This window comes from Balaenoptera ricei, chromosome 8 (genome assembly GCF_028023285.1).
Source record: "Balaenoptera ricei isolate mBalRic1 chromosome 8, mBalRic1.hap2, whole genome shotgun sequence".
Taxonomy (NCBI): domain Eukaryota; kingdom Metazoa; phylum Chordata; class Mammalia; order Artiodactyla; family Balaenopteridae; genus Balaenoptera; species Balaenoptera ricei.
Window position 1 is genome coordinate 108283263 of NC_082646.1, and position 231149 is coordinate 108514411.

Genomic DNA, 231149 nt, shown 5'->3' on the forward strand with positions numbered 1-231149 from the left:
ATGGGGGTGGGGACGGACATTTCTCAGCCTGTCACAGCTGGGTTTCTCCTTGGTTTAGTAGCATCAGAGTGGTCTAAGGTGGAGTGGTCTAAGGTCTAGTGGTCTAAGGTCATCGAATAGTGAATTGCTATCTCCTTAAGAGAGGAAAGAATTATGCCCAAATCATAAAGTTATAGAGTGCCAGGTAGGTGCTAAAAGTGCGTTATCTCATGTGACCCCCCCTCTCCCCAACTCCAGCTCTAAGAGGTAGGTACAGTTCTTTCATACTCGGAGACTAAGCTAAGAGATGAACTAGTAATAATAGACTGAGCTTTGTACAGAGCAGTCTGAATTGAACCATTAGATTTTACTGCCCCTGAAGATGTGGGCCTGTTTCTACCTGAGAAATGCTTGAAATGGCCAAGTAAGGGCAATGTGAAGAATGGGCTTTGCCTGAATTATTGATTTAAGGTTTTGTTTATTTATGAGTAATGGCATTTTAGGATTTGGCTCCTTTCTGGAAGGGTATACATAATGAAACAAATATGTAAGTATTTGAAGTACTTTCCAGATATGATTTTGGTAAGGTGAAATCGTTTGTGTTAAACCCACTAGAAAACATTTTCAAGGTAAAAAAAAAAAAAGCCCTGCTACCAATCCAAACTAGTTGTGTCATCTCACCTACCTGGCCTCAGTTTTCCTAGTCTATAAAATGGGTTGGGAGAGGGGTTGTTGTGTTAGTTGCACTAAAAGAAGAACTTGAAGTTCTCTCCCAGCTCTGATAGTCAGATTCCACCATTAAACTGGAACCAGGATTCTACCACCAAACTGGAACTTGGCCTTCCAGAGTGCACTTCACTGTTAGCTGTAATTCAGTCTATTTATTTATTAACATTCACTCCTCAGGCAACAAAATCAAAGAAGTGAGGGCATAAGCTGCAGCTGTTCCCAAAGGTAGTAGTGAGTGCATTCAGGAGGAAGGGAGCACCGAGGTGTGCTTTTGGTCATCAAGGAGACTTGGTCAGGGATGTTAAAGCTGATGGGATGAGAATCAGCCAACCTGCTGCTGCTGTACTGGTTATGGGAACCGAGGGTCTCCACAATAGCCTATTAGATTGTGACCCAACTAGAAGACAAGGATATTAGATTTTATGATAAACATGACAATAATATCTTGTATATAGTGATTTCCCCTTTTCAACATTACATAACCCTTTTAAAATCCTCATAAAGTAAACATTCTCATTCTCATTTTACTGATGAGCAAACGGATGCTCAGACACCTAAGTGAATGCCCAAGCACATAGAGTTAGTTTGTAATAGAGACACCAGGTCTTCCGATTGATTCCTCATATGTTCTTTCCCCTCTGCTAGAGAGGGAGTATAGAAGAGTGGTTAAAAGCATCAGTTTTGGGGAGGCATGGATTGGGAGTTTAGGATTAACAGATGCAAAATATTATACATAGAATGGATAAACAACAAGGTCCTACTGTATAGCATAAGGAACTGTATTCAGTATCCTGTAATAAACCATAATGGAAAGGAATATGAGAAGGAATATATATATGTACAACAATCACTTTGCTGTACAGCAGAAATTAACACAACGTTGAAAATCAACTATACTTCAGTAAAATAAAATTTTTAAAAAGTATCAATTTTGGAGTCAGACTCCTGGGTTTATTTAATTTTTTTATTATTATTTTTTTTATGGCTGCATTGAGTCTTAGTTGTGTCACTCGGGATCTTCACTGAGGCATGCAGGATCTTTTGTTGTGGCATGTGGGCTTCTCTCTAGTTGTAGCGTGCGGGTTCTCTCTCTAGTTCTGGCACGCCGGCTCCAGGGCACGCAGGCTCTGTGGTTTGCCGCACGTGTGCTTTCTCATTGAGGCGCCCAGGCTCAGGAGTCGTGGCGCCCGGCATTAGTGGCCCCATGGCATGTGGGATCTTACTTCCCCGACCAGGGATCAAACTCGTGTTCCCTGCTTTGGAAGGCGGATTCTTTACCACTGGACCACCAGGGAAGTGCCGACTCCTGGGTTTAAAACCTAGTTTTGCCACCTCCACCTGTTGACCTTGGGCAAGTTACTTAACCTCCCTGGAATTCAGCTTCCTCATCTTAAAATGTATCATAATGTGGGGATCAAATGAGTTATTGCAGATAAATTACCAGAACGGTGCCCCGTACATAGTAAGCACTCAACTAGTGCCAGCTATTATTTTACCATATTATCATTTTACCATACTGTTTCCCAATTTGGGGAGGAAGCATGTTCAATAAAGAGAACACTGAGATCGCTTGTCTCAGCTCTGTAACTGAGTTGCTTTGGAAACTTGTTATTTTGCTCTGTAGTGCGTCAGTACAGTCAATGATGAAGAAAATATCTGCTTTCTTTTTACATGAGTGGCAAAAGTGAATGGAGTGATGTCCACCAAATATGCTGAGCTTCTCAGAGAAATCCAGGTTTGCTGCTTACGTTACCAAGATTCATGGAAAGGTCTTGGTAGGACTTCCTGCCACTAAACCTACAGGCACAGCTGAATTCTCAGCTTTCGTTCCTATACCATGGAAGAGGTGTCCCTCCTTCCGTCTGAGACTGATTCTTCCTGCTCCTGCCCTAAGTCCCATCCCCTCGCGCAGCCCCATGGCTCTCATCCCTTCTGGTGAGTTCCCTCTCCTCTGGCTCCTTCCCATCAGCATTTAAACATGCTCAAGTGTCTGCCAGCTTAAAAATGTAGTGAGAAAACTGGATCCTTCTCCATGTCTTGCCCTTAATCTTTATGATGACAGTCTTCTAGAGTCATTTGAACTCATTGGCTCTGCTTCTTTGCCTCCTTTTCAATCAAACATTCATCCAAAACCTACCTGCATTATATGCCAGACATCGTGCTGGGATCTGGGGATCTAATAATGAGTAAAATGGACACTGTCTCTGTCCTCTTGGAGCTTACAGGCTGGTAGGGTTGATGGATATTAATAAAATAATCCCTCGGGTGTATAATCACAAAGTATTGTAGAATGAATGAAAAGTTCAGGACGCTATGTGAGAATGTAACAGAGTCATAACCTGGTTAGGGAGTTCGGGGTGTGGTGGGCAGGTGGGAGCACGAGGGAGGCGTCCCGCAGATAATTTGAGCTGAGATCTGAAATATGAGAAGCATTAACCAGGCAGGGAATGGGGAATAATATTAGCAGTTGCTAACATTAATTGGGGACTATATTTTTATACTTTATTTATGTATTTATTTATTTATTTGGCTGTGCCTCACGGCTTGCTTGCGGGACTTTTGTTCCTTGACCGGGGATTGGACCCAGGCCCCGGCAGGAAAAGCGCCGAGTCCTAACCACTGGACTGCTGGCGAATTCCCTGTTTCTATACTTTACACATAACATTTCATTTCCTTCTTGTAACAACTCTAAGAGGTAAGTTTTAACCCCAGTCTACAGAAGAGGAGACGGAGGCATTGAGACATTAAGTGACATGCCCAAGGTCATTGAACCTGGAAGGGGTAGAACTAGGATTTTACCTCAGACAGTCTGACATTTGAACCATGTTCTTGGCTACAGGGACACAGAGTGTGTGATACTGCAGGAGGCATGGTGTGAGAAACAGAGAGAGGGACAGTGAGAGGGAAGACAGAGGAACTGTGTGGTGAATTCTGGCTGGGAAAGATAGGCAAGGTCTAGATCATGCAGGACTTACTAGGTCATTTAAAGAACTTTGGTTTCTACCTTTAGAGTCCTGGCAGCAACTGAATGATTTGAAACAAGGAAGTGAAGTGATCAACTTTGTAGTTTTAAAAGATTACTCCAGCTGCTGTGTGGGGAACAGGTTAGAGGGGTATGTAATTTGATGTGAGAAACCAGTTAGAAGGCTACCACCGTGGTTCAGGTGAGAGAGAAGATGGTAGCTTGAACTTGGATGCTGGCAGTGGAGATGGAGGAACACATAGGTAGAAAGGATTGACAACATGTGGTGATGGGTTAGATATAGGGGTGGTCGTGAGGAAAAAGGGTTTTTCATGGATGGACTGTGCCACTGGAGGAAGGGAGGTACCATTTGCCGAGATGAGGTTTGGGTGGAGAGATTGTTGGTCTTGGAGATATTGAGTCATCCATTGTATATGGGTGTGGAGCTCAAAGAGGAGGTCTAGGGAATTCCCTTGCGGTCCAGTGGTTAAGGCTCTGAGCTTCCACTGCAGCAGGCACGGGTTTGATCCCTGGTTGGGGAACTAAGATCCCGCATGCTGCTGGCGTGGCCAAAAAAAGAAAAGAGGAGGTCTGGACTAAGATATGCATTTGGAAGATATCAGTGTAGAGACAGACGGTAAGTGAAGGGGATAGATAGGCTTTGATGCAATTGATTTAATCCAATGCAATATAACTTCTAATCCTCTAAATTTGCTTTCAACCAGGTCGTCAATAATCCTATTGCTAAATACAGTGTCAATTTCCAATTACTATCTTACCGTTTCTCTTGGCAGCAATGGACTCTAATTGTGCCTGCTTCTTGAAATGTTCTTCCTTTGGTTTAGGGTTGCCACACTCTCCTGGTTTTCCTTCAACCCCTGTGGTCCCTCCTTTGTTTCTTTTGTGAATTCCTTTTCTGCTTGTCAAGTAAATTGTTGTTATTGTTGGTGATGGTGTTTTGTTCTAGGCCCTTTTCTCTTTCTATGCATTGTTCCTGGGTCATTTTATCTACCACTCTGCAGCTTGAGTGCTCTTTTTAACACAACAATCTGACAGATCACTTCTTTGCTGAAAACCCTTCAGTAGCTCCCCAACATCTTTGGGATAAAGTCTGAAGTTCTCGCTGTTGCTTCCTCCACAAAGCCTTCCCTGGGCTCCAAGTCTGGGGCGGGGGTCTTCTGGTATCACTCCATACTGGACCGTTACTGCCCATTGGTCGTGTTTCCTCTTAGAGCATGAGCTCCATGAGGGAAGAGAGAATATCCCTTTCATAGTTGTATCCTCAGCAGAGCAGACATGTAGATACCTGTGCAACAAATCAGTGAATAACAGGAAAGACCTTGGGGGTGAAGGTGATTCCTTGTTGTAAACAGAAGCAACTAGATGTTTTCATACCAAACAATGTGTTTTCCATTTCTTTTACCCCTAATCTATCCCCCATCACTTAAGCAGCAGCAAGTGCTTTCTAGATGTACTGCCCTCTGCATAGAAATGATACAGAAGATCAAAGTCTTGGTTTTTGAACTCTTAACTAGACCTTTTAAAATCTATTGCAGAGAAGATGTTCTTGAAAGCTTCAGTCTTTTTAATTGTAAGAGCCAGGTTCTTGAGAGGGATTTTTTTTTTTTTTAATCCAAGAGACATCTCAAGAGCCAGAACCTGATGAACCTAAAGTTCAGTTTATGCCACCAACTGTCGAATTGGAAAGAACATGTGAGTTTCCCCTTCACACAGAAAATATAATCTTTTTTGAGCTTGGAGCAAAACTGAAAAAGATTGGGAAAGAAGAACAAGAGAGTTTAGGTGCAACAGTGGGGTTTTGTTTTCTGTTCCCCCCACCAAACAATAGTGGACAGAGGGGGTTCATGCTCCAGTTCATTCCTGGAACTCTGAGGAGACACAGCCTTTCAAAGTACGCTGTGTCAACAAGGGCAACTGCCACAGAATAGAAGTGGCACCGTCACCTGTGTAGGCAAAGTAGGTCTGAGATGTATTCCATCTCCTCACCACCCCCAGGCTTCTCACCCCCTAAGCCCAAGTCTCCTTGGCTCGTCGACCTTTGGAGGAAATCGGAAAAATTCCTTGGTGCCCAGCCCCTGAGAGGAGAGTGAGAGTGAGCTGAGAACTGGGTGCCTGCAGGGACTGCTGTGGGGTAGGGGGTGAGCACCCCACAGTAGAGGCTGAGGGGGTACGTGGCCCAAGCCAGGGACCCGATGGAGGCTCAGATATACCAGGAAGAGCTGCAGTGGGAGCCACCACTGAGCTCCCCACGAAGCAATCACTGCTCTTTGTCTATACCAAGACCACAGCTTCCACTCACCAGAGAACATCATCTCTGCAGCAGATGCAGTGCCCAATGGCCAAGACCAAGTGAAGGCTAGAGTTTATCAGTTAGGCAAGAGAGCACTTGACCGTAAAGCCCTGTTCCCTGGCATCAGAATAATACATAAACCACAAAGTAGAACATTGTGAGAAGGGGATTGGGAGGAGAATCCTAAGAGACTGACTTTAAAACTTGAAATGATTGAGTTGTCTGGAATCGGCGTGGTTTACTATTTTTCTGCCATTAGGAGAAATGGGGGCTGAAGAGCTAGGTCGAGAAATAAAGAAAATTACGTATTTCCTCACCTAAGTCTATGACCTGAGGTTGTAAAGAAGCCTGCTGTACAAGTAAAGGTCAGAAAGGTGGGCTTGCGAGGGGAGCTCCAGGAATTACAAGGACTGACCTGATTTCCCGAGACAACCGTGGACCAGGAGGCCTGTGTAACACCAATTCAGACATGATTTGCAAAGAATGATCATGTATTTGAAAGCAAAAGTCTGAGGATGAGCCAAGATAAAGTCTCAAGTCAAATGGGGAGTTCTGATGGTGGTCTGAGGAGGAGGGGTGTGGAGGACGGAAGAGCCCTACCTGGAGCTCCCTTCTATAGTGTGGAAAAGCCTGGGGTTCTAGGAGCCTCACGGGATGCGTTCTGAGCTGAGCATTGTTGTGGTGCATGGTGTTGTTGACTAAATTGGAGAAACTGGAACTGATTTGAGAACATAGAAGTATTACATCCATTTATCTTTGTCCAGTGTGGATTCAAAACAGTACTTATTTATGGACCATCCCTCCCAAACTATTTTTAACTTGCAAACCTAAGCACCATTAAAAACTGGACCTAAAAACACATTTGAATGATTCCAACTCACCTAGGAACAGGCTGGGCTCAACCACGATTCTCAATACTTTTGATTTCACCTGTCAATAATGAACTACTTTTTTCTTCTAAGAAGCTTATGCCACAAACCCCTGGGTGTACACAGACTCCCATGAAAAAGCGTCTGATGATACCCATATATCTGAAATAAAATTTGGCAGTATCTGCTTAGTGCTAATAACTGAAGGGATGTCTTTGGGGTTCCTTGATCAAATTGCACTGGAAAATGTGAGTTGTGCTGGGAAACTTACAGTGCGAGAACCCAAAAAGAGTAGATTCTGTGTCCATCTTTGAAGCTATAGAAATCTCAGGTCAGTTTTCTGTATCGTAGCCTGATTTACTTGTGCTGTGGCACATACCTAGGAGTTAGTCATTTCAACTATTATTGGCATCTGAAACTTCCCAGTGGTTAAGACACAAGGTTCTAGAGTCTTGTGACCTTGTTGAAATTCTGGGCCATCACTTTCTAATTGTGTGATCTTGGACAAGTTATTTAACTTCTCTAAGGCTCAGATTCCCCTGGAAATAGAGGATCATTCTAAGGGAAGTTGTGGTGAGAAATTAAATAATGCATGTCAGGTGCGTGACACCTGGTGCCAGATAAGGGCTCAATAAATGTTAGCTATTGCTATTATCATTATTTTACTTGTTTTGTATGCAGGCAAATCTTCCCTCAAGTAAAACATCATGTATGAAAATCTAGACTTGCAAAAAAGGTTAAATGCGGGGAGGGGGTGGTTATTTGCATTACAAAAGGAATTTTTAGTTAATGAAAGAACTGATAACAGGGTTCCTTTCAGACAGTCAGTTTCCCAGTATGTTTAAAATGATTTGATTCACACAAAACTGGGTTTACACGTTTTAGGAACATAGCTAGTGTATAAAGCAAAGGACATCTGTAATACAATCATTCAGGCCAGGTCTGAACCACTGTGACAAGTTAACAATAACAATTCTGGGTATTCCCCTCTACCCTTTATAAAAGGATTAGATGAATTCTCCGTGGTTTCAAAGGGCAGAGCTGGGACCAATGGGTGGAAGATACAGCAGGGGAGATTTCAGTTCAATATAATGGAAAACTCTACCAAACCACTGCTGTCCAAAACTGGAATGGATTGCCTCTGAGGTGGCATCTTTCCCAACAATTCAAGTAAATTCATCAATTCAAGCAAATTCAACAATTCAAGTAAAAGCTAGGTATCAACTTGTCAGGACAGTTGGAATGACTCTTGCATGAAATTCGGGAGGTATTTCCCAACCCTAAATACACCAAATATGCAAACTAGATCAATTCTCTGCCTTGGATACCAGGAATAGGTTGAGGAAGGAGGTAGAGAGAGGCTATTCAGGAGGAGGGGTGGAGATAAAGGAAATGAATTGGAAAAAATATTGCTCCTCTGGTTGGGAAGTACTAGATTAAATGAATTCTAAGATTTGTTCTAATTTAAAGATTCTAAAACTCTCCAATTGTTTCACAGATGTTATTTTAACCATATTCCTGGGAGAATTTTCCTATTTTAGTTGTGGAAAGCTAGAACATAACAACTAAAGTGACTAGTAAAATGGGAAAAGAATGAAGACATCCTGACCCTTTTAGACTTTTGATCCCACAGGCTTTTCTCAACTGGTGAGAATGAAAGTTGGGGAAACAGAAGATAGAAGCGGCCTTAAAGCTAGAATGGGTGAAAATCAAGTCAACTTCGGAGATCAGTGAAAGATAAGCTCAACCAAGTTTCCATATTACTAGCTTTAAAGACTTCGTACACCAGCATTCTTGGAAAAATACTTCAGAGTATTGTAATCATACAACAAGTGAACCAAGACTGAACGTGTGCAACCAGTGTCCTCTTTAACGGAGCACCTAGAAGAAGATTCTTTGTCCCAGTTAGCCTACTTGTCTTTCAAGTAAAGTTGATCATCTGGCCTTTAAATCAATTGGTTTACTTGGCCATATGTGACCAGATCACACTGCTGTTTCCATTCCTGAGTCTTCTATGCTACAAAGAATACTTCCCTTCCGGTGGACACCAGCTGGCAGGACAAAGCCAGCTCTGCCTAGAGAGAAAGTAAAAAGCCAATTACGGAGAGCAGAACCACTTTGTGATATAGATTTTATGGGTTATCTAGAAAGAGGAGAAACCAGACACTAACAGGAAAGGAATGCTCTCCTGGGCTGGCCCCAGAACCTACTACTAGTAGATGAGAAATCAGAGATTCTGTGCAAAGGGTGATCGTCAGCCAGGAAAAACAGGAAGCTACCCAGTATCATAGCCAGTCATTCTAAGAAGGAGAGGAAGAAAACATAGGGAATGGGGTGAAGAAGAAATACTCTAGTTATACAAACAGTGATATCGTCTTGGGGGGAGAATCTTTCCTTTGCTGTAGTGCAAGAATTGGCACAAAAGTCAGCACCACTATAGACTCTAGTGCCCCCCATAATCTAATATTCCTCTGCGAGAATATCCCTTTCTGACCCCTGATAGGGAAGCAGAGGGAGGTGAGTCGTGAAGCTGCCCCAGATTCTATGCTCCAGGTGGAGAAGGCCTCAAGAAGGTGAAGGGATGAGCTAATCTGAGCTTCCTGGCCCCATTTTCAGGGATGTGATTAGTGGAGAGGCACCTGGGACCTGCTCCATTTCAGGAAACCCGGTTATGGGAACTGGTGGGGCACAGACTTGGCTCAGGACCCGAGAGAGGCAGTTAACCCTTTCCTATTGCCTATATGAGAAGCAGGCTCTCAACAGATTCCCAGGGGGAAAGAGACTACTCAAGTGGACTTAATTTTGCAACAACCTGATAAGGGGGACATCAGGGATATTTTCCACGTAAGTGCCTAAGGTCATCTCTTCAGGGCCTTTGAATGCTGTAGGGGGAGCCTGAGAACAAGGTAGCTCCTAAGAAGTATCCAGGAATGATATACACAGAGAGGGCACATTCAAAAGGGGAAGACAGCTCAACAGTTCCTAAAATGTCACTGTTCACCTGGTAGCATTCCCTAGGATGTTCTGGCTCCATTCAAACCCTTGGGTTTGGGTCAGAATCAATCCGGGGCTCTTTTGGCCAGACAGGGCATTTCTTCTCAGAATAAACAGCATGTCCCAAAGTGGGCATGCAACAGTAATCCAAATCCTGAGGTAGGTGGAGGAATGCAAACAGAGTCAATATGCCACTAAGTCTAAGGACAGGGGAGAACTGGCCCTCTGAAGACACTGGTAATATGACCCTGCACTCCAGGGCTGAAGATGTCCAAAGCAGCATCCACAGGCTCCTTGGTTGACCTGGTTGACTAAGGTGACCTTAACCTCACACAGGTCATTTCATTTCTTTGGGCCTCAAATTTTTTCATCTACTGGGGATCACTGATAACCTGTACTACAATCCCTTCTGGCTCTAACACTCCATTGCTCTGAGGATGGGGTCTGAGTAAAAACAGTTTTAATAATGTGGAGTCAGTCCAATAGTATGTTAGTTACTAGACCTCAAACAGGATGGGGGCACACACTGATGGGTGAAAGAAGGGTGGGAACTGTGGCTCATCCAAGCCTTAGTTTGTAGGGAGATGAGGGTACCTGAGTTCACTGTCTTAGCTTTTGCACGGAGGGGTTGGCTTCTCATGGTAATGTTAATGTCCCTGTACTACAGAACTCTGAGACCAGCAGTTAGGCAGGTCACAACCACGTGGGAGAAGGAAAGAGTGGTTAAGAGATTTTTCTTTCAGATTCTGGCTCTGCCATTTACAAACTCAGTGTCATACAACCTCTTCTTGGAAGCTCATTCTCATCATTAATAAAACAATGATAATAACACTTCCCTTACAAGATTGGGAGGATTACTTAAGATAAAGGAAAGGTGAAGACCACTTAGCACAGAGTAGGTGCCCACCACATGGCAAGCCTGCATCAAACTTTGCGGACTACAATGGTTTATGTGGTGGCAATCCTGATGGCAGGCCCTCAGATCACAGGCTCCCTTCCTCACTTCTGCCTACATCTGGCTCTGTCCCTGGCCACCTCTGTTAGGCCTCCCCTGCCTCTAGGATGGTACTGGGTATTCCACTGCATGTTCATCCCTGATGCTCACTTCAAGGCCAAGGGCTGGAAGCAGGACGACCAACTCACTTGAAGTACTTCTACATTGGCAGCTGTTCCTCCACCCTTCCTTCCCAGTGTCATCCTCAAGGTGGGGCATTTTCTGCTGAGCCAACACTCTCCATGGGAAATATTTTAAAGAGCCATCTTCGGCATCTTGGTTTCTCACCCATCAATTAGTGAAGATAACAACTATCTCACAAGATACTTGTGAGGGTAGACAAAATTGATGTAAAGAGCCAGTGGTATCCTACAACAGGTAGTCATTCAATCTTAGCTCCCTTCCCCTTGGCAACTCCCCTTCCTAAAGGGGACACCCGAGAGAGAAGAGAGTGAAAGGGAGAGGAAGGCTCCAACGATTCCCCAAAAGTCAGCTCTCATATCAAGTCCGAGATGGTATTATGATGAATTTTCCATAAATAAAAGCCACCTTTCTGCAATAGATCTACCTATTGAGCAACAGAGATGGGGAGGGTGGTCAACAGTGCTGAGCAAAGATGGACAAGGCTATATGATTCAGGTCTCAAGAGTCATGTCCTCTGGAGTAGCACCAAGGTTGTGTACTGGACAGGCACTCTGCCAGCTCCCCTGCCTGTTCTGCCCAGTTCTGGCTTTCTGGAGCTGGGGTGGAAGAATTTTCGTTGAAGGAAAGCAGCCAACACCCTGCACCACCCTTCTCTTTGGGCAACGCTTTGCCAGGCAGGACTCTCTCTCACCAGTTTTCTTCCAGATGCCTGAGGAACCAACTGCCAAATCATCAGTTTGGGCTCAAGCCCCTCTTACCACGCTCCTCCCTGAAAAGCCCTGAGTTCAGCAGCTGGAGTCTGGAGGACTACCTTCCGATCTGTTGGGAATGCTCTTGGAAAACCCCGGAGCTTCTGTCACCTGGAGCCTAAGAAATCCAGGTCCTGTCGTTGGCATATTTAGTGCACAAACGTGGGGGGCTTGTTCCCTTCCAGATCCTGCCTAGGGGCTGGCTGGGCACCCTGGGATTAAGCTGGGAATCTGCTTGGGACAGGTTGCCAGATAAAATGCAAGACGCCCAGTCTTGAATTTCAGAAGAACGAATGTTTTTTTAGTATACGTATGTTCCAAATATTGCTTGGGATACACGTATGACTAAAAAATTGTGTTTTATTATTATTATTTTTTAAAATCTGAAATTCAGATTTAACTCTTTTTTAACTTAACAAGGTTGGGAAACCAGAGGTTGGCCTGGGGCACTTGGGGCAGTCCCCTCAGGAGGTGAGACTGTTTGGAGGTCAAGCACCGGTTTGGGGATCCCGCTTCCGGCACCGGCAGCCCCTCTCCCGGCGGAGGCAAAGCGCTGAGGGCTGCAGCCCTCAGCAGCTGAGGTCTCGCGCTGGGACCGTGGGAAAGTTCTTTCGGGAGGAAGGGAGGAGTGGTGGCCTGTCCTCATTCTTGCTCGCCTGCAGCCTCGGTTGCCACCCGCGGGCTCCCCCCAACCCCGCGGCCTGCCCAGCGGCCGGCCCACGGCCAGCCTCTACCGCGGGCACCCTCCGGACCACTCCTAGCAGGTCCTGGCGGCTCCCCGCAGGGGGGAGGGGCGGGGCAGGCGGCGCTGAGTGCGCAGGCGCGGCGAACCGGTGGGCGGGGCTCGCGCGCGCACGCGCGGGCGGGAAGGGACGGCGTCGCGCGGCCAGGCGTGGGCGTGGGCGTGGGCGCGAGCGGAGGTCGAATCCCTGGCGGGCGCCCAGCGATTGGGCGTCGCTCTTGCTCGCCGAGCGGAATGGAGGGGACGGCCGTGGCCGTCTGCGAGGTGATGCCGGGAAGGGAGTGAAAGCGGAGGAGGACACTCTGAGGAGACGGGCCTCGTGAGGAGGCCGCGAAGTTTGGGCAGAGGGGTCTGGCTTTGCCTGAGGGGGAGAAGGAAGGTTCGGGAATGATAGGATTCGGTGAAAGTCAGCGTGTCCCTCGCGGGGTTGTGAGGAGCAGAAGAGAAGTGGGGCGTGGGAGCATCTGGGCAGTAAAGCCCGCGGGGTGCTCAGTGAGGAGAATTTAGTCAGTGGGTGGCATGGCCGTCCTCTGAGCGCTGGTGTCGCCCCCACCTGACAGCTGAGGAAACCGAGGCGCAGGCAGCTCAAGTGTTTGCCAAACCTCAGCGGACGCCCAGGTTCGAGCCCGGATGCCAGACCAGGAGGACCCGCCCGTGCCGGGAGGGCGAGCAGAAAGCAGGGGTGGGCGACCTGCGGGGAAGTCGGGGCCATCCGGTGCAAAGTGGGAGCGAGGGAAAGCCGTATCCGGCCCGCGGGTCAGCCGAGGTGTGGAGGGGATTCCTGGGTCAGGTCCCAGAGCAGCTGCCTGATGAGAGGCTGAGGTTCGGAGGCCTCACTCACCCAGCTCGGACCACACCACGCGTCAGAGATGCTCTGGGGGGTGGGACTGAACCCCTGGCCCCGACTTGCCACCTTTGTTCGTTCATGACAGCGTTTTTACAGCCTTACATTATTGAATTCTTAACTACTGGCCTCGTATTAGACAGATTAACTGCTAGTACGTAACTGCTAGACAGGTGAAATAGGACCAGAGGCCACAAGGGGTTGACCTGAAGGCACCTCGAGTTCTCCCAGTCTTCCTGCCTTCTTTGTTATCAGAGAGAGTTGGAGGTTTAGATTTTACAGATGACAGAACCTAGCATAGAACCCAGAGCTTCTGACTCACAGGCTGATGTTCTCTTCCCAACTGCTCTCTCATTGTGGATAAAGAAACTGCGGGAAAATCTGAACAGAGGGAGCACAGTAAGGCAGAGGATGTGTGAAGGAAAGTGTTAGGCTGTAGAAATGCCTGGAAACCTTTCTTACAAACTGGTACAAATTGGGATCTTAGTTCCCAAGTTCTCATGCTGGGATCTCCCTGCCTTTAAAAAGAAAGTGGGGGGGGGGGCGGGGTAATAATTTTTGCTATGGTACCTCAGTGTGGAAGTGAAAGTCTACTTTCATAAGTAGTAATGGAAATTAAATACAATATGTTTTATTTTAAAATTGTCTCATCAAGATTGAATGTTTTACCAAGATATCGTGGAGACCTGTTAAACTTAAAATATTGTGTGCAGATGAATTTGTTAGAAATAATAGCTAATATTTATTAAGCATTTACTATATACCAGGCACTGTGTTAAACATTTTGCACATATTGTTTTGTTTACATTCAGCAGCTGCTGTATGTGGTAGATTTGTCCTCATTTTTATAAATGAGGAAGCTGAGGTACAGGGAAGTTAAGTAATTTGCGCAAGGTCACATGCTAGTGTTTGGCTCATCAGAGATTCAAACCCAGGCATCTGCTTCTGGAGCCAGTGCTCTTACCTAGTATTCTGACCCTCAGAAGTGTTGATTTAATGAAAGGTAAAGGTGATTCACAAGCAGATGCCATTCTTATTCATAATCTTCATGTTGGCTTTTATTTAGGGAGAAGAAAAAAATAAAACAGGAAAAACAAACTCCCACTTAATTTTTTCAAATTATTATTTCCAGATGAACTTATCCTTTGACTAAAGCAATTTTTTGTCTCCATTTCCTGTCTTGGACATTGTGTTGAATTTCGCTGTCTCCTTTTTTATGTCACTCACCTAGCTGTTTCTTCTGTTTAGACACAATGCTTTGTTCTTAACAATTGTAAATCTGGCATTTTGCAAGCAAGAATATTAGTTTTTGGAAATGAGAATTATTAATTTAACTGTGTCATACAAGTTTATTATTACCATGATTTTTAAAAGAAGGTTGTGTTTTATTTGAATTGTGCCCTTTTCAGATACTGAAATATTTAATTATTCACTGGAGGTGTGAAACAGCAAGAATATCAAAGGGAGCATTGCTAGAAGGAGAGCTAGTGATTTCCATAGAAGCATTAAATTCTAAGCACCAGGCAAATACTCTTCATTGTGTAACAACTAGTAAGTGGAGGAAGAAAAAATATTGATTTCTATCTTTGTTTTGTCATGATTTATGTTATAGTTTATTTAAACATTTCAATTAGTCATAATCTTTTATTATGTTATTACTCCAGAGTTGTTCCATAATTAAACTTAAGTGATTATGAAGTAAGTATCTGGTGATAGATTTACAAATATGTCATACAGGAAAGGTGAGTAGGATGACTTATCAAAGGATTATTTATTTTACTGGTTTAAGTTTAGATTGCTCAGAAACAATCTAACTCTTGCTCTTGGTTTTAACCTCCTTTTTCATAGCTAAATTATATTACATTGAATTTTGTATCCTCTTTCATTCATGTCCAGCCTTTGGTAGTTGGAAAAGAGCCAAAAAAAAAAAAAAGAAATTAAATGATGAATGGTGCATACTTTGATAATTCTAACTTGCAGTTAATTTGAAAATATATATCTCTTCCATCTGGCTCTTACTCTTTCATCATTTTTGCCTGTACTCTTGGAAAGCTGATGCACTGAGTGGCCCTGACACAATTTTCTTGAACTTGTGAAGTGATAACTTTTTTGTCTGACTGTTTTTTGGGTGTGTGTGTGTGTGTGTAGGTTTATGGAAGAATACTTTGGAATGAAGTTGTCCCATCAGCCTTAGAGGAGTCACCCTGAGTCCCAGTTGAGACTGGATAGTACTTTAGGCTCTACAAGACATTTTCTCACCTGAACTGGAACGACCTGTCTTCTCTTTGTTTACCTAGCAGTAAACATCCTCAAGAGGGGTATGATAGTTTGGTTTGCTGTTACTCCACATGAACTCCACTCTGATTGGACAGAGTTCCCACCATTCGTGAGAGAGGTGGTTAGTTACATGGCTAGGGTGATATTGGTCTGCATATGGTTCTCTTAGCTTGTGCATTGATTCTGATCCAGTAAACTGTGCTCAAGGTGGCAGGGTTGATTTCACTCAAAGGGACTTGAGCCACAATAGCTTTTGGCAAGAAACTGAATTCTGTAGACATTTTGAGCCTAATGGACCTCTTCAGCCCATCTAGTATAAGGGGCCTTTCTCTTCTGCTTATTGTCTCTTTATTATTTTAATTATTTTTTTGACAGGAGGAAAGGCGATACGTGCTTGTCATTAAACATTATAACATTACAGAAACATATATTATGGAAAATGAGACTCTTCAGTAATCTCACCTCTTGAGATAATTATTAACATTCAATATATATTCTTCTAGATTTTTCTATGCATATGTTCAGAGTCTTTCACCAGGTGGATAAAAAGCCAGATTGCCAGCATTCTGGGATTGAGGGATTGGGGTGGGGGGAGTGGGGGGGGTTGTATCTTAGCATTCAGTGTTTATGTTCACTCAATCCGTTTGTTTTTAGTACAACTTTAGTTCCCAGCCCAGAGACCCATGCTTCTATCTTTTCAAAGAATAACCTCCCCCTAACCCCTCACCAAGGTTAGGGAGGGCCAGTCCTTAGACGGCTGAGTGGAGAAGGGAATCTAAAGATCTGACTACTTCTTAAATTCATTTTTTCAGCTGACTCCTTATTTTGGCTCCCACTCCTACTTCCAGAGGTTCCTAATACTGCCATTTTTGAGTCTTTGGGGATTTTGTTGTATAATTGGTGTTGTTTCTTCACCTTTCCCTTTTTTGGCTTATAATTCAATTTTTCAGGTCTTGAGTCTGAAATCCTTTCCCACTAGTCCTTCTGCTTTTCTGTTTCTATAATATTATTATAATAATCTTTCTCTCTTATTTTCTATCTTTGTGGGTTTATTCCTTTAAAAAATACTCCTTTTCCATTTTATTGAGATTTCAGGAGGGAGTAAAAGTAGATGTGTATGTTCAATCTGTCATCTTTACCTGAAAGTGTGGATTGGTGTCATTGGGCTAGGGCTGGGAACTAAACCTGGGGCTGCTGTAACAAAGTATCACAAACCGGGTGGCTTAAAACAAAGTAAATTTATTCTCTCACAGTTATGAAGGCCAGAAACCCACAATCAGGATCTCAGCAGGGTTGGTTCCTTCTGGAGGCTCTGAGGGAGAAATCTATTCCTTATCTCTTTCCTAGCTTCTGGTAGTTGCCAGCAAGCCCTTGGTGTTTCTTGACTTGTAGATATATTGCTCCAATCTCTGTCTCTGTCTACATGTAATGTCCTCCCTTGTGTTTGTGTCTTCACATGGCCTTCTTATAAGGACACCAATTGGATTTAGGGCCACTCTAACCCAGTATGACTTCATCTTGATGACATTTATGAAGACCCTATTTCCACGTAAGGTCATATTCACAAGTAATGGGCCTTAGTTCTTCAAAATCTCTTTTAGAGGCACAAAATGCAACTCACAACAAACCAGAAAATTTTGTTGCTGGAATGATCCATCTGTGAGAAGCTGAGAGATGAGTATATATTAGGTTGGCCAAAAGGTTTGTTTGGTTTTTTTCTGTAAGATGGCTCTAGTAGTGTTTAGTTGTCTTTAACTTCATTCAAAACAATTTTGTTAGATTGTATTGTGACAGCTGTCATATCAGCGTGCATTTAAAAAAAAAATCAAAATTGGTGAATTTTTGTGTAGCCATTTTAATATCAAAGATGGAAGAAAAAGCAACATTTTCAGCATATTATGCTTTATTATGTCAAGAAAGGTAAAAACACAACTGAAACGCAAAAAAATTTGTGCAGTGTATGGAGAAGGTGCTGTGACTGATTGAATGTGTCAAAAGTGGTTTGTGAAGTTTCGTGCTGGAGATTTCTCACTGGACGATGCTCCACGGTTGGGCAGACCTGTTGAAGTTGATAGGGATCAAATCAAGACATTAATTGAGAACAATCAACATTATACTACACAGGAGATAGCCGACATATTCAAAATATCCAAATCAAGTGTTGAAAGTCATTTGCAGGACTTCCGTGGTGGTGCAGTGGTTAAGAATCCACCTGCCAATGCAGGGGACATGGATTCGATCCCTGGTCCGGGAAGATCCCACATGCCACTGAGCAACTAAGCTCGTGCGCCACACACAACTACTGAATCTGCATTCTAGAGCCCGCGAGCCACAACTACTGAGCCCACGCACTCTAGGGCCCATGTGCCGCAACTACTGAAGCCCGCGTGCAAAGAGCCCATGCTCTGCAACACGAGAAGCCACTGCAGTAAGCCCGCACGCAGCAACGAAGACCCAACGCAGCCAAAAATAAATAAAAAAAAAAATCATTTGCACCAGTTTGGTTATGTTAATTGCATTGATGTTTGGGTTCCACGTAAGTTAAGCGAAAAAAACCTTCTTGACTGTATTTCCGCATGTGATTCTCTACTTAAACGTAACGAATGTTATATTCCATTTTTAAAACAAATTGTGACAGGAGATGAAAAGTGGGTACTGTACAATAATGTGGAATGGAAGAGATCGTGGGGCAAGCGAAATGAACCACCATCAACCACACCAAAGGCTGGTCTTCATACAAAGAAGGTGATGTTGTGTATATGGTGGGATTGGAAGGGAGTCCTCTATTATGAGCTCCTTCCAGAAAACCAAACAATTAATTCCAACAAATACTGCTCCCAGTTAGACCAACTGAAAGCAGCACTCTGAAAAGCGTCCGGAATTAGTCAACAGAAAATGCATAATCTTCCATCAGGATAACGCAAGACCACATGTTTCTTTGATGACCAGATGAAAACTGTACAGCTTGGCTGGGAAGTTCTGATTCATCCGTTGTATTCACCAGGCATTGCACGTTCGGATTTCCATTTATTTTGGTCTTTACAGAATTCTCTTAATGGAAGAATTTCAATTCCCTTGAAGACTGTGAAAGGCACCTGGCCCAGTTCTTTGCTCAAAAAGATAAAAAGTTTTGGGAAGATGGAATTATGAAGTTGCTTGAAAAGTGGCAGAAGGTAGTGGAACAAAACGGTGAATACGTTGTTCAATAAAGTTCTTGGTAAAATGAAAAGTGTCTTTTATTTTTACTTAAAAACTGAAGGAAATTTTTTGCCAACCCAATAGTTTTTCCTATCAGTAATTGTTGAAGGCTTTAACAAATATTATTTACTGCAGTGTTTCCCAAAATGTGTGCTACAGGATGTTTATATAAATTATGAGAAAGGAGTTATGCAGTCATCTAAACTTGAGGAATGCTGGTTAAAATCAAATGAGTTTTGTTACTTTAGATCTTCTCAGAACCTTTAATATGCAAGCACGGACTGTGAATCTTTAAAAATGGGCTGTAGTATATAGCATTTCCCAAACATATTTGACCTCGTAGCTTTTTTAAAAATCATCTTCTGTTCTATAAAGAGAATTTGGGAGAATGCTGTTGCTTTAAAAATATGTGTTCTGTCATCTTTGCATTTGAAGGGTAGCACTTTATTTAATACAGAAAGATTAGAAGCGTAGCTGAAAATTTGGGGCTGGGTTGGGTGTGGAGCAGGCAGAATGATTGCTCTCCCTGCACATGTTCACCCAAAGTGACCCATTTTCAACAATTGTTGATATGATACTTGTTACAACTAAGAAAGGTTGTTGGAACAGTGTGATATACGCAGTTGAGAAACATCATGGACACACTGTGAGACATACAGTTTGTGGTTTGTTTCTTGTTGATATTCTAGCTCCTCACTAATCACTGGTGTCGGCCTGCTACCACCTTCCATCCCTGTCCCAATCACAATCACCCACTCCTTTAGGTCAGAATCAGTGTATACCTGTGAGGAACACTAAGTTTAAAAAAAAAAAAAAAAGATTGTTTTTGTTAAATATTCTATGCTACCTGGGCTCAAGCCTTTTGAAATATGTATCATTTATCCAGAATCATTCAAAATCTGGAGATCTAGAGCAATGCTATCTGATAGAACTTTTTGTGATGATGGAAATGTTCTTTATGCTGTTCAATACCGTAGCCATTAGCCACACTTGGCTATTGAACACTTGAAATGTGGCTAGTGTGACTGAGGAATGGAGTTTCTCATTTGATATATTTAGTTAGATTTAAATAGCCTCATGTAGCTAGTAGCTACTGTATTGGACAGCACACATTTAGAGAATGGTATTGCCTCTCACCCTAGATCAGTGTTTCTCAACCTTTTTTTCCTGCCTGAAGAATACATATTTCTTGAGGGATAGACACATTTCCATTGGTTCTTGTGGCAGTGGTTCTTAGATTCTTAACTACGGGGTCGCATCACTCTGGGGGAAGGCATGTTCTATTTGGGAAAAAAGCCTCCAGGTGATTCTGATCTTTTCCCCCCTCTTAGGTGCCTGCTTCCTCCCTTACCCTCTTTCCCTGAAGAATTACTGCTCTAAGTGCCCAAATGTTCAGATTTAGAACTCTAGGTACAGATAATTCTTACCTGATAGTCTAGTAAAGAGTAAATTTACTAAAGAGTAAATTGGTTAAAAGAAAGGCCAAAAATTTTAATTGAATCTCATACTGGAATATGAGTTATTGGCACAATATACTCTGATTACTAGCAACAGTCTGTGGTCTTCCTATGATCCTTTTCTATCGGGAATAGTAATATCCAAAGAGGCAGCCCTGGTGTTTAATATAGGTAAAAAGAGTTGCTATTTGGTTCTCATCTCTAAGAAGTTATTCTGCCCCTGAACAGTTGTAGCCTCATAATAATTCTTTGGTGCCTCCATTTTTACTGAATTCATTAGTAGTGACCATCTTTTAATGTTCTGTATTTATAAACAATGATTTCAGGCTCCCATATGATTCTTTAGATGAAATCCATTGAATTGCTTTATTTATGATACTTCTTTGTATTCTGTTTCTTACAGTTGCTTCTGCAGGAAGCATTTTTGGCGGTTTGGTCCTCAAGAAGTTCCTAAAAGGTAAAGAATTACCCATCTTCCACAAGATTAAATCTCTTCCTGTCAATAAATTTAGTATTTTCTGAAACAAACTTAACATATACTGAAAGATAGAGTTGTCAGATTTAGCAAATAAAAATACTGGACACTCACTTAACTTTGAATTTCAGGTAAACAGTGAATACTTTTTTAGTATATTTGCATGTTCCATGCAGCAGTTTATCCTGTAATTTATCTGAAAATCCTGCTGAAAGATGATCTATAAAATTGTACAGATACAGGAAAATTGTATAGACCTAAGACAAGATACCTAGGTCACTGTAGCTTCTCTGAATACTCTCTATACAACCTCAGGCAGAATTTTCCCAGATGTAAAATACAAGTTTTAGTAAAGTATTTGTTCCCATCTACCTCAAAGAAATAATATATGGAGAATGCTTTTACTATAAAAGATTTTGGCTGGTATTAATACTGTTTTCCACATGCCAAAGTTTATGGTTTAGGAGTTCTCAGTGACCTTAGTTTTAGAGGTTCTTTCCTTTGATTTGAGAGTAATCTAAAACCAAAGGACATACGTACATTATTTTAAGGAGACCAAAATGATTTGAGAACCATTGTGCTTTCATTTTTATGTTTTATGGTTGTGTGGCTTGTAAATATTATCTAATGGGTCTGTCTTTTCCTAATGAGTGGTTAATTAACAAATTTTACAAAACAATTTTTTAAAAGAAATTTCCCCAACTAAACCTGGAATATAAGTAGATTGTGGTGGGTTTTTTTAAACTTTTTATTTTATATTGGAGTACAGTTAATTAACTGTGGTGGGTTTTTTTTGACTTATGTTTGTCACTGCTTTACGAAAATATGCTATATATTAGATATAGAAACAATCAAAAAGCTACATTAGAAGGGTATAATGTTATAAAGTAAATGTTTGTGAAATGTATTACCATTGGACATTTTTAAATAGCAGGGTTTCTTAATGCTGTTTAAAATACAATCAATTTATAATTTTAATTTATACCCAAATTTCCAGCAACTCAATTACTGCATAAACCAAAGTACCTTCCTTTATCTTGGTCTTATCAAAGAAAAGAAGAAACTATTTTTTTGCAACTCACAATATGAAAGACTAAAGACATAAACATATAGGAAACAATTCTACCTTTTGAAACTTCTTATTTGAAGTAACGTTTAGTTTAAACATGGGGATTTAAAAGTGCTTGCTTGTTAATTTAAGGGTCATCAGGTGTATTCCCTTTCGCCTATGAAATTGTCTTGGCCCTCTGAATCTACCTTCCAGCTGTCTGTACACTGGATTCTTAATAAACCTCAGCTTTTTGCTCTATGGTCCTAATTTGTTTAGATTCTGCTTGGTGTGCACACATTTAAAAGCAGTAATTGTGGAGGAAAAGTAATAAAACAAAAAATAGAGATTTTTGTTCTTAGCTCCATAACAGATGTTCTGTGGGAGCTTGGGTAGAATGTTCTCCCTGTAGTAATAATCAAAATGATGATTTATTGAGCATTTACTGTGTGCTGAGCTTTGTGCTTGACACAGAGGGGTTACAGTGGTGAACATGATAGATTTGGTTTCTCCCCTTAGTGCCATATTTAAGATATCTTAATCATCTAATTATACTGCCTCCCAAAGCCTATGCCTGGAAGAAAGACAGAATCAGCTTACTGTCCTGGAGAGTTTGCTGCAATTCTAAGACTTTTAGAAAATCTGAATTCAACTTTAAGAATCATGAGTTGACTGCCTCAAAATCATCTAGTCTATTTGTCAATCTGTAGTTCTCTTTCTTTTTGGATTATGCCATTGAGATGATGCAAAGAGTGGAAAGGCATTCTTAATGCCACTGCTCCAGTTAAATGTGTGAAAGTGCTTTGAAAGAAATGAAAATTCATAAAAATAAAAGGGAATATGTTATTAACTCTAGGGAAGAGATAGGAATATTTCCTGCACCTTAAACCTAAACTGCACAATGAGTGCTTAGATCATACATAGTGCTGCTTCTTTGACTAATATTTGTGAAAGTGCTTTGAAAACAGTGAAAAGCCATGTAAGTACAAGGAAATGGTTTTATTATCATTGTTAATACTAGGGAGAAGGTATTGAGTATAGTTTATGGAATAACCACCTATTTATTATGCTAATACAAACTTTAGACAGTTTGTGTCACGTTGACTTAGTTTTAATTTGTTATTTTAAAAGCTCAAAGCAATTTTGTGCATATTTATTTAGTCTATTTTCATATCCTTGTGATGAAGTGGAGGTGGCTAACTTTTTGTACAAAGAGGAACTAGTGCACATCAAATACACAATAAAAACTGAGTCATTTGCTCATAGTCAATCACATTTAGTAGCCAACTTTAGCCTGTCTTCTCTCTAGCTATTAGGGCTCATGATATTAACTTCCACTCAATAATGCTATTTATTCTTACTAATTAGTAACAAAAATGACTCAGTGAAGCTCACAAAGGAAACTGTCCAAGACTAAGATTTGAATTCCTTAGCTCCCTGACTTATGTACCATTAATTATGCCTTTATTACTATTGTTATTTATTTAGCATTCCTATAACATTATTAGCAAACTGCTTTAAATTGGTCCATTCACAAATCTTTACACTATTTAATTAACTTCATCAGGAAGTCTCTGGTGGCTGATTCATTAACCATCAGATTTCCCAGTGCTAAAGAATTACATATCTGTACAAAATTAATACGCCTCTGAATTCAGTTTGTTAGCTGTGTCATCCTCTTCATTGCTCAGTTGATTTCTCTCAGTGCCTAAAAAGAGGTCTGCCCTCTCTTTAGGGGAACTGTACTGTTGTAGAGCCATCCAGCTTCAGTTTTCTTTACTCTTCAATCTATTCTATCAGAGTTGTATCAAGGTACTTTTTCTCTGGATCTGGACCACTTCAGATCAGTTCCTATACAAACAGGCTCATATTTTTGGTGTTTTATTTATGCTGGATTAATAAATGATGACCAAGATAATCTCCCTGTTTTTCTACCTCTCTAACGGTTTATGTTCTTTTTAAGTTTTCTTTTGTCTGTGGTCCCTAACTGTTTGAACTTTTGTCCAGTAAACCTTCATTGAACCTCTACCTTGCCACAAGAAAGTTATAGTGAGAGGTACCTCTGAAAATAAAATACAGTGTGATAAGTACCATAGTGCTTCTTTGGTAACACAGAGGATATTCCCTAAAGTTCAGTCACCAATATGCCTTTCTTCCCTTTATTATTCTGCATCATTATTCTACGTTTACTTCAGATATCTTCTACTTTTAAGGCTTTAACTATCATTTCTATGTTGATGAGACATTTTTTTGTCTCTATCTCTAATGTGTTTCCAGCTTTGATTGTCAATTGGGCTATTCCATTTGAGGGTTCCTCTGGAATATCATGTGCAACATGTCTAAAATAGGGTTCATTTTCTTAAACTAACTTGCTGTGTAATCTCCATTCCTTTCAGTGATACTAACATTTTCATAATTCTCCAGGCTTAAAATTTTTGGCTTTCTTTGAGGGGAAGGGGAGGCTTCTCCTTTTCTTTTCTCCATTATCTAATGTAATTGAATTTTTGGTTAATTATGCTTTTATAGTGTAGAATTATTATTTATTAAATTATATATTAATTTAAACACAGCTTTATGTTCCTCCCATAACGACTCCCAATTGCTTATTAGAATAAAACACCTCAGACAGGATTTGAGGTCCTCTGTCAATTAGAATAATCTTCTGCACTTTGAAGGATGATGCTCATTAAGATAGATAAATTCTTCTGTGTTTAAAAATTCTCATTCCTTTATATTAACATATGTACTACTATTCTGCATCATATAGTTATCCATTTATGTAGAAATCCATTTACATATTCATTTGTTATCCATTTATGTAGAACTAATTCTATCATAAATATCTATTTGGTGAAACGGGATAGTTTTAGCTTGTCCTTCTTGCCCAGATCTAGAAGCTACTTCCTAACATGTCTGTACTTTAGTGAAGAAAAGAAGGAAAAGAAAGGGTAGAAGAGAGTGATGAGATGGAGGAATATGAAAAAAGCCATATATATATATAGGTATATACTCAATACCTTATTTCACTGTTTTTTTTGTCTCTCCTAGTCATATTATTTTTACTTGTTTTTTAATCTTATTTTAAATATCTCCTCATTCCCATGTTTATTGACATAATTTAACTCTTTACTAAAATACAGTTTGGCCAATCATTTAAAAAAACGTTCATGTATTTTTCCCAAGTAAGAAAATTTACCTTTGTTTTCTTCAAAAGACTAGATAGGAATACCAACCCTTGAAAGTGGGGAAGACAGTTTTGCTGTTGATGTATGGTTACATAGTTATGATAGTTCAGCCTCCAAAATGGCATCAGGGAGATTTAAAAAGAAAAATATTTAGTTTTGTCCCTTTTGTTAATTTGTTGGGAATGGAAGTCAGTAGTTGTGCTTTTCATACATTGGAGAGATTGATGTGTCCAGGCTTGCTCAGCATTGAGTGAAAAACTCACAATGGTGAACTCTTGGATGTCTGACTTAATATATATTTTTAAAGTCTGAGATTCTCATAATCAAAAATTTAAAATCTATTCTTTTATATCTTACAAGATCAACAACTCCAAATCTCACTACTTATCTAACGCTTTTTCTCCTGGGAGCTTGTTTTGTAGACATGACCTCATTCTCGAGAGATAGGTCAGACATAAGTGATCACCATTTCTGTTTCAGGGATGAGGAAACTGAGACTTACCTCAGTCTCCGATATTAAGTTTAGAAGTAAGGGAAGAGTTTGGGGACTTAGGTCATTGGTTATCCTGTGAGTCCACACTTAACCCTCACGCTTTTGATACATTCTAAATAGTCTCTTGCTGCTAAATTTGCATAACACATGGCAAGATTTTATTAAGAGAAGATTGACTGAAGATCAAGAGAAGTTAAAATAAATGAATTTGTCTTCTTTTGTTTCTTTAATATTTAAATATGCCCTTTATTGGTTTGAGGAAGTTCTCTTTTAGTCCTGGCTTGCTGAGAGTTTTTATTAGGAATGGATGTTGGATTTTATCGAATGTTTTTATGCATTTATTGAGAAGATCATATGATTTTTCTTTTTTAGGCTGTTAATATGGTGAATTACATTGATTTTCAAATGTTAAACCAACTTTGCATTTCTGGGATAAATCCCAGTTGGCCATGATGCATTATGTATCCTTTTTATGTATTGTTGGATTTGATTTGCTGACATTTTATTTATTTATTTAAAAAACTTTTAAAAATAAATTTATTTATTTTGTTTATTTTTATTTTTGGCTGTGTTGGGTCTTTGTTGCTGCGCACAGGCTTTCTCTAGTTGCAGCGAGTGGGGGCAACTCTTCATTGCGGTGCGTGGGCTTCTCATTGTGGTGGCCTCTCTTGTTGTGGAGCACGGGCTCTAGGCGTGTGGGCTTCAGCAGTTGTGGCTCGCAAGCTCAGTAGTTGTGGCTCACGGGCTCTAGAGCGCAGGTTCAGTAGTTGTGGCGCACGGGCTTAGTTGCTCCACAGCATGTGGAAACTTCCCGGACCAGGGCTCGAACCCATGTCCCTTGCATTGGCAGGCAGATTCTTAACCACTGCGCACCAGGGAAGCCCGATTTGCTGACATTTAAAAAATAATTTTTCCATCTGTGTTCATAGGAAGTATTTGTAGTTTTCTTTTCTTGTAATGACTTTGTCTTATTTTGGTATCAGAGTAATGCTGACTTTATAAAATGAGTTAGGATGTATTCTCTGTTCTTCAATTGTCTAGAAGAATTTCTGTGGAAGGTATTATTTCTTCCTTAAATATTTGGTACAGTTCATCAAAGGAAGCCATCCGGGCCTGATTTTTCCTTTGTGGGAAGTATTTTAACACAAATTCAATTTCTTTGATAATTATAGGGCTATTCAGATTATTTTTTTTTTTCGAGTAAGTGTGGGTAGTTTGTACCTTTCAAGGAATTTGTCCATTTCATCTAAGTTGTTAAATTTATTGGCATAAAATTGTTCATAATATACCCTTATTATCCTTCTAACACTTGTAGAATCTCTAGCAATATCACCTCTCTCACTCCTGATGTTGGTGATTTATATTCGTTCTCTCTTACTTTCTCACTTTCTCTTTCTTTAATCAGTCTCGCTAGAACCATATTCTTTCTGTTGTATTCTATTTCATTGATTTTCACTCTGATTTTTATTCTTTCCTTTCTTCTGCTTGTTTTGGATCTCTTTTGCTTTTCTGTTTCTAGTTTCTTAAAGTGGAAGCTGTAATCATTGATTTGAGACCATTCTTTTTTACACTGAAGTCATGATATTCTTTTAAATAGTTCTTTTAGTAGTTCTAAAGTTTTTAAATGATATTTAATTATTATTATAATTATAATTAATCTAGAGTTTATGTTTATTTATGATACAAGTTAGGAATCTAATTTAAATCTTTTCCTTTCCCCAATAATTTGTGTTATTATGCTTTCATAAACTAGGGCTCTATATATGCTTGGATCTGTTTCTGGATGCTCTAGTCTTTATGTCTGTCCCTAGGCCGGTATTATAGAGTCTTATTTCCTAAAGCTTTAGAATTAATCTTGTTGTATGATAGGGCAAATCCCCCCTCCTTATTTTTTTACAGAATTGCCTTTGGTTTTTTTAAAAATTAATTAATTTATTTATTTTTGTCTGTGTTGGGTCTTCGTTTCTGTGCGAGGGCTTTCTCTAGTTGCGGCGAGCGTGGGCCACTCTTCATTGCGGTGCGCGGGCCTCTCACTATCGCGGCCTCTCTTGCTGCGGAGCACAGGCTCCAGACGCGCAGGCTCAGTAGTTGTGGCTCACGGGCCCAGTCGCTTCGCGGCATGTGGGATCTTCCCAGACCAGGGCTCGAACCCGTGTCCCCTGCATTGGCAGGCAGATTCTCAACCACTGCGCCACCAGGGAAGCCCTGCCTTTGGTTTTTAAAACCATTATCTTGCTTATGAATTTTTTAAAAAATTTATTTATTTTTGGCTGCTTTGGGTCTTCGTTGCTGCGCGCAGGCTTTCTCTAGTTGAGGCGGGCAGGGGCTACTCTTTGTGGTGCTCGGGCTTCTTATTGCGGTGGCTTCTCTTGTTGCAGAGCACGGGCTCTAGGCGCGTGGGCTTCAGTATTTGTGGCACGTGGGCTCAGTAGTTGTGGCTCCCGGGCTCTAGAGCGCAGGCTCGGTAGTTGTGGCGCACGGGCTTAGTTGCTCCGCGGCATGTGGGATCTTCCCGGACCAGGGCTTGAGCCCGTGTCCCCTGCATTGGCAGGCGGATTCCCAACCACTGCGCCACCAAGGAAGTCCCGCCTATGAATTTTATAGTTAGTTAAGTTCCATGAAAAATCTTATTGTGATCTTGATTGTTTTATTCTGAATTTGTATGTTAATTTGGTAGCAATTAGCATTTTTATAGTATTAAGTGTTTCTGTGAGTTGATATACTTTATCATTTATTTAGATCTTCTTTTTCTTAAAAAAAATATGTTATTTAATTTTAATTGTCACAACTGGGAGGTAGGCCCTATAATCTCCAGTATATAGATTCTAGAGAATAAGGGACTTTCCCAAGAGCACCTGGCTAGTAAAGCCGAAGCCTGCCTGACTCCAGAGGCCATTTTGCTAGATTTTATTATTTGTTTGAAATATTTTCTTCTCTCCCTATGGGCTGGGCCATGTAACTTGCTTGGGCCAGTGAAATGTGAATGGAAGTAATGTGCACCACCTTCCAGGAGAAGCTTTAAGAGCCAGTGTGTTTTTCAGTCATAGCTCCTTTTCTTCTGCTATGAGGCTAGGATGCCTATGATGGAAGGTGCTCCTTTAGCCTGGATCCTGCTTTGGAGTGACTCCTTTTTGTGCTTGCCTGGCATGCTGCAACCTCTTAATTGGTTTCTAGAGTTCTCAAAAAGGCAATTTGATATTGTTGTTAAGTCTGGTATCTCCAAGGGAGAGTGAGGGCCTGATACTTGCTCTTCTGCCATCTTGCTGACGTCATTCCTATTTAAATCTTCTTTTATGTTAACACTTCGTAATTCTTTTCGTAAGTCCTAGGCATCTTTTGTTGTATTTATTCCTAATGTCTTATAGTTTTTATTGCTATTGTGGGTGGTATTCATTTTTTCAATATTACTGACTCGAACTGTTATAAATTTTGATAATTTATCTGTAGGTTCTGTTGGATTTTCTATAAGGACAATCAAAGCATTTCTAAATTCTTACCGTTTTTTTCTTTTCATTTTCACTTCTTTTATGGCTTATTTCTTTTCCTTGTCATATTGCATTAGATAGAACAATATTAGTATTGGGTAGAAGAGCACAGGTGATATTAGGCATCTGTGTCTTGCCTTCCTTCAATGATATTACTTAAAATTCTACCATAAAGTATGATTTTACTATATAGTTTTCTGATATTTGCTCCTTGTCAGGTTAAGGAATTTCTCTTCTCTTCTTAATTTGCCAGTAGTGTTTGTTATAAATGAGTATTGTACTTTCAAAAGTGCTTTTTCTACATCTTTTGGGATTATGATATGGTTTTTTAAGTCTTTAATCTATTAATATGATGAGTTATGGTGATAGACTTTCTGATAAAAAACACCCTTGCTGGTTGTATCACAATTTCATTATATAATTGTTACATATCCTGGATTTAACTTTTGCATCTATATTCCTAGTGAGGTTGGTTTATATTGTCCTTGTCTTATTTTGGTATCAAGATTATACTAGCTTTGTAAAATGAGTTGAGTAGGTTTATCCATTTCTGTTCTCGAACTTTTTGTATCTGTCCTCTGAAAATTTGGTAAAATTACCCTGTAAAAAAATCATTTGAACCTGGTATTTTGGGGGTGTGGGAGGTGAAGAAGGAATTATTTTTGATAACCAACTTGCTTTCTTTAATAATGTTTGGCTTGTTAAGTTTTCTGTTTCCCCTAGAGCCAATTTTGGAAATACGGTTGATCCTTGAACAACATGGGGGGTTGGGCCGCCGACCCCCCACACAGTCGAAAATCTGCTACTGTTATCTCTGCCTCAAAAACAAATGAATTGATAAATGACTCACCCAAAGGCAGGAAGTTGAAACAGTTTGGATAGAATCAGGACTCAAACCCTAGTTCTTTTGATTTCACATATTGTGATCTCTAATCAGACACAAACTTTGCCCCACACTTAATTAAAGATCTGTAAAATGAAAATGCAGGTACTATAGTTATTGAAAAAAAAATCAGCATATAAGTGGACCCATGCAGTTCAAATGCGTGTTGTTCAAGGGTCAACTGTATATATATATTAAAAAAAAATGCATGTGCGCACACACACACACATACATTATCCCTTATTCCTTTTAATTCATTCATCCAGTACATATTTATTGAGCACCTGCTATGTGTTCGACATTTCATCTTAGTTTTCAGATTAATTGATGTGAAGTTATTTATAGTATTCTTTAAAAAAATTTTTTTTATTATTCTTTTTTGGCTGCTGGTTGGGTCTTTGTTGCTGCACGTGGGCTTTCTCTAGTTGCGGCGAGCGGGGGCTACTCTTTGATGTGGCGTGGGGACTTCTCATTATGGTGGCTTCTCTTGTTGCAGAGCACGGGCTCTAGGTGCGCAAGCTTCAGTAGTTGCAGCATGCTGGCTCAGTAGTTGTGGCACGTGGGCCCTAGAGCGTGTGGGCTTCAGTAGTAGCGGCACGTGGGCTCAGTTGTCGTGGCTTGCAGGCTCTAGAGTGCAGGCTCAGTAGTTGTGGCACATGGGCTTAGTTGCTCTGCGGCATGTGGGATCTTCCTGGACCAGGGATCGAACCCGCGTCCCTTGCATTGGCAGGCAGATTCTTAACCACTGCACCACCAGGAAAGTCCTATAGTATTCCTTTATGATTTAAAAATATTTGTACTCTTATCTCTTTGGGGTTTCTTATGTTATTTTTGTGCCTTCTCTTTTCCTTGATGGTGGTAATGATAACACTAATAGCAAACATTTCATTTTAAACACAAAAAGGTTAAGTAACTTGTTCAAAGTCACAAATCTATTAAGTGATTGAGTGGGTTATATGAACCCAGACAGACTGGCTCCAGAGGCTGTGTCTTAACCACTATTCCATAGTATTTTGGTCTACTATACAGTATTCTGTTTTGCTAGAGGTTTGACTATGTATTAACTTTTCAGATAATCAGCTCTTTATTTATGCTCAATGAATGGATAGATACTAATTTCTCTCTTTCTTTGACAACTTCTCACTTCACTCTCATACCACAAGTTGAAGAAATCTGTAGCCTGTATCATTTTTGGCGGTTGAGTTGTTGAGGTTGTGTGAAGAGGTAAGTGTAGGCTTGGAAGAATGATCATGTTTTTCTTCCTCCATTTTCAATCTACATCTTTTTGTTTGGGGTAGTATGAGGCTCAGGTGCATGTTCCTTTGTTAGGTACCTGAGTGACCACACCTTTGTTGACTGACTTGCTTGGCTGGGCGAGCCAACTGGATATGCAGCAATGGCCACTAGTTTCTCTGCTTTTTGAGGGAGTGAATGAAGATTTGACAGTGTTTCTGAAAGGTTGCTGATTCTCCATTATAATGTCCTGCTTTCTATTTCCTTCTCTAAAGCATGTCTGGGGTTGTTTTATAATGTGGAAATAATTAGCCAATTTAACTAATGACATCAAGCCACAGAGCCAGCCAAAGAACTTTTCATCTTTTGGCTTAATTAGCCTCATTCTTTAAAATGTTTGGTATTACTATTGTTACTTTATTCACTGGTTAAAGGCAAGAAAACCAAATAATTACTGGTTTGCTGAGTCTGTTGGGAAACAACAACAGACAGCTGGATCTCAACTTTTGCCATCATCAGAGAAATTATTTTTAAATGGTACTTTTTGTTATAGAAGCAATATAGCCCATTTTAGAAAATTAGGGGAAAATAGGGAAAAGGAAAAAACTTCTCACAAACTTTTCCCCCATGTATTTTTAATATAGTTGTAATCACAATACATACACAATTTTGTCCTACTACTTTTTTTTCACTTAATGTGTCAGCATTTTTCATGTTATGACAATCTTCTAGTCATTATTTTTAATGGATAAGTTGTCCATAAGAAGATGTATCATAAGTTAAGTAACCATTTTATATTTTTAGGCTTTTAGGCTTGTTCTTTCTTTTTTCCCATTACTATGAATAGCAATATATTGTAGAGGTTAAGAACTCATACTGTGTATCCTTGAGCAATTTATTTGATCTTTTGAAAAATACCTACCTCATAAAGCTGTTTTGAGGCTTAAACCAGGTAATACACATAATGCATGTGGCATAGTGGTTATTCTGAGTGCATAGTTCTCAATAAGTGCTAATTAATCTTAATGTCTCTGGGATGAATATCTTAATGCATATAGCTTTTTACTTAATTGAAAAATTTAGGACTAATTTCCTGAAGTAGATTTAAGTTGATTAAAGTCTATATTTTTATGGCTCTTGAAATTGCTTTTTAGAAAGTTGTATCATGTAATAGTAGCATTTGTATATGAGGATATTAACTTCCTGTACTTTGCTAGCATTAGGAATTTCAATTACTTAAACTATTTTAGCCAATTTACTAGTTAATTAACAGGTATATAATTTTAATTCATATATTTTTGAAACTTTTTATAAGTGTTTACTATCTGTACTTTCTTTTTCCTGAACTTTTTCCATGTTTTTAGGGAAAAACTTCTAAGATGAAGTTTAAAATAAATTCAGCCATTAGCTCTGTGCTATGGTCTGAATGTTTGTGTTCCCCCAAAATTCATATGTTGAAATCCTAATGGCCAATGTGATGGTATTAGGAGATGGGACCTTTGGGAGGTGCTTAAGTCATGAGGGTGGAGCCCTCACAAATGGGATTAATGCCCTTATAAAAAAAGAACTGACAGAGTTCTCCAGGTTCTTCTGCCATTTGAAAATACAATGAGAAATTTGTAATCCAAAAAAGAGCCCAGAACCCGACCATGCTGGCAGTATGATCTTGGACTTCCAGACTCCAGAACTGTGAGAAATAAATTTCTGTTCTTTATAAGCAATTCAATCTGTCTTATTTTGTTATAACAGCCCAAAGGGACTAAGATACTGTGTAAATTGTATTTTTAGGCTTGACACTATGATGTACAAATCATTGAGATTCAGTTTCTCTGTTATAATGCCATTTTGTTTCAAGATGCACAGTTGGCTATGGAATGATAGGTCTAATGTAATGATTTCCTAAATCTCATTTTCTTCTAATACTCTACTGATACAAGAATATCACTATGGATGTTCTTTTTTTTTTTTTTTAATAAATTTATTTATTTAGTTTTGGCTGCGTTGGGTCTTCATAGCTGTGCACGGGCTTTCTGTAGTTGCGGCGAGCAGGGGCTACTCTTCGTTGCGATGCACGGGCTTCTCATTGCGGTGGCGTCTCTTGTTGCGGAGCACGGGCTCTAGGCACGTGGGCTCAGTAGTTGTGGCTCAAGGGCTCTAGAGCACAGGCTCAGTAGTTGTGGCACACGGGCTTAGTTGCTCCACAGCATGTGGGATCTTCCTGGACCAGGCTCGAACCCATGTCCCCTGCATTGGCAGGTGGATTCTTAACCATTGTGCCACCAGGGAAGTCCCCAGTGTGGTATATTTTTTTATTTTTCACTTTGAGTAAGAATTTTCTTATCTCACAGGGTCTTTAAGAATATCATTTAAAAATCATAGTAGAGGGCTTCCCTGGTGGCGCAGTGGTTGAGAGTCTGCCTGCCAATGCAGGGGACACGGGTTCGAGCCCTGGTCTGGGAAGATCCCATATGCCGCGGAGCGACTAAGCCCATGAGCCACAGTTGCTGAGCCTGCGCGTCTGGAGCCCGTGCTCTGCAACAAGAGAGGCCGTGATAGTGAGAGGCCCGTGCACCGCGATGAAGAGTGGCCCCCGCTTGCTGCAACTAGAGAAAGCCCTCGCATAGAAACGAAGACCCAACACAGCCATAAATAATAAAAAAAAAAAAAAAAAAAAAAAATCATAGTAGAGGTTCTAGCCAATGTAACAAGGCAAGAAAAATAAGTACAAGGCATAGAAGTTGGAAAGGCGGAAGTAAAACAGTCTTTATTTTTAAATGATATAATTTTTTTAATGTACAAAATCCTAGAGAATCTACAAAATAAATATTAGAAGAAATATGTGAATTTAGCAAGGTCACAGGATACATGGTAAATATACAAAAAGATTTTTGTTTTTGGCTGTGCCATGTGGCTTGTAGCATCTTAGTTCCCTGACTAGGGATTGAACCCAGGCCCTGGCAGTGAAAATGCCAAGTCCTAACCACTGGACCACCAGGGAATTCCCCCAAAAGATTTTTTTTATACTAGCAGCTAACAATTGGAAAATAAAATTTAAAAATAGTTACATTTATAATAGCATCAAAAAATATGAAACACATAGAGATAGATTTAATGTAAAAAGTAAAAGATCTTTGCTGAAAACTATAAAACATTGCCAAGAGAAATTAAACAATAAATGGAGAGATATATCATGTTTATAGATTGGAAAGTTCAGTATTACTAAGATGTCCATTCTCCCCAAATTGATCTATGGAGTCAACACAATCATAATATCAGCAGACTTTCTGTAGAAATTCACAAACTGGTTAAAAATTTTACATGACCTGATAAGCAGTTATAACAATAACAAGCTTGCAGGATACAAGGATAATATACAAAAGTCAATTGGTTTCCTATATGCAAGCAATGAACAAGTGGAATTTTAAATTAAAAACATATTACCATTTACATTAGCACCATAAAAAACAAAATACTTAGATATAAAGCAAAAAAAAAAAAAAAAACCGCGAAAACCCAAAACCTATGTATAAGAGCTATATGAGGAAAACTATAAAGCTCTGATGAAATATATCAGAGAAGAACTAAATAAATGGAGAGATGTTCCATGTCATGGATAGGAAGATTAAATATTGTCAAGGTGTCAGTTCTTCCCAACTTGATCTACAGATCCAGTGCAATCCAAATAAAAATTCCAGCAAGTTATTTTGTGAATATCAACAAAATGATTCTGAAGTTTACATGGAGAGACAAAAGACTCAGAGTAGCCAATTCAACATTAAAGGAGAACAAAGTCAGAGGACTGATACTACGTGACTTCAAGACTTACAAAGCTACAGTAATCAGGACAGTGCGGTGTTGGTGAAAAAATAGACAAATAGATCGATGGAACAGAATAGAGATCCCAGAAACAGGGCCCAGAACAGAAAGAATAGAGAGCCCACATAAATATAGTGAACTGATCTTTGACAAAGGAGGACAGGCATTACAATGGAGCAAAGATAGATTTTTCAACAAATGGTACTGGAACAACTGGACATCCACATGCAAATAAATAAATAAATAAAAGAATCTAGACACAGATGTTACGCCTTCATAAAAATTAATAAAAATGGATCGTGAACCTAAATGTAAAACACAACACCATAAAACTCCTAGAAATTAATATAGGAGAAAACATAGATGACCTTGGGTATAAAGATGACTTTTTAGATACAACATCAAAGGCATGATCCATGAAAGAAATAATTGATAAACTGGGCCTCATTAAAATTAAAAAGTTCTGTTCTGTGGAAGACAATCTCAAGGGAATGAAAAGGCAAGTCACAGACTGGAAGGTAATATTTGCAAAAGACATACCTGATAAAGGACTGTTATCTAAAGTATACAAAGATCTCTTAAAATTCAACAATAAGAAAATCCAGTTTTTTTTGTTTTTGTTTTTGTGTTTTTTAAATTATTATTTATTTATTTATTTTATCTTTTTGGCTGTGTTGGGTCTTCGTTTCTGTGCAAGGGCTTTCTCTAGTTGCGGCAAGCGGGGGCCACTCTTCATTGCGGCGCGCGGGCCTCTCACTATCGTGGCCTCTCTTGTTGCGGAGCACAGGCTCCAGACGCGCAGGTTCAGTAGTTGTGGCTCATGGGCCTAGTTGCTCCGCGGCATGTGGGATCCTCCCAGACCAGGGCTCGAACCCGTGTCCCCTGCATTAGCAGGCAGACTCTCAACCACTGTGCCACCAGGGAAGCCCAACAATCCAGTTTTTAAAAAATGAGCACAAGACTTGAACAGGCACTTCACCAAAGAAGATATACAGATGGCAAGTAAGCATATGAAAAAATGCTCCACACTATTATGTCATTAGAGACATGCAAATGAAAACGAGATACCACTACACACCTATTAGAATGGCCAAAACCCATTGACAACACTGGCAACAAATGCTGACAAAGATGTGGAGCAATAGGAACTCTCTTTCATTGCTACAGCCACTTTGGCAGGCAGTTTGGCAGTTTCTTATGGACGTAAACATATTCTTAACATATGATCCAGTAATCGTGCTCCTTGGTATTTACCCAAATAAATTGAAAACTTAAGTCCACAAATGGGAGTATGGATATATGAGAATTCTCTGTACTTTTCCTCAATTTTTCACTCAAGACTGCTCTAAAAAATAAGGGTTGTTAATTTTTTAAAAATAGGAAAATATATGGAAATGAAAAGGAGCCAGAAACAGGCTCATACTTATATGGTTATTTGATTTTTTTAAAAAAATAAAGGCACCAAAGCAATCCATCAAGGAAAAGAAAGTCTTTTCAACAAATGTTGCTGGAATGACCATATGTCTATAAGGAAAAAAAATGAACCTTGACATCTACTGCAGATCACACACAAAAATTAGAAATGGAAGATAGACCTAAAAATAAAAGCTAAGAAGATTCTTGAAGAAAACAAAGGAGAATATCCTTTAACCTAAAAGTAGGCAAAATCTTAGGGCATAGAAATAAGTAACCATAAAAGAAAAAAATTGATAAACTTCATCAAAATAAAAAACTTTTGCTCATCAAAAGATATTAAGAAAGTGAATATGTTAACCATACTTGTGAGAAAATATTTGCAAAACGTGTGGCAACAGGCTTTTATCCATAATATCCATAATATAAAAACAGCTTCTAAAACTTAATAATAAAAAAAAGACATCCTGATTAAAAAAAAAACAAAAACAGGCCAAACACTGCACACCTACTAGGATAGCAGTGATGACGAAGACAGTGATGATGATGATGATGATTATGGGAGAAGAATGGGAAGTTGGGTGAAATAGGTGAAGGGGATTAAGAGATACAAACTTCCAGTTATAAGATAAATAAGTCACGGGAATGTAATGCACAGCATAGGAAATATAGTCAGTCATATTGTAATAACCTTGTATGGTGACAGAATGTTACTAGACTTATTGTGGTGATCAATTTGTAATGTATATGAATTCAAATCACTATGTTGTATGCCTGAAACTAATATAATATTGTATGTCAACTATACTTCAATAAAAAAAGAAGAAGAATGAAAATAACAAATGTTGACAAGTATGTGGTGAAACTGGAACCTTTGAACATTGTTGATGGGAATGTAAAATAATTCAGCCACCATGGAAGAAAGTTTGGGAGCCCCTCAAAAAGCTAAATATAGAATTGCCATACAATTCCACTCCTATGGATATGCCTAAAGGAGTTGAAAGCGGGGATTTAAAATAGATACTTGTATGCCAGTGTTCATTGCAGTATCATTCACAATAACCCAACGGTGGAAGCAACCCAGTGTCCATCAATTTATGAATGAATAAACAAATTGTGATATCTATATATGAATATTATTCAGCTATGAAAAGGAATGAAGTTCTGATATGTGTTACAACATGGATTAACCTTGAAAACATTATGCTAAGTGAAATATGCCAGACACAAAGGACAAATAATGTATGATTCTACTAATATGAAATATCTAGAATAGGCAAATTTATAGAAACAGAAAGTGGATTAGAGGTTACCAGAGATGGGAGGGGGGGAGAATGGGGATTTACAGCTTAATCGTCACAGAGTTTCTGTTTGGGATGATGAAAAGGTTTTAGAAATAGATAGTGGTGATGGTTGTACAACATTGTGAGTGTAATTAGTGACACTGAATTGTATACTTTAAGATAGTTAAAATGGCAAATTTTGTTATATGTATATTTTACCACAACTTAAAAACTAATAATGTAATATACCCCCAAACCACTGAATTGTACACTTTAAATGGATGAATTGTATGATATGTGAATTGTATCTCAATAAAGCTATTTTTTTCTTTCTTTTAAAAAAATATTTATTTATTTATGTGTTTGGCTCGCCGGGTCTTAGTTGCGGCATGTGGGATCTTTGTTGCCACGTGCAGGATCTTTTTAGTTGCGGCATGCGGGCTCTAGTTCCCGGCCGGGGATCGAACACGGGCCCCCTGCAATGGGAGTGTGGAGTCCCAACTGCTGGACCACCAGGGAAGTTCCAAATCTATTTTTTTTCTTAGTGGGCCAAAGATTTGAATAGATACTTCACAAAAGAGAGTATCTGAATGGCCATTAAGCACATGAAGAAGTGCTTACCATCATCAGTCACCAGAGATTGTAAATTAAATTCACAATCCACCAGAATAGCTAAAATTAAAAAACGCCAGATATTAGCAAGGGTGTAGAACAATCAGATCTCTGATATAATGCTGGTGGGAGTGTAAAATGGTACAACCACTTTGGAAAACTGTTTGACAGTTTCTTATGAAGTGAAACATAAACCTATGCTATGACCCATCAATTTCATTTCTAGGTATTTACCCAAGAGAAATGAAACTGTTTGTCCAAAACAAGATTTACACCAGCTGTTCATAGCAGCTTTATTAAAAATAGCCAAAAACTGGAAAAATCCAAATGTCCAACAAGAGAATGGATAAATAAGTTGGGTGTATACATGTAATGGAATGCTAGTCAGGAATAAAAAGGAATGAATTACAGGCATACCTTGGATACTTTGCAAGTTCAATTTCAGACCATTCTGATAAAAAAAAACTCAATAAAGCGAGTCACACGGATTTTTTGCTTTCCCAGTGCATATAAAAGTTATGTTTATACTATACATAGTCTATTAAGTATGCAACAGCATTATGTCTAAAAATATACATACCTTAATTTAAAAACACTTTATTTATTACTAAAAAATGCTAACCATCATCTGAACCTTCAGCTAGTCATAATCTTTTTGCAGTAGTACAATAATATCAAAGATCACTGATCACAGAACACCATAACATAATAATAATGAAAAAGTTTTAAATACTGCAAAAATTATCAAAATGTGACACAGACACTAAGTAAGCAAATGCTGTTGGAAAAATGGCACCAATAGACTAGCTCCATGCCGGGTTGCCACAAACCTTCAATTCATAAAAAAAAATACAGTATCTGTGAAGTGCAATAAAGTGAAACAATAAAATGAGGTATGTCTGTGCATTAATCTCACAGACATTATGCTGAGAAAGAAAATGGACACAAAAGAATCACTGTATATGGATTTCATTTATATAAAGTTCAAGAACAGTGAAACTAAACTAATGAAAAAACTTCTAAATGATTGCCTCTGAGAAGTGTTCACTGAGAAAAAAGCAATTAGGAATTTTCTGGGATGATGGAAATGTTCTGTATCTTGATGGAGCACGAGTTACCTGGTTATATGCATTTGTCAAAACTCTGCAAGTTGTACACTTAAGATTTGTGCATTATATTGTATGTAAAGTTTACCTAAATAAAAGAACTATAAACAAATGTTGAAATCTAGTTAGTAGGTTTGCTTTGCAGAGATAAGTTTTAACAATTCTGAAACTACTTCCTGTGTATTCTAGCTTGATAAATTGAGTAAATATGTTGAGATTAATAGGAACATGATTTTTCACTGTTGGATAAAGAAGTTACAAGTATGGAAAGGGGGCAGACTAAAATGCACCCTGTGGAATTGGAACTCATGGTTCCAACTGTATAGTATATATTACATATGATAGATAAATATAGAAACATAGAGATATGTGTGTGTGTATCCTAGCTTTGTCTGTTGAGACAGCCTAGAAATAATAATATCCCAATAGCAATTGCTTAGCTCTCAAATCTTGGTTTCCAACCACCCTTCTCCACTAAAAAGAACTAGAACTCCTTGGGGAAAACACTGATTCCAGGATTGGGGTAGGGAGAATACAAGATGAGCCTAGAATATCCTTGATTTTAATTTTTAAAAAAAATTTATTTATTTTAGGCTGCATTGGGGCTTTGTTGCTGAGCGCGGGCTTTCTCTAGTTGTGGCGAGTGGGGGCTACTCTTCGTTGTGGTGCGTGAGCTTCTCATTGCTGTGGCTTCTCTTGTTGCAGAGCATGGGCTCTAGGCACGTGGGCTTCAGTAGTTGTGGCTTGTGGGCTCTAGAGCGCAGGCTCAGCAGTTGTGGCACACGGGCCTAGTTGCTCCACGGCATGTGGGATCTTCCTGGACCAGGGCTCGAACCCATGTTCTCTGCATTGGCAGGAGGATTCTTAACCACTGTGCCACCAGGGAAGCCCCCGTATCCTTGAAATTAGGGAATTCCTTGAAGGTGATGTGGACAGACACACAAGCCAGCTTGAAGGGACTTCCATTGACCAAATATGGGACAATAATATATGGTAAATAATGATAGTAAGAGATTGTAACTCAGTGAATAAAATAAGAACACATGACTCCATACTGATGTAAATAAATAAGGAGAAAGGAAAGCTGTTCTTTACAGGTAGAATGCCAACTAATAAGTGTTGAAAAGATAAAGGACTTAGGAAATCATCAATCGATGCTAACACTAATGAGTGCAACTTTAATGAGGAACAGATACATAATTTGTGGAGATTACTTTGAAAATATTTATCAATTACAAGGGGAAAATACTAACTTTCACAGTAAAGGAATCTATGGGATACGTTAACCAAAAGATCAAAGTTAACATCACCAATGTTGGAACAAACTGTTATCATATGCTTCCTGATATGTGCTGAGAAGGACACAACATCACTTTTGTGGTATTTCTGCAAAAATTGCATAACCTGAATATTTTAAGGAACAAGCAGATGATCCAATTTGAGGGATATTCTATAAAAAAATTGGTCTGAACTCTTCAAAAATGTCAAGACCAGGAAAGGCAGAGAAATAAAGGAGAGTAAGACTGAAAACTAAATGTAATGTGCAATACTGGATTGAATTCTGGGCCAGGGAAAGATAGCTATAGAGGACATTATTAGGATAATTGCTGAAATTTGAATATGGACTATGGATTAGATAATAATACTATATACATTCATACTAAATTTCCTATTTTGATAATTATACTGAGATTATATAAGAGACTTTCTTCTTAGAACTTAAGCACTGAATTATTTTAGGGATAAAGGGGCACAATGTCTCCAGTTTATTCTCAATTGGTTCAAGAAAAAATATGCATACATACACACACAGAGAAAGAGAAAGAGGATAAAGCAAATGTGTCAAAATATACAATTTCTAAATCTGGATAAAGGGTATATGAGAGTTCCTGGTACTATTCTTGCAACTTTTCTGTAAGTTTGAAATTATATAGTAACAAGTTACAAAAATTTATAGTATTCCATTGAAAGGTTATAATAATTTATTAAGCTTTCCCCTCTTTCAGGATGTTTGGTGATTTCCAATCTTATGGTATTATAAATAATACTTTGATGAAATTATTAAATTGTTCTCCATAAAATTACTGCAATTTACATTTTTACTATCAATGTATACAAACACCTGTCTGATCCCCTTCTTACCAGTATTGTGCACTACTACTACAAAGAAGACTTTGTTAATTTGATAGGCAGAATATTGCCTTTCATTTTTTAGATAGTTAAAACACTTAAAAAAATATTTCAAAAGTGGGAGTTCCCTGGCAGTCCAGTGGTTAGGACTCAGAGCTTTCACTGCTGTGGCCTGAGTTCGATCCCTGGTCGGGGAACTAAGATCCCGCAAGTCGCATGGTGCAGCCAAAAAAAAAATTTCGAAAGCAATTCCCATTATTATTAAAAAAAACCCAAAAAAACTAAAGGTGAAAAATAATTATAATATTATACATATTTATAATGTAATCTCAGAGACAATCATACTTTGAAAACCTTGGCATACCTTCTTTCAGATTACCATAGTGGGGTGTGTGTGTGTGTGTGTGTGTGTGTGTGTTTCTATTTCTACTTAGAAAAAAACTAGAATTATTGTATCTCATTTTAACTTGCATTTAATACAAGTGAAATGACTGTCTTATGTTTATTGATTTGTTTATTTCTTTGTTGAATGTTTGTTCACATTTTTTGCTCATTTTCCCCTTTAGGATCTTAATGCTTTTCTATTTGATACAAAGTTCTATCCTGTGTATAGTAAGTATAGTAAACCTCTTTGTCATTGTTGGCAATTATTCTCTTAGTTTTTTGTTTGTGCAGTATTTTAATTTTGAGTGAGTTTTAAAAAAATTTTGTTTTTAGAATTTTATTATTTTTTTATACAGCAGGTTCTTATTAGTTATCCATTTTATACATATTAGTGTATATATGTCAGTCCCAATCTCCCAATTCATCACACCACCACTCCCCCCCCCCCACTTTCCCCCCTTGGTGTCCATACGTTTGTTCTCTACATCTGTGTCTCTATTTCTAACTTGCAAACTGGTTCATCTGTACCATTTTTCTAGGTTCCACATATATGCATTAATATATGATATTTGTTTTTCTCTTTCTGACTTACTTCACTCTGTATGACAGTCTCTAGATCCATCCACGTCTCTACAAATGACCCAATTTTGTTCCTTTTTATGGCTGAGTAATAGTCCATTGTATATATGTACCACATCTTCTTTATCCATTTGTCTGTTGATGGGCATTTAGGTTGCTTCCATGACCTGGCTATTGTAAATAGTGCTGCAATGAACATTGGGGTGCATGTGTCTTTTTGAATTATGGTTTTCTCTGGGTCTATACCCAGTAGTGGGATTGCTGGGTCATATGGTAATTCTATGTTTACTTTTTTAAGGAACCTCCATACTGTTCTCCATAGTGGCTGTATCAATTTACATTCCCACCAACAGTGCAAGAGGGTTCCCTTTTCTCCACACCCTCTCCAGCATTTGTTGTTTGTAGACTTTCTGATGATGCCCATTCTAACTGGTGTGAGGTGATACCCCATTGTAGTTTTGATTTGCATTTCTCTAATGATTAGTGATGTTGAGCAGCTTTTCATGTGCTTCTTGGCCATCTGTATGTCTTCTTTGGAGAAATGTCTATTTAGATCTTCTGCCCATTTTTTGATTGGGTTGTTTGTTTTTTTAATATTGAGCTGCATGAGCTGTTTATATATTTTGGAGATTAATCCTTTGTCGGTTGATTCAGTTGCAAAAATTTTCTCCCATTCTGGGGGTTGTCTTTTTGTCTTGTCTGTAGTGTCCTTTGCTGTGCAAAAACTTTTAAGTTACATTAGGTCCCATTTGTTTATTTTTGTTTTTATTTCCATTACTCTAGGAGGCGGATCAAAAAAGATCTTGCTGTGATTTATGTCAAAGAGTGTTCTTCCTATGTTTTCCTCTAAGAGTTTTATAGTGTCCGGTCTTACATTTAGGTCTCTAATCCATTTTGAGTTTATTTTTGTGTATGGTGTTAGAGAGTGTTCTAATTTCATTCTTTTACATGTAGCTGTCCAGTTTTCCCAGCACCACTTATTGAAGAGACTGTTTTTTCTCCATTGTATATCCTTGCCTCCTTTGTTATAGATTATTAGTTGACCATAGGTGCATGGCTTTATCTCTGGACTTTCTTTTTTTTCTGTTTTTATTTTTATTTATTTTTATTTTTACACAATTTTATTTGCAGAACATTTTATAGCATACCCCCTCCATTTATCACATGCATGGATTTTTTTTTAACATCTTTATTAGTGTATAATTGCTTTATAATGGTGTGTCAGCTTCTGCTTTATAACAAAGTGAATCAGTTATACATATACATATGTCCCCATATCTCTTCCCTCTTGCATCTCCCTCCCTCCCACCCTCCCTATCCCACTCCTCTAGGTGGTCACAAAGCACCAAGCTGATCTCCCTATGCTATGCGGCTGCTTCCCACTAGCTATCTATTTTACGTTTGGTAGTGTATATATGTCCATGCCACTCTCTCACTTTGTCCCAGGTTACCCTTCCCCCTCCCCGTATCCTCAAGTCCATTCTCTAGTAGGTCTGCATCTTTATTCCTGTCTTGCGCCTAGGTTCTTCTGACCATTTTCTTTTTTTTTTTAGATTCCATATATGTGTTAGCATACAGTACTTGTTTTTCTCTTTCTGACTTACTTCACTCTGTATGACAGTCTGTAGGTCCATCCACCTCACTACAAATAACTCAGTTTCGTTCCTTTTTATGGCTGAGTAATATTCCATTGTATATATATGCCACATCTTCTTTATCCATTCATCTGTTGATGGACACTTAGGTTGCTTCCGTGTCCTGGCTATTGTAAATAGAGCTGCAATGAACATTTTGGTACATGACTCTTTTTGAATTATGGTTTTCTCAGAGTATATGCCCAGTAGTGGGATTGCTGGGTTGTATGGTAGTTCTATTTTTAGTTTTTTAAGGAACCGCCATACTGTTCTCCATAGTGGCTGTATCAATTTATATTCCCACCAACAGTGCAAGAGGGTTCCCTTTTCTCCACACACTCTCCAGCATTTATTGTTTGTAGATTTTTTGATGATGGCCATTCTGACCGGTGTGAGATGATATCTCATTGTAGTTTTGGTTTGCATTTCTCTAATGATTAATGATGTTGAGCATTCTTTCATGTGTTTGTTGGCAATCTGTGTATCTTCTTTGGAGATATGTCTATTTAGGTCTTCTGCCCATTTTTTGATTGGGTTGTTTGTTTTTTTGATATTGAACTACATGAGTTGCTTGTATGTTTTGGAGATTAATCCTTTGTCAGTTGCTTCATTTGTAAATATTGTCTCCCATTCTGAGGGTTGTCTTTTTGTCTTGTTTATGGTTTCCTTTGCTGTGCAAAAGCTTTTAAGTTTTGTTAGGTCCCATTTGTTTATTTTTGTTTTTATTTCCATTACTCTAGGAGGTGGGTCAAAAAGTATCTTGCTGTGATTTATGTCATAGAGTGTTCTGCCTATGTTTTCCTCTAAGAGTTTGATGGTGTCTGGCCTTACATTTAGGTCTTTAATACATTTTGAGTTTAGTTTTGTGTATGGTGTTACGGAGTGTCCTAATTTCATTCTTTTACATGTAGCTGTCCAGTTTTCCCAGCGCTGCTTATTGAAGAGGCTGTCTTTTCTCCACTGTATATTCTTGCCTCCTTTATCAAAGATAAGGTGACCATATGTGTGTGGGTTTATCTCTGGGCTTTCTATCCTGTTCCATTGATCTATATTTCTGTTTTTGTGCCAGTACCATATTGTCTTGATTACTGTAGCTTTGTAGTATAGTCTGAAGTCAGGGAGTCTGATTCCTCCAGCTCCATTTTTTTCCCTCAAGACTGCTTTGGCTATTTGGGGTCTTTTGTGTCTACATACAAATTTTAAGATTTTTTGTTCTAGTTCTGTAAAAATTGCCATCGGTAACTTGATAGGAATTACATTGAATCTGTAGATTGCTTTGGGTAGTATAGTCATTTTCACAATATTGATTCTTCCAATCTAAGCACATGGTATATCTCTCCATCTGTTTGTATCTTTAATTTCTTTCATCAGTGTCTTATAGTTTTCTGTATACAGGTCTTTTGTCTCCCTAGGTAGGTTTATTCCTAGGTATTTTATTCTTTTTGTTGCAATGGTAAATGGGAGTGTTTCCTTAATTTCTCTTTCAGATTTTTCATCATTAGTGTATAGGAATGCAAGAGATTTCTGTGCATTAATTTTGTATCCTGCAACTTTACTAGATTCATTGATTAGCTCTAGTAGTTTTTTGGTGGCTTCTTTAGGATTCTGTATGTATAGTTTCATGTCATCTGCAAACAGTGACAGTTTTACTTCTTCTTTTCCAATTTGTATTCCTTTTATTTCTTTTTCTTCTCTGATTGCCGTGGCTAGGACTTCCAAAACTATGTTGAAAAGTAGTGGTGAGAGTGGACATCCTTGTCTTGTTCCTGATCTTAGAGGAAATGCTTTCAGTTTTTCACCATTGAGAATGATGTTTGCTGCGGGTTTGTCGTATATGGCCTTTATTATGTTGAGGTAGGTTCCCTTTATGCCCACTTTCTGGAGAGTTTTTATCATAAATGGGTGTTGAATTTTGTCAAAAGCTTCTTCTGCATCTATTGAGGTGATCATATGGTTTTTATTCTTCAGTTTGTTAATATGGTGTATCACATAGATTGATTTGCGTATATTGAAGAATCCTTGCATCCCTGGGATAAATACCACCTGATCATGATGTATGATCCTTTTAATGTGTTGTTGTATTCTGTTTGCTAGTATTTTGTTGAGGATTTTTGCATCTATGTTCATCAGTGATGTTGGTCTGTAATTTTCTTTTTTTGTAGTATCTTTGTGTGGTTTTGGTATCAGGGTGATGGTGGCCTCATAGAATGAGTTTGGGAGTGTTCCTTCCTCTGCAATTTTTTGGAAGGGTTTGAGAAGGATGGGTGTTAGCTCTTCTCTAAATGTTTGATAGAGTTCGTCTGTGAAGCCATCTGGTCCTGGACTTTTGTTTGTTGGAAGATTTTTAATCACAGTTTCAATTTCATTACTTGTGATTGGTCTGTTCATATTTTCTGTTTCTTCCTGGTTCAGTCTTGGAAGGTTATACCTTTCTAAGAATTTGTCCATTTCTTCCAGGTTGTCCATTTTAGTGGCATAGAGTTGCTTGTAGTAGTCTCTTAGGATGCTTTGTATTTCTGTGGTGTCCATTGTAACTTCTCCTTTTCCATTTCTAATTTTATTGATTTGAGTCCTCTCCCTCTTCTTCTTGATGAGTCTGGCTAAAGGTTTATCAATTTTGTTTATCTTCTCAAAGAACCAGCTTTTAGTTTTATTGATCTTTGCTATTGTTTTCTTTGTTTCTATTTCATTTATTTCTGCTCTGATCTTTACGATTTCTTTCCTTCTATTAACTTTGGGTTTTGTTTGTTCTTCTTTCTCTAGTTCCTTTAGGTTTAAGGTTAGATTGTTTATTTGAGATTTTTCTTGTTTCTTGAGGTAGGCTTGTATTGCTATGAACTTCCCTCTTAGAACTGCTTTTGCTACATCCCATAGGTTTTGGATCGTCGTGTTTTTGTTGTAATTTGTCTCTACGTAGTCTTTGATTTCCTCTTTGATTTCTTCAGTGATCTCTTGGTTATTTAGTAACGCATTGTTTAGCCTCCATGTGTTTGTGTTTTTTACATTATTTTCCCTGTAATTGATTTCTTATCTCATAGTATTGTGGTCAGAAAAGATGCTTGATATGATTTCAATTTTCTTAAATTTACGAAGGCTTGATTTGTGACCCAAGATGTGATCTATCCTGGAGAATGTTCCGTATGCACTTGAGAAGAAAGTGTAATCTGCTGTTTTTGGATGGAATGTCCTATAAATAGCAATTAAATCTATCTGGTCTGTTGTGTCATTTAAAGTTTGTGTTTCCTTATGGATTTTCTGTTTGGATGATCTGTCCATTGTTGTAAGTGAGGTGTTAGTGTCCCCCTCTATTATTGTGTTACTGTCAATTTCCTCTTTTATAGCTGTTAGCAGTTGCCTTATGTATTGAGGTGCTCCTATGTTGGGTGCATATATATTTATAATTGTTATATCTTCTTCTTGGATTGATCCCTTGATCATTATGTAGTGTCCTTCCTTGTCTCTTGTAACATTCTTTATTTTAAAGTCTATTTTATCTGATATGAGTATTGCTACTCCAGCTTTCTTTTGATTTCCATTTGCATGGAATATCTTTTTCCATCCCCTCACTTTCAGTCTGCGTGTGTCCTTAGGTCTGAAGTGGGTCTCTTGTAGATAGCATATATATGGGTCTTGTTTTTGTATCCATTCAGCGAGCCTGTGTCTTTTGGTTGGAGCATTTAATCCATTCACGCTTAAGGTAATTATCGATATGTATGTTTCTTAATTGTTATGGGTTTGTTTTTTTAGGTCCTTTCCTTCTCTTGTGTTTCCCACTTAGAGAAGTTCCTTTAGCATTTGTTGTAGAGCTGGTTTGGTGGTGCTGAGTTCTTTTAGCTTTTGCTTGTCTGTAAAGCTTTTGGTTTCTCCATCGAATCTGAATGAGATCCTTGCTGGGTAGAGTAATCTTGGTTGTAGGTTCTTCCCTTTCATCACTTTAAATATATCATGCCACTCCCTTCGGGCTTGTAGAGTTTCTGCTGAGAAATCAGCTGTTAACCTTATGGGAGTCCCCTTGTATGTTACTTGTCATTTTTCCCTTGTTGCTTTCAGTAATTTTTCTTTGTCTTTAATTTTTGTCAATTTGATTACTATGTGTATCGGTGTGTTTCTCCTTAGGTTTATCCTGCCTGGGACTCTGCGCTTCCTGGACTTGGGTGGCTATTTCCTTTCCCATGTTTGGGAAGTTTTCGACTATAATGTCTTCAAATATTTTCTCGGGTTCTTTCTCTCTCTCTTCTCCTTTTGGGACCCCTATAATGCGAATGTTTTTGTGTTTAATGTTGTCCCAGAGGTCTCTTAGGCTGTCTTCATTTCTTTTCATTCTTTTTTCTTTATCCTGTTCTGCGGCAGTGAATTCCACCATTCTGTCTTCCAGGTCACTTATCTGTTCTTCTGCCTCAGTTATTCTGCTATTGATTCCTTCTAGTGTATTTTTCATTTTAGTTATTGTATTGTTCATCTCTGTTTGTTTGTTCTTTAATTCTTCTAGGTCTTTGTTAAACATTTCTTGCATCTTCTTGATGTTTGCCTCTTGTTTTTCCGAGGTCCTGGATCATCTTCACTATTATTATTCTGAATTCTTTTTCTGGAAGGTTTCCTATCTCCACTTCATTTAGTTGTTTTCTGGGGTTTTATCTTGTTCCTTCATCTGGTACATAGCCCTCTGCCTTTTCATCTTCTCCCTCTTTCTGTGAATGTGGTTTCTGTTCCACAGGCTGCAGGATTGTAGTTTTTCTTGCTTCTGCTGTCTGCCCTCTGGTGGATGAGGCTATCTAAGAGGCTTGTGCAAGTTCCTAATGGGAGGGACTGGTGGTGGGTAGAGCTGGGTGTTGCTCTGGTGGGCAGAGCTCAATAAAACTTTAATCCGCTTGTCTGCTGTTGGGTGGGGCTGGGTTCCCTCCCTGTTGGTTGTTTGACCTGAGGTGACCCAACACTGGAGCCTACCCGGGCTCTTTGGTGGGGCTAATGGCAGACTCTGGGAGGACTTACACCAAGGAGTACTTCCCAGAACTGCTGCCAGTGTCCTTGTCCTCACAGTGAGCCACAGCCACCCCCTGCCTCTGCAGGAGACCCTCCAACACCAGCAGGTAGGTCTGGTTCAGTCTCCTATGGGGTCACTGCTCCTTCCCCTGGGTCCCGATGCACACACTACTTTTTGTGTGCCCTCCAAGAGTGGAGTCTCTGTTTCCCCCAGTTCTGTCGAAGTCCTGCAGTCAAATCCCGCTAGCCTTCAAAGTCTGATTCTCTAGGAATTCCTCCTCCCATTGCTGGACCCCCAGGTTGGGAAGCCTGACGTGGGGCTCAGAACCTTCACTCCAGTGTGTGGACTTCTGTGGTATAAGTGTTCTCCAGTTTATGAGTCACCCACCCAGCAGTTATGGGATTTGATTTTATTGTGATTGCGCCCCTCCTACCATCTCATTGCGGCTTCTCCTTTGTCTTTGGATGTGGGTATCTTTTTTGGTGAGTTTCAGTGTCTTCCTGTCGATGATTGTTCAGCAGTTAGTTGTGATTCCTGTGCTCTCGCAAGAGGGAGTGAGTACATGTCCTTCTACTCCGCCATCTTGAACCAATATAAAATTTTTTTCTTCTTTTAGCTTTTGTATATCATTGGAAATAGATTAAACTACTTATGATCAGCCTTGTTACAAAGAATCCCCCCTTAGGATACTTGATAATTAGCAATCTTCATAAATGCAGATTCTACATAGGTTAAGTCTGAAATTTTTAAAAGTTGAGGTCGTATAACATTATATTAGTTTCAGGTATACAACATAATGATTCAATATTTGTATATAGTGCAAAATGATCACCACGATAAGTCTAGTTAACATCTGTCATCATATATACTTACAATTTTTTTTCTTGTTGAGAACTCTTGAGATCTACTCTTTTAGCAACTTTCAAATACGTGATACAAAAAAGGTAGTTGCCGTGCTGTACATTATACTCCCGTGACTTATTTATTTTATAACTAAATCCTTTGACATAATCTCATTGGCCTTTGATAACTTCCTTGCTTTCTGGCCCAACAAGATACCCATCTCATCTTGTACAGTTCTACTTTAGGCCCAGAATCAGCCATTTCTCCTTTTTAGTGAGCACTGGTATTTAGAGAACACATTCTGAGTACCAGGAGTGTTTGTTGCTTCTAAGTTTTTAATGACCATTTTAACAGGTGTGAGGTGGTATCTCATTGTGGTTTTGATTTGCATCTCCCTGATGATTAGTGATGTTGAGCATTTTTTCATGTACCTGTCCGTCATCTGTATGCCTTTTTTTGGAAAATGTCTATTCAGATCCTCTGCCTATTTTTTAATTGGGTTGTTTGTCTGCTATTGAGTTGTATGGTTTCTTTATATTTTTTGGTTATTAGCTCCTTATCAGATATATGATTTGCAGATTTTTTCTTCCTTTTCATTTTGTTGATGGTTTCCTTTGCTGTGAAGAAGCTTTTTAGTTTGATGTAGGTTCCACTTATTTATTTTTACTTTTGTTGCCTTTGCTTTCAGTGTCAAGTTAAAAATATCATCACCAAACCCCATGTCAAGGAGGTTACCACTTATGTTTTCTTCTAGGAGTTTTATGGTTTCAGGTCTTATAGTCAAGTTTTTAATCTATTTTGAGTTAATTTTTGTGTATGGTGTAGGATAGTGGTCTAGTTTCATCCTTTTGCAGAGTATTTACATTTTTAATTTGAAAATAATTTTTGATTTATAGAAGAGTTGTAAAAACAGTACACAGAGTTCTTATATACTGTTCACCCAGATTCCTCTGCAGTTAATGTTTTAAATAACTGTAGTACAATTATCAAAACTAAGAAATTAACATTGGTAAAATACTACTAACTAAACTACAGATTAAGATTTTATCAGTTTTTGTACTCATGTTCTTTTTCGATTCCTGGATCCATTCCAGGATCTCACTTTGCATTTAGTTGTCATGTGTTACTAATCACTTTCCATCTGTGACAGTTCCTCAGTCTTTCTTTTTCTTTCATAACCTTGACAGTTTTGAAGTGTACTTGTCAGGTATTTTGTAGGATGTCCTTCAATGTGAACTTGTTTGATGTTTTCTTACATTAGATTGAGGTTATACATTGCCAGAAAGAATACCACAGAGATGATGTGTCCTTTTCAGTGCATCATATCAAGGAATTGAAGATGTTATGTCTTATTGTTGGTAATATTAAACTTGATCACTTGATTAAGGTGTTATCTGTCAGATTTTTCCAAGTAGAGTTACTCTTTGTAATTTTTAAATATTTGGGGGAAATACAATGAGATTATGCAAGCATCCTATTTCTCCTTAAACTTCCATCTGCTAATTTAGCATTGGTGGGTCTTGCCTGGAGCAATTATTACTGTGGTGTTATCATGATTTAATACATCCTCATTCCTTCTACATTTATTTATTGGAATTTATCTGTAAGGAAGACCTGCCCCTTCTTCACCTTTAATTCAATTATTTATATGAGGATGAACTTGTGAATATTTATTATATTTGGGGGGTGTTATAATTTAATACTATTTTGAATATTTTTAGGTGTTATAATTACTGCTTTACAATGTTATTATTTTTGTTTAAACTGTTAGTTGTATTTTAAGAAAAATGCAAGAAGAAAAAAATAGTATTTTATATTTATCTACTTATTTATTATTTCTGATGCTTCATTTCTTCCTGTATATCTGGGTTTCCATATTAAGCCTAAAGAACATCCCTAGCATTTCTTGTAGTGCAGGTCTTCTAGCAACAACATCTTTTGTTTACCTAAAAATGTCTTTGTCTTACGCTCATTTTAAAAGGATATTTCACTGGATTTGAAATTCTAGTTTGATAGTTTTTTCCTTTCAGCATTTTAAAGATGTCATTCATTGTTTTCTGGCCTCCATTGTTTCTTAGAAGTCAGCTGTAATTCATATTATAGTTCCTCTATATGTAATATGTGCTTTTCCTCTACCTTCTTTCAAGATATTCTCTTTATCTTTTTTTTTTTTTTTGTCATTTTGACTATTATGTGCCTATGTGTGATTTTCTTTTTATTTATTCCGTACTGAGGTTTGCTGAGCTTTTCACATCTTATTAATTTTCATCAAATTTTAGAAAATTTTGTCCATGATTTCATATTTTTCCTGTCCCATTCTCACTGTCTTTTCCTTCTGGGACTCCCATTACACATATTTTTGACTAGTTGATATTGTCCTGAAGTTTTCTAAGATTCTATTCATTTTTCTTCAGCCCTTTTTTCTCTGCTTTCCAGATTGGATAATTTTTGTTCTTTGCCTTCAATAATTTCACTGACTTTTCTGTCATCTCAATATTATTATTCTGTCATCTACTATTAAACCTATCTAGTGAATTCTTAATTTCAGTTACTGAACTTTTCAGTTATAGAATTTCCATTTGGTTTTTTTTTGTTTTTTTTTAGCAGTGTACATATTTCTCTGCTGGTATTCCCTATCAGTTCACTCATTTAAACCACAATTTAAGCCTTTGAACATATTTGTAATATATGCTTTAAAACCTTTCCTAAATGTAACATCTGTAACAGGCTTGGTTTTTATTGATTGCTTTTTTGTATGAGTTATATTTTCCTTTTTCTTTGCATGTCTATTAAATATTTATTTTCTACTGGGTAATGTGATCATATTCTATATTCTGTTCTACCTCTGAAGAGTGTTGATTTTTGTTCTAGCAGGCAGTTCTAGCAAGCTAATCACCTTAACCTTGTGTAGGCTTTTAAAATACATTTTAAAGGGTAGATCTATAGAAAGACAAGTCATTTTCAAACCCCTCTAACTTGATACCACTTAACCTCCAACTGTATCTTCTCTGTGAATTTTGTTGAGACTTGGTTTTAGGCTTTTTTAGGGTGGATCAGACTTTCTTCTTGAATGTGTTTTTTACTACTAAAATATTACCTTTTTGCCCTCTCAACTGGACACCATCAGTTTTATCAAGTTCTCTCCATTCTGGCTGGGCCTGAAGGCCAACATTTCCCACCATTGCTTCACCACTAATTTCTTGTTCCATTTTCAACTCCATTGCAACTGCTCTCTGGGAAATCTTATATCGTCTCACCTCTGTATGCATAGCCCAGCCCTTGGCCAAGGGCTCATGGGGAGCTTCCATACAGACTTTTGGTACCCACTTCTGCACAGCTCCCTCCTCTCCAGTGCCCTGCCTTGTAGATTCCAGGTACTTTCACAACCCTGAGCTCTATTCCCTGTCTCCTCAGCTTAATGGAACCACTGTGCTCTGCTTGGGCTCCAGCTCTGTCCTCCATGGGCAGGAAAATTTCCCCAGGCAGACATTCAGGGCAATCATAGGGGTCATGTCATGAGTTTCCCTTCTCTCAAGGATCACAGCTTGTGCTATTTATTGTTCAATGCCTGAAAACAATTGCCTAGTATATTTTATCCAGTTTTATAGTAGTTTTTGGTGGGAGGGCTTATTTGGTACCAGTTATTTCATCACTGCAAGAAGGAGAAGTCCCAATATATGGTTTTGATGTATGTTCACATTGCCACAAGATTGAAATTTTTCTATCTACTTTTTCTTTAACAGTTGAAGAGCTATGTCAATAAGTAGTTTGATATTGATATTATATCATTCTTTCCCCCTTATCTCCACCCCATCTCAGCAAAAAGGTGCAAATGTAAACTCATTTTCAAAGATCATGCTGGTTTATTTAGTAGTTCTTTCAGCAAGGGCTTAAGGAATATAAACATATTAAGTTTCTCATTCTTTAATGGTAGTTTGGTTCTCTTAAAAGTCCAGAGTCAAAGTGAATTTTCTTCAGATCTTTGAAGATAGTACTCAGTTATCCTCTGGCATCTAGCATTGTTGATGAGAAGTCTAACTCATGTTTCTTTTGGCTAATTTGATTCTCTTTTGTAGCTTTTGGGGTTTTCTCTTTATCCTTGTTATTCTGGGTTTCATTGTGATATGTTTAGCTGTGTGGCTCAGTCATTCTTTATTCTGAATTTTTTTAATTTTAATTTTTTTAGTGTTTTTGTCTTTTAGAAATCTGTTCTTAATGTCTTTTATCTTTTCCTTCTTTTAATTGATATATAATTCACATGTCATAAAATATACCATTTTAAAGCATATAATTCAGTGGTTTTAAGTATATTCACAAAGTTGTACAACTATCATCACTATTTATAACATTACATTTTCATCACCCGCAAAAGAAACCCTGTACCCATTAGCAGTCACTCCCCTTACCCCTACCCCCTGTCCTTTGGCAAACACTAATCTACTTTCTGTCTTTATGGATTTGCCTGTTCTAGACATTTCATATAAACAAAATAATACACTATGTGGCCTTTTGTGTCTGGCTTCTTTCACTAAGCATAATGTTTCCAAGATTCATTTATGTTAGTATGTAGCATGTAACAGTACTTCATTTCTTTCTGTGGCTGAATAATATTCCATATTTTGTTAATCTGTTCATCATTTGTTGGACATTTGGGTTGTTTCCACTTTTTCCTACTATGAATCATGCTTCTATGGACATTCAAGTACTACCTTTTCTTTTAAATATGCTCTTTTACAGTGTATAATCTACCATCCATAGGGTTTTCATTTCAAACACTGTATCTTCAATTTCTAAGATTTCTAATAGGGTTTTTGGCTGTTACTTTCTGTTTAATTGATGGCAGTGTATTCTTGTTTCATGGCTTCTTTTTATATTTGAGGGTATAAAATACAGAGCACTTATTTTTAAAGTTCTTTATAGATTGTTTTATTAACTCTGTTTCCTCAGGTGTACATTTTGTTGGTTGATATGTGTCCTATTTTTCATGGTATTGGTCTTCATTGGTTGGTAATTTTTAGTTAAGAGCTAATTGTCCGTGACCCTTTTGTCCTGAACACATCCTGCATTGACAGCCTTCCAGTAGGAGGTTCTCTGGGTTGCTGAGCCCTAATCTGCAGGGCACGTATCTTGGATTAAACTTTGCTTGAGTGGAAAGATAAAAGGCTCTTGTATCTTAATAGAATATATAGTTCTGAGTCTCATCCGTACTTATATTACATGGCTCTAAGGCCCTCATCCTGCATCACTGATGCTGCTACTAGCATCACTTGGCTTTTAACCAGCCCTCAGGTAGGCAGGTGGCATACCTTTGGCTTTTGTTCATGTTTTGGTCCCTTGCTTATACCTCCTATGTGTGGCCTCTGTGGCTCTTGCTCTTAAACCTGTTGGTGTTGCAATATTAGCTCCATTTTTTTTTTCCATTCCATGCCTCAAACATGGGGCATCTTTGGTCCTTACTTACCATTGTGGATTCTCTCTCTCTTTTTCCTTTCTGAAGATTAGGGAAGAATACCTCTCTATTTCTGGTCTATAAAGATTTCTCTTTTCTTTTTTTCTCACTACGACTGTGTTTTGTTTTGTTTTAATTTTTTTTTTTTTTAAATAAGAATGTGTCTGGATTTTACAAGTCTCACGTTTTATAGCAGGAACCCTGATGAAGCCTGTATTTTTTTTTTTTTAAACTAAATATTTCAGCTTACTTTTTTTTTTTTTAAAACTTTGGGTTTATTTTATTTATTTATTTATTTATTTATGGCTGTGTTGGGTCTTCGTTTCTGTGCGAGGGCTTTCTCTAGTTGTGGCAAGTGGGGGCCACTCTTCATCGCGGTGCACGGGCCTCTCATTATCGCGGCCTCTCTTGTTGCGGAGCACAGGCTCCAGACGCGCAGGCTCAGTAATTGTGGCTCACGGGCCTAGTTGCTCCACGGCATGTGGGATCTTCCCAGACCAGGGCTCGAACCCGTGTCCCCTGCATTGGCAGGCAGACTCAACCACTGCGCCACCAGGGAAGCCCCGTTTTAATTTTTATTCATTCATTTATTTATTTATTTGGCTGTGCCACGCGGCATGTGGGATCCTAGTTCCCCGACCAGGGATCAAACCCACACCTCCTCCATTGGAAACGTGGAGTCTTAACCACTGGACCACCAGGGAAGTCCCTATGACTATGTTTTATTAAAATTTAAAAATACTTGTTTTATCATTTTATGTGTTTGAATGGGAAGATGAAATTTCAACATATGCTTGACTTATCTTGAAATAGAAGGCTTTTTATTTAGTTCTATTGTTTCACCTTTTCACGTTTAACTCTAGTCAATCCATCTGGATTTTTTTTTTTTTTTTTTTGGTGTATGGAGTGAGTTAATTGAAATTAATTTCCCCCAAATAACTACTCATTTAAAAAAAATCGTTATTAAGATTTCTAGAGAATTCCAAGTTATTGACAAAACTTTTTCTCATGTATCTACATGTTTTCCCTATTTTTCACTGTATTACTACTTTATAGGATTGAGGAACAATTTTTTCTTATTTCACAGAAAGGTAATTGAATCACAGAAAAAAGGGGGTCACCTTAGGTCAGAAAGTCAGTCAGTGGTAAAACTGAAGATTGATGTAAGTCATCCTGGTTTAGTGCCAACTTCATTAAACTTCAGTGTAGCATAACCTTGCTGCCATATTATCTCAAGCTTTGTGACTGAATTATATTTGAAAAACAAACTAATGGCAAGAAAAATATTGCCCATTAAGATTGATAGCTAGAACTTGATCTTCTTTGAGATGGTTAAAGCTTTATTAGATATATGGTATGAATGTTTTAGAAGAAAGTTGTGCTATTATTTTAGGATATATGTTATTGTTATTAAAATTCTTAAGTTGAATTCTTGTATAATATCAACATTGTCAACCTCATTTATAAGGTAGAACGTTCAGAGACTGAGATATATATTTTTATTCATATTTAGTTCTCCATTATAATACTACTATAGAGGGGAAATAAGGGATGGCATTTTATAAAATGGGAGATTTGGGGTTTTTTCCCTTTATAATATTAGTGCCAGGGTACAGAAAGAAAGAAGGATGGTGCATACTTTGAGGTTCTATTTGTTGATGATGATCCAGGACTCACTGATGCTTTGTGTAAAGAGTTCTGAATCAACATATGTAAATATACAACGTGGTTAATTGACAATTAAATTAGCAAGAGTTTGCTTTTCTTTGTTAAAGACTACCTCTTAAAGGACAATACTGTATTAGGTAAATGCCTGAGAGGGTCATTCTTGAATTTTTCTGTTTTAAGTTTTAAATTAGCTCACTTACTGGATTTGTGTTATTAAATAATGAATTGATTTATTAAAAAATATAAGAATATCAGTTAGAGCTATCAACTCTGAAGATTTGTGGCATTGGATATGACCTTGTGGAAATTAAGTGAAAATACAAATTGATTTAGCAAATTTTCAATTTGTGTAAAATTGAAAACATGTGATTAAATGTCTTATCCCCATAAAGTAATTATAAATGTTTAAACAATTTGCTGATGCATAGCCACCTCCAGTCATATTTAAAATTTTGCAGATAATCTTTTCATCAGGGAAGAGACTTCTTGGCTCATCAGTTTAATAACTCCAGAAACTTTGGTGCTTATGCAAACTGCTTGTTCTATTCTGCCACCATCTCTTCTCACACAGGAATACAGTCTATACTGCCTGGACTCTCTGCAGAGCTGAGCTGGACTTCAGAGGAAGCCCGCTATTCTCAGGACGTGTCAGGGGTAACACCCTTCCAGATGATTTTTGAGGCAAGTTTTGCTGTGGTTCTATAAATTAATGATGTTTTGATTCTTATTTTTCTACAAATGTAATAACAGGAAAGAAAAGCCTAGGTCCGTTATAGTTCAAAGTTGAAATGAAATAAGGCATTGGTCCCCAAACTTCCGTGTGCCGATTTTAAATCACCTGGGAGCTTTCAAAATAGTGATGTTTGTGTCCCACTTCAAGAGGTTGTGATTTAATTGGTCTAGGGTGCTGGATTAGTCTGCTTAGGCTGCCATTAAAAAAAAATACCACAGATTGGGTGGCGTAAACAACAGAAACTTATTTTCTCATACCTCTGGAGGCTAGAAGTCCAAGATCAAGATATCTTGTCACTGTTCACATGACCTTTCCTCTGTATGTATGTGGAGAGAGAGCCTTCTGGTGTCTTTTCCTCTTCTTACAAGGACACCAGTCCTATCAGATTAGGGCGCCCCCCTTATGACCTCATTTAACCTTAATGACATCCTTAAGGCCCTGTCTCCAAATATAGTCACATGGAGGCTAGGGCTGCAACAGATGAATTTTGGGGGACACAATCCAGTCCATAGGAGGTGTGGCCTGGGCTTTGGAATATTTTTAAAATCCCAGATGATTCCTAATGGGCGGGTAAATTTGAGAACCACTGAAATAAACCATTATTTGAATTTGGATCTCCTGAAAAAGAAAATAAAAATGGATTCCCAGTGCAGATCCTATTTAGATACATTTTTATTAGGTTGGTTTAAAGATCTTTATTGATTTATTTGTAGCCCAGATTTATGAGAGTGACAATTGAGTTCTCCATTCCCTTTAACAATTCTCTGATCCCCTATCTTGCCTTCCTTTGAACTGGTGGAGACAAAGAAAGTACTTTAAACGTTCTCCCAAAAAGCACTTGGGAGGCCTTTCTCCATGTTGGAACAATTATATCCTTCTTCTAAGAGGAAATGAGTATGGTATCGGGACAAAAGATATCCGTGGCTGTGCCATATCTTGTTTAGGGGAACGAAGGGTAAACAATCTGGAGCAATTAATGGTTAGCTCTAAAACTATTAATGTCGAGTAGCAATAAAAAAGCTGATTTCAGTGAGCCAAGGAAAGTAGTTCTAGAAAAGGAAATCATGTGTTTTAGCCAGTCTGAACAAACAATGGTAATTCTTATACCTAACATATATATTATTTAAGCCTCCTGACAACTCTATGAAATGGATAGGACAGGGAGTATCATCACCCAATTTTACAGATACAAGAAAACTGAAATTCAGAGAATTTGACTGACTTTCCCAAGGTCATACCAAAGTTAAGGACAGAATTAGAATCTGAACCAAAGTCTTACTCATATTGATCAGTGCTGTTTCAATATTCATTCATTCACTCAGAAACCTGTGTTTGTTCACGACAGCTTCACTGTGCTAGACAGAGTCCCAAGACATGTTACTTGATCCCAAGGAACTTGGAATCTAAAGGAAAAGATAGATAAGTAAACAAATAATTACAATGCAGTGTAATATATATCATGATAGAGGTAAGCACTGATGCTGAGGTAGCCTAGAGGAAGGGTACCTAACCCAATGGGAAGTTGTCAAGGTCTAGAGGTCTTTGATGAGATTGAAAAACAGATTTTCTAGGTATAAGAAGTTCAGAGACTTGAAAGAACAAAAATTTGTCATCAGAGTGATAGTTTCTTTCTTTTTTTGTTTTGTTTTTTGTTTTTCCTTATTGCAAGAGCAGTGTTTCCCTCAGGAAAATCAAAGTGTGCATTTAGAGTACAGATAATTGACTTAATCAAGGTAGCCACTATTAACATCTTGCCGCATATTTTTTCACATAAGAGTGGGACATTTTAGTTTAAGCCTTCCAGAGCAATACAGTTCCAATCTATGGCCGTGGAAGTAGGTGGCTGGAAATGAGTGGAGGTCAAGGTCGTTGGAGTTGTGGAGGTCAGAGAATTATGAGACCAAATTGTTGCTTAGACTGGTCATCTGTTTGTATGTGGAAGTCAGCCAAGATGATGGCAGGACTTAGAGTACAGAGGAGAACTGGGAGCTTATAGAGTACAGAGGAGAACTGGGAGCTTAGTGCCCAGTAATCAGTTGGTGATAGGTGGGGAGGGGTAAGAGTAGTATAACCTAAGAGGAACAAGGATTTCCTGAAAGCATTTGCTCTATTACATCTCATTGTCTCTGATACTGTGCAGCTATTTAAAATATTTTTAAAATAAATTTATTTATTTATTTATTATTTATTTTGGGCTGCGTTGGGTCTTCGTTGCTGCGTGTGGGCTTTCTCTAGTTGCGGGGGCTACTCTTTGTTGCGGTGCACAGGCTTCTCATTGCGTTGGCTTCTCTTGTTGCGGAGCATGGGCTCTAGGCGCACGGGCTTCAGTAGTTGTGGTTTTTGGGCTCAGTAGTTGTAGCTCACAGGCTCTAGAGCGCAGGCTCAGTAGTTGTGGCGCACGGGCTTAGTTGCTCCGCGGCATGTGGGATCTTCCCGGACCAGGGCTCGCCCTGTGTCCCCTGCATTGGCAGGAGGATTCTTAACCACTGTGCCACCAGGGAAGTCCCTATTTAAAAGATTTTTGAATGAAGAGAAAAAGGGGAGGTTGTGAAAGATTTCATCATACACGTATATCTCAACTGGGAAGAAGGGTCAAGTGGCAAGGTTTATAGCAAAGGCTAGTGAATGGAGACCTCCATGAAAAAGCGGTAATAAATGATCCACTGCTTTGGGCATGTGGAGAGAGCTAATTCCAGGGAAGACTGAGGAAAACTTCATTTAAGAGAGATGCTGGTTTTGTGTTTATGCTCAGTCAGTCCTGCATCTTGGAGTCCATTAGGCTGGATAACATGTCCTTCCAAAAACAATTTGATTTTGCAAGATCCTCTTGACGGATTTATCCATTTTTATATTTATCTTTACCATGATACAAAATGATAAAATGGGTAGAGATATACATATATACATACAAACCTATCTATCTATCTTTGTATTTCTCTATTTCTCAATTATCTATCATCTATCTACTTACCTATTTAAGCAAAGAGAGAGAGAGACAGAGACAATGACTTTCTTTTAGAAAGTCGTATAGAGCCCATAACCGCATAAGTTCATGTTTGAAAATATAAAACAGCTCCCATATTCTATGATATGATTAGACTTGTATTTAAAGGCTGAAACATGTGATTCAATAGTAGTTTCTGCTGCCCAGGGCTGGCAGCATATGTTTTTTCCTAACAACACATAAGTAAATTCACTGCTTCTGAAGGTATGTCAGGCCTGGGGTACTGGGTTTCTAACACCCAACTGTAAAAGGCTGTAAAAGACTGTGTAGTGTCTCTTTCTTTCTTTCTTTCTTTCTTTCTTTCTCTCTCTCTCTTTCTTTCTTTTTCTTTCTTTCTTTCTTTCTTCCTTCCTTCCTTCCTTCCTTCCTTCCCTCCCTCCTTCCTTTTCTTTTTCTTTCTTCCTTCCTTCCTTCCTTCCTTCCTTCCCTCCCTCCCTCCTTCCTTTTCTTTCTTTCTTCCTTCCTTCCTTCCTTCCTTCCCTCCTTCCCTCCCTCCCTCCCTCCCTCCTTCCTTTTCTTTCTTTCTTTCTTTCTTTCTTCCTTCCTTCCTTCCTTCCTTCCTTCCTTCCCTCCTTCCCTCCCTCCCTCCTTCCTTTTCTTTCTTTCTTCCTTCCTTCCTTCCTTCCTTCCCTCCTTCCCTCCCTCCCTCCCTCCCTCCTTCCTTTTCTTTCTTTCTTTCTTTCTTTCTTTCTTCCCTCCTTCCTTCCTTCCTGTCTTTCTTTCTCTCTTTCTCTCTCTCTTTCTCTTTCTCTCTCTCTCTCTCTCTTTCTCCCTCTCTCTCTCTCTCTCAATAATTTATGAGTGGATCTTAAAAGGAGCTATTTGCTTTGTGTTAAGTATCCTCCGCTGACCTGACATTATGTCACTTTATCTTCTCAGTCTGGATTAGGTGCCAATCGTTCTTGTGTATTTCTTTAGCATCTCTTATATATTTAAATCATAAAGCTTCTTCACATTGTCATATAAATTATTTATTTTGTCTTTCTCTTCTACTTAAGTGTAAACTCTTCAAATTCAGAGATTGTTTTATTTATCTCTGTAAGCCTAAGTACATGATAAGCGACATTAAGTGTTTTATCAGTGAATAAATACACATATCAGTAGTCATGTGTAAGCATTGCCCATCAGGCTTCATAAAAAATAATGATAGATTACGTAGTATCTGATTCAGATAGCTATGTGTACAGAAAATGAACATTCTTGGAGAGGCAGCATTTCATAGTGAAATGTGGGCTCTGGAGTCAGATCTAGGTTTGGATCCCAGTTCTGCCACTTAATTAGCTATGTGTGACCTTGGACAAATTAATTCGCTTATTTAGTCATTATCCTCATCCATAAAGTGGGGATATTTCCTACTTGTATATAAACTGCTTGGCATGTAGCAGGTGTTCAGTAAATGGTAGTTCCCATCCTTACTAATTGTAGACCCTCTCTGGTAGCTGCTCAAGGAACTTTCACTTGCTTGGTTGCCTTACTGCTAGATATAATTAAGCCCTTTCTGTGATATACCCTATAATCACTAAAGTTACAAAAGTTTGAAACTGTTCCAAGAAGTTGTTTTGGAAGTGTTAAGTATAGGAAATGCTTTAAATAGAGACCATTGCTTTTCTACTATTTGAACATTTTATAATAAAAAATTTTAAAAGAAGGATGTGACTATGGTATGTATGCTGCAATTACTGTTTAACTACTGCTATTTACATGTGTGAATAATCCTAGATTTGTTTCCAGAATTTTCTAATAATCCCCATCCATTTTTCTAATACTTTCAAATATTTTTATAGTAGTTTTTCTAATTATCCCCACCCATTGCACAGTTCTTTTTTTTTTTTTTAAACGACAATAATCATTTATTATGTCTCACAATTTCTGTGGGTCAGGAATTGGGGCGCTAAATTTTGGTTCAGGGTCTCCCATAAAGTTGCAGGCAGATGTCAGCTGGGGCTGCCATTGCACAGTTCTTGATCTCTTTTTCAGTGTACTTATAAAAAGTATTATAATAGTTTATTCTTCTTTATTAGATATTTACATGTTTCTTTATTGTGTTATGAGATTTTGGGGTCTGGGACCTTTTTTCTCCTTTAATATACACCTAGTACATGGCTCTGTGTTTTCTGAGCCACTAATAAGAACTTACTGGTTGGACTTCCCTGCTGGTGCAGTGGTTAAGAATCCGCCTGCCAGTGCAGGGGACATGGGTTTGAGCCCTGATCTGGGAAGATCCCACATGCCGCAGAGCAACTAAGCCCATGCGCCACAACTACTGAGCCTGCGCACCTAGAGCCCGTGCTCCTCAACAAGAGAAGCCACCGCAATAAGAAGCCCGCACACCACAATGAAGAGTAGCCCCTGCTCGCTGCAACTAGAGAAAGCCCGCGCGCAGCAGTTAAGACCCAACGCAGCCAAAAATAAAAAATTATATAAATAAATAAATTTATTAAAAAAAGAAAAGAAAAAGAACTTACTGATTTCTGACTCTATTTCTTCTTCACTGACTTCTCCATTTTTTCGGAGACGCATTTTAACTTCGGTTTTAGGGACACTATATTAAATATAGTATAGGAAAGTGGTTAATACTAAAGCTTTGGAGCGAGATCAGGCACACCTTGGGAAAGTTGTTTAACCTCTTTGAAATTCATTTTTTTTTAATCCATAAAATGTAGGTTATATGTACCTAATAGGGTTTCTGTGAGGGGTAAATGAGGTAATATAAGTAAAATATTTAGTACCATTCCTGGAATAGAGAAAGCCGTCATTAAGTGATAAATCTTATTATATTTGTATGGAGGTATCAGGGTGTATTGGAAAGAGCATGGACAATTGTTGTTAGATAGACTTAGGGTCAAATTCTGGCTCTATTACTGAACATCTTCGGCAAGCTGCATAACTTCTCTGAGCCTCATTTTTTGTTTTTTGTTTTTTTTTTTTGCCGCGCTGCAGGGCTTGCAGGGCCTGCAGGGATCTTATTTCCCCGGCCAGGGATTGAACATGCGCCCTTGGCAGTGAAGGCTCGGAGTCCTAACCCCTGGACCTCCATGGAATTCTGAGCCTCATTTTTTTTTTTTTAATTAAGTAATTTATTATTATTATTTTTTTGGCTGTGTTGGGTCTTCGTTTCTGTGCGAGGGCTTTCTCTAGCTGCGGCGAGCGGGGGCCACTCTTCATCGCGGTGCGCGGGCCTCTCACTGTCGCGGCCTCTCTTGCTGCAGAGCACAGGCTCCAGACGCGCAGGCTCAGTAGTTGTGGCTCACGGGCCTAGTTGCTCCGTGGCATGTGGGATCTTCCCAGACCAGGGCTCGAACCCATGTCCCCTGCATTGGCAGGCAGACTCTCAACCACTGCGCCACCAGGGAAGCCCCTGAGCCTCATTTTTTTTAATCTATAAAGAGGGGATTGTAATACCTGACTTGAGGATTGTTGTAGATATAGCACCTGCACATTGCTTGCCACATAGTAGGCATTCATCAAGTGGTGTCTATTATTGTTACCATGTCTAACATATATTTTCAGATTATTCTTTGGTCCTTAAAACAGTTTTGTGAGGTTGAAAGGCTAAGTTTTACGCCTGTTTTGCAGATTAGGAAATAAGGTCCAGAGAAGTTAAGTGATTTTTTTCATGATTACTGAAGTAATTTTTATAGAGCCAGTATTAGAACACAGGTCTTCTGACTTTTGAGCTTTCTGCTTTACAGCTTTTCCTTAAATATAAATGTTTGGATGAATGGATTAAGGTTTAAAAATAGGTTCTTTTTAGTGCCTGCTCCTTTGACTCCACTCAGATTCTTAATACAGATTGACCCACATTAGAATAGTAAAGATAGAGTTACTCTTCTCAGCTCCAATCTAAATTACTTTTAAATTTGTTCCAAAAGGTGGTTTTGAGATTGTGGGTTTTACTCCGGTATTTGTTCACGTCTCCTGAAGTTCCATGAAATAGGTACCTTAGCCCAAGAAGTGATGGCTATTAGATTACCTTTGGTGTTCAGTTTTCAGACCCAAAGATGTTTCCCCTTGGATGTCTGAAAAGCTTTCTGAGGTGTAGTTACTTTTATAAGAAGAAATACCATAATTTAATTCAGTTGTGCTCTTGGGTTTGTGTATGTGCGGTGGATGTTTTTGTTATGTTGTTACAGGTTCATGAAAAGCCCAGAACTTTGAAGACAGATAGCCTGGTTATAAAGAATTTTTTACGCAAAGTCATCACTGTGCTCCCCAAGGTAAGCTGTTCTTTTGCACAGTAACGATTCTCTTGTTTAAGTCATATGTTTTTAAAAGACCTCTACTCTGTAGGGCATGGAAGGATCTGATTGGTCCTCTTTCTTTTAATTACAATGATTAAAAGTTTTAATATTGAATTGATTTGGTTCCTGTATCCCTAAGGCAGGCTTGATGTTGGTCATGTGACATAGTTGAGAGCCCTTGGATATAGAGAGAACTTTCTTTTGGGTTCTTATTTTCACTGCCTTACTGTTTTATTGTATCACTTTGGATACCTCATTTCCCTCTTCTGTGCTTCATTTTTCTTTTAAACCTGGATGATAAACTTTGCTGATTATCTCCTTTTTTTCTAAAGTGACTATAAGAGCAACTAAGGAAATTTTGATAAAATACTTTGAACTCTGGAAAGCTAAAGTTTTTATTATTACCTGTAGTTTGATATGTTCATAAAGTTGCACACAAGTATGCTATATAACTTCCCCTTTTTTTCTTGCACGTTTCCTACTTTTTCTGTCTTAAGCAGGATTCAGTACTTAATTGTTTGCCAGTCATTCTTCCAAGTGCTCTCCACGTACTCACTCATTCAACCCTGCCAATACCCCTTGTGAAGTAGGTTTTATCATCATCATTCCCATTTTATAGCCAAGGAAATATGGTACAGAGGTTAAATCACTTGCAGGGCCAGGATTTGAAATGAGGCAGTCTGGCTCTAGAGTTCCTTATTACCCATTATATTATATAGAAAGAAAAATAGAGGTTGAAGGTATAAAATAATTAGAACAGTGAAGTAAATTGGAAGGAGGACATAAGAGATGGGGACAGGGGAAGAAAAAACGAAGAAAAAAGCATGGAATATTCCATGTATGAAAACAATGGAAACAATAGAGAGAAAAATTGATAATTAATTTAAGAAGGGGAGAAGAGATACATTAGGAGAACAGCAGAGGATAAAAGGGTAGTATTTCCTCATAATTTGTGACTACTTGGAATTGTAATGTAGAACTCAGTGTATTTAAGATGCAGAATTTGAACACAGACAAGTGTTAAGTATGTTTAGGGAAAGTGCAATGGAAAAAAAAAAGGTGATACAAAGAATATCTTCTCCTTTAGGAATTGAGTATGGAAATTTTTAATCCCTATTCTGGTTCATGTTAAATATCGCACCCCATTTATTTTGCAGATTAGATTTAATTTTAGTGTAAAGGTGAATGGAATCCTCTCCATGGAGATCTTTGGGTAAGTCCTTAATCCATGGCTTAAGTTTATGCAGTGGCTCTACAATTTTTCTCAGTCATTATTGTCCTATTTCCAGTGGGTTCACAGTTTGATTTCTTGACTCGAAGTCACTTTGAAACTAATTTTCTGAGACCCCGCCCCCCACATTTTCTTATTCTAGATTAGTTCTTTTTTAAATAAATTTATTTATTTTACTTTTGGCTGCGTTGGGTCTTTGTTGCTGCGTGCAGGCTTTCTCTAGTTGTGGTGAGTGGGGGCTACTCTTCGTTGCGGTGCGCAGGCTTCTCATTGCAGTGGCTTCTCTTGTTGAGGAGCACGGGCTCTAGGCGCCTGGGCTTCAGTAGTTGTGGCACACGAGCTCAGTAGTTGTGGCTCGCGGGCTCTGGCGCTCAGGCTCAGTAGTTGTGGAGCACAGGCCTAGTTGCTCCGCGGCATGTGGGATCTTCCTGGACCAGGGCTCGAACCCATGTCCCCTGCATTGGCAGGAGGACTCCCAACCACTGCGCCACCAGGGAAGCCCTCTAGATTAGTTTTTAATGAGTAAGTAGATTAAACCTTTCATGACTTTCCCTTTCACTAAAATGAGAAAACTTAAAAATAGACATTTTCCCCTTGGTTAATTGGTTACTAAATTTCAGTAATCTCTGGGGTTGGTACTCATGGGCCAAAATTTGTACGAGGCAGAGATTGGATTTAGAATATTTGAGATATGGCTTAGTTTTTCTTTGCTTTGCAGGGCAGAGAATGAACCTACTTTGAACCTGTCAAATGGAATTGCTCTTGTCGTAAACTATCAGCATTATGTGAGGTGAAGGGGAAAGCATTGTTGTCCCTCTCCATGTTTTACTCTCTTACTATGAGTATGAATGTGGGCAGAAATTGAAAATGGTCTCAGTTGTCAATTCTTAGTGCCAAGTGTCAGATTCTCTGTAAGAAAATTGAAAGTAAAAATTTTAAGCTATCTGTATTGAAAACTATTATTATTCCTGGCTCCTCGAATATATTCTAATTGACCTAAGGACATGCATGTTCCTTCTCCTCTCCATGCCTTAATTTCTTCTGTAAATGAAAACAAACCCTGCTAACTCCAATCCCATTTAGACATGAGAAGAGAGGAATGACTTTAAAGATTACTTGAACTCTTGGCTAGAGAGATACTATGACTGCAAAGGAATTCTTTGTATATTATTGCTTGTGTATTAGCATTTTGCATAGGTTTAGAAATCATCTTCCGTCCCACCTCTACCTTTTTCAGACTGCAAAAAAATCCATTGGAGGAGGTGGAAAATAAATGGAATAGGACCCTGGGCTTTGCTTTCCTGTACTATCCAATTACCACAGAACCCAAAGTGGACATGAATTATAGCAAGAAAATGCCTAACTTATGTTTAAGTCCAACTAATCTATTCTTTATTCAATAGTTTCTGCCTCCACTTATTTGCCCTGAATCAACACTGGTAGTCATAGGATCTTAAGGCTTGAAGAGACTGCCTATGGTTTTTCAGTCTGTTTTCTTTTGACCAAAATTACCTCTCAGATTAGACTATGTTTTTATTCTTTAATATCTGCAGGATACAAAACCCCCACCCCACATCTTTCTTTAGTAATCTTCTAGCATCATACAATCCCTACAGGCAGACAGCTTGCTATCATAGATTTACTGAAAGAGTTTAAGCCTCTAAGCCAATGTTTGTGGACATATTTCCCTGGGTGACCTGATTAGTTTAGAGAAAGGGGGAAAGGTTCATTAACATTTCTTTTCTGTTTAGAAAAGAGCTGTTGGAAAGTAAGCAAATACCAAATTTCACTAGATTCTTTCTAGGAGAGAAAGATGTCCCAATTTTTTCTCATTACTCCTATCAAATAGTAACCTCAGACTTCTTCAGGGGAAGGTATAGCATGTGTAAAAGCAGAAACCTAAGTATCATGAAGCCAGTTTTAGGCCATTTGTGATTCAGGGACCCCTGACCCCCACCCCCACCATGCTGATCTTTGAATGATCTTGGAAACTTCTGCTCAGAACCATAGAGTAATTTTAGTGGAGGGAATATACTTTTGAGAATATAAAACTGCCATTAGTGGCAGCAAAAGCAGGAGCCACGCTATAATTCCTGAAATGCCAATTTGTCTACTTTTTCCTTTCCCTGTGATTCACTGAGTGGGACACAAGTTACTTATACCAACAAAATTTATATGGTGGATGATATAGTTATGCATATGCTAGAGGTTATAAAAAGAATTTTGAATTCCCTTTAAAATAATTTCTTAAGAGGGAAAAAAGCTAAATTTGTCTTACCTGTTTTTTGACAGTACACCAAAATTTGGTACAACTGAATTACTCTGCAGCAGAATCCATCCTGTGCTAGGATATCCAGTAATGCTCTTCATCCCTGATGATGTGGCTAAAATGGGCTTGTTGGGGGAGCTGATACTGACTCCAGCTGCTGCTCTCTGTCCTTGCCCAAAGGTCTTTTCCAACCAGCTGAATAGGATTTCTTCAGCTTCCATATCCTTTTGATGACAGAGTCCACCAAAATGTTCAAATTCATTGTCTTTAAAAATGGATTTTTATATTTCAATTCTAGAAAAGCCTCTAACATATAAACTCTGTATCTAGAAGCTGGTACGATTTGTATAAAAACAAAAATCCAATATGAAAGCTAAGCTTGAGAATTTTTCCAAGAAACTGAAAACTATAAAATATGACACGTGCCACACTGTTTTCATATAATCCAGTATGACTGAAGCATGGAATGAATGGTGCAAGAGGGAGAGATGAGGCTGGAAAAGTAGTTTGGAGTTGAATATGGTGGATCTTGAGTGCCACACTAAGGAGTGTGAACTTTATTCTCTATATAATGGGAAACCATTAAATGTTTTAGGAATCTCTAGCAGCCTTGTACAGAATGGGTGGGAGAGAGACGTCAGTAATCACTAATTAAATAAGTAAGTGAGCTGGGCAAGAGCTATTAAGTGCATGAATTAAAAGTGTGATGAACATAGAAAGGAGAGACTTATCACTGGAAGGAATCAACATGATGAGGTAACCAGTTCACTGTTTGGCTAGGGAGAGATTAGGGGCAGAGAATTGCTAAAGTTGATGTCAAGAACTCTATATCCAGAATAGGCAAATTTATAGAGACAGAAAATAGATGGGGAATGATTCTCCTGGGAGTGATAAAAATGTCCTAAAACTGATAGTGGTGATGGTTGCACAACTTTTTGAATATACTAAAACCAATTTAATTGTACACTTTAAATGGGTGATTTGTATGATATGTAAATTAAATCTCAGTAAAGCTGTTAAAAAAGATTTCCATAGATGGCCGACAGAATAATGATACTGGCAACAAGATGGAAATTATAAATAGCAGATCTGAGGAGTGAAGAAGATTACTTTGGCTTTACATATGTTGCATTTATGGTGCCTGCAGGACATCCTTTAAAAATGGCAAGCAGCCATATAGAAATTTTGGTCTGGAATTTGGAAGTGGTCAGATTTAGAGATATAGATTTTAGAGCCTCAGAGTTTTCTCCATAGGTACCTATAGTATAGTATAGTGCTATGGCTAGAGCATGACACAGGAGTAAAAATGCTAGATTCACCACTAATTAGCTGTGTGACTTTGCACAACTTACTCAACCAGCCTAAGCCTTTATTTCCTCAGCTTTAGTATGGGGATAATAATACCTACCTCATAGACTTATTTATTTTCCCTTGCAAAGATTTCTCTTGTTGTTGTTCTTTTGGGATTTGTTTGTTTTAGGGTTAACTATATAATAATCCATGTGAAGCTCCCAGCATATTGCCTGACATATAATATAAGTGTTTGATAAATGTTCAGTATTATTATGATTATATGATTGAAGCTGTAGGAGTAAAGGAAGTTGTAGTAGAGTATAAAGAACAAGAACAGAAGAGGGCCAAGGTCCTGGTATGTTAAATGTCAGCTGAGGACGTCTTTAAGGAGGAAGAAGGAGCCAGGATAGTGATAAACACTATCACTGCATAGTGTCCAAATGCATGGACATTTCATATTTTAAAACATGCTTTTTCTTAATATCTAGATCATACAGAAGAGTAGAAATAAAATATGAAAGTTTCTCTTCGTCCTCATCCCATTCTCCAGAGGGAATAAGACAAATTTTCTATCCTCTTGGAGTTTACATTTTCATGGGAAAATTTAATAAATAAATGGATGTTAGGTAGTGATAAATGCAGTGAAGATAAAATAATGTGGGTAAAGAGATAATGATGGGGATGTCATTTTAAATATTATGGTCAGTGAAGACTCCAGGTAGGGGATGTTTTAGTAAAGAGAGAGAGCTAACTATGAAAACTGGTGGGATTTCAGTTTCTGAAAATGGCAAACTAGGTAATTTAGACCAACCCTCCTAATGAAGACAAAGGCTGGATGAAATACCAAGACATCATGAAAGTATCTAACAGCTAGTGAATAGGGAGGAATTTCTGGGCCCTGATTTAGGAAAGAAAGGAATTACAAAAAACTGAGCCCAGCACTGAGGGCTCTTTTGCCCTGGGGTCATTTGCCAATTAGAGCAAGCAGCTGAGAGACTAAGACAACTTCTGAATCAACGCAGGAGAAGAAGGCTGAAAGAGTTCAGGGCCTGCTGAGCTTGGGAGTGCTGTTAAAGACATCTCTTGTTTTGGACAAGGATAACTAAAAGGCTATACTTTAAGGAGTAAGGTGAACCTGAAATAAACCATCCTTCAGTGGTGTGCATTTATTTTGGGGGCTGATTTAGGCAGGCCAGAAAATCTTAAACTTTGAAATTGGTTTAAGATGATTCTAAATTTCTAAGTCTCCCAGATGCCTTGTAGAAGCAAACAGAAATTCTTGCTAGAGGAAGATAACTGCATCTATGCTTCAAATTATTTAACAAATACTTAAATATAACATCCAGCTCCCATGTGCATGCACACATTAACATATACACACACACACAGTCAGGTACAAGAGAAGACAAGGAGGTGTGAACAAGAGCTAACAAAAACAAAAGCAACAGCAACATGCACTGGGACTCCAGATAATTGCTAATATCAGACACTGATTTTAAAAATAAAAAAAATATGCTTACTATGTTTATGAAAATGAAAGGCAAGCTTAAAAATTTTGCCAGGGAACTGAAACTATTAAATGTGACATAATTTTAAAAAGAACCAAACAAATTGTAGAACCAAAATATACAATAAGCAGTATTGAAATTCAGTAGGCAGGTTTAACAGCAAATTAGACACAGCATAACTGAATTTGCGAACTGAAATATAAGGATAGCAAAAACTGAGCAAAACAAAGCAAAGTGAGACAAAGGACGGAGAATACAGAAGAGGTACACAGTGAGAGGAAACAGTGAGACATTCTAATGTACATTTAATTCATGTTCCAGAGGAGAAGAGAGAGAAAAATGGGGCAGAAACTATATTTGAAGAGTTAATGGCTGAAGCAACTAAAACAGATTTCAAGCTGAACAATCAAGCAGGATAAATAAAAAGATATCCACTCCTTGGGACTTTCCTGGTGACGCAGTGGTTAAAGAATCCACCTGCCAATGCAGGGGATATGGGTTCGAGCCCTGGTCTGGGAAGATCCCACATGCTGCTGAGCAACTAAGCCCGTGTGCCCCAACTACTGACCCCGCATGCCACAACTACTGAAGCCCATGCGCCTAGAGCCTGTGCTCTGCAACAAGAGAAGCCCCCACAACGAGAAGCCCACGCACTGCAGCGAAGAGTAGCTCCCGCTCGCTGCAACTAGAGAAAGCCCGTGTGCAGCAACAAAGACCCAACACAGCCAAAAATAAGTAGATAAATAAATTTATAAAAAATATATATCTATATATATCCACACCTTCTAGAAGATCAAAGACAAAAAGAAAACCTTAAAATCACCCAGGGAAGACAGATTTTCTTCAAAAGAGAAACTACCAAATGTAAAATAGATAGCTAGTGGGAAGCAGCCGCATAGCACAGGGAGATCAGCTCGGTGCTTTGTGACCACCTAGAGGGGTGGGATGGGGAGGGTGGGAGGGAGGGAGATGCAAGAGGGAAGAGATATGGGAACATACTGTATATGTATAACTGATTAACTTTGTTATAAAGCAGAAGCTAACACACCATTGTAAGGCAATTATACTTCAATAAAGGTGTTTAAAAAAAAAAAAAAAAAAAGAGAAACTGACAGCTGACTTCCTCATACCAACAGAAGGTAGTAGAATAATAGTGTTAATGTCCTGACATAAAATAATCATCAACCTAGAATTCCATACCCAGTAAAAATATTCTTCAAGATAAAAGGTAATGAACCTACCTATATATTATATTACTGTCAGAATCCATACAAGAAGAAGAATTAATTCAACTGACTAGAACATAGTGTTTTGACTGTACATTCTTGGTGGGATATTCTAAGGATGAAATGAACTGCAAAGAACTCTTAAAATTCATTAAGTGGTCTTGATTCTTAGTAATAATATTGGTATTATTATATTGAAATTGTGTGCATACTTATGTAAAAACAAATAAGTAATTATGGTAACATTGTTAGGAACCAAATTTTTTAGCATAAGATAGAAGATATATGAGTGTAAATTCAAAGAAATAAGAATTTTTAAAAGTAACTTTGAGACAGAATTGAAAATACCAATGTGAATCCTCAATTTTTCTGACTTTAAAAATTATATATTTCTTAGCTCTATCCACTAAAAAACCTTAGAAGCAATGAACACTCCTGGTACTCAGAATGTGTTCTCTAAATACCACTGCTCACTAAAAAGGAGAAGTGGCTGATTCTTCGCCTAAAGTAGAAATGTACAAGATGAGCTGGGTATCTTGTTGGGCCAGAAAGCAAGGAAGTTATCAAAGGCCAATGAGATTGTGTCAAAGGATTTAGGAACTTCCACTTCCAGCCATGATCAAATAACAGGGACTGGATTTATTTTCCTACCTTGAACAGCTAGAAAAAATGGACAAATTATATTAAACAACAATTTTCAGGTATTACACAACAGATAATGCAAGACAGTGGTTCTAGAAGGAGGAGAAACAAACAAGTGAACCCTGTGTTTGCCCCACTGTACTGTCTAGAGAGAATTTCCAGGCTACAACACCAGGAGGGGATACCCAACTGGAGTCTGGTGGATCTCTCTGAGTTGAGGAGACAAAGTTCAGAGTTCAGGGAGGTCTAGACGGCTAGGATTTATAGAAAAGAGTACTGAAGAGGAAATAAATACATAGAAATAGAGCTCCAGACAGAGGAGAATCCCTGGAATGCACACAGAGCTGGGAATAGTTCCTGTTCCTATCAGCCAGGGTGGAAAGCCTCATACTTCTTAAGGCATGAGGTGGAGTCTTAAGAAGGCTTTGCCTGAGTAGTGGGGAAAAGTTAGCCATAGCCTACAGGATTCTCTAGTCCCACATATCAAAGCTTAAATGTAAGACCAATAAGACTGAAACTATTTCCAAATAACTTTACAGTGTCCCAGAGAAAAAGTTCAAGAATATTTATAGGAATACAAAAATATTCTGCACCCAAAAAGGTAAACTTCACAATGCTGGGCATCCAATAAGAAATTACTTGGCATGCAAACAAGCAGGGAAATAGGGCCCATAATGAAAGAAAAATTTCAATCAATGGAAGCCTACCCAGAAATGACACAGGTGATAGAATTAGTAAACAAGGCCATTAAAACAATTATAACTGTATTCCATGTTCAAAAAGTGAGAGTAAAGATTGAACATATTAGGGACTTCCCTGGTGGCACAGTGGTTGAGAATCCGCCTGCCAATGCAGGGGACACGGGTTCGAGCCCTGGTCCGGGAGGATCCCACATGCTGCGGAGCAACTGAGCCCGTGCACCACAGCTACTGAGTCTGCGTGCCACAATTGCTGGAGCCCGCGCGCCTGGAGCCCGTGCTCCGCAATGAGAAGCCTGCGCACCGCAACTAAGAGTAGCCCCTGCTTGCTGCAACTGGAGAAGGCCCGCGTGCGGCAACGAAGACCCAACGCGGCCAAAAATAAAAAAATAAAAATTAAAAAAAAAAAAAGATTGAACATATTAAATAGATGAAAGAGATTTTTTAAAGACCCAAATTGAACTTCTAGAGGAAAAAAATATAATTTTCAGGATGAAAATAATACTGAATGAAATTGATGGCAGATTTACACATTGCAGAAGGAAAGATTAGTGAACCTGAAGACACAACACTAGAAACTAAAGTGAAATTAAAAAAGACTAAAAAATAAACAAAGCATCAGTGAACTGTGGGATAACTTCAAGTGGCCTAATTCGGGGATGTGTAACTGGAGTCCTGCAGGGAGGCAAGGCAGATAAAACATTTGAGGAAATAATGTTCCCCAAATTTCCAAATTTGATGAAAACTATAAACCTGCAGACCCAAGAAGATCAATGAGCCCTAAACGTAAGAAACATGAAGAAAATTATACCAAGCCACACCATAATCAAATTGCTTAAAGCCAGTAGTAAAGAAAAAATCTTAAAAACAGCTAGAGATAAAAAGACACATTACATATTGAGGAACAAAGATAAGAATTACCACAGATTTCTCACTGGAAACAGTGTAAGCTAGAAGAAAATGGAGCAACGTCTTTAAAGTAATAAAAGAAAAGAAAACTGGTAATGTGGGATTCTATACCAAGAGGAAATACTTTTCAAAAATGAAGGCATAAAATAGATAACTAATAAGAACCTGCTGTATAAAAAATAAATAAAATTCAAAAATTAAAAAAAAAAATGAAGGCAAAATAAAAAATATTTCAGATGTACCAAAGTCTTCATCACCAGGAGACCTGTATTATAAGAAACGTTAAAGGAAATGCTTTTGGCGGAAGGAAAATGGTACCAGATGGAATTCTGGATCTACTCAAATAAAGACGAGCACTGGAAATCATAACTATTTGGGTAGATATAAAAGATTTTTGCCCTATTTAAAAAACCTCTTCAAAAGATAATTGACTGTTCAAAAATATCAACAGTGTATAAGACTTAACAACATATGTAGAAGTAAAATGTGTGACAATAGCACTAACGCCAAGAGGGGAGAAATGGAAGTACATTGTTGAAGGATTCTCATACTATACATGAGTGAACTGTTACAATATCACTTGAAGGCAGACTGTGATAAGTTAGAGTTGTATACTGTAAAGCCTAAAGCAATCCCTAAGTTAATACCACAAAGAGTTATAACTAATAAGTCAAAAAAAGGGATAAAATGGAGTTATAAAAAATACCCAATCCAAAAATAGAAAAGAAAAAAAAGGAAATAAAATACAAGGAACAAATAGAAAACAGGTAACAGGATGCTAGATTTAAACTCAGCCATAACAGTATTCATATTAAATGTAAATAGTTTAAACAACCCAATTAAAAGACATTCACACATTTTGACTCTTCAGATATTCCACTCTTATTCTGAGTTTGCAGCACCTAAAATCTCCCCTGGCTCTAAACAGTGAATGTGTTGGCCTCAGCTAAAGTGTTAATGCCTTCTTGGATTTGTGATGGAGACTTCATTTATAGGCACTGCCTCCCTTTGCTCTGTTGTGACTTTCAGTAATGCCCCAGTGCCTACTGGGTAAGGATTTTAATCTTCACACTTAATGCCTCATGTTTACCCTATGAAAAAGAGGATGAAAACAGAAAGATACAGGAAAATATATATTCTGGTCTTATTAGCCTTGGTTCAGGGGACAAGAGAGTTTAGGCAGTCGTTCTTAAGTGGGTGATTTTGCCCTCAGAGGACATTAGGCAATGTCTGGAGACATTTTGATCCTTATGACTGAAGGGAGAGGTGATATTGGCATCTAGTGGGTAGAGGCCAGGGATGCTGCTAAACATCCTACAATGCACAGGACAGCCCCACAATAAAGAATCATCTGGCCCAAAGCGTCAACGTGCCAAGGTTGAGAAACACTGGGTTACAGGGAGGGTGAGGGTAGGAATGGGAAGTCAAGAGAAGGAAACCATTTAAGGGCCTACCTTCCTTAGTCTTGGTTAGAGAGTAGGTTGCAGAAGGTGAAGTGTTTCCCTCTCAATCTGAATATACTCAAATACTTACTGGGAAATATTCCTTTGTATATACTTTTATTCTAGCATGTATCACATCATATTACAGTTTACTGGTTTTTACATGCATCTCCCATACTATAAATATAACTTGACGGTAAGTATTAAATCTGTATATTCATCTTTGTATCCCCAGAACTTAGTACAGTGTAGTGTTTAGCCTGTGGTACCATTCAAACCTATGATTTAATGAGTAGGAGCAGTAAATAAACGAATTGTCCCAATACTATATTTGTAGCTCACACTCATTAAACCCAAAATAAATTCCTGGGGATTCTAGTGGATCTATCTCTGGCACCTCACACCTATCCTTAATGTGGAAAAGGCTTAATATGTAATCGCCTAGCACACTAGTTTATTTCTGAGAGTGTGAACCAGGTCAGTGTTGTGTTTGTTTTATGCATATAAATACAGTTATAAAAAACTAAAAATTTGCAGTTTTCTTTAGCAACTATACATATTTCTATATGGACCTTCAGGTCTGCCTCTGATATTGCCAAATCCGGAGCAGCCAACTTCTACTATCTTCAAAGATACCTCTTATTTCATTAACTGGAAGAAATACCACTTGTGTATGGTGCCCAATTTGGATTTCAATTTAGATAGAGGTAAATCTCTCTCTCTTTGTTTGCATAGGAATAAAGAACTCTGGAGAATATTAGAGAAATGCAAGGAATATAAATAGCAAGTATATATAAGAATAGGGCCTAGTGATCTGATGGCTTAGGTTGGGGGGTACAGGTGGGAGTCTGGCTAAGTTTGAGATTCCACATGAAGTGAGTCAAACAGGTGTCAACAGGCAAAGCCCCATCAGAGCCTAACCGTTCTGGCATTACGTGTTGATGATGGTTCTCCTCATTTCTACTGCCTTCTCTATTCCTGGCCCTCTTGATGTAGTCAGTGGGCCTTCACCTTCCAGGGACTTGTTCAGAGGGTTTCTATTGTACCTTAATCCATCAACTCTGGGGTTTTAGAAAGGTTAGTAAAGTTGCAAGGACATCTTTGAACTATCGCGGAAGAGAAATATTTCCCAATGAAATGAAAAAATCCATATAAAATTACTTAGAAAAATTATACTACTACATAAAAGCAAGGCAGGAGTATAAACCATATAGTAATAAACCTAGGAACCTGACTGTACTATTCATATAGAGCCTAACCACATTGGCTTTGGGTGAATCATACTGAAAGTTGGATGCTTAATAATTAGACCAACAAATAAAACTGAGAAATAGGAATATGCAACCATGAGCTGATGTCTAGGAGCTTTATAGTCTTGAGTTTGACTGTTGTTAGCTAGAATCCTTTGAAATTTAGAAGGCAGTCTGTTCAACTGGATCCTGAGGAAGTTCACCAGTAGCGAGGAGGTATTCTAGAGTTGTGACTGGTATGAGAAGATTGAAGCCTGCCGGTATAGGGAAGTACCTCCGGGGGAAAGATAGAATCTTCATCTTGGAAGTAGGCCTCGTGGTAAGACACTTTTTCTTGAGTAGGTAGTTATTCCAGAGGGCGGAATGAAAGAAGAGTGTCCTCAGGCTTCTGGAGGTAAGTGGTTTTGTGAAGAAAGAATGTTTGGTCTTAATAAGGCTGTGGCCACAGCTGTGGGCTGCCCCTTAGCACTTATATGGGGCCATCAATGAGGGTGAAGTGCTTTCCTTGCTCCCTTGGGTAATGGCTGCCTACCGCACCACCTGGCCCAATGAGGGGGAGTACCTACTACTCCTCTTCCCTGGCAAACTGTGGAAGATGTAGTAAGAGAACAGTGTCCCCTAATGGCTCTGCTATTGTACCAAAGAGAGCCTTTTGGAATTGGTTTGGCTTTTATCTTGGGGGTGTGTGTGTTAGTGTCTGGGTACCTGAGTCCAAATCCTGTTCTCTCTTCCTGGTTTTAACCCTCGCTAGGAGGGTCTTAGTAACTTGAATGGTGATTCATGTTCCTCTGAAATTGAGGCAAGTGAATGTGAGTGAATGATATGTATTATTGTCTATTACTGTTATTTGTTTAAACTGAATTGGCTATTTAGAAACTGAAAAAAATCCCTGAAAACGTCCAAGATGGGACTCTTATGACGTTCTAAAAACTGGTTTTTGCATAGGCCTGAGAGGAAGTTAGCTTTCTAGAAGGAATTGGTATTTCTCTTCCTGTGTCTTTGAGATGTAAATAATCTACCTGGGCTCTCAGGAACTTTAACTACCTGTGATCCCTGAGAGTGAAGAAAAAAAAAAAAAGACCTTTTTAAACTCTAGCAACAAAACTGTGAGATCTCTGTGTCCATATAAATAAATGTGTCTATGTGTACCTTATAAATATGAGGTGTCTCTGCCTCCAAATGGCACTGCCAAGATTGGTTTGTGGATGAGCTCTGTTTAATTGGCTCAAGAGAAATTAAGCGCTCATATAAACTCTCAGAAATATAAAAGAAACTCCAGAATGAATTTCAGTTTGACGTGATATGGGAAATATTCAGTACTGAATGGATATCTGGTATTGAAGCTAGCTTAAACTTGTTGGTTTGATTAATATAGACATGTCTTTAGAGTCATCAGTGTTAAGTATAATACTTCTGTTGTACCTAGGCTTATTTTGAGATCAAATAAGACCATATTTGTTGCAAATTTGTCAGCAAGGAAAATATCTTGCTATGATGAAATTTTAAGTAAATGTAAATGAGATAAGCGCCTTAAGGTAAACTCTATAGGAATAATTATGTTTTGGGAATGTCTATCTAGAATAGTTTCTCCAGCTTTTGATAACCATGTTCTGCCTGCTGTCTGCCACACACAGTGGGGTATCACTCCAGGACCTTGCTTCAGACATGTAAGATCCCCCTATCCATTAAACCACTGATGTCTCTGAAAAAAAAAAAAAAAAATTTTTTTTTGGTCTTAACAAATGGGATGTCATGCCATCAGGATTTTTTAAATCTCGAGGGCTCTCCATATCTCCTTTTCTCTTTCATTTTTATTTTCATGCTTTGTTGATTTCCTTCATTTTTTGCCAATTTGTGATGCCTAAACTTGCTCAGTTAATTTTGGAAATGAATAGCGTAGAAAATGTCCGCACATGTCACCTTCCCTCATTACAGAACCAGGATCCACATGGAGGTACTTCTCTATATGGATCTGGATGGAATTTAGGACTATAGTGATTATATTCTAGAAAAAGACCATAGGGATCAGATTACTTGGGCATACAAATATTATTCTGTGGTTAAGAGCACAGATTTTGGAGTTAGTCTAAAACAGTTCCACCACTTCCTGTCTCATGTTGGGCAATGTATTTAACCTACCTGTGCCTCTTTTCTTGCCTGTAAAAGAGCATAAGACTATGTCCCATGCCATAGTGTGGTGAAGTCTGAATGTTGAGATAGTACATGCCAAGAATTTAATGTGGTACGTGGCATGTGGTAAGCATTCAATACAAGTTAGCTGTTATCATTATCATTACTCTTACTAGCTATACCTACTTTTTACTAGCCTCTTATTAGTGATACCTACCTTAGAAAGTTACATGAGGAGTGAATGAATTTCCTGTATAATACGTCCCAGTAAATTCTAAGGAATGCTGTTTGGTTTGCATTTTATACACCCAGTTGTTATTTTGATGTTCTTCCTGTGAGTCACTATTATTTGCTTTTATCATGTGGGTAGAGAAACAGATTCAGGAGGAGAAGGGAGTGTTCAAATTTAGATTTATCTCAGATCCCTCTTTGTTTGAGGTATAGGTTGTTTATTCACTTAGCATTTTGAAGGCTTTACTTAGGATACTCTGTAATATCTTGTCCTCTAGATTTGGTGCTTCCAGATGTGAGTTATCAGATGGAATCCAGTGAGGGGGATCAGACTCAGAATATGGACCCCCAGGGACAAACTCTGCTGCTTTTTCTCTTTGTGGACTTCCACAGCGGATTTCCAGTCCAGAAAATGGAACTCTGGGGTAGGTATAGGAGAGTGGGGCTGCCAGCTTGGGTGTGCTTAAATGTTAAGAGAATAAAGAAGGGAGACTTTACATGATGCATAAATCTGAATAGATGTGTTTCTGTAAAATAACTCATTTCAATGAAAAACCTTGCTTAAATAAGTTAAACAAATTATATGCTCTACGGGAAAGATGTATATCTTGAAGCCTCACTTAGATGATGACATTCCCAGATTTGGTTGACCAGAAATCAGCAGACACTTCCTGTTGGTCCCTACAGAGTATATTACCTTAGATGGGTAGTTCTCAACCTCAGCTGCACAATATATTACCTGGGGAGCTTCTAAAAAATGCCCAAACCTCACCCCCAGAGGTTCGGATTTCCTTGGATTGAGGTGGGCCTCAGGTATCAGTATGTTTTTAAAGCATTTCAGGCTTGAGAACTGTTCACCACCCTACTGCTTTTCCAAGTGGAATCAAGAAAAGTTATCAGTTTTACTTGGCCTTAATGCAACATCTCAGATTGAACACGAGGAGCTGTGGGAGTACATTGGTATGAATGGCTTTGTGTGATTGCCACATCAACCTCTGGAAAGGGAGAAATTGTCCTTGTTCAGGCATACAAATGCCTTTGGCGTTTATCTAGCAGATAGGTGATAACCTGTTATCAGAAGGTCTCTCTGTTAGTGGTAAAGCAGTGATTTCACTGTTCTGTGGTCCATGAAACACATGCATCAGAATCACCTGGAGTATTTGAAAATGTGCAGCTTCCTGGGCAAGGATTAACTCATTGTTTTGCTAATGTAAAAATCTGGTATGGCTCAAGAATATGCATTTTTAACAAGATTCTCAGGTGATTCCTAAACATAGTAAAGTTTGAAAACCACTGAGTATGAGTATGAGAGTTGGCTTATGCATTTTTAATCCAGTAAAGCCTGAGACATAAATTTAAGTGTTTCTCAGTGCCCTCCTAAACTTTGAAGGAAGAAGCAAGAAGTGGAGCTTATAAATGTCTGGGGAAATGTTCACAAGCCTTCCTTTTGGTGTTCCTGATACGTTTTTGGGTTATTCTTTCTTTGTGGGCGACTGTTTTTTCTTGGGACTTTACTCTCTAGGCGTTCCAGTGCTATTTGGTGTGGCCCTGCTTCCACTGAGTCATAGAGAAATGAGACAGCTTACAACACCAGACCAGAAGACCTCACATTGCTGCCAACTATTTGTTGAACCTGTGGGATTCTTCCTACTGCCAGCCTTCCATGCCTCTCCTACCTTTTTCCATCATGTATATATTCTTTAGGAGAGAAGCACTGCTTTCCAGGGCTCTGGCTTGTAACTCTTTTATTTGAGGAGCTGGTGTTCTCTGGTGCCCCACTGTGTCCATTCATTAAGGCCCTGGAATGGGAACATAGAAGAGACCCAAACTAATGAGGCTTCCAGCAAGGAGGTCAAAGGTGAGAATGCCTAGGGCTATTATCCGACCTGTGCTGGCATGGACAAAGACTTATAAGAGAAGCAGCTTAGTATGGTGGAAAGGACTTCAGGGTACAATCAAGAGACCTGGGTTTAATTTTAGTTCTGCTACCAAATTCCTTAACGATTTTTTGGGAAGCAAGTTGCATAAATCATCTGATCCTTCCTTTTCATATGTTTAACATGAGATTTTTAGACTAGGTGCTATCAAAGGCCCTTCCAAGTCTAAAGACCCTCTTAAGATGTAAGATCTGCTATCTTTGACAGTTTTTTTTTTTTTTTTTTTAAGGTTGGTCTGCTAGAGGGAGCACCATGTTCAGTCTTCCCTAGGATGACATAAAATCTGGTACCACATTCTGAATCCTATTAAACATACTTCCTCAGAAACCAGGGTTACCTATCATTATTATAGTACTGTGAGAGTTTGTACACCTCTGTTTAGCTTGACTCTGAAGGCCTGCAGCATCTCAGGTAGTGGTACTCAGTACTGGTTAAACAGAAATCCATCACTGCATTAGTAAACATAGTAGTTATCTTTTAAAATTTCCTTATACATCTGAGAGTTTAGGACTAGCCTTTGAAGAAGATGCACCGTAAGGGTAGGTAGGTATAGATACATGGATATAGATATATGTAGTAATTTTATTTTCTTTTCCCCCTCTTCTTTCTCAGATCCTTGAAAGCTTTCTCCAGAGCTCCTTTTAGGAAACAGCTTGTGCAGAACTACAGTCTGTTTCCATGTGTCTTAAAAAAGAAAATCACTTAATTGGCCTTCTGCCTACCTTGTCATGGTAACTTTTCTATGATTAACTCATTTTGCCACAGTGTTAAAGGCATCTGGTGGTATCAGCAGTTTTAGGGATGAAACTATAGCTTTTTAATTAAATGTCTGCTTTCAAAGGGGCTCCAACTGATTTCTTAAGGCTATTCTTAGGACCAAACTATAGAAAATAGTAATCCACATGATATCATAGCAATAGCGATATTTTCTCTTTGAATATTGCAATGTACATTTCAAAACACTTTATATATATTATCCCAGTTTATCTGCACAAAATACCCATGAGAGCAGGTGGTATAAAGACACTTTCTGTACTAAAATGAGAAAAGTGAAGTGACTTGGTCACTATTAGTTGATAGTAGAATTGACGCTAGAATCTATGTTCTCTTCATTCCAGTTCCAGACCCCTTTTGAGCAGAGCAGTTCTTCCCTTCCCTTCCAGGAGAGCATCATGGTGCCTTGTGGTAGAAAATGTTCCTTCTGACTTGCATTTTTTTTTCTGACTTGCATTTTAATTGCAGCCCTGAGAAAAGCCAGCCAGCCTTACCTTTGAACAGACCATACAGGGAGTAGAAAAACACTGAAAGAAGAAAGATTAATTAAGAAGCATTTTCTCCAGGTGCCCCAAAAAATAAATTTGTCTTCCTGTATTGGTTGTATCAGGATCATCAATGCTGGCATATTGTTTAATGACGTATTTTGCCCATCGGTCTCACGTGTTAGCTTTTCTGAAGGATGCTGAGCAGTGGTGCCTATGGTTACTTTATCAGAGATAGTCCCTCATTTAAAAAGACCTTATACCAGCAATTCTCAGATTGTGAGTTTTAACTTTTTCTTTTTTTTAAAAATAAATTTATTTATTTCATTTATTTACTTTTGTCTGCGTTGGGTCTTTGTTGCTGTGTGCGGGCTTTCTCTAGTTGTGGCGAGTGGGGGCTACTCTGTTGCGGTGCGTGGGCTTCTCATTGCAGTGGCTTCTCTTGTTGCAGAGCATGGGCTCTAGGCATGTGGGCTTCAGTAGTTGTGGCACGTGGGCTCAGTAGTTGTGGCACATGGGCTCAGTAGTTGTGGCTCACAGGCCCTAGAGCGCAGGCTCAGCAGTTGTGCTGCACGGGCTTAGTTGCTCCACAGCATGTGGGATTCTTCCCGGACCAGGGCTCGAACATGTGTCCCCTGCATTGGCAGGCAGATTCTTAACCACTGCGCCACCAGGGAAGCCCTTAACTTTTTCTATACCACAGCGTATCTAAAAGGATTGATACCCTGACAGTAGCAATGGCTCACCACAACAGTGACGCTCAAATAGGAACAGAGTAGAGTTAGACATACTCTCCAGGAGGTTTTTCCTTTCCTTTGGGAGCCACCAGTATCATTGTTTATAGTATATAGCATATATTTCTGTTTCTGATGTGAATTAAACAGGATTCCTCATTTGATTCTTCAAAAATAATGTCATTCTTCACTTTAATTTTAGTGAGCTTTCGTTCATTTGTAAGTGGGAATTGGGTAGGTTTGTAAATTGCTGGGGGTTTTTGTCTAAAAAAGTAATTATCTGTGGATAGGCAGAAGTGGCTTCTTTTTTCAAGCAGCCTCTTTCCCATTCTCAGCCCTGACTCACAGCATATGAACAGCAGTCTTGAAGTGGTCATTCTCACTCAAGGTTACCAACATTCTGCCTCCCCTTAGGAGTCCACACTTTGCTCACAACTCATCTCAGTGCCATTCTCACGGAGAGCCACAGTGTGGTGCAAGATTCCATCCAGGTCGCTGTGGACCAGGTCTTGGAGCAGCATCACCAGGCTGTCAAGGTAATAAGAAATTCACAACTCCCTTTCTCCTCTCTCTAAGAAAAAGATAGAGTATATGGCAGACAGGGCCTGAGAGCCCTTCCTCCCTGAATGCTTCTTCCTCTCCTCTTTGGTCATCTGGGCTGATCTTTTAAAAAATATTTATTTATTTATCTGGTTGCACCGGGTCTTAGTTGCGGCATGCATGTGGCATCTAGTTCCCTGGCCAGGGATCGAACCTGGGCCCCCTGCGTTGGGAGTGTGGAGTTTCACCACTGTGCCACCAGGGAAGTCCCCACCTGGGCTGGTCTTATAAACTGAATCTAGCCTAGGAACTTGGGCTTTAACTTAGATGGGTCACGGTAACCAGCTTGCTTAGTCTTATCTCCTAGTAGGTGAGTTTGAATAAATACGGGCAGAACAGTAGACCAGGGAAAATGACTGATAACATACCTCTTTTCTTTTCTTTTTTTTTGAGTGTGAACAAATTTTATTTTCTTTTTGGAACACATGACTTACGATGTGAGTGTGTTTTTTCACAAGCAAAAATGAGCTTGGTTTTGCCTGCCTGTTAGTTTGTTTTCACCACTCCCATTATACCAGGGGACAGGAAAACATTTATAAAAGAGGAACAGTAAACACTGAACCCAGGACACTATATTCATTCTAGGTGGTTTTACACATTGAAGTATTTTTGTATATTAATTATTAATTTGTAGTGTCATTAATGTCTTCTTCCCTCTTTCACACATTGAAGTGCTATATTATTGACTATGAGTTCTGGATTAATTGAAAGCACATGCATGCACTTGGCCTGAAAATTTTTTTTATTGAAGTATAGTCGATTTACAACATTGTGTTAATTACTGCTATACAGCAAAATGATTCAGTTATACATATATATACATTCTTGTTTTATATTCTCTTTCATTATGGTTTATCATATGATATTGAATATAGTTCTCTGTGCTATACAGGACTTTGTTGTTTATCCATCCTATATATAAAAGCTTACATCAATGCATAGCTATCTTATCTATATATTTCCCCTTCCCACACGTTTCTAGAGCTGCTGTTTCATTAAATCTTACATTCTTCCGCCATTTCCTAATCCTTTATAACATCACTTTGTCTTCTTACCTGACTTTTTGAATCCCTCCATCCTGTGTACTTTTGGTAACACATTTCTTACTTCATATGGCCTCCTTTTCAGGGAAAAGACAACTACACTAAAAGGGTAAAGCTTAAAGCTTTTTGTTTTTTAATAGTAAGTATATCTGTTTTGTTGCTCAGTGTCTTACTACGTGTCTTTTCTGAATGTATCTATGTCAATAAGTCTAAGTGTCCTTTGTCATGATCTCAGTAAGTATTTTTGGTGGAGGGGGAAGAATTTTTGAAATCCTGCTCTGACTAAAATCTTTGGTCGCTTTGTGATTCTCTGAACCAGCAGTTTGGGGTTATTATAAACTGCGGTCTCCCGCTTCCTTGTTTTATTCTCTAGGCTCATCAGAAACTACAGGCCTCACTCTCAGTGGCTGTGAAATCCATCATGAGTATCATGACTGGAAGCACAAGCAGCAGCTTCCGAAAGACATGCCTCCAGACGCTTCAAGTTAGTAGGAGGTTGGGGATGCTTAAAAGTGCCAGGGTTTTAATGACATTCTACTACCTATCTGAGTAATATGTGCAGTGCTCTTAGAAACATTATTTACTTTGATCCTCCTGTGATTCTACATAAGTAAGTGTTTTAAGAAATGTTTGTTGAATGGATAGTGATGCGTATACTATTTTATAAATGAGAAAACAAGTTATTTAAAATTTCTGTTTCCTTTTGATCATACAGGTAGTTATAAGCAGAGCTAGGATTAGATCAGTGATTCCCAATTTCTTATTGAAGAATGTTCTATTACCTCATGGCAACAGAATATACTGAAAATGAGCAACCATAAGCATTACATGTGTTTGGCAGTATGGAATAGTGTAACAGGGTTTGGAATCAAAGGCCTGAGTTCAAATTTTTGCTCATTTGTTTACTAGCTAGGTGGACTTAGGCCTGTACTGAACTTCTCTGAGTTTCATCTACAAATTAGAAAAAAATAATAGTACCTCACAGGGTAATTATGAAGTTGAGAGCTAAGTGTGAACCTGCATAACACATTGTAGATTCTTTTTTTTTTTTAATGCTAAAGTTTTAAGTTTTAATACATTTCATCTTAAATTGTCTTAAGTAGTATGCAATGGCTAGTATTTTATTTTATTTTATTTGTTTGAATTTTATTTTATTTATTTTTTTAATATAGCAGGTTCTTACTAGTTATCTATTTTATATGTATTAGCGTATATATTTCAATCCCAATCTCCCAGTTCATCCCACCACCACCCCCCCACCCCTGCTTCCCCCCTTGGTGTCCATACGTTTGTTCTCTACATCTGTGTCTCTATTTCTGCCTTGCAAACTGGTTCATCTGTACCATTTTTCTAGATTCCACATGTATGTGTTAATATACGATATTTGTTTTTCTCTTTCTGACTTACCTCACTGTGTGACAGTCTCTACAAATGACTCAAGTTCATCCCTTTTTATTGCTGAGTAATATCCCATTGTATATATGTACCACATCTTCTTTATCCATTTGTCTGTCGATGGGCATTTAGGTTGCTTCAATGACCTGGCTATTGTAAATCATGCTGCAATGAACACTGGGGTGCAAGTGTCTTTTTGAATTATGGTTTTCTCTGAGTATATGCCCAGTAGTGGGATTGCTGGGTCATATGGTAACTCTATTTTTAGTTTTTTAAGGAACCTCCATACTGTTCTCCATAGTGGCTATATCAATTTACATTCCCACCAACAGTGCAAGAGGGTTCCCTTTTCTCCACACCCTCTGCAGCATTTGTTGTTTGTAGATTTTCTGATGATGCCCATTCTAACTGGTGTGAGGTGATACCTCATTGTAGTTTTGATTTGCATTTCTCTAATAATTAGTGATGTTGAGCAGCTTTTCATGTGCCTCTTGGCCATCTGTATGTCTTCTTTGGAGAAATGTCTAGTTAGGTCTTCTGCCCATTTTTACACATGGTAGATTCTTAATAAATATTGGTTTCTTTCCTTCCTTCCTTCCAGTGTGTGCTGACCAAATTATCAGAGGGGTAACACATTCTTTCCATGTCACTTCATTTTTTTGTACTTTTTTTCTTGAAAAGATAGTGTAATATACATAAAATTTAAAATAATAACTAATAAACTTTATCACTTAATTTTTGCATATTATCTCATATACATTATACTATATAGTCATAACCAAAGTATTTTATATTCATATATAATTTGACCTTTTCCCCTGTTTCAACAGTCTTAAAATTTTTATTGGTTAACCAATATTCCACTGTATTAGTTTAATCTAATTTAATAAACCATTCCCCTAATGACAGACATTTAAGTTGTTTACATTTTTTCTGCCAACAAATAGTACTTCAGTTAATACCTATATGTGATCGCTTGCTTCTTTTGAATTATTTCCTAGAATAAATTTCTATAAATGGTAATGGGTCAAAATGTATAACACCTTTATAATCTAGTGCATCTTCTCACAGCTTCAACTTTCTGGGTCATGTGGGTAGCACAGTGAAAGTCAGCCCTAACTTTCATTCTAACTGGCTATGAGATCTTGGGTGGGTCACTTCTCCTTTGTGAATTTCAGTTGTCTCATCTATAAAATTAGTGTGTTCATCCCCAAGTTCCCCAGGGCTGCTCCTTTATAGTCAGGGGTAGCGCCACAAGTTTGGGGGCCCTTGCAAAATGCAAAAAAGGGGGGAAGCAGTAAAGATAGTAAAGTATAAAGCTTTTAAATTTCTTCTGCAGTTTCATTTGACTTGTCTGGTGTTTTTTATTTGCTAGTTAATGTTCTCAGTAAAGAAAAATTAAAATTTTACATTATTTGTATAAATTTTATCATTCATTTTCATTCTGTGTGGTGCCAGTTTTAAATGCAAATATAAGAGCATTTAAGTGGTATGTGGCATTACTGAAATTATGCAATTTATATTTCATTGCTCGAGCATGCATATGTATTTTGTTCTAAATAGAATTATGGAAAGCTGCATGAAACTGTAACTGAGCAGGACCCTATGGGGCCTTTCCTATAGGGGAAGACCCCTCCACCCATGTCCTCTGCTTTAGCTCCTCTGTGAGGTACCTAGATAACAGTATATGATGCACATTTCCTGAGTTGTTTTATATATGTTTTAAAAACCCTCACCAAATGGAGGATTCTAACTACTTGATGACCATGAGCAGTAGCCTACTGGAGCCTGAAGACTGATAATGTTACCTCCTGTGACACCACCCTGTTACCTCACCATCAACCAGTCAGAGAACTGTGCATGAGCTGATCACATAACGTGCGACTCCCTCCTTCACCTGGCCTTTAAAAATACCCCCCTGAAACCCATCAGGGAGTTCAGGTTTTTTGGAGCATTAGCTACCCTGGACTCCTTGTATGGTGCCTTACAGTAAACACTGCACTTTCCTTCATGACATACATACATACATACATAAATAAGTAAAAATAAAATGAAATGAAATTAGTGTGTTGTATTAGGTGATTACTCTGGCCCCTTTTAACTCTAATATCCTATCAATACAATTCTATACTAAAAAGTAGAGGTTGTTACCCATTCCTTAATGGATGCAAACTAAATTACTGTTCCTTTCCTCCCTGAAAGATTTATCTGGGGAAAAGTTCCTATATCAGCCTTAGTTGTTCAGTAGAACCTCTGCTCTCTTGGAACTTGTTTTAGAGGAGAGCAGTTTATATAACCTCTTCACGAACAGATGGATCTCTGGGATATTTATCTCCTATAGAGATAGGAGAACAAAGACCTTGTTTGAAAGATCTTGCTTAGGTAACAGAAATTGGAAGATATATAGGAGCCACAACTACCTGTCTCATGTCAAGTATCCCAGACCTTCTTTCTACTTATCCTGTGTCCACAGGAACTAAGGAAACTTCTAATACAACATGAAGGATGTCAGTGGTTTGCCTTGCTATTAGTCTCGATCTCTCCTCATATAAACTTCCTGTGGGTACTTACCCTTTGGTTGCCAGTACTGGAACTCAACATATTCTGTCTCTGGCCCATTTTAGGCAGCTGACACACAGGAATTTGGGACCAAGCTGCATAAATCATTTCATGAGATCACCCAGAACCGATTTCTTCACCACTGCTCACGTGAGGTGAAGCAGGTAAGTGTAAAGTAATAATAGGTACTTTGGTGGAAATCTTCCATATTGATGTATGAGAACCCTGAATACACAATGGGTAGGTGTAGTACTTTAGACTGCACAATCTGAGGTTAGCCTTTTAGCAAGGAAGCCTGTGGTTTAGAAAAACTTTGTAGAACATAGTATTACATAGAGGTTAAGAGCATGGTTAGAGATGTCACTTGAATTCCATTTCTGCCACAAACTAGTTGCATGGTATTATTATAGAAGCTATTTATTCCAAGTCTCAGTTTCTTTATCAGTAAAATAAGAATGATGCACACCTAAAATGATCGTTGTGAGGTTTGAATAAGATAATGTAAGTAAACTGCTAAGCACATAGCTACTTTTATGAGGATGATGATATGATGGAATTCCTATGTTTAGTTTTGCCTAATGAAAAACATACTTTTATCTATTTACCTTTTTGGATGCTGGAGATACAGAGTTGCATTAGTTGGGGTCTCTGCCCTCATGGAGGTCAGATAGTTATAGGCTCCTCTAATGAGTGAAGAGAAATCATAGCTGGGAAATTTTATGTATTTCCAGATTCTGGGTGTAGGTAGTAGTAGTGTTTCAGCTGAAGCCCACTTTTCTGGCTCTCTTGGCAACCATCAGCAGGATTGACTTTTCTGGAATTAAAGTGTAAGATGAGTAAATAAAAGAGATTAAGAGGGAAATGATTATACAGTGGCTTCTGGCAAAGATAGAGTAACAGGGACCAGATTTACCCTCCTGCCTGAAATAACCAAAAATCTGGACAATAACAAAAAAAACAACATATGAAACAATGGTTCTCAAGACATTGGGCCTCAGACAATGGATGGGATAGTCATTCCTGAGAGATGGAAAACAACGAAGTGAGCTCTATGAATGCCCTTGCACACTGCTTAGAGAAAGTACAGAGACTGTGGAACGGGGAGAAGGAATCCAGGCAAAGCCTAGTGGTGTCCCTGAGTTGAACAGATGAAGCTAGGAATCCAGGGATGCTAAGGTAGCTTAAGCTTTCAGGGCAGAGTACCAGAGAAGAGAGAGCTGCACAGAGAGAATTCTGGAGATCTGCAGAGGCTCCTCTCTCTAGTATTCAGTTGAGTACTGATCAGCTCATTCATGTGAAGAAACCATCCAGGTAAAGAACCACTCAGAAGTATTACAGGGGACAATAGGCAGAGCTTACACAGGGCTGGGAATAGTGCCTATTCCCATCAACCAGAGAGCAAAGTCTTATAATTTACGGAGCATCAGGTAAAATACTAAGAATAGCCTTGCCTCAGAAATGGAAAAAAATTACATCTACAATAAACACTCCTTGGTTCTGCCTAACAAAGCTCAAAAGCAGAAGCAAGACCTAAAAGGATCAAGTGGTTTCCAAGTAATTCAATGGCATCTCAGAACAAAGTTCAAGAATATTTATAAGAATACAAAAATATCCAGCACCCACCAAGGTAAATTCACACTGCCTTGAATCTAATAAAAAAAATAACAGACATGCTAAGAAGCAGGAAAATACAACCCACAATGAAGAGAAAACTCAGTCAATTGATCAATCAGTCAATCCAAACTGATCCAGAACTGACATGGAAGTTAAAATTAGTAGACAAAAAACAGTTATTCTTATAACTGTATTCCATATGTTCAGGAAACTAGAGGAAAGATTGAACATATTCGTAAGAGATGCGGAAGGTATAAAAAAGACCCCAAACAAACTTTAAGGTGAAAACTAATGTCTCTGAGGTGAAAATTATACTGGTTACACCGAATAGTATCAATGGCATATTAGACACTTAAGGAAAAACACATAGCAATAGAAACTATCTGAAATTAAACACAGAGGGGGCTTCCCTGGTGGCTCAGTGATTAAGAATCCACCTGCCAATGCAGGGAACACGGGTTCGATCCCTGTGTGGCCCGTGTGCCACAACTACTGAGCCTGTGCTCTAGAGCCCATGAGCCACAACTACTGAGCCTGCATGCCACAACTACTGAAGCCCACGTGCCTAGAGCCCATGTTCTGCAACAAGCGAAGCCACTGCAATGGGAAGCCCGCACACCACAACAAAGAGTAGACCCCGCTCACCACAACTTGGGAAAGCCTGTGCGCAGCAACGAAGACCCAACACAGCCAAAAATAAACAAACAAACAAATAAATAAATAAAAATTAAACACAGAGGTTAAAATAATAATAGACTATTGAGCATCTGTGAGTTATAGGACAACTTCACATAGGCTAATACATGTATAATTAGAGAATCTGAAGAAGCAGCAGAGGCAGAAAATATATTTGAAGAAATAATGGCTGAAATTTTTCCAAATTTGATGAAATCTATTAATCGTACAGATCCAAGAATCTCAACAAACTCCAAGCCCAAGAAGCAAAGAAAACTACACCAAGGCACATCATAATTAAATTGGTTAAAACCAGTGGTAAAAAGAAATCTTAAAAACAAACAGAGACAAAAAAAAAAAACCTTTTTATATAATACAAGGAAACAAAGATAAGGATTACAGCAAGTTTCTCATCAGAAACCGTATAAGCTAGAAGAAAATGGAATAACATCTTTATAGTACTGAAAAAAACCCAAAACCTGTCAACCTAGAATTCTTTACCCAACAAAAGTATCCTTAAAAACAAATATGAAATGAGGACTTTTTATGACATACAAGAGATGAAAGAATTCATTATCTGCAGACAAAAAATATAAATGTAAAAGAAGTTCTTCAAGCAGAAGGTGATACCAGATGGAAACCTGGGTCTACACAAAGGAATGAAGAGTACTTAAAATGGTAACTATGTGGATAAATATAAAGACTTTTCTTATTATTTAAATCTCTTTAAAACATAATTAACTTTTTAAAGCAAAAACAGTAATAATGTATTTTGAGGTCTATAACCTATGTTAGAAGTAAAATGTATGACAACAATAGCGCACAGACCAGGAGGAGAGAAATGGAGATGTATAGTTGTAAGGATTTATGCTATCTGTGGAGTGGTATAATATTACTTGAATAAACTGGTAAGTTAAAGATGAAAGGAACCATCAAAATAACACATCAAGGAGTTATACCTAATAATCCAAGAAAGGAGATAAAATGGAATCATAAAAAATATTCAACCCTCAAGAGAATGAGAAGACAAGCCACAGGCTGGGAGAAGATATTTACAAGACACCTCTGATTAAAGGACTATTATCCAAAATACACAAAGAACTCTTAAAAATCAACAACAAGAAAAAAATTTTTTTTTTTTAATATTTATTTATTTGGTTGTGTTGGGTCTTAGCTGTGGCATGTGGGATCTAGTTCCCTGACCAGGGATCGAACCCGGGCCCGCTGCATTGGGAGTGCGGAGTCTTAGCCACTGGACCATCAGGGAAGTCCCCCAAATTTTTTTTTTATAGTCATAGATAGATAAGCTTTATTCCAATGTCTACATAAAAATGAGTTGATGTCGAACAGGAAAAGGTTTTTCCAAAGGGTTAAAATTTATCAAACAACAGAACTTGGTCCTTTTCCCTTTAGTTTGTCTCTCAATTCAGTTGGCTGACACATCATTATTAGTATCCACCCTCACTAATCATTTTCACCACACACAATATCTAAAAGTCTTCGGGTGGCACTTCCCATTTCTCTGGAAATCTCTTAAACTGCTTTCAGTTACAAGAGATGGGCAAGGTTTTTATCTGCTCATACTCTACTCCACTGGAGACAAAAACACATCCCTGAATTCTCTCGTTTAAATTGTGGCTGTTGGCAAAGTGTCCAAATGAAGAACTTAACGCTAACACACAAAGAACACAGTATAATCTCTGTATAATAGTAACTTCGCTTTAACTTTTTCTCATTAAAGAATTACTTTTATTATCTCTCCACAAGGAAGTTATAAAAAATACCTGTAAAAACATTGAAAAGGCTCTTAAAAGTCCTGGAATGAAAAATTCTGAAGTATAAATTATGATACATCGTCTATGATTTGTAAATAAGAATAAAATAAATTCTACAAGCTAGAATTTCTGAATGATTTTGATAGGAATTTACCAGAAGGAGCCAGAACATCAAACCTTAACAATTTCCTATTTTCATCCCAATTGAGTTTTTTTTTTTTTTTTTAAATTATTTATTTATTTATCCATTTATGGCTGCGTTGGGTCCTCGCCTCCGTGCGAGGGCCTTCCCCAGCTGCGGCAAGCGGGGGCCACTCCTCATCGCGGTGCGCGGGCCTCTCACTATTGCGGCCTCTCTTGTTGCGGAGCACAGGCTCCAGACGCGCAGGCTCAGCAGTTGTGGCTCACGGGCCCAGCCGCTCCGCGGCACATGGGATCCTCCCAGACCAGGGCTCGAACCCGCGTCCCCTGCACCGGCAGGCAGACTCCCAACCACTGCGCCACCAGGGAAGCCCCCAATTGAGTTTTTGAAAAGCTATATATCGACAGGCACAATCCACACAGGAACTTGCTGCTGCCACTAATGATGAAGTCAATCTGAAGGACAGAGATTTGTATGCTGGATGCGCCAGGCTCTTCCATGCAACTGATTGAAGTGGTCGTCTCTTATTTTTTCCCTTATGTTTTAAATAAAAGTAAATATACATATGGTAAAAAATTTAAATGGTACAGATCTAGAAAAGATGGTCCACATCATATGTCATCAGGGAAATGTAAATTAAAACAACAATGAGATATCACTACACACTTACCAGAAGGGCCAAAATCCAAATGCTGGCAAAGATGTGGAACAACAGGAACTCTCATTTATTGCTGGTGGAAATGATTTGGAAATGTCTTCCAAATCATCAGTCGTATGAATAATTTGCAAAGTGAAGTCAAACTTGGAGTCTCCTCATCTGAAAATTATTCTCAGGACTTTCAGAGTGTGTTGACTCTGTCATATATTACTTCTGTTACAGAGGAAAGCCATGCAGTCTCCTTCTTAAAAAAACCTAATTACAAAAGCAACACGCACACTCTGCTCAGAGACAGCAAGTCCAGGCAGCACCTTGTACAGGATCTGGTCCTGGTTACGGGCAGATTCCCAGGTATCATCCAGAGTCACGGGCGGCAGGAGCTCAGCCGAGCCCTTCCTGAATGCCTCGGATCCTCCTGGCCAGCGGCACATCCTTTGGGAAGAGAAGGACGCGGCTGGCGTGTAAGGAGAGGAGATGGGCATCCTCAAAGAGATGAACTAGAAACGCTTCTGCTGCCTCTTGTAGGGCCAGCATGGCCTGAGCTTGCCAATTGAAGTCCACACCACAAGTGAATTTAACACATATTTCTCTTGCCAGGCGGCAGAAGGGGGTTCTTCCTTAACAACAGGTGTGTGCTCTTCTCAAGAGTTCGAATCTCCTTCAGAACCCAATGTCTCCGGCGAGCAAGTTGATGGGAGGACGTGCCTAAGTATGGGCCCGGCTGGGCGGCGGTGGGAGCCGGGCTTGCGGTGCGCCTCCTTGGGGCTTCGGGCTTAGGGATCTGTCGGTGCGGGCCCATGGCAGGCGCTCAGGGTTGTGGACCCGCGGCTCTTTCTCGGCCTTCTGGGTCCAGAGGCAGAGGCTGGCGTCCAGGTGAGGGCCAGCAGCGCCCCAGCCGCGTGCCCCGGCTGGGTGGCGTTCAAATTGCCCGCTCTGCCATGGATTCACTCAACAAAAATTTTTAAATGGGTCAAAGACCTTAACAGATACCTCACGAAAAATGGCATCAGATAGCAAATAAGCACATGAAAAGATGGTCCACATCATATGTCATCAGGGAAATGTAAATGAAAACAACAATGAGATATCACTACACACTTACCAGAAGGGCCAAAATCCAAATGCTGGCAAAGATGTGGAACAACAGGAACTCTCATTTATTGCTGGTGGGCATGGAAAATAGTACAGCTACTTTGGAAGACAGTTTGGCAGTTTTGTATAAAACTAAACATACTCTTACCATGTGATCCAGTAATCATGCTCCTTGGTATTTACCCAAAGGAGTTACAACTTATGTCCACACAAAAACTTGTACACAGATGTTTACAGCAGCCTTCTTCATAATTGCCAAAACTTGGAAGCAACCAAGATATCCATCAGTAGGTGAATGGATAAATAAACTGTGGTACATGCAGACAATGGAATATTATTCGGTGCTGAAAAAGAAATGAGCTATCATGCCATGAAAAGATATGAGGAAACTTAAATGCATATAAGTAAGTAAAAGGAAGCCAACCTGAAAAGGCAACATACTATATGATTCCAAATACAGTGCATGATATTCTGAAAAAGGCAAAACTCTGTGGAGACAGTAAAAAAAAAATCAGTGGTTGTCAGGGGTTAGGAGGAAAGGAGGAATGAATAGGGGGAGAACAGAGGACTTTTAGGGCAGTGAAATTATTCCATATGATAGTATAATGGTAGATATGTGTCATTATACATCTGTTTGAACCCACAAAATATACACCAGGAGTGAACCCTAACATAAACTATGAAATTTGGATGATAATGATATGTCAGTGTAGGTTCATCAATTGTAACAAATGTACCATTCCAGTGGGGGATGTTGATAATGGGAGAGGCATCAGTGGGGACAGAGGGAATATGGGAAATCTCTCTATCTTCTGCTCAATTTTGCCATGAACTTAAAACTGCTCTAGAAAATAATCTATCAAAAAATACTCAATCTAAAAGAAGAAGAAGATGAAAAAGAAAAGGGAACAAAGAACAGATGAGACAAATAGAAAACAATTAGTAAGATGATATATTAAACCCAGCCATATCAATTATCGTATTAAATATAGTCTAAACAACCCAATTAAAAGGCAGAGATTGTTAGATTGAATAAAAAGCCAACTATATGCTGCCTACAAGAATCCCACTTTAAATATAAAGACAGAAATGGATTAAAAGTAAAAGAATAGAAAAAGATATACCATGCTTACACTAATAAAAAGAGAGCTGGAGAGGGTATAGTATCAGACAAAGTAGAATTCAGAGCAAAGAATATTACTAGGGATAAAGAGGGTTACTTCATAATGATGAATATAATACAGTGAGTACAATGAACACAATAGCTCTAAACATTCATAAAACTTTTTAGAGAGTTTTTAAATGCATGAAGCAAAATTAATAGAACTCTAAGGAGAAATAAAGTCCACAATTATATTGGGAGATCGCGACATACCTCTCTCAGTAATTTGTAGAACAAGTAGACAGAAAAATCAGTAAGTCTGGGGACTTCCCTGGTGGCGCAGTGGTTAAGAATCCACCTGCCGATGCAGGGGACAGGGGTTCGATCCCTGGTCCCGGAAGATCCCCCATGCTGTGGGGCAACTAAGCCCGTGCACCACAACTACTGAGCCTGCGCACTAGAGCCCGCAAGCCACAACTACTGAGCCCACGTGCTGCAGCTTCTGAAGCCCGCGCACCCAGAGCTCTTGCTCTGCAACAAGAGAAGCCACCACAATTAGAAGCCCGCGCACCGCAATAGAGAGTAGCCCCACCTCACCACAACTAGAGAAAAAGCCCGTGCGCAGCAACGAAGACCCAACGCAGCCAAAAAAAAAAAAAATTAGTAAGTTTGTAGAAGTCTCAAATAACACTATGAATTAACTTTACCTAACTGATACTTATAAAATACTCTGCCCAACCACAGTAGACTATACATTATTTTTAAGTATGCAGGGGACATATAGCAAGATAGACTATATTCTGAGCCATTAAATACATCTCAATAAATTTTAAAGGATCTGAGTCATATAAAGTATGTTTTTGACCACAATAGAATTATTATATTTTATTATAATAAAATCAATAAGAAAAAGATATCTGGAAAACTCCAAATATTTGGAAACTAGATGACACACTTATAAACAACCCATGGGTCAAACACAAAATCAAAAGAGAAAGTAGAAAATATTTTAATTTAATTAAAATGGAAGTACATGTTATCAAAATTTGTGAGACATAGCTAGTGCAGTACTTAGAGAGGAAAATACCTGTGTTAGAAAAGAAAAAGGTCTCGGGACTTCCCTGGTGGTTCAGTGGTTAAGACTCTGTGTTTCCACTGCAGGGGGCAGGGGTTTGATCCCTGATTGGGGAACTAAGGTCCCACATGCCATGTGGTGCGGCCAAAAAGAAAAAGATAAAGAAAAAGGTTTTAAATCAATGACCTCAGCTTCCAACTTCAACTAGAATAAGAAGAGCAAATTAAACATAAACAGAAGTATGAAATAATAAAGATCAGAGTGGAAGTCAGTAAAATAGAAAAACAAAAGAGAAAAAAAATCAATGAAACGTAAAGGTGGTTCATTGAGAAAGAAGATTAATAAGAGAAGACACAAATTGCCACTAATATCAGAAATTAGAGAGGTGGCATCAGATATTAAAAGGATTATCGGGGAATATTATGAACACTGCACTAAATTTGACAATTTAGATTAAATGGAAAATTCCTTGAAAGACATAAATTACCAAAGTTCACTCAAGAAGAAATAGCTCCATATACCTGGTAGTTTTATACTATTAAGGAAGTTGAACTTTTAGTTAAAAATCTTACCGTCATGTTCAGATTATTTTAAAACTCTCAAACCTCAATAATAAGAAAACAAACAACCCAATTTTTTTAATTGGCAAAAGATTTGAACACACATTTTACAAAAGAAGATATACAAACAGCAAATAAACATACAAAAATATGGGGACTTCCCTGGTGGCGCAGTGGTTAAGAATCAGCTGCCAATGCAGGGGACATGGGTTTGAGCCCCGGTCCCAGAAGATCCCACATGCCGTGGAGCAACTAAGCCCACGTGCCACAACTATTGAAGTCCGCGCGCCTAGAGCCCGTGCTCTGCAACAAGAGAAGCCACCACAATGAGAAGCCTGCGAACCACAACGAAGAGTAGCCCCCGCTCACTGCAACTAGAGAAAGCCCACGCACAGCAATGAAGACCCAATGCAGCCAAAAAAATAAATAAAATTAATTAATTAGTTAATTTTAAAAAACATACAAAAATATGCTCAACATTATTAGTCATTAGGGAAGTGCAAATCAAAACCACAATGAAATAATATTTCACACCTACTTGGAATAAAAAGACTGACCATACCAGGTGTTGGCAAGGATGTGCAGGAACTGGAACTCTTATACCCTATTTGTAGGAATAAAAAATGATACAACCACTTTGGAGAACAGTTTTGCAGTTTCTTAAAAAGTTAAATATACACCTATCTCACGACCTAGCCATTCTACTTCTAGGTATTTACCCAAGAGAAATGAAAGCATATACCACACAAAAATGTTTACACCAATGTTCATGGCACATCTACCATATTTGTAATAGCCAAAAACTGGAAACAACCCAGTGTCAACAGGTAAATGAATAAACACACTGTGGCATATCCATTCAGTGGAATACTACTCAGCAATAAAAGGAGTGAACTGTTGATACACACAGTAGGATGGATGAATCTCTAAATAATCATGCTGAATGAAAAAACGTGGAAATACAAGAGTACATACTGCTTGACTGAATTTATAACAATTCTATAAAATGACAATTACTCTGTAGTTACAGATCAGTGGTTGCTTGAAGACGGGAGACATAGGAGTTGGAGGGAGTGGAGGAGTAATGAAGGGCAAAAGAAGCTTTTGAGGGTGATGGATATGCTGGTTATCTTGATGGTTTCACAAGTATGTACATTTGCCAAAACTTATCAAATTGTACATTTTATAAAGATGCAATTCATTATATGTATGCAAGTTACATCTCAATAAAGTTGCTATAAAAATTACAGACACTGTTTCTGAGAGACACCTCTTCTGCCTCTTTCCTACTTTTGTTTGCCTGATCAGATGGGGAGGTTTGGGTACCTAGTCACCCAAGGATCACAGCATCTCACGGATTTGCCCACTCTCCTCTGCTTTGTAGCAGTGAAGCCCCTATAAATACTCCCTTCACTGCACTGTTTTTTTCATGGCTGCATGTACCTTCTAGGAAGCACCTTCCTAGGAACGCATCTGCCATTCCTTTCAACTGGCTCACTGCAAATGCTCTTGCTGGTTTCCCTTCAGCTCGGTAAGCTGCTGCCCACAACTTGAGCGAATAGGTAAAAGCTAATACCCATTGTATCAGTTACCCGTGGATGTTGTAACAAATTACCACAAATTTGGTAGCTTAAGAACAAAAGAAATTCATTATCTCAGAGTTCTGGAGTCTAGAAGTCTGAAATCAAGGTGTTGGCAGGGTCACACTCCCTCCAAAGGCTCTAGAGGAGAATCCTTCCTTACCCCTTCCAGCTCTGGTGGCCCCAGATGTTCCTTGACTTGTGGCCACATGACTCCAGTCTCTGCCTCCATCTTCACATGGCCATTCCCCTTTGTCTCTCAAGTCTCCCTCTGCCTTTCTCTTACAAGGACACCTGTCATTGGATTTAGGGCCCTCTCTAAATCCACAATGATCTTGAGATCCTTAATTACATCTGCAAAGACCCTTTGCACATTCACAGGTACTAGTGGTTAAGACTTGGACATATCTTTTGGGGGGCTACTATTCAATTCACTACAGCCATCTATATCTTCAAATTTCTAGGGATAGGTCAAGGGTAAGGCATGTGGCATTATCATAGGACCTGAGATATACGGGCAGGATCTACGAGTGTTTCAGCCTGTGAAGTCCTTTTGCTTGGGCCTCTCTGATATCCCAGTGAGATCTGAAAAGGAAATGATCTGACCTCCTTTGCCCCACTGTATTGCTATAGTGATGGCCCATAGCCTCAGGGCCATTCACAGCCCAGTAAATTTGGCAGATGGCTGGCTAGTCTTATGCAGTAGTCATAGGGCTTGGAAGGAAGGAACATTTATTGAATCCCTAATCTGTGCCAAGATTTCCACTTTAATCTCTATAAAAATCCTATGAGGTAGGTTGTAGATTTCCCATTTTATAGATGAAGAAACTGGTTAGAGAACTTTTCTAATTTGCCCAGAATCACACAGTCAGTAAATGGCAAGGCTAGGATTTATAATGAGGTCTCCTGGATCCGAAGCCTAGTAACATTTTTGCCATGTAGGACTGGATCACAAGCCCAGGGAAGATGAGTGACCAAACCCATACTTCTCTACTCAAGATCATTACCGTTTCCCTCGGATAATGGCCATTTAGTGATTAGTAACTTGTTAGTGGCACACGACTGGCACCCAGTGGCTATAGCTAAAAACTACAAGATTAATGATGATAGGTCCAATTCTTTTACCTCTGCACCAGTCCCTCAGTTTCCATTTCTAAACAGGTAAAGTAGAATAGTTGACCTCGAGTAATATTGAATAAAACCATCCATGGCTATTATATAGTTTATGGAGAAATGAAAGAAATGAGAGAATATTTAGTGTCTGATAGAATATATTCATGGAAAGGTCGTGCCAGGAGTGGAGATTTTAAGCCTTGGTGTTGGAACAGAGGACAGTGGGCCATGAAGACAAGATAGTAATCCTGGACTTACTGTCACATTTGAGTGTAGGGACTAAAAACTTAAACCCAGAGTAAGCAGGAGCAGTAGCATGGAGGCAGCTTCTTAAGGAAAGGTATTGTTTCGCAGGTGGTAGACCAGAATTAAATGTCTCATCGAGTGTTAAACTCAAGGAGGTCTATCCTGAGGATAGGGCTGTCTCATCTGGGGGACCTGATGAGAATGGAAGGTGTGCAAGGCTCTCCTAGGACTCAGAGATTTATATCTGAATGTAGGTATTTCCTTGAGTAAATGTTTATTACATGAGATTTCTAGGCTGGAGTGAAGTAAAAGAATAAGCTTTTTCTCAAAGAAGAAAAAAGATGTTTGGAAATTTTCCTAATACTGTTTCTTTTTTCACACCTTTAGGGCCATCTTTACCTCTTCTGTGTTTCTTGGAATATAATTACTTAGAAACTGAAACTTGCCTTGGTAAACAACATATGATAGAATACATTTTTTATTGAGTTATAATTCACATACCATAAAATTTACCACTGTAAATTTACAATTCAGTGGTTTTAAGTATATTCACTGTGGTTTGCAACCATCACCAGTAAATTCCAGAACATCTCCATCACGCCAAAGAAAAAAACCTTGTACCTAATTTGCAGTCAGTCCCAATTCTCCTATCTCCTGTCCCCTGGCAACCACTAATTTACTTTTCCTCTCAGTGGATTTGCCTATACTGGATATTTCATATAAATGGAATCATACAGTAAGTGGATTTTTGTGTCTGGCTTCTTTCACTTAGCATGTTTTCAAGGTTCATCCATGTTGTAACAGGTAACAGTACATTCCTTTTTATGGTTGAGTAATAGTCCATTGTATGGATATATACCACATTTTTTAATCCATCCATCAGGTGATAGACATGTTATTTCCACTTTTTGGCTATTATGAATAATGCTGATGTAAACATTTTTGTGTGTGTGGACATATGTTTGTAATTCTCTTTGGTGTATAGCTAGGGGCAGAATTGCTGGGTCATATGGTAACTCAAACTGTTTTCCAAACTGGCTGCATTATTTTACTTTCCCACCGGCACTGTGTAATGGTTCCAATTTTTCCACATCCCCATCCACAGTTGTTATTATCTATTATTATTACTACCATCCCAGTGGGTATAAAGTGGTACCTCATAGTGGCTTTGATTTGCATATCCCTAATGAATAATGATGTTGAGCATCTTTTCATGTGCTTATTGGCCATTTATATCTCTTCTTTGGAGAAATGTCTGTTCAAATTCTTTGTCAAACCCATTTTTTTATTGGGTTGTTATTTTAAAGTTGAACTATGAGTTCTTTATTCTGGATACAAGTCCCTTATAAGATATGATTTCCAAATATTTTCTCCCATTCTTGTGGGTTGACTTTTCACTTTCATTTAAGTGTCCCTTGAAGCACAAAAGTTTGTAATTTTGATGAACAGGATATCTATTTTTATATACTTGTATTGAAAAACAAGGAGCTGGGAGGATTGGGTTCTGACCTTTGTTTCTCTGTCCAAATTGAACCAAATAGCAGGGCTTTGAAAGGCTACACAAGACTACAAAATGTGCCCTGTGGCTTCCCATGTTTGACCTCAGTCAGTCATTTGTTGAGCACTTACCCTGTGCAAGGCACTATGCTAGCTGTAAAAGAGATACAGGCATGATGAACCTTACAAGGAATTTAAGATGTAGAAAATGGACATAAATACATAAATTGATGAAAAGGGGCATGCAATGCATACTTAAGAGCCCAAGGAATGGAGCAGACAGTACATGAGTGACCGGAGTTCAGAAAAGCTAGGAAATGCCCGGAATGGCTGGAGTGAACTGCAAAGGCTCCAAAAGAAGAAGGAAGTCTTGAAAGTTGGGGGCTGGGCAGGGGGTTCACATGAGCCAGGAGGAAGTAAGAGGGGGTTCCAGGTGAAGGAGGAAAAAGCCCTGTGAAGTCAACAAAGCCACCAGGCACGTGATCTCACTGGGGCTTGTTCATGCTTCTGCAAAACTCACTTAGGACTTCTAATTTTTTAAGCAGCTGCTCCCAGAGAAAAACAATGCAGAGCAGAGCACAGAGGATGCACATGAGAACAGCAGCCTGGAGCTCCTTGCAGGTAAGGCTTCAGCTTTTCAGGTGAGCCCTGGATCAAAGCTGGGAAGTAAAAGATGTGACTTCAAACTTTCAGACAGCACCTTACACCACAGCAATGTTCTTCTGGGATTTGGTTGGCTCCCACCACCACTCTGGGTATTCTGGGGCAGCAGGAGGCATTCCCTTACAAAAGCTGGTACAATAGGACTAGAAATTTCTCACAGTTTGTGCAGTTAGACAGCTGCACATGATGGGGCAGGGCCCTGAATTCAGTTGGTTCCTTCAATGTTTTCATCATTATAGTGTTGCTACTGTGGCTGTCCTTGGTTTTGGTTACTACTGTGTTTGGGGCTCTGGAGTCTGCTCCTGGATGCAGACACCACCTCAACCTTGATAAATGTTATGGGGAGGTGCCAGTGTGTGTAATGTGATGGTGATTATATTGTCTTTTCCCCTCCCTCCAACACTTAAACAGCCTTCAGGGCCTGCAGGAGCAGGTGTGTATGTCTGAAAATAATCATAGCCACTGGTGCTTGAACTGGTATGGTGCAGGTGCCAGGCACTAGTTGAGATTTGAAAGTGTATTAACGCTCTTAATTCTCAAAACAATACTATGGTACTATTATTATCCTCATTTTACAGATGAGGAAACGGAGGCCCAGAGATGTCAATAAACTTACCTGAGGTCACAATGCTAGTAAACGACAGAGCCAGAATTCAAACCCAGGCAGTCCGGCCCTGGTCTATCTCTAACAGAGCCAGGCTGGTGGGGATGCACTGTCGGACCAAACAATGCCTGGGCTTGAGGGAATTTGGGGACTGCTTTCAGCACTGTGCTTTGTTGGTAAAATTCCTCATTCCAGGGTAACAGCTACAACATACTGCATGGTGCCTGTGCTTAGGCCTAAGATGTGTTTCTGAATCATTCTGTCATTTAAACTGTATTTTAAATGTTGTGGGGGCTGTTCCTCCTGAAAAGAACCCTGCAGTGAAGGCTGGTACAAAGCCAAGAATCTATAATTTAGATTCGGAGGTTTAGAAGAACGGAAGCGTATCATATAGCACAATTCAGTATTCACCACATACGATTCAGTATTTATGTAGTGAAAAGACAAAAGAATAAGTACTTTCCTTAGAAGAAAAAAATTAACATTTAATTCAGCACCTTCTGTGGACCCAGGGAGATGCTAGGCTCTTCCAGTGACCACTTTCACAGTGACCCTTTGGGGTGGGTAGCATTGGCCCCCTCTCACAAGAGACAACCCAGGTTCAGAGATCGGGTAGAGCACTTAGCAGGAGGAGGATCTGAACTCCTGCTGCCTCTAAAGCCCATGCTTTTTCTACAATGCAACATAAGCCTTAAAATCTAGGTGTTTATGATCTGGTGGACCGCCCCCTAGAAGAGTGTTTGAGCTGCTCTGCCTTACAGAGCTGCAACTCTAGTTGCCATCAGTCGTATGTTCCACATGGGCAGCTACACTGAAGAAAATCACTAAGTGTGTGATGCCACTGTACACCTGTGGTCCATTCCCTGAGGAGCCTTCAGTTTGTCAATTCTTTCCATTGTCTTCCTGGTCTTCTCCTCAGTGGCCACTCCATTCTTTTAAAAAACTACCAAGCCTCGTCCTCCTGATTTAGCCTCCTACTTCACTTACTAATCTCTTTTTTCAGTAAACTCAACCAGTTTGTACTCCCCCCACTGCCAGAACCTTATCAGCATAGGGACTCACCCCTTCCAGGCTCAGGGGTGGCATTATCCTTACTGCTTTCTTGGTAGCACATTATCATTTCTGCACCTTCAACTTCTTTTCTGAGTTCCTTTCCCTCAGGAGGTCCATCTTCAAAAGGATATCTCCCATGATCTTGAACTTCTCCCACCTCTCTCTCTCCATCATATCTCAATCAAGGTTCTCAAAAAAGCAAGCTACACTGTTTCCCTCTTTTTCTTTCATTCTCTCCCTAACCCAGGGCACTTGCTTTCTCTGTGGCCTCTGAACTGCAAAGTCTCTTGTTTGGGAAGGCCTCTTAATTACCAAATTGATGATTGTGCATTTATCTTTATCACACCTGGACTATTTGCAGAGCTTGGCCCTGTGAGACTATGACTCACCAGGTTATCCCCATCTCATCTCTTATCTTCTCTCTTCGACTAGCTTCCTCTGGCCACCCCCAAACAGTGCTCATACTGCACTCCCTCCCTAGCTGCTCTCTCCCATCCCAGGCATTGACCCCTGCCTCTGGGCAGAAGACTCCTCAGCTGGTATGACCATTCCAGGTCTCTCCTGAGTGTTAGGTGGGAGATATATCTGCTCACTAGGCTGCTCCATATGGCGGTCCCACTGGTACCTTAACTTCCTTTCTCCTGATATCTTGCCCTCTGCACACACACCCAAGATCAGCTCTTCTTTCTTCAGTCTCTGTCATGATTAATAGCACAACCTATCCAGTTTTTCACATCTGAAACCTGAGATTCGTTTGAGATGCCCCCCATTCTAATGTTTCATATCCAGTCTACCACCAAGGCTTGTCGATTTGGCCTTATGAATACTTCTGACTCCTTCATCCCTGCTGCCTTCACTTCTGGGCTCTTGAGGTCTTCCCTCTTCTAAGTTGACTCTAAGCCAAACCTTTGACGAATGATTGTTCTGAAATACAAAATTAACAATATATCTCCAGTGTTTAAAAACTCTTCACTGCCTTCCTATTTCCTACAGATAAAAATCCATTTCTTAGCCTTCTCTGATTCCCACTAACCCATTCAGATTCATCTCGTTGGACGCCCACCTTGCATTTTGTGTGGGATACTGTTTAATGCCTTTGGGTGTTTGCTTAACCCTTTCAGCCTGTTAATCCTTTCCTCTGCCTTGTCAGTCCGGTGTATTACTCTTCATCCTTCAAAACCCATCTCAGACATCTCAAGGAAACCATTTTTCACTTACAGAGATGGTTAACAGCTTCTTTGTTTTACCCCTGGACTTTGTACACACTTCTGCATCGTTCCTAGCATCTGTGAGCTTCACCCAGGGAAAAGCTCATTGATCTACATTCCCAGGACGTGCTCAGGAAGAACCTATAGATCCAAACTTACTTTAAGTTTGCACTGCTTAATGTAGCGTGCGCAACAAAGGGGGAGAGAGGTGAGGCCGGCTTTCTGGCAGGGGAATCACAGCTTGGCAGGGAGGGAGGAGCTGGATGGTACAGACTCCACGAGGAATTTGTGTGAAGTGACCAAGTGGGCGCAAGCCCAAAGTGAGGGCTTGGTTCAATCCCAGATGCCTCTTCCCAGGCCCAGCTCAGTGGCTACAGGGAGACCCCGAAGCCATTCTGCAGCCTCAGTCTGACCCTGAAGACCCGGAGCTGCCGGGTTTTGATCCGGACAGGACCAGATGAAAGGGTTCTGAGGTGGGAGGGCTAAGAGAGCCGGGCTCCAGCTCCTCCCTTTCTCCCACGTTTCCCCCAAGGGTCGTCCTCGCACAGGACATGGGAGTAAGATGAGCGGGCTTGTTTTCTCCTAGGGACCAGCGGGCAAGTAGAAAACAAGAGTCTCAAAAGAGGCAGCCTCTGCCAAAGAGTGGAGGAGACGCGGGCTTTCCGCTCCCCTCGGGCCCTGAACCCGTCAGAGGCCGCCTTGGGCCGCGCGGAACCCACCGCGGCTCCCCTGACCCCTAGCAGAAACAGGACGGGCCCCAGGAGCGGCCTGGAGGTAACCGGGCTAAGGCCGCGAAGGGGAGGGCGCGGCGGGAGGGCGGGGACCCGGCCGCTGCCAAGGGGTCCTCACCCCGGGCCCCCTTTCCTCCCGCAGGACGCGCTGTGGCTCCAGGAAATCTCCAATCTGTCAGAGTGGCTGAGTCCCGGCTCTGCGTCCTGAACCGGGCCCCCTCCCGCCGCCTCCACGTCGGCCCCGCCGCTGCCGGGGCAGCGTGTTGTCTGTAGTTCAATAAACCTGCTCTGCGCGCGCAGCTTCTGCTTCAGTGTCAGGGAGGAGTCGGGGGCGGGGCTGGAGCCCGCGCCGCCGGATGACGTCACCCACGCTTCCGGCCGGAGCGGGCCTGGCAGCGGCGGGACCGCGTCACTGGGGCGCGCCGCGGGTCCGGGCGCGATGGCGGCGCTGGGCGGGGATGGGCTTCGCCTGCTGTCGGTGTCGCGGCCGGAGCGGCAGCCCGAGTCGGCGGCTCTGGGCGGTCCAGGCCCCGGTTTGTGCTGCTGGGTGTCCGTGTTCTCTTGTCTCAGCCTCGCCTGCTCCTATGTGGGCAGCCTCTACGTCTGGAAGAGCGAGCTGCCCAGGTGCGGGGGCTGTGCGCGCGCGCACGCGCGCGGCCAGAACCCGCGCCTCCACGAGGAGGGGCTGTGGGCGGAGCTTGGGCGAACAGAGGGCGGGGCCGCTCTGTCAGGAGGTGGCTGTGGGCCCCTTGAACTTACTGCCTCCTTCATAGGGACCATCCTGCCGTCATCAAGCGGCGCTTCACCAGTGTCCTGGTAGTGTCAAGTCTCTCGCCCCTCTGCGTGCTACTCTGGAGGGAACTTACAGGCATCCAGGTGCGAAGGAGGCGGGGCAGAGGGCAGCGGGCGAGAAGTGTCAGGGCTCATTGGGGGAGGAAGCAAGACTGATGCCCCCTTTCCTGTGGCTCAGCCAGGCACATCCCTGCTCACCCTGATGGGATTCAGGCTGGAGGGCATTTTTCCAGCAGCGCTGCTGCCCCTGCTGCTGACCATGGTGAGTGCTCTTGCTTTATTTTTCCTTCTCTGCTCTGTGTTATTAGCGTGACACTTCTTTCCGTGGCCTTTTTTTTCTAATTCTGATTGTATCCAGCTTTTGACTGATGGGAGACAAGAATTGTGAGATGGCTCAGGGCCCTCGGGTATGCATCTATGGGAAATCCTGGCAGAGAACAGGAAGCTTGAAGTCTCATGAAGCCATGTCTGGGCAAGGGCAGTGGATTATGGTTTCAACCTTTCCTTTGATCGCTCCTGTTTTTCTGCCCCCAGATCCTTTTCCTGGGCCCACTGATGCAGCTCTCTATGGATTGCTCCTGTGACCTGGCAGATGGGTTGAAGGTTGTCCTAGGTGAGTCCTCAGGGTCAAGGAAAAAAGTAGGCACAGGCAGTCCAGGACAATGAGGTAAGGGGATCAGTGCGCTTATGGTGGGTCCTGGACATGAGACATGAGATGTTCTGTTTCCTCATCAGTAAAGTGGGAGCACATATCTGGTGGTCTCTAAGAGTTAGTTCCTGATGTCCAGTGAGGCCCGTAGGGACCCCAGGCAGTACTTGTTGTGGACAAGAAAGCATTGGCCGTTACTTCCCTCAACCTTTGGTTTCCCAAATTAGAGCTGGTTTTGGGCAAGTTTTGATGTTTCCAGAGTTTACAATCAGGACACCTTGCCTCGGCTACTAATGCCTTCCCTTTCGGTCCCCTTGAGACACTGTTGTATACTAGGTCCGATAAAGAAAATTTGACCCTTTCCTGTTCTCACAAGTATTTATGCCTAACTTGAGTTTGGCCAGGGGGAGGTTTTGGCAGAGGGGCCCTTGGGGCCTCTAGGGTCATTTTGTTCAATAGCTAGTCACTCATTGCTTGTCCTGAATCCCCTCCCTAGCCCCTCGCTCCTGGGCCCGCTGCCTCACAGACATGCGCTGGCTGCGGAACCAAGTGATCGCCCCCCTGACAGAGGAGCTGGTGTTCCGGGCCTGCATGCTGCCCATGTTAGCACCGTGCACAGGCCTGGGCCCTGCTGTGTTCACCTGCCCACTCTTCTTTGGAGTTGGTGAGTTTGTCCAACCTGGTCCTGCTGAGATCTTCCTGGCATGGGAACCAAGAATGGGGTTTGGGGCAAGGGCAGGGCCTGTAGGGCAGGCTGGGAGGAATGTGACGTGGTTCTCATCTTCCTCAGCCCATTTTCACCACATTTTTGAGCAGCTTCGTTTCCGCCAGAGCAGTGTGGGGAGCATCTTCTTGTCTGCAGGTGAGTCCTAGAGAGCTTGCCTGGGGCAGTCCTGGGTTGGGTGTGTGAGGGTGTCCCTGATAAGTCACTCTGGAGGAAGAATGGGGAACAGAGGGCTATAGTATTGGAGGGGCCGCTGACCATGGGAGTTGGGGTGTAGAGAACAGCCTAGGTACTGGGGCAGGCAGCCACTGCCCCCAGGGGAAGGGGATGTCTCTGGCTGATGGGTGTGCAGTGCTGGGGCAGGAAGGGCATGCAGGTGTGGTCACTCGAGGCCTCCCCGTCTCCAGCGTTCCAGTTCTCCTACACAGCTGTCTTCGGTGCCTACACTGCTTTCCTCTTCATTCGCACAGGTTGGTCCTCAGTCTCTCGGGTCCCCTGGGGCTCAAGGGCCCACAGGAGTGGGTGGGAGAATGGGAATCTGTGTTTGTTCTAGGAGCGACAAGTTTCTTCTACCGCAGTCCTTGAGACAGGCTGAGCCAGGGCCCTCGGCCTGGTGTGGTTTGAGAGCTGGCAGGAAGCAGAGGCTGTGGTGTGTGGGTGGATGGGTGGGGCAGTGATCTGTTTCAGGGGTTGAGGGTCTTAGCCCTGGAAGGGCCCGGGGAGGTGGTGGGGCTGCTCCATGAGCTACTCTGTCTCCCCTCCCCAGGACACCTGATTGGGCCGGTTCTCTGCCACTCCTTCTGCAATTACATGGGCTTTCCTGCCGTATGTGCAGCCCTGGAGCATCCGCAGAGGTGGCCCCTGCTGGCAGGCTATGCCCTGGGTGTGGGACTCTTCCTGCTTCTGCTCCAGCCCCTCACGGACCCTAAGCTCTACGGCAGCCTTCCCCTTTGTGTGCTTTTGGAGCGGGCAGGGGACTCAGAGGCTCCCCTGTGCTCCTGACCCACGCTCCTGTACACACTCCTATGAACTCTCATGGGCTTCCCAGCCCCTCCCCATCAAGGGGTACTGCAGGGGAGGAGCTGGCTGGGGTCCCCGAGAACTCAGGAATTTTTGTAGGGGATTGAAGCCAGAGCTAGTTGAATCCCAGGGACCAAGAGAAAGGAGTAGATATCCAAAGGATGTGGCCCCTCTTGAAAGGGGGTTGAGGAGCAGCCGGGAGTGAGGGGACAAGGGGCAGGTCCCAGGAGCCGTGCACTCCCTTCCTCACTTTGGACTGTTGCTTCTCTGAGCTGCTCTGTCCCCCCTGCCTCTGAAAAGCTGCTCGGGGGTGGAATTTACAAAAACCCTCCCCCCACCTTCCCAGGGTTTTCTCATTGTCTTTTTGCATCAGGACTTTGTATTGGGATATTAAAGAGATTTAACTTGGGTAACATGGCCTTGGACCTTTGGGAATAGTCTCTTTGGGGTTTTGGGAATATGCCCCCCACCTGGTCCTGGCTACCTTGAACACTAACCTCTAGGCAGGTAAGCCTGGTAGGCATAGTTCCCTGAAGTACCAGACAGGATAGGAGCCCGTGGTTGCCCTGGGTCTGCAGCTTTCTCCTTCCTGAGCAAGGCCCCAAGTCCTAGCACAGGTGGGCCTGGGACTAGGTACCAGGTGTGGGCCCAGCTCATCCTGGGGCCTGTGCCTATCTACCAGGATCAGAGTAGAACCCAGGGCCTTGACCCCAGTGACGGAGCCTCCAGCCTCTGAGAGGGTGGGGGAGTCCACTGTGGGCCTTCCACCAGGACCTCCCCGAAGTCTACCAGCCTCACATTACACAAGAGGAAATAAGTCGAAACTGGAAGCTCAGTCACCTGGGAGGCTTTTTTGGCTCTCTCCACTTCAGACCTCTGCCACCGTGCCAGTTGTTTGGTCCCTGGAGGAACCCAGAACAAAGGTCCAGCGAGCATAAGCAACCCTGCCAAGCAACACTAACTCAGGGTTCTTTCTAGAACTTGGTAGTATTTTACCTGCTCTTCCTCGTGTTTTTGGAATGGTTCTTATAGTCTAATTTCGCTGCCCCTAGGACACCCCCCCCCCCCCCGCTTTTTTTTTTAAACATTCTTAATGTTATCCGTTTAGGTCCCATTCCAGACTCAAGGAGGTTGTCCCAAGTCCCCTTCCCTGAGGCTGGTGGTCAAAGGAAAGGAAACCGATGTGCAGTCACTACCCACAGCTCCCCCAGGTTGGCTGTGACTAAAGTATATCTGGATCTAAAAGGGCATTGTGACAGTCACATACCTACCTCGCTGGAGAGCTTTCCTCTCCCCCAGCATGTGTAGCAGCTGTCAGGGAAGCCAAGGAATTGAGCACAGGCTGGTTTTAGAGGGTACATTTGGGATCTGGGAGTCCAGAGAGGAGGTGGCCCAGGACCATACCAAAGGTTAGGTGAGTACGCTGAGAGCACTAGGCTGGCAGGGTGCTGGGATGTACTTCCTGCCTGGTCCCCTGAGGGTCAGGGGGTCTGGGCTCTGTCCCTCCTCTGCCTTATGCTCCTGCTCAGGAACTGCCCAGGGCCCCCCCTGCCTTTCTCTTTACTCACCATCCTTACCTCCCCTGTGCAGTGGGCAGCAGTGCAGTGACATGGGCAGGGTTGCTGTCCCACCCCACAGGTGAGGGAACTGCAGGGCAGAATTAGGACTCTCCCGAGGGCTGTTTGAGGGGCAGGGGGTCGGGCAGGATTAGATCCTGGGACTCAGTCCAGTGCTCCTAACCTCCCACCAAAATCCACACCCAGAGGTTCCCACACCCAAGGGTCTCGTCTGCCTCTAGAAAGTGGTGTCTGTTTGCATCTAGTTCTGAATAGGGTGGTGGGTTGGTCCCAGCTTAGAAAATAAAGCAGTGTAGTTGAGAAGCAAGTTCACCAGCAGCCTGGGTTTGAACTCTCTCTGCCTCTTAACTAGCTGTCGGGTCCTGGACAAGTTATTTAACCTGCCTATGACTCCATTTCTGTGTCTATAAAATGGGTGAAAGTGTTAATAGGTGTTGAGTTAATAGGTGTTAAGTGCTTGGAACAACCCCTTCCCCAGCCCAAGCTCTCAGTGACAACTAGCTAGTCCTGTTTGGGGTGTGTATACAATAGGCACTTAGTAGTGACTTAAAACCAGGGCCACTGTTGTCATCCTCACTACCCTCCTAGGAGGGAGATACAATTGACCGCCCCCCTGCCCATGGGGGAGTCCAAGAGGCAGCCCTGCCCCTCTGCTGTGTGGCACTAGGGTGGGGTGGGCTGCACAGGACCCAGAATGGAGGGAAGGGGAAAGCCAGTTTTATTGAGCGAAGTTCTCAGACCTGGGACTTAGGTTTCCCCTGCAGGAGGCAGGGCCCCTAAGTCTGCTCCCCTGGGTCCCAGGCCTGCCTGCACCCCCACCTGTAGTCTCCAGCAAGTAGGGGACCCTTGTTTGGCAAGGGATGAGTATGTGAGTGACTGTCCACCGGCAGGGAAAGGACAGAGGGCAGGAGGAAAGGCATGGGCCACCACAGGCAGTGTCTCTCCTGCCACAAACAGCTGAGGACAGGAGCTCCAGGGCCCGGCCTTCCTGCCCTCGGGCACTGGCTGGCCTGGGCCCGCCCTGGCAGCGCAGCATCTTGAAGGCTTTGGGTGGGGATGGCCAGGCTGCCAGTCTGGGGCAAGATCACTCAATCTCCAGGATGAGGTCGTCACCCTCCAGTGTCATGTCTGTAGTCACGTGGACCTTGCGGACAGTGCCCTCCATGGGCGAAGTCACTACAGTCTCCATCTTCATGGCACTGAGCACACACAGAGGCTGGCCCTTGGTCACCTTGGCCCCTGCTGCCACCTTGATGTCTATCACCTTCCCAGGCATGGGTGCCCCAATCTGGCCCTTCACGTCCTTCAGGGCCTTGGGGTGGAAGTGCATCTCCTGCAGACAGGGGAGAGGACGTGAGACACCAGGCCCTGGCCATCCTCACCGCCTGGCTGGCCCTGGGGGGTGCTCTACCTTCATGGCCTGAGTATCCTTGACCAGAATGGATCGCAGCTGTCCATTGAGCTCGAAGAAGACCTGCCTCTGGCCGGCCCGGTTCAGGTCACTTATGGCCAGGGCTTTGATGTGCAGCGTCTTGCCTCGCTCCAGCTCCACCTGCAGGGAGGGTGTGGAGGCTTAGAGCTGGGGTGGGGGCAGGTGGGGGGAGGGCAGCCTCCTGACCCAATCCCAGGCAAGTCCCCCCTCCCTGGGTCTCAGCTCCTCACTTGTAAAGGCCTAGCTCCCTGGTCTCTTAGGGGTACTTTGTGAACCCACAGCTCACGAGGCCGGGTGACGGCCAAGCCAAAGCCTGGCACTCTAGATGTGCTGGGGTCCTTAGGGATAGCAGGAGTCCTGCGGTGGAGTGCAGATGGGTGCCAGAGCTACTGACCTCAAACTCCTCTGCAATTTTCGGTCCCTGCAGGAAGAGGCGGGTATTGAGGCTGTCCAGGGGGCCAAAGGTGGCAGTGAAGTCCTTGAAGTGGGCAAAGACGTCGGGGTACATGGCCGCTGAGAGTACATCCTCCGGGGTCACCTCCTCCCCATGCCGTTCTATCAGCTCCTTCTCCAGCGCCTGCAGATCCAGGGGAGGGAGGGAGGCTCCGGGCCGTCCCTCCACCCTTGGCAGGTCCTTTAGCACCTGGGGTGCAAAGCAGAGGGTCAGGCCTGATTGCTGGACTCCCCTCCGCCCCACCAGGTTGTGCTGGGCCTTCCTTACCTTGGAGCGAAGGGGCTCAGGGAACCCCCCGTGGGGGATGCCAATGTACCCCTGCAGGAACTCCACCACTGAGCGGGGGAAGGACAGCTCTTCTGCCTGAGCTTCGGCCTCTGCCCGGCTCAGCCCATTCTGCACCATAAACTGGGCCAGGTCCCCCACGATCTTGGAGGAGGGGGTTACCTGAGGAGAGGGGACCCCTGGGTTAGGGTGCCAGGCACTGTATAGAGGCCCAGAGGCAGGGGTAAGAGCACTGGGCCTGGCTCACCTTGATGAGGTCGCCCAGCATCTGGTTGGCCTCCACATAGGCCTTCTTGACCTCCTTGAACTTGGAGCCGAGCCCCATGCTGTATGCTTGGAAGTGCAGGTTGGTGTACTGGCCGCCTGGGATCTCGTTCTCATACACATCAGAGTTGCCAGACTTCATGGTGGCTGTGCAGTCAAAGGCCGCATACAGTCCCCGGGCCCCCTCCCAGTACTCACTGTAGTCAAACACACGGTCCAGGGGCACCCCTGCAGGGAGGCCAGAGGCAGAGAGAGCTTGGAAATGTGCTGAGCTTCCAGATGCTCCTGCCAGGACCCCAGGGCTAGGTCAGGCCACATCACAGACGTGGCTGATAGAAGGCAAGACCAGGCCAGGCCAGAGCATCTGGATTCTAGGATACGCCCAACTCTGCTGGGACTGGTGAGGGCTGCAGTTCTGAGAGGGGAATGGCCTTGGGCTGCTGCCGTTCCTACCTGTGTCCAGGGGAGTCCCTCGGGTACAGGCCACCAGGGCCCCCATGCTGGGCTGTGAAGTCATTCCAGACATGGAGTCAGCTGCCACGTCTACCACATCAGCGCCAGCATGGGCACAGGCCAGCATGGCTGCTACGCCCGCCCCTGATGTGTCGTGGGTGTGGATGTGCAGTGGGAGGTCAGGGAAGCGGTCTCGGAGGGAGGTGACCAGCATGGTGCAGGCCATTGGCTTCAGCAGACCTGCCATGTCCTAAGGGAAGAGAGGAGGAGAAAGAGAAAGATGGTGAGGAGGGGGCGTGACATGGGGGGGGATGAGGGACATGGTGGGGAGACTCCTGGGGGTGGGCTGGGCCCAGGCACCTTGATGCACAGGATGTGGGTGCCAGCTCGCACCAGCTCTTCAGCCAAACCCATGTAGTACTGCAGCGAGTATTTGGTACGGCTGGGGTCGGCCACGTCACCCGTGTAGGAGATGGCGGCCTCCACCACACCACCGGCACTGCCCGCCGCCTCCATGCCCAGCAGCAGGTTGGGCAGGTAGTTGAGGGAGTCAAAGACCCGGAAGACATCCATGCCATTCTCCTTGGCCACCTCACAGAACCTGAGTGGGTAGGAGAGCTCAGGGGTTAGCGCCATCCTACTCCCTGCAGCACATCCTTTTCTGCCTCCTGGCCCACTTGCAGCCCCTGGGGAATAAGATCTGAGGGTCGGGTCCGGCAGGGGGCGTGGCACCCACAGAGCCAGGGGCCACCACAGTATGTCCATAGCGTGGACAAGGCCTCTCCAGGGCAACCTGGGCTGGGCAGGGTCGCCCCAGCAGCACCCGGCAAGGAGCGGAGCTGTCCTGTGCTAGTCGCATGCAGTGCAGCTCAGTCTGCCCAAGTTCGAAGAATCTGCTGGGGATTCTGCTTTGCAAACGAATGGCAGGCTGAGGGAGACAGGCCTGGGTTTCAGCCCCAGCTCTACACCACGTGGCCTGGGACAAGTCACCTTGCCCTCCTGGGGCCTCCACTGGAAGCCCTCCCAGTTCTCTGACTGTAACTTGCAGCCCTTGCTGGGTACAGCTACCGAGAGACTTGGTTTCAAGCCTGCTGTGGGGAGCGCAGGCCATTGCATTGTGGCCTGGCACCTACTGGGCCACATCGTGCAGTGTCTGCCCACCCCACCCCAGGCTCACTTGAAAACCACATTGTCGGGGTAGTTGGTGTAGCCCACGGCATTGGCCCCCCGCAGCAGCATCTGGAACGGGATATTGGGGACGAGCTCCCGGAGCTCCTGCAGCCGCCGCCAAGGGCACTCGTACAGGAAGCGCATCGCAACATCAAATGTGGCTCCTGCACAGGGACCAAGAGGCCCAGGTCAACCCTGAAACGTCCTGGGGACCCCACCATGCCCTGCAGCTCTGCAGCCTGAGCCTCTGGCCCTAACACCAGGCCTGCTCATCTTCAGCATCCCTCGCATCCCAGCCACGATCCCTGCAGACTTTTTCCTTTGCTGATCTCTTGGGACAGCTCAGGTTTACTGTGTCCTCTCTGCATCCACTTTCACAGCCCTCACCCCATATTCTCTGTGCTATAATTAACAGGCGGGCATCTCCTCTCTGACCCTGAGCTGCCTGGGTCTCAGCTCTGCGATCTCATGCCCAGCACCAGGACTGGCTAGAATGGGCACCAGTCACTGTTTGCTAAACACATGAATGCTGTGCCTTGTTCAGTTCTCACTCGTTCCCAGTGTTAACATCTGTAGCTATTCCTGGAGAGCCCGAGTGGCCTGCCTCTGTGGATACCACATTCCTTCCATGCACTGTCCCACATCCCATCCCATTCCTCCTCCAGCCTACCTCCCCAGTTCTCTATGCTGAAGAGTTTGCTGAAGTTGTGGGCAACATAGGGGGAGATCTTTTTGAGATCGTGGGTTCGCACACGCGTGGCCAGCAGTGACTGGTGGGCGTCCCTGAAGGTCGTGTCCATCAGCAGCAGCCCCTGGTGGTTCCTCACTGCTCGAGCAAAGCCCTCGGGACCCTCCCGCAGCAGGATGTCTCTGAAACCAGCTGGGGGCAGGCCTAGGGCAGACTGGGGCGTTAGCACCCATCCTGCAGGGGGCAGCCTCCTCTTTGTCTCCCCTATGAGGTGGCAGAATGAATCTCACCTACCTATCGGCACCACAGGGACAATAGGGTCCGTGGGGCTGGGGCTGGCCTTGACGGGGATCGGGGTGGTTGGGCCATTCACCATGACATGTCCTGGGGAGAGAGTGGGCAGTGGGTCAGGGCAGGCTGGGCAGAGCCTGAGTTGAGGGCAGAGTGAGAGTCGCTGGGCTCAGGGATGGGGGGATTCCTCCAGGATCCCTGGTCTTCCAGCTGGCCCCTGTCCTCTCCAAAGCCAGGGCCTCCTGGGTCCAGGCAGTGGGGACCTAGTGACGGCCACATGGATGGGAAAGGGGGCCTCTAAGATCAGGAGCAAGGAAGGTGGGCGGGGTGGGAGGGTGAAGCAAAGGAAGAAGGTGCAGGACCAGACTGAGGACAGAGGCAGGGGCTGCTAGGAAGCTCTCTGGGCAGGGGGCCAGAAGCAAGGCATTTGGGAGGGGAGAGAAGGGCAGTCTCGGGGCCGGACCAAGGTAGTGCAGCAGCTTCTGGGCCCGGTTCTGTGCAGGCCGCAGCTGGAATAGCTCCGGGTTCTCATCGATGAACTGGGTGTCCACGGTGCCTGCCAGGAACTGCTGGTTGTTGAGCACATTCTGCAGGAAGGGGATGTTGGTCTGCAGGACAGAGGCGGGTGGGAGGGTGTCACCGTGCAGCACAGACAGGGACAGGAGAGGCTAAAAGTGCCACCCTAGGCTAGCACAGCTGCCCAAGTTTCCCAGGGCACCATGCTGAGGTTCAAGGCTCCCTGTGGAGTGGCATCTCCCCATCTCCTCACCAGCCCCACCCCCGTTCTGGCAGAGTCCCCTAAGCCGTGAGGGGCCTGAGCCCGTCCTGCCCTCCTTGCTTGCCCTGGAGCATGTGCTGAGCCCCACCTCCTCCTTCCTCAGGGATCTGGAAATAAGCACCTCCTCCCATCCCACAGCCAAGAAGATGGATTCGGCCTTCCCCACAGCGGTGGGGCATAAAGCAGCCCCCTTCTGGCCCTGCTAGCTGCACCTCTTCAAAGAGGCTCCTGCCTCCAGCACCCTCCCCGCCACACACAGCACACGGCCATGCCCTGATAGTCTCCCTGTGGCCTCTCCTTCCAGTTAAGGGTGCACCTTACCAGCCTTCTCCTGCTAACAGCTCCCACCGGGATGTTCTCTCCCTGGGCTTCCAAGACATCTTGCTCCCCTCCTTCTCCTCCCTGGTCCCCACTGGGGGCTCCTCCCATCCCTGCAGGATGGAGTTCTCAGGGCTGTCACTGGGCCTCTTCCCACACAGCACACTCTCTCTGGGTGGCCTTGTCCTGGGCCTCCAGCTCCAGACACAAAGTGGAAATGCCTCCTGGGCACCTGTCCTTGTGTGTCCCTCATACAAGCTCATTAGGTCCAAAATCCGCTTCTCTTACCCAGTCCTCTGCCTTCTGCTGGATGTCTCACCATCTACCCAGTTACCAAAACCTCCGCTAAAATCATCCTCACCCACCACTCCTGTGCCACTGGTCAAGCCAGACGACTCTACCACAGCCATCTCTAGACTCTGTGACCCCTGTCCTCAGGCCATGCCTTCTGCCGGGCTTCCTCATCATGGCCACCGCTAGCCACACCAATCTTGCCTTGTGCTCTCACACTTCCACACGTGCCTGGTAAGCTCTTCCTGGAAGTCTGAACTCAAAGACCTTCTTTGTCCTCATCCCCCACCCTCATGGTGGAGCTGGATGCTCCCTTTCTAGGACTCCATGGGATCAGCTGTTGGAAAGTTCCTCCCTCAGCCTCATCATCTTTTGCTTGTCTGTATTCCTCACATGCCCGGGAGCATGGGTGCTGTCTGAGGGACCGGTGCCCCTGTGCTTTGTGCACAAGGGCCCCCAGTTCTGCTCGTTAAACAGCTGGGTGATAGAATGACGCTAGGGCAGGGTAAAGTCCAACCTAGAGGCCACATGGGGGCCTGGGAGCCAGCGCTGTGAGAGATGCCCCATGACTGCAAGTGGAAGGGATTCCAGTGTACGTATGCCTATGACCATATGGCTACAGCCTGGCTGTTACTTCAGAGAAGGCAGCTCCATGTGTCACCCATTCGTGATCTCTGTTGGCACCTTCAGTAGGGTCTCCAGGCCCAGCATGAGCTGCTGGGCCCTGTTGCTACTGTGAGAGATTCTACCTGTTCCCCCAGGACTCCTATCACCTGGAGGCCCGGAATGGGAAGGGTGCCTCCCCAGCCAGCATCCCACTGGCGGCCACTGCAGAGTGGGGCCCAGCCGACATTGCCTCGTGCCTGTCTGGTGTGACCAGTCTGCCTGTCTGCCCCTGAGACTAGTCAATGCTCCTCTTAAAGAGATGGGGACATTTCAACTGTGCCAAGGCATGGCATTTGAGATGAAGAAACCAGTTAAACCATCTAAAGAACCTAGAGCCACCTAGGGGTGGGAAGGATCCTAAGAGGCCTCCCCTGTCCCACCCTGCATGTCCCTTTTGTAGACCCCTCCCCCTTTGTAATTTTCGGAGGCTCTGTCATCCCAACTGTACTCCATGGGGATAGGAACCAGGCCCATCTGGTTCCTGATGTACCCCAGCTCCCTGCACAGAGTGGCACACGATGGATGCCAGTAAACACGTACGTTTAGAGTGAATGAAAACATTTCTGATAGGGAGAAGAGGAACAAGGGGCTATCTAATGCCACTGAGCAAGAGTTGACCTGGGCTAGGATCCAGTGCCTTCATTTTACAAATGCAATAGCCGAGGCCGGGGGAGTGGCAACGGTAAGAATGGCTTCCAGCGGCCAGGTGGCTCAGCCCCTCACAGGCTGCTTCATTTCTTCTCTCAGCCCTATGAAGCACATAAAATTAATACTCTTTGGCCTAGATAAGAAAATTGTCTCAGTGGTTAAAAAACTTGCCCAAGGTTACCTGGTGCACGAGGCAGGATTAGAGTTCTGTTTCCCTGAGGGAAGGGAAAGGATCTGAGTAGCCTGAAGGCCAGGAAATACTTGGGGGAGGTAGTGACTTGCCTTGTTTCCCATCTGGGCAGCCAAGACAAAAGACCAGAGTGCCCGACCTGGTTCCCAGTCCTCAGCGCTCCCACCCAAGCCCCGGATCTCAGAGGTAGAAAGCAGGGAACTCACGCCCCCCCCACCCCGCCCACCACTAACACACACACCCCGGGAGCCCCTTCTCAGCTGAGCCGTCTAAGCCGAGCTCGTCCCGGGCCACTCTTCCAGGGAAATGGCCCGGTAGGGGCAGAAGCTGGACGGAGGGGCTGCCGGCACAGCCAGGACCACTGACGCACAGCTTCAAACAGCGTGCCACCGTCGGCCTGCTGGGAACCGCGCGCCGCAGACCAATTGGGCCGGAGGCGGAGACCGGTTGGCTCCGGAGCGCACCAGGCAGGGCGGGGAGCCCCGTAAGGAGGAGGGAGGGGCCGGCAGCGGGGGCGGAGCACGGCGCCAGACCCAAGGCCGAGCCCTCTCGGCCCCACCCCGCGGGAGCCCTGCCTGGGGGTGGGGGGAGGAGGAGGGGGAGGGGGGGCATCGCCCCAAACCCTCCCCTCCCCACGCAGGGCCCGTGCCTGTTGGGGACCCTCCACGTGACTTGGCGATGCAGAACGGTTATGACCTTCAGCGTGTGTCTGTGAATGCAAGGGTCCCAGCAACAGTGCGGGTTTGCACCAGGCCCTGCCTGTGGGTGTGGGGACGTGTGGGTGTGTGGGCATGTGTGGGTGTGTTCGGGAGGGTGCCCAGCGACATGTGACAAAGACTCTCGTCTCTGGGAGATGGTGAAGGGGCCCGCGAGCTGGCGCTTTGTCTGGCTGTCTGCAGAGTGACGGTTCGCGCAGCGGCAGCAGGCGCCAGTGCGGTGCAGGATGCAGGGGCGCCAGGGTGGCCGGGGGCGCGCGCGCCTGTGCCAGGGTGAGTGCACTGCGGCGGCGCCAGGGGGCTGCGCGGCGGGTCCGCGCCGGCCCGGGCCTCGGGCGTGACCAGGAGCCACCCGTGGGCCCTGCAGTGGCCGCGTATCCGGGTGACCTCGGGAGCCGGCCTGGGCCCCGGTGGATACCCGCGCGCCCCTCCACGTCCGCTCTCCACGTGCGTGTCCACGGTGCGCGTGCTCGTTGGCGCGCACCCCCCTGCCTGTCAGTGCTGCTACTGGTGCTACTGCCGCTGCCGCCGCCGCCGCTGCTGCTGCTGCCGCTGCCGCCGCCGCCGCCGCCGCCGCCGCCGCGCCGCGGAAAAGGTGCCGGGAACCGAGTGAGCCGGGGCCGCGGGCCCGAGCGCCATGGGCCGGAAGGCGTGCGGAGGGCGGCTGGTCTTCCCCGGGCCTCACCCCCGCGGGAGAGCCGCCTGGAGTCAGCAGGGGCCGGCCGGGCCCACGGGGAGGCCGGCCCGCGCCCCCTGAGCTACGGACACCAGGTGAGGGGGCCGCGGGGGACAGACTGGGGGTTGGTCAGGGAGGGGCAAGGGGCCACGGGAGGGGTTGGGGAGGGGCATCTTAGCAGGCGGGGGAGGGGATGGCGCCGAAGGGATGCCGGAGGTTCCAGGGGACGCCAGGGAAAGGAAGTTCCGGGACCCTCCCTGCTCTCATGGCCACCTCCGCTTCCTGCCTCAAGCTTCTCCTTGTCCCCAGAGCCCGGACTCCCCCTAACTGCTTGGGAAATGTGACCTTTACTCTGGGGGCCCTGGCCCTGCAGGCTCCAGCTTTCTCTCAGCCTTGGGGGACCCCTTGGGCCTCTGACTCTGTCCCCACCCCCAGGCCAGGCTCTTGAGGCTGGCCCATGAGACTGGGTCTTGAGGCAAGTGGGCACCTGTGCCAGACCCACCTGTGCCTGGGCTGTGACCCTTCCCTACAGGGCGCTCACCATGGCCCCGCCGCTCCTGCTGCTGCTGCTGGCCAGTGGAGCGGCCGCCTGCCCACTGCCCTGCGTCTGCCAGAACCTGTCCGAGTCGCTCAGCACCCTCTGTGCCCACCGAGGCCTGCTGTTCGTGCCGCCCAACGTGGACCGGCGCACAGTGGAGCTGCGGCTGGCTGACAACTTCATCCAGGCCGTAGGGCCGCCAGACTTCCGCAACATGACGGGGCTGGTGGACCTGACGCTGTCCCGCAACGCCATCACCCGCATCGGGGCCCGCGCCTTCGGGGACCTGGAGAGCCTGCGCTCCCTGCACTTGGATGGCAACAGGCTGGTGGAGCTGGGCACCGGCAGCCTGCGGGGCCCCGTCAACCTGCAGCACCTCATCCTCAGCGGCAACCAGCTGGGCCGCATCGCGCCGGGGGCCTTCGACGACTTCCTGGACAGCCTGGAGGACCTGGACCTGTCCTACAACAACCTGCGGCAGGCGCCCTGGGCCGGCATCGGCGCCATGCCTGCCCTGCACACCCTCAACCTGGACCACAACCTCATCGACGCAGTGCCCCCGGGCGCCTTTGCGCAACTCGGCCAGCTCTCCCGCCTTGACCTCACCTCCAACCGCCTGGCCACGCTGGCGCCCGACCCGCTCTTCTCCCGGGGGCGCAACGCCGAGGCCTCGCCTGCCCCGCTGGTGCTGAGCTTCAGTGGGAACCCCCTGCACTGCAACTGCGAACTGCTGTGGCTGCGGCGGCTCGCCCGGCCCGACGACCTGGAGACGTGCGCCTCCCCGCCTGGCCTGGCCGGCCGCTACTTCTGGGCGGTGCCCGAGGGCGAGTTCTCCTGTGAGCCGCCCCTCATTGCCCGCCACACGCAGCGCCTCTGGGTGCTGGAGGGCCAGCGGGCCACACTGCGGTGCCGGGCCCTCGGCGACCCTGCGCCCACCATGCACTGGGTCGGCCCTGACGACCGGCTGGTCGGCAACTCCTCCCGAGCCCGGGCTTTTCCCAACGGGACCCTGGAGATTGGGGTGACGGGTTCCGCGGACGCGGGGGGCTACACCTGCATTGCCACCAACCCTGCTGGCGAGGCCACAGCCCAGGTAGAACTACGGGTGCTGGCCTTACCCCACGGAGGGAACGGCAGTACCGAGGGGGCCCGCCCGGGGCCCTCGGACATCGCCGCCTCAGCCCGCACTGCTGCCGAGGGCGAGGGGACGCTGGAGTCTGAGCCAGCCGTGCAGGTGACGGAGGTGACCGCCACCTCGGGGCTAGTGAGCTGGGGGCCAGGGCGGCCGGCGGACCCTGTGTGGATGTTCCAAATCCAGTACAACAGCAGCGAGGACGAGACCCTCATGTACCGGTGAGGAGGCGCTTTGTAGTCCGTGGCCCCCAGCGTCACCCCCAGCAGCCCTCCTCTGAGCCCTGCTCCACCCCTCGGGGCTTGGCCACCTCTCCTGCTCCTTCTCTCTCCTCGGGGCTTCCACACACCCCTCCTCAGCTTCTGAGCTGCCTGGGCCGAGTGGGGGCTGCAGGGGGAGGGGAGGGGGAGGCCTCAGGTGTGGCAGAGCGGGTGAGGCCTCGGGTATTGGCATCCGTCTGCATTTAAGCTCGTGGGCTTGGCCCGAACACTCATGTTGTTTGTGCACCTGGCGTGTGATTCTCCACCGCCTCGAGGCCAGCCCTGGGCCCGGGTGTCAACGTGCACACCTCTCTGGCCCCTGACAACCGGCTCCAGGGCCACACGCGCCTGTCTTGTTTTCTCTGCCTTCTTCAGTGAACACACAGGCCCGTGTGGTCCTGGGGAAGGGAGTGTTCAGAGCTGGGACCTGGGGGCGCGTGGTGAGGCTGGTGGGGGGTGGGCTGGGGCCTGGGCCCCCGTGCCTGCGCTCTGACCGCCTGCCCTTGCCCGCAGGATCGTCCCAGCCTCCAGCCACCACTTCCTGCTGAAACACCTGGTCCCGGGTGCCGACTATGACCTCTGTCTGCTGGCCCTGTCACCTGCCACTGGGCCTTCCGACCTCACAGCCACTAGGCTGCTGGGCTGTGCCCACTTTTCCACGCTGCCAGCCACGCCCCTGTGCCACGCCCTGCAGGCCCACGTGCTGGGCGGGACCCTGACCGTGGCTGTCGGGGGGGTGCTGGTGGCTGCCTTACTGGTCTTCACTGTGGCCTTGCTGGTTCGGGGCCGGGGGGCCGGGAATGGCCGCCTCCCCCTCAAGCTCAGCCATGTCCAATCCCAGACCAACGGGGGCCCCAGCCCCACACCCAAGACGCACCCACCGCGGAGCCCCCCGCCTCGCCCCCAGCGCAGCTGCTCCTTGGACCTGGGAGACACGGGCGGGTGCTACGGGTACGCCAGGCGCCTCGGAGGGGCCTGGGCCCGACGGAGCCACTCTGTGCACGGGGGGCTGCTCGGGGCCGGGTGCCGGGGCATGGGGGGCAGTGCCGAGCGGCTGGAAGAGAGTGTGGTGTGATGGCAAGGGAGCCAGCCCGGGGTGGGCGGCAGAGGGTGTGGGGTGGGCAGCCTCCTGGCCCGGTGGGTCAGCACTGCCTGAAAGTCCTTCCTGGCTTTACCCTGGGTCCCTTGGGCAGGACAGGGGGCCCTCTCCCTGGTTCTGGCCTCCAGTCGGGCAGAACGGGACAGGTCCCTGTGACAGGTGCTCACGGCCTCCGAGGCAGGGGCTGCAGCCACCAAGTGCAAGTCTTGTTTTTCTTTATAATAAAATTACTGGGGTCACCTCAGTGCTAGTCTCTGGTCTCGCCCTGCTAGGTTCCCTGAAAAGAGAGGGGGGGGGACTCCGGGCCAGTGGAGGCACAAACAAGACGGGGTCAGCGCTGGGGCTACCAGCCCCGTGGAGGCCCAGCCAGCCTGGGGTGCCCTCGGACCCTGGAGTGCTGTGGGGCCCATCGCCTCTGTGCTCTGTGCCCACATCTGAGCGCAGGGAACGCCCCTTCCTGACAGCACATGGGCAGGATGTCTCGCCCTTACCTGGCACGGGCGTTACAGTGCACAGGGCAGCAAAGGGAGCAGGTGGGAGGCGGTGCAGCCCTTCTGGGCAAAGGGACCTGGGCTGGTAACGTTCTTCTTAGCAACTCAATAAGGAAGTCCCCGTTGGCTCCCGTGGGTGACAACCTTATTCACCATCGGCCAGGGCACCTTCTGGATGTATAAAATGTCATCCCAAAGGGATTGGAAAGGGACTTGGAATCCCATTGCGCTGCTCAGTCTGGGACCCCCCTAGAAGGGTCCTGTCAGGGATGCAGGCCCTGAGCAAGATCTTGGTTCTCAGCTGCTCCACTGACGCCCCTCGTGGCTTTGCTCTTGCTGGACACCCAGGGGCAAACACCAAGGGGGACCACGCCCACATGGCCACTGCTCTAGTCCCCACCTCAAGGAGCCACAGTCATGGGGCACCTGCCCTGCCCTGCCTCCGCCAGGCCCAGGTCCCTGCCAGCCTCTGGCCCAGACAGGCCTCCTCCAGCCTTCAAACAACCACTGCTCCTGGGCATCAGCTGGGAGGAATCAGTGCTCCAAACACACTTCCGGGCACGTGTGGCGTGGCCCGTGCACCCAGTGCTTTGAGGACATGCAGGTGCCCCGGTCCCGGTGCGGAGGGTGGGCGTGGCACCCCAGGCCCGCAGTGCTGCACCTGTGCTGAGGGGTGTGTGGCCCTTGCTGCCTAAGGGGACCCACTGTGGCCCTGATGGCGGCCCAGTGAGTGTTGGCGCGATAAGGTGCGTGCGTACACACGTGGCAGGCCGAGCTCACACACTTGTATGTGTGCATGGCATCGACACACACGTGTGCCTGCCCGCCCAGCCCCAGAACACATACCTGGATGTGGCCCAAGAGATCCTGGTTTAAATAAAATGAAACAAGGTCTTCAACAGAGAAGAGCAGGAGAGCGTGAGCCCTGCCAGGGGCCGCGGAGAGAGGGTGGAGAAGGCACGGGGTGGGGGTGGGGGGGAAGGGTAGGTGGCCTGCAGGGCTGCAGCGCAGGGTTGGCAGGGCCAGTGGCCTGGCCCAGGTGCACATTTGGGCAGGACGCTGGTGCCCCAACCTGCTGTCGGCCTCCTACCTTCCTCGGCCCCTTCACAGCCCCCATGGCCCTGGTCTCCCTTCTCCACCTTCCAGCTCTAAGGCAGTGGGTGCTCAGGAGCCCTCCAGCCCGTAGGACAGGTGGAGGGTCCTATGGCTCAGGGGCACAACCACGGGGGGGCCAGCCGGGGTCACCAACAGGACAACACAGTAACAGAAGAAGGCAGGCGAGGGGTGGGGTGGCCGGGCCCCCTGCACGCCGGCCACCCCCCACCGGAAGCAGCCCCGGGACACCGCGGTGGGAGACCAAGCCCCTGCAGCGAGAAGCGGGTGGAGCACACGACGTCACGACGCGTCTCTGCCACGTGTGCAGGAAATGGCCCCCCAAACGGGAGCCCTGAGGCTCCTCACGGAAGTGCAGAGGCCCCAAAGCACGGACCCCGGGAGATGGGCCGAGCCCCACAGGCTCCTCCCTCCCACGTGCTTTTTCAAAAGGCTTCTGCACCTTCGGAGCACCTGCCAGACACCGTGGAGCATGTCAGCAGGTGAGGGGAATGATGTGGGGCTGAGAGAGGACAGCGCTGCCCACGTGCCCCAGACCCAGCGCCGAGCCCGGACGCAGCAGGGCTGGAGCAGCCGAGAAGGAGAGGGCGGTGCGGAGGGGCCATCAGCCACCCAGCTCCCCATGTGCAGTGGGCAGGGGACGGTGTCCTCAGCACGGGATGAGCATCCCCTGGGACTCTCAGATGGAGGAGGAGTGGGTCTGCCAGGCCACCACCCTCCACAGGGGGCTGGGCAGCGTGATCCCCGAGGGGCAGAGCCCCGTCCTTCTGCCCCTCCTGCCTTGCAGAGTGTCTGACGGCAGCGTCTGCCCAGGGAGTGCCCACAGCTACTCGAGCAGCGCTGGCCTCAGGGACAAGACAGTATGTGGCTGTGATTCCATCTCCAGCTATACACAAGTGACAGGGCCTGACCGAGAGGCCAATGGGCATCTCGGGCCTGCAGACGCTCACCTTCACGCCTCGGACTCTGAACTCGGCAAGGGCTCTGCTCATCTTCGTGGCGGCCGTGGGGTGGTCCTTGCCGTGGGCGATGACTTTGACCAGCAGGGAGTCGTAGTGGGGGGAGATGACGGCGCCTTGGAAGGCAGAGGCATTGTCCAGGCGGATGCCCATGCCCTCCCCGCTCCGGAACACCTGCGGGAGAGGCCAGCGTGGGCCGGCAGGGCGCTGAAGGCCGTGCACAGGTGAACCCCAACTCTGGCTTGTGAAGTTCTTACTTTCTGCCAGCAAACCCAGGGGCACCCCACTGTGTGGAGGAAGGGGCACAGTCACCACTCCCTCCTCCCCAAGAGGAGCAAGGGGGCAGGACAAGGGACGGGGAGGGCGTGCCCCGCCAGCTCCAGGGCTTGGCGCCTAGCACTCAGGGCTGATGCGGAGCCTGCAGGGCACGGAGGGACCGGGCAAGCAGGCCAGATCCCACCGACCTGCCACCCCGCCCGCCTGACCAACCCTCTTGCTTTTCAGGTTCATTCATTTGTTCACTCATTCATTCCACAGCACGTGTGCCCACCTCGTGCCAGGTAGTGGGGACAGAGAAGCTAAAACAGACCCCCTGCTCGCAAGGGGCTCCCAGCCTGCTGGGCGAAGGGGGCAGACAAACAAATGAGGAAGCACACAGACGGGTGACAAGGATGCTGCAGGACAGAGCAAGGCAAGCGGAGGCAGGCCGGGGGCGTTTAACGCACGGTGTCCCCCCACCTTCCCTGCCTTCCAGATGGGAGGAGCCAGCGAGCGGATGATTAACACTAGGAACAGGGAGCCAGGCCAGATGCAGGGAGACACACAGGAGCCCACGGGCCCAGGAGGGGAAGCGGAGCGAGGGTCAGAGAGGCGGCTCATGGGGACGCACGGGGGCTCCAAACGATCCGATGCGGGCAGGGGGGCCACGGCACGGGGACAGGGGCTTGGGGCGTGAACATTTGTGGAGGGGGAGGGAGAGCCTGCGCCCGGGGCAGGGGACCCACGTGCGGCACAGGTCAGGGAGATGGGGAGCGGGAGGGACAGCCCGGGGGGCTTGGGACAAACGCTGCACCGTATTTCCGCGTCTAAGGGACACAGGCCCGTGTTCGATAAAAAGGAACTCAATAAAATATTTAAGGGTGAACACGCAGCTGTGAGCAGGAACTGTCAGCTAAAAATATTCTGTGGTAAACCAGGCTCGGAGGAGCCAGGCCCCGGAGGTGGAGGTGCAGGAAGGCAGCACTGCGTCTCGGAGCTGCCCCTTCCCGGCCGAGGGCAGAGAAGTCGGGGGCCGCCCAGCGCACAGCACTCTGGCCTTGGGGCTGGCCCCCACCTATGGACTTGGATCCTTCCAGAAATGGAACTCCGGCGGCAGCTCTGCCTCAAGCCGAGCAGCTCTATGCGGCTTTCAGGATCCAGATAGCTCCCCTTCCCTCCCCGGCCACCCCATGTCACTTGTCTCAGGAACTCAAGGTCTGTCTCAAAATCACCCTCGCCCTCCTCCCTGGACTCCCGCACGCCTCCTGCTTCCTCAGAAGCTCGGGCCAGATGGGGAGCAGTAAACCAGCAGAGCCTGTGACAGCACTGCTGACGTGCAGGACTGGAGGCATCCTTAGCTGGTGGCATGAGACAGGACCAGGGAACAGGAGTCCCAGCAGGCCAGAGGGCTCCTGCCTGCAGCGGACCCAGAGGCTGGGGCGGGAGGGGAGGGGAGGGGAGGGGAGGGGAGAGAGGAGTGCCCAGGGGAGGGGCAGGGGAGCCCCCCCAGGCCCTCTCTCAGCCCCTGACAGGCCGAACCTGCCTCTCAGTCTCCTCCCTGGCCCCCTCCATCTCCCCGACTCCCTCATTCATCCCTGATGGGTCCCTTGGCCCAGCCCGTCCCCTCCACTGAGACATAACGGGCCCCAATCCCTTGCTGCACCAGGGTCTCCCTCAGACTGAAGGCAGGACAGAAGCCAGCAGCGCTGCTCGGTGGGCAGTGAAGCTCTGGGTTCTTGTGACACGAGTCAAGGGCCTGGGCTTCGTTCCCAGGGACCCTGCACTTGGCACCCAGCTGGTCTGCTCCCTGTTCCATGTGATCCCCCCCGCTGGCCTTTCCGGCCTGTGCACATGGCAGTCTCTCCCCGGGAATGCTCTCCCCTTGAGTCCTGGACAGCGCCTGGCGCCCACGTACTCTCAGCCAGCTCGAGCCAGGGGCCTCCTTCACTGCCGGGCCCACAGGCTCCCTCGTGCCCCCCAGAGAAGCGTCTGCAAGCAGGCCGAGACTGGTGGCGGGCTCAGTGGGAAGGCGGCCCTACCTCGATGCGGCCGGTGTCCGGCTGGAAGCTGCGCGAGGGGTCCTCAGTGGTGACCCGGCACTGGATGGCACAGCCGTTGATGCGGATGTTCTCCTGCCGCAGGCCCAGGTCAGGCAGGCTCCGGCCCTCGGCCACGTGGATCTGGGCGTGGACCAGGTCCACACTGCAGGATGGGGGACAGGCAGAGGAGGGGGAGAGCATGAGGCAGGGGATGGGCGAGGGCAGCCCCGGCCCCGCCGCCCCTGCCGGCTGACCCTCCGGCAGCCTCCTCCCAACCAGACCAGGCTGGGAACCCGCAAGGTCTGAATGAGGAGAACGCGGCAGCCGGAGGGGTGGCTGAAATATTAGCATCTACCTGATCTTGCACCCCCTCCCAAACTACTCCTCCCCACGCTCTGCCCTACTCCTTCCCTGGGGTCTCTCTGTCCTCTTACCTCCCCCAAACCCTCCCTTGGTCAAGCCTGGATCTGAAGGCTCAGACCCTCATTCTTAAGAGCGGTATGTGCTACAGGGTGTGTGCTGGGTGGGGCTGGGGGCCAGTTTGCAAGATGACAGGATTATAGTGAAGGCCAGGCTTGTTGAGATGGGGCCACAGCTACTGGAGGGTCCACACCGGTGGGCGCCATCGTGGTCAGGATGCCACCCTACCATGACCTATGTTGCAGCTGGGCTTGTCCCCAAGAAAGACCCTTCAGAGAAGATCTCAGAGTACAGAGCTCTCCAAATGTGCCTGGTGTTCTAAGCACACCCTCGCTGACTGCCATGCTCCTAAGGACGGCAACAAATCTAAGTGGAACAGCTGTTAAAAAAAACTCAAGGTTTTAAATTTATTGTCACCGAGGCTTGTGATAAGGACAGCCTGGGAACTACCACCCTGGCGGATCTTCCTCAGTGCTTCGTATTTCCTGCTAAACCACTCCACAGTCGTGAGGATGATTACCACGCAGCGCCGCATCTACACACCGCAGACTATGGCTGTGCTCTTGCCAAGCGTCACCTCCACAGTAATGCTCTGAGAGTCACTGTCGTTCCCATCAGAGGAGGAGCCCGAGGGCCAGAGAGGCTGTAGCCCACCCAAGCTCTACGCAGCTAGTAACCTGGGAGGAACCTGCACCCCAGTCTGTGTCTGACATAAAACCTCTGCTCTCGAGCAAGCAAAGGCTCCCATCCTTAGCAGAACAGGCTCAGAACAGGCTCAAGATTGACGACAGTTTTACAGCAACGCAGTGGGGAAAGTCTCACGGGGCCAGAGGGTGAGGCCGGAGCATGTGCCTCGACTCAGCCTTTACCTCGAGAGAGCAAGGACCCTGAGGCCTTCCGTGCAGCTGCCGGGCAAAGGCAGGCGCCCCAGCAGCATCCCCAGTCTCAGGTGGAGTCAGGGGTCGGGGAAGGAACTGTCCGAAAAGTTCCATGGTGAGATGGACTGGCCCAAAGCTAGGGTGTAACACTTAAAAGGCTCAATGTATGTATTTTGAAACAATGAAAGGCCATATTAATTGTTTATAAAATGGGCAGGTTTTTTTTGGAATGTCTATACGCAATGCTTGTGGGAGAACAAATTGGAACAAGGGATCTCAAAGGCTCTTTAGGTGAGATGTTGCTTATCCATTGCTCAGGTAATCCTACTAAAGATGTCTGTCCTCAGAACTCTTCAGAGAGGTGGGCAAAGACTTAGGCCCAAAGATGTTAACTGACACACCCTTAATAACTACAAAAGCCAAACAACCTGATTGTCTAAAAATAGAGGAATATGTAGATAAGTTATAAAATACCCAGAAGATGCAATAGTGTGCAACCACTTAAAAGTACTTGGAAAGAATGGGAATGCCTTAGACAAATATTAAACTTTAAACGTAGAATAAAAGTTCTATACAAAACATCTCATTTGTGTCAAACTACTTATATAGTAAATAAAAATGGGAAGAAACCAAAAGATTTAGTGTGGGCGTAGGAGACACAGCACAGGGCTGGAGACGACCAGCTGTGTGACCTTGAGCAACTCTCTTAACCTCTCTGAGCCTCAGTTTCGTCATCTGAAAAATGGGGTTGAATGGCACCTTCTTCCAGTGAGGTCGTGATGTGCAGCACACAGCACAGCCTGCCGGGAACCTCCTCAGCATCCTGTTTCTGAGGGGTGGGGTCCTGAGTCATTTTTATTTGCTCCTTTGTACTAATTCTTACAGTAACCATGTAATGCTTTTATAATAATAATTTTCATAAAAAGTAAGTACCTGGATCCCTAAATATTCTCTACCCGTGGACAGTGAGCCGAGCTCCTGCTGCCCACTCCCTAGGAACCACCTGGTGTGGGTTTCACACAAGATGGGGGAGACGCCCCTTCCCAGGACTGCTCCCCGCCATTTGCAGCCGCGGGCTGGTCACGGAGGCTGCCCCTGCGTCACTGGCTCGACCCCTGTGCTCACTCGGTGATCTCCTCGGTGACGGTGTGCTCCACCTGCAGGCGCGAGTTGACCTCAATGAAGTAGTGCTTGCCGTACTTGTCCACCAGGAATTCCACCGTGCCCGCGTTCTCGTAGCCCACCTGTGGGGTGGCCGCATCAGCAGGGCGCAGTGGTGGGAGCCCGATGGGGATGCAGGCTCACCCACTGGGCTGGTTCCATAATAGAACAGACTGCGGCAAACCCCGCCCCAACCGATGGCAGGCAGCCCAGCAGCCCTGACCCCGGGAGGCGAGAGCCCAAAACCCACAAGGGGCCCCGGCCTGGACATCTACCCCAGGCCTCCGCAGGAATCTCTGAGGGCTGCACACAGCTTGTCCGGGTGAGACACGAGCAGAAGCTCCTGTCTGGCCCAGACGGCACCCTCTACCCAGCAGCTCCTCAGCTTTTGGGCACAGGCCCACCTGTGCATACCCTGGCCTCTCCTGGACCCTTCTTATTCTTAGAGGGTCTTCAGAAAGTTCCCCTCTACTTTACTCCATCATCACTTCTGGCCACTACCCAAAGAGATGCCATTTGAGAGGAACCAACAGATGAGGCTCTAACTCAAAATACAAGCCTAATTCTAGCTTCACTTCTGGTCCTACCAAAACCACAAACTAGACTTTACTCAGCTCCCTCAAATCTGTTCTGGAAGGAGACACAGCAAAAGCCAATAAATAAGACCAAACTCAAGGCAAGAATAGTCCTCTTATAAAGGAACCAAAATCTCAACTATAATCAGACCCTAATCAACACGTCATGTTAGCCGTGGCTGGCTTTCCATTTGGGGAAGGTTACAGAAGCGTCCGTGGTCCGTGGGCACGGGCTGCCTGAGAGCCTGAGGGAGCTCAGCCCTGGAAGGAGAGCAGGCCCAGGGGCCGGCCTGGCAGCCGGGGAGAGCAGATCTGAAGAGATGTCCACTCGGGCCTCTGGGATGGGGAGGCAGAGGCGGGGGTAGGATGCCTGGCCTCTGAGCCGGGGTGGGGTCAGGGGGGCCCCAGCAGAACAGAGAGCAGGGTCCCTGCTGCAGCCTGGTCACACGTGGCAGGCACTTTCCCGGGCCGGCCTGAGGGCAGTCACCCCACATCCCTGCAGAGACAGGCGGAGGAGGACCCGGGGAGCAAATGGGTTGCAATAGAGGTGATGTAGGGGACAGTTAACAGTAAGCGAGGGGCTTCCCTGGTGGCCCAATGGTTAAGAATCCGCCTGCCAATGCAAGGGACACGGGTTCGAGGCCTGGTCCGGGAAAATCCCACATGCCGCGGAGCAACTAAGCCCGTGAGCCACAACTGCTGAGCCTGCGCTCTAGAGCCCGTGAGCCACAACTATTGAGCCCCCACGAGCCACAACTACTGAAGCCCACGCGCCTAGAGCCCGTGCTCTGCAACAGGAGAAGCCACCACAATGAGAACCCCAGGCACCGCAACAAAGAGTAGCCCCCGCTCGCCTCAACTAGAGAAAGCCCACACGCAGCAACAAAGACCCAGCGCAGCCAAAAAAAAAAAAAAAGAATAAGTGAGGAAAAGATGCCTGAATACTGTTCCTTAATCTTAACAGATGCCACTGACTCTCTCATTCTCTTTGTTCCAGGGGTTCGCTGGTGCTGTGCAGAAACTCAATCTGTGCAGAGGGCACTAAGGAGGGGCCAGTGGCTCTTTCCCTCCTCTCTCAGCCTTTCTGGTCTCCAGGCTTGGCCTCTGGGCCCAGCGCCTCTGCGGCTGCATAGCAAGGATCCCGAGGGCCCTGCATCAGCCCTCAGTCCTCCTGCCCCCTTCCCGGAGCTGGTCACCCTGGGCCTCCCTGCTCTGCAGCAGCTGGCCCACATCTGGACCCCAGCAACCCAACCGCCGGCCATGAGGCTTATGCCAGCAGGAGCTCAAAGCAAGCCTGCAGGAATGGGCTCCTTGTCTCCACATGGGGGAGGAGCCCGTGCCCTTGGCTTTCAAACTCTGTCCCCGAGAGCCCCTGCCCTTCACCTGCTTTGCAAGTTTGACAGAGTCACTGGTGAGCCGGCTCCGAAGCTGGGGGTCCAGGTGGGCAGCAGGGGCGATCTCGACCACCTTCTGGTGCCGCCGCTGGATGGAGCAGTCTCGCTCGTACAGGTGCAGGATGTTCCCGTACTGGTCCCCTGGGGTGGAGGTAGACTGCGCTCAGCTCCTCCTGGGATCCAGACACCCCTGAGCTCCTGACGATCCCCGCGCAAGCACTGTGGCCGCTCGGCACAGCTCCCAGCGGTGGCTCAGCCAGGACAGAAACGGGCACAACGGAGGCCTCGGGCCCGACCAGCATGGCCCCACAGCCCACCTTCCTGGGGAGGGTCTTCCTGAGGGAGAGCCCCTGCAGCTTTCCCCAAGCCAGAAGGAGCGGGGCCTCTGCAGCTGCCTTGCGCTGTGGCCCCGGGAACGCGCCCCACTCACCCAGGATCTGCACCTCGATGTGGCGCGGCTTCTCAATGAACTTCTCCACGAACAGCGCCCCGTTCCCGAAGGCGGCCAGAGCCTCTGAGTAGGCCCGGGTGTAGTTCTCCTCCAGCTCCTGGGAGCGCAGGCGAGGGCCAAGGAGACAGTGAGTCCCAAGCTCGGCCGTGCACGGCCCCGCCCGCCCCCAGCACCCCAGTCCTTCTGCAGGTGGTCTCCCAGCCCTCAGCGCCTGCTCACCTCATAGCTCTGCACGACCCTCATGCCGCGCCCCCCGCCCCCATAGGCGGCCTTGAAGATAATGGGGAAGCCGTAGGTGTTGGAGAAATCGTGAGCCTCGTGCAGGGAAGTGATGGGGGTGGCTGTACCGGGGACCACGGGGACACCTGGTGGGATACAGGCAGGTCAAGCCGAAGTCCGCCAGCAGCGCCCCCGCCCCGGACAGCCCCTCTCAGGAGCTGCGTGGCCCCCATCCTCACCTGCAGCGATGGCGATGGCCCGGGCCTCCACCTTATCTCCCATCTTGCGGACCACCTCAGGGCTCGGCCCAATGAACCGAATCCCGGCATCCTGGCAGGCCTGGGCAAAGTCTGCTCGCTCTGACAGGAACCCATAGCCAGGGTGCACGGCGTCCACGTTGTTTTCCTGGCGGGGGTGTGGTGGCGTCAGAAGAGTGGAGCTCCCCTCAAAGCCCTTCACAAAGGCCCGCCCAAACCCTGCAGCCCTCGCGCCTGCCCCCACTCACTTGCTCCATTCATTCACTCACTCACTCATTCCCTCACTCACTCATTCCCTCACTCACTCATTCGCTCACTCTCTCATTCACTCACTCACTCACTCATTCGCTCACTCACTCATTCCTTCACTCACTCATTCACTCACTCACTCACTCATTCCTTCACTCACTCATTCCTTCACTCACTCATTCGCTCACTCACTCACTCATTCCTTCACTCACTCATTGACTCATTCCTTCACTCATTCACTCATTCCTTCACTCACTGACTCATTCCTTCACTCACTCATTCGCTCACTCATTCACCCATTCCTTCACTCACTCATTCCTTCACTCACTCACTCATTCCTTCACTCACTCATTCACTCATTCACTCATTCCTTCACTCATTGACTCATTCCTTCACTCACTCATTCACTCTCACTCATTCCTTCACTCATTCGCTCACTCACTCATTTGCTCACTCATTCACCCATTCCTTCACTCACTCATTCACTCATTCCTTCACTCACTCATTCACTCATTCCTTCACTCATTCACTCATTCCTTCACTCACTCATTCACTCATTCCTTCACTCATTCATTCACTCACTCACTCACTCATTCATCCCTTCACAGGGACTCACTGCCAGTAGTGTCAAGTTTTGGGGGGGCAGGCACAGGACCCAGGCCTGGCCCTCAAGAGGCCCCCATCCCAGCCCAGCCCCGCTCACCTTGGCCACCTTGATGATGTCTGGGATGTGCAGATAGGCCTGCACCGGGGCGAGGCCGCGGCCGATGAGGTAGGCTTCGTCAGCTTTCTGTCGGTGCATCTGGCCAGTGTCCTGCTCCGAGTAGACAGCCACGGTGCGGATGCCCAGCTCCGTGCAGGCCCGGAACACGCGGATGGCGATCTCGCCTGGGGCCGGGGGTGGGCAACAGGATGGGAATTTAGATCCCCGGGTCCTAAGAGATGCAGAAACAGGGGCAGGGAGCTGGGGCAGGGGCTGGACGCTGGCTCCCGCTGTGCTCACCTCTGTTGGCCACCATGACCTTCTTGATAGGCTTGTATTCCAGGCGCCGGACACTGGGCGAGGCAGCGGGGGCAGTGGAGGTTCGGCGGATACCTAGGAGCCTCAGGCCCCCACGGATAGTTTGAAACTTCAGCATCTAGGGAGGGAAGTCATGGCCAGGTTAGAGAAGCCTCAGCTCGGAGGGTCCCCAGGAAGAGCGGGGGTCCTGCGCCAGCCTCCCGGCAGCCCCGCATGAAAGCCAGCACCACTGCTGCCTCGATTCCTCCCTGCAGGGCTGAGTGACTATAGGGAAGGGAGCAAATTCACACCCAAATGGCACGCCAAGCTTACCCTAATACTCTCATACTCACTATAATTTCTAAAGCACCGCACTTCAAGCTTTTAAAGCAATTTCAGAGACCAGCCGGCAGCCCTGCATGACCACGGTGTGTGACGTCAGGGTCCCCTCTGCTGGGCACAGCTGTCCGGGCAGCCCCAGACTTCAGAACCTTCGTGCCCCACACTGACCCCTGCGTCCCTCCCTCAGGGTTCCGTCTGGCTGGGCAGGGAGGGTGACAGTGGATCTCCCCAGGAGCGAACCCGCATCAGTGTGCTCTCGGGAAGCACAGCCTCTGCTTGGTTAAAATGCAGATTTCTTCAAACTGCAGAAACCTTCCTTGCTACAAGGGCTACTAAGTAAATTAGTCATGAAACCCAGCTGAAGGCCAGTGAAACGGGCCAGTCACAAAAAGACAAATACAGCATGATTCCGCTTAGATGAGGTCCCTAGAGGAGTCAAATTCACAGAGACAGACAGTGGGAGGGTGGGGGCCAGGGGATGGGGGAGGGGATGGGGAGTGCTTAAAGGGGACAGAGTCTCAGTTTTGCAAGACAAAAAGTGCTGGAAATGGCCAGTAGTGATGGTTGCACAACGATGTGAATGTACGTAATGCCAGTGAACTAACTATACACTTAAAAATAGTTAAGATGGCAAATTCTGTTATATCAATATATATTTTATCACAATAAAAATAAATTGAGGGCAATTTACATCCCAGAATGTAGAACATCTTCAGCGGTCAACCACCCGCCTCATTTTACAAATGAAGAAAACCAAGGCCCAGGCGAGCTTTAAGAAGTGTGTTCAAAGTCACACAGCTGTTACAGCAGAGCCCAAACTGGCATTCGGTCCTTTACCCCTGCTCCGGTGCCTTTATCCAGCTAACCACATGAACTATTTCTTAGTAAAGTTTAAATGCTTGACTCAACCATTTTGTTTTAAGTAAGGAGCACAAAAATATATATATTTTTATATATAAGAACCTCAGCATCATATTATGGCCAACAAGACGGATAAGGGGAAATAAAGACCAAATAGAAAGACAAGAGAAGAAAAGAAATAAGGAAATAAAGAGAAGAAAGAGAGAAGAGGGAAGCCCTCAGACCAGGGGAGAGAGGGCGGCCCGCCGAGCATCAACCCCGTCAGGCACAGCACCAGGCGAGGGCGGCGAGAACAAGGCAGGAAGGCCTCAGCTCTCACAGGTGGCAGACCCAGGGAAGGAGAAGAGAAAAGGAAAAAAACAGACAGAAATAAGGTCCTTTCAGATCATGACTAGTGCCCCAAGGGCAAGAAAACAGGTAACATTCTGTGAATTAGTGGGTGGGGGGCTGGATATTAAGTGGGCCTCTCCGAGGAGGGCACAGACGTGGGGACCTAAATGGAGGAAGCCGCAGCCACACACAGATCTGATCTGCAGGGGACGCACCCCAAGCACAGTTAACAGCCATGGCCAGGGACCCGAGGGAAGAAGGAGCTGGGTGTGTCCAAGAAAGATCCGGTCTGACAGCTGGGGGCAGGGACACCACGGCTGAAGGTGGGACGGGCCAGGCTGCTGAGGCCTCTGGGTGCGTCTGCCTCTCATCCAACATGGTGGTGGAGGGCACGACCTGCTGCGTGTTTGGAAAAGATGCCTGGGTTGGGAGCAGCGAGGACGGAAAGAGGGTGCATGTGTGGGGCTGTGCAGGGGCTGAGACAGAGACAGCACCTCTGACTGGGGGGGACAGAGGGGGTGGGGAGGTATTTGGGGTACAACAGGCTAGATTCGCTGAGACCCACTGTGGAAGATGAGGGGAAGGAAGAAGCCCAGGATGGGCGACTGGAAGCGCCTCCCGCACCTCGGGAGAGACCAGACTGGGGGTGGGGACGGGCTGCCGAAGAGGTCAGAGCCAGGCGGGAAGCCTGGGTGCTTCAGCAAAAGGGTGGGGTTGGAAGCCCTGGGCCTGGGGTAGATCTGCTGGGGACAGAACAGTCAAGAGAGCAGCGGCGGGTGCACCAACGTTGAGTCTGGATGAGGAGGAAGAGCCAGCGAAGGAGGCTGAGGGAGGAAAGCCAGGAAGCGCCGTGGGGCTGGGGCAGAAGCTCTCGGGAGTTGACAGCCAACAGGGGCAGAGGCGAGGGCGGGAGGTGGGCGCCCGGGGTCCCACCCAGCAGTGCGAATGTCAGGGGTGGGCAGCAGCCTCGCTGGGCTCTGGCTACTCTTCTAAAATGGAGCACACAGTCCTTACTTATTAATACAAAGTGGATGAACCTGGCAGACACCCCAGTACGCGCCATGCAGGTTAACATCATACCAGCAGGAAACGGCCATCACATGCCTCCTGACGGGCGGCCAAGAAGGACCTGTGGGTGTTCCTGCCACAGATGCCCAGCCTGAGTCTAATCGGGAGGCAACACAAGGCAAACCCAGACTGAGGGACGTTCCACCAAACCACTGGCCTGCACTCTTCACACGTGTCAAAGGTCATGAGGGACAAAGACTAAAGAACTTCCAGGTTAAAGGAGACTAAAGAGCCATAACAACGAAATGCACATGTGCTCCTGGATTGGATCTTGGATTTCAGCTGCGATAAAGGACATTAGGGGGACAACTGACAAAATTTAAATAAGGTCTGTACGTTAGAAACGAGTATTGTGTCAATGTTAATCGTTGTACTGTGGTTACTTTAGAGAATATCCTCATTCTTAGGGAAAAAACACTTAAGTGTTTAGGAGTTTAAGGGCATCATATCTGCAACTTACACTCAAATGGTTCAGGGAAAATCATGAGAATAATGAAGTAAGTGTGGTCAACAGTATTTGGGAAATTAGGGTAAGGGGTGTGAGAGAATTCTCTGTACTGCTTTTGCAGCCTGTCTGTGGGTCTGAAGGAAATAAGCCATGCTCCAGCTGACGCCGATGGAGGAGCTACCCAAGGGAGCCCCCAGGACCTGCTCACAGTTGGTGCCAATGTACCAGCTGGGCCTCAGAGTGGAAACATTTGACTCCCACACCTTTCTGAAAGCCAGTGAACTTCAGATGCTATCCTGTTATCTCCCCCTCACAGGTCTACTGGCAGCACCTAATCCTCTGCACAGGCTTCCGGATTCAGACACCCACCCACTAGGAGGGAAGCACTTTCCCAGCGGAGCAGCCCTGGCGGTCGATGGCGCACACCCCGGGGAGCAGGTGTGGGATGCAAACCTCACCCTCGTCCTGGGCACCAGATGCCTGCTCTGCTCAGGGCTGCAGGAGGGATCTTCCTCACTTATCTACAGGTGAGCAGCCTTACAGCTGGTACCACTGGCACGGAGATTCTCCATCCTCCAGGGACGTTTCAACTATTTCCAGGGAGGCACGCTCCTTTCTCCAGCTTGGGTGGGTTTACTCCTGAGGACGCCTTAGGCGCTACGCATTGTCCTGTGGATAAATAGACATTTCTGTCCTCTCCCCAACCACACATGCCCCAATCCCTTTTCCAAATAAAGAGGTCCCTGGAGGTTATGCCCCCAGGCTGGGTGCCAAGTGCCTCCCTAGCTCAGTCAGCAAACAAGGGAGTCTGAATTATCCGGCCTTAGAGACCCACACACATTTCTGCATTTGACCCTCACACATGCTCTAGACAGCAAGGGCTTCCCTGGCATCCCACTTTACAAACCAAGAAACCAGGGTCTGGGCACTGGGTGGCGGAGGTGGGGGGGGTCTGAATGCCCCAGAACCCCCTGTCCTGTGCAGACGGAAGCAAACATCAGCCTGGACTTGAGACCTGAGCAGACCCTGGGGTGCGGGAGTGAGCAGGCAGATGTTTATAGAAGGGGAAAGGTCACGGTCCTTCGCTGAAGTCAGAGCAGTGGGGAAAGTGGGCAGAGGGCAGCCACACCCACCGGCTGGCAGCCCAGTGTGAACCTGGAGTCAGCAGGCCTGGGTCTGGGCACCTGAGGCCTCATTCCCTCCTCTGTAGAAGTGGCTAACACCACCCCAACCTCAGCAGGTCGTCCTGTGGATCACTGAGCAGGGGCCCTGAGCGCCATGCCTGGGCGATGAACGTGGCCGCCATCGCCATCTTCCCACTGGCCTTTCCTCCCTGATGAGTGCGGGGCACGAGAAGGAACCCCCGGCTCTGGCGCCCACACCCGCAGGGCTCTCATTCCCGCCCAAACCAGCGATGCGGCCACCCGCCCAGTGGCTCTCGCTGGACAAGGGCCAGCACATGCGCACACGGAGAGCGGACCGCGTTCTCGGGTGGGAAGACCCACACCCGACAAGAGAGCCCCGGGGCACTCACCCCGCACCAGCCAGGCACCCAGGGCTGCTTCTGCCCAGGGAGGCCACGCCATCCGCTCGGCCTAAGTCACTGGCCCAGGGTACAAAGTTCTCCCGCCCCAGACTGCTGGAGGCAGGGACGGCTGCCAAGGCTGAAACTGGGGGAAGGGGCGCCCCGGAGCAGGGGAGGCAGGGAGGCTGGGTCACGCAGGTAGCAGGAGCTTCACAGCCCAAAGCCTGCTCCCCGATCCCCAGGGACAGGGAAAGAGCATGAAGGAGGTGTTCTTTTTTAAAAAATTAATTAATTAATTAATTAATTTGGCTGCGTTGGGTCTTCCTTGCTGCGCGCGGGTTTTCTCTAGTTGCGGCGAGTGGGGGCTGCTCTTCATTGTGGTGCGCGGGCTTCTCATTGCAGTGGTTTCTGTTGTTGCGGAGCACAGGCTCTGGGCATGTGGGCTTCAGTAGTTGTGGCACACAGGCTCAGTAGTTGTGGCTCGCGGGTTCTAGAGCACAGGCTCAGTAGTTGTGGTGCATGGGCTCAGTTGCTCCGCGGCATGTGGGATCTTCCCGGACCAGGGCTTGAACCCATGTCCCCTGCATTGGCAGGAGGATTCTTAACCACTGCGCCACCAGGGAAGCCCGAAGGAGGTGTCCTGAGGCAGGACACCAGCCGGGAGCGGGACAGCGGACTTCCTGCTGCCCCTGCAGGTGAAAGGCACAGAAACGTCAGCCAACAGGCAGAGTGGGGTCTGGGGAGGCTGGTCAGACGGGGCCCTTGTGGATGCCCGAGGGCACGGGTCACACTGCCCCTCAGAGCCTAGACACAACCCCGTAGCTCAGTTCCCGGCTTAGTCACAAGCGACCCCCACCCCCTGACCCCGCAAAGCCAGGCTTGGGTCCTGAGGACACAAAGGTGAATAAAAATCCTGCTGCGTTCCCAGGCCACCTCAGAACTTGGTTAACCCAGCACCCAGCCTTTTCCCTTGTCAAGTCCCACTCCCCTCCCAGACCTGAAACCCAGGGGGTTCGGCTGCCTGGTGCCTCCTAAGGCCTTTCCAGAATCAACTTCAGCTGGGAGAAAACCTGCAGGACAGAGGTGGGCCACCTCACAGAGGCCTCCCTTCCAGGAAGCAGGCCCTTCGTGGGTCGAGTGTGTGATGCATTCACTCTGGCTGTGTCGAGTCTGAGGGTCCGGGGTGGGCCGAAGGAGGAGCGGAGTGGGCGGAATCCCGCTTGGCATGGCGGAGGCGGGCAGGCAGGCACCCGGTGAGGCCCGGCCGCAGCAGCCCAGCGCCTGAGGTGTGAGCGTGGCCAGGCCTCAGGGGACCAAACTCCCTTCTGCAGCCCTCCTAGAGGGGCTGCCTCTGGCATTCAACGGGACCCCCGCCCTGAGGCCAAACTCTGGCATCCTGGAGTGACCTGAGTGCCAGCCCCTCCTCACAGCGCCACTTTCGCGGAGCACTGGCCTTCCCGCAAGCACCGTTGCAGGTAGCACCCTCGTCCCCTCACTGCAGGGCAGAGCACAGGTGACGGCACCAGTCACAGGAGGGCGGTGGGGGCAAGGCCCAGGCTCCCACCATGGGTGCCACACTGTGCCTTGCTTTTGGGCTTTTGGTTGCGGGATGGGAACCCAGAAGTCCTCAAGGTCATTGGCAGTTTGGCTGAAAATCTTCCTTAAAAACGCCGAGGCCTTCGTTAACCAAACCCGACGCCCTGGGAAGCCCTTGTGTTCTGTTGCATCAGCTGACCTTGCCCAGGGGAGCCACAAGCCTTCAGCAAGGGCGGCTGCTCTGCAGCCGGACGGACGGGACTCCCCCACTGGCTGGGTTCCCCCGGGGGGGGAGGCCCCTTGGAGGAGCCAGGGCACAGCCAGCCTCTGGTCACCTGCCTCGGGGACGCCACTTTGCCTTGCTCAGTGCCAGTGGCACACGTGAGCAAAAATCTCCTTTTCTGACCTCAGAGATGGGGGAGTGATGAGCAAGAGAAAAGCAACCGCCACCGCCCAAAGATCCCTTACCCGGTTTCCTCTCCAGAGAGCCGACAGGCCCAGAGAGGCCCGTTTGCTATTTTTGCAAATGCCAGCTGACAGATCCCTTTCCTTGGCCCCGGGTTGTGCATTAGAGACGGGGAGGAAGACGGCTTTGACTCTCACTTGGGACGTGTAAACAACGCCAGCAAGAATGAGGCACAGGGAGGCGGGGAGTGTCGGGAACACCTGTTTCTCCCCCGCTGCCTCTCAGCGTGACTCCACAGACAGTCTCGACTTCTCTTCCAGCTTCAATCCTCCCCCCAACACTGAATGGATAAGCTCAGTGTTCTCCTTCCAGAAGGGAGTGGTGACGATTCAGTCACTAGGGTGCTGACAACAACCTGGGGCACGAGGCAGGGGGAGGTAGCGACATCGTCTGCCAGGCCCGGTGACCTGACCTGACCTGCCCCTGCGGCTTCTACAACATCCAACACTCGCCAAGCTCCACCTCCGTGCCAGGCCGGTGCCAGCAGGTGGGGACACAGCGGGGACCAGCACACCTAGCAGAGTCTCTACTCTTTCCCAGGCACTGGGCTCCGCACGTACTAACTCAGGTCAGCCTCACAGCTGCTTATCACTCCCTTTGACAGAAGGAACCAGGCATAGTGGGATTAAGTCACACTCAAGGTCAGCCAGCAGGGGCAGTTCTGAGCCCACTCTGTTCGTCTCCTTCTAGAGCAAGAGCGCTGACCCATTAGGGCGTCCTCACCTCACTAAAGGAATACGTTATGGCTTTCGTCAGAAGCACAGCGTGACAGGCACTTGGAAACCAAAAGCCAAAACCCCACTCCTGATAAAAATGTGTTACTGCCTGAACTCCGGCAGGGCCACCAGTGGGGCTCTGCACTTCTCACCAGGGAGCAGGCTAACAGTGCCAGCAATCATGTGTCCCTGATGGGCTAGGGCAGTTTCAATTCATCCAATAAATCATCAGAATGTCACTAGAGGTCCCATTACTTCAGACCTAAACTACACCTCCCAGGCTGTCTCTTGCGACCAAGAGCAGCACAGAATTCCACTGTCAAGCCATCACCATCCAAATTTTGGTCCAGACAATAAAGCCACTGGGCTCAGGGTGGACATGCTCTCAGCCAGAGCAGCCTTGCTGGGATCAGGGTAGGCGGCCACTTGAATAGCTGTTGTAGCCAAGCATCGGGCCCTGGAATGTTCCTTCGAGGATCTGTATTGCTTCCACCCTAAATATCCCTGTTCTTCACACAGCAGCTCCTGCAGACTCAGAGGGCAACCGTGGGCAGGAGGCACAGAGGAAAGGAAAGCCGTGGCCCTGCTTTGGGGGTGGCTGGCTGATGTGTTAGTTTTGGAAACCCACAGACTGAACTGCCCGCCCCCAGTCCCCAAGTCCCTGAGCACATCCATCTCAGACGTGTGTTGGAGCAGCCAGATGGGGTGAGAAGGAGGGAGAGTGGGTCAGAAACAGGCCCCAGGAATCTCCAAATTAACTAGTGAGGCTCCTACACAATTACTTCCTACTACCCGCCCCCAGCACTAGCACCTCCACCAGGCTTTATCCCTTGCCCCCAGCAGGCCTCAGTGGCTGGCTGCAAGCAAAAGCAGGTCAGAACCAGAAAGAAAGAGTTCTTGGTCGAGGACTCCACGCTGTGGCAGAAGCGAGCCTCTGATGGATGGGGCTGCTCTCGGGGAGCCTTCCTTCCAGGCAGCTCCGCGCTGTCCTAAACGTGTCCGATGGTGGCCCGGGGCTGGAGGCCAACGGGGACAGACGAAAGGGAAAGACTCCGCCTGACTTTCAGGGCTGCAGTGACTGATATCAAAGTGCCCAAGAGAGGACACACCAAGGCCGAGATTTCTGAGTAGGGGGAGCTGAAGGGAGGACATGAGAAACAACGGAGGTGACAGATGAAGAAGAAAGGGGCACGAGAACATCAAAGGCAGGAAGAGACTCGGAGCGGAAACAGCGCGGGGCCTGGGGCAGCACAGCCCACCTCCCACCCTGAGCGGCGGGGCTCTGCATCGCCCCTGGTAACCCTCGATTTAGGCGGCAGGCAGAGGGGAGAGGGGGGAACAGCGGCACCTGGGACCACGGGCCCTGCGTGGGCCGAGGGGATTTGTGGACTGGGAAACGGAGGAGGCTCAGAGAGAGAGGCGCATGAGGACTGATCAAGGCCCGCAAGGGAGTGGCAGGAAGTAGAGGGTGAGGAGGGGGCCCCGTGGGCACAGCAGCGGCTGCCCTGTCCCAGCCTCATTTGAGGGCAGGGAGACTTTCAGGGCAAACACTGCCCCCTGGTGCAAAAGGAGTGCTACTGCCAACCTGCGCACGCCTGCCTGGGGACCTGAACGTCGGGCCAGGCTCACAGCGGGAAGGCCACTCGCGCGAATTTCTCCACATCCTTTAGGTCCCACTCAGGAAGGCCTTCCTGGACACCTCCCCGTCCCCAGCCAGCTCCGACACCCTTCCTCGGGAGGCCATCTGTCTTCAGCGCAGCTCTGTCACTGTCCCTGCCACACCCCGTCCTCCTGCTTGTGGGGGTTCTCGGTGAGGTCGTGTCTGTGTCCTCAAGAAGGAGCACTTAGCACTTCCCTGGTGGTGCAGTGGTTAAGAATCCGCCTGCTGATGCAGGGGACATGGGTTCGAGCCCTGGTCTGGGAAGATCCCACATGCCGCGGAGCAACTAAGACCGTGTGCCACAACTACTGAGCCTGTGCTCTAGAGCCCGCGTGCCACAACTACTGAGCCCATGCACCACAACTACTGAGCCCGTGTGCCGCAACTACTGAGCCCATATGCCGCAACTACTGAAGCCTGCGCACCACAACAAAGACCAAACACAGCCAAAAATAAATAAATAAAAGATAAAGAAATTTATTTAAAAAAAATGAAATTACAAAAAAAAAGGAGCACTTAATGTTATAACGATTCGCTGACCCATCTCACTAGACACTGTGAGGACTTGGCGATGGGATTCTCGGTCTGTTTTGTCCCCCACTGCCTCCCTAGCACTCTGCCCAGTGCCTGACACCGAGATTCAATGTCTGGGGAATGAATGAGCGAATGAATGAATGACTGCTCCAGGCCACATGAGCTTGCAGAGTACTGTGAGCCCAGAAATACTGTGGAGCGCCTAGACAAAGATGAATAAGGCATGGCCCCTCCTGGGAGCAGCACACACAAGCTAAAGGGACACACAAGTGTCCCTTACACACAGATAAGAGCCCAAAGTGTTGACAAGGAAGGTCAAAGGGGCAAGGTCAGCAAAAAATACCTCCCAGCCTGAGGGTGGGAACCAGGACAGCATTTCAAGGCTGAGAGGGGTGACAGGCACTAAAGACTCAATTCTAACCATGGCTGGACAATGCTTTGCAGGGAGACGGACACCAAAACACAGCAGGCACGCAGGTGGTCCAGAAAGCTCCCTGACACCTTCGTGGCACAGCCACCCCAGCTGGCGAGTCACATAGGACCTTGTCCCCACTTGCTCACTCAGGTCACCCCAGTTTCAAGGTGGTAGGAAAGTGGACACCAGTGTATGGGCTGAATTTTGTTCCCCAAAGAGATATGTGGGAGTGCCAACCCCCAAGACCTCAGAATGTGACTTTAGTTGGAAATAAGGTCTTTTTTTTTTTTTTTTTTGGGCCGCTCTGCACAGCATTTAGGATCTTAGTTCCCTGACCAGGGATCAAACCCATGCCCCCTGCAGTGGAAGTGCGGAGTCCTAACCACTAGACCACCAGGGAATTCCCCAAAATAAGGTCTTTACAGAGGTAATCAGTGAAAATGAGGTCACTAGGGTGGGCCCAAATCCAATATGTTTGGTGTTCTTATAAGAAGATGAAATTTGAACATAGAGACAGACACACGCAGATGGAAGACCATGTGGAGACACACAGGGAGAAGACAGCCATGTGCCTGGAGAGAACGCCAAGGATTGCTGGAAACACCAGAAGCTGGAAGACATAAGGAAGGATCCCCCCCTTGAACTGTTAGAGGGAGCGTGGCCCTGCCGACACCTTGATTTTGGACTTCTGATCTCCAGACTGTGAGACAATAAATCTCTGCCGTAAGCCATCCCGTTTTTGGTTCTTTGCTATGGCAGCCCTAAGAAACTAACAGACCCACGTTCCCCATAAATGACCAGAACCTATAGAGACCCTAAAACCAGGGGCTGGGGAGCATGGTGTTAAAAACGCCCCCTTCAGGGGACATGGGTTCGAGCCCTGGTCCGGGAAGATCCCACATGCTGCGGAGCAACTAAGCCCGTGCACCACAGCTACTGAGCCCATACACCACAACTACTGACACAGTGCTCTAGAGCCCGCGAGCCACAACTACTGAGCCCAAGTGCCACAACTACTGAAGCCCGCATGCCTTAGAGCCTGTGCTCCACAACAAGAGAAGCCACCACAGTGAGAAGCCTGCGCACCGCAACGAAGAGTAGCCCCCGCCCACTGCAACTAGAGAAAGCCCACACCCAGCAACAAAGACCCAACACAGCCATAAATAAATAAATAAATAAATAAATAAATAAAATTAAAAAAAAAAAAAAAAAAAAAAAACGCCCCCTTGAGAATTCCCTGGTGGCTCAGTGGTTAGGACTTCACACTTCCACTGCAGAGGGCATGGCTTCAATCCCTGGTCAGGGAACTAAGATCCCGCAAGCCGCACAGCGTGGCCAAAAATTGTTTTTAAAAATAAAAAATAAAAACACCCCCTTCTCTCACCCGCTCATCCTGAAGCAGGCCAAGCGGGGGCCTTCAGAGCACGGAGCTATTTATGGCTGTGATCAGCACCCCCTCTGGGCCAGGAAAGGCCGAGTGGGTGGCAGCAAAAACGAGCCTGTGAACAGTGCCGACGCCAACACGTGGCTGCATGGAGAGAGGGCAGAGCCAGCAGGAAGACCTCCTGAAGACACACACCAGGGACGAATCAAAGGACAAGGAGGAAGAAGGGAGGTGGTTCAGGCGTGGGGACAGCGGGAGCAAAGACAAAGGAGCAAACAGCCTGGCAAATGTCCACTGAGGCCAGAGGCAGGGAGTGAGGTTGCCCAGGAGACCAAGCGCAGACACCTAGACTCCAGGTCACGAGCCTGCATGCACAGCAAGGGGCGCAGACTTACCCTCAATGTCAGGGGATGTGACCCAGGAAACTAGGCGGGGAGGAGGGATTTGCAATTTAGAGGGACCACTCTGGCTGTTCTGAGGAAGACGAATTTGAGGAGGAAAGACTAGAGGTGGAAGAAAAACAAGGAAGATGTTCTAATGTAGGCAAGAAACATGCCGGAAGTACTCCTCCAGCACCTGTTCGACGAGGGGTAAAGAGGCCACAGGTAAGGGTGGCTCTTGGCTCCTGTTTTAAGGGAAGGGGTGAACAGTGGCGACGCCAAGTTAAGGAACACAGAAGCGGATGTAGGTAGCGGCCGGCAAGTTCAGTTTTGACCCCGATGAGCTTGAATTAACTGCAAGCTATGCAGCTGGGGAGTCCAAACAGGCGGCTGCACGTGAGCGTGACGCTGAAGGAGAACTCTGAGCAGGAGACGGAGGTCTGGGAGCCACGTCCTGCTGGGGACGTGAGGGCAGGAGGCATGGACGGGACGGCCAGAGACATCCACCGTCCAGGATGAGCAGAGGGACACCCAGGGGCCAGCCAGGGCTGTGGGCGCATAGGTGAGCGCCAGGGTTCCGAGGAATGTCAATGTCTAAGGCAGCAGAGCTCTGATAAGGAGTGGAAAAAAACAGACATGGGATTTGGCAGCAGAGGGCTCACTGGTGGCCTCAGCGGTGGCTCAGAGGGGCTAGAGGTAAAAGTGAGTTAGTGGGAGGTGAAGAGGTCTCTACTGCAAACTCCCCAATGTCTGGACAAGGACGTCCTAACTTAATGTTCAAGTAAGAAGAGGAGAAATGCAGGATGAGCATTTGAGGATCCTAGACGATCCTAGAGGGTACTAGGATCGAGGGACCCTCCCTCCCTCCCTTCCTCCCTCCCCTCCTTCCTTCCTCCCTTTCTTTCTTTTTCTTTTCTTTATGAAACATTTGAAAAATACAGACAATACAGCTAGCAATATATATAAGACCCAGAAACTCAGAATAAACTGATGTCACTATGTTGACATATTTGCTTCACATTTTACGGTAGGAACGAGGTCTGGTGAAATGTATGGATCGAACACAGGGGTTCATTTCTACCCTTCTGAAATCCCACTAAAACATCGGTAAAAGGATCTTTTCAAAAAGAGCACAAACCCCCAAGGACAAATGGGAAAGCCAAGGGCAGCAGATGAGACAGGCCCTTAAAACTGAACGACGCACAGCATGTGGGCAAGTGGCAATGACTGGGGGTGGGGGGTGGAGAGCACGCAGAGGAATCCACACAGTGAGCAAATTCGAGTTGCAAGCTCCTGGGAAGTTCAGAACTTAGTGGGTCGGCTGGACAGTGGGGCTGCAAACAGGAGGCTGGTTACAGTCTAAGGGAGTGAGAGCCCCAGACCCGTCTCCCCACCACAGCCCAGCAGAACCACAGGAACAGCAAACAGCCTCAGCCCTGCTGAGTCCAGTGCAGTCACTCGCTGAATCCTCGCAGCGACCCCTGCGACGGTTCACCTGCGTTCCCAGGTCTAGAGCCGTGGAGACTGAGGCTCAGGCAGGACAGACGGAGTCATGTGCCCAAGAGCACGCTGCTAGGACGTGTCAGAGCCAGGTGGACCGGTTATGGGCATCCAGGGCCCCGCTCCTGACCGCCAGGCACTGGCGCCTTGCAGAAGACGAGAGGTTGGGTTCCTGGAAGGGCTCCACTGTGGCCACGAGGCCCAGCCAGGGGAGAGGCGGCAGACGGGGCACCAGACGGCGCTGCAGACAGCAGGGGAGATGGCAAAGCCCTCGGCTACCATGAAGTGGTTCCCAGGCTGATGGCTAGGGAGCACCCTGAGGCCTCCTCTCTAGGAAACCACCCGCCCAGGACGGACGTCCCGTGGCTACAGACACGTAGTGGGCACCCAAAGAAAGGGGTGGCCTGCAGCCTCCTCTCAAGGTGAGGACAACTGGTCCATAAGCCCCACCGTGCCCAGGCTTTCCAATCGGCTTCAGTATGAAGGGACAGCCAAAATCACCAGATGTTTGAGGACAAAGCCAAAAAAATTCACCAAAGCAAATTGGGAATAAAAACACGGAACTCTGAGGAGAAAGTAATAGAGAGAGCAGATACTTAGGAAAAAAACACTGTAATTAATCTCAGAGAAGTAAGAGAAGCTATAGCATTGCGAGGTGGCAGCTATTTTAAAAAGGCAATGAGAAAGAGCTCTGGGGAATTAAAAATAGCATCGCAGACATTTTTAAACATAATAAATAGAAGAATTAGAAGACAGTGGAGGACATCACCCAGAAAGCATAACAAAAAGACTGACATATGGCAAATAGGAGAAAAGGTAAGAAAATAAGAGACTGAGTCCGGGGAGCCCACCCCCAGCCCCCCGGGGGGGAGCAGGGCAGAGTCATCCAGCATCACCTCCTGAACCTGAAGGGCGTGCACTTGTGGCTGTGAGGACCCTTTGAGTCCCAGCACGATGCCCAAAGTCCTGCCTGGAAATAGGATCAGGGGGATCCCGTTAACTTCCTGTATCGCAGAGTGGGTGGCTTAAAACGACCAATGTATTCTCTTTTAGTTCTGGAGGCCAGGGTTCAGCATCAGTTTCACTGGGCCCAAATCGAGGTGCAGGCAGGGTCATACCCACTCCGGAGGCTGCAGGGAACTGTCTTTCCTTGCCTCCTCCAGCTTTTGGTGCTGCCGGAATGCCTCTGCTTATGGCCACATCACTCCAGTCTCTGCCTCTGTCATCACTTGGCCTTCTAGAACCGCAGTGTGTGTCTAACCTCCTGCATCTCCCTTCTGAGGACACCTGTGATGGCATTTAGGGCCCCCGGATAATCCAGGGTCACCTCCCCATGTCAAGATCCTTCACTTCGTCATATCTGCGAAGACCCTTTTCCCTGATAATGTGACACTTACAGGTGCCAGGGATGAGGACCTAGACATCTTTGGGGGCCATCACTCAGCCAACTACACTCCCGAAAAGAAGGAGGCCACAGTAACGCTGAGCCACTTCTGAGGGAAACGCTCTCCAACCTAGAATTTTCTACCCGGTTAGACTATCAATCAAGCGTGAGGGCAAAAGAAAGGTATTTTCAGACCTGCTTGGCCTAGGAAAGTTTACCACCCTTGCGTGCATTTTCCCAGGAAACTCTTGGGAGATGAGCACCAACAAAACAAGGGAGTAAATAAACCAAGACCGAGAAGCCTGGGAGCCAGCACAGAAGGAAGCCCGGGGAATTCTCAGGGGATGGTGAGAACTGCTTCTCCAGACAACAGCACGGGCCAGGAAGCTTCCAGAGATGGGGCTCCAAGGGGGCAATCGGGGGTCTAAATAAACAAACAAAAAGGCTGGATTACCTGATGTCTCTGAAAAAATGGGGAGGAGATGGCAATTTATAGTTCGTCTGGGGATGAAGGAATGAGGTAAAGAGTAACTCCAGGAAACTGAAAAGTTATACAGGAAAATGTTATCATGTATACACTTGGTGTTCTCAACTGTGAATATTTACTTGATTTTAATAATGTAAAAACTGAAAATGTACTTTTAAATGGTTACATAACCATGCGGGAAGGAGGAGAGCAGGGAAAGTGGGTATATGTCTGGGCTGGGGGGTAAAAGCGAGCTAAACCTTCCACAGGAGGAGGTCAGAAAATAGAGCCGAATGCTGTTTGGAAACAGGAGGGTAGGCTGCTAGGAGTTAAAGAGATGGAGCACCCCCGGAAAGCGCCTCAGCTCAGGTGAAAGACTGGCCTTGTACTGGATGAAGAGCGCCTCCCTCCTCTGAGAGCAAAGCTCTAGTGCCAGTGTAAAATACCCCAGCACCGGTTGGGACCCAGGCGTCACCCAATGCACTGACCCTGCCAAGGGCTGAGATGACCAGTGGCTTTTGTGCTCTGGCTCTCTGGGCTGACAGGGCAAGACATCACATTCAGAGAGGCACAGCCAGAGAAGCAGCAGCCCAGGGAAGGCAGACCTGCAGACGGCCGTGCTTCCTGTTCACACCCAAACTCCTGGTTAGCCATAGCCGCTCCAAGAAGCAGGATGAGACTAAGCTTTACGAAAAATATCTGGCCGGTCAGATCAGCAAAAGATACAGATTAGAAAAGGCAATGGCGTTTCCCTGTGAGGGGGTTTAAAAAAATTTTAGACAGTTTTCTGAATGAGTTGGTTTAGGTCAAATGAGTCTTCTGGAATAGCAAAATATTAGACTGATTGTATGAGATTTCTTAAGTCTCTGCAGTGATCTACCTGTATCTTGGCATGTTCCTACAACAGGTTGTGTTAATATTCTTTCTTTAGAGGAGAAAAGCAAAAGTTAGACATGTTTGGAATTTAGATATTAAATATGTTTTACTTTAAAATGTACCATGACGGACTTCCCTGGAGGCGCAGTGGTTAAGACTTGGTGCTTCCACTGCAGGGGGCGTGGGTTTGATCCCTGGTCAGGGAACTAGGATCCCGCATGCCGCACGGTGCAGCCAAAAAATCAATTAAACAAACAAAAAAAGTACCATGAATCAGAGATTGGTAGCCCTCAGCACAATCTGGCCAGAGAAATGTGAGTAACAAGACTGATTACTTCAATCTCCTCCCGGGCATCCGACTTTCTTCTCAACCAAGATAAAGTCGCTGAGCCAAGGGCCGCCAGATTCAGCCAATTAAAATGCAAAGTATCCAGTTAGAATCTGAATTTCAGCTAGACTGCATTTAAAAAAAAATGTACAAGTATATCCTGTGCAATATTTGGAGCATGTTTACACTACTAAATTATTGGTTTATCTGAAATTTGAATTCAACTAGTCATTTTAATAAACTAGCCATTTGAATTTAACTAGTATTTTATCTGGCAGCCCCAATGCACCAACAGTGCCGAGGCCCTGACTGGATCTTAAGGAGAAAAAAAAACACATGAAGAGAATTCCCAGATGTTGACGTAACAGGGCAGGGAAAACACAGTGGTGAGACCCCAGGGGTCGAACGGCCTGGGTTCTAGTCAGGGCTCCACCAAGCCCACTAGCTCTGGGCAAGCTGTTTAATCTCCAGGCCTGAATTTCTTCATCTGTAAAATCAGGGGTAATAACAGTAACGTGCATAGGCTCGTTACAAAGATCAAACGAGTTAATGTATGTAACGTGCTCAGAAGAGTGTCTGGCACATAACGGGCCTCTATTATAAATGTCAGCTTTCAGTGTCAGCAATGCAGAGGCTGGACAGGGCACTTGGCCCTGCTTCTGATGGGCAGAGGTGGGCAGGGCCAGGGCCATGAGGAGAGAACCAGAGGCCAGCCCAGTCGGGCTGGGGCTTGCTTGTGGAGACGACGCTTTGAAGCACAACTTGACCCTCATAGCCTCCTTAGTCAGAGCAAGTCAGATGACCTAAGAAATGGGGTCCTCCTGCCCACGCGCATCCTTTGGGGGAGGATCTACCATGAGCCACCTGCACCAGGCACAGATCGATCGCTCCCACCAGCTCCCTGACTCTGCCCCTTTCCAACTCAGTGCTCAGTGACATTGAGGTAACAGCCTGAAACTGACCACAGTGGGCATCTGTACACCACAGAAATCGGCAAATGCTACAACCAGGGCCCTTTCCTCACCTCCCCAGGAGCCACAGACGAAAAGAACACCTAGACGGGCTGAGCATCCCACCGTGACCTGGAGACAGGCAGTAAGGGTGGGCTGGGTGAGTGGTACCCCCTCTCCACTTGCCGGTTTGGCTACAGACCCCAAATAAAGAGGTCTCTTTTTTATAGCTACTTTATTTATTTATTTTATTTTATTTTTGGCTGTGTTGGGTCTTCGGTTCATGCGAGGGCTTTCTCTAGTTGAGGCAAGTGGGGGCCACTCTTCATCGCGGTGCGGGGACCGCTCTTCATCGCGGTGCGCGGGCCTTTCACTATCGCGGCCCCTCCTGTCGCGGGGCACAGGCTCCAGACGCGCAGGCTCAGTAGTTGTGGCTCACGGGCCCAGCTGCTCCGTGGCATGTGGGATCTTCCCAGACCAGGGCTCGAACCCGTGTCCCCTGCATTAGCAGGCAGATTCTCAACCATTGCGCCACCAGGGAAGCCCCAATAAAGAGGTCTCTGTGGGACGTTTATAGCAATACAACCTTACCTCAGGAAACAAGAAAAATCTCAAACAACCTAAACTTACACCTAAAGCAATTAGAGAAAGAGGAACAAACAAAACCCAAAGTTAGTAGAAGGAAAGAAATCATAAAGATCAGAGCAGAAATAAATGAAATAGAGATGAAGAAATCAATAGAAAAGATCAATGAAACTAAAAGCTGGTTCTTTGAAAAGATAAGCAAAATGGATAAATCTTTAGCCAGACTCAGGAAGAAAAAAAGGGAGAGGGCCTAAATCAATAAAATTAGAAATGAAGGAGAAGTTACAACTGACACCACAGAAATACAAAGGATCATAACAGAATACTACAAGCAACTATATGCCAATAAAATGGACAACCTAGAAGAAATGGTCAAATTCTTATATAGGTACAATCTTCCAAGACTGAACCAGGAAGAAAGAGAAAACATGAACAGACCAATCACAAGTACTGAAATTGGAACTGTGATTAAAAAACTTCCAAGAAACAAAAGTCCAGGACCAGATGGCTTCACAGGTGAATTCTATCCAACATTTAGAGAAGAGTTAAAACCTAACCTTCTGAAACTATTCCAAAAAACTGCAGAGGAAGGAACACTCCCAAACTCATTCTATGAGGCCACCATCACCCTGATACCAAAACCAGACAAAGATACCACACAAAAAAGAAAAGTACATGCCGTGTTCATCACTGATGAACACAGACCCAAAAATCCTCAACAAAATACTAGCAAACCGAATCCAACAATACACTAAAAAGATCATACACCATGATCAAGTGGGATTTACCCCAGGGATGCAAGGATTTTTCAATATCCGCAAATCAATCAGTATGATACACCACATTAACAAATTGAAGAATAAAGACCACATGCTGGGGCTTACCTGGTGGCACAGTGCTTAAGAATCCGCCTGCCAATGCAGGGGACAAGAGTTCGAGCCCTGGTCCGGGAAGATCCCACATGCTGCAGAGCAAATAAGCCCATGCGCCACAACTACTGAGCCTGTGCTCTAGAGCCCACGAGCCACAGCTACTGAGCCCATGTGCCTAGAGCCCATGCTCCACAACAAGAGAAGCCACCGCAATGAGAAGCCCGTGCACCGCAACCAAGAGTAGCCCCTGCTCTCCACAACTAAAGAAAGCCCGCACGCAGCAATGAAGACCCAATGCAGCCAAAAAAAAAATGAATAAAATAAAATTTAAAAATATTAAAAATAACCCATATGACCACCTCAATAGATGCAGAAAAAGCTTTTGACAAAATTCAACATCTATTTATGATAAAAACTCTGCAGAAAGTGGGCATAGAGGGAACTTATCTCAACGTAATAAAGACCATATATGACAAACCCACAGCTAACTAACATCACACTCAATGGTGAAAAGCTGAAAGCATTTGCTCTAAGATCAGGAACAAGACAAGGATGTCCACTCTTGCCACTTTTATTCCACATAGTTTTGGAAGTCCTAGCCACAGTAATCAGAGGAGAAAAAGAAATAAAAGGAATCCAAATTGGAAAAGAAGAAGTAAAACTGTCACTGTTTGCCGATGACATGATACTATACGTAGAAAATCCTAAAGATGCTACCAGAAGACTACTGGAGCTCATCAATGAATTCGGTAAAGCTAGAGGATACAAAATTAATACACAGAAATCTCTTGCATTTCTATACACTAACAATGAAAGATCAGAAAGAGAAATTAAGGAAACAATCCCATTTATCATCGCATCAAAAAGAATAAAATAAAAATAAAATAAACCTACCTAAGGAGGTAAAAGACCTGTACTCCGAAAAGTATAAGATGCTGATGAAAGAAATCGAAGATGACACAAACAGATGGAAAGATATACCATGTTCTTAGATTGGTAGAATCAATATTGTCAAAATGATTATACTACCCAAGGCAATCTACAGATTCAATGCAATCCCTATCAAATCATGAATGGCATTTCTCACAGAATTAGAACAAACAATTTTTAAATTTGTATGGAAACACAGAAGACCCCAAATAGCCAAAGCAATCCTGAAAAAGAAAAACAGAGCTGGAGGAATCAGGCTCCCTGACTTCAGACTATACTACAAAGCTACAGCAATCAAAACAGTATGGTGCTGGCACAAAAACAGAAATACAGATCAATGGAACAGGATAGAAAGCCCAGAAATAAACCCATGCACCTATGGTCAATTAATCTATGACAAAGGAGGCAAGAATATACAATGGAGAAAAGACAGCCTCTTCAATAAGTGGTGCTGGAAAAACTGGACAGCTACATGTAAAAGAATGAATTAGAACATTCTCTAACACCATACACAAAAATAAATCAAAATGGATTAGAGACCTAAATGGAAGACTGGACACTATAAAACTCTTAGAGGAAAACACAGGCAGAACACTCTTTGACATAAATCACAGCAGTATCTTTTTGTATCCACCTCCTAGAGAAATGGAAATAAAAACAAAAATAAACAAATGGGACCTAATTAAACTTAAAAGATTTTGCACAGCAAAGGAAACCATAAACAAAATGAAAAGACAACCCACAGAATGGGAGAAAATATTTGCAAATGAAGTGACCAACAAGGGATTAATCTCCAAAATATACAAACAGTTCATGCAGCTCAATATCAAAAAACAAACAACCCAACCAAAAAATGGGCATAAGATCTATATAGACATTCCTCCAAAGAAGACATACAGATGGCCAAAAAGCACATGAAAATATGCTCAACATTGCTAATTATTAGAGAAATGCAAATCAAACCTATAATGAGGTACCACCTCACACCAGTCAAAATGGTCACCATCAAAGTCTACAAACAATAAATGCTGCAGGGGCTTCCCTGGTGGCGCAGTGGTTGAGAATCTGCCTGCCAATGCAGGGGACACAGGTTCGAGCCCTGGTCTGGGAAGATCCCACATGCCATGGAGAAACTAGGCCCGTGAGCCACAATTACTGAGCCTGCACGTCTGGAGCCTGTGCTCCGTAACAAGAGAGGCCACGATAATGAGAGGACCGTGCACCGCGATGAAGAGTGGCCCCCACTTGCCGCAACTAGAGAAAGCCGTCGCACAGAAACGAAGACCCAACACAGCCATAAATAAATAAATAAATAAATAAAACATTAAAAAAAAATTTTTTTTAAATTCATGAGAACAGAGGTGTGTGTGTGTGTGTGCGTGTGATGTTTAAAAAAAAATAATAATAAATAAATGTTGCAGAGGGTGTGGAGAAAAGGGAACCCTCTTGCACTGTTGGTGAGAATGTACATTGGTACAACCACTATGGAGAACAGTATGGAGGTTCCTTAAAAAACTAAAAATAGAACTACCATATGATCCAGCAATCCCATTCCTGGGCATATATCTGGAGAAAAACATAACTTGAAAAGATATATGCATCCAATGTTCATAGCAGCACTATTCACAATAGCCAAGACATGGAAGCAACCTAAATGTCCATTGACAGAGGAATAGATAAAGAAGCTGTGGTACATATATACAATGGAATATTACTCAGCCATAAAAAAGAATGAAATAGTGCCATTTGCAGCCACATGGCATTATTATTATAATCTCTGATAGAGATTATCATACTAAGTGAAGTAAGTCAGACAAAGACAAATATCATATGATATCACTTATACGTGGAATCTGAAAAAATGACACAAATGATCTTATTTACAAAAGAGGAACAGGCCTACAGACTTAGAAAACAAACTTATGGTTACCAAAGGGGAAAGGGGGGGGGTTGCAGAGGGATAAATTAGGAGTTTGGAATTAACATATACACATTACTATATATATATTAGATAATCAACAAGGACCTACTGTATAATACAGGGAACTCTGCTCAACATTCTGTAATAACCTATGGGAAAAGAACCTCAAAAAGAATGGATATATGTATATGTATAAGTGAATCACTTTGCTGTACACCTGAAACTAACACAACACTGTAAAACAATTATACTCCAATATAAAATAAAATTTAATTAAAAAAAAAAAGAGGCCTCTGTGTCTTTTTTTTTTTTTTTTTTTAAGATTTATTTATTGATTCATTCATTGATTGATTGCTATGTTAGGTCTTCGTTTCTGTGCGAGGGCCTTCTCTAGTTGCGGCAAGTGGGGGCCACTCTTCATCGCGGTGCGCGGGCCTCTCATTATCGCGGCCTCTCTTGTTGCGGAGCACAGGCTCCAGACGCGCAGGCTCAGCAATTGTGGCTCACGGGCCCAGCCGCTCCGCGGCATGTGGGATCCTCCCAGACCATGGCTCGAACCCGTGTCCCCTGCATTAGCAGGCAGATTCTCAACCGCTGCGCCACCAGGGAAGCCCCGCCTCTGTGTCTTTTGTAGAAGACTCTTGTACAGAGCATTTAATTCAGTCAAAACATGAGGATGAGCTAAGGAAGAAATGAATCAGAACCTCTCTCTGCTCAAGGCAGGTCAGAAGCCATTCTGCAACACTAATGAACCTGTGAGAACACCAAAATAAAGATTCCTTTGATAATCTCATTTAACAACGTGAAAATTAGTCTTTGCTTTTTAAGGGACTGATTTCCTTGCTCATATACCCTTGACACCTTTTCTCTCTCCCCACCCCAGCCCCTTCTCTCTTTCTTAACCAATAGAGGCATTTGCAGGTTGAAATGTGAGGATTTAAAATAATAGCTGTTGCATATACATGTCAAATGTCTATTCTGTAACAGAACCTACCCCCTCCCTCCCCCATCCCAGATGACACACACTCCCCAAAACCCAACAAAACACCTCTTGTCTTCCATCCCCAGGGAACTAGGGCTTCAGTTTGGGGGTCATCTTTGCCCTTCCCTCTCCCTCTCCCACCATCTAGTCAAGAAGGCCCATCAGTTCTTCTTCTGAAATTCCTCATGTCCTCCTTGCTTTCATTTCCACTAACCCACCCTAGATCACCCCCTTCTTCCTGCCTGAACTGCTGTAAAAGCCTCCTAACCAAGACCAACCAATGGCTTTAGCTACTGATCCAGGCTACATACTGAGGACAGCATCCCCAGTGCAGGCATTCTTTCACTCTCTTTTTAAAACCCTCCATGACCCTTACTGCCTACAGGTAAGAATCTCGCCTCACATCATTAGTCCAACCTGCCTGTCGAGCCTCATTTCCCATCACTCCTCAGCCTCCTGGGTCCTGTAACTCCAGCCAAACTGCCTCCTCCTTGTTCCCAAATAATCCAAGCATGTTCCCGTCTTCCTCAGAGCACTCCTTCCACCAAGATGCTCCCCACCTGGATGCCCTTTTCCCTGTGCAAAGCCCACTCATGTCTGGGTTATGTGTCTAATTTTTCTCCCTCCTGAAATCCCACCAAAACTTTAGTAAGAGGTTTTTGTTTTTTAAGCTATAAATCCCCAAGGACAGAGAGACCAGGAGGGGAGACCACAGCAACATAACTGTGGAAGCAGCTTGGGTTAACTGACCTCGTGGCCCTACCTGGCAGAGGGGAAGGCTGATCATCCACCAGTTTCCACCACAGAATCCAAGAAAAGCTAGGGAACTGTGGCTCCAGGTCCCCTGGGATGGGGTGAATGGGCTGATACGCACAATGGAAGCTGGGTGAAAGCTTTTGAGAAGCAGTTAGATCCCTAGATCCGTTCCCCCTCCTCATGCTGCTGGAGACCACCCCTCTCCCACCGTCTCCTGAAGAACAGAGGTTTGCTCTCTGGAGAGGCCGAAGCTCGGGGTCTGCACTGGGGGGTGCGAGGCACAGCTGAGGGCCTGGGTACCTTTGCCAAAAACAGGAGAGGACGGCTAAGTGAGCCTCTGCACCCTGTCCCCTCGCCCACTCAGCTCCTAGAACGCCGGCAGCCAGCCCTTCCCCTCCTCTGAGACCTGACCCAGCCCAAGAGGGGAGGCCTCAGGATATTGACACTGAGGTTCCCCAACAAACAGCATGCCTCATCACCACTGTGCACCTCAGAAACTGGACTCCCAGGCAGCTTTTAGCCCTACTAGTAATTGTGAACCGGCAACCAGAGATCACTGGGCAGCCGAGGACAGATTCCTTCAAAGAGAGACCAAAGGAAAGTAGCAGAAAAAAGCAACTTGGAGGAAACAGTCCATGCAAGGAGAAGAAAACTTAAATGAACATGGCATTAGTATCCTCAGAGAAACAAGAAAAGATTACATAGGTGGAACTGCAGGATGTTATGCACATATTTTTTTTTTTAAATTTATTTATTTATTTATTTTTGGCTGTGTTGGGTCTTCGTTTCTGTGCGAGGGCTTTCTCTAGTTGTGGCAAGCGGGGGCCACTCCTCATCGCGGTGCGCGGGCCTCTCACTGTCACGGCCTCTCTTGTTGCAGAGCACATGCTCCAGACGCGCAGGCTCAGTAATTGTGGCTCACGGGCCCAGTTGCTCTGCGGCATGTGGGATCTTCCCAGACCAGGGCTCGAACCCATGTCCCCTGCATTGGCAGGCAGATTCTCAACCACTGCGCCACCAGGGAAGCCCCACATATTTTTAAAGACCCATTTAGAGAGCAAGAAAAGCTCTTGGAAATTAAAATATAATGGGAAAAACAAACAAAAAAATCAATAGAAGGGTTGGAAGATTAGGTAAGGGAAATCTCCTAGAAACTGAAACAAAGACAAAGAAACGGAAAGTGGGCAAGAAAGGCAAGAGAGGGCTTCCCTGGTGGCGCAGTGGTTAAGAATCGCCTGCCAATGCAGGGGACACGGGTTCGGGCCCTGGTCTGGGAAGATCCCACATGCTGCGGAGCAACTAAGCCCGTGAGCCACAACTACTGAGGCTGCACTCTAGAGCCTGTGAGTCACAGCTACTGAGCCCTCATGCCTAGAGCCCGTGCTCCGCAACAAGAGAAGCCACCGCAATGAGAAGCCCGTGCACCGCAACGAATAGTCCCCGCTCGCCATAACCAGAGAAAGCCGGCACACAGCAACAAAGACTCAATGCAGCCAAAAATAAATAAATAAAATAAATAAATTTATTAAAAAAAAAAAGAAAGGGAAGAGAATTTGAGTCCAGTTCAAGAGATCCAAAAATTAAATAACAAGAGTCTCAGAAAGAGAGATCAGCTAAAACACAGGGGAAGAAACAAAATAATTCAAGAAACCCCTAGGACAGGAGGCCATGTTTCCACATGGAAGGACGCACTGAGCCGACAAGATGGACAAATGCAGACTCACACCAGGCATGTTGTGAAATTTCAGACCCTGTAAGCTTGCAGAAAGTGGGGGAAAGGGGGCACAAAGAATCTGAAACCAGCATGGTTTTGGATTTCTCAATAGCAACTTGGGAAGCTAGAAAAGTACAAAGCAATTCTTTAAAACTGCAAAAGGAAAATGATTTCCAGCCTGAAACTCTCTATCCAGCTGAACTATCCATTATGTGTGAAGGTGAAATAAAGATAAAGAACAAATCACTGGATCCTCAGGCCAGTTAGATGCTCTCTCAATTTTAATCACTTTGGAATCAAACTCAATTTAAGAGCAGTCTATGGGAATGAGGATGCGTATGAGAATGGGACATACATTATTATGGTCAAGTTCCATGGGAAACCTGGGTAGCTGCTATATTTGGATTAAACCGAAGTTCATGTATAAAGCCATTTCACTCTTCGTAAAATTTGAAACTTTGTCTTGTGACTGTGAAATCATGACTGTAATAAAGTGATACTCTGTTAGTATTTTGAGCTCTCTTCAAATAAAGACAATTAGGAAAAAAAAAAAGACAAAGAACAGGCCTGCCACAACTGACCTCCTGGCACTGCTTCTCAGGAAGCTACTGTGGATGAGCCCCACCCAAAAAGGGAGAGAACAGGCCAGAAAGGCAGCAGGAGCTGCAAGAAGAGGAAGGCAGAGGGCGTCCCCGGAGCGTGGCATGCAGAGGGGCACCAGGTAAGGCGTGGACTACACAGGACCACTCCACAGGCACCCTTCCCCACAAGGGGACCTGAAGGAAAGCGGAGCCAGCATTCCTACTGATGGCACCCATGGTGGAAATGCCTCTGGCTGAACCTGTGACACAGGAAGACAACATGAGTGACACCTGAGGCCCAGGGCCTTGCTTCTAACTGACACAGGAATACTAAATTATATGCTCCTCTGTGTCTGGCTTCTTTCACGTAGCATAATGTTTTCAAGGTTCATCCATGTTGTAACAGGTAACGGTACTCCACTTAATTGCCAAAGAATACCTCATTGTACAGATAGACCACATTTTATTAACCCATCTGATGGACATTTGGATTGTTCCTACTTTTTAGCTATTATGGATAATGCTGCTGTGAACATTTGTGCACAAGTTTTGGGTGCACATGTGTTTTCAATTCTCTTGGGTATATATTGCTGGATCATAAGGTAACTCTATGTTTAACCACTTGAGGAACAGCCAGACTGTTTTCCACATCTGTTGCTCCATTTTATATTCCACCAGCAGCTTATAAGGGCTCCAACTCCTCCACATCCTTGCCAGCACTTGTTATTATCTTTTTTTAAAAAAAATTTATTTATTTATTTATTTATTTTTGGCTGTGTTGGGTCTTCGTTGCTGCGCGCGGGCTTTCTCTAGTTGCGGTGAGTGGGGGCTACTCTTCGCTGCGGTGTGCAGGCTACTCGGTGCAGTGGCTTCTCTTGTTGCGGAGCACAGGCTCTAGGCCACACAGGCTTCAGTAGCTGCAGCACGCGGGCTCAGTAGTTGTGGCTCGCGGGCTCCAGAACGCAGGCTCGGTAGTTGTGGCGCACGGGCTTAGTGGCTCCGCGGCATGTGGGATCTTCCCGGACCAGGGCTCGAACCCGTGTCCCCTGCATTGGCAGGCGGATTCTCAACCACCGCGCCACCAGGGAAGTCCGTCACACCTGTTGAGTCGATGTTTCCACCAGGAACTAGCCTTTGGGAGAGGCTTCCTGGTTGGTTGCTCTCTGCTCACCTCTCTGCATCCCCCTTCTCTGCTCTGCACCCAGTGAAGCGGAGGCCTGTGGATGGAGGTACCGGGACTCCCTCGCTGGCTGGCGTCCTGCAGGTTCAGCCAATGGGAGGCCCCGGGCAGGAGAGAGGAGGCTGGGAGAAGAGAGGACGTGGAGTATGCTCTTCCCCACTCTCTGCTGGCCTTGACGTCACAGTCCTGACTCGGGAGACGTCCGGCCGCTGTGACAGTCCCTGCGGGGCATCCTCGCCTCCACACTGTCAACCCGCCCTGAAGTCTGGAGGAAACACTATTTCGTCTCCTGACCCCTTCAGGCCTAGAGGTAAGTAATGACTTCCCACCATTGCTCGTCCCTGGATGCCTCAACCTCCCCTGCTGGGTGCCTGACTTGCCTTGGCCGATTAATTCAGTTTCTCAGAATCAATGCGAGACCGTCGACCATTCCTGGCCAGCCTTTACTGCTATTCTGCTCAACACCCACACCCCGAACAACCCTACAGAGGAAGGCACTGTGGAACTTCACTCAGCGTGAAAACCTGGTTCTCTGGTAAACTGATCACCACCTCACAGAGTCCACGAGCCGAGGAGATGGTACGGGAATTCAGTGGCAAAGAGCTTCCATTCCTGGAAGAAGGAAAGTAAACAGCAACCCAGACAGGACACGACCTTGAGACCTTGACTATGGCTGCTGCTGCTTTCTCTCCCTGTTCTTGATTCCCCAGGAAAACGTTCCTTTGCTGCCCCTTGATCTGACCTTTCACCTGGAATTTGAGCACAAACGCCGGCCAGAGGCTTCGCAGAGACGGAGTCCTAGGCATCCACTACTGCTGGTTTTATCCTAATGACCGCGGCCACCTGGCAAAGCATCAGAACCATGGATACCGCTTGCATGGGCTTGCCAGCGAGCGCCAGCCATGGCATTAAGTGCTTCACATTATCTCATTTAACCATCAAAAAACCTTGTAAGGTGAGTAGTACGGCCCCAGCTTTGTAAGTAAGGAAACAGAAACTCAGGATACGTAGCTTGGCCACGGCAATCACATTCCATTCTGCCCATCGTCCCAAGCTGTGCCTCGGTCACGGCCCTGCTCCCCAGGAGCCTGCTGGGGGTAGATTTAAGATCTACCATCCTATCTAGCTTACTCATTACCACCCTCGCTCTGCCCTGCCTGCCAACCCCCAACCGTCCCTCCCCAACCGTCGCGCTTGCCCTGGCTGTTCCCGGGCCTGCAATCGCTGTGTGAGGGCCTGCTCCCCCACCAGCCAGGTCAGCAGCACACCCACGCCTCGCCCCCCAGCACAGCCTCTCCCGCACAGGCTAACTGCACCTCATTGGTCCTGCGCCCATCGCTGGTGGAAGCCCGACTGAGCACCCAGCTGAGTGGAGCAGGAGCCTCCCCTGGGTTGTTTTGAAGTTTTGCAGTGATAGCCGGGGCGCACAGACCCACACTGGCCTTTACCCTGCAGCGCATGCCCTGGGAGGGGAGAGGAGCCGGGTGGCTGCCAGGAGCTCTGGCAACTACAACCGCGGGCTCTTTTGCCTACTGAGCAGGTTCTGAAGTGCCAAGACTCACTTTCTGCTTACCAACAGCAGTGGGCGTGTTCGCTTGAAGGTAGTAGTTTCTCCCCAATGTTGAGAAGTTAGACTGCTGAAAATTCTCCAGGGAGGAAGGAGCACCCCAGCTGAGAAGTTTAGACTTCATGGAAAAACAGGGTTTCGGGACCTGAAGTAGTAAATGAATTACGAAAGCCCCAGGTGACAGACTGCCTTTTCTATCTTCTCAGTCCCAACCTACAGGTCCCTACTTCAGGAGGCCCTCTCAGTGCCACCCACCCCTCTCTGAGGGAAGAGGCCATGTCTTACAATAAGTACAAAAACAGTAATAATGAATAATGGCTACAAGCGTCTGTTAAGTACCAGGCCCTGGACGAGGCACCAGCCAGGTCACCCTCACACTTACGAGGTGGGTATTATCCCATTTGAAACTTTACTGAGCTGCAACTTGCATACTATAATTATATTGAACAACAATATTCTTATGGCGTTGCAGTTTATAAAGTACTTTATAGATGCTCTCATTTGCTACTAACAGGAACCTTGATTACTGGCACAGGCAGCAGCATCTTCTTTTTTTTCTTTTTAAATTTTTTTTTTTTTCGTCTGCGCTGGGTCTTCATTGCTGCGCACAGGCTTTCTCTAGTTGCCGTGAGCGGGGGCTACTCTTCGTTGCGGTGCGCGGGCTTCTCATTGCGGTGGCTTCTCTTGTTGCGGAGCACGGGCTCTAGGCGCGCGGGCTTCAGTAGCTGTGGCTCGCGGACTCTAGAGCACAGGCTTCAGTAGTTGTGGCGCACGGGCTTAGTTGCTCCGCGGCATGTGGGATCTTCCTGGACCAGGGCTCGAACCCCTGTCCCCTGCATTGGCAGGCAGATTCTTAACCACTGCGCCACCAGGGAAGTCCTTCATCTTCACTTTCTAGATAAGGAAAATGGGCTTTCCAGCCCCATCTGCTGCTCCCCAGGCCCCAGCACCACCTCCTGAACTCCCTGCCACCTCAGTGTTCTTTCATGCAGCCCATTTTCCATTTCTACTCACTGCACCAGCATCCCAGGAGCTGGAGCTTTGGAAGGATAAAGGGAAAAACAGCCAGGGTGTGGGAGGGGGTGGGGAGTGCAGGGGTGACAGTCAGGTGAAGTCAGGCAGGAACCTCCCTTCATGGAGGGCAGGAGCAGCTTTGATGAAGCGAAGGTGGGGACCATACACCCCCATACGCACCCTACACCGCGTGGTTCCATAGGAAGGGCAAGGTCTGACAGTCAAAAAACTCAGGTTCAATTTCCGGCTTTGCCACCATCTGGTCATTTGACCCTGGGGATCAATCTACCTCTCTGCACCTGTGTTATACTGTGATCTATAAGAAATATATAATCTGGGTTTTGTCCCTGGTTCCTGGCACAGAGCTCTTAAAATGCTTGGAATTTCCTGAGTGGTAGGGGAGACAGGAGCCACCTTTCTCATTCATAATCAGCCTCTTTCAATCACACCTGGGTTTATGCTAATGAGGTGACTCCTGGTGTGTCCCTAGATAGCGTCAGGATGGGGGCTGGTTGCCAGAGAGATCAACCCTGTAATTAGAAGGTTGGAACTTTCAGCCCTACCCCGTTACTTGGAGGGGAGGGACTGGAGATTGAGTTCATCACCAATGGCCTATCATACCTGTGTAATGGAACCTCCATAAAAACTCTAAACGATGGGGTTCAGAGAACTTTCAGGTTGGTAAATCCATCCATGTGCCAAGAGGTGGTGCACCCCAACCCCTGGGGACAGAAGCTCCTGCACTCTGGACCCTTCCAGACCTTGCCCTATTTACCTCTTCATCTGGCTGTTCATGGTATCCTTTAAAATAAACTGGTAATACTAAGTAAAGTACTTTTCTGAGTTCTGTGAGCAGTTCTAGAAAATTCTTGAACCTGAGGAGGGGTCAGGGGAATCTCTGATTCACAGGAGGCCAGGTGTTGTAATTGGTGTCTGAAGCCGGGCCCGTCTTGTGGGACTGAGCCCTTCACTTGTGGGGTCTGCGCTAACTTTCAGTAGTGTCAGAACTGAACTGAATTGGAGGATACCTAGTTGATGTCTGCAGAGAACTGGAGAATCGGTTGGTGTGAGGAAAAAACCCACATATTCGATGTCAGAAGTGTTATGAGTGAAAAACAGTTCAGACCTGTTAGTCCACCTATAAAGCAGGCTTATCCGTCCAACACGGAGGGCTGACAAGTAAGCGACCTGTTGTACGTGAAACTGCAGACTGTCCCTTTGGTTTCATAAACTGTAAACTGCAAAGCATCCTCAAAGGACTATGATTAGATTTCACACAATCAGAGCCATCAAATGTTTACTGAGCACCTATTGCCTGTAACACAGACTTGGAGCACAGAGGATAATATAAAACACGGCCTGTGCCTTCAAGAAACTGTCTATCTGGTGAGGAGACAAGACTAGCTCACTTGAAATATAAGGAATATTAAACACCTAGCATAAGCAAAGGAGGCGGGGGAAGGGTGAAGCAGCTGAGTAGAGCTGGGTAAGGTGTCATGGGGGTGGGGACTTGATCTGGGCTCAGAGGAAGGATCCACTCAAGAGGCCCTGGCGGGTCGCAGCGCCTGGCACACGGGGTGTCAGCACCTGCTCAGCGGGCAGATGGACGGAGAGAGGGTCTGCCATGGGCCTCCTCTCCCTGCGAGCACAGTCTGGCCTGACTAGTTTAGGGCCAGGGTCAGGCATCACCAAGTAGGTGCTGATCAAGTGAAAAGTCTGGTATGGAATCAACAGAAAATGAAGTTAGAGAGGCTTAGTGAAATGAGAAGCAAAGAAAAGGCACTCCATTCATTCAATCATTCGATATTGACTGAGCCTTTGTAACACGCCAGATGCCCTTAGGCACCTGGACAAGAGAGAAGAGGTCCCTGCCCACGTGAAACTGACATTCCATTCCAGTCAGAAGGAGACCAAATACACAAACAAGATCATTCCAGATCCATCCTGATTAGTAAGTACTGATTGCCTCCTTGTCTCAGACTTCCTCCTCATGGCAGGTGTCCCTTAGAGTTATCTGACTGGGAATAAAATCAAAGGAACCACATCCCTCCATCCCTGGCCCAGGACACCAGGGAGAAAAGGCATATTCCTTATCAACTTCTGCTCTTGGGAAGTTTGGGACAAAGCAGAGGGAATTGTATGTCCTTCCCTCTCACCTGTTCCTTGAACACACACACACACACACACACACACACACACACACACACACACACACACACACACACACACACACACACACACACACACACACAGCCAGTTTCTCCCTTCTCCTTGAGTCTTTATCCCATGACCTGGAGGACAGTCTGGCCTGTTTGCAATTGAAGATAAGAACCAGAAGCCATTTGGGGCCCTTATCTGTTTCTCCTCCCTGTAAACTGAGGGAAAGGTTTTCTTCTAAGCAAATGGGATAAGTCCTCCCCCCTGAGACCCGAGCTGTGAGTCTGCTCAAATGCCAGAAATCTGGCCTCCCAGAAGGGGGTGCCTACCCACTTTCCATTCATTGCTGTCTAGGATATAATCACAAACTCACGTCTTGAGGAGAGCTGATCTTTCCCAGATTCCTAAAGGAAAGCCAGGCCTTCCTGTTCTGCGGCTCCAGAGCATTTCATCAAGGCCCGAGTTGGCCAAGGATGTGCAGTACAGCACGTGTGCACCCTGGGCCCCCGGCCTGGTGCTGTGCTCAGAGCAGACCCTTGCCCTGACCGCTGGCAGCTTCACCATCTCAACAAGGGACCCCAGTCAAAGGAACCACGTGACGTTTCCCCTAAATGTCACCACCACACAAAGGCACTCTGGCCCACAGCTCTGGGACCCACGGCCCATCTTCCTCTGTCCCCAGGTCTTGGGCAGAACCCATTTTCACTGTCAGGTAGGGTTTGCCTACCTTGGGCTCCTCGGTCCTGCCCATCCCTGACCAGTGTCCCCACAGGCCCATGAGCAGTGATCCAGGCCACCCCTCCTGGATTCCTGTCTCTAAGGACCATTCCCAGAATCCCTGTACCCTCTCCTTTCCCAGGTATGAGAAGGCTGCCAAGTTCCAGAGAGGAGAGAAACGAGGCCACAGTGCGTGCACACCCCACCCAGGACAGTATGCCTAGGGGACTCTGAAAGGCGGTCCTCTTACCGCGGCAGCTGATCTGCAGAGCCCCAGGGAGGCCATGCTGTCCTTGGTGCCGGAACACCGAAATCTGGGCCCTCTGCCTGCTGCCTGTTTATAAATGACGTTCTGGGTTAAGCCTCTGTCAATGACTTTCCAGAATTGCCCCCTCCCCTACGGCTCAGGGGAGAGAGAGGCTGCTTGTGAGCCAACCTCCAACTCATGAGTAGACCTTGAACAGACTGTTTGAGAAAAGGCAAAAAAACAAAATCAGGTCAGGGGTGAGCTGGGAGGAGGCAGTGAAAAGCTGCTGCCCATGTGTTCTGGCGGAAGGATTAAAGGGCAGTGGTATTTGGGTTTTACAAGGGGAAGAGGACCGGGGCCAGGGATGGGAGAGCCAGGCAGGAGAGAGCTTCTGGCCTAAGAAAAGGAACAGAGGATCCAACAGGAGAAGAAAAAAATGAGGCGTCTAATGTCTTTCTCCCCCTCCTGAGACCTCAGGATGCCTCAGGTTGTGCCCCTGGGAACTGGTAACATCATGGGGCCAGGAGACTGGATTCCTTACAAGGGCACATGTTACCCAGTGGCTCTTGTGGGCTGTTGGCCTGGTATGACCTCGTTAGCAAGGTTTTTTTTGTTTTTTTAAAATTAATTTATTTATTTTTGGCTGCGTTGGATCTTCGTTGCTGCGCACGGGTTTTCTCTAGTTGCGGCGAGCGGGGGCTACTCTTTGTTGCGGTGCGTGGGCCTCTCATTGCGGTGGCTTCTCTTGTTGAGGAGCATGGGCTCTAGGTGCGTGGGCTTCAGTAGTTGTGGCTCGTGGGCTCTAGAGCACAGGCTCAGCAGTTGTGGCGCATGGGCTTAGTTGCTCCGCGGCATGTGGGATCTTCCAGGACCAGGGTTCAAATCCGTGTCCCCTGCATTGGCAGGCGGATTCTTAACCACTGTGCCACCAGGGAAGCCCTAGCAAGGTTTTTAAATGCACGCCCACATTATTAAGCCCACCCAGACCAATTCATTTACTGCAGTGTTCTCCCAAAGACCACTCCAGTCAAGAACAGGAGTAGAGGGACTTCCCTGGTGGTCCAGTGGGTAAGACTCTGCGCTCCCAACGCAGGGGCCCTGGGTTCAATTCCTGGTCAGGGAACTAGATCCCGCATGCATGCCGCAACTAAGAGTTCGCATGCCGCAACTAAAAAATCCTGCATCCTGCAACTAAAAAATCCTGCATCCTGCAACAAAGATCCCGTGTGCCGCAACTAAGACCCGGCGCAGCCAAAATAAATAAAATAAATAAATAAAAATGAATCTTTAAAAAAAAAAAAACAGGAGTAGCGTTCCCACCCACTGGGTACCACCCACTACCACCAAAACAAAAACAACCAGCCTCAGCTCTGACAAGCTCTTGGAGGGAGCAGAGTCAATAACTCACTGTTCTAACTTTGCTTAGTGTCCAGAACCCAAGGTTAATTAGTCAGAGAGGGCCTTCCCTGGCTCCGTGCGTCCACCTGACATGGCAGCTGGCGCCCAGAGAGCCTGCTAATGAAATGTGGGTGCACCTGGTCCCTAAGTCAGGTGAAGGTCCAAATCACAGGAGCCTCCTGGAGCCCACGAGTTAAGTGAAAACCCAGTGGGGGCCCTCGGATCCAGGATCTCGGATCCAGATCCTGACCCGCACAGCTACCTGTGTTTCCACCTCTTCATCTTTCTCCAAAGCTGACAACAAGCAGCCTCGTACTTCCCCTCCAGCCCACCAAGGAAGGGTGCGAACCACTAATAAACCATGCAAAGACCGGCAGCTGGAGATCCCGGGAGATGAGGCCAGAACGACACTCCAACGAGAGGCTCTGTCCAGGAATAGTAAAATGTTTCGTCATCTATAAACTGGGGATTAACAACATATACCTTGCATGGTTGTTTGTGAGGGCTCAATGGATCTGGTTACTATGAATAGCCACTTTCTATTCAACAGCAGCAGGAATGACATCTAGAGATGAGACTGGAGGTTAAGGAGGAGACTGACAGGTGGCCTGGCAGGGAAGGAGGAAGAGGAAGTGCTCCAGCAAGAGGGAGCATTGTGACGGGAAGGCCACCTGGCTTTGCGTGTTCACAAGCCATGTGAGCCTTGGCGTGACTGGGACACCAGCTGCCACAACAAGGCTAGGGAGAAAGGCAAGCTCCCTACCCCTCACTGCATCACAGAGGAACGTAATCATCTGTGCAGCTGTTTTCAGTCTAAGCAGAACATCCAGCATTGGAAATTGCAGCAACTAACTTTCTACGCAGTTGTGAAATACCACCAAGGCCACCAGTTACTACTTCTTCATGGTTGTTTTCTTCATCTTAGGAAACAAAAGTTGGGGGAAGGAGTAAGGGTCTGTCGCAGGTAAACTGATGGCCAAGTTATTCTGGTTTCATGGGTTGCTCAGATGTGCAAACAACACTGTTGACCCTACGTGTGACAGACAGACCAGACTTCCCATCAGGGACTCCAAGTAGGAACGACATCGGTCTGCACTCAGCTCTGGGGATGGGGACATGGTCAACAAGAGGCAGATCTTGCATCCGTCTCAAGCCTCTTGTCTCGCACTACCAGAGCAGCTGGACCCCTCTAATGGCCTTGGTCCCTCATTCTTCTCTATCACCCCAAAGGCACTGAGAGTCTATAACGTCTAGGAGCAAAGCAAGCAGAATGTCTTCCATTTATTCAAAAAGCTTATAAGGAATGCCCACTGGGTAAAAGAAACAATGCTAGGTGCTATGGAGAAACAAAGATAGAAGGTGATGACCCTTGCATTTTAAGAATTCACCAGGTGGATGGTGGAGGCAAGACCTACACGTGGCAAATGAGCTTCTACCACCAGAGTTAATCACCAAAGGATGACGACACAGGGTATAGGGTCACAGGGCTGTTTCCAGGCCTCTGCTGGCACTTCATCACCTTCAGAAAGACGCAACAAGCCCACTACTTGGAGACATTAGCTCCAGACTAATAAGCAAATGCTTCTGGATTGACCCGACCCGACCCAACCCAACCCTAGTGTTAGGGAGCCTCACAATTTCCAAGAAACCTCCATTCCCTTCCTCCTCCACACAACTCACACCTTCCAGCACCACGACTCCCCTGGTCCAGCACCACAGCTTGAGCTCTGGGAACTGTGCTGAACTGCAGCTCCAACACGTAATTCGCTCTTTGACTTGGGAATGTTCATGACCCTTTGAACCTTAGTTTCCTGATCTATAAAATGCAGAAAGATCTGAGTCATCTTGTAGAGTTGCTCTGAGGGCTTCAAGAGGTCATGTGTTTTTGAAATACCTAGAGAGTCTGGCACATTGGTGATGCCCAGAAGAGTGATCCCAATGGTCAGCCCTTGTGATATCAGCCTTCATCCATCTCTCTTCCCATCATGCCCAGGGGCTCAAGATAAGAGAGGCAGCAACACAGAAACAAGCCTGGGGGCCAAGAACAGCGTGTCAGTCTCAGGGAGGAGGAGGACTGGAAGGGGCTGTGAGTCACAAGACCCTGGCCCTGCCTCTGCGACCATCAGCCAGTGCTGTGCTGGGACTCACCTTGCATTCTGGGCTTCAGTGTCTTCAACCGTTACACCAGGGGCAGTAATGACCATGCCTTCTTCACAAAGGTGGTGTGGGTAAAAAAAATCAATAAACCGTAAAACCTTTACTGTAGTGCACTGTGCTACTGAAGTGCCAGGCCCTATGGAGACTCAGTGTGGTTGAGAGGAGAGAGTGGGGAGGAGGGGTAAACAAGATAAAGTTAAATCAAGATACAGTAAGACAAGCACCAAAAAGAATAAAACACCGAGGAACAGATTTAACAAAAGTGCGGACTGGTTTGCTGAAAACTACAAAATATCATTGAAAGAATGTAAAGACCTAAACAAAAACACCTCATTTTCACAGATCAGAGACTTAATATTGTTAAAATGGCAATACTCCCCAAATTGATCTACAGATTCAATGCATGCAATCTCTATCAAGAAATCACAGCTTACTTTATTAGAAATTGACAAGATGATTCTTTGCATGGGAATGCAAAGGAACCAGAATAGCCAAAAAAATACTGAAAAAGAAGAACACAGTTGGAGGACTCACACTTGCCAATTTCAAAACTTACTACAAGGCTACAGTAATCAAAATGGTGTGGTACTCGGATATGGATAGACATATATAGATCAGTGGAATAGATTGAGGGCCCAGAAAACTCTCACATTTACAGCCAATTGATCGATCTTCAACAGGGTACCAAGACAATTCAACAAATGGTGCTGGAACAACCAGATATATACATGCAAAAGAATGAGGCTGGACCCTAACCTCACACCATCTACAGAATCTCACACAAAATGGATCAAAGACTTAAATTTAAGGCCTGAAACTGTAAAAATCTTAGAATAAAATATAAATCCTTGTGGTCTTGGATTAGGCAATGGTTTCTTAGCTATGACAGCAAAAGCACAAGCAGTCAAAAAGAACATAGGTAAATTGGCTTCATCAAAATAAAAAAACTTTTGTGCTTTCAAGGACCCCAGCAAGAAAATGTAAAGACAAACCACAGAATGGGGGGGGGGGGGGAGAAAAGTTTTATAAATCATATAACCTGATAAGGGTCTAATATCCAGAATATATAAAGAACTCTTACAATTCAATGACAAAAACACAAACAACTAAAAATGGGAAACAGATTTGAATACACATTTCTCTGAAGAAGACATAAAAATGGCCGATAAGCATAAGAAAAGATGCTCAACATCATTAGTCTTACAGAAAATGCAAATCAAAACCACAACAGGATACTACTTCACACCCACTAGGGTGGCTATAATCAAAAGGACAGACAATAATAAGTATTGGTGAGGATATGGAAAAATTGGAACGCTTATACACTGCTGGTGGGAATATAAAATGACTGCTTTGGAAAACTCTTTGAAGTTCCTCAAACAATTAAATACAGAGTTATCGTATGATCCAGCTCTTAGATATATACACAAGAGAAATGATGAAGACATTTGTCCACACAAAAACATGCATTTAAATGATCATAGTAGCACTGTTCATAATAACCAAAAATTGGAAACAACCCAAATGTCCAACTGATGAATGGATAAACAAAATGTTGTATAGCCATACAATGGAATATTATTCAGCCATTAAAAATTAAGTATTGTTACTTGCTACACAGTAGATAAACCTTGAAAATATTCTAACTAAAAAAAGCCAGACACAAAAGGCCACTATTATACGATTCCATTTCTATGTAATGTCTAGAGTAGGTAAACCCATAGAGACAGAAGATGGTTGCCAGGGGCTGTAGGGGAAGGTTTCCTTCTGGGAAACAGGGTTTATTTTTGGGGTGATAAGAATGTTCTAGAATTAGATAGTGGTGATGGTTGTATAACACGGTGGATATACTAAAACCACTGAATTATACACTTTAAAAAGGTGAATTTTAAAGAATGTGAAATATATCTCAATAAAGCTGTTATAAAAATAAAATTTTAAAAGTAATGCATGTTAAACCTTCTTGAAAAGTTAACATTCTTGTGCAAATAAGTTTTTTGTGTTTGCCTTTTAACCATCAGTCAGAAGTCTAGATGCTCCTTGATCTCAGAGAGTTTTCTAATAAGGGGCGGAGGGCTTTCTGTAGACAAAGGAAATTCAGTACTGGGTTATTCTAGGATGTGGTACCTTTGTTGATATTTATTAATTTGTTTAAAAATAACAAACACATTACAAGCTAACATAAATATTTTAATAAAGTATAACTATATTTTTAAAAACTTAGTGAGAAGAATGGGTCTTGTTTTACATTTTGCAAATCTCTTTAATGTTCAGCTTAATAGAAGACACTGGATTCTCACATCTGCACTTCTGTGTTCAATTTATTGTAATAAGTAGAGTCTATGAAGAAAATCTAGACTCGCCCAGACATGTAGTTGCAAAAGGGAGGAATATTTTAATTGCCTTTTCAGACAACTGTGGATACCACTGTTGGATACTATAGCAAAACCTGACAAATGGTAGTTAATTATAATGTGAAATATGAAACCCTTTGGACTTTAATGTACTGTTACGTTAAAAATCCACTGGCCTTTCTTTTTTTCTTTTCCCCTAATAAATTTTATTTATTTATTTATTTATGGCTGCATTAGGTCTTTGTTGCTGTGCGCGGGCTTTCTCTAGTTGCGGCGAGCAGGGTCTACTCTTTCGTTGCAGTGCATGGGCTTCTCATTGTGGTGGCTTCTCTTGTTGTGGAGCACGGGCTCTAGTCGCGTGGGCTTCAGTAGTTGTGGCATGCGGGCTCAGTGGTTGTGGTGCACGGGCTTAACTGCTCCGCGGCATGTGGGATCTTCCCGGACCAGGGCTCGAACCCGTGTCCCCTGCATTGGCAGGTGGATTCTTAACCACTGCACCACCGGGGTAGCCCCCACTGGCCTTTCTTAAATTGCAAATGGGCCTTCTCCCAACATGATTTTGTAACGTCATACACTGGTCATTTGGAAAATACCGGTTTACTGAGTTATTCAAGATGCTGACACATTTTAATGATATAATAAAATGCCAAGATGTCACAGGTGTAATATCACCACCAATCTCATCAGAAAACTCTTTAAGTATTGAGAAGTTGTCGAGCACAAGAGGATGGATACAAGCTTTCCAAAATGCTCATTTTGGCTTGAAAGCTCTAATTTTACCAAATACTATTGGTAAACAAACTGGCAAGAAATACTATTAGTTGTTTTCTTTGAAGCAACAGGCTCACTACATTCATTTTCGAGAAAAAGTCTGCCGGATATCCAAGTCTGAATAACCATGGCTGCCAGTTATTTTCAAGTAAAAACAGCATCCCCTGAAAATACGGCTAGTTCAGCTCATAACTCAAAAACCCCTGAGGGCTTCCCTGGTGGCGCAGTGGTTGAGAATTTGCCTGCCAGTGCAGGGCACACGGGTTCGAGCCCTGGTCTGGGAAGATCCCATATGCCGCGGAGCAACTGGGCCCGTGAGCCACAGCTACTGAGCCTGCGCGTCTGGAGCCTGTGCTCCGTAATAGGAGAGGCCGCAATAGTGAGAGGCCCACGCACCGCGATGAAGAGTGGCCTCCGCTTGCCGCAACTGGAGAAACCGCTCGCACAGAAACGAAGATCCAACACAGCCAAAATCAAATAAATAAATAAACTAAAAAACAAACAAACAAACAAAAAAACCCTGAAGTGCTTTCCCTCGAGCCAACCAATGCAGTTTGTTTACTTCCCATCTCATCATCATAGAATATCAAAGACCTGCACACAAGCATAGAGAGTTAATAAAATGAGCCATCTTTACTGTTTCATCAAGGTCAGTCTTAAGCTGGCTCTTTTGAACTGCAAGTGTGTGGAGGTGAAGGGATCCTCCCTGACTCCTGCAAAGCTGCCAGCCGTTTTGCCCACCATTGCTTTTGCACCATCAGTGCAAATGTCAACACAGTGGAAAAGGCAGGTAACTTCCTAGTATTATATGAAAATCTGACTCAGGGACCCCCTCGAAAGGGTCTTGAGGACCTGCAGGGACCTGGGGACCCCACTTGAAGAACCACTGGTCTAGGAGGCCACTCCCTGTGGACTGAGAGAAGCAAAAACAACTTTAAAATAAAGCAAACAGGCTTCTTCACTTTGTGACGTAAGAGGAGGTAGTGGAGGTGAGTGCAGAATGGGCTGTGATTCCTGCACTGAGTCAGGGCAGGCGGACTGACCTCAGCGCACTGTATTTGACCACCTTAAAGGGCCCAGGAGTCTCAGCTGAGCAGATGGCTTCCTGTGGTTTCAAAGCCTCACGAACAAGCTCTCTGTCCCACACCACCTTCCCACTCCTTTGACCTCGACACAAAAGAGGCCCCTTCAATCTCGGGATTGTTCTGCTCTACAGTAGACAGGGCAAAGAGGAACACATGTGGCTAGGTAAGGATGGCAGCAAGCAAGGAAGAAAGGGAAGAGAGCAGCAAATATCTCACCTTGGCTCTGCCCAGTTGCCCCCAGTCTCAGTTCACCCAGGGGGCGCAGAGGGGGCTTCCTACCAATTCTCTGCATTCCTACCACACTCCTCTCCTGCCAGGTCAGAGCTGGCCTAGATTCCTGCCAACTCGCCCTTTAGTTCAATGTGAACAAAGGGGTTTTCCCCCTTTTGCTTCCCCCAGACTAAGGTCTCTTGGTAGGAAAGGCCCCCTTCTCTGCACCTCAGTTATCAGCTCCCACCCAGCAGCGACCAACACAAGACCCCATGTTGGCTCAAAGCCTTATCCTCCCACAATTCCAGTAAGACAATGTGAAGTCAGGGTGGGAACGAATTTCTCATTTGAGACGAGACTGTTACCACTGCAGCAGCAGGAAAGCTGCTGGCCCGGGAGCCAAATGCAGAAAACAGAGTGCCATTCAGGCCCGAGGAAGAAACAACAGGCCCTTATCCTACACTCTGGTCTAGGCCAAGAGCTGCTGAGCAGAGCTGGAAGGCCGGATGGGTAGCCCCTGGACAGGGCTGCCCTAGGATACATGGGGTCCCAGGCAAACACTCTGGGGGGGAGTGGGGAAACCCCCTCATCTATATAAAAAACTTGAGTCGCTCAAAATTAGCGTGTCAGCACCATTTTGGCCGCCCAACCTCACACAACCCTACAAAGGACTGTCGCAGCCACCAGCGGAATCTGCCCTCCTGGAATGGGGCCTGGACTCAGGGCCCTGGGACAACCCCACAGGACATCTGGCTGTCCCTGCACAGGGTAGAGGGTTGAGAGCTCCCCAAAGTGGCTGACGTGGGGCCCAGTCTGGGTTCGGAATGTCCAGCTGGAACAGCACTGGAGGGAGGCCTGCAAAGTGTGGGCCCCTCAGGTGCAGAGTTCCAGGCAGAGGCCACACGTGCCCGGCCTAAGGGTGGCCCTGGCCCTGCAGACACAACTACAGTCATGGCCTGAAGAGCTACGAGGGCTGCCTTCAAAAAAGAAACCAGGGCCTCACAGCCCGGGTACTTCTTGTTTTCCGGTCACTGCTACCTGGGCAATCCCGAACTCGGCTCAGTTTCTTCCACCTGCGCTCCTGTGGGTACCAAGGCGGTTTGTTCTGAATTCACACCTCACCCCTGCCCAGTGTCTCTCAGTAAGGTCAGCAGGTAAGAGGCCAGGAAAAAAAGACATCAAGAAGACTCTGCTGGGAGTTCTTCGAGGGAAGGGCTGAGCCTGGCCTGAAGTAAACGCCTAACAGATGTGAGGAGAGAACCAAATAATCCACAATCTGATAATCCGCGGCCGGGCAAGAAAGCATTTAATTCAACTTGAAACAAGCCCTTCTGCCATCACCCCAGTGACACCACAGGGGCTAGTTAAGAGCAGTGCCACACGGGGTCCTAGGGTGCGCCAGTGGGAAGGGACTCACCAGGACGACACAGCTCCAGAAGAGACTCCAGCTGGGGAGGGGGAGGCGTGGCTCCAGCCAGGGAGGGGGCGTGGCTGTCATAGCTCCTCCCAACCCCCACTCCAGTTCACTGAGAGTTTGAGACGTGAAACCTGCCCCAAGTTCCCCGGCGTTCTGCCAAGATCCTCACCCAGCCTGCTGTGAAGCAGATAACAGCACAGCGGCGGAGGCTTCTCCTGGCCCACTCGGGTTAAGGCACTCTCCTTACATCAAGGCTGCAATTACATGGCAACTGGCCTTCTCTGTCTGTCTCCTCTGAGGACAGGAGATCAGGGCTGTTTTTCTGGTTCCCTGCTGTGTCTCCAGTGTGTAGCATGGGGCCTAGAACAGGATGAGCACTCAATAAATGGTCGGGGAGCAAATGCAAGTCTCTCTCAGCTACACAGTGGTCCCTGAAGCTGAGGGCTAGCTGCTGACCACTCAGAGCCCAGTGACCATGGAGACCAAGGGCTCCATCCCGGGCGGGGCTATGCCAGGGGCCCTCCCCTCAGTGGGGGCTACTGGGAGAGGGGCAGTAGGCCTCAGCGAGCTTCATGGGGAACAATTCATTGAGAGGCACTGGGCCAGGTTCTGAGACTTCCATGACAAATATCCTTAAGTCTCGTGCTAAAGGAACAGAGAGGGCGACCAGGTGGAATTCCTGACCCTGAGGAGCAAGCGTCGGGGGAGAGGGAAAGGCTGGTTCCAATCCTCGGAGGCCCCAGATTCGGTTCACGCTCCCTTCTCCTTTCTCAGTCCTCGCCTAGCACCAGCTACTGCTTGCATCTTTTAGCATTTCAAGCTAAGTGCTAACTACCCTTTCTCCCCATGCTGGCTCAGTCTCTCCCTAAATGCTCTTATACCACCACCCACCCGCCTCTGCTTCAGTCCCTCCTCCTCCTCCTCACCCCCTGAACAAACAAACCAACTAGCGTTGCTTTTAGCCGCCAACAGAGTCTGCTAGAACTCTCTCTACTGCTGGTGGGACTGGCAAAAACGAATGAGCTTTCGCGGGGCCCAGACCTCCTCCCTCACTCTCCCATCAATCCCCAGGCTTTCCGTGCGTGGGCTCCACTTTCCAGGGAAGGCACCCAGTTCTCATTCACCACATCCTTCCTGAGTGCCCCCACCATTCAGCCCAGCCCAGTGTCTTCCCCCAGCAACGGGCAGGCCCGGTTCATGGCTCTGGACAGAACACCTGTTCTGCTTGTTGCCAAGCACATTTATTTCTGCAGTCTGTGTTCCGAAGAAGGTTAAGAGGAGCCTTACTTCCCAAGTGACGTGGCTGGCTAGAGGCAGCAAGTAGCTCACTGCACTGCCAGGCCTGAGACCACGGCTTATTCATCTTGGCATCTCAAACCTAGCAGAGCAGGGAACCAAGCAGGCACTGGGTAAACGTTCAGAGAACACATAAACCCTAAAGGGAGAGAAACATGGCTCTGCAGAATGTACAGAAGCAGAATACCTGGATCCCAGGCCTGGCTCTTCGTGACCTCGGGCAAATCATCTGCAAAATGAGACCTCTGATACCCCTTAGGAATGTATGTGAAAGTACTTTGCTTACTGTAAGGGCCTATGCAAACTGGTATAGGTTTCCAGAGATGGCCCCTCACCTTTTCCTATCTGGGATAAGGAGTTCAAGGATATGGAAAATTGATAAGCCAAGAAAAGAAGTCAGGTCTGAAATTCCAGAACTAAGCTCCAAGGAAAACAGGAGCCAGGCCCGGGATGACTGATCGCATTTTATAGTGGTTGATGTGTTTGTTGCTTTGTACATTGTTCTCAGGCTTTGTCTGGTATGTCTGTGTTTTGCCTAAGCTTGATCTAAGCTTCATGGTAATCTAACACCTACATAAATGCATGTCAACTGCTCTGAACTAAGAAAGTTGCTGACAAGGCGAAAGAGTCTGGAAAACTGTTGGCATCGTGTATAACAAGGGAGAGATGATTTTTTGGCCTGGCCGTCAAAAGGCACCTCAGCCCCGGTCTCAGCCTTCCGGACAGCGGCACTCACAGCTCCGGGTGGGCTGTGGGGAGGTCCTTGGAAGGGCTGCCTAGGGCCTGGGACAGTCCATGAGGACCTCCCGTTACAGGAAGGGGAGAAATTGGGATCCTGTTAGCTCCCCACTAAGTTAGCACGTGTTCCTATCCAGCATGGAGCACCCAGCATCCTCTGCAAAATCTTGAGTCAAAATGCCCAAGTCCCTACCCTTGCCACAGCTTGTGAGCTCTCTAGGTGGTAAGGAAAACAGCCAAGTAAAATCTTCTTTCCTCCTCCTAAGTAATTCTGAACTAAAGGAAAATTCATGTGAAGGCAATTAGAACTCTTGTCTCCACCTGCAGCTCCTGCAGAAGGGAGATAAATAAACCACCAGGCCTGAGTCTATAAGAGTCTACTCTGCTGCTAACATTTCTACTTCTGACATTCTCTTTTTGGGGTGGGGAGATGAGATGGGTGGGGAGGTGAGAGGCAAAAGAACAAATAAATAAGGGAGTGAATAAAAGGTTTCCCCACCCCCTAAGTCCCCAGATGTTCTGCTCACCCTGGCCTCAAAGCAGAGCCCCCGCGCAGTGGAGAAGGCCCAGGACCAGAGGGCAGCAACACTCGGGTCTTCCTGAAGATCTCTGATCCAGAAGCGCCCCTAACACAGCAGTTCAGAGAGGAGCTAGACCAAGCCCCACAAGCCTCCAGCACCCCCAGAAACCAGAGGGTTCCAGAAGAGGCCCTAGGAAAGACTCCAATAATCCTGGCATCATGGGCCAAGTGGACTGATTCAAGCCACCAGGTTAGTCTCAAAGGGTAAAATAAGTGAACGGAGTCCCTTTTTCTATTTTCAAATTCTCCCTTCACTCACACCCTTAAAGAGCATCTTTGTGGAACCCTGGATGGGGCTTCCTGTGTGCAGTCAGGGACTCTCCAGAGACCTCCAGGAGCTGGACAAGCTGGGAAGGAAGGAGAAGCCATTGCCTGGGGGGAGGAGCGCAGGGTGGGAGTGGGGGACAGGGTAGCTACAACAATCAAGTGGGCTCCAGGCCAGAGGCAGTGCACAGGCCAATCCTGAGGATCTGTGCTAGGAATAGCAAACAGATGACAAAGGGGGAGGGAGGTTCTAACTCCCATCGCTGAGAAAAGAATGAGACCTGGCAGTGAGGGGCCTGGTTCAGGCTCCCCACCTTGAATTGAGGTCAGAATCAAAATCTAGGCCTCAACTCTTTGGGGAAGAGGTACTGTATTATTCAAGAAGAAAATGAGTTTATAAAATGGGCATCAGGTCAAAGGCAGATCAGTGACCCAAACTTTTGCATATGATACTGGTTTGACAATATCAGATGCAGCCTTGAAAATGTAGGTTACCACAGTGCCTGGCACAAAAGGCTTGTTGAATGAATATGTGGGTAAGTGAATTCAGATTGAGGCTGGTTTGACCTGGAATAGTCAGAGTAGCAGAGACTGAAAGAAGGTGCGTGTGCAACTAAGCTTATTCTACCATGGACCCAGGATACCGCACGCCCCTAGCTGGGGCATAGTGGGAAGGGGAAGGGAGGAGGGGGAAAGCAAGGGAGATGTGTTCTCAGACTCTACATGCCAACAAGATGAGTCCCAGCTGGCTCAGGAGACACCCTGAAGAAAGGTGCCAGGCTACTCATCAGCAGGGCCGTCAGCCCCAGATTGAATATGTGTCTGAGACAAGTAGAGGGGAACAGGAGAAATGGCACGGACCTAAAACCGGGTACATAAAGTGGCAGTCACCAGAAGGCCTGTCTCCCAGGGACCTGTTTGCAGCTTCAGAAAGGGCAAAGGGCCAGCTCTAAGCAATGGCTTCCTGTCAATCCCAAGACTCTCAGAGTCACTCCTGTCTTCACCGCACCCTCCTGCAAGCAGCCTCACTGGTTTGGCTTTCTTCCTTCTACCTGGGATCAGAACTCCGACCTCTTCAGGGAATGGCGCTGGACCTGGGCTCCCATTTAATTTGCTTAATGCAGAGAAATGTGATAGAGGAAATGTGGCCGAGGACAAAATGCCTCACTGGGTCCACGGCTCGACTGCCCCCGAGCTGCGTCCATTTATACACCTGTCTCCTCCGCTTCTGAGAAAGACGACCCCCAGGGCATCGAGGAGTGTGGCAACAAACCTTGCTGGAAACCTCAACTGCATGCTAAAAAACCTTCTCCCTTACATTTCTTCAAGCCCTTGGGCAGGATTATCTTTATCTTTACTACAGCCTTAAAGAAGCATTCCAGAAAGGAAACAAAAGCAAAAAGAGAACAGAGGCCAAGGATAATCTTGTAAAACAGATGAGAACCAAGACGTCTGAGCAGAGAACCCTGCTTCCAGGCCCTTGGCATCACTCAGAGGCTAGCGGGGAAGGAAAAATAGAAGGAAACCACAGGCTTTGTGAAGGACGCAAGCACAGCAATGACACAGGGAAACACACCACGCGCAGCACTCTGCAGCGGGGCGCGTTTTGTTCTGGCAGCACCCGGCACAGGGCACGGCCTGGGTTGTCGGGCAGAGAGACGAGTCTCAACCTGGGCTCTGCCACTCCGTACCTGCACAACTCTGGGCAATCAGCTCACCTCCTCGAGCCTCAGTTTCCTGAAGGTAACACCTTCTACCCTCCAGAAGAGACCACGGCAGAGCAGAATGGACGGAGCTGCCATTACTATTTTACTGTTGTATCCTTTTATATAAATTGAGTTCTAAACGAGGAAAAAAATCAACCTGCAGATACAACATCACCCAAGAATTCTGACCTGATTTTGCCCACACTTTGGAACTCTCCCTGAGAGCTCCAGACTGGCAAGCCTCCACAAAGAGAAAGCTACCTCCTCCACATCATTCGCAAAGGGGTTCCTTCCCTAACCCCCAGCTCAGTTAAATAGGAAAAAAGAGACCCACCACCTTCCTAAGTACAAGTCCCCTGTGCTTGTGAATGAGGTTGGGGGTCCCTTTGTCTGCATAAAGCCCACCCAGCATCTACGATCCCAGAAGAGACTTTCTGAAGAAAGAGGGTTTCAGACAGTATTAATTTAAATCAGAGGGGTGGGGGTAGAACATGGGGTTTGGGGCTTGAAATCTAAACAAACAGAATAATGACAAGAAGGATGAAGAGGCAGCTACAGAGAGCGATACTTTCATTCAAAAAATCACGGTCCCATCCTAAGATTAAAATATTCTTTTGGTCATCAGCTCAGTGAGGAAAAGCAATGGCCATCAGCTCTGCTGGACTTGCATCTACAACTCCAGGGAGAAGTGCCTGGTCTTCCTCTGCTCTACCCTTTCATTTCCTGTCTCTGGCCCACATCCCCACATGGCCGCAGGGGACGTGGGCATGAGTCGTTTACTATCCGTAGGAAGCCGAGAGCCATCGGCCTCTCCATCACTGAGAAGCCCTGTTAGTTGCACTCCAGGTCCTGGGCTCTCCCCTCACTCTGAGGAACTGTCCTGCCCAAGTTTGCCGTTAGCTAAAAAGGAGGTTTCAGGACTTCCCTTGTGGCGCAGTGGTTGAGAATCTGCCTGCCAATGCAGGGGACACGGGTTCGAGCCCTGGTCCGGGAAGATTCCACATGCTGCGGAGCAACTAAGCCCGTGCGCCACAACTATTGAGCCTGTGCTCTAGAGCCCGCGAGCCACAACTACTGAGCCCACGTGCCACAATGACTGAAGCCCATGCACCTAGAGCCTGTGCTCCCCAAACGAGAGAAGCCACCACAATGAGAAGCCCGAGCACCGCAACCAAGAGTAGCCCCCGCTCGCTGCAACTAGAGAAAGCCCACGTGCAGAAACAAAGACCCAATGCAGCCAAAAATAAATAAATAAATAAATAAATAAATAATTTTTAAAAAGGGGGGGTTTCAGACAAGGATGCAGAGAGTCTAAGAGCATCCTCATTCCTGGAAAATAACTCCCAAGAGAAAAGCAAGGCACAGGTCAATAACATTAGCTTCATAGACAGAATGGCCAGTCATTGCTACCACGTCTCACCTCAAGGTTGCTGAGCCATGAGTGCAGCAGGGAAAGGGGACCAGATACCACTGAGAAGCAAGAAGGCAGACCGGCGAGCATCTCTGCCACTCACAAAGGGAAAGGGAGAAGTCTTAGAAGTCCACCGCCTCCTTTCCACAAAAGAGCTATATCATAGATGAAGGTTTTAAATGGGTCACAGAAAAGCACACAGCTTTGGAATTCAGAAAATGACAAGGCCAAAAAAAGAGAAAGAGAGGAAGAAAAAAGTTAGGAATTAAGGGGGTGTTGACTTAGCAGAACAAATGGCAAGCACTCTGTTTATTCTTCCTTCTTATTTGCAAACAAGAGAGATGAGATCTTTGGACAAGAGGACAATGGCATCCTAGGCTCCTGTCTCAGAGAAGGTTACTAAGAAGCTATTTAGCAGGAAATGATGAAAGCCAAGCAAACTCCAGATGCAGAGAAGATGATGAAAAGAATGATAGGGCAAATAGATTTCAAAAAAGAAGCTCCTTTGCAGATACAGAATTGTTTGGAGGCCTCTAAAAGCTAAAGGCCACAGTCCAGGCAAGACCATTACCTGAACAGTCTCTTATAATTAGCAGATACTACCTTTGTGATCAGAAAAGGCAAGCAAGCTATTTTCTATCAGGAAAAAATATGTACACAGCTTACAAATGTAAAATGTAGAGCTCTTACTGAAAGGCACATAAACAATCTGGAACAATAGGTAATTACAGCTAACCTGCAATTGTCCACACTAGTGAAATGGGAATAGCAAGCATAGGTAATTCAACAAATATTTGTAGCGTACTTCTTAAGTGCCTGGCACAGCAGAGGAAGTAGAATTTTTTTTAAACGGTATCAAATCATGGTAAATTGATATGACCAGAGACTAGGTACATGACCAATTAGAATTATATAGCAGATGGGCCTGATAATGTACATACAGCGGGTTCAAGTATGTACAAAATGTACAGGTGCATTGGCACACAGGAGAAATTGGTCTAATGTGATGTGAATAAACTTTCAGTTTGCTACTTTAGAAATTTTTTTAGTTTTTTTTTTTTCACTATTTTAACCATTTTAAAGTATACACCTCAGTGGTTTTTAGTATATTCAAAATACTGTGCAACTATCACCACTATCTAATTCCAGAACATATTCAGCACCCCACAAAGAAACCTGGCACCATTTACGGTCACTCTCCATTTCCCCCTCCCCCCACCAATGGCAACCACCAATCTAGTTTCTGTCTCTATGAATTTGCCTATTCTGGACATTTCATATAAATTTCATACAGTATGTTGCCTTTTGTGTCTGACTTCTTTAACCTAGCATAATGTTTTCAAGGTTGTAGCATGAATAACATTCCACCATCTAGATATACCACATTTTGTTTATCCACTCATCAGCTGATAAAAATCTGGGTTGTTTCCACTTTTTGGCTATTATGAAAAATGCTACTATGAACATTCATGCATATGTGACATTTTAAATACATAATTTTTAACCATCCAGGCTGGCCTTCCTAGTTATGCTTTAATTAGTCAAGAACTTGACCCCAGTAGTCTGACTCCAGAGCTTGGCTCCCAGTCACACCGCTGTATTCCTTCATTTTCATTCTCTGATACGGAAGGTAACAGCAGTCCGGCAATGCGCTAGATGGCAGAGGGAAGCAGCTGAAATTTAAAAGTCATTGTCAGCAATCTATATACATGAAGCACCAGCTGCACGGACAGAAAACCACCTGACTGTACTCCTTCCTGTCCCCACAACCCCACAGAAGGGAGTTCGCAGACCGTCAGGGAGAAACTCCACAGGCGTTTGGATCCTTCAGTAAAACAGGGATGCTGTTATGTGCATCCATGCTGCTGTGAGGCTAAATGAGACAAGGGGGTGACAGCTGGGCAAGCGCTTACTCAAGCCCCGGCACACAACAGGCTTTCAGTAAAGGTTTGTCTATTCATGCAATAAAGAAAAGGATAGAATTTGGGGTGCTAACTTTGGGTTCTGCTCTCCCCACTTGAAAGAGCTGGACGGTGTCAAACCTACTTAAGATGAAAGAGTGTGAGGAAGGCAGGAAACCAGAGCACAGGAAACAAGAAATGTTTGTAGAATCAGGACTAAGAGAAAGAAAAGAAAAATGTAAAGAACAGAAGAAACTTATATGAAGAAACAGGAAGGGGAAAAGGCTAAGAAAATAAGAACAAACATATGAATTTTTGTCTAAAATGGTCCAAAGAACAGACTGATGCCTTGTGATGAGCACAGCATGACAGGCAGATATCAAAGAGACTAAAGAGGACCTCCTGAGAGCAGAGACAGAACTACTAAAGAGGCAGGAATGCCTCAGGGCACACAGAGGTTCCAGGGCATTTCCCTGGCAAAGGAGGGGAAGCTGGAGAGCAGAGACCTAATAGGGGAAATGAGACCCTATGCAACTGATTACACTGAAGAAGGCAATGCTCCACAGCACAGAACATGTCAGAAATGTGACGGCTAAAACTGTTAAACTCAGTAGGCAATTTATAGAACTGAGGCAATAAAAAATGCAAAATTCATGTAAAGAAAGTGGGAGGAGAAAAAAAAGGGGCACTAGGTAAAGGAGAATGTGAAAAAGAAACAGGTATTTTAGAGGAAAGTTGTCTTAATTTTTCATATCATTATAAAATGTAGAGTTCTACAAAAAATGAATATAAACATGGGAAATAATACCTGTATATTTATGGACACACCAGTAAGAGATGGGTGCCTTCCCAGAATCCTCCTACCTCTTTTATTTTGTATACATACAGGGTAAATCACAGTTAGTTTTGGTCAATCATGGTTAACTTCAGTCAATTTCAGCTCCTAGCACAGTAGCATCTACCCATTCCCTACCCACCCCAATAGCAGCCAACTGTGCCACTGTTCTTGCAGCACCTTGCACAGAGCTTGTGGAGCCATGGTGGGCAGAAAGGACTCTGTCCTCCAAATACTGAGGACGATCACTGATTGCTGCTCCTTATCACAAAGGTGCAGACAAAGAGGCAGACAGCCATTGTTGCTGCATCCCTCTCATCCCCCCACCCAGCCCCACTACTGCAAGCCCCACCCCCTCTGGCTGAAGTGACTGCCAGGGGATTTAAAGAGCCCACACCATCTTTTCTCCCACTTCATTTTTGGCTTCTCCTTTTGGAAGCCAGACATTAAAGACTAGGAAATTCAAAAACAACTGCATATACAGGGAAAATTAGAAAATGACCATGCATGCCTAAGAAAGGGCTCAGAAAACACCTGAAAAGACCTTAAGTTTACACCTCAGGCTTATTCTTGGCACAGAGACAGCCTACAACAATCAAAAAAACAAAAACGGCACACACACCCTGGGAAAGAGGGAGAATCTGATTTCCAGAGTTACCCCATTATTAGAATCAACTGTCCAGTGTTCAACAAAAAATATCACAAGGCATACAAAGAAACGAGAAAGTATGGCCCATTCAGAGGAAAAAACCTAACAGAAACTGTCCCTAAAAAAGACATATATATATATATACTAGCAGATATACTAGACAAAGACTTTAAACTGTCTTAAAGATGCTCAAAGAACTATCAGAAGATGTGGAGAAAGGCAAGAAAATAAATGAAAATACCAATTAAAAAATGAAAATATCAATAAAGACACAGAAAACCTTAAAAGAAACAAACAAAAAAAGTCTGGAGCTGAAAAGTACGATAACCAAAATGAAAAATTCACTACAGAGATCCAAAGCAGATTTCAGCAGACAGAAAACAGAATCAGTGAAATTTAAGAGAAAACAATGGAAATTATCAAGCCTGATGAACAGAAAGAAAAAAGACTGAAAGAAAGGTGAACAGAGGCTAAGGGACCTGTGGTACCCCATCAAGTGTACCAACATACGCTTTGTAGGAGTTTCAGAAGGAAAAGGGAGAGGGCTTCCCTAGTGGCGCAGTGGTTGGGAGTCCACCTGCCAATGCAGGGGTCACGGGTTCGAGCCCTGGTCTGGGAAGATCCCACATGCCACGGAGCAACTAAGCCCGTGTGCCACAACTACTGAGCCTGTGCTCTAAAGCCTGCGAGCCACAACTACTGAGCTCAAGTGCCACAGCTACTGAAGCACACATGCCTAGAGCCCATGCTCTGCAACAAGAGAAGCCACCGCAATGAGAAGCCTGCACACCACAACAAAGAGCAGCCCCTGCTCACCACAAGAAAGCCCGCATGCAGCAAAGAAGACCCAACACAGCCAAAAATTAATTAATTATATTTTAAAAAGAAGGAAAAGGGAGAGAAAGGGACAGAGAGAATATTTGAAGAAACTACAGCTGTACATGTCTTAAATTTGATGAAAAACATAAATATAAACATTCAAGAAGCTCAACAAACTCCAAATAAGATGAAGAAGTCAAAGAGACCCACACCGGGCTTCCCTGGTGGCGCAGTGGTTGAGAGTCTGCCTGCCAATGCAGGGGACACGGGTTCGAGCCCTGGTCCGGGAGGATCCCACATGCCGCGGAGCGGCTGGGCCCGTGAGCCACAATTGCTGAGCCTGCGCATCTGGAGCCTGTGCTCCGCAACAAGAGAGGCCGCGATAGTAGGCCTGCGCACCGCGATGAAGAGTGGCCCCCGCTTGCCACAACTAGAGAAAGCCCTCGCACAGAAATGAAGACCAACACAGACATAAATAAATAAATAATAAAAAAAAAAAAAAAAAAAAAAGAGACCCACACCAAGACACATTTATAATAAAACTTTCAAAAGACAAAGACAAAGAGGATTTTGAAAGCAACGAGAGAGAAGCAAATTGTCACATACAAAGGATCATCAATAAGATTAACAGCAGGACTTCCCTGATGGCGCAGTGGTTAAGAATCCGCCTGCCAATGCAGGGAAAACGGGTTTGAGCCCTGGCCCAGGAATATCCGACATGCCGCGGAGCAACTAAGCCCATGTGCCACAGCTACTGAGCCTGCATACTGCAACTACTGAAGCCTGCGCGCCTAGAGCCCATGCTCCGCAACAAGAGAAGCCACCGCAATAGGAAGCCCCCACACCGCAACAAAGAGTAGCCCCTGCTTGCCACAACTAGAGAAAGCCCGCACACAGCAACAAAGACCCAACACAGACAAAAATTAATTAATTAATTTAAAAAATCAGATTAACAGCAGATTTCTCATACAGAAACTTTGGAGGCCAAAAGGCAGTGGTTCAATATATTCAAAGTGCTAAAAAACAAACCAAAACAAACCTATCAACCATAAGTCCTGTATTTGGCAAAACTGTCCTTCAAAAGTGAGGGGGAAATTAAGATATTTCCGGATAAACAAAAGATGAGGGATTCTGTGACCACAAGACCTGCCCTGCAAGAAATGTTCAAGGAAGTCCTACAAGGTGAAATAAAAGTATACTAGACAGTAACTCAAAGGCATATGAAGAAATAAAGATCTCAATAAAGGTAAAAACATTAGCAATTATAAAATCTAGTATTATTGTAACAGTGGTTTATAACTGTACTTTTTGTTTTCTATATGATTTAAGGGACTACAACTGACCCTGAACAACACGGGTTTAAGCTGAATGGGTCCACCTATACAAAGATATTTTTCAATAGTAAAAACTATAATACTACACCGTCCATGGTTGGATGAATCTGTGCATACAAAGGAACCAGAGATACAAAGGGCCGGCTATAAGTTATATGTGGATTAACCTCTGCATTGTTCAAGGGTCAACTATAATACATTTAAGGAAAAAAAAATTATTAGTGAAAAAGCTAGTATTACTGTAACTTTGGTTCATAACTTCAGATCTTGTTTTCTACATAATTTAGGAAACAAATGCACTAAAAGGAATTATTGTTTTATGTTTGGGGGCACACAACATATAAAAATGTAATCTTATGACAAAACAACTGAAAGTGGCGGGAGTGTAGCTGTAAAGGAGCAGCTTTTGTATGGTACTGAAGTTAAACTGGTATAAATTCAAATTAATGCTATAACTTTAGGATTTTAAGTGTAATCCCCATGGCAACCATAAAGAAAATAGCTATAGACTATTACACAAAAGCAAATGAGAAAGGAATTTAAACATTTCACTACCAAAGAACAACTAAACACACACAAAAAAACAGTAACACAGGAAATGAGGGACAAAAAAAGCTATAAGTCATATAGAAAACAAATAGCGCAATGACAGAAATCCCTCCTTATCAGTAGTTTCTTTAAATGTAAATGGATTAAACTCTCCAATCAAATGACAGAGACTGGCAGAACGGATAAAAACAGAAGATCCAACTATATGCTGTCTACAAGAGAGTCACTTGAGATCCAAAGACACAAGATCCAAAGACACAAACAGGTTGAAAGTGACTGGATGGAAAAAGATATTTCATGCATAGTAATCAAAACAGAGCAGGGGTGGCTATTCTAATATCAGATAAAACAGTCTTTAAATAAAAAAAGGTTAAAAGAGACAAAGAAGGACATTATATGTTAATAAAAAGTTCAATACAGCAAGAAAACATAACAATTATAAACATTTACACACCTAATGACAAACCATCAAAATATGCGAAACAAAAACTGACAAAATTGAAGGGAGACATAGACAGTTCTATAGTAATAGTTGGAGACTTCAATACCTTACTCAAAATAATAGGTAAAACAGAAGTAAGGAAATAGAGGACTTACACAACACAATAAATCAGCTATATCTAATAGACATATGAAGAACACTCTACCCAACAACAACAGAATACACATTCTTCTCAAGTGCATGTGGGACATTTTCCAGGCTAGACATATATTAGGCCACTAATTAAGTCTCAAAAGATTTTAAAAGATACATATCATACAAAGTATCTTCTACCATAACAGGATGAAGTTAAAAATTAATAACAAAAGGAAAACTGGAAAACTCACAAATTTGTGGAAATTAAACACATTTTTAAAAAAACCCATTGTTCAAAGAAGAAATCACGAGGGAAATAAAATGCTTAGAGACAAATGAAACCGAAACCAGACATACCAAAACTTATGGGATGCAGTGAAAACAGTGCTAGGGGGGAAATTTATAGCTATAAATGCTTACATTAAAAAACAAGAAAGACCTCAATCACCAACCTAACTTTATAACTTAAGGAACAAGTAAATGAAGAACAGCTAAGTCCAAAGCCAGCAGAAGGAAGGAAATAATAAAGATTAAGAGCAGAGATAAATGAAATAGAGAATAGAAAAATAATAGAGAAAATCAGTGAAACCAAAAGTTGGGTCTTAGAAAAGATCAACAAAATTAACAAACCTTTAGCTAGATGGACTAAGAGAAAAAGAGCGAAGACTCAAATTATTGAAATCAGAAATGAAAGTGGGGACATTACTACTGATTATACAGAAATCAAAAGGACTGTGAGAGATAACTATGATCAACAGTACACAAACAAACTGAATCACCTAGATGACATGGATAAATTCCTAGAAACACAAAATCACAAAGACTAAATCACATAGAAATAAAAAAATCTGAATAGACCTATAACTAGTAAGGAGATTGAATCAGTAAATAAAAATCACCCAACAAAGAAAAATCCTGGACGTGATGGCTTCACTGGTGAATTCTATCAAACATTTAAAGAACTAATACCAATCCTCCTGAAAGTTTTCCAAGAAACTGAAGAGGAGGGGACACTTCCTAACTCATTCTATGAGGCTAGCAGAATCCTAATAACAAAGCCTGACAAAGACACTACAAAGAAAAAAAAACAACTACAGATCAATATCCCTTATGAACCCTGATGTAAAAATCCACAAACAGAATTCAGAGGCATATTAAAAGGATTATACACCATGACACAGTGGGATTTACTCCTGGAATGCAAGGATGGTTCAACAAACAAAAATACATCAATGTTATATGCCACATCAACAAAATGAAGAAAAAAACCCCACATGATCATCTCATTTGATGCAAAAAAAGCATTTAACAAAATAACACCCTTTCAGAGTAAAAACATTCAACAAAACAGTAATAGAAGTAAACTACCTCCCCATAATAAAAGCTATTTATGAAAACCCCACAGCAAACATAATATCCAATGGTGAAAGACAAAGCTTTTTCTACAATCAGGAACAAAGTAAGGATGCCACTTTCTCCACTCTATTCAACATAGTACTAGAAGTTCTAGCCAGAGCAACTATGAAAGAAAGAGAAATTAAAGGCATCCAAATTGGAAAGGAAGAAGTAAAATTACCTCTGTTTGCAGATATGATTTTACACGTAAAAACTCAACCAAGTCCATAAAAAAGCTGTGAGAGCTAATAGATGAATTCAGCAAAGTATCAGGATACAATGTCAGTACACAAAAAACAGTTGCATTTCTATACATGAACAATTAATTATCTGAAAAGAAAATTGCAAAAACAATTCCATTTACAATAGCATCAAGAAGAATAAAATACTTAGGAATTAACCAAGAAGGTGATAGACTGGTACAATGTAAACTATAAAACACTGCTGAAAGAAATTAAAGAAGACATAAATAAATGAAAACACATCCCATGTTCATGGACTGGAAGACTTAATATTGTTAAAATGTCAATACTACCCAAAGCATTCTACAGATTCAGAGCAATCCCTATCAAAATCCTAATGACATTTTTTTGTAGAAATAGAAAAACCCATCCTGGAATGGAATCTCAAGGGACCCCAAATAGCCAAAACAATCTTGAAAAAGAAGAACAAAACTGGAAGACTCATACTTCCGGATTTCAAAACCTACTACAAAGCTATAGTAATCAATTACAGTGTGGTACTGGCATAAAGACAGACACATAGACCAATGGAATAGAACAAAGAGCCCAGAAATAAACTCTCACATATATGGTCAAATGATTTTTGACAAGGATGCTAAGACTATTGAATGGGGAAAGGACAGTCTTTTCAACTAATAGTGCTGGGAATATTGGATACCCACATCCAAAAGAATGAAGTTGGACTCTTACCTAACACCATATACAAAAATAAACTCAAAGTGGATCAAGGACCTAAATGTAAAACCAAAAATAACAACACTCTTAGAAGAAAACAGGACAAAAGCTTCATGACTTCGGACACTGGACTTCTCTGATATGACATCAAAGGCACAAATAACAAAAGAAAAAATAGACAAATTGAACTTCATGAAAATTTTAAAAATTTGTGTATCTGAAGACATTATTCAGATGGCCAAAAAGCACATGAAAAGATGCTCAACATCACTAATTATTAGAGAAATGCAAATCAAAACTACAATGAGGTACCACTTCATACCAGTCAGAATGGCCATCATCAAAAAATCTATAAACAGTAACTGCTGGAGAGGGTGTGGAGAAAAGGGAACCCTCCTACACTGTTGGTGGGAATGTAAACTGGTACAGCCACAATGGAGAACAGTATGGAGGTTCCTTAAAAAACTAAAAATAGAGCTACTTTGTGATTCAGCAATCCCACTCCTGGGCATATACTCGGAGAAAACCATCATTCAAAAAGATACATGCACCACTGTGTTCACTGCAGCACTATTTACAATAGACAGGATGTGGAAGCAACCTAAATGTCCACCGACAGAGGAATGGATAAAGAAGATGTGACACATATATACAATGGAATATTACTCAGCCATAAAAAAGAACAAAATAATGCCATTTGCAGCAACATGGATGGACCCAGAGATCGTCATACTGAGTGAAGTAAGTCAGACAGAGAAGGACAAACATCATATGATAACACTTATATGTGGAATCTAAAAAAATGTTTTAGATGAACTTATTTACAAAACAGAAATAGAGTTACAGATGTAGAAAACAATCTTATGGTTACTGGCGGGGGGGAAGAAGGGGAGGGATAAATTGGGAGATTGGGATTGACATATACACTCTACTATACATAAAATAGATAACAGGGCTTCCCTGGTGGTGCAGTGGTTGGGAGTCCGCCTGCCAGTGCAGGGGACACAGGTTCGAGCCCTGGCCCGGGAGGATTCCACATGCCGCAGAGCAACTGAGCCTGCACTCTAGAGCCTGTGCTCTGCAACAAGCCAAGACAATGAGAGGCCCACGTACCGCAGTGAAGAGTAGCCCCTGCTTGCCTCAACTAGAGAAAGCCCATGAGCAGCAACAAAGACCCAATACAGCCAAAAATAAAAACAAATTAATAAATTTATTTAAAAAATTTAAAAATAAATAAAATAAAATAGATAACAAATAAGAACCTACTGTATAGCACAGGGAACTTCTACTCAGTACTCTGTAATGACCTATATGGGAAAAGAATCTAAAAAAAGAATGGATACACGTATATGTATAACTGATTCACTTTGCTGTACAGCAGAAAGTAACAACATTGTAAATCAACTGTACTCCAATAAAAATTAATTAAAAAAAAAAGAAGACATTATTCACAGAGTAAAAAGGCAACCCACAGAAAGGGAGAAAATATTTGCAAATCATATATCTGATAAAGGGTAAATAACTAGAATACAGAGAGAACTCCTAAAACTCAACAGCAAAAAAACAAACAACCCAATTCAAAAATGGAAAAAAGGACTTGGATAGACATTTCTTCAAAGAAGATATATAAAATGGCCAATAAGCACATGAAAAGACGAAAAGTATCATGATGGTTGCCAGGGCCTGGCAGGGAGGGGAGAATGGAAGTTATTGTTTAACGGCGAGTTTCTGTTTTACAAGATGAAAAGAGTTATGGGGATGGAAGGTGAGGATGGTTGCACAACAGTGTGAAATGGACTTAATACCACTGAACTGTATACTTAAAAATGGCTCACAGGGTAAAGTTTATGTGTATTTTACCACAATAAGAAAAAAAGGAAAAATAAAATAAATAAGTAGCCTTTTTGGTTTCCAGACAACAGAAGGACAATATAAAAAGGTTTTTAAGAAAACACAAAACCAAACAAGAATCAGGCCAGCCTGAAATTAACACATAACAAGATCAGTTTAGCAGTAGCAGAATAACAGCAGGGTATTCAGTCTTCCCAGGAATGCAAAAAATATGTGAATTATGGGGAATTCCACAAATCAGAAGGGCAAAATATTTGGAAAAAGATCTATGTGAATGTAGGAATCTGCAACCAGAGTCAAGGGGGACCAGGGTCTGAAATAGGATAATATCATTTTTAAAATCCCTTAAGACATGTAGTAATAATTGCGCTATTCCTGCTCTCCAAAGCAACCCTGTCTATACAGTGAATGCTAGAGTGGACCTAGCCCCTGGCAAGACCTACTTGGTACAGATGGGCCAACCACAGGTCTTTAAAACCAGGAGGGGCAGACCCCAGGGATTCCATCTTCCATTACAAATTCACAAAGTGGCCTTCTGGGACAAATCAGTGTCACATGAGTTTGAAATGAGTGAGTCACATTTCCTGGCCCAACCCAAGCAGCAAAGTACTACAACTCTGGGGGAACGGCCCAAACCACCTCCATAACATCACTGTGATACTGATGGTCTTATTCTCAAGTGTGAAACCCAAAGACCCATGAGAATGGAAGCCATATCCCTAGCAATGCAAGGACTCCATTCCAAAAGCACTACTTTAAACAAGAATTTTTCTAGCTGGGCAAGATAACCGTCCATCCCTCCTGCTGAAAACAACTAAAAATGCTAGATAAAATATGTGTGTGTGTCTATATATGTATATATATTTAAATTTTTTTCTTAAAAGAATAGACAAGTTAGCAAGAAAATAAGGAACACTTGGGTCCAAATCTAAGCAGAGGCAGAAACCCAGAGAGGCAAGTAAACATTGAAGTTTTTGCCCTGAGGGCATTTGCAGAACCAAGGCAAACCTGAGCTTCAGTTTTCAAAGTTTCAAAGGGCACACAGGCAGAGCCCAGAGCCCACCCAAGGTGGGAGGTCTAAGGAGACCTTACCTCCAGTGAAGTTGTGACTTCCAACAATACTCCATCAGAATATGAGTAAAGCAGAAATAAACCTGATCTACCTCTCCTCACCCCCAAGAGCTACCTGCACAAAACATCAAGTGTCTCTATCTTCGGCACTGAGCAGTTGGAGAAACAAAACAAACTCACCCCAAGAAGCTCTAATCACAAGACAACACTCACAGTTTTGTGGAACAAATTCCCACCACATGGGTGGTCAGAAAATACTCAATGCTCTATATTGCTGGTGGGAAAAAGGGTAAATTAGTACAACCACACTGGAATAGAGTTTTGCATAACCAGGAAGAGTTAGATGTGGCAGGAATTCCACTCCTACTTCATATCCGGGAAAAACTTGCTCCCGTACACCAGGGGCCGTGTATAAGAATGTGCACAGCACGGCTATTCCTAAGAGCAAACACATGGAAGCAGCCTACAGGCTTCTTGGCAGCAGAAAGGATAAATACACTGTAACACATTCCTACAGCGTAAAGCTACACAGCAGTGAAAACGAAAGGAGTCACATGCATGCCCGTGGATAAATCCCAATGTAATGCGAAGCCAGTCACAGAAGTCTACAGTACAACTCCATGTCTATGATGTTCCAAAAAAGGCACAACTAAACAGTAAGTTAGGGGCTTCCCTGGTGGCACAGTGGTTAAGAATCCGCCTGCCAGTGCAGGGGACACGGGTTTGAGCCCTGGTCGGGGAAGATCCCACATGCCACGGAGCAACTAAGACCGTGTGCCACAACTACTGAGCCTGCGCTCTAGAGCCCGTGAACCACAACTACTGAAGCCCACGCACCTAGACCCCGTGCTCAGCAACAAAGAGAAGCCACCACAATGAGAAGCCCGCGCACTGCAACAAAGAGTAGCCCCCGCTCACCACAACTAGAGAAAGCCTGCGCACAGCAACGAAGAGCCAAAGCAGCCAAAAATAAATAAATAAATAAATAAATCTATTTTTAAAAAACAAAAACAAAAAACAAAACAATAAGTTATTTAGAGATTGTCCATAAATGGTAAACTATTGAGAAAATCAAGAGAATGATTACTACAAAACTCAGAATAGGGACTTCCCTGGTGGTGCAGTGGTTAAGAATCTGCCTGCCAATGCAGGGGACACGGGTTCGAGCCCTGGTCCGGGAAGATCCCACATGCCGCGGAGCAACTAAGCCCGTGCGCCACAACTACTGAGCCTGTGCTCTAGAGCCCATGAGCCACAACTACTGACCCTGCGAGCCACAACTACTGAAGCCTGCGTGCCTAGAGCCCATGCTCCGCAACAAGAGAAGCCACCGCAATGAGAAGCCCGCGCACCGCAATGAAGAGCAGCCCCCGCTTGCTGCAACTAGAGAAGGCCCACGCACAGCAATGAAGACCCAACGCAGCCAAAAGTAAATTAATGAATTAATTAAATTAAAAAAAAAAGTCAGAAGAGTTGTGGGGGTTAGGGCACTTAGGGGGCTTACATGGTCATAACCTTTTTATTCCTTAACCTGGGGGATGGGACATATATGCTCATTTTATTATTTTGGTTTTTGTGTGTGTGCGTGTGCGTACGTGTCTTAAATATGTCTTCTGTATGATATATTTTGCAATAAACATATGGCAAAAAGAAGAAAAAAAAAACTATGGAATGCTACACAGCTGTTAAAGAGGCAATGAAAACACGATGACCCAAAACCTATGGGATGCAGCAAAAGCAGTTCTAAGAGGGAAGTTTATAACAATACAATCCTACCTCAAGAAACAAGAAATATCTCAAATAAACAACCTAACCTTACACCTAAAGAAATTAGAGAAAGAAGAAGAACAACAACAAAAAACCCCAAAGTTAGCAGAAGAAAAGAAATCATAAAGATCAGAAATAAATGAAAAAGAAGGAAACAATAGCGAAGATCAATAAAACTAAAAGCTGGTTCTTTGAGAAGATAAACAAAACTGATAAACCATTAGCCAGACTCATGAAGAAAAAAAGGGAGAAGACTCAAATCAACAGAATTAGAAATGAAAAAGGAGAAGTAACAACTGACCCTGCAGAAATACAAAGGATCATGAGAGATTACTACAAGCAACTCCATGCCAATAAAGTGGACAACATGGAAGAAATGGACAAATTCTTAGAAAAGCACAACCTTCCGAGACTGAACCTGGAAGAAATAGAAAATATAAACAGACCAATCACAAGCACTGAAATTGAGACTGTGATTAAAAATCTTCCAACAAACAAAAGCCCAGGACCAGATGGCTTCACAGGCGAATTCTATCAAATATTTAGAGAAGAGCTAACACCCATCCTTCTCAAACTCTTCCAAAATATAGCAGAGGGAGGAACACTCCCAAACTCATGCTATGAGGCCACCATCACCCTGATACCAAAACCAGACAAAGATGTCACAAAAAAAGAAAACTACAGGCCAGTATCTCTGATGAACACAGATGCAAAAATCCTCAGCAAAATACCAGCAAACAGAATCCAACAGCACATTAAAAGGATCATACACCATGATCAAGTGGGGTTTAGCCCAGGAATGCAAGGATTCTTCAATATACTCAAATCAATCAGTGTGATACACCATATTACAAATTGAAGGATAAAAAACATATGATAATCTCAATAGATGCAGAAAAAGCTTTCAACAAAATTCAACACTCATGGGCTTCCTGGTGGCGCAGTGGTTGAGAATCTGCCTGCCAATGCAGGGGACACGGGTTCGAGCCCTGGTCTGGGAAGATCCCACATGCTGCGGAGTAACTAGGCCCGTGCGTGAGCCACAATCACTGAGCCTGCGCGTCTGGAGCCTGTGCTCCACAACAAGAGGGGCCATGATAGTGAGAGGCCTGGGCACTGCGATGAAGAGTGGCCCCCACTTGCCGCAACAAGAGAAAGCCCTCGCACAGAAACAAAGACCCAATGCAGCCATAAATAAATAAATAAATAAATAAATAAATAAAAAAAATTCAACACTCATTTGTGATAAAAAAACTCTCCAGAAAGTAGGCATAGAGGGAACCTACCTCAACATAATAAAGACCATATATGACAAACCCACAGCCAACATCGTCCTCAATGGTGAAAAACTGAAACCATTTCCTCTAAGATCAGGAACAAAGGCAAGGTTGCCCACACTCACCACTATTATTCAACATAGTTTTGGAAGTTTTAGCCACAGCAATCAGAGAAGAAAAAGGAATAAAAGGAATCCAAATCGGAAAAGAAGAAGTAAAACTGTCACTGTTTGCAGATGACATGATACTATACATAGAGAATCCTAAAGATGCTACCAGAAAACTACTAGAGCTAATCAATGAATTTGGTAGAGTAGCAGGATACACAATTAATGCACAGAAATCTCTTGCATTCCTATACACTAATGATGAAAAATCTAAAAGAGAAATTAAGGAAACACTCCCATTTACCACTGCAACAAAAAGAGTAAAATACCTAGGAATAAACCTACCTAAGGAGACAAAAGACCTGTATGCAGAAAACTATAAGACACTGATGAAAGAAATTAAAGATGATACAAACAGATGGAGAGATATACCATGTTCTTGGATTGGAAGAGTCAACATTGTGAAAATGACTATATTACCCAAAGCAATCTACAGATTCAATGCAATCCCTATCAAATTACCAGTGGCATTTTTTACAGAACTAGAACAAAAAATCTTAAAATTTGTATGGAGACACAAAAGACCCCAAAGAGCTGAAGCAATCTTGAGAAAGAAAAACAGAGCTGGAGCTGGAGGAATCTGGCTCCCGGACTTCAGACTATACCACAAAGCTACAGTAATCAAGACAGTATGGTACTGGCACAAAAACAGAAATATAGATCAATGGAACAGGATAGAAAGCCCAGAGATAAACCCACGCACATATGGTCACCTTATCTTTGATAAAGGAGGCAAGAGTATACAATGGAGAAAAGACAACCTCTTCAATAAGTGGTGCTGGGAAAACTGGACAGCTACATGTAAAAGAATGAAATTAGAACACTTCTTAACACCATACACAAAAATAAACTCAAAATGGATTAAAAACCTAAATATAAGGCCAGACACTATAAAACTCTTAGAGGAAAACATAGGCAGAACACTCTATGACATAAATCACAGCAAGATCCTTTTTGACCCACCTCCTAAAGAAATGCAAATAAAAACAAAAATAAACAAATGGGACCTAATTAAACTTAAAAGCTTTTGCACAGCAAACGAAACCGTAAAAAAGACAAAAAGACAACCCACAGAATGGGAGAAAATGTTTGCAAACGAAGCAACTGACAAAGGATTAATCTCCAAAATATATAAGCAGCTCATGCAGCTCAATATCAAAAAGACAAACAACCCAATCCAAAAATGGGCAGAAGACCTAAATAGACATTTCTCCAAAGAAGATAAACAGATTGCCAACAAACACATGAAAAGATGCTCAACATCACTAATCATTAGAGAAATGCAAATCAAAACTACAATGAGGTATTACCTCACACGAGTCAGAATGGCCATCATCAAAAAATCTAGAAACAATAAATGCTGTAGAGGGTGTGGAGAAAAGGGAACCCTCTTGCACTGTTAGTGGGAATATAAATTGATACAGCCACTATGGAGAACAGTATGGAGGTTCCTTAAAAAACTAAAAATAGAACTACCATATGACCCAGCAATCCCACTACTGGGCATATACCCTGAGAAAACCATAATTCAAAAAGATACATGTACCACAATGTTCACTGAAGCTCTATTTACAATAGCCAGGACATGGAAGCAACCTAAGTGTCCATCAACAGATGAATGGATAAAGAAGATGTGGCACATATATACAATGGAATATTACTCAGCCATAAAAAGAAATGAAATTGAGTTATTTGTCGTGAGGCGGATGGACTTAAGTCTGTCATACAGAGTGAAGTAAGTCAGAAAGAGGATAACAAATACCGTATGCTAACACATATATATGGAATCTAAAAAAAAATGGTTCTGAAGAACCTAGGGGCAGGACAGGAATAAAGACAGATGTAGAGAATGGACTTGAGGACACGGGGAGGGGGAAGGGTAAGCTGGGATGAAGTAAGACAGTAGCATTGACATATATACACTACCAAATGTAAAAGAGATAGCTAGTGGGAAGCAGCTGCATAGCACAGGGAGATCAGCTCCGTGCTTGGCGACCACATAGAGGGGTGGGATAAGGAGGGTGGGAGGGAGACGCAACAGGGAAGGGATATGGGGATATATGTATGCATATAGCTGATTCACTTTGTGATACAGCAGAAACTAACACAACATTGTAAAGCAATTATACTCCAACAAAGATGTTAAAAAAAAAAAGAGTTTGACAGTTCTAGGTACCTTATATAAGTGGAATCATACAGTATTTGTCCTTTTTTGTCTGGCTTATTTCACTTAGCATAATGTCCTCAAGAAGCTTTTACCTTTGAAGGCAAAGGGCAAGACAGAGAAAAGCTGGCAGCTGAATGACACTGTTGAACTCCTGTATCAACCCTTCACCCAAGCCCACTTCACCTCTGAGCTTTTTGGTTACTTGGTCAATATATTCCATTTATTATTTAAGCATATTTGTGTCTATATTTTCTATTATTTGCAAGTGAAAACACAGTAACTGATACCCTCCCTTTTTTTCCTCAAATAGAATTAACAGTTTGGTATATATTCTTTCAGACTCTCTAATATACAAATAAAGATGTGCATTTTATTTAAAAAAAAAAAAGAGTGAGGCAGACATCTGTACTGATATGGAAGATCTCTAAGATACATTGATAAATGAAAAGGGCACAGAGCAGAGAGAGGGTGTAGGAGAAAAAAAGAACAGAAATATACTTCTATTTTAAATGGCCACATCATCTCTAAAAGGATAGACAAGACACTTTAACCAGAGGTGGCCTCTAGGGAGAGGAAATGGGTTATAAGGGAGAGAAAACAAAAGGAGATTTTTATACATTTATACATCTGTACCAGGTGCAAGTATTACTGAGCTAAAATATAAAACTCTTTTCTTTTTTTTTTTTTTTTTTAAGTCAAGCCCTAATCTTTTGGGTTACCACTTGGTAACCTGTTATAAAACTCTATTAGATTCAAGTGTAGCGCTGCTGAGGCCATTACCTGGGTCACACCTGGGCTTCCTTTGCCTTATCAGTAACTGTTTCACGAGACCTCAGATTTCAGGGTGGAAGGTACTCCATCATCTCAAAAGATTTCACAGCCAGGGTACAACTCCAGCCCATCCAAGCCCAGAATTCCACAGAGACCCTGCAATGTTGTGATATAATAAGAAATATATATTTGGTCTTTGCCCTAGGTTCCTGGCACAAGAGTTTCTAAAACGCTTGGAATTTCCTGAGTGATAGGGGTGAGAGGAGCACCTTTTGTTATTCATAAAAGTCCCTTTCAACCACGCCTGAGTTTGTGCTGATACAATGACTCTTGGTGAGCCCCTAAATACAGCATCAGGATAGAGGCTGGCTACCGCAGGAAGCAACCACGTGATTAGAGGATTGGCACTTTCAGCCCTAACCCCGGACTTCGAGGAAGTAGGGAGGAGCTGGAGATTGAGTTAATCACCAATGGCCAATCATGCCTACACAATGGAACCTCCACAAATACCCTAAACCACAGGGTTCAGGGAACTTCCTAGTTGGTGAATGCCAGGAGGGTGAGGCACCCTAACTCCATGGGGACAGAAGATCCTGTGCCTGGATCCTTCCAGACCTCACCTAAAGTACCCCTTTATCTGGCTGTTTATTTGTATCCTTTAAAATAAATCAGTAAATGTAAGTAAAGTGTTTCCCTGAGTTCTATGAGCCATTACAGCAAATTATCAAACCTAGGTGGGAATGCCCTATTTCTAGCCGGTTGGTCAGAAGTACAGGTGGTAACTGGGGACTGGGGACTGAAATAGGGACAGTCTTGTGGGATTGAGCCCTTAACCTCTGGTATCTGCACTAACTCCAGGTGGTTAGTGTCAGAACTGAATTAAATTGTAGATCACCCAGTTGGTGTCAGAGTGTCAGAGAATTTGTTGGTGCTGGGAAAAACAGCACACATTTGGTGTCAGAGATGCTGAAGGTAAAAAACACCATCAGAGACCCCTGGCTGGGATCCCATCGATAACTGACCACTTGGGCTTACTCTGCTGGGCTGGCTGACCTGGGACAAAAATCTCAAAGAGGCAGTGACTGAAATGTCCTTCTGGGGCCATAAGTCTGCCAGGAATGGCTACATTCTGAGGCCCTCTGCCCCAGAAATGTCCTTCATCTGCCCCCTGGAGAGAAAGCCTCTTTAAGCTGTGTGTTCTCCCCAGCTGCAAAAGTGAGTCATGAGGGGGAAGAAAACTGACTCACAGTTGTAAGAACAACAAAGGGAGAGGCCAGCTACAGGACTAGACTCAGACCTTTTCTATAATAGAAGGTAAAGCTGACCATCCCCTAACTTGTGACTTCAGTCTCCAAGCACTTCCCCTCTCATCAGCAGGTGTCCCCCATCTATTCTAACTTCTCTCCAGGCAAGTTCTCAGGACTAACTGCTCCGGTCTCAAGCAAACTCAATTTTCTCAGGAAATTTTGAGTTGGGTTTAATAGCCCGTCTCCAAAGATGGCACCCCATTTCAACTCCTTATTTCTACGCCTCTCCACTTTCCCCGACCTCAGTCCTTCAGCTACATGAATGCGTGGCTTTTCTTGCTCTGCATTTCAGGACAGAGGTAGAGTTACAAACTAGAGCTCTCCAAGTCCTCTCTCCACTTCTCCCCATGACAACCTTTCTTCTGTGTTCACTTCTTCCTTCCCATCACCACCCCTTCCCTGGTCCACACACGTGGCAACAGCAGGTCTGAATTACAACAACTGCCTCTCAGAGCTGGTCCCCCACCCTGACCTCCTGCCTCTCCCCATGCCAGGTCAGCCGGCTCACTGCTTCCAGAAGAGTTTCTCAAAACCCCATTCACCTTTCGGGGGGTCGCCAGCTCAAGCATCTCAGAGGCTTCTTGTTGTCTCAAATCCCAACAGGCAGCTGGGCATTCACAGAATGAACCTCCCAGCCCCGACGCTCGCTACTCCCCAACAGCATCCTTTTTTTTTTTTAACAGGGTTTCCTAAGTGCCAGGGTCCTGTGGGTTCAGCAGAAAACAAAGCAGACACAAATCTCCACCTTCATGGACCATCCATCGCCTTCCTCCTGCCAGTGAGGCTAGGGGCATCACACCTTTCCCATGCCTGGCTCTTCTCATCGCCATGACTTTGCTCCGTGTGCCACTTTCTGGGTACCGTCCCCTCCTCTCCACCAACCCCAATGTGACGCCCTCATTCAAGGGCCAGCTCTCCCAAGAAGTCCTTTCTGAGCAGCTCCCCTCCCACCCAGTCCCCTCAGCTTGCAGGCCCTTGGCCTCAGGTATTCTACTCTCCATAATGAGTTCTCCTGGAACTATTCTCCACTGGCCCCATCAACACAGCCACCACTAGGATATGCCCACTATGTGCCGCTTTACGTTATTTCATTTAATCCCCCCAATATCACCGTGAAGAAGGTCTTATTGCCCCTATGTTATAGACGAGGAAACCAAAGCTCAAAGAACCTAAGGAACTTGCCTGGTAATTTTCTACATTCGTTTTTGCATTTAGCATCTTACCTGCCACAGAAACAGCACTCAGTAAACAGCAGTTATGACTGTTCCTTATTAGTTAGTTACTACTTGAGCGAGCATGTATTTTGCCCCAGGACATGCATCCCTTCTCTCCTCAACCACAGGATAAGTGACTGAAGGCAGGCGCCATGTCGTCAGATCCATCTGTGCCTGCCACAGATGCACAGCAAATGCTTGAGGAAAGAACAAACACTTTCTTAGAATAATGCACAGTAATAACTTTAGCCCTTTTAAAACCATTCAGTCAAGTGTGAAAACTCAGGACTAGATCATGGGGAATTTATTTGGCCAAATATTGAAACTGCCATTTAAGAATATCAGAAGTAAAAAGGGATGGAAAGATGATTCGGGTCAGCAAAAACACAAACAGCTGTTTTGCAACCGGCTGGAACTGAATAGTCAAAATCCAGGAAGGCTGAGGAAAGGCAAAAGGTCTTAGCAACATGGCAGGGAGGAGAGCCCTGCCCTGAGTGAAGACTCCCAACTGGCCACAAGCCCAGGTGACAACAAATGGCTTTTGGGACAAAAGCAGCAAACACGGATCAAGAGATTAATTTAAGTAGGAAAGTCGGAGAGTTTCGGGTTGGTCTTTTCAGACCTGCGCACAGTGACACTGAGGCATCATGTTCTAATATTCTGTGGGACAGCAGGAAGAACCCAAGGCCAGGAACCGGAACTGCTGCTTCCAAAGCTTGGCTCTGCCTCTTACTGGTGGAGCTGGGTAAGTCACTGAACCCCCCCCCCCGAACCTCTGATCCATCATCCATGACGATGAAACCACGACCTTAACCTGTCCCAATGAGAACTGTCCAATAAAGAATAAAACTATGAAGCGTGATACACATATAAGGAATATTATCAACAACAAAAGCAACACAACATCAGCAGTTGGTTGCATAGTGTCCTGGGGTGAGATAGTTGAGATTAGACCCCAGTATTTGTTGAAACCTTGATGGCTGATGGGTAGGGGAGAGGCTGCCATTAGTAGATTATAGTAGTTGTTCTATTTTTCTTGAGGTAAAGGTTGAATTCACCTTTGGGGACAAAACTTTTTTTTCTGTGTTGTAATTCCATCCTGCTATCCCCAAGCATTCAGTAAAATTTTGTGAAATATCTGGTAATATTTTTATTTTATTTATTTTTAAAATTTTATTTATTTATTTTTATTTTTGGCTGTGTTGGGTCTTCGTTGCTGTGCGTGGGCTTTCTCTAGTTGTGGCGAGCGGGGGCTACTCTTTGTTGTGGTGCGCGGGCTTCTCACTGCGGTGGCTTCTCTTGTTGCGGAGCACGGGCTCTAGGCACGTGGGCTTCAGTAGTTGTGGCTCGCGGGCTCTAGAGCACAGGCTCAGTAGTTGTGACGCACGGGCTTAGTTGCTCTGCGGCATGTGGGATCTTCCCGGACCAGGGCTCGAACCTGTGTCCCCTGCACTGGCAGGCAGATTCTTAACCACTGCGCCACCCAGAAGCCCTGGTAATATTTTTAAAAGATGTACTTTGAGAAGTTATGAGATAAGTCTTTTTGCATGTTGAAGGCAAAATAGTAGGAGCAAGGAGGCAACAACCCTGAGACAGGGAGAACTAGTGACATCCAGAAGAGAAAATAGACAGCTGGCCAAGGAAATCAGTAACCCAGGTAGATTTTATTCATTTAACAAAGATTTTTTGAGCCCCAACTATGTCCCAGGCTTGGTGGAACACATAATAAGTATTCCTTAGGTATTTCTAAAAACACCTGCAGAGGGGAACTTGGTAAAAGAATTCCTACAGGTCAAGTGTGAAAGGAGCTTGAGTTAATTGTTATTTAGGGACTACACTGACATGTTATCCCTGAAGATGGAAGAGATCAGAGCAATCTAAGGCTCAAAGATCAAATACAGTTGAAGGTTTTGCCTCATATGGCATCTATGTTCATCCTGCTGCCTTCTGGCATCCATGGTTTCCAAGGAGAAGTGAGCTCTTAACCTTATCAAAGGTCCTTGTGATGAGTCGCTTATCTCTTGCTGCTTTCAAGATTCTTTGATTATGATGTGTCTAGGTGTGGATCTCTTTGATTTTATCCTACTTGGAGTTCACTGAACTTCCTGAGTACATAAATTACTGTTTTTCATCAAATTTGGGAATTTTAGGGCTATTATTTCATCAAACATTCGTTCTGCTCCTTTCTATCCTCTTTCTAGGACTCCCAGCATGCGTATGCTGTAGATGTCTGAGGCTCTGAGGCTCTGCTCAATTTCCTTCATTCTTTTTTCCTTCTGTTTCTCAGTGTTTAACCTCAATTGACCTATCTTCAAGTTTGCTGATTCTGGGAATTCCCTGGTGGTCTAGTGGTTAGGACTCTGCACTTTCACTGCCGAGGGTGCGGGTTCAATCCCTGGTCAGGGAACTAAGATCCCACAGTCTGTGTGGCGCGCCCAAAACAAAAAAAGTTTGCTGATTCTTCTGCCTGTCCAACTCTGCTGTTGAGCTCCTAGTGATTTTTTCACTTTAGTTATTGTAATTTTCAACTCCAGAATTTTTTTTTTTTTTTGTAATTTCTATCCCATATTGATCATCTCTTTTTGGTGAGGCATTGTTCTCAGACTTTCCTTTAGTTCTTTAAACATTTTTTTTTGCCCATGCAGCGAGGCATGGGGGATCGTCTTAATTCCCTAACCAGGGATCAAACCCGTGTCCCCTGCAGTGGAAGCTCCGAGTCTTAACCACTGGACTGCCAGGGAAGTCCTAAACATATTTTTAAATAGATGATTTAAAGTCTTTGTCTATAAAGTCTAAGGCCTGAGTTTCCTCAGGGACAGTTTCTACTGATTGTGTCTTTTCCTGTGTACATGCCATTCTTTACATGCCTCATAATTTTTTGTTGAAAACAAGAGTCAGCCATTTTTCTTGAATAAATGTTCCCTGGATTGCTGCAAGCCTTTGGTTAATTTCCAGAGTTCTGAAAAAGTTGATTCTGACAATTTTTGCCAGTTTTCTCATTTCTTTTACAGAGGAATATCTTTTAAGAACTCCTTATTTCACCATTCCCGAGGAATCTATATCTCATATGGCAGTTAGAAAGAGGTTTTCATCCCTCTAAACAATTTTTTGAAGAATACGGGTAAAAGAACTCTGATACTTAAATACTCTGTACTTGATCTTAAGCCCCAAAAAGTGTCTTAAATGCCACACTTCTCTAAATTTTTTAAAAAATCTGATTATTTACAAAGACACAGCAACATTTATTAAACACATAATTTTATAATTCCAGCATCCAGAAAAAAAAAATGGAATAACATTCCAAAATAACCAAAATGAGGTATTATACACTTTGTTTTACCTTTCTCGAGTAAAAGTATCTTGGCTCTTGCTCTGTGGTAATAGGTTTACAGCAACAGTTTGATCAGGGTACATGGGCTATGTTTAAAGCTGCATTGTATAACACTGAATGGACTGCATATGTAGCAATTCTTTTCTGATGTACATTTGGTGGTTTCCCATTTTTTTTGCTATAAAAATGCTGATCCAAACAGCCTAGTATGCTTGTGTGCTTGTCTTATTATACCTTAGGTTACATTTCTAGAACTGAAATTGTCATGTCAAATGCCTTTTTTTTTTTAAGTTTTAGTTTTAATTTTCTCTGTATCCTCTGCCATTTAATGCCCTGCCCTGAAATGGAGCACATTTTCCTATCTCTTTGGATGGAGGTTCTGATACTCAGTGATGTCACTGCCATTTAATAAGACTCTCACGCTGTGTATCACGCAATGCTCCTTCACCACCTGAAGGGGGAACTCAGAGTCAAAGGTAAGGAAGGACTGTATTTAAAACTTCCGAAAAGCAGGAATCTAAGACAGTCCCCCATTCAAATTTCCTTTTCGTGGAACTCCACAGACCTGCGCTTTTACCCATACAGAGCCACATAAGCATCAGAGAACAGGGGAGAGGTCAGACTGCATTAATAATTTTCAGCCAGGTCCCACTCACCAGTCACAAGCTTCCTAAGGCCACACCCAGTAACCAAGACAGGAACGCAAGTCCACATCTGTTTATCATCTAAAATCCAAATCTCTGGGACTTCCCTGGTGGCGCAGTGGTTAAGAATCCGCCTGACAATGCAGGGGACACGGGTTCGAGCCCTGGTCCGGTAAGATCCCACATGCCACGGAGCAACTAAGCCCGGGCGCCACAACTACCGAGCCTGTGCTCTACAGCCCGTGCTCCGCAACAAGAGAAGCCACCGCAATGAGAAGCCCACGCATTGCAACGAAGAGTAGCCCCCGCTTGCTGCAACTAGAGAAAGCCCGCGCACAGCAATGAAGACCCAATGCAGCCAAAAATAAATAAATTAAAAATAAATTTTTAAAAAATCACTTTAAAAAAAATTAAATAAATAAAATATCCAAATCTCTAACAAGAGTTTGATGACAATGCCCCTCCAAAGAGACTTGTAGCTCTCCACTGGGAGGTTAGGGAGAGGCCAGGGTTCTCACCATTTCCAGGGGGATGAACTAAAGAATACGAAAAGGCAGGCATGGGTTTCGGGTGTCAGAATTTCTTAGTAACCAAGCCTGACCAGAAACCAAGAACCCTTAAGTACCAGACTCCCTTTCTCTGCATTTGATAAGATGTAAGATATAGGGAGGAAACACCAGACCCAGACACAGAAGACTGGGACTCAAATTCCCGCACTGCTGTGTCACTGGCATGATTTTTTTTTTATTAATTAATTAACTTATTTATTTATTTTTGGCTGCATTTGGTCTTCATTGCTGCGCGCAGGCTTTTCTCTAGTTGTGGAGAGCAGGGGCTACTCTTTGTTGCAGTGCGCAGGCTTCTCATTGCAGTGGCTTCTCTTAGTTGTGGAGTATGGGCTCCAGGCACACGGGCTCAGTAGGTGTGGCTGGCGGGCTCTAGAGCGCAGGCTCAGTAGTTGTGGCGCACAGGCTTAGCTGCTCCGCAGCATGTGGAATCTTCCCGGACCAGGGCTTGAACCCATGTCCCCTGCACTGGCAGGCGGATTCTTAACCACTGCGCCACCTGGGAAGTCCCACTGGCAAGATTTTAAAACTAGTCCTTGATCAAAGGTTTGGAAAATAGGCAGAATCTAAATTCCACCTATTTTGTATTTTAATTCCACCTATTTTGTGGCCATAGTGCACAGAAATGAAGCCTCAAGTAGATTAATTGAATCCAGTCACACAGCGTAGCAGCCTGGGTGTAGAAGTGCAGAGTTCCATGAGAAGAGAAGGATTAGGCATGCTTCAATCCAGGGCACATGGGCTATCAAACCATCCCCAATTGGGGGCAAAATGGCAATGACTCGGGGCTCTGCCTAGCAGTTGGATTCAAAGACTAAGACCTAGTTTCACCCTGGGCAGCAATCTCTTGAATTATAAAAAAAGTGTTATCCAGTTGAGAAAGAAACTCCAAAAGTCGCTTAGGAAAGTAATTTACTACAGTTTGAGATCATATCATTATCTCCTTATTAGGCAAGCTTCTTTAATTCCAGGAAGACTAAATTTAAGCATATAAATATGCCTAAGAAAATAAAAACCATAGTATTTATAATTTTGTGTTAAGAAATCTGTGTGTATCTGTTACTTTATGTACTTCAATGTTCAAGGGAATTTGGTCTGTTCAGAGTAACGAGTCAGTCTCAAGATTCCAATTAAAATATGTAACTGAGTAATTGGTTTAAACTTAGGATTTTAACTCGGAATTTTACTAAGTTTAAAATCAGTATTGGGGTTTCCCTGGTGTCGCAGTGGTTAAGAATCTGCCTGCCGATGCAGGGGACACGGATTCGAGCCCTGGTCCGGGAGGATCCCACATGCCGCGGAGCAACAAAGCCCATGCACCACAACCACTGAGCCCGCGTGCCACAACTACTGAGCCCGTGCGCCACAACTACTGAGCCTGCGTGCCTAGAGCCTGTGCTCTGCAACAAGAGAAGCCACCGCAATGAGGAGCCCGCGCACCACAACAAAGAGCAGCCCCCGCTCACCACAACTAGAGAAAGCCCACACGCAGCAACGAAGACCCAACGCAGACAAAAATAAATAAATAAAATAAAATAAATAAAACATTTTTTAAAAAAAAGAAAAAAAGATGAAGTTTTAAAAAACGAATAAAAAATAAAATAATATCAGTATTGGCAGATGACAAATAAGCACATGAAGAGATGCTCAACATCATTAGCTACCAGGGAAATTCAAATTGAAACCACCATGAGATGCCACTACATACCTTTCAGAATGGCTAAAATGAAAAAGACTGACCGCCTCCAGTGTTGGTAAGGGTGTGGAGGGACCAGAACCCTCGTCTGCTGCTGGTGGAAATGGAAAATGGTATAACCACTTTGGAAAATGGTCGGGCAGTTTAAGTTAAACATATACCTACCATATGATCCAGCCACTCTGCTCCTACACATTTGCCCAAGATAAAAGGAGATATATGTCCATACAAAGACTTGTACAGAGGTTCACAGCAGCTTTATTTAGAATCACCAAAAACTGGAAACAACTAAAATGACCAACAGGTGAAGAGATAAACAAATTGTGGAATATCCACTAATGGAATATTACTTAGCAATAAAAGGAACTATTCATACATGCAACATAGACAAACCTCAAAATAATTATGCTGAGTAAATGAAGCCAGACAAAAAAGTACATACATGATTCCACTTATGTAAAATTCCAGAAAATGCAAATTAATCTATAGTAACAGAAAGCAGTTCAGTGGTTACTTGGAGATGGTAGAGGCAGAAAGGGGTGGGAGGCAGGGATTACCAAGGGGCACAAGGACACTTTTGGATAATCACTCTCTTAATTGTGGTCATGGTTTCACAAGTGCATGCATGTGTCAAAATATAAATTGTACACTTTAAATATGTGCGATTTATTATGTCAAAAATACCTCAGTAGGGGGCTTCCCTGGTGGCGCAGTGGTTGAGAATCTGCCTGCCAACGCAGGGGACACGGGTTCGAGCCCTGGTCTGGGAAGATCCCACATGCCGCGGAGCAACTAGGCCCGTGAGCCTTAATTACTGAGCCTGCGCGTCTGGAGCCTGTGCTCCGCAACAAGAGAGGCCGCGATAGTGAGAAGGCCCGCGCACCGCGATGAAGAGTGGCCCCCACTTGCCGCAACTGGAGAAAGCCCTCGCACAGAAACGAAGACCCAACACAGCCATAAATAAATAAATAAATAAAAATACCTCAGTAAAGCTGTGTGAAAAAATAAGATAAAACAGTATAGGAATGTTTGAGAAAATTTAAGAGTCAGTTTAATTTATTAGTTAAACAGGAATATTTAAGTATTAAAGATTTGGTAATCAGACAATTGCAAGTATTATTAACGGAAGTTGAATGTAATTCATAAACTCAATTTAAAATTTTCAAATGAGTTAAGATTGCAAATGGATCAAGTATTAACCCAAAGACCCCTTAAAGTGATTATTAAAATTTTCTAGAATCATAAGTAGAACAGAAAGATTTGTAGGCTACACTTAAAAGCTAAATGTAGAAGACTGGCCCTTAAAGGAAGAATGAGATTTTTGAGTTTGTAACTTGAACAAACTGAAAATCAATTTTTACAGTCAAAGTAACTTCTGAATAATCTTTGCATTACACAAAAACCCGGGGGTGGGGGGATGATTAAAAAATCTCACTCAAACAGGCTACTCACCAGTCACCCAAAACTCACCAAGTCACTTGGTCTCACCGAACTTCAGTTTCCTCATTCATGAGAGGAATGTTTTCCAGAATAATCCACTTATTATAAATGATTTAATATTAATCAATTTTACATTGATAAACAGCACATTAGTAAAAGCACTCGGAGAAGCATACAGCGATGGGCAAATAGAAAAGATCAGCAGCATGATATCACTCTATAGTAACTGCAGCCTTTCCCAGACCCTGGGCTGACCAGTGACAGACATGCGAAAGGTGACACACGTATCCTCAGAGACTAAGCATGACTCAGCACAGCCAGATCATGGAATTTTCCCGAGGCCTCAGCCAGAGAGGAGCTGCCACATATGGAGTCTGGTCCACAGCTGGTGGAAATGTACCTAGAGCTGCCCTGGATATCCCAGCACCACCGCCAAATGCCCCCCGGCCCACAGGCAAATCAGGATAAGGAGGTGAGGAACAGCAGCAATGAGGGGGTGTTGAGATGACCCAGGGTTATGCCTTCTGGAATAATACTTAAAAAAAAAAAAAAGCCCACATCTACCTCCCTCCAGGATCACCAAGGCGACCAAAAGGAGGAGGACAGGGGAAGGCGGGAACCTTCAATGGCAGAGTCTTAGTTACAGTAACTAAGCAAAGCTCCATGGACTCAGGAGGGAAGTAGGGACTGAAAAGCCAAACAAGCTTTAACAAATTAGATGACCTGGCAGAAGAAGGCCCTTCCTGGCGACTAATTTTCCCTTCCTACTGATGGATTTGGGGAAGACATGCAAGAAAAGATGACACTCTGGGGGCTTCCCTGGTGGTGCAGTGGTTGAGAGTCTGCCTGCCAATGCAGGGGACACGGGTTCGAGCCCTGGTCTGGGAAGATCCCACATGCCGCGGAGCAGCTAGGCCCGTGAGCCACAACTACTGAGCCTGCGCGTCTGGAGCCTGTGCTCCGCAACAAGAGAGGCCGCGATAGTGAGAGGCCCGTGCACCGCGATGAAGGGTGGCCCCCGCTTGCCACAACTAGAGAAAGCCCTTGCACAGAAACGAAGACCCAACACAGCCATAAATAAAATAAATTAAAAATAAAAATAAAAAATAAAATAAATTTTAAAAAAATTAAAATTAAAAATAAAATAAATTTAAAAAAGAAAGATGACACTCTGGAAAAAAAAAAAAGGAGGGGTGTCAGAATCTTGGATTCTGCTAATTAGCCTTCTCTGGGCCCCAATTTCTCAGCTCCGTAAGCTGAGAAATTGGGACTGTCACCCAACTGCCCCTCTTCTCCTCACAGGGATGCCAGTAAGAGCAACAACATTCAACTCTATCAGCCAAGATGGGAGACCGAGAGCAAGCAGAGAGAACAGTGGGAAGTTTGTGGAGGGTGGAGTCCGTCAAAGGTCCGGAGGCATTTCCTCTCATACCACCTGCCTTTACACTCTGCCCACTTTTCCAAGCAAACTCCATCTCAGAGTGGAAAACGGCCACTCCTGGCCCAAGACCTAGGACACGTGAGGACTGTGGAAAAATCTCAGGACGGAGAACAGCTTATGGGTTCTGAAGGATCATCTGAAAAAAATCGCCCGACAAAGGAATCTCCACACTGAGCACTGGACCTGAGCTCTGGGAAAAGTTGTCCCTGAGCCACTAAGTTCCCAGGGCACCTGGCTGTGAAACAGGGGGTAGCGGCTGGCCTGCCTCTGGATGAAGGGAAGAGCATATCAGTGTCTGAAATGCAGGCGGGACGCTACACAGAGCCAGGACCGTGCCCGGCTAGGGCCCTCTCACAGGCCATCAGGTGGACCCCGGACCCGAGGGCCTTGGAATTTAGGCTGCGGAGATGCACCGGAATCAATGCAATCAGTGGAGTTTCCTGTGTGAGGGGAAACCTTAAGAGCGGGAGGTTATACAGGGCCGTGCTGCCACACAGAGCACTATGTGGGGGGAAGAAGGGGCAAGTCCACCTTCACCCCCTCATCGTTGTCTGGACACATGTGTCAAGTGCTTCTACAGCCAGCTGACAGAGCCACCTCCTGTGCCCAGCTGCCTGCTCTCCACATGGACTCAAGCGCTCTTCCCAGAGGCTGCCCAGCCCTACAGATGCTTCCTTCCTGTGGTCCTGAGGAGCCTCGCCGCTCTCCCCCACCACCAGGCGTCCCAAGCCACACCCTTCCAGAAGTAGGGCCTCCTGCTGAGGCTGGCCAGCAGCGAACTGGGGCCAGCAGGGAGCCAGACATCACTTTCCTGTGAAAACCAAGAAAACCGAGAGAGTCGGGAACAGACAAAGACTGCATATATTTTCCAAAAATCAGAGCTTGGCCTTTTTTATTTAGTGAGCTTGATCACTGACGTGCCAGGACTGCTAAAATCTACAGCTGCTGCTCCCACAGGCATCCCACTGACCTGGATCCAGGCACAGGACTTACCCTCAAGTGTATCGTCAGCTCTCAGGAGTCAGGCGTTATCTAAATAAAAGAAAAAGAAAGTGTTACCCTCGTTTCTCTCCCAGCACTCCCCAGAGAAGCCAGGCATAGCAGGAACACAGACTTAGAACCCAGAGAAGAACTGCTGCTTTGCTTCCCCTGATCTCAGGGGTAACTGGGGGGCCACCAGGGCAGCGCGGGGCTGAGAGCACCCCAGCTCTGTTGTCCAACTGCCTGGGCTCTATTCTTGCTACTTTGCCACCCGCTCCCAGAACCACTCAAAGCTTGTTTCCTCATCTGTGAAATGGGAGTAACACCACCACCCAGGTCGGAGGGCTCCCGAGGAGGTACACACTCAAAGCACTGGCACCGTGCCTGGTATAGAGGACGCGTTCAGACGTTGGCCGACGTGCCTAGTAAGAAGCATTTAAGTAAAACCTTTTTCTGGCACCCCCCTACACAAGAACAAGAAGTTCTAGAAACTTTTCTTGTTTGATCTGAAGTGCCTGGTCCTCCTGCCCACTCCCATCCAACCTCAGGCCAATTTTCTCTGCAGAGCCACCTCCAATCCTTCAGGAGCTACCTCGCCTCCGGATTCTCTGAGCCTGGTTCCTGTCTCACTCTGCAACTGGACACAAATGAAGAAGCTGATGTGTCTCCTATTTCGCCGGCTATGTCCTCAGATCCCTTCCTGCAGAGACCACCACCCCACACACAAAGAGCACACCCTGTGCTTGGACCCATGGGAGCCCAGTTGGTGGTGCGTGACCACTTTCTGGAGTTTACAGACTGCTTGTTTTTGAAAGGCCACACCTGTCCGTTAGCTTTAGCCACTGGTCAGTAAAGAGCAAAATGGAGACACAGGCCAGCAAACCATCAAATGAACTAAGTCCATGTTCCAAGAAAATGAGTTGCCTTGGTAGATTATGTCAAGGCTGAAAATGAATGTTTGGGGCATTCAATTCAATAAAATACGTCTTGAGCACATACCCTGCATGGAGCACCACTGTTGGGGGCTAGCTAATAGAGCTAAGAACAGGATAATACGTGAGAGGGACCCGAGCGTGTACGCTGAGCCTGACAGCTTGGGGAGGACCCCAGCCGTGCCCTTTCCTAGCTGTGTGACTCTGGGGGAGTTATTTCACTCACAGTTCCTCATCTGTAAACAAGGAGCTAACTGTACTTTTGTTGTAGGGTTGTTGTGATAATCAAATAATACATAAAAGGGGCTTAGCAAGGTCCCTGCCACCACACAGTAAGAGCTCAACAAGGGTTGACTTTTATTATTAATAACAATCAATCATTATTTATCATCATTATTATTAAAAGAGAGAACCCACGTCCAGCTGAATAGATTCAGCAAGGCTTAATGCAGGAAAGCCTGAAGAGTAATTTCGACAGGACAAGAGAAGAGGAAAAGTCCTGCAGAGTCAAGATCGCCAGGAACAAGATCAGAAGGACACAAAGAAGTGAGTTTCGGGGCAACAGCCAGTAGTCTCAGATGAGGCTGAGGCAGAAGAGGGTACCTGTGGGGTCAAAGGGAAGAAAAAGCCCAACAGGTGGGAGCCTATCTTTTCATTCAGTAAGGGAGAGGAAACGGTTTCCTCTTTTCATCATTATCCCATCTTCTACTGTCAGGCCTTACTCCTTTGACAGTTTGGCAAAGTATCCACAGCTGAGACGAGAGGCAGCTAAGACACAGAGGGAAGGGAAGAGATGGTCAGGCGGGCCCAGGTGAGGCTTCAGAGAGAGCAGGCAAATGCCCCACTTCTGTGAACGATGTGTCTGGAAGAGAAACTTGCCCCCCAACAGGCACGCCTTCTGGATGGGAGGAGGAGGGCCCTGTTCAGAAGAGAGCAAGATGCTACTGGGAGGGAGCCAGAGAGAAGGCCCACACTAGTCCTCACGGGAAATGTTTACCGGCCTGAGGTCTCCAGCTCACGCGGGAAAGTGCCAGGGAGAGATCTGGACAGTCTGGGGCCTGGCCAGGCCTTCCGCCCAGATCCTCTGACATACGACAATCATCCCTGCAGCCCCTGAATGTGCTGCGACTTGGAATGAGACCTGGATCTGCAGTCCTGCTGTGCCCCAGTGCCCCACGCCTCTGCAAACAGTGTCAGGACAGGGGACCTAGCACAGCACCCAGGGCGCTGGCAGTGAGACAAAAGGAAAACAAGGCAGAGGATTAAAAACAAAAAACAAAAAACGACAAGCCACCTGTACTGGCACCTCAAAGGCAAGAGGGATCCACCGGGGTTACAACATCAAGGCAAACCCCTCTGAGAGATGATCTTGGAGGTGAGAACTGGCACGGAGAGAGTCAGTCAAGCTGGGACAGGCTTCAGTAGAGAAAGATAAAGAGATAAGGAGCAGAGGGGACGTTGGGGTAAACTGGAAATTCTGAATGGCAGACTAATTCAATTCAACCAATAGATACTGTGCAACTATAGTGAACAAAGCCCTTTTCTGCAGGGCAGAGCAGCCACTAAGAAACTTCTCACAAGGACACGTGCTCATAGGTTGCTTACCAGAACACAAACAGAACAGACTGTAGCTCAGGCCCGCTGCTGCTGGGCCCTCAGAGCCCAACCAAGCACCCCGGCGCCTCTGGACCCAATCTCACTGCTGACTCACCTGCACCTTAGCAAGTGCCCTCACCTTATAACGCCTCCTGCAGAGGCCTCTGCGAGGTGACCAACCAAACTTCTCACACTCAACTGGGAAGTGCTATCTCCTCCACGTTCTCCTTCCACCTTCCTCAGCCTTCCTCTGCCAGGTTCCAGTTACTTAAAACTCACCTGTACTTCATCATAAAACCTTGGCTGCTCAAATCCAATCACTGCCTCATCACTGCTGGCCCCGGTGGAATCAAGAGGCTCACAACTCAGGCTTCCCTGGTGGCGCAATGGTTAAGAATCCGCCTGCCAATGTAGGGCACACAGGTTCGAGCCCTGGTCCGGGAAGATCCCACATGCCACGGAGCAGCTAAGCCTGTGCACCACAACTACTGAGCCTGAGCTCTAGAGCCCACGAGCCACAACTACTGAGCCTGCACTCTAGAGCCCGCGAGCCACAACTACTGAGCCTGTGCTATAGAGCCCGCGAGCCACAACTACTGAAGCCTGTGCACCTAGAGCCTGTGCTCCGCAACGAGAAGCCACCGCAATGAGAAGCCCGCGCACCACAACGAAGAGTCGCCGACGCTCACCACAACTAGAGGAAGCCCACACACAGCAACGAAGACCCAACGCAGCCAAAAATAAAATAAATAAATTTATAGAAAAAAAAAAAGGAGGCTCACAACTCACCTCCTCCACCAAGCCTTCCCTAATCCATGCCCATCCAGCCCCCAGCCAGTCCAGTTCTCCTGTCCCTGGCCTTGGTGTGAGTTTTGCCCTGATTTGCCAGCCTCTACGGAACTTCCTCTTCCACGTCCTCCTCGGGCCATACCTCGCCCACACCAGCTCTCTACAAACATCTGCGGCATGCTGACTTTCTGCTTACTCTCTGTTTCTTTTTCTCTCCCCCAACCAGTTTGTTGGCAGTTCTGGGGCACCTCGTCTCCCACGTCTTCGCGCAGCACCCAGTCTAGGGCTCTGAACATGACAGGTGTGCAAAGAATGTGATGAAGAGTTCAAGGGTTTAGATGAAGAGCAGGCAAGCAGAAAAGCTGTAGCTGCGAGGGCATCGAAATGCTGAGCACATCCACTCCAGTATTTGCATCACAGGCAGGGGAAGGGTGGGGGGGTGGGGAGGCCAAGGCTGCTGGTAGCAGTGGGTAAGGGAGCAACGGGAAGGCAAAGACTTCTTGGTAAAGACTGGGGAGGCTCTGGTTATGATCTGGCTAATAGCGGCACCTCTCTGAGCCTCAGTTTTCTCAGCTACAGAATGGGGATCCCTGGCCTCCTCTTTACCACAAAATGAATTTTAATCAGATTTTTAAGAATTTCAAAACTCCCAGGGACCTAGGGACCTGACCTAGCCCCGGCACTTGTGAAATGAGGAAAGGGATCCCCAGAGGTGAAACAACTCACTCCAAGTACACAAAGCAAGATGTGCTGGGAGGAACCTGTACGGCAGGTCCTCAAAGCCAGGGCTTCAGACTGCGTGCCCAGGAGGGCATTTCCCGGAGGGCCAGCAGCTACTCACTGCACTTTGTAAACTGCTAAAAGCTGTAGAAATAACGGGCTGAGCCCAGCCCCACCTCCTCCTAATCACTGCTTCTGGGCGCCCCAAGCTTCCCCTTCTGAAACTAAGTGGAATTACAAGAATGCCCCCCAGGGTTACCAGGAGGATCCTATGGGAAGCAGAGTGCAGGCACTCGTAACACGGAAAACCCTCGCCTTACACGCCACGGCTTTCTTCAGAGCTGAGCAACTTCCAGTGTGGTGGGGGACACTTGGGCTCCGGATTCTGACAGACTTGGGTTCGAGCCCTCAGGGACCTCGCGCGAGGCATTTGAGGGCTCCGTGCCCTCAGTTTCTCCATCTGCAAAATGGGCCCGAGAGCAGGAATAAGGCCGCCGGCGGCCCCCAGGGCGCCGAGTGGACGAGGCCGGGCTGCGCCAGCGCGGGAAGGATGCTCGCGGGGTGGCGGGCCCGGAGAACTGGGGCGAGGGGTCCCCAGGGCGGGGGTGGGGGGCGGGCTCGCGCAAACAGTCCCTCGCGGTAGGGCGATGGGGAGGGGAGGGGCGGCGCGCGTCGCGTCGCGTCGCGCACCGCCCGCTGCCGTCTCCTCCAGCCGTCACTCGTGGAGCCGGCGCCGCCTTGGCGCGCGCGACCCTTACATAAGCGTCCCCCGCGGCAGCGCCGGCGCACGCCCACCCGCTCCGACCCGCTGCGGGAAGAGGAAAATGCACAGCGCCGCCAGCACTCACCTCCTCGCTGCTGCCGCAAGTCGCCGCCACCGCCTCTACCGCCGTTGCCTCCACTGACAGGGAACAGCTGCGGTCTCCGCGCAACCGAACTTGCTGCGGTCCCAGTCCCGCCTTACGGACTTCCTATTGGCTCAGACAGCCCAACCCCTCCTGTTACTGGACAGCGTCCTCTGTCACTCACCGCTCCCCTGCCCGGGACTCCTCCTTACGCCCGCCTGCCCGTCACGTTTAAGCCTTGGCGCCCCACATCAGCCCCGCCCCTCCCGTCCCCGGCTGGCCCTTGGATTGGTGACGAGGCTGGGGGAGCCCGCCCCTGGCGCACCACCACCTACTCCCTTGTCTCCAGAGCCCCACGTGGGCCTCAAGGCCCCAGCCGCGGCCCGCAATAGGCGGAAGTGGCCGGGCTCTGACAGGCTGTGATTGGCTGTTGGCGGGGGTGGGGACGTGCGATTCATTCACCCGGGTAGCACGTGTCTCTCAAAACCCCAAGCACAACAGATAGACCTCGGGCTCAGGGATCCGGGTAGACTCAGGTGCACGCTAGTGGGTGGAGAAGAGGTCGGAGGAAAAGGGTTTGCGAAGGGCAGGAGGAAGGAAATGGCGCTTGTGCCAGACGGGTTTACGTGGTTGTCTTTTAGCAGCTGTGGGGGTGATGGTGACGGGCAGGAGTCTCGGTGTGACCCTGGACAAGCAACCTCACCTCTCTGAGCCTCAGTTTCCTAATCTGTAAATAGAGGCCACTCAGGGCCTAGAGGGTTTAGAAGGCTTGGTTGAACGGAAAGCTTCAAAAATTGAGCTCTGTGCCAACCAGGAGATGCAGGAGTGACCAAAACAAGCCAAAATTTCTGCCTCCCAGTGAGAGAAGACAGACGATAAAATAAAATAAAATATAAGGTACATCAGATGGTAATCAAGGCATGGAGAAAAAATAACCTGCTTCTAGACAGTTGGGAGAATCAAGGACTATGAGAACATCTTTTTAACTAAAATTTGATGATTGAGAGTGGAGAGATATTACAACTCCATTCTCTTCCCTGTGTTGTGTCCATTTTGTTTGTCTCTCCAATTTCTTTGTCCTGCCTTCCACATATCTGGCTGAACTCCAACCTGGGTCAATCCAACACAGCTATTTCAGTACCAGAACAAGGATTAAAATTCCAGTTTTCCAGATTCAGGTATTCATTCAATTAACAAGCATCCCTTGAGCACCTACTATGGGCCTGGTGCTATGCCGGAGACGCAGGTGAAAAAAAATAGCCTCTGCCATCACATCATAGAGCTCACCTGACCATAATTCTTGCCCTGAACAGGTCTCAGTAATAATGATCTTAAGGGAACAAACACTGTTATCAGGTAAGAGAAATAACAATAGCAAAGATAATAAATCAGTTGTAAACTTCCAGTTCTGTTTCAATGATAAAGATTGGCCTGAAGCACTTTCTTGAGCTATTTTGCAGAACTTAACACCTTCCCCCACCAAGGTTCTCAACCACCAGGTCCACTGGAACCTAACTCTGTCAACCTTTGCCCCAATTCTATGCTGTGTTCTCCTCCGCTCAAGCCCCTTCATGAACATGCATATACCTTTAGCTTAAAACTGCCCCAATTTTGCTGTTTGGGGAGACACTGCTTTGGAAAAAATCCCCGATGTTCTCCTTACTTGCTGCAAGTAATAAATCCTTCCTTCTCCTGATCTCTGGCTTGGTTGTATCTTTTGGCTCAACACTCACCAAGAGGCAAATCCAGTTTTCGGGGAACATCGACTCAGTCCTGGCTGGTCCCTGTGAAATCCTGAGTCTGGAGCAGACGGCAGGTGGCTCCACGCCGGTTCAGGTGAATCCCATGTCAACACCACCAGGTGGAGGTCTGAACAAAGAAACTAATTGAGAACTAAAAGATGGGCTGCTGTGAACAAAAGTAGTATGGATTTTGGACAATTAGCTCAGGCACATAAATTAGTTGAAGTTTGACTAGGAAACAAGACATCTCTCCATCCAGGCTCTGTCCTACCTCCAGGCTGAGTCCTCCAGGAGGACAAAGTTGGGAGGGGTATTCCACCCCAGACAGAGAAAACTGCCCAAGAAAAAGCTGCGACGAGGAGTCCAGGGTGGCTAGAAAAGGCATTTCTCAGCGTGGGCTTCTGTAATACTAGTGACAGAATCTCCTTGGGACAAGGTGCTGATGGGAAACACAGATTCCGGAGCCCCACTCCTCCCCCATGGTTCTTACACATATTAACCACCAACTCAGAGGTCTTAGAATCATCAGCAGAATACCACTTAAGTCTGTCTCTGGCGAATGGAATCCCCTGCATTGCATTGCATTGCATTGCTAGTTTTACAAGCTCTCCAAATGGTTCTAATGTGGGTCAGCGTTGAGACCCACTGAGATGCCTAGAGAAGTTATTACCCAGACTTCCCTGATGAGAGGAATTCCCTGGGGCTCTTTAAAAACAAAATGGATTCCCAGACCTCAGGCCCCTGTGGATTCTGATTCATGGGGTGGGGCCCAGGAATCTTTATATTTAATTAATTTTTTTTTTTAAACAGGCCCCAACTTGTGAAATTGACTCTTGAGGCCCTGGAAGGTTGGGAAGCTTGGCTGAGTTTCTGGGAGATGCAAGGGAAGGGGAGGCGGGACAGACAGGCTGAGACCAGCTTGTGGAGGGCCAGCCAGGAGGGTCATAGGCTGGGCAGCAGGGCTCTGTCGGGAGGGAGTGGCCCAGGGGCAGCTGCAGAGCAGCTCAGGGCTCCTGTTAGGCTGGGAGTACGTCTGCCTTATTGCTTCTTAGTAACTGTCACTTTTTGGAAAGTTCTTGGTTTTTGTTTGTTTATCTTCTGTACTCCTGTCCCTTCCCCACAGTTGAACATCACCTCTCCAAAAGCTGAGTTTGGCACGTGGTAGATGCTTAATATATAGTTGGCAAATGAAGGAATGGGAGTCATCAGCCCACACTTAGTGGTCGAAGCTATGGAGTGGATGGGACTGCCCCAGAAGCTGAGCGGAGTCCAATAGAGAGAGGAGTCTGCAGGGTACCACATTTAAGGGGAAGGGGAAAGTTAAAGAGAAGCAGGCACGATCGGATAGGGAGGAGTAAATTCAGAGGAGGGAGGTGTCAACTGGGCCAGGAAGGAAAATGGGGTGGTGGGGACAAATGTGATCCCTTCACTCTGCAGCCACTTCAGCAGCACCCAATAGAGAGACGATGAAAACGAGGTATTTTCCCCATACCCAAGCTGCTCCCAGACCAGTGAGGGTACATAGACCTCAAAGCACTCCACTTCAAAACAGTGTGGTGCTGTGCTAGAGATAATGTCCAGAGTGCTATGGGAGTCCAAGGAGGGGTCCCTTACCCCATGAGAGGGGGCTTGGAGGGCTTCCTGGAGAAGGAAAAGTCGATAGATACATACATACATACATATATACATACATACATACATGCATAAATCAAGAGTTAATCAGGTGAATATATTGGTAAAAGAGGATCCCATACATGGCCCGAGCAAAGCTGGGGGAGGGCATCATGGGGTCAAGGCATGGAGAGGGTCAGTGAGGACAGCTTGCTAGTAAGTTCAGGAAGTGCAGCCTGAGAGGGAGCTGTGGGGAAGGCCAAGAGCAGTTGGCACTGAGAAGGCTTGGGTAAGTAGAAGCATCTGGGTGGATGGGGACTCCCAGACAAAGCCATGAACCCTCAAACTGTAGCAGTCACTATAAACCCGGAAACAGCCCACCACTCTTGTGTTTACAATTCGGAAGGCCAGGTTTGCCCTGAGGATCTCACAAGGACAACCTAGATTTCCCAGATCCCCTGTCCTGAGATGACATAAGAAAAATCACTTTTTTTTTAAATTAACAGAATTCTGGGGCTTCCCTGGTGGCGCAGTGGTTGAGAATCTGCCTGCCAATGCAGGGGACACGGGTTCGAGCCCTGGTCTGGGACGATCCCACATGCCGCGGAGCAACTAGGCCTGTGAGCCACAACTACTGAGCCTGCGCGTCTGGAGCCTGTGCTCCGCAACAAGAGAGGCCGCAATAGTGAGAGGCCCGCGCACCGCGATGAAGAGTGGCCCCCGCTTGCCGCAACTAGAGAAAGCCCTTGCACAGAAGCGAAGACCCAACACAGCCAAAATTAAATAAATAAATTAAAAAAAATAGCAAATAATAATAACTCTATAAAAAAAAAAAATTCTGGCAGTTCGAGCTGAGCCGCAGATAGCCTAACTGCTGGTGAGACCTCAGGATAAACCCTTATTGATGGAAACACAGGGCAGAGCACTAGGCTGTGATGAACGCACCCACTCACTGACTGAAGAATGGCCACAACAGCCCTTGTCCGCAGGCTGGGGTTGTGTCTCCGTTCTAAGCAGCAGGGAAGCCTCACAGTGTGTGATGGGGTGGGGATGGTTCAGGAGTAGCTCTTCTGCTCTTTTTGATATGTTTCCCTCCCCCCACATCCTCGAGGGGTCCAGGCCACTCCACCCAGTCTTTTCGGGTGACTCCTCCATACACAAGCCCATCCCATCATGACATCTCTACAAGTCGGTCAGACCTTCCACCTGCCAAGGTGGGCCTTCGTCTACCAGATCACAGTCTCAGCACTTCCCCAGGTCCATATCAAGGCCTCTGCCCACAGGTTGAGGCAGAGGAGGGTAAGATCCTCCTCCCAGCTCTGAGCCATAGCTCCTCTGGACCTCCCAACATCCCTGGGCAGGTATGCTGTACCCATTTTGCAGGTGTGGACACTGAGGCTCAGAGAAAGGAAATGACTTCCTCTCTGGGTCACATAGCTAGTCAGGGGCAGAGCTGGAACTGGACCTCCAGTCCACTGACCCCCAGGCTGTGCTCTTTCTGCTCCACTGGCCACCTTGTTGTGAAAGAGAAGACAAGAATGTTTAGAATTCAGATTTCAAAGGAAGAGCTTTGGTTTGAAATTTGAGTCCTAAGATCACAGTCCTCAGAGGTGGAAGGGCCTTGAGCAATTATGTTTCCAAGATTTCCCACAAGAGACAGATCTCCTTGGATGTGATTGTACAGACAGCTTTTCAGGGCCCTGCCCAGACCTGTATATGCAAGGGATTTTGATGGGGCCCAGGGACTGGTGTTTTTTTAACAAAGGAAACTTTGGGGCACCCTGGCTAGACCCGCTCAGGCCCATTTTACAGATGAGGAAATAGGCTCAGACAGGAGAAGGGGCAGACCCAACACTGATAGTCATCAGGTCCTGCATATTTGAAAAAAATGCAAGAGCATCTGTATTGCCAGCTCTGGGACCCTGCAATTACTGATACACGCTTTGTCTAAACTGAGAACAATCCTCCCCTGAGTCCTCAGAGTGCTATCAGGACCGAATACAGGAAGCCCTAAGCACAACGCCTGGCACAGCCTGAGTGCTCAGAACGTGGGCGCTCTTATAATCAATAGCATTATTACTATTTATTGTTCCCTTTGTTTGATTTCTCCAAGTGATAAGTTGACCAAAATCTCTTGCTGAACCTGGCAGCCTGGCATTCTAGCTTCCTTTGGGAAATGAAAACCAAAACAATGGATCATTGTTCTGAAGTAAAAGAACCAGTTCCCCCAAAATGTACTGTATTATAAGAGCTGCTCAGGCAAAGAGATAAATTACTAGTTGAAACGCACACACACATGAGCCCCTTGCCTCACTGCTGGTGGGCATCATATTTTCAAGGAAAACTCTAGTGCATTAACCTTAGGCTAATGGTTCTGTCTGATCATTGTGTAGGGTGCATGAAGACCGGGGTGAGGAGTGGGGGCTGGGGGGTGGAACACTCATTTGCTGAGGACTCTGTTTGCTGGCCTGACTCTGTGGGGCTGCATTCAAGGCCCACTACTGACTGTGTCTCCTTGGGCAAGTTGCTTCACCTCTCTGAGCTTCTGTTATTTCATCTTAAAAATGGGGCTAAGCTCCAGAGAGTGTGAGGGTGAAATGCAATCACAGAGGTAAGGCTCCTGGAGTGGAGGGCACACCCCATCTTCCTTGTCTCCCAAGCTCAGATTCCTCTTCCGGGCTCTGGAAGGAAGAGCAGGCTCCAGTCTGCCTTTCCAGATTTTTCTCCCACCCAAGGGCGACCCTTTGTGTTCCCAGGCTTTGGTCACCCACAGGATCCTACTTCTATCTCTACTGCAACAGTCCTCCCTGCCCTCAATGCTGGGCTCCAACACCACCTCCTCCAGGGAGCCTGCCCAGATGCTAACCACCCCCAAGACAGATGGGGGTCTCCCGTTCTCTTCCGTGCACCCTCAGCACTTGGTGTCTGTTTTAAGGTGCCTTGCTTGATGTACATGAGAATCCCTACTTTTCTGGGGGTGGAGATTCTATCCTGCTCCCCTTGGCCTCACTTCTAGGCTAGACATCATCAGAACAAGATCTTGCCCACAGTGTGTAGGTGTGGATTAATTTCATTGGCTCACTAATAAAAAGGAACATCTGGGGCTTCCCTGGTGGAGCAGTGGTTAAGAATCCGCCTGCCAACGTAGGGCACACAGGTTCGAGCCCTGGTCCGGGAAGATCCCACATGCCGTGGAGCAACTAAGCCCGTGCGCCACAACTACTAAGCAGCCACTGCAATGAGAAGCCTGTGCACTGCAACGAAGAGTAGCCCCCGCTCGCCACAACTAGAGAAAGCCTGCGCACAGCAATGGAGACCCAATGCAGCCATAAATAAATAAATGAATGAATGAATAAATAAATAAATAAATGGAACATCTGGGCAGCCTGCCCCAGTTTGCAGCCTTCCGTATATCTAAGCCTCACAACAACCTTAAATGGTACCAGGCATTTAAGTCTCAGATCACGTTGGGAAATAAACACTGTGTGTTTCATTAATTTTAAGACGTACATTTTCCCCCCACACTTCAAGCTCTGAAATGGGGCTGCATCTTCCAATGAATGGGCAGTGGATATTCTTTCTTACTGGTGTATAAAATAATGTTATCTTTCTATTGACGCCATCTTAGATTTGATGAAATAAAATATTGTCCCCACATTATAGCGGAGTAACTGTAGGCATATGAGGTTAAGCTGCTCACTCAAAGCACGTAGGTGTCCCATAAATGTGCAAGGCTTTCGGCTCAGGCAGTCTGATGGGGTTGGCACCCAGGTCTCACGGGTAAGCTGCCTCCGCGATGACCCACAAAGATCCTGCCTCCTGGTGTTCATGCCCTTGTGGGTCCCCTCCCTTGGGTGCTGACTGGACCTGGTGACTCGCCTTGGAGGAACAGTGATGGCAAAAGTGATGGGAGGTCACTTCTGAGGTTAAGTTCCCCAAAGACTCTGGCTTCTGCCCGCCTGCCATCTCTCACACTTTCTCTTGCCGGCTCCAACTGAAGCCAGCCCCCATGATGTGAGTTGCCCTTGGGAACAGCCAACAATCAACAAGAAACTGAGACCCTCACTGCAACAACCTGCGAGGAAGCAGGTCCTGCCAACAACCTTAGAAGCAGATCCACCCCCAGTCAAACCTGGAGGTGACTAACAGCCTCCTGATTGAAGCCTGCAAGGGACCCTGAGCCAGAGGCCTCCGTTAAGCTGTACCTGGATCCCAGACCCGCAGAAACTGTGAGGTCATACATTAGTGCTGCTTTAAGCCACTAAGTTTTGGGGTATTCTGTTACACAGCAATAGACACGTAATAGTCTCCAATATTTAAGCCCAAGCATTTACTATGTCATGTCCTGGGGACAGAGATGAAAGAGATGTTGTCCTAGCCATCAAGGGACACCCGGTGTGGCGGGGAAAGGTATCCTGGGGTGACTGCTGCTACTGTGTGTATTGGGTGGGCTGGACAGGGGACTGCCTCCCTAACCCAGGCTGAGGGGTTGGGCAGGCTTCCAGGGGAGCTGTCACCCAGCAGGGTCTGGAAAGGTAAGAACCCCCCGCCCCCACACCGGTGACAAAGGCAGGGAGGCAGTCGGGAGGGAAGGAAAAGAACACATATTTTCTCCTGGTCCTCCACGGATTTACGGATTTGGGAAATTGTTGTAAGATTACACGCTTGGCAAGAGGGTATTGGGCAGCTACAGGCGTGACACAAGAGCGAGTGATTCACCCTGACACATCTCAGAGGCCCGTGAGTCATCAGCAAGCTCTTCCCAGCTCAGACTTGGATGAGAGTGAGGATTTGAGTTAACTGTGCTGGAGTGAAGGCGTTGAAGATTGTGTAATGGTTTTGTTGCTTTTTAACCAAGGTCAGGGTTGGCACATGGGTCAGGCATTAAACATGTGGTCAGGGTTGGAGTAACGGTCATAGTCCTCCTCTGGGACAGCCTGGGGCAGAGGGTCAGGGTCCCTTTTCTCCATTCTCCTCTTCACACTGGCCCTGCCTTGGCTCCTCTGGCTGGGAGGTGAGCCTGACAGATATTAAGAGATCCTGAACCCAAGGAAGGCCTAGAAATTCTGAGAGAGGAAAAAAAGCAAGACCAGGCGCAGAGGAGTCTGGGGTGAGCCAAGAGTTGCAGCCAGCACTTCCCTGACCCCAGACAGGGCACCCCGTGCCGCACCAGACACAGAGGAAGCAGGACACCCGGCTTCCAAGTCCCGCCTCTGCCACCAACACCAGGACAGGAGAGCAGAGTGATTGAAACACGGGCTCTAAAGCCAGTCTGACCGGGGCGGGAGTCCCAGCTCTGCCGCTTACTGGGCATGCTTAATCTCTCTGAGCTTCAGTTTGCCCCATCTGCAAAATGGGGATCTATAAAATGAGGATAACGATGCACACCTCATAGGACTATCACGAGGTTTAAATGAAATATAGGGAGGAATTAGCTCCAGAACCAGTAAAAAAAAAAAGAGCTCAAAAAATAGTGGTTAAAACAAAAAGGAGTGTGGCCCAGATGTGTGAGCTCCCTTTCAACTCTCAAATTCTAGGATTCTGAGGATCGGCTGGCCCAGCCCAAGTACCTTTCTCTTTCCACTGACTTGGGAGAAAGAGCTGCTGCCGGTAGTCTTGCCTTTAGAGGCGTCCACATTCATGATTTCATTTGATGTTCACAACAACCCATTTTACAGACGAGAAGACTGACCAAGAGGAGAAAGGATTTGCCTCAAATACTGAATGTCACCAACTCACTTGTACTGAGCGCTTGCTGCATGCCAAGCCCTTTGCTGGGCATAGCATCATCACATTTAGTCCTCACGACAACACGTGAGTTATCTGTCTCTGTTACAGACGAGGAAACCAAGCGAGAAGGTGCCCAACGTCACGTAGCTGCGGGGGATGGAACCGAGGTTTACCCAGGAGCAGCTGGTCCTCAGAGCCTGAGCGCTTAACCCTGTTCTGTGCTGGAAAATTAGGGGCAGAGCTAGGCCTGGAAAAACCCCAAGTCTCCTAATTTCCAGCCTAGAACTATCCTGTTTCTTTTTTCTTTCTTTCTTTTTTTAAATTTCCAATTGTAGCAAAAAATATACAGAAACATAAAATGTACCATCTTAGCCATTTTTACATGTACAATTCAATAGCGTTATATACATTCACATTGTTGTACAACCAACCTCCAGAAGTTTCTCACCTTGCAAAACTGAAACTCTATAGCCATTAAACAACTTGCCATTCCCCCCAGGCCCTGGCAACCACCATGCTCCTTTCTGTCTCTGTGAATTTGACCATTCTAGGTTGGAGCTGTCCTGTTTCTTAAAAGCCTGTCTCTGTTTTGCTGTTGAGCCATCTGTTCTGTCAACGAAATGAGTCTGGACAGCCAGGACTACAGGAGTTCAGGGGAGGGCAAGATCTTTGGGGTGGGGTGGTCAGGGAAGGCTGCCTGGAGGAGGAAGAGGAGGGCAGGCCACCGAGGTCAAGCATCCCTGAGTCACCCACAACACCGCCTCTCCACCCGCCCTTTGGTTTACAATGGCCACCTCAGCAGCACCAACCTTTGTCCCCAAGTGAGCTCCTGTCAGGTGGGTGGAGGCACCAGGCCATCTCAGAAGGCCAGGGGCTCGCCAAGGGGCTGGAGCAGTCCCGCGCCTGCAGCCTCCAGAACCATGGGGACAGGGCTACGCAGCCAGTCCTTGCGAGGACCACGGCCCTCCTATAGCAAGCTCCAGGAGCCCTGGGGGAGGCCCCTGGCAGGCCGACTGCGCCGGGCGCTGAGCCTCAGACAAGAGCGTGAGAAGTCCAGGTCCTCAGACGGAGGCCCAGAAAGGCTGGACGCCCCCGGGCAGGAGCAACTGCCAGGGAGCCTGGGGGACACAGAGCAGCTGATCCAAGCTCAGCAAGAAGGCAGCCAGCGGTGGCTGAGGCAGTATCAACAGGTTTGGCTGAGGGTTGGTGGATGGAGGAGTGCTAGAGGGGAGGGGGAGGTCCCCAGGAGAGGGACCCAGGGCAGCAAAGGCTCAGAGGCAGAAATGTATGGGGCTGTAGATCAAAAAGATAACAGAGCTGTCTGGGGAAGGGGCTGGAGAGAGAGAGATCCAAGAACTGTATTTCAGGGGGGCCTGAAGGCCTTTGGGATTTATCCCATAGGCACTGGGGAGTCAGGGAAGGTTTTAGGACAGGTGGGTGATATGGTCAGAGCTGTTCCGAGATGATCAATCTGTCAGCTTGCTGGATGGGTGGATTTTGCTGGAGGCAAGAGATCAGCCAGTACAACTTCCCCAGGGTTACATCTTGTGCACCCCTCTCCCCCGGAAAAGGGGGTGATCGGCCCCCCCGGGGTGGGAGCTGTGGGCTTCCTCTAGGAGGAAGGGCGGCTAGTGAGCCGTGCTTCTGTCTCTGGGGTCTACCACCACCTCATGGCTGTAGGTGGAACAGCACCTGAAGCCCACCACCCAGTTCAGAGACCTGGGCCCTGATCTCGCCCCCTTCTGTCTTGCAGAAGATAAGGAGAAGGTGGGAGAGCTTTGTCACCAGCTTCCCCAACGTGACCCTGAGCCAGTCGGCCTCCCCACAGCCCTCGCTGGGCACCACCAGCTAAGGATGCTAGCAGCGGTGGGGGTCCTCGCTGCACCTGGATGAGATGGCACGACCTACCTCTTTGTGGCCCTCTGCACTGTGAATGGAGTGACCCCCTCTACGTGGACTGTTCCCCTTCCTTACGTGGCCCGTTGAGGCCTCTGTCACCAGGACAGAGCTCAGTGAAGCCAGACCCGTGGCTTGAGAGCCTCTGGCGCATCACCTGGTCACGGGGCCCCAGCCGCCCTTCCTGCCAGCTGCTAGTGGTGGGCGGGGCATGGGCCTCCCTCCCAGAGGGTGAGCCCATCCCCAGGGCAGGGACTATGTCTTGTCGTGTATTGTCGTGTATCGTCACTGTCCTCACAGTCTCCCGATGAAGGAAGCCGAGGAAGCCTTCCCTCCCTGTGCGAAAGAGAGGAAAGCTGAGGCCCAGAGGCAGGAGGGGATTATTCTCTTAGGCATCTCTGGCCCCGCCCCTACCCAATGCCCAACACTGCGTTGAACACAGGAATAAAGTTTGCTGAACTGAAGTAAATGATTTTCCTACTGACTAACTTGCCCCCAGTCCTCTCCCAACCCCCTGGGGGCAGGTGGGGTCCAGAGCTTCCCAGATGATGGGGCAGAAGCACCAGGGGCAGGTCCCCAGGAGGCTGGGCCTCTCCTGCCACTTCTCTGATTCTCCCTGTGCTGACCTCAAGCCAGCGTCAGAGGGCCTGGATCTCACCAGCTCCTTGCCTTTGTGCTCGCCCCCATGAGGCAGGACTTACCCAGAGGATCAGAGAGGGCAAGGGGCCCACCCAGGGCCACAGAGAGGGGAGGGTGTGACCCCAAAGAGCCTGAGCTCTTTGAGAGACACTGGCACCTCGTTTGGGGTCCCTGGGGCTCTCCCAGCTCAAGCAGACCCAAGGTCAAAGGTAAGGGAGCAGCTGCAAGCATCCTGGTGGAGGGTCTCTTCTGGGGTGGTAGGGGAACCTGAGGGCCCAATAGACAAAGGGGAGGTTCCCTATTTCCCCAGAGCCCAGAACCCTGGCAGAGCCATTCAGGAACAGGAGGGGTCCTGGGAAAATTTTGTCCCAGACAGTCACCGGGATGAGACCAGGACAAGACCGGGACGTCAGGCTTGGCACCTAGACTGTGGGAGATCCCTGGAAGCTTCCAACCCAATTAGTCACAAACTTTAGATGCCCCCTGCTCAGCCCCCTCTGCAGTATCCCCTGCAGTAGCCCCTGGGGTGCCTCTGGGAGATGCTAGGACTCCAGGGAACATAGTTTGAGTCCATGGCTCTGACAAACCCTCTTGATGTCCAGAGGACGAAACTGAGGCCCAGGAGGGGTCATCCTCTGCGTCTCTGCCCTCCAGGCTCATCCTGGCTTCTTTTGTCCCCAGGGATTCTCCAGCCTATCTCCTTGCTGGTCTCCTTCTACTTGTCACACTCTGTGACAAGTGTGTCCAGTTATAAGCTTTTGTCATCCACAGGATGGAAAGTTCCACAGGGACCTGGCTTGCTCACCACTGGGACCCCAGTGCCTTGCTCGGGGCCTGGCACATAGTAGGGAGTTGTTGAGTGAATGAGGGACTGGCCCAGGGTCATCCAGTTGATGGCTGAGCTCCACGCGGGTGGAGCATTTCCCACCTCAGCGTCGTCAGCAACCCCATCATCAG

At 45.4% G+C, this 231149-nt stretch overlaps 5 protein-coding genes and 1 non-coding gene across 35 annotated transcripts; 4 read left to right on the forward strand and 2 right to left on the reverse strand.

Annotated features, from left to right (window-relative positions):
• The first annotated feature begins 12620 nt into the window (after positions 1–12620).
• On the forward strand, positions 12621–106970 carry TOP6BL (TOP6B like initiator of meiotic double strand breaks). Of its 12 annotated transcripts, none has more exons than XR_009504733.1 (17): positions 12621–12737; positions 14727–14868; positions 20653–20706; positions 57521–57630; positions 64820–64903; positions 66085–66140; positions 66877–66948; positions 68451–68645; positions 76701–76852; positions 79030–79062; positions 80035–80181; positions 84101–84222; positions 85703–85813; positions 89349–89447; positions 94370–94608; positions 94745–94775; positions 102958–102999. XR_009504733.1 is itself a non-coding variant. In XM_059932128.1 (17 exons), exons 1-16 carry the CDS (start codon positions 12708–12710, stop codon positions 103005–103007), a joined length of 1488 nt encoding a protein of 495 aa, XP_059788111.1. In that variant the 5' UTR covers positions 12621–12707; the 3' UTR covers positions 103008–103033; positions 106814–106970. The 12 variants fall into 12 exon arrangements, 10 of the variants coding, with proteins under 10 accessions (XP_059788111.1, XP_059788103.1, XP_059788104.1 ...); XR_009504734.1 differs by having other exon boundaries at positions 102955–102969; XM_059932128.1 differs by lacking the exon at positions 94370–94608 and adding an exon at positions 106814–106970 and having other exon boundaries at positions 102958–103033.
• On the reverse strand, positions 33978–34049 carry TRNAE-UUC (transfer RNA glutamic acid (anticodon UUC)). The gene has a single exon. It is a non-coding gene; the product is annotated as a tRNA-Glu (tRNA).
• Positions 106971–106993: 23 nt separating the features above from the next.
• RCE1 (Ras converting CAAX endopeptidase 1) lies at positions 106994–120347 on the forward strand. 7 transcript variants are annotated; one of them, XR_009504735.1, is made up of 9 exons: positions 107003–107295; positions 107445–107547; positions 107642–107725; positions 107998–108076; positions 108609–108776; positions 108903–108974; positions 109244–109306; positions 119094–119205; positions 119664–119753. XR_009504735.1 is itself a non-coding variant. In XM_059932135.1 (9 exons), exons 1-9 carry the CDS (start codon positions 107111–107113, stop codon positions 120263–120265), a joined length of 924 nt encoding a protein of 307 aa, XP_059788118.1. In that variant the 5' UTR covers positions 107003–107110; the 3' UTR covers positions 120266–120347. The 7 variants fall into 7 exon arrangements, 6 of the variants coding, with proteins under 6 accessions (XP_059788114.1, XP_059788119.1, XP_059788118.1 ...); XM_059932135.1 differs by lacking the exon at positions 119094–119205 and adding an exon at positions 120261–120347 and having other exon boundaries at positions 119664–119828; XM_059932136.1 differs by lacking the exon at positions 119094–119205 and having other exon boundaries at positions 106995–107295; positions 119664–120089.
• PC (pyruvate carboxylase) lies at positions 112129–218668 on the reverse strand. Of its 13 annotated transcripts, XM_059932106.1 has the most exons (24): positions 218578–218649; positions 218050–218189; positions 213705–213743; positions 138754–138964; positions 135250–135385; positions 134950–135134; positions 133980–134145; positions 133741–133886; positions 133501–133618; positions 133060–133211; positions 131066–131184; positions 128643–128805; positions 126337–126519; positions 116934–117078; positions 116474–116563; positions 116162–116383; positions 115499–115655; positions 114682–114922; positions 114322–114571; positions 113852–114096; positions 113587–113766; positions 113260–113508; positions 112845–112985; positions 112129–112766 (listed from the first exon to the last, which is right to left on the reverse strand). In XM_059932106.1, the coding sequence occupies exons 5-24, from the start codon at positions 135383–135385 to the stop codon at positions 112518–112520; spliced, it is 3537 nt and encodes a 1178-aa protein (XP_059788089.1). In that variant the 5' UTR covers positions 138754–138964; positions 213705–213743; positions 218050–218189; positions 218578–218649; the 3' UTR covers positions 112129–112517. The 13 variants fall into 13 exon arrangements, with proteins under 13 accessions (XP_059788089.1, XP_059788088.1, XP_059788096.1 ...); XM_059932105.1 differs by lacking the exon at positions 218050–218189 and having other exon boundaries at positions 218578–218668; XM_059932113.1 differs by lacking the exon at positions 138754–138964.
• On the forward strand, positions 120759–123773 carry LRFN4 (leucine rich repeat and fibronectin type III domain containing 4). Its single transcript, XM_059932119.1, has 3 exons — positions 120759–120848; positions 121286–122644; positions 123197–123773. Exons 2-3 carry the CDS (start codon positions 121296–121298, stop codon positions 123756–123758), a joined length of 1911 nt encoding a protein of 636 aa, XP_059788102.1. The 5' UTR covers positions 120759–120848; positions 121286–121295; the 3' UTR covers positions 123759–123773.
• A 9865-nt stretch (positions 218669–228533) lies between the features above and the next one.
• C8H11orf86 (chromosome 8 C11orf86 homolog) lies at positions 228534–230008 on the forward strand. Its single transcript, XM_059929832.1, has 2 exons — positions 228534–228847; positions 229411–230008. Exons 1-2 carry the CDS (start codon positions 228578–228580, stop codon positions 229507–229509), a joined length of 369 nt encoding a protein of 122 aa, XP_059785815.1. The 5' UTR covers positions 228534–228577; the 3' UTR covers positions 229510–230008.
• The last annotated feature ends 1141 nt before the right edge of the window (positions 230009–231149 follow it).

What these genes read in the sequence shown, in the direction of transcription:
- C8H11orf86 (XM_059929832.1), top strand. Translation starts at nt 228,578, where the DNA reads ATGGGGACAGGGCTACGCAGCCAGTCCTTGCGAGGACCACGGCCCTCC. An exon ending in GGCTGAGGCAGTATCAACAG is followed by an intron (nt 228,848 to 229,410) that starts GTTTGGCTGAGG and finishes TCTGTCTTGCAG; the next exon opens with AAGATAAGGAGAAGGTGGGA.
- LRFN4 (XM_059932119.1), top strand. Translation starts at nt 121,296, where the DNA reads ATGGCCCCGCCGCTCCTGCTGCTGCTGCTGGCCAGTGGAGCGGCCGCC. An exon ending in GACGAGACCCTCATGTACCG is followed by an intron (nt 122,645 to 123,196) that starts GTGAGGAGGCGC and finishes CCTTGCCCGCAG; the next exon opens with GATCGTCCCAGCCTCCAGCC.
- RCE1 (XM_059932136.1), top strand. Translation starts at nt 107,111, where the DNA reads ATGGCGGCGCTGGGCGGGGATGGGCTTCGCCTGCTGTCGGTGTCGCGG. An exon ending in GGGAACTTACAGGCATCCAG is followed by an intron (nt 107,548 to 107,641) that starts GTGCGAAGGAGG and finishes CCTGTGGCTCAG; the next exon opens with CCAGGCACATCCCTGCTCAC. An exon ending in TGGGTTGAAGGTTGTCCTAG is followed by an intron (nt 108,077 to 108,608) that starts GTGAGTCCTCAG and finishes TCCCCTCCCTAG; the next exon opens with CCCCTCGCTCCTGGGCCCGC.
- TOP6BL (XM_059932120.1), top strand. Translation starts at nt 12,708, where the DNA reads ATGGAGGGGACGGCCGTGGCCGTCTGCGAG. An exon ending in TCTTCATTGTGTAACAACTA is followed by an intron (nt 14,869 to 20,652) that starts GTAAGTGGAGGA and finishes TGTTTCTTACAG; the next exon opens with TTGCTTCTGCAGGAAGCATT. An exon ending in CAGCCTGGAGCTCCTTGCAG is followed by an intron (nt 103,034 to 106,526) that starts GTAAGGCTTCAG and finishes GTTTTCTCCTAG; the next exon opens with GGACCAGCGGGCAAGTAGAA.
- PC (XM_059932112.1), bottom strand. Translation starts at nt 135,385, where the DNA reads ATGCTGAAGTTTCAAACTATCCGTGGGGGCCTGAGGCTCCTAGGTATC. An exon ending in CTGTCAAACTTGCAAAGCAG is followed by an intron (nt 131,185 to 133,059) that starts GTGAAGGGCAGG and finishes GCCACCCCACAG; the next exon opens with GTGGGCTACGAGAACGCGGG. An exon ending in CGGACACCGGCCGCATCGAG is followed by an intron (nt 126,520 to 128,642) that starts GTAGGGCCGCCT and finishes CCTCTCCCGCAG; the next exon opens with GTGTTCCGGAGCGGGGAGGG.